This window comes from Schistocerca nitens, chromosome 12, assembly GCF_023898315.1.
Source record: "Schistocerca nitens isolate TAMUIC-IGC-003100 chromosome 12, iqSchNite1.1, whole genome shotgun sequence".
Lineage (NCBI taxonomy): Eukaryota > Metazoa > Arthropoda > Insecta > Orthoptera > Acrididae > Schistocerca > Schistocerca nitens.
This window is the reverse complement of record NC_064625.1, coordinates 87920546-88208903: the sequence shown is the minus strand read 5'-3', so window position 1 is coordinate 88208903 and position 288358 is coordinate 87920546. Positions and strand designations below refer to the sequence as shown.

At 44.8% G+C, this 288358-nt stretch overlaps 1 protein-coding gene and 1 pseudogene across 1 annotated transcript; one reads left to right on the top strand and one right to left on the bottom strand.

The window, feature by feature from the left end:
- Positions 1–35061: 35061 nt before the first annotated feature.
- LOC126215482 (5S ribosomal RNA) lies at positions 35062–35179 on the bottom strand (annotated as a pseudogene).
- Positions 35180–138688: 103509 nt separating this feature from the next.
- On the top strand, positions 138689–281916 carry LOC126214925 (slit homolog 3 protein-like). The gene is made up of 8 exons (XM_049941565.1): positions 138689–138700; positions 145511–145515; positions 154885–155779; positions 161747–162138; positions 175919–176224; positions 207927–208815; positions 217967–218358; positions 281817–281916. Exons 1-8 carry the CDS (start codon positions 138689–138691, stop codon positions 281914–281916), a joined length of 2991 nt encoding a protein of 996 aa, XP_049797522.1.
- Positions 281917–288358: the final 6442 nt, after the last annotated feature.

Sequence of the window (288358 nt, the reverse complement as noted above, 5' to 3'; positions counted from 1 at the left end):
ATTAGTACATGTCGGACCCGCGTGTCGCCACTGTGTGATCGCAGACCGAGCGCCACCACACGGCAGGTCTCGAGAGACGTACGAGAACTCGCCCCAGTTGTACGACGACGTTGCTAGCGACTATACGGACGAAGCCTTTGCTCTCATTTGCCGAGAGACAGTTAGAATAGCCATCAGCTAAGTTCATGTCTACGACCTAGCAAGGCGCCATTAGCCTTAGATAGCTTGTATCAAAAGAGTCTCACTTGTATCGCCACAATCTCCAGATGTCTCATCAAGAACGATGTATACAAAGGAAGGATTAAAAGTTAAGTAGTCCAGAAGTTACGTATATTCTTTATAGCATTCATTAAGTCTCCTGTTTCAGACCTCACTCCATCCTTCGTGAGTTAGCGCGTGCATCTTGGCCGCCTCTTTCAATTAGTGTGCGTAGTGTTGGCAAGTCTGCCGACACTACAACGGCCCTCTTGGATCCTACCCCCTCCACCCTTGTTAGATCTCAGCAGAACGGGACACCGTGGCCGGGCCTCTGCCCATTTTGGTCCTTCCCCACTCTGCTGCCCCCCCCCCCCCTTAGCAATGACATGAAAAAAAGTAGCCTCTTTGGCTAGTAATTAAAGCGTCCTGGGTACCGGGTTCAAACCCAACCAATGATTAAATTTTAATGGCGATCGAAGACTCCCGGTATTAGAAGTTACCCTCGTCCTGCCAACAGTCTTGTCAAAGTAGTGGACAGAGTTTTAAGACGTTCCTTGCCGTTAGGGTAGGAAACTGCCCCAAAATGGCGGAACGATCAGCAACGAGCAACTCCATTGCGGAAGGCAATAGCAGTCGCATCGTTAAAAAAAACAGGCAGCCGCAATGAGTGGCCGCGCGGTTTGAGGCGCCATGTCACGGTTTGCTCGGCGCCTCCCGCCGGAGGTTCGAGTCCTCCCTCGGGCATGGGTGTGTCTGTTGTTCTTAGCATAAGTTACATCTCCATCTACATGGATACTCTGCAAATCACATTTAAGTGCCTGGCAGAGGGTTCATCGAACCACCTTCACAATTCTCTATTATTCAAATCTCGCATAGCAAGTATAAAGAATGAACACCTATATCTTTCCATACGAGCTCTGATTTCCCTTATTTTATCGTGGTGATCGTTCCTCCCTATGTAGGTCGGTGCCAACAAAATACACTCCTGGAAATTGAAATAAGAACACCGTGAGTTCATTGTCCCAGGAAGGGGAAACTTTATTGACACATTCCTGGGGTCAGATACATCACATGATCACACTGACAGAACCACAGGCACATAGACACAGGCAACAGAGCATGCACAATGTCGGCACTAGTACAGTGTATATCCACCTTTCGCAGCAATGCAGGCTGCTATTCTCCCATGGAGACGATCGTAGAGATGCTGGATGTAGTCCTGTGGAACGGCTTGCCATGCCATTTCCACCTGGCGCCTCAGTTGGACCAGCGTTCGTGCTGGACGTGCAGACCGCGTGAGACGACGCTTCATCCAGTCCCAAACATGCTCAATGGGGGACAGATCCGGAGATCTTGCTGGCCAGGGTAGTTGACTTACACCTTCTAGAGCACGTTGGGTGGCACGGGATACATGCGGACGTGCATTGTCCTGTTGGAACAGCAAGTTCCCTTGCCGGTCTAGGAATGGTAGAACGATGGGTTCGATGACGGTTTGGATGTACCGTGCACTATTCAGTGTCCCCTCGACGATCACCAGTGGTGTACGGCCAGTGTACGAGATCGCTCCCCACACCATGATGCCGGGTGTTGGCCCTGTGTGCCTCGGTCGTATGCAGTCCTGATTGTGGCGCTCACCTGCACGGCGCCAAACACGCATACGACCATCATTGGCACCAAGGCAGAAGCGACTCTCATCGCTGAAGACGACACGTCTCCATTCGTCCCTCCATTCACGCCTGTCGCGACACCACTGGAGGCGGGCTGCACGATGTTGGGGTGTGAGCGGAAGACGGCCTAACGGTGTGCGGGACCGTAGCCCAGCTTCATGGAGACGGTTGCGAATGGTCCTCGCCGATACCCCAGGAGCAACAGTGTCCCTAATTTGCTGGGAAGTGGCGGTGCGGTCCCCTACGGCACTGCGTACGATCCTACGGTCTTGGCGTTCATCCGTGCGTCGCTGCGGTCCGGTCCCAGGTCGACGGGCACGTGCACCTTCCGCCGACCACTGGCGACAACATCGATGTACTGTGGAGACCTCACGCCCCATGTGTTGAGCAATTCGGCGGTACGTCCACCCGGCCTCCCGCATGCCCACTATACGCCCTCGCTCAAAGTCCGTCAACTGCACATACGGTTCACGTCCACGCTGTCGCGGCATGCTACCAGTGTTAAAGACTGCGATGGAGCTCCGTATGCCACGGCAAACTGGCTGACACTGACGGCGGCGGTGCACAAATACTGCGCAGCTAGCGCCATTCGACGGCCAACACCGCGGTTCCTGGTGTGTCCGCTGTGCCGTGCGTGTGATCATTGCTTGTACAGCCCTCTCTCAGTGTCCGGAGCAAGTATGGTGGGTCTGACACACCGGTGTCAATGTGTTCTTTTTTCCATTTCCAGGAGTGTGTTTTCGCATTCGGAGGAGAAAGTTGGTGATTGGAATTTCGTGAGAAGATTCCGTCGCAACGAAAAGCGCCTTTCTTTTAATGATTTCCAGCCCAAATCCTGTATCATTTCTGTGACACTCTCTCCCATATTTCGCGATAATACAAATCGTGCTGTCCTTCTTTGAACTTTTTCGATGTACTCTGTCAGTTCTACCTGGTTAGCATCCCACACCGCGCAGCAGTATTCTAAAAGACGGACAAGCGTAGTGTAGGCAGTCTCCTTAATAGGTCTGTTACATTTTCTAAGTGCCCTGTCAATAAAATGCAGTCTTTGGTTAGCCTTCTGCACAACATTTTCTATGTGTTCCTTCCAATTTAAGTTGTTCGTGATAGTAATACCTAGCTATTTAGTTGAATTTACGGCTTTTAGATTGCACTGATTTACCGTTAACCGAAGTTTGACGAGTTCCTTTTAGCACTCATGTGGAAGACCTCACACTTTTCGTTATTTAGGGTCAACTGCCAGTTTTTGCACCATTCGGATCTCTTTTCTAATACGTTTTGCAGTTTGTTTTGATCTTCTGATGAGTTTACTAGTCGATAAACGACAGCGTCATCTGCAAACAACCGAAGACGGCTGCTCAGATTGTCTCCCAAATCGTTTATATAGATAAGGAACAGCATAGGGCCTATAACACTACCTTGGGACACGCCAGAAATCACATCTGCTTCATTCGATGACTTTCCTTCAATTACTACGAACTGTAACCTCTCTGACAGGAAATCACAAATCCACACAATTGAGACGATATTCCATGAGCACGCAATTTCACTACGAGCCGCTTGTATAGTACAGTGTCATGATGATTTCACTATTGGCAGAAGACTCCGAATTACTGCCCCACTTCGATCTCTGTTTAAGTAGTTTGTAAATCTAGGGACCGATGACCTCAGCAGTTCGGTCCCTTAGGAATCCACACACATTTGAACATTTAAAAAACAGGCAAAGTATGTTCACAGGACTTGTGGCCTGTAATTGAAAACGATGATGATCTCACCGTTGACAGAAGATTCCGAATTACTGCCCCAATTAGATCTCTGGCAGAGGCTGACAAGGGGGTGGTGACAATGAGAAAGAGATTGAATAACGAACGAAATGGGCGTGGAATATCAGAAGTTTTAACGCCATAGAAAAGCTAAAATTTAGCAGGAACTCTCATCAAGTTTCTGGTGCCCTGTTGTGTCCAAATAAACGTACTAAGTCGGCACATTCTTCTCCCAGAACTCCTCTTTAGTTCAGATAATCATCCTCTTCACCATTGTGTTGTAGTGATATCTACTTTCCTACCTTTTAGAGCTTAACCATTTCTGGTAACTAGTCTTTTCTCCATTCCTTACTCTTAAGATCTGTGTCATCCGCTCATCAGCCGTCCCTCTTCCTCCGTCTCTTCCAAGAGCCTACAGGAGCTGGAATGATTACCATTTCTGGTGGATGACACATTTTAGTGACCTTACAGAGGAAGAGAGGAATGAAGAGGAGATTTATCTTGTGGAAGTAGTGCTTGTCAATCAAGTTTATCAGGCCCTTCAAAAATAAAAAAAAACAATAAAAATGGAAAGGCAGCAGATTCTGGTGGTACATTAACGGAATTATTGAAGTTCGAAGGACCTGAAGTGGTAGCAGCTCTAGTAGCTATTTTTAATGAAGTGTTTCGAGGAGATGAAGTACCTCAAGGACCGAAGACGTCACTCTGTATCGTCATATATAACAAAAGAAGCAGAAGAGATGCGACTAATTACAGGGTAATAAGTGTAAAGGCTTTAGTGAGTAGGCTGTTCAGTAGTACGGGGTGTTCAAAAAGTTTCTCCGCAGTGGCGTATGCCGCACTGAATATACCGAAATGAAACTCAGTGAAATACAAGTTATTAATTTATTGATTCTTCATTTTTACTTACAAATTTTCACATTAAATGTTGATAGTGTCCCCCCTGTTGTTAATACACAACTCAGTTCGTCTAATCATGTTTCCAAACACAAGCTGTAACATTTCTTCTGTAACAGAAGCAGTGATAGTGGATATTGCAGTTTTCAGTTCATCGATGGATTTTGGACGGTTTTTATAGACAGTTGCTTTCGCTGCACCCCAGAAGTAAAAGTTAGGTGGTGTTAGGTCAGGCGATAGTGGAGGCCAAATTCCCTGTGTAATTATGCGAACACCAAAAACATCAGCAAGCAGTGACACTGAAACTCGAGCTGTGTGCGCGGTTGCACCATCTTGTTGAAAATAACCGTTCAGTGTTTCACTTAACACAAGTTCTCCTATGAATGGGTACAGAATATCACTGCAGTATTGTTGTGCGTTTATTGTTTCGTTGAAAAATATGGGACCCACAATCCAACGTCTAAAAATTGCAATCCAAACTTCTATTTTCACAGAATGAAGTGGTTCCTCGTGAATACACAATGCATTTGCAGTACTCCACATACGAGAATTTTGCGAGTTCATGTACTCGGGTAAATGAAACCACGCCTCATCAGTGCAAAACGTTTCGCCGGCCGTGGTGGCCGAGCGGTTCTAGGCACGTCAGTCCGGAACCGCGCGACTGTTACGGTCGCAGGTTCGAATCCTGCCTCGGGCATGGACGTGCGTGACGTCCTTAGGTTAGTTAGGTTTAAGTAGTTCTAAGTTCTAGGGGACTGATGACCTCAGATGTTAAATCCCATAGTGCTCAGAGCCATTTGAAAAACGTTTTTGAGAATATCCCTCCCATTTTGTTGAACGAAATTTTTGAACCATTGACAATAATGCAGCCTCTCCCCGTGATCAGTATTTTTCAGTTCTTGCACAACTGTCACTTTATATGGGAAAAGTTCTAATTTATTCCTTACGGCTGTGTGGGCCGTTCCGACACTAACATCGATTTCCTGGGCGAGTTTTCTTACTGTCTTGTTGGGACTCATCGACATTTTATCGGAAATATCGAATAGTTTATCGTCAGACAAAACGCTAGAACTACCTCTTCTCGGTGCATCTGTCACTGAACCCGTACTTCGAAATTTGTTAATCAAATTGCGCACAGTATCGCGATGTGAGATTGTTGTCTCCGGGAAAACTGAATTAAATGTTTGATGAAGAGAAACTGTGTATTTACCTCCAGCTTTGAACACTTCTTCGATTAAAAACGTATGTTCTTCAATGTCAACATTTTAACAGTGACAAAAACGAACAAACGAACTAAACGTAAACGTCCACGTCAACACGTGACGACACACACCAACGATACTACTGACGCTGGCTGAGATAAACGAAACAGTGGAATGTTGGGAGAGTCCACTTGAGGGGAAGTAACCCAGGCACGCGTACAATCACACGGCACGCGCGGCTAAAAATCATAATGCACTGCGGAGAGACATTTTGAACACCCCATAAAATAAGGAACAGACTGCGAAAAGTTGTGTAGATTGTCGTATCGCAGGAACAGTCGGGTTTTACTGTTGGGCCAAACTGTGTTGACAACATATTTTGTGTACGAAAGATGTGTCAAAAATCAAGTCCCCATTTGGTGTTTGTTGATCTAGAAAAGGCCTACGATTCTTTGCCAAGGAGTTTACTATGGACAACACTGGAAAAGACTGGACCGGGTAGTGCTTCAATAGAGTTGCTGAAAAGGACGTACCACCAATATGAGGCAGTTGTAACGGTTGGTTTCCATATATCGGAAAGTTTGAAACAAGTAAAGGATTAAGACAAGGATGTTATATGTCATAAATAATGTTAAAGTTACATTTGTTCTCGGTTACTGGAATAGACAGTGCAGAAGTTTGGGTCTGACAATACAGTATCAAAGTTTACATTTATTACTGTTAGCCGACGATCAAGCACTTGTGATTATGGATAAGGATGGTACCATGTATGAACAAATGATTCAAATGGCTTTAAGCACGATGGGACTTGACATCTGAGGTCATCAGTCCCCTAGACTTAGAACTACTTAAAACTAACTAACCTAAGGACATCACAAATATCCATGCCCGAGGCAGGATTTGAACCGGCGACCGTAGCAGCAGGACGGTTCCGGACTGAAGCGCCTAGAACCACTCGGCCACAGTGGCCAGCGTACCATGTATGAAATAAGGAAGTTAATTAATACTTATAAACCATTGATAATAACAGTCTATATGCATAAAACATAATATCTTGTTACTGGAAGTGGGCAACATGATTATTTGGATCTTGAGTTTGACCAGGTAAGAAATATGGAAGTATTGAAGCGCCTGAGTTCACTAATCGATAAAAGTCGACAGTGTGACCTGGAAATTTCCCACGGGATAAGCCAGGCGAGGGTTGCTGTTGAAACACGTACGTATTCATTGCCGGCGATGGCGAGGCATGACAGAATCTCTGACCAGAGAGTTATTTATCGTTGCTAGTCTGCGCTTGACCGCGCGAGAGTTCAGTTGCGTGTAGCGAGTCGGCAGAGACAGTTGGAGAGTAGTAGCAGTCTGGTACAGTAGTGTGTGTGGAGTCGGCAGAGCCAGTAGTGAGTTGCGAGTTGCACTCTGTCGGTAGTAGTTGTAGCGAATGGACGGTTGTAATGAGCGGGCGCCGGCGACGTGCTCTCCTTCCATCTCTGGTCACGATTCAGGACGAGGTATGTTGTTTTCGAAGGTAATGAAGCAGCATTGCGCTCAGCTAATGACATATGTTAATTGTAATTAATTTGTTCAAGAATTGCCCCAATAATAATTTTCTTATAAAGTAACTGTTTTAAACAAAAAGATTCATTTCAAGTCAAGTAATACTTCCTATGCATTCCCTCTAAGAATTAAAATTGAACATGGGCCAGCATTGCACGGTGCTGTGCCGAAAAATAAGAGCAGATATAGATGCAGTTTACTGATGTAAGAATTTTGGTTTTTTTGTGTTCGGGTTTAATTATTGCACAGGGCCGAAGGTCAGCGCCGCTGCCCTTATAAAATTTGTCAGGTTTAATTATTTGTGTTCAGATGTTACACATACTGTATGCTTCATTATTTAATTAACATTATTGTGGGTTTAATGAGCAATCATCATCCCGTAATTTTGTGGGAATTTTACATTTGGGCCATTATTATTGTTTAATTTTGCAAGGAGGTTACGCCTGGCTCATTTTTAATTATTCAGTTTTGTGTGAAGACAACATTTCACTATTATTGAGTTTCATATTCTTGCTGGGAGGTTACAATTTCACTATTATTGACTTACAAAATTTCTGCGGGGAGCTTACACTGTTAGAAGTTTAAATGGTATCTTTTGGAGACGGTAGATATTGAGACGAACAAAGACAGTATTGCCATGTCCTGTGGTTGAAGCTTTGCTACATACGGCTCAGAGTGCTGAACACTGAATATGAGGCAAACAGGCAAAATTGAGGCTGTCGAAATTGGGTGTTATGGCGGAGCATGAGAGTAACCAGCTTGGATCGATTGAAGAATGAATACGTGAGAATGAACATGGATGCTGCGGAACAAGTCGCAGATAAGATTGATGCTCGACCACTAAGGTGGTATTGGGTATGTCAGATATATGGAGGACCATTGATGGTCTTGGTGCCATGAAAACCGATAATAATAAAAAAATTACATCACATTTGTCATTATTTAGTTTCCTAAGGGCTATGGGAGGTACCAAACAGTACACTACAGGACAGTTTATTTGCGATTCTCTTCTGCTGTACAAACGTTTGACCAATAATGTCGTTTCGTTTTAATAACAAAAAATTATCAGTAAACACGTAAAACCTGACCTTTTGTAGAAAGATGCCGTATATCTACACAACAAAGCACAGTTCCTTTCGCTACACTTTGAGCCAAATCAGTGAATGTGGAACATAGGGAACCTATATGGAATTTAATACCGACATTATTTAACGTACCGGTACCGAATAAGCCACCGGAACATTATTTTAAGGAAAAACCACACAAACCTGATCTTAAATGGTGAAAAGCAATAAAACTGTTTCCCGACAAAGAAGAAACCAATTGCAAGATTGTTGCGAAATCCGAGGCACAAACGCCAAGAACCTTCAACACATTCTCCTTTGATGGTTCAAATGGCTCTGAGCACTATGGGCCTTAACATCTGAGGTCATCAGTCCCCTGGAACTTAGAACTACTTAAACCTAACTAAGCTAAGGACACCACACACAACCATGACCGAAGTAGGATTTGAACCTGCGACCGTAGCAGTCGCGCGGTTCCAGACTGAAGCGCCTAGAACCGCTAACTAACAGTTTGCGCGTAGAGAGTGAGAGAATATGAAAATCTCGCTGAGGTATATGAAGGCCCGACAAAACATTGTGGGTTGCCTAAAACGACATCGGTAGGCGTAATCACCCTGGATATCGTAATATAAATTTCGCAAGTTGCTTGACAGTGCATGATGGGGCCAACATCGCACCAACGTTAATGGTTTTGAGTCGCACATTATTCGCCTATTGAGCGACGTAAACGTGACGATCTATACGTGTTTCAACACGCCATAATCTCTTTATCTTCTTCTCATGGTACCTACGCTAGATACCCGATCTTAGCGGGATACTAGTCACATTGTCTGCCTTGAATACGAGGTGTGGCTAGAAAAAAAATCGGACTAGTACTGGTGAAACAATAAAACGAATGCAATAAGGCTGAAAGTCGCGTGGCCCGTCACGTGACTCTCGCTCCGCCTACTGCTCGAGTTTCATCTGCCTCCTGCACTCAGTCTGCCCGTGGCTTCTGTTTTAAGTAGTTGACGTTTTGTCTGTGCGTCGGAAAATGTTGAGTGTACAGAAAGAACAGCGTGTTAACATCAAATTTAGTTTCAAACTAGGAAAATCTGCAAGTGAAACGTTTGTAATGTTACAACAAGTGTACGGCGATGATTGTTTATCGCGAACACAAGTGTTTGAGTGGTTTAAACGATTTAAAGGTGGCCGCGAAGACACCAGTGATGACACTCGCACTGGCAGACCATTGTCAGCAAAAACTGATGCAAACATTGAAAAAATCGGTAAACTTGTTCGACACTTTCCTTGTCAACTCCTGTTTACTCAGACACTGCTCTGATTGTTAAACGGCGATCTTGTCGAACAAGTGAACTGGAAACGTGAAGGGACACGTACAGCACAAAAGCGTTCTGGCCGACTTCGTCTGTTGACTGACAGAGACCGCCGACAGTTGACGAGGGTCGTAATGTGTAACATGCAGACATCTACCCAGACCATCACACAGGAATTCCAAACTGCATCAGGATCCACTGCAAGTACTATGACAGTTATCCAGGAGGTAAAAGTACTTGGATTTCATGGTCGAGCGGCTGCTCATAAGGCACACATCACGCCGGTAAGTGCCAAATGACGCCTTGCTTCGTGTGAGGAGAATAAACATTGGACGATAGAACAGTGGAAAAACGTTGTGTGGAGTGACGAATCACGGTACACAATCTGGCGATCCGATGGCAGTGTGTGGGTATGGCGAATGCCCGGTGAACGTCATCTGCCAGCGTGTGTAGTGCCAACAGTAAACTTCGGAGGCGGTAGTGTTATGGTGTGGTCGTGTTTTTCATGGCCGAGGCTTGCACCCCTTGTTGTTTTGCGTGGCACTATCACAGCACAGGCCTACGTTGATGTTTTAAGCACCTTCTTGCTTCCTACTGTTGAAGAGCAATTCAGAGTTGGTGATTGCATCTTTCAACACGATCATAATGTTCATAATGCACGGCCTGTGGCAGAGTGGGTACAAGACAATAACATCCCTGTAATGGACTGGTATGTTTTGGAACGCCGATTTCGTGCCCGGCGTTACCGACCGACATTGATACGTCTCCTCAGTGCAGCACTCCGTGAGGAATGGGCTGCTATTCCCCGAGAAACATCCCAGCACCTGATGGAACGTATGCCTGCGAGAGTGGAAGCTGTCATCAGGGCTAAGGGTGGGCCAACACCACATTGATTTCCAGCATTACTGATGGAGGGCGCCCCGAACTTGTAAGTAATTTTGAGCCAGGTGTCCGAATACTATCGGTCACATAGTGTATGTCAGTACGGAACCGATCTAACCTGGAAGAAAAAAAAATTAGGCCCAATTTTGGCCATGACGTGCAAATCTGGCTGTACATGCAAGAAGGACGTGTAGAAGTGTTTTCATATATAATGGGACGTGAGCAGAAAGGGTCAAACAGGCGAGAAGGGCGTAATATTGATTTTATTATCTACCGCCGCTTACAAAACTAATCAATATGAGCACCGGAGACGTAGACGAGATGCTGCATCCGTACAACGACGTGATCAAGAGTCGCCCACATCCGTTCCAGAGGAATATCAGCCTTCATATCAAGTAAAGACCGAATGTGTCCTTAGTAAACGATTTCTCTTAGATATTCCCAGAGTCAGAAGTCATTTGAATTGCGACTGAATGATCTTGCAAGCCATGCGTCTCGAAAACTCTGAAGATAACACGTTCCTTGAGGTTGCACTAAGCAGATATGGGGTGTTGCCCTGTCCTGCACGAAAACAGTGGTTTCTACACGGTTGCTCTCTTCAAAAGCAGGTATCACACGCTGTACAAGTAGCACTAGATAACGTGAAGACGTCACGGTACGCCTGACAGGCGTTCTGGGTGTATTCTCTTCAAATGAGAACGGAGCGAGAAAAAGTTGCTTGTCAATCCACACCACACAGTCACATACGGCGACTGCAGCAGCTCTTCATGCATAACACGCTGTTTAACAGTACCCAAAATTAATATTCACTGCACCCTGTAGTGTAAAATGTGCCCCCATACTTCAAAATTTGCCTTTTCACTCCGTAGCAAATCTCCCGGCCACCTGTCATCATCTTCGAACCTTATCAGAACGTTGCTGTCGATCTTGGAGTTTCACTCGCCATGCAGTCTGGATCTTGTACGGGTACCAGCGTCAAGGAGACGGCGAATCTTTCCGTAGTGTTGACCATGGGATGGACAATTCTCGTGACAGTACACAAACCGCCGGCCGGAGTGGCCGAGCGGTTCTAGGCGCTACAGTCTGGAACCGCGCGACCGCTACGGTCGCAGGTTCGAATCCTGCCTCGGGCCTGGATGTGTGTGATGCCCTTAGGTTAGTTAGATTTAAGTAGTTCTAAGTTCTAGGGGACTGATGACATCAGAAGTCTCATAGTGCTCAGAACCATTTGAACCATTTTTTTTTTTTTAGTACGCGAACCCTAGTAATACCTGGGACACGTTCTGCATGGTCATTCTCACCAGCATAGGACGCCTTCCTGTTCCAAGTGGCACACCAAGCTGACCCTTGTTTTCCAGTTTCGTTATCATCTTCTTTAAACTCTCCTCAGATCTTCCAGTCGGCGGTACTCTCTCTACGCACCTATGGGTAGGATAAGCCGACCGGTTACGCCTGAACCGACATTTCTATACGTCTTTCTTGCATGTACAGCCAGATTTGCACTTGGTGGCCAATATATGACCGAATTTTTTTTCTTCCTGGTTAAATCGGTTCCGTACTAACATACACTATGTGAACGATAGTATTCGGTCAACTGGCTGAAATGACTTACAAGTTCGTGGCGCCTCCATCGGTAATGCTGGAATTCAATGTGGTGTTGGCCCGCCGACCGCGGTAGCCGTGCGGTTCTAGGCGCTCCAGGCCGGAGCCGCGCTGCTGCTACGGTCGCAGGTTCGAATCCTGCCTCGGGCATGGGTGTGTGTGATGTCCTTAGGTTTAAGTAGTTCTAAGTTCTAGGGGACTGATGACCACAGCAGTTGAGTCCCATAGTGCTCAGAGCCATTTGAACCATTTTTTGTTGGCCCACCCTTAGCTTTGTTGACACCTTCCACTCTCGCAGGCATACGTTCAATCAGGTGTTGGAAATTTTCTGGGGGAACGGCAGCCCATTCTTATCCCAGTCCATTACAGGGATATTGTTGTCGTGTAACCACTCCGCCACAGGCCGTGCATTATGAACAGGTGCCCGATCGTGTTGAAAGATGCAGTCGCCATCCATTCATTGCTCTTCAACAGTGGGAAGCAAGAAGGTGCTTAAAACATCAATGTAGGCCTGCGATGTAATAGTGCCACGCAAAACTTCATGAGGTGCAAGCCCCCTCCATGAAAAACACGACCACACCATAACACTACCGCCTCCGATATTTCTTGGTATTTATTTGATGTCGGTTATAACAGGTGGTTTCTACTAATAACCGAGCAAAAAACCCGAAATATCAGTCTGCCATAGGAGCAGTGCTGAAAATTTTCCTTAAAAAAAAATTTTTAGAGAAGGAAAAATTTTATTCGTAAATTTGGAAAGGTTTTAAATATTACGGTTATTATGGAATATTGGAAAACCGAATAGTACTAGTTTAAAAAGAATGCCAACAGAAACGAGCAAAAAACATGGGATTAGAATTGGTACAGTATTGTTGAGATGATAATGTACGTGTTTTCATGTAACGTGGCTTAGGGACGAGTGTACATGCAGTGTGGAAGACCTGTCCCCATCTGGTCTAAACGGTAGTGTCTCGCCATCGTCGCCGGAGACACGTACGTTTTACTGCGAATGGCACCATCCATAGTCTGAAAATACTTTTACGAAGCAGCAATGAAGCAAAATGATTCATTTGTTTTAAAAGATTAAAGATCTGTCTCCCATTTCTATGGAATAATAAAAGAGGAAGGTAGTTACGCTAAACAATACATAAAAAAACGGCTCTTAGCACTATTGGACTTCACATCTGAGGTCATCAGTCACCTAGAACTTGGAACTACCTAAACCTAACTAACCTAAGGACATCACATACAACCATGCCCGAAGCAGGATTCGATCCTCCGTCCGTAGGAGCAACTCGGTTCCGGACTGAAGCGCCTAGAGCTGCTCGGCCACAGCGGCCGGCAATAAATTAAAAAGTTAACAACAAATCATTCACAGTATACAACAGAATTGAAAGTTGCTGATGTGGTGCCTGTGACTACATAATCCGCCTGTATTTGCTTGTATAAATTAATACATAAAATAAGAGTTCTTCTGCCTCAGTCCTGACCCCTCAGCACTGACTATTCGTAATGCTGAAGCAGTGGCATGATCCCATACTACTACAAGATTTTTGAGCAGAGTTTCAAAAAACTTAGAATCAGTAGGCGAATACTGGTGATTTCTTGTCTTGTTCAACCACTTACCACTTTTCGAGAAAAGCAGCGAACGGTGTTCGCACTGAGTTTACTTTTATCTGCCTATTACATTTAATATGTTGATTCTACTTACCCTGAAAGCGAGTGAGTCTAAATTTTTCAGTGCTAGTTCGATTAACAAGAAATAATAGGCATAAAAATATCGAAAATCGGTTATGTCAGAAACCGATTATTTTGAGCGGCTTCAACAGTCAGGTTAAACTGGCCTAAAAACAAAGAAAAGGAAAAAGGCGATATAACCGGAAAAAGGTTGTTTCAGCGATAACTGCCATCTTTTAATGCAGCACTGTAGTTGGCGCTATTCAGATAACACGGTTCCACTAACAGGAAACGGTCTCTCTTCTCTATAACCACACTGTTGACTCACGTTATGGCTTGTGACAGCAGGGGTGTCATATCACTATAGAAAGTGTGTACAACGCCAGATTTGCACCTGGTGGCCAAAATTGGAACTAACTGTTATTCTAGCGTAGGTCGTTCCCGCATTAACGCATTAGGATTTTCGCTTCCATACGACAGTTGCAGTCGACACTGGATTTCCACGACTAGCTGCACTTCAATTACAGCCACTCGGTACGTCTGCTAAACGCGCGTCCCTCGGCCGACAGGGTGACTGACTCGTCACGTTCCGCTCTCTTCCATTCAGCGTAGCCGCCCCCGCATCAGCGAGCTCCCTGCTCTGGTTGCGGAGCCTCTGACCTGGGTCACGGCGGTGCTTTACGATGTAAACACGAGCCTATCTGCGCGGCACGGCCAGTAACTCACGGCGGCGGCGGCGGCGCGCACTGTAGTTTACGACCCAGGGGTGTCCAGTCACGGGGCCAGGCGCCAAATGTGGCCCTCCGGGGCAAACACGGTAACAGGCCCGCTAAGTGCGGACGGCGACACTGAAGCGGAATAACGAGGGAGGTTGGCCTGAGAGGGTGTGTAAGTCGCCAGAGCTAAATTTTACAGGCGAAGCGAAAAACGTTGGCGCTGTAAAGGAATCATATAATTTTTTTTTATTAATATATGCACACTAGTTCAACCACCAAAGATTAAAGCGTAAAGCATTTGCTGAACAAAAGAAGCTTTACGCACTTCGTTTATTAGGAGTAAGTTATCCTTTCGCTGTTATCCTGTCCTAGTGTTAAGGGGCTCCGGAACGCCCTATACTTGCAATGTTAAAATAACGCTTATAAATTACATCTTTCCTCACAAAGTATTTGAGGTAGGAAGTTGAACTTTTTACAGATTATTTATTGGAATATGGGCTACAACTTAACATAGGGATTTTACAAAATTTTAGTTCAGTTATTAAAGATGATTTTTTTCAATTGTAATTAAAATTCACAACATTTTTTTTGCAATTTTTTACTTATATATTTAAAAATATACAGTTTTTTGGAAAAAGGCTGTGTTAAATTATGCAGAAGGTACTGTGTAACATTTACTGAAAGTTTGAAACAAATATGTTTGGAAGATCCTTAGAAAACATGTAATTAGTATGAGAAAATAAAAGTTTTGGGAATCGAGCGACAAACATTGGATTAACTTTTTAGTGCATTCCAGGTCCATAGGATGGATTATCTTCATCCTCTGCAAACTCCTCCTCCAGCTTCCTCTTGTTCCTCCTCCTGTTTACTCTTGCTTGTATTTCTAGACTCTTTACAGCCCTGTCTGCAGCCCGAAGGCGTTCCTTGTCTAAAGCAAGCATCGCTCGTACCATGTTGGAACCTATCTTCATTCCCATATTTCTAAATACCTTGCACCTTACAATGTTGCCATCACTGAAAGTCGCAACAGCATCATACACACCAAAGTGAAGTGTTTCTATTCCAACAAATAAAGTCTTGGGGATTCTCGACCATATAACACTATTTACACTTTCATTGGGGTTTTGAGTTTTTCCGTGAATACACTTTTTCAACAGTTCAGGTGCTGCTAAGTCTCAGAAAATAGGTTTTATCACCTCCATTATTGCATGAGGCAGACTATGCTTATGAGTGTACACTTCACCAGTTAGCAACTGTCTTCTTCTTTGGGACACAAGCTATGTTGGGGATTTTCATCGTCTTTATTGTTTACAGTAATAACACATACCTTTGGCTTTCCAACATCTCTCCTTTTCTTAAAAGCCTTCAGAGGATTTCTAATAACTTTACTTTTACTCATTATTATACTTCAACAAAAAAGAGACTCAAGAAACAGAATTAATTACGAATATTTTCGAGATAACGACAGAGTAAATAAACATGAAACAATCGACAATCACACCAGCGATATATATGGAACCATCATAGGTTAGCCACAACACATACTTTATCTCACATCACTAAAATGTACCTGATGAACACGGACGTTAATAATAACACCATCTGACAGCAGTTTAACAGCGCCACAGTGGGTCACGCCCACGTAGAACACATTTAAAAAAAAATTTAAAAATAGTTGTAGTCTTCGGAATTGAATAAATTATATATCTATTAAAAGGTAATAGTCTGCAGATTCAGAAAACGCAAAAAAGTAAAAATTGAACTTTTCATGATTTTGAGCCATTCCGGAGCCCCTTAAGACGTTTGTGCCTTTCTGGCTAAATGGCTCTGAGCACTATGGGACTTCACATCTACGGTCATCAGTCCCCGAGAACTTAGAACTACTTAAACCTAACTAACCTAAGGACATCACACAACACCCAGTCATCACGAGGCAGAGAAAATCCCTGACCCCGCCGGGAATCGAACCCGGGAACCCGGGCGCGGGAAGCGAGAACGCCACCGCACGACCACGAGCTGCGGACGTTGTACCTTTCTGACTGATAAAATTGGGTTAAATAATTAAAGTAATTTTGAAGCAGCGCGATTTCGTCTTTTGAGATACCATGGTTCCCAGCTCCTGAAATTCTGGAAAATTATTACTATTATTTTAATTTTATGCAGAGAATTTAGATGGAGGCGACGGTCTTGACGGCGACGCTGCTCAACAATAGAGGTACGTGAATGTGTTCATCTTTTTCCTTTCGTGGCAGCTACCGTCAATTTCAGTATATTTGCCTCGTCATTCAGAACCTGCTATCTTTCTTTTCATTTAATTTCCAAGTCCACGCATTTACGTTCTAAGATGAATAAATGCATTTAACTGTAATTATTTTGCCGGCCGCGGTGGCCAAGCGGTTCTAGGCGCTTCAGTTCGGAACCACGCGACTGCTACGGTCACAGGTTCGAATCCTACCTCGGGCATGGATGTCTGTGCTGTCATTAGGTTAGTTAGGTTTAAGTAGTTCTAAGTTCTAGGGGACTGATGACCTCAGATGTTAAATCCCATAGAGCTCAGAGCCATTTGAACCATTTTTGTAATTATTTTTATCCACGCCACGGGGAATCATTGCACTCAAACTGAACGTGCCTCCATCCCGTTCGTATGTTCGCATACGTTTGAGTGTGTAGAAGCGTAACTATATGTAAGACTCATTTCCTACACAGTATTAACGCTTTTTTTTTTTTGACCACTCATTCGCGAATTTATGTGCCCTCTTATTTGATGTAGTCAGTCGGCCGTATTCTTTAATAACATTATTTGTAATATTCAGTGGCTTGTGTTTCACAATTGATCTTTGCCTGTGTCGCAACAGCGCTTCACGCGAAATATTTATTACGCGACATCCACAATAACTTTTATTTCAAAATTTCGACTACCGGCTGAATAAAGATTTTACTAACAATAACAATAACGAAACATAATAATATAAGAGGACGCGTTAAAGAGTGTCGAAAATTACTTTCAGTCGTACAGACGGCTTGGAAAAACAGACAAAGCTCATGTGAAACGAATACAGGTGCCACAAACACATGAAACTGAATGCTCATTTTTGGTTCGGATAACAGAAATGCAAGGTTCACCATGTCGGTATTTAAATCTGAGAATTGCTTAGTTCATTGGTGTCATGAATGTCGACTTTCTTATCTCGAGAAAGGGAAATTAAATCGACGTCCTACTCAGAGTATGTCAGTTACGAGCAATGCGATTGAAAGATGGTTCCTCGAAGGTTTTGATACATGACGTCACCACCTTCCCGTTTGTTTAAAATAGTCGTAACACCAACACTGAAAACGGCAAAAATCTAGATTTTACAAGGGAGCGACAAATATTAGTGGCCATGTTAAAAATGTTTTCTATTGTACAAACTGATTGCAAAACAAACCAAACTATTGTGAAACAAATTCAGGTTCAACACCGATAACACTTTTTAAGCAAACACATGGAACTGAATGCACGTTTTTGCATAACTGAAATGCACGTTTCATCCTGTTATTATTTAAATTTTGACTTAAGAGTGGTTTAGATCGTTTGTAACAAGGAAATGAGGCTCTGGCTTTTTCTTCTTTCACTACCCATACACGTTTCAAGAAGTTTCTCCAAATGACTCTGAGCACTATGGGACTTAGCATCTGAGGTCATCAGCCCCCTAGAACTTAGAACTAGTTAAACCTAACTAACCTAAGGACATCGCACACATCCATGCCCAAGGCAGGATTCGAACCTGCAACCGTAGCGGACGTGCGGTTCCAGACTGAAGCGCCTAGAACCGCTCGGCCACGACGGCCGGCAAGAGAAGTTTCTCAATCTACTGTGAGTTTTATTTATTATCTTTAGAACTAGATACAAAGTAACCGTTTTACTTCGGAACATACACTCCTGGAAATTGAAATAAGAACACCGTGAATTCATTGTACCAGGAAGGGGAAACTTTATTGACACATTCCTGGGGTCAGATACATCACATGATCACACTGACAGAACCACAGGCACATAGACACAGGCAACAGAGCATGCACAATGTCGGCACTAGTACAGTGTATATCCACCTTTCGCAGCAATGCAGGCTGCTATTCTCCCATGGAGACGATCGTAGAGATGCTGGATATAGTCCTGTGGAACGGCTTGCCATGCCATTTCCACCTGGCGCCTCAGTTGGACCAGCGTTCGTGCCGGACGTGCAGACCGCGTGAGACGACGCTTCATCCAGTCCCAAACATGCTCAATGGGGGACAGATCCGGAGATCTTGCTGGCCAGGGTAGTTGACTTACACCTTCTAGAGCACGTTAGGTGGCACGGGATACATGCGGACGTGCATTGTCCTGTTGGAACAGCAAGTTCCCTTGCCGGTCTAGGAATGGTAGAACGATGGGTTCGATGACGGTTTGGATGTACCGTGCACTATTCAGTGTCCCCTCGAGGATCACCAGTGGTGTACGGCCAGTGTAGGAGATCGCTCCCCACACCATGATACCGGGTGTTGGCCCTGTGTGCCTCGGTCGTATGCAGTCCTGATTGTGGCGCTCACCTGCACGGCGCCAAACACGCATACGACCATCATTGGCATCAAGGCAGAAGCGACTCTCATCGCTGAAGACGACACGCCTCCATTCGTCCCTCCATTCACGCCTGTCGCGACACCACGGGAGGCGGGCTGCACGATGTTGGGGCGTGAGCGGAAGACGGCCTAACGGTGTGCGGGACCGTAGCCCAGCTTCATGGAGACGGTTGCGAATGGTCCTCGCCGATACCCCAGGAGCAACAGTGTCCCTAATTTGCTGGGAAGTGGCGGTGCGGTCCCCTACGGCACTGCGTAGGATCCTACGGTCTTGGCGTGCATCCGTGCGTCGCTGCGGTCCGGTCCCAGGTCGACGGGCACGTGCACCTTCCGCCGACCACTGGCGACAACATCGATGTACTGTGGAGACCTCAAGCCCCACGTGTTGAGCAATTCGGCGGTACGTCCACCCGGCCTCCCGCATGCCCACTATACGCCCTCGCTCAAAGTCCATCAACTGCACATACGGTTCACGTCCACGCTGTCGCGGCATGCTACCAGTGTTAAAGACTGCGATGGAGCTCCGTATGCCACGGCAAACTGGCTGACACTGACGGCGGCGGTGCACAAATGCTGCGCAGCTAGCGCCATTCGACGGCCAACACCACGGTTCCTGGTGTGTCCGCTGTGCCGTGCGTGTGATCATTGCTTGTACAGCCCTCTCGCAGTGTCCGGAGCAAGTATGGTGGGTCTGACACACCGGTGTCAATGTGTTCTTTTTTCCATTTCCAGGAGTGTATTTCCCGCAGTTGTGGACGATACGTCAGGAAGTAGTTTTATACACTGTCCACGGCTTAAAGCTCGGAATTTTAAAAGAATAAAAAAAGATGAGTCTTTGTGTTAAGATATTTACCAGTTTCTGAGATTATAGGCAATAAATGAAGGTAATTAATGATTAAATCAACATCATGTTAGCCGCCGCGCGTGATTTGCCGAGCGGTTTAAGGCGCCGCAGTCATGGACTGTGCGGCTGGTCCCGGCGGAGGTTCGAGTCCTCCCTCGGGCATGGGTGTGTGTGTTTGTCCTTAGGATAATTTAGGTTAAGTAGTTTGTAAGCTTAGGGACTGATGACATTAGCAGTTAAGTCCCATATGATTTCACACACATTTGAACTTTTTTTTTTGAGATTATAGCACTTACACTACGATAAGTATTGATAGCAATATTAACGTGGAAAAGAAAAATATACATTGTCATTACTTACTGGTGTTCAGAAATGCCGCACAGAGCGGCCGCGTGGTTTAAAGCGCCATGTCACGGATTTCGCGGCCTCTGCCGCCGGAGGTTCGAGTCCTCCCTCGGGCATGGGTGTGTCTGCTGTTCTTAGCGTAAGTTAGTTTATGTAGTGTGTAAGTCTAGGGACCGATGACCTCAGCAGTTTGGTCCCTTAGGAATGAAAAGAAGAAAAGAAAGAAAAGATGTTCACAAATCTGTTTGGTGTTTGCTGCACAGCTATAGTTATTTACTTCCAGCACTCATCTATAATTAATCAGCGTTTATCAACGTTTTATTAACGTAATTTCTTAAATTATAGGTATAATATGATATTATCGATTTTTATTATTTTATTTTTTGTCTCTCTCTCCCCCCCTCTCCGTATGTGAATGTGTGTGTGTGTGTGTGTGTGTGTGTGTGTGTGTGTGTGTGTGTGTGTGTGTGTTTGAGTGTGTCTTGGTCTTCTGTTAATTCCTTTAAAGCTAAGACCGAGACAAACACACACACACACACGAACAAAAACACACATCCCCCACAGCATAATGTCAATGTGAAATTCAGAATTCCCGCCCACTTCATCCAGAGCAAGTGGCGGAACAAGTGGACATCATACAAACAGTGAAACAGTTTGTGTTAGGAAGCTCCACTGAAACATCCTGTAGAAGCACGAAAGGCGCAAGATCTGCAAGAAAGTAAGTACACACATTCACTTATATAGTCTTATCCCCCTTCCCAATGAATACTTCACAGAGCTAATCACAACTAGCATACACTTCGAACACGAACCCTTGTTGACAAAACAACAAAGTATAATGATAGTAGAGCGAAAGACAAAAATAAAATGAAAAATCGATAATATCGTACGAGGCCTACAATATGAGAAATTATGTTAACAAATCATCGATTAATTGCCGATGTTGTACTGGAAGGCAATAACTATAGCTGAGTTGCAAATATCAAACAGACTTTTGAACACGAATAAGTAATAACAAGATATTTATATTTTCTCCATTTCTATCAATGCTTACAGTACATACTATAATCTCAAAAACTAGTAAATATTTTAAATTCTTTATATACTGATCGTTTATGTAATGTTCGTTGGTACATATGCTCTAAGAGAAAGAAAACGACGCATTACGAAAGAATTATCCGAATGGGACGGAAGTCGGTGGATGTAATGTACGTGTACTGACAAACAAATGAAAAGTTGAATGATTCATTCAACAGAAAGAGTTTCAAAAACTGAGCAAGTCAGTAACGCGTTGTCCATCTGTGGCCCTTATGCAACAAGTTATTCAACTTGTCACTGATTTACAAGGTTGTTTGATGTACTCCTGAGGAATGTCATGCGACATTCTGTTCAATTGACGATTCAGATCGTCAAAATCCCGACCTTGTTGGAGGGCCCTGCCCATAATGCTCCAAACGTGATCAACTGGGGACAGATCCGGCTGTATAAAGTAACCCTGCTTTGGCAGAGCTCTACAGGGTTGTCCTTTGATAGTGACGAAATAAGCATCAAACGAAAAAACTACAAAGAACGAAACTCGTCTAGCTTGAAGAGGGAAACCATGTGGCGCTATGGTTGGCCCGCTAGATGGCGCTGCCATTGGTCAAACGGATATCAACTGCGTTTTTTTTTAAATAGGAACCCCCATTTTTATTACATATTCGTGTTGGGCCACTTTTTTCGCTTTGTGATACATGGCGCTGTAATAGTAACAAACATATGGCTCACAATTTTAGACGAACAGTTGGTAACAGGTAGGTTTTTTAAATTAAAATACGGAACGTAGGTACGTTTGAAAATTTTATTTCCGTTGTTCCAATGTGATACATGTAACTTTGCGAACTTGTCATTTCTGAGAACGCATGCTGTTACAGCGTGATTACCTGTAAATACCACATTAATGCACTAAATGATGTCCGTCAACCTCAATGCATTTGGCAATACATCTAACGACATTCCTCTCAACAGCGAGTAGTTCGCCTTCCGTAATGCTCACACATGCATTGACAATGCGCTGACGCATTTTGTCAGGCGTTGTCGGGGGATCACGATAGCAAACATCCTCCAACTTTCCGAACAGAAAGAAATCCGGGGACGTCAGATTCGGAGAACGTGCGTGCCATGGTATATGGTGCTTCGACGACCAATCCACCTGTCATGAAATATGCTATTCAATACCGCTTCAACCGCACGCGAGCTATGTGCCGGACATCCATCATGTTGGAAGTACAACGCCATTCTGTCATGCAGTGCTACATCTTGTAGTAACATCGGTAGAACATTGCGTAGGAAATCAGCATACATTGCACCATTCAGATTGCCATCGATAAAATGGGGGCCAATTATCCTTCCTCCCATAATGCCGCACCATTCATTAACCCGCCAAGGTCGCTGATGTTCCACTTGTCGCAGCCATCGTTGGCCAATAGTGCATATTATGACGGTTTACGTTACCGCTGTTGGTGAATGACGCTTCGTCGATAAATAGAACGCGTGCAAAAAATCTGTCGTCGTCCCGTAATTCCTCTTGTGCTGAGTGGCAGAACTGTACACGAGGTTCAAAGTCGTCGCCATGCAATTCCTGGTGCATAGAAATATGGTACGGGTGCAATCGATGTTGATGTAGCATTCTCAACATCGACGTTTTTGAGATTCTCGATCCTCGCGCAGTTTGTCTGCTACTGATTTGCGGATTAGACGCGACAGCACCTAAAACACCTACTTGGGCATCATCATTTGCTGCAGGTCGTGGCTGACGTTTCACATGTGGCTGAACACTTCCTGTTTCCTTAAATAACGTAACTATCCGACGAACGGTCCGGACACTTGGATGAGTCGTCCAGGATACCGAGCAGCATACATAGCAGAAGCCCGTTGGGCATTTTGATCACAATAGCCATGCATCAACACGATATCGACCTTTTCCGCAATTGGTAGTCCATTTTAACACGGGTAATGTATCACGAAGCGAATACCGTCCGCACTGGCGGAATGTTTTTTTTCCCCCTTCAAGGTAGACAAGTATCGTTCTTTGTAGTTTTTTCGTTTGACGCTTATTTCGTGAGATATTTGGCCCGTCACGATCAATAGACCACCGTGTATACTCGTCCCTACTCAAATGCTGCCATTTGCTTATATTGTTCACGCGTCTGTGTACGAGGTATAGTTACTGTTCAACTGAGTACACTGAACGGAATTCCCGAAGACCTTATGCCGTGATATCGAAAGCTCCCTTGGTTACTACCCTTTCCAACTACGCGTTGTAATTATGCTGCAGCGCAAACATTCTGTCATCGAATGAATTTTTGTCCATAGTGGATGCTGTTGAACTCTGTGACTGTTCCTTTATAGGGTGTGGAAAAATGTCCGCTACCAGTCACAATAAAAGGTTATTTATTTGTCACACGACCGGTTTCGGGCTTGCGCCCATCCTCAGGTGTTTATACATTCATGTACAAGTTTATATTTTGCTGGAGATCACTGTACAAATAAAAAAAATTATTTGCTGGTGACTAAACACTGTATTTATACAGCGAACTCCAGCTATACAAACGTGTACATGAATGTATAAACACCTGAGGATGAGCGCAAGCCCGAAACCGGTTGTGAGAAATAAATAACCTTTTATTGTAACTGGTAGCGGAAATTTTTCTACACCCTGTTCTTTCATCGGCCACCGTCGATACCTGTATGAATATCAGTTTGTGACGAATGTGTAAAACTGTGATGCGTCGCTATTTATGTCTTAGAGTGTAAGTAGCTCTTAAGGAACGTTTACTAAGATTCTATGGCGGTCGGACAGTTCAGGAAGAAGTATCATATCAGTACCATAATGAACCACTCACTCAACAACACGTACATGTCATAGGGGATATGCTCCAGCGAACCGTATTGGTCTCCTATCGGCTGGTCATGTTTCCGCTGCCAGCTCGGAGGGGCCCCTGCACGACTAATATAAATACTCCCGTCCCTTTTGATTAAATACTTTCGACGCTAATTGGTTCGCGGCAGAAAACTGAAAGCGATATACGCATTAAAAAAAAAAAGAAAAAGACCACTTCCCCCTCACTCGACCTGTCTTCCGCTTTTTCCCCGAAAAATTTTAATTGCCCACGTATGTGTACGGAGAGATAACAGATCTACACCGGGGGCCGGGGAAGAAATTTCACGAAGCTCTCCGCGCTACACACACACACACACACACACACACAAACACACGTGTGTGTGGGTATACTGGAGTGTCCAGCCCCATGTCCGACATACATCTCTGTTTCCTCGCAGAGTTCGCACCTGACGCGCTTCATTTGTCTCCGGCCGTTTTCGTTTGCCGCGGCGTGTCGGATCGCGGGATTTACATAAAACACCGGCGCGGCCCTAATATGCAAATGAGCGGCTCGGCCGCTGAGATAGTACATCAAAAACAGACGAGCGCGCAAGACGGCCGATGCTGGAGGAATGGAAATCCTGGAAATGACACGCGCAGCCGCGCCGCGCCGCGGAAAGTTGATTTGTGGTTTCGCCGCGAGGTCAGCGGGTATAACGGGCAGGACTTTCTTAATTGGCCCGACGCAGACATTAAAAAGTGTCGAGAAAAGCGTTTCGTAAGCCCCGCTGCGGGCAGGTAAGTGGGAACTCTTATCTGATGATTGTGAAGGGCGAAGAACAGCGTGGTCGCGCTGAATGAAGGAAACACGTGTCTCCAAAATTCCTTTCTTCGGTTGGTATGCGAGTTCGGTTCCAGCTGTCTGAGATGGCTGATACACGTATCCGTAGCGATCCTGTCACTGCAGTCAAAGGAATCGTAGTTTTAAATACTAAATAAGTAAAGGTTACAAAAGATAATGTCTTGAAAAGATCCCATGGTTTAATAGAATAAAAGATCTATACAAGTACCAATTTATTTAAATTAAAAGTTAGAAAAAAATGTTTACTGAATATGTCTACGTCTTACATACGCTACTGACCATTAAAATTGCTACACCACGGAGATGACGTGCTACAGACGCGAAATTTAACCGACTGGAGGAAGATGCCGTGATATGCAAATGATTAGCTTTTCAGAGCATTCACACAATGTAGGCACCGGTGGCGTCACCTACAACGTGATGGCATGAGGAAAGTTTCCAACCGATTTCTCATACAGAAACAGATGTTGACCGGCGTTGCCTGATGAAACGTTGTTGTGATGCTTCGTGTAAAGAGGAGAAATGCATACCATCTCGTTTCAGACTTTGATAAAGGTCGGATTGTTGCCTATGGCGATTGCGTTTTATCGTTGTTGCTCGCGTTGGTCGAGATCCAACGACTGTCAGCAGAATATGGAATCGGTGAGTTCAGGAGGGCAATACGGAACGCCGTGCTGGATCCCAACGGCCTCGTATCACTAGCAGTCGAGATGACAGGCATCTTATCCGCATGGCTGTAACGGATCGTCCAGCCACGTCTCGATCCCTCGGTCAACAGATGGGGACGTTTGCGAGACAACAACCACCTGCACGAACAGTTCGGCGACGTTTTGCAGCAGCATGGACTATCAGCTCGGAGACCACAAATGCGGTTACCCTTGACGCTGTATGACAGACAGGAGCGCCTGCGATGGTGTACTCAACGACGAACCTGGATTCAAGAATGGGAAAACGTCATTTTTCGGATGAATCCCGGTTCTGTTTACACCATCACGAAGGTCTAATCCGTGTTTGGCGACATGACAGTGAACGCTCATTCGAAGCGTGTATTCGTCATCGTCATACTGGCGTATCACCCAGCGTGATGGTACGGGGTGCCTCTGGTTACACGTCTCGGTCACTTCTTGTTCGCATTGACGGACTTTGAACAGTGGACGTTACATTTCAGATGTGTTACGACCCGTGGCTCTTCCCTTCATTCGATCGATGCTAAACCCTACAGTTCAGCAGGATAACGCGTGACCGCAATTGCAGGTCCTGTACGGGCCTTTCTGGATACAGAAAATTTACGACTGCTGCCCTGGAAAGTACATTCTCCACGTCTCTCACCAACTGAACACGTCTGGTCAATGGTGGCCGAGCAACTGGCTCGTCACAATAGGCCAGTCACTACTCTTGATGAACTGTTGTATCGCGTTGAAGCTGCATGGACAGCTGTACCTGTACACGCCATCCCAGTTGTGTTTGACTCAATGCCTAGTCGTATCAAGGCCGTTATTATGGCCAGAGGTGGTTGTTCTGGGTACTGATTTCCTAGGATCTATGCACCCAAATTGCGTGAAAAAGTGTAATCACGTGTCAGATCTAGTACAATATATTTGTCCAATGAATACCCGTTTATCATCTGCACTTCATCTTGGTGTAGCAATTTTAATGGCCAGTAGTGTAGATTGAAGAATAAGCGCGTAAGGCAGCATCCCTGTCTTACACTCTTTTTTATCCGAGCACTTCGTTCTTAGTCATCCAGTCTTATTGTTCCTCCTTGGCTCTTGTTGTTCTTGTTGCTGTTCTTATGGTCTTCAGTCCTGAGACTTGTTTGATGCTGCTCTCCATGCTACTCTATCCTGTGCAAGCTTCTTCAACTCCCAGTACCTACTACAACCCACATCTTTCTGAATCTGCTCAGTGTATTCATCTCTTGGTCTCCCTCTACGATTTTTACCCTCCACGCTGCCCTCCAATACCAAATTGATGATCCCTTGATGCCTCAACACATGTCCTACCAACCGATCCCTTCTTCTAGTCAAGTTGTGCCACAAACTCCTCTTCTCCCCAATCCTATTCAATACTTCCTAATTAGTTATGTGATCTACCCATCTAATCTTCAGCATTCTTCTGTAGCACCACATTTCAAAAGTTTCTATTCTCTTCTTGTCCAAACTATTTATCGTCCATGTTTCACTTCCATACATGACTACACTCCATACAAATACTTTCAGAAACGACTTCCTGATACTTATATCTATAGTCAATGTTAATAAATTTCTCTTCTTCAGAAACGCTTTCCTTGCCATTGCCAGTCTACATTTTATATCCTCTCTACTTTGACCGTCATCAGTTATCTTGCTCCCTAAATAGCATAATTCCTTTACTACTTTGTCTCATTTCTTAATCTAATTCCCTCAGCATCACCCGACTTAATTCGACTACATTCCATTATCCTCGTTTTGCTTTTGTTGATGTTCATCTTATATCTTCCTTTCAAGATACTATCCATTCCATTCAACTGCTCTTCCAAGTCCTTTGCTGTCTCTGACAGAATTACAATGTCATCGGCGAACCTCCAAGTTTTTATTTCTTCTCCATGGATTTTAATTCCTACTCCGAATTTTTCTTTTCTTTCCTTCACTGCTTGCTCAATATACAGATTGAATAACATCGGGGAGAGACTACAACCCTGTCTCACTCCCTTCCCAACCACTGCTTCCCTTTCATGTCCATCGACTCTTATAACTGCCATGTGGTTTCTGTACAAATTCTAAATAGCCTTTCGGTCCCTGTACACCTTCAGAATTTGAAAGAGCGTATTCCAGTCGACATTGTTAAAAGCTTTCTCTAAGTCTACAAATGCTAGAAACGTAGGTTTGCCTTTCCTTAATCTAGCTTCTAAGATAAGTCGTAGGGTCAGTATTGCCTCACGTGTTCCAACATTTGTACAGAATCCAAATTGATCTTCCCCGAGGTCGGCTTCTACTAGTTTTTCCATTCGTGTGTAAATAATCCGTGTTAGTATTTTGCAGCAGCGACTTATTAAACCGATAGTTCGGTAATTGTCACATTTGTTAACACCTACTTTCTTTGGGATTGGAATTATTTTATTCTTCTTGAAGTCTGAGGGTATTTCGCCTGTTTCATACATCTTGCTCACCAGATGGTAGAGTTTTATCAGGATTGGCTCTCCCAAGGCTGTCAGTAGTTCTAATGGAATGTTATCGACTCCCGGGGACGTGTTTCGACTCAGGTCTCTCAGTGCTCTGTCCAACTCTTAACGCAGTATCGTATCTCTCATTTGATTTTCATCTACCTTCTCTTCCATTTTCATAATATTGTCCTCAAGTACATCGCCCTGGTATAGATCCTCTATATACTCCTTCTTCCCCTTCTGCTTTGCCTTCTTTGCTTAGAACTGGGTTCCCATCTGAGCTTTTGATATTCATACTAGTGGTTCTCTTTTCTCTGAAGGTCTCTTTAATTTTCCTGTAGGCTGTATCTATGTTACCCCTAGTGAGATAAGCCTCTACATCCTTACATTTGTCCTCTAGCCATCCCTGCTTAGCCATTTTGTGCTTCCTATCGATCTCATTTTTGAGACGCTTGTATTCGTTTTTGCCTGCTTCATTTACTGCATTTTTATATTTCTCCTTTCATCAATTAAATTCAATATATCTTCTGTTACCCAAGGATTTTTACCAGCCCTCGTCTTTTTACCTACTTGATCCTCTGCTGCCTACACTACTTCATGCCCTTAAGCTACCCATTGTTCTTCTACTGTATTTCTTTCCCCCATTCCTGTCAATTGTTCCCTTATGCTCTCCCTGAAACTCTGTACAACCTCTGGTTTAGTCAGTTTATCCAGGTCCCATCTCCTTAAATTCCCACCTTTTTGCAGTTTCTTCAGCTTTAATCTACAGGTCATAACCAATAGCTGGAAATGTCTTGCAATTTAAAACCTGGTTCCTAAATCTCTGTCTTACCATTATATAATCCATGTGATACCTTTCAGTATGTCCGGGATTCTTCCAGGTATACAACCTTCTTTTATGATTCTTGAACCAAGTGTTAGCTATGATTAAGCTATGCTCTGTGCAAAATTCTACCAGGCGGCTTTCTCTTTCATTTCTTACCCCCAATCCATATTCACCTACTACGTTTCCTTCTCTCCCTTTTCCTACTGCCGAATTCCAGTCACCCATGACTATTAAATTTTTCATCTCCCTTCACAATCTAAATAATTTCTTTCATTTCATCACACATTTCTTCAATTTCTTCGTGATCTGCAGAGCTAGTTGGCATATAAACTTGTACTACTGTAATAGGCGTTGGTTTCGTATCTATCTTGGCCACAACAATGCGTTCACTATGCTGTTTTTAGTAGCTTACCCGCATTCCTATTTTCCTATTCATTATTAAACCTACTTCTGCATGGATCTTCTCCAAACCACATATTACACGCCTTTTCCTATAGCTTACTCCTATTTTTCTCAGAATTTCGAATATCTTGCCTCATTTTACACTGTCGAACGGTTTTTCTAGATCGACAAATGCTATGCGCTTATCTTGAGTTCGGTCTTGCTTCCATTATCAATAGCACTTCTTTAGTGCCTTTACCTTTCCTAAAGCCAAACTCATTGTCACCTAACAGACCCCAGTTTCCTTTTCCATTCTTCTGGTTACTGGAAGGTACACATGCTGTACTGTGAGGTGATCGGTATGGTTGGGAATTAACACACTTCTTACTCCAATATTGCAGTGTAGACACTTCTGTTGTTCCTAGATCACCGGTTTTAACAGTCTTACGCTGCCATCATCTGATTTTATGGAACTTTTCATGCATTTGCCCTGAAGTCAAAAAACAAAAGGCACTCCCCACATATACACTCCTGGAAATGGAGAAAAGAACACATTGACACCGGTGTGTCAGACCCACCATACTTGCTCCGGACACTGCGAGAGGGCTGTACAAGCAATGATCACACGCACGGCACAGCGGACACACCAGGAACCGCGGTGTTGGCCGTCGAATGGCGCTAGCTGCGCAGCATTTGTGCACCGCCGCCGTCAGTGTCAGCCAGTTTGCCGTGGCATACGGATCTCCATCGCAGTCTTTAACACTGGTAGCATGCCGCGACAGCGTGGACGTGATCCGTATGTGCAGTTGACGGACTTTGAGCGAGGGCGTATAGTGGGCATGCGGGAGGCCGGGTGGACGTACCGCCGAATTGCTCAACACGTGGGGCGTGAGGTCTCCACAGTACATCGATGTTGTCGCCAGTGGTCGGCGGAAGGTGCACGTGCCCGTCGACCTGGGACCGGACCGCAGCGACGCACGGATGCACGCCAAGACCGTAGGATCCTACGCAGTGCCGTAGGGGACCGCACCGCCACTTCCCAGCAAATTAGGGACACTGTTGCTCCTGGGGTATCGGCGATGACCATTCGCAACCGTCTCCATGAAGCTGGGCTACGGTCCCGCACACCGTTAGGCCGTCTTCCGCTCACGCCCCAACATCGTGCAGCCCGCCTCCAGTGGTGTCGCGACAGGCGTGAATGGAGGGACGAATGGAGACGTGTCGTCTTCAGCGATGAGAGTCGCTTCTGCCTTGGTGCCAATGATGGTCGTATGCGTGTTTGGCGCCGTGCAGGTGAGCGCCACAATCAGGACTGCATACGACCGAGGCACACAGGGCCAACACCCGGCATCATGGTGTGGGGAGCGATCTCCTACACTGGCCGTACACCACTGGTGATCGTCGAGGGGACACCGAATAGTGCACGGTACATCCAAACCGTTATCGAACCCATCGTTCTACCATTCATAGACCGGCAAGGGAACTTGCTGTTCCAACAGGACAATGCACGTCCGCATGTATCCCGTGCCACCCAACGTGCTCTAGAAGGTGTAAGTCAACTACCCTGGCCAGCAAGATCTCCGTATCTGTCCCCCATTGAGCATGTTTGGGACTGGATGAAGCGTCGTCTCACGCGGTCTGCACGTCCAGCACGAACGCTGGTCCAACTGAGGCGCCAGGTGGAAATGTCATGGCAAGCCGTTCCACAGGACTACATCCAGCATCTCTACGATCGTCTCCATGGGAGAATAGCAGCCTGCATTGCTGCGAAAGGTGGATATACACTGTACTAGTGCCGACATTGTGCATGCTCTGTTGCCTGTGTCTATGTGCCTGTGGTTCTGTCAGTGTGATCATGTGATGTATCTGACCCCAGGAATGTGTCAATAAAGTTTCCCCTTCCTGGGACAATGAATTCACGGTGTTCTTATTTCAATTTCCAGGAGTGTATATGTGTTGATAAAAATCCAATTGATAAAATGCACACAGATGATAAATTGCACACAGATAACAAAACTCACGTAGTTGATAAAATCCTCCTTTCGTCCCTGCATGTCTGTACCGAACATAAGTCTCACAAACTTACCGTACAGCTTAGTGTGCGCATTTTATCAACTGTGTACATTGTATCAAATTCAAATGGCTGTAAGCACTATGGGACTTAACATCTGAGGTCATCACTCCGCTAAGATTTAGAACTATTTAAACCTAACTAACCTAAGGACATCACACACATCCTTGCCCGAGGCAGGATTCGAACCTGCGACCGTAGCAGCAGCGCGGTTCCGGACTGAAGCGCCTAGAACCGCTCGGCCACAGAAGCCGGCAATATTGTATCAATTGGGTTTTTCTCAAGACATATATATGTGGGGAGTGCCCTTTGTATTCTTACTTCATGTGCTGTAACATGGCAGTTTTATAACAAGTTACATAAGATCAGACGATAGCAGCATAAGACTTCTGGAACCGATCATCTTGGAGCAATGTGTCTACATTGCGATCGCCGGGTACAAAGTGTGTTCATTTTGTGCTGTATATTATTGTTGTCAGCAGCTTGAATGCATTAGGTGTCAAGCTGATTGTGCGATAATTCTCGCACTTGTCGGATTTTTCTGTCTTCGGAACTGCGTGGATGATATTTTTCCGGAAGTTCAAAATGGTTCAAATGGCTCTGAGCACTATGGGACTTAAAATCTGAGGTCATCAGTCCCCTAGAACTTAGAACTACTTAAACCTAACTAACATAAGGACATCACACACATCCATGCCCGAGGCAGGATTCGAACCTGCGACCGTAGCGGCCGCGCGGTTCCAGACTGTAGCGCCTAGAACCGCTCGGCCACACCGGCCGGCTTTCCGGAAGTCTGGTGGTACATCGCCAGTCTCATATATTCTACACAGCAACCTGAAGAGTCGTTTGGTTGCCACTTCCCAAGTGGTTTCACGCCTGAAATACAGCCAACAAAATAACTGTGGAAGCTACATGCCCAGGTAGACCACCCGGTTTACGGCAAATCGCTGGCAGCTTTGATGGCGGGTTGCATCCCGCCTCACTCCCCACTTGCTTTCGGTGGCTGGAGGTTGCTGATTGGCGCAGTGCACCTCGCTGCGGTCCAGCAGCCTCCAGCGCGCCTCCAGCCGGTGCTCCAGGGCGGGGCGACTGTCATCTGTCACGACGCGAGACGTGCCCCCATGGACTCGCAGCGTTCTGCCATGGCAGCCGACGCCACATACACACATATGCACACACAACCCCCCCCCCCCCCCCAACCACCACTCACACACACGCGCGCTCACACACACGTACCTTGCTCTGCGTAATCGATTTAAACATTCTCTTTTGTGGTTCGGTGAATGTGGAAAGAACAGCCTCATGACGAATTGACTGCTGACGCCTTGACTTTTATTTATTTATGTATTTCTGCCGTGCCAACTTCTCCATCTCATAGAAGAAACTCGCCGAGGTAGAGAAGCCACGAGGGTTGAATGAATGCCATATTCCTTTATTTCCGGAAAGCGTTTGACTCGGTACCCCACTGCAGACTCCTAACTAAGGTACGTGCATATGGGATTGGTTCCCAAGTATGTGAGTGGCTCGAAGACTTCTTGAGTAATAGAACCCAGTACGTTGTCCTCGATGGTGAGTGTTCATCGGAGGTGGGGGCATCATCTGGAGTGTCCCAGGGAAGTGTGGTAGGTCCGCTGTTGTTTTCTGTCTACATAAATGATCTTTTGGATAGGGTGGATAGCAATGTGCGGCTGTTTGCTGATGATGCTGTGGTGGACGGGAAGGTGTCGTCGTTGAGTGACTGTTGGAGGATACAAGATGACTTGGACAGGATTTGTGATTGGTGTACAGAATGGCAGCTAACTCTAAATATAGATAGATGTGAATTAATGCAGATGAATAGGAAAAAGAATCCTGTAATGTCTGAATACTCCATTAGTAGTGTAGCGCTTGACATAGTCACGTCGATTAAACATTTGGGCGTAACATTGCAGAGTGATATGAAGTTCGACAAGCATTTAATGACAGTTGTGGGGAAGACGGATAGTCGTCTTCGGTTCATTGGTAGAATTTTGGGAAGATGTGATTCATCTGTAAAGGAGACCGCTTATAAAACTCTAATACGACCTATTCTTGAGTACTGCTCGAGCGTTTGGGATCCCTATCAGGTCGGATTGAGGGAGGACATAGAAGCAATTCAGAGGCGGGCTGCTAGATTTGTTACTGGTAGGTTTGATCATCACGCGAGCGTTACGGAAATGCTTCAGGAGCTCGGGTGGAGGTCTCTAGAGGAAAGAAGGCGTTCTCTCCGTGAGTCGCTACTGAGGAAATTTATAGAACCAGCATTTGAGGCTGACTGCAGTACCATTTTACTGCCGCCAACTTATATTTCGCGGAAAGACCGCAAAGATAAGTTAAGAGAGATTAGGGCTCGTACAGAGGCATATAGGCAGTCATTTTTCCGTCGTTCTGTTTGGGAGTGGAACAGGGAGAGAAGATTCTAGTTGTGGTACGAGGTACCCTCCGCCACGCACCGTATGGTGCATTACGGAGTATGTATGTAGATGTAGATGTAGAAAAGTGCTGCCTCCACCTTCGTAACTCTTCGACAGTTGGCAGCACTGGTGTGCAGCAAGTACTGGCTTGCTCCGTAGCCTCTTCTCTATAGCTCCAGTTAGCGGGTTGTGTTGCTACAATGTACAGTATGGAACCCTGTGCAGACGGGCGGTCAATACGATTTAAGCAACGTGCAGTCACTGAATACTTGTCAGCAGAAGCTGTCACACCAAAGGAGATTCATCAGAGAATGAAAGCTGTTTATGGTGATTGGGTTTATGTGATTACTGTGCGTCGCTGGGCGAGTAAGTTTAAAGACGTTGAGGCGGGAGCATCTGACCTTGGTGACAAACAAAATGTTGGACGTCCTGTGACAGCAACCACCGAGTTTCACAAGCAAAATTTTGACAGATTGATTCAGGACGATCGTTATATCACCCAGAGAGAAATTGCAAGCACAATCGGCATTTCACAAGAATATGTGGGTGCACATTATTGCTTTGCTTGGCTATTGGAAGATCTGTGCACGATAGGTACCCCGGATGGTGACTCCAGAAATGAAAGCGCGCAGACCTGAAATTTGCCAGGAACTCCTCTCGCGTTACGAGAATGAAGGTCACGCCTTTCTCCACTCAATTGTGACAGCAGGCGAAACGTGGGTACACCATTACGACCCAGAGACAAAACGTCAGTCTATGTAATATCGACACAAAGACTCGTCCCAGAAAAAGAAATACAAGACGCAGCCCTCAGCTGGAAAAATCATGGCCCCCAGTGTTCTGGGACGCAGATGGTGTTAGCCATGTTGATTTCCTTGATCGTGGAACAACAATAAATTCAGAGCGTTGCATGACAATGCTGCGACCTCTGAAACGACGGCTAACAAGGGTCCGAAAAGCACCGCGTCTACAGGCCACGAGTGGCCTACCGGGACCATCCGACCGCCGTGTTATCCTCAGGGGAGGAAGCGGATAGGAGGGGCGTGGGGTCAGCACACCGCTCTCCCGATCGTAAGATGGTTTTCTGTGACCGGAGCCGCTACTATTCGGTCGAGTAGCTCCTCAATTGGCATCACTAGGCTGAGTGCACCCCGAAAAATGGCAACAGCGCATGGTGGCCTGGATGGTCACCCATCCAAGTGCCGACCACGCCCGACAGCGCTTAACTTCGGTGATCTCACGGGAACCGGTGTATCCACTGCGGCAAGGCCGTTGCCAACAAGGGCCCGAAAGGAAAAGGGAAATGTTTTCGTGCAGCATGACAATGCCAAACTACGCACTTCAGAGACTGAATCTCACCATTGTACGGCATCCTCCATGCAGTCCAAATTTAGCACCGTCTGACTTCCATCTGTTCCCGATAGTGAAAGACGATCTACGGGGACATCATTATGCTTCTGATGAAGACGTTGAGAAAACTGTGAGAGTATGGTTGCGGAAACAGTGCCGAGTTGTTCCATGACGGCTTAGAAAACTTGTTCATAATTGGCAGAAATGTATCCAATTGGCTGATGATTATGTGGAAAAGTTAATATTGGTAAAGATCACATTATAAGGGTTATTCCTGCGTTTGATGTATTACAATATTCCCATCCAATCCCAATTAAGGAAGGTGGAGGGATTACTTTTCATTCAACCCTCGTATAAGTCACTGGCACGTGTTTGAGATGACTCTAGTTCAAAACACCGACCAAAAAGATTTAGATTTCCCCTGACTTCCCTGAATCACTGAAAGTGAATACTGGGATGATTCCTAATAGAGAACACGGCAAATTTATTTCGTCATCCTTTCCAAATTACGACGGCGTGTTGAAAAGTATTGCCTCCGAAAATTCAAATCTCTTATAGATTTTTAAATAAAACAAACTTTATTAGCATTCTACATCTTTATTCTTCATGTCTATATATTTATTTCCCAACATAATCAGCCTGGCGACGATCACACTTCTCTGAAGGACAGACCAGTTTTTGATAACGTCACTGTTGAATATTTGACTTTGTTGACGGAGCAACAATCACACCTCTGCTTGCACCGTCTCATCACTATCAATGTCCTAGAGGGTGCTCTTTAAGTTTCGGAAACAGATGAGAATCGGATGGAGCCAAGTCGGGACTGTATGGAGGATGTGTGTGTGTGAAATCTTACGGGACTTAACTGCTAAGGTCATCAGTCCCTAAGCTTACGCGCTAGTTTACCTTAATTATCCTAAGGACAAACACACACACCCATGCCCGAGGGAGGACTCGAACCTCCGCCGGGACTAGCCGCACAGTTCATGACCGCCAAGCCTGAGACCGCTCGGCTAATCACGCGCGGCTATGGAGGATGATCCACGAAAGTGAACGCAAGGTGTCGGATAGTTGCAGGGCTCGTGTGTCCTCTGGAACTGTCATGCTGAAGCAGAGGGTACGCCATATGTGGACGAACGTTTTCTGCGGTTAGAAACTCGATTACATCACGCTGTTTCTGACGCACCGACGTGGTACGTTACACCGCCATGTCACAAGCTACAGTTGAGAGCCCTCTAGCGGCAAAGGGTTGCAACTCGGGTCAGCGAGGGGACTAACAAGGGAACCTCCCCATCGCACCCCCCTCAGATTTAGTTATAAGTTGCCACAGTGGATAGGCCTTGAAAAACTGAACACATATCAATCGAGAAAATGGGAAGAAGTTGTGTAGAACAATGAAAAAAATTAGTAAAATATACAAACTGAGTAGTCGATGCACAAGGTACGCAACATCAAGGAGAATGTGCGCTCAGGAGCGCCGTGGTCCCGTGGTTAGCGTGAGTAGCTGCAGAATGAGAGGTCCTTGGTTCTAGTCTCCCTCGACTGAAAATTTTAGTTTCTTTGTTTTCCCAAAGTTACGATCTGTCCGTTCGTTCACTGACGTCTCTGTTCACTCCAATAAGTTTAGTGTCTGTGTTTTGCGACCGCACCGCAAAACCGTGCGATTAGTAGACGATAGGACTTGCCTCTCCAATGGGAACCGAAAACATTTGATCGCAAGGTCATAGGTCAACCGATTCCTCCACGGGAAAACACGTCTGATATATTCTATACGACACTGGTGACGGCATGTGCGTCACAGGAATATGTTGTCGACCCACCTAACTTGTACACTTGGCGAATGGGTAAAAAGATTCTCCTACCTTGCCCGATTTAGGTTTTCTTGTGGATGTGATAATCACTCCCAAAAAAGTGATAAAAACGTAAGAGTTTGTCACATAAACTGAAAATAAAAAATTAAACATTTTACTCGAGGGAAGACTTGAACCTAGGACCTCTCGTTCCGTAGCTACTCTCGCTAACCACGGGACCACGGCGCTCCCTGACATTCAGTCTCCTTGATGTTGCCTATCTTGGCATGGACTACTCAGTTTGTATATTTTACTAATTTTTTTCATAGTTCACACAACTTCTGCCTGTTTTCTCGATTGATCTGTGTTCAGTTTTTCAAGGCCTATCCACTGTGCCAACTTATAACTAAATCTGAGGGGGGTGCGATGGGGAGGTTCCCTTGTAAGTCGACCGAGTAACGCGCATGACACGTAATCCTCAGTCGTTACTGGGAACAGAATAAAAAATTCGGAGACATTACTTTTCAGTTCTTGTGGTCCGTCTCTAATGACGTCGGCTGCGTGATATGAAACGCTAATTTTCCTTTTTTTTCTCAGTAGCACATACACATTATATCCACAATTATTTGCTGGATACATTGAAATCAGTGTATTCTCATACTGTGTTTACCCTTTACAGCTCCCTCAAGCACCATGTAAGCTATTCTCTGCTGTCTTAACAGGTGTCCTATCATCGCATGTCTTTTGCTCAGCATTTTCCTCATAGCTCTCCGATTCTGCCGAGAATCTCTTGATCTGTTAACAAGGCAAAGAAAAAATTCAAAAACAAGGAAAACCCTTGAAACGGTTTTTCCAAATACGGGACGGAAATGTTTGTTATTTGCGGTTGAACAAAAAAATGCACCTGCCTGAAATCGGCCTTTTTCACACACTAGTTTTTTTTTCTTTCGGAAAAAGAACTCCTCTGCATGTAACAGTGGAATTCACGTTGCACTCTCAGTGTTGCCACCCTTCCTTTTAGTTTCACCGAATGTTGTTTTCACTTTGCGATATGCTGAGTCAGTCCATCCGACAATCATTTCTTTTTCGATTTCTTTACATTTTTCACGCAGCCATTTCGCCTGAGCTTTCCTGCACTTGTTACTTGTTCCATTTCTCAGTGATCAGTATTTGCGTATTCTTGAATTTCCTTGAACATTTATGTACTTCCTTCTCTGATCGATCAGCTGAATTAATCATTCTGTTTCTTGGCAGTTACCTTCTTTGTACCTTTGTTTTTCTTTCCAACTACAGTGATTTCCCTTTTTAGTAACCTACATTTCCCTTCAACTGTACTGCATATTGAGTTATATCTTACTGCTGTATATGTAGTCTCAGAGACCTGGAAACCTATCTCGTCATTCCTTATTACTTCCTTACCCACTTCTTTGCGTACTGCTTCTTCCTGACCAATCTCTCAAACTTCAGCCTACTCTTTATCACTGCTACATTGTGATCTGAATCTGTACCCGCTTCTGGGTGCACCTTAAAATCCAGTATCTGAGATCGGAAACTCTCTGACCACAATGTAATCCAACTGAAATCTTCCCGTATCAGCCAGCGTTTTCCAAGTATACCTTCTCCTCTTGTGTTTCTTGTACAGAGTATTACCTATTACTAGCTAAAATCTATTGCAGAACTCAATTAATCTCTCTCTCTCTCATTCCTTGCCCCAAGCCCATATTATCCTGCAACCTTTTCTTCTACTCCTTCGCCTACAACTACATTCCAGTCCCCCATGACTATTAGGTTTTCATCCCCCTTTACATACTGTATTACCGTTTCTCTATCTCCTCATATTCAGGTTACGACGTCGGCATGTCTACTTGAACTATCGTTGTCGGTGTTGGTTGGCTGTCGATTCTGATAAGAACAACCCTGTCACTGAACTGTTCACAGTAACACGCTCTCTGCTCTACTTTGCTATTCATGGCGAATCCAACTCTTGTTATACCATTTCCGACTGCTGTTGATATTAACCTACACCTATCTGAGCAGAAATTCTTACCATTTTATTTCACTGCTCCTACTGTATCTCGATCGAGCCTTTGCATTTCCGTTTTCAGATTTTCTGGTTTTCCTACCACGTTGAAGCTTCTGAAATTCCACGCCCCGTCTCGTGGAACGTTATTCTTTCGTTCCTTATTCAATCTTCTTCTCATGGTCACCTCCCCTTTGGCAGTCCCCTCCAGGAGATTCGAATGGTGGACTGTTCCGGGATATTTTGCCAATGGAGAGACCATCATGACACCTTTTCAATTACAGGTCACATATATTTTTGGGTACACGTTATGTGTCTTTAATGCAATGGTATCCATTGCCTTCTGCACCCTCATGCCGTTGATCATTGCTGATTCTTCAGCCTTTAGGGGCAGTTTCCCACCCCAAGGACAGGAGAGCGCGCTCAACCTCTGTCTGTTCCTCCGTCCTCCATGACAAGGCCGTTGGCAGAATGAGGGTGACTTGTTATGCCGAAAGTCTTGGACTACCAATGCTGATTATTGAGTGAAATTTAAGCAGTGGCGGGTGTGACCTGGTAGTCAAGGGAAGGCAGGATTCGGTTACGACTGTGGACGGGGCCGTAATCAGCTACTATTGGTTGCCTTTCACAGTTACACACAATTTACTTTAAACCAGTGATTCCAGACTCAACAATAAATAAAAAATACCACACGTTAATAAAAGAATAAACAACTGTGTAAATAATAGTGTTTTCAGTGAGTTACAATTTAGCAAATCACCATTAAATACAGATACTGTATATGACGGTAGTATCTGTTCTCGAAAGAACACACACCGTGGATGACCATGCAGCTTTTCCTAGAAATGAAATGATAATTAAATAGACACCCTAGCTGTAAACAGGCGTTGATATACTTCACTGGGGACATGCTGAAAATGTGTGCCCCGACCGGGACTCGAACCCGGGATCTCCTGCTTACATGGCTTACATGGATAGAGCGTCTGCCATGTAAGCAGGAGATCCCGGGTTCGAGTCCCGGTCGGGGCACACATTTTCAGCATGTCCCCAGTGAAGTATATCAACGCCTATTTGCAGCTAGGGTGTCTATTTAATTATCATTTAAATACAGATACAACAGATAACGTTTTGAAAGCAAGCCACCGGGATCTGGGCTGAAGGCCTTACACTCCAAGAATGGCAATAAATTAAGAAATGTTATAGAGCTCGCTGCAATTTACACCTTACGGGTATTGAAATATTAACTAGCCACAAACACAGTAGAAGGCATCAGACGCCAGGAAAGGCAGTAAATGAGGTTTTAAGGATTAGTGCAAAAATACAAATACCAAGTTAGAATTTTAAGGCAAATAACCACAATCACTGCTGTAGTCCTTACACGCCAGGAACGGCAACAATATAACATTTTTTTGAAACCTGCTGTAATATAGCAAATACAATAGCAAAAGTCGATTAAAAAACAAGCAACTGATCCGGACGGTGCTCTAGGAATCGACCTCTGAGAAGGTCCGGCAACCAAAACTTTCGCGAGCGATGAGATAGGCAGCCAAGAGTTGCATTCACTTCACAAGATGGTAACTCAGACTAGTGGCAGTCTAACGAATGACTAATGATAATATTGCTGGAGCTACCTGACGTCCGATAAGCCAAATGCAACGATGGAACAATACGCCAAAGCGGGAATCGGCGGTCTGCACTACGTCCAGAATACAGGGTGATTCAAAAAGAATACCACAACTTTAAAAATGTGTATTTAATGAAAGAAACATAATATAACCTTGTGTTATACATCATTACAAAGAGTATTTAAAAAGTTTTTTTTCACTCAAAAACAAGTTCAGAGATGTCCAATATGGCCCCCTCCAGACACTCGAGCAATATCAACCCGATACTCCAACTCGTTCCACACTCTCTGTAGCATATCACGCGTAACAGTTTGGATAGCTGCTGTTATTTCTCGTTTCAAATCATCAATGGTGGCTGGGAGAGGTGGCCGAAACACCATATCCTTAACATACCCCCATAAGAAAAAATCGCAGGGGGTAAGATCAGGGCTTCTTGGAGGCCAGTGATGAAGTGCTCTGTCACGGGCTGCCTGGCGGCCGATCCATCGCCTCGGGTAGTTGACGTTCAGGTTTCATAACTAACCTTTTTCGTAGGACTCTCCATACAGTTGATTGTGGAATTTGCAGCTCTCTGCTAGCTCTGCGAGTCGATTTTCCTGGGCTGCGAACAAATGCTTGCTGGATGCGTGCTACATTTTCATCACTCGTTCTCGGCCGTCCAGAACTTTTCCCTTTGCACAAACACCCATTCTCTGTAAACTGTTTATACTAACGTTTAATACACCACCTATCAGGAGGTTTAACACCATACTTCGTTCGAAATGCACGCTGAACAACTGTCGTCGATTCACTTCTGCCGTACTCAATAACACAAAAAGCTTTCTATTGAGCGGTCGCCATCTTAGCATCAACTGACGCTGACGCCTAGTCAACAACGCCTCAAGCGAACAAATGTACAACTAAATGAAACTTTATAGCTCCCTTAATTCGCCGACAGATAGTGCTTAGCTCTGCCTTTTGTCGTTGCAGAGTTTTAAATTCCTAAAGTTGTGGTATTCTTTTTGAATCACCCTGTACTGTGTTTAGAGCGCCCGGATCGAGAAATGGCTCTGAGCACTATGGGGCTTAACATCTATGGTCATCAGTCCCCTAGAACTTAGAACTACTTAAACCTAACTAACCTAAGGGCAGCACACAACACCCAGTCATCACGAGGCAGAGAAAATCCCTGACCCCGCCGGGAATCGAACCCGGGAACCCGGGCGTGGGTGGAACGAGAAAGGAATGACTACCACCACTACCTACAATCAAGAAAGCTGTCGAAACTACACGCTTTACCGGACAGCAGCGGCAAGGCGAGGAAACGTACACTGCCGTTACATACACTAACTCCCAGGGCAGGTAACTTGGGCGTTAGCGGCCACCAGGCAAGAAAAATTACCGCTGGTTGAAGTTAGCAAATTGTAACAAGTGAACGCAGTAAATAGTAATAAGAAGTCGAGGAAAGCTAATCAGATCCACCTTCCCCAAACTCTGCACTCGCTGCTCTTCACCTCGGTGACACTGCGAGCAGCAACACGAACCCAAGTGGCTGGAGAATCGCGAGATGTCACAATGGTGCAGGTTTCTCTACTTGGATTGAAATTCATTCATCTTAAAGATTGCTGGATCCGGCTTACGACGAGGTCGTGCAACCTCGTGACCACAGGCCTTCCATCCGGCAGTCCATGCGTGCCCCCAGCGGTCCCGGCGTGTTCTCGCACTGCGCGGACCTGGCTGCTCCTGAGTCCCCAACCGAACTGGCCCACTCACACGACCCAGAAAAACAACGACGTCGACCAAAGATAGGGTAACAGTTATTACATATCGATAACCGCCGCTGCTGCCACTAGCGGTCTGGCAACGCATGCGAAACCGAGTGGCGCCAGTCAACACGAGAAGAAGACAAACAACCGGAACCATGCCAACTGAACGATACCGTCTGGCCTCCAACAGATGGCGGAAACCTACAAACAGCACCAACGCGAGCCGGAGTATGGCTCAGCGGATTTCGAGCCCAGGGCTGAGGGCGTTTTGATTACTAATCAAACACGCTGCACTTGGACCTCTGACACTGCAACACATGTAACGTTTCCGCTGTTGCTAAGGCTGTAGGGCGGGAAACGTTCAGAGCTCGTAGTATGGCCCAAAACAAGAAAAGAAGTGTAGTAAACGTGAGCTCTAGGAATAAAAGAAAAAAAAATCTTCATAGGTCTTAAGGTATGTATTTAGGAGCCCAGGTTTACTAGACTTATTTCTCTTGTTTTGGTCAGTACTATGAGCTCTGAAAGCTGACCACCCTACAGCCTTGGTAATAACAGCTCCTTTACATGTATTGCAGTGTCACAGGTTTCAAAATGAAACAGGATACCAGGATGGGATTCACAGGGATAAAGACAAGGAAATACAGTTCATCGACGAAAGAACGGGCTCCAGAAACACTTGTTCAACCGTTTTAGAGTTTGGTTGATTAGTTTGCGACTCTACCCTCCTGGATAAGTACCAAATGAAGAGCGGCACGTTTCTTCGTAGTATCGTTTAGCTGAAGCGAGAGCATTACGCAAATGCTCAATAGTTTCCAGTGAGGCGTAGTGCATCACGGGTAGGAGTCGCGCAACGTATTACTTCTTACCGCATACGTTTCCTGTAAAGGCCACAACAACAAAACAACAGAAATTCGCGTTAATACGGAGGACTATTAACATTTTTCCCCGGAGCAAAAGGGGGATGCCAGAAGCATCCTCCGCCACACACCGTAAAACAGTTTGTGAATTATAGATGTGGATGTGGAAGTTCTAAATTAAATATTTGCTCTCCCCGATTCGATATAGTAACGCGTACCACTCATAAGCATGAAACCCACCCATCTGACCTTCAGCATTCCTTCTTATTCCACATTTTCAAAAGTTCTGACATCCGCTTTGTTATGTCCATCGTCTGCATTTCACTTCCGTATAAGTATACACCCGACGGTGGAATCGCGTTTGGGAGGACGGCGTTTCAAACCCGCGTCCGGCCATCCAGATTTAGGTTTCCCATGATTAACCTAAATCGTTCCAGGCAAATGCCGGGATGGTTCCATTCACGGCCGACTTCGTTCCTCATCCTTGACAAAATCTGAGCTTGTACTCCGTCTCTAATGACCTCGATGTCGAAGGGACGTTAAGCCCAATCTTGCTTCTTTCTAAATTCGATATAAATACTTTCAGAAAAGACTTCCCAAAATTTAAATGTATATTACATGCATACATATTAATCTTCTTCAGAGATGATGTTCCTTTCTTGGCTCTCTGTTTTATACCCTTTTTCCTTCCACTATCTTTACTTATTTTACTGCTCAAATAGCACACTTACTAGTTCCTCTTTTCCTAACCTCTCTTGGAATAACCTGGTTTATCCTCAATAGTTCCCATTACCTTGATTTGTTGACCATCTTAGGTTCAAAAATGGTTCAAATGACACTGAGAACTATGGGACTTAACATCTGTGGTTATCAGTCCCCTAGAACTTAGAACTACTTAAACCTAACTAACCTAAGGACATCACACATCCATGCCCGAGGCAGGATTCAAACTTACGACCGTAGCGGTCGCGCGGTTCCAGACTGTAGCGCCTAGAACCGCTCGGCCACTCCGGCCGGCTGTCGACCATCTTAGAAACTCTTTTCAGCACAATATTCCGTTCTACTGACGTTCGAAGCTTGTATGTGCAAGAGTGGTTTGAACTCTCTACAGAAAGCCTTATTGTGTTTTAGGGGATTTGGTGACAAAACCAAACAACAGCGAACTCTGTCCCGTTTGACTGCACACCGACGACGAAAACATAATGACCACTATGAATGAGATTTTCACTCTGCAGCGGAGTGTGCGCTGATATGAAACTTCCTGGCAGATTAAAACTGTGTGCCCGACCGAGACTCGAACTCGGGACCTTTGCCACTCGCGGGCAAGTGCTCCACCAACTGAGCTACCGAAGCACGACTCACGCCCGGTACTCACAGCCTTACTTCTGCCAGTACCTCGTTCTGCATGGTTCGCAGGAGAGCTTCTGTAAAGTTTGGAAGGTAGGAGACGAGGTACTGGCAAGTAAAGCTGTGATTACCGGGCGTGAGCCGTGCTTCGGTAGCTCAGTTGGTAGAGCACTTGCCCGCGAGTGGCAAAGGTCCCGAGTTCGAGTCTCGGCCAGGCACACAGTTTTAATCTGCCAGGAAGTTTCATATCAGCGCACACTCCGCTGCAGAGTGAAAATCTCATTCTGGAAACATCCCCCAGGCTGTGGCTAAGCCATGTCTCCGCAATATCCTTTCTTTCAGGAGTGCTAGTTCTGCATGGTTCGCAGGAGAGCTTCTGTAAAGTTTGGAAGGTAGGAGACGAGGTACTGGCAGAAGTGAAGCTGTGATTACCGGGCGTGAGTCGTGCTTCGGTAGCTCAGTTGGTAGAGCACTTGCCCGCGAGTGGCAAGGGTCCCGAGTTCGAGTCTCGGTCGGGCACAGAGTTTTAATCTGCCAGGAAGTTTCATAATGACCACTGGTAGTGTTGCAAAAAGGTGAAGTGATAAGGAAAGTGTATTGTTGGAGCAGAGACGAATGGGACGTTTATTCTAGCGACAATACGGACAGTAAATAAGGAAATCCACTGCTATAAGAGTCTTTGACGAAGGGCAGATTATGGTAATGAATGCAAGCCAAGGCAATTAATTAAAATTTCTATGAAGGCTAGGATGCGATCCAGGTGTCCCACTCACTGGGCAGATGCGCTAAGCACTAAACCATCCTGTCACTGCAGCTAAGACACCTGCACAGATTACCCCAGTATGTTTTCCTCCCTAATACAAACTTAAATTCATACCTCATTGCTCCGGCCTGTATTCATTATCATACAGAAAGTTGAAACTTAATGTTTCTCTGGAAGATATAAATACTAAACTTTGTGTTCTGCCGTAGGGCAAGTCTTGTCATGGGGGAAGCCTCGTCAGAGAGGTCCATCGCATGAGCGTCTAGGGAAGTGATTCCAGTGGTGGTTTCCCGTAGCCTTCCACTCATGATAATGAGGACAACACAACACCAAATACCACCACACAATGTAGTCGGATTCTTGCTCACTCGGTAAAGCAGGATAGACTTTCTGTGGAAGACCTGATGGCAGAGGGTAGTGCTGGTGTAGGCACAACTGTTTTGGAGTACACCGTTCAAATAGTTCAAATGGCTCTGAGTACTGTGGGACTTAACTTCTGAGGTCATCGGTCCCCTAGAACTTAGAACTACTTAAACCTAACTAACCTAAGGACAGCACACACATCCATGCCCGAGGCAGGATTCGAACCTGCGACCGTAGCGGTCGCGCGGTTCCAGACTGAAGCGCCTAGAACCGCTCGGCCACAATGGCCGGCGAGTACACCGTTCAGCACACGTTGTATGATGTTGGGATCTGAAGCAGATGACCCCACCAGGTCCTTATGTTGACTCAACCACATCGACAATTACGATACCAGCTAGCACGATATCATCGAGACCCGTCTGTGATCAATGAAACGTTTCGTCTTGTGGAATGAATCACAATTCTCTCTACGCATGGTCTATAGTCTCTCCGGATATGCCATTATGCAGGCGAACTACTATTAGAGCCATATGCCACGTCGTGGCAGTATCATCCTGTAGAGGACATTGATCTGGACTTCCAGAGGACCTATGGCTGTAATGGAAGGCATAATGAGAGCAGTGAATTGCATGAATAAGTTTCACATCAGCGCACACTCCGCTGCAGAGTGAAAATCTCATTCTGGATATATGAATATTACTGCATACCAGCTGCATCCCTTTTTGGCTCATGTCTTCCCCGATATCGACGTCCTCTTTCAGCAGGATACCGAGCGAGGTGGCGCAGTGGTTAGACACTGGACTCGCATTCGGGAGGACGACGGTTCAATCCCGCGTTCGGCCATCCTGATTTACGTTTTCCGTGATTTCCCTAAATCACTCCAGGCAAATTCCGGGATGGTTCCTTTGAAAGGGCACGGCCGACTTCCTTCCCCTTATTTGCGTAATCCAATGAGACCGATGACCTCGCTGTCTGGTCTTCTTCCCCAAACAACCCAACCCAACTCAGCAGGATAACTGTCGATATCACAAAGCCACCAGATCCGCCTGATCTCAGACATGTGGAACGTATCTGCGACGCTACCGATCGCCAAGTCTGTTGGGGGGCAGTATTATGCTATGGGGGTCGCTCACTTGGGCTTCCATGGCATCTGTGGAAGTAATCAAAGGCACCATGAGGGCAGTAGACTACGTGAACGTTGCTGAATAGCACCTGCATCCCTTAGTGGCTGATGTCTTTCCCAGTGTCGACGACTTCCACCAGCAACATAACTGTATGTGTCACAAGGACACCAAAGTCGCCTCTTTTGAGCCCTATGGAACCTATCTGGGATGCTTTCGGGCCCCAGCTCCACGCTCACAAACCAATTGGCCCATAATTTACTGGAGCTCTGCGACCCATGCGATATGTGATGTCACACAGTTCTACAAACCTACCAAGAACTTGTCAAATTTTGTGATATCTTCCAGGAATTACAGGTCTGCACCAATGTGGGCAAAACAAATCGATACCACAGACATTAGTGAGGTCTCTCTGCAATCTGCAATGTCATATGGTTAGGTTAGTGTTGTTTAACGTCCCGTCGACAACGAGGTCATTAGAGACGGAGCACAAGCTCGGGTTAGGGAAGGATGGGGAAGGAAATCGGCCGTGCCCTTTCAATGGAACCATCCCGGCATTTGCCTGAAACGATTTAGGGAAATCACGGAAAACCTAAATCAGGATGGCCGGAGACGGGATTGAACCGTCGTCCTCCCGAATGCGAGTCCAGTGTGCTAACCACTGAGCCACCTCGCTCGGTAGTGTCATATGGGAGGCTCTCATGAAGACCACACCTCTCTCTCTTGGCACTGCAGCGGCCTCATACTGTTGTCAATATAGATCGCAGCATCGAAGAGCTCTCTCCAGTTTATGGCTTCAGCTTCAGCAGTAAACAAATGGCTCTGAGCACTATGGGACTTAACATCTGAGGTCATCAGTCCCCTAGAACTTAGAACTACTTAAACCTAACTAACCTAAGGACATCACACACAGCCATACCCGAGGCAGGAGTCGAACCTGCGACCGCAGCAGTCGCGCGGTTCCGGACTGAAGCGCCTAGAACCGCTCGGCCACCGCGGCCGGCCTCAGCAGTAAACAACATTGTGGAGGAACTATGATTATGAAGTTACAGTTGAGCATGTACTTTAGTTAAACTTGAGCATTGTGCTTGAAGAGAACAGTTTGTGCATCAAGTAATGCATTCATAGTGAAAGACAGCTGTAAATATTCTACGCTCTTCTGTGGTAAAGAACAGAGCCAAGTTAAGTAAATCTTTTTATTCGTTCATTTGATGAAGTGAACTAATTTTTCATTTGTTGTAGCTGAAAAAGAGCCAACAGCTGTGGCTGGACAATTGTAGCTGAGTCTGGCCACAATAAAATCCACGTCAGTTGTATTGCGTCCTAAAAGTGGCCATAACTGTTTGATTCATCATTGTAGAATCAACAAGAACTCAGGTCTTAATGGGAAACCGATACTGTGAACATTTAGAAACGAATAATATGAGAGCAACTCGGAAAGTGAGGTCTGATCAGTCATGGCAGTCAAAAATGTTTTATTCGCTACACTTTGTTACACCTTCCAGATAGTTATCACCACTCTTCAAAAAATGGTTCAAATGGCTCTGAGCACTATGGGACTTAACATCTATGGTCATCAGTCCCCTAGACTTAGAACTACTTAAACCTAACTAATCTAAGGACATCACACACATCCACGCCCGCAGCAGTATTCAAACCTGCGACCGTAGCAGCAGCGCGGTTCTGGACTGAAGCGCCTGGAACTGCTCGATCACAGTGGCTGGCAGTCACCACTCTGACTTAGGCGTTTGGTGTAGTGTTGTACCAGCTTTCCAATTCCCTCCTGATAGGAGGTAGGCACCTGTATCTCCCGCCACTTTTTTACGCTGGTCTGCAGCTCATTATCTGTGCCAAAATGTTGTATTCATAACCAGCAATTCATGTGAGCAGAGATAAACGTCAGAGGGAGCATCGGAGGGGCATCCTATTTGCCCCTGCAGAGTACGGTCGACAAGTGGCATGAAGCGGAAATGCATGGCAGGTACGCTATGAGGGGTTGCATCAAATCAGGCGAAATCTCTCAGCAGGCACCCATACTTGGCGGGAGCCACTATTGTTCTAGGCATCCTATTTGCCCCTGCAGAGTACGGCCGACAAGTGGCATGAAGCGGAAATGCATGGCAGGTACGCTAAGTTGCATCAAATCAGGCGAAATCTCTCAGCAGGCACCCATACTTGGCGGGAGCCACTATTGTTCTAGGCATCCTATTTGCCCCTGCAGAGTACGGCCGACAAATGGCATGAAGCGGAAATGCATGGCAGGTACGCTACGTTGCATCAAATCAGGCGAAATCTCTCAGCAGGCACCCATACTTGGCGGGAGCCACTATTGTTCTAGGCATCCTATTTGCCCCTGCAGAGTATGGCCGACAAGTGGCATGAAGCGGAAATGCATGGCAGGTACGCTAAGTTGCATCAAATCAGGCGAAATCTCTCAGCAGGCACCCATACTTGGCGGGAGCCACTACTGTTCTAGGCATCGTATTTGCCCCTGCAGAGTACGGCCGACAAGTGGCATGAAGCGGAAATGCATGGCAGGTACGCTAAGTTGCATCAAATCAGGCGAAATCTCTCAGCAGGCACCCATACTTGGCGGGAGCCACTATTGTTCTAGGCATCCTATTTGCCCCTGCAGAGTACGGCCGACAAGTGGCATGAAGCGGAAATGCATGGCAGGTACGCTAAGTTGCATCAAATCAGGCGAAATCTCTCAGCAGGCACCCATACTTGGCGGGAGCCACTATTGTTCTAGGCATCCTATTTGCCCCTGCAGAGTACGGCCGACAAGTGGCATGAAGCGGAAATGCATGGCAGGTACGCTAAGTTGCATCAAATCAGGCGAAATCTCTCAGCAGGCACCCATACTTGGCGGGAGCCACTATTGTTCTAGGCATCCTATTTGCCCCTGCAGAGTACGGCCGACAAATGGCATGAAGCGGAAATGCATGGCAGGTACGCTACGTTGCATCAAATCAGGCGAAATCTCTCAGCAGGCACCCATACTTGGCGGGAGCCACTATTGTTCTAGGCATCCTATTTGCCCCTGCAGAGTATGGCCGACAAGTGGCATGAAGCGGAAATGCATGGCAGGTACGCTAAGTTGCATCAAATCAGGCGAAATCTCTCAGCAGGCACCCATACTTGGCGGGAGCCACTACTGTTCTAGGCATCGTATTTGCCCCTGCAGAGTACGGCCGACAAGTGGCATGAAGCGGAAATGCATGGCAGGTACGCTAAGTTGCATCAAATCAGGCGAAATCTCTCAGCAGGCACCCATACTTGGCGGGAGCCACTATTGTTCTAGGCATCCTATTTGCCCCTGCAGAGTACGGCCGACAAGTGGCATGAAGCGGAAATGCATGGCAGGTACGCTAAGTTGCATCAAATCAGGCGAAATCTCTCAGCAGGCACCCATACTTGGCGGGAGCCACTATTGTTCTAGGCATCCTATTTGCCCCTGCAGAGTACGGCCGACAAGTGGCATGAAGCGGAAATGCATGGCAGGTACGCTAAGTTGCATCAAATCAGGCGAAATCTCTCAGCAGGCACCCATACTTGGCGGGAGCCACTATTGTTCTAGGCATCCTATTTGCCCCTGCAGAGTACGGCCGACAAGTGGCATGAAGCGGAAATGCATGGCAGGTACGCTAAGTTGCATCAAATCAGGCGAAATCTCTCAGCAGGCACCCATACTTGGCGGGAGCCACTATTGTTCTAGGCACCTTCCTTTGCTCACCGCGCGCTCAGAACTAAAAAGAGCGACGTGAGGTGATCGACAGGTGTATTAGAGACACTGCCCAACACATGCGTGCAAAGCTTCATCGGAGCTTCACTGGGATTTCCATTTCGCAATCTGACCTTACTTTCCGAATAACTCTCGTATATCTTCTGAGTAGCTGCAATACTTTTATTTTTATTCCTCTCGTGATTTTGATTCTACTGCAAAGGGAAGGACTGTGATCTGTGAAGGTCTGAGTGGCATCCCTCGGCTGCGCTGTTGTTGACACAAGAAAATGTGACAAATCTGCGGCGCCATTTTTCGGGTGCTGAAGAATCGTCCAGAGAGGTCGCTGAGGCGGACGGAGAGCAGGCGAAGGGGAGGGAAGCAGAGTGCAGCTCTCATTTGTATCGTCGACGGGGATCCGGCGAGAGCCAAGGGCGACCCTGCTGAGTGTGGGGGTGGGCGAGTAGGGTCTGGAAGAGCGATGTCCACCGCCTAATGCGTCTCCTCACGGTGGAGAACTGTTCCCGGGTGCGCTTCTCCCAGTGTGCTGAGAAATCGAGGGTCGTGTCGTGGTTGCTATGACGGGCCGTGGCGTACTTGTGGCGGGTAGTCTCTCGGCAAACGAGACAGTCTTAGGAAAACGTGAAGGTAGGCAGCTGCTGCAGTGTGTACGTGAAAGATTCATTTATACAGGGCGTTACAAAAAGGTACGGCCGAACTTTCAGGAAACATTCCTCACACACAAAGAAAGAAAATATGTTATGTGGACATGTGTCCGGAAAAGCTTACTTTCCATGTTAGAACTAATTTTATTACTTCTCTTCAAATCACATTAATCATGGAATGGAAACACACAGCAATAGAACGTACCAGCGTGACTTGAAATGCTTTGTTACTGGAAATGTTCAAAATGTCCTCCGTTAGCGAGGATACATGCATCCACCCTCCGTCGCATGGAATCCCTGAGGCGCTGATGCAGCCCTGGAGAATGGCGTATTGTATCACAGCCGTCCACAATACAAGCACGAAGAGTCTCTACATTTGGTACCGCGGTTGCGTAGACGAGAGCTTTCAAATGCCCCCATAAATGAAAGTCAAGAGGGTTGAGGTCAGGAGAGCGTGGAGGCCATGGAATTGGTCCGCCCCACCAATCCATCGACCACCGAATCTGTTGTTGAGAAGGTACTTCGACTGAAATGTGCAGGAGCTCCATCGTCCATGAACCACATGTTGTGTCGTACTTGCAAAGGCACATGTTCTAGCAGCACAGGTAGAGTATCCCGTATGAAATCATGATAACGTGCTCCATTGAGCGTAGGTGGAAGAACATGGGGCCCAATCAAGACATCACCAGCAATGCCTGCCCGAACGTTCACAGAAAATCTGTGTTGATGACGTGATTGCACAATTGCGTGCGGATTCTCGTCAGCCCACACATGTTGATTGTGAAAATTTACAATTTGATCATCAGAATCAAGGAAGTACAGTACATACCGACAAAACCAAAATGAGCTCTAACATCGAAAATAAGCGTTACCGGACACATGTCCACATAACATCTTTTCTTTATTTGTGTGTGAGAAATGTTTCCTGAAAGTTTGGCCGTACTTTTTGTGACACCCTGTATAATAAGATGACTGTAAATGGAATAGCATTGCCATGGGCGGAGCTTGTGTAGTTGCATTTCTGTCTCTAGGCGTTTCTAGCGCAACTCATTGTCATTTCAGTGCCACTTGTGTTGCTGACCTGGATTGTTCGATTCATATTCAGTGATTGTTCTTGCTATGGCCTTTTTATTCTAGTTACGTGATGTGCGACTCACACAGATATTATCTGTCCGGAAGGTAAAAAACATGACGAATTGTTTACATAGGAAAAACTTAAAACTTCATTATGCTACATGAACATGAGTGAAGCTGGCAATAATGAAAGAAAGATTCGAACTTTGCTGGTGGTCTTTTAGCAGAAAGTATTCGTATGATGAAGAATGTGGAGTTTTACATTGTGTCAAGAAAAAGAGAAAGATGACCAGACCGGATATACTGGAAATTAACAAACACATGACACAGAAGACAGCCTATTATTAAATGATCAGACTCTATTCCCATTTTCGCCTTTGTTAAATTAAGTTTTCATTACAAACAATAGCTTCAGACTGTAAATTTATCTTATTTCTTAGCATTTGTTATATGTATCTCCACATAAAAGTTCTGTTTATCCCTTTTTTAGTTCTTGTAGTTATTGTAATGTTATCCAATGTAAACACGGTACTTTTGTATTTCCGTTATAAATAAAATCTGTGTAAACCACGTAGCGTGTATATCTCTGGTTACGACATTTAGTTGTCACCTGAACATCGCCTGCGAAGCCAAACGCCGGTTCCTGACCAAAAAAATATAGCTTTGCGGAACATCAAGAAGTGTTTTCCTTTTTAATACAAATAACTAGTACTTTCCTCCCGTTGGCTTTCTCCGATAAAGAATCTCCTTACACTGCCGGCCGTGGTGGCCGAGCGGTTTTAGGCGCTTCAGTCCAGAACCGTGCGACTTCTACAGTCGCAGGTTCGAATCCTGCCTCGGGCATGGATGTGTGTGATGTCCTTAGGTTAGTTAGGTTTAAGTAGTTCTAAGTTCTAGGGGACTGATGACCTCAGATGTTAAATCCCATAGTGCTTAGAGCCATTTGAACCATCTTCTTACACTAAGTTGTTTCGAAATCGCTACGTTTGAGTGACGCCCCAAGATTCAGTGTTTGAACCGTAGTAGGAACTGGACATTGAAATGTAAGAAGAAAGACAAATTATGTTTCAATGGGTTCGAAAGGAGCATTAAATCATTAACATACTGGAAGGGAAAGTAAACGAATGGAAGAGCGTGAGGAGAAATGAAAAAAAAAAGCGAGACGTATAAAAATATTACAGCTGGTGGACGCAACTCAGATCACGTTATCCCCACAAATTTGCATAGGACTGCCCTAAAAACTTGTAGCATTAATTCAAAAACACAAGTCGTGGTCCCTTGATGGTTTCAGCCGCCGCTGTCACCGGCGCGAGTATTTTTTTCCATTGTCGCATATTCCTCTGCGCGCCCAATACTTCACGTCTGTGACGTCTACGCTCAATCCCACAAATTTTTGTACCTTACTGTAGCCGTTACAACAGTATTTATTATTCGGCATTCGTCACCTGAGAAACGAGTGGAGAGGCATTTAGCATCCTGCAATGTCCGAGGCCAACAAGTTTCGCGTATCATGCGAGCGACGTTCTCGCAGCGGCCATTTTTTATTTAGAAATAAAGGAGAGAGGAAAATATGCTCTGAAAACGGATTCATCGCTTTCAATTTATTTCCATAATGCGCGGAATTATACAAAATGGGAGCAACGCACGTAGAAGAGTCAGAAAAGGATGGAGAACTACAAAGAGACAAAGAGAGACAGATAGACAGAGAGACAGAGAGACAGAGAGAGAGAGAGAGAGAGGGCGGGAGAGAGGAACGAAGAAAGGAGAACTCGGGCAGGGCTGAAATATGTTGTAAACTGTCATATAATTTTACGCAAAAGTGGGAAAAATGACAGAGAATTAACAAAGTCCACGCAGTGCCCGAAAGTCGGCAGAAAATGTTTGCTGCATCGTTTATCTTTTCCCTTTTCGTGCTCCCTCAAATTCTTTTTATTTTTATTTCTGCAACGCCGCGCAACAGATATGAATAGGATTGTGACGATGAAAATTATTACATTTTTCTCCATCCATTTTTGACGTACAAGCCCGCGCCCGCGTTCTTCGGTGTGCGTTGCCCTTTGGCGTGCCCAACGCCAGACGCTAAGTTATAAAAATGTTATATAATATTTTTATGTTTCCCCGAGTACACACCCCCACTTGGCGTTGGCTGCCTGATATATTTCTCACTCCCACACCTTCCGTTTATTTTTGTTTTATTTAGCATGTCCACTGACAGACCTGCCGGCAAAATAAAAGAAAATAAAATGGATAAAAATGTGCTAGAGCGTACGAGAGTTACGCAGTGCGTTGAGGGGAAAAAACAGAACTAAACAAAATAAAAGGACGAAGAAATAAAACAGTACGTTTGATTCACGAATTTGAATAACGGTGCGCGAGCTTTGCAGGAGAGAGAGTGTGTCATTTGTCACTGCGGTCGCCAGGTCAGCTCTGCGCATGCGCTGACCGCGTGGGCAGAGGTACAGCGCACGTTTGGGCGAAAAGGCGGTGTTTATTATTACACGCGGATAAATTGGGCCGTATATATATATGAATTACTCGCGTGCCTCTTTGAATCTGTGTGCACGGAAGTGTGTCCGGGAATACGTTACGTGTGGCTAGCCTTTAACACTCACGAGAAGAGGGAAAAAAAAAAAAACAGAGAAGAAGATACACGTAGGATGAATGGACGAAATTCGCTGCAACTTTTCTGCCGACATATGCGGTTATTCGATGACGGACAGTTGTTTGGGGGTAAAAATTATGCTACCGTTTTGTCATGCCTGCAGGATGTGACGAGAGAAAATTCCGTCTCCTCTTCTTGCCCATTGCACTCCCCCTTTTATTTTGGTCTCTGCGTAGTGGTTGGAGGGATAGAAATAATGGAACTGTTCGTGCCAAGGTGGCCGAAATTTTTTTCTACGTTTCTAAATTCTTGCGTTCATGGTCCTACGGAAATTTCTACGACGTGCGTTGTTCTCTATATTTACTTCGGCATATTTCTGTGGTGTCTCTTTATACAGTTTGTGTGTGTGTGTGTGTGTGAGAGAGAGAGAGAGAGAGAGAGAGAGAGACAGCGTGGAAGGGGTTGCAGGGGAGACTGAAGGGGTGGTGGTGAGAGGAGCTGGTGGCGAAATGCAACATTAGCGCTATGATGCGTGCTAAATGGGTGACAACGTTTTCATATCCGCCCCTAATGGGAATTAATAATTTATAAATTTTCACCGCTACGCTCGGCGACGTCTGAATAAATTGTTGGCTGTACATTTTCCACACTTTTTGTCTTCGTTTCCCCTTTCTGCCCGTCGCTGTTGTTGTTTAATTTTTTTTTCATCTTTTATTTTCTGGATAATACATTTCATGTTGGCGGCTCGGTGGAACTGTCGCCTTCAGAAATAAAACAGGAAAGCCACACAGATTTGTAATGTTAATACTGTGCTTCCGGAGAGTTTTGTTTCTCTCCATCTTGAGTCACACATTGGAGGAAAAATCAGATACTAGCCTCAACTACACTCAGGCATATTACGAGGGCTATCCACAAAGTACATTACGTTTTGGAATTAAAAATAAATAAACTATTGGAATTTTTTTTTATTATATACAGATGAAAGCCACACTTAAATACTACTTTTCTACATAGTTGCCATTTAAATTAAGGCACTTATCGTAGCGATGGACGAGCTTGGAAATTCCTTCGTCGTAAAATTCGGCCACCTGCGCCTTCAACCACGTGGTTACCTCTTCTTTTGGGACAGAAAAGGTGTGATTTTTGTGGATTTCCTGGAAAGAGGCACTACAATAAACTCTCAAAGGTATTGCCAAACCCTGCACAACCTCAGAAGAGCAATACAAAACAAGCGCAGGGAAAAATTGGGCTCAAAGATCTTGCCGATTCACGACAACGCCCGGGCCCACACGGCAAATGCCACTCGTGAAGTTCTCGAATCTTTTAAGTGGGAGTTGTTTCCTCATCCGCCGTACAGTCCCGACCTGGCACCGAGCGACTTCCACTTATTCCCAGCAATGAAGAAGTGGTTGGCTATGCAGCGTTTTGATGACGACGCACAGCTTCAAGAAGAGGTAACCACGTGGTTGAAGGCGCAGGCGGCGGAATTTTACGACGAAGGAATTTCCAAGCTCGTCCATCGCTACGAGAAGTGCCTTAATTTAAATGGCAACTATGTAGAAAAGTAGTATTTAAGTGTGGCTTTCATCTGTATATAACAAAAAAATTTCCCAATACTTTATTTATTTTTAATTCCAAAACGTAATGCACTTTGTGGATAGCCCTCGTATTTTGGATAAAATATCGCGAATGAGGTTACGGGGAGAGTCCATGGAAATTTTGCCAGACATTCGATGCGTCTCGATCATAGAATGATGTGAAGTGTAATACAATTCTTGTAAGTGTATTCTGTCTTTGTAAGTAAATGAAAGACAGGTTGTTTTTGTGCCATATGAGTTTCACTTCTATTCGTGAAGTATCTTGAGCGACATGTAACACACGTTGCTTTTATGGATGTGATAAATTCCTTATATACCAGTTACAATTATGTTAACTGTATTACGTTTTCTCTTGTTATCCTCTTGTTTTTCTCAGGTTAGAAACAACTTTTGCAGCACAAATTTCGTGAGATTAAATTATCATGTAGTTCTACTTGCGATTTCTGATGATAATACATGTTTATAGTTCTGGAGACGTATTCAGTTGGTCTGCGTACACAGTTCGCCGATTTTCGACATTTTATCGACCACATTTAGTTCACCAGCTTACTTCCACTTTTCACCGTGCACTGAACGTGTTTGCTTACAGTTCTTATGATGCCGACTGCCACTGTGTGTTCACGTCTTTTGTTTGTGCTGTGATGTGTGTGAGAGGTTTGATGTATGTCCATTTGCTATGTGTATGCATGTGTTGTTTTGTATGTATGTGTGTGTGTGTGTGTGTGTGTGTGTGTGTATGTCTGTTTCGTGTGTGCCTGAGAGAGAGAGAGAGACAGGGAGGGGATTAATTTATTATGTTTTACATCTCTGTTTGTTGTTTTGTGGCTATTGTGATGAGTAAGTTATTTACTTGGTCAACTAATTACTTTCGTGGAGGTATGTTCCAACTAACTAAAAGCAGTTCGTTCTTTGAGATATTCATTTCGCTCCTTTTGTTTGTGAAGTATCTTCAGTGACCTGTAATACATGTACGTATTATGTGGTAGTTACAATATGTTGCTATGTTACTTTTTGTCGTGTTTTTGTCTTTTTTTTAAGGTAAGAATCAGCTTTTGTAGCACAAATTTCGTGGTGTGAAATTATCGTTCGGTGTTACTAACGATTTCCAGCGCCCTTAGCTCTTGCCTGTGGTCCTGGAGACGTACATCAGTACAAAAATAGATAATTACTACATAGAAAATCCGATTGAATAAATTAAAAACACCCTGACCAAGGAAAAGAAAGAAGGAAATAACACTATAAATATTGGGCTAACATAAGAAATAAATGAATAACATAATCACCATGTCAAAGAAATAGCGAACCAGGAAATTTCAAACAGAGAACAACACCAGTAAGAAATTAAAATAAAAACTGCAAGCTAACAACATCATAGTCGAGCTGATAAAGGAAACAGCACAGTTCCGATCAATAAAGAACAATAGATTTCATCTCGTCTAACAATATCACAAAACAGAAATCTGATCCAAGAGCACGTTTCCAGACATACATAAAATACAACCTCAAAGACATCGGACATATACTCACAGATATACAAACACGTCACATCACACAGAAGAAGCAAAAGCACCAACCCAAGGTCCACGAACCTCTTCTTCCTATGAGGCTTGTTATTAATTGCATGAACGTACGCTGCGCGAAGTGGCCGCGCGGTTTGAGGCGCCATGTTACGGATTGCGCGTCCCCTCCCGTCGGAGGTTCGAGTCCTCCCTCGGCCATGGGTGTGTGTGTGTTGTTCTTAGCATAAGTTAGTTTAAGTAGTGTGTAAATCTAGGGACCGATGGCCTCAGATGTTTGGTCCCTTAGCAATTCACCCACATTTGAACGTTTTGAATATGAACGCACCATCATATCATGTAGCAAAATACATGAGCAAAATCAGAAGGCAACATTATGGAAAGAAAAACAGCAGAACAGTGAAAAACAGCCTTCAATTAGTTGTATAGACGGAACATACCTATCGGAATTTTAAATCAACTAAGGGAAGATGGAAAAGAGAAAAAAATGAAGAATAATTACTTTATTGAGCATTCTAAGGGCTCTTTTTATGTGAAAGTTTTCCTGTAATGTCAGGGGTTTTTTATTGTAATTGGTCACTCTAATTATTTTTCATGTCGTGTTCCATGCGTAGATATGCTTTACCAGGTGTTCGGCACAAGTAGACTGGCTAGTTCACACTGGCATCTTATTATATGTTGTTTATACCTAATTTTGAAATTTCTTCCTGTCATTCCCAGATACACTAATTTGCATTCCTGACACTCTAACTGGTATATACCTACTCCTTGGTATTTAACTGATTTCACTGTTGCCCTTTGTACAATAATGCATAATACTCTTTTCGTTAGTATACGTACAGCAACAAGCAGACTGACCAAAAACGTCTGCAGGACGACACACATGTATTAAAAACACCAGAAATTGTAACACGAAACGATAATTTAACGCCACGAAACTTGTGCTGCAGAAGTCGCCTCTAGCCTATAAAAAAAAATAATAATAAAACGACAAAATATAATAAAATGATATATTTGTGACAACTACATATCGTATTTACTATCCGGAACAAACCGAACATGTATCAAAGGCCACTCAAGAAACTTTGCAAATAAAAGACGCCAAACGCGTATGGCATAACCAAACTACTTTTGATTCTCTTCTTGTCCAAACTATTTATTGTCCATGTTTCACTTCCATTTGTGGCTACACTCCATACAAATACTTTCAGAAACGACTTCCTGACACTTCAATCAATACTCGATGTTAACAAATTTCTCTTCTTCAGAAACGCTTTCCTTGGCATTGCCAGTCTACATTTCATATCCTCTCTACTTCGACCATCATCAGTTATTTTGCTCCCTAAACAGCAAAACTCCTTTACTACTTTAAGTGTCTCATTGCCTAATCTAATTCCCTCAGCATCACCCGACTTAATTCGACTACATTCCATTATCATTGTTTTGCTTTTGTTGATGTTCATCTTATACCCTCCTTTCAAGGCACTGTCCATTCCGTTCAACTGCTCTTCCAAGTCCTTTGCTGTTTCTGACAAAATTACAATGTCATCGGCGAACCTCAAAGTTTTTATTTCTTCTCCATGGATTTTAATACCTACTCCGAACTTTTCTTTTGTTTCCTTCACTGCTTGCTCAATATACAGATTGAATAGCATCGGGGAGCGATTACAACCCTGTCTCGCTCCCTTCCCAACCACTGCTTCCCTTTCATGTCCCTCGACATGCATGCGGATACTAATTCCCATCATGCCCTGCGGCCAACCCTGGAGTTTCCCAGGTGTACCGGTATGAAATGAGCGTTAAGATACAAATGTGTCGATAGGGAACATTTGTTGTGAATGAGCCTTAATTTTTTGCTTTGTTTGATTGGTATGGCATCTGTCAAAGATGGCCATCAAGTCATGGAACAAATATCATATGTTTTCATCGTGTTAACAATGTCGAATTTTGTACCAGAAAGTGATGATTAGCGGAAAGTATTAATTTTTTGTTTTCATTTGAAAGAAAGTGCTGCAGATTCGCATCGAATGCTTTTCGAGGCATATGGTGATCATGCTCTATCTGAAGCAACATGCAAAAGATGGTTTCAACGGTTGAGAAATAATGATTTTGACGTAAGAAATGAAGAATGTCGTAGACCACCAAAAAAGTTCGAAGACGCCGAATTGCAAACAATATTGGATGAAGATGACACTTTGAGTCAGAAGCAAATGACACCAGTGCTAAATGTTGCACAACAAACAATTTCTGACAGTTTGAAAGCTATCGGAAAGATCTAAAAGTGTGGAAATTGGGTACCACATTAATTGAATGAAAGACAGATGGAAAACTGAAATTTGTCAAATTTTGTTTCAAAAACATGAAAGAGAATCAATTTTGCATTGAACTGTTACTGGCGATGAAAAATCGATTTATTTTAAGAATCCTAAACGGGAAAAATCATGGGTTAATCCGCGACAACCATCAACATCGACTGCAAAACCAGATCGATCTTCAAATGCTCTTTGTTTGGGGGGATCAGAAAGGTGCGGTGTATCATGAGCTTCTAAAACCCAGTGAAACGGCGAATATTAATCGCTACAGACAACAAATGATCAATTTGAACTATGCATTGATCGAAAAAAGACCAGAATGGGCCAGAAGACATGGCAAAGTAATTTTTTTTACACGAGAATGCACCTGCACACAAAGCAAAACTGGTTCAGGATACAATCTAAACACTTGGCTGGGAGCTGCTACCCCACCCGCCGTATTCACCAGACTTGGCCCCTTCCGACTACCATTTGATTTCATCAGTGGGACACGCATTGGCTGAGAAACACTTCGATTCATACGATGAAGTCGAAAATTGGGTGTTTGATTGGTTTGCTTCAAAAGACGAACATTTCTGTTGGCGTGGTGTCCACAAATTTCCAGAATGGAGGTCAAAATGTATAGAAAGCAATGGTCAGTACTTTGAATGAAATGTTTTTACTTTTCAATTCAAAATTAGTGTTTCATTTTCACAAAAAAAAAAACGCTCATTTCATACCGGTACTCCTGGTAAACGTCCTAACGCAAACCGTTCAGAAGTTATGACGATATTATTTTACACTACTGGCCATTAAAATTGCTACATCAAGAAGAAATGCAGATAATAAACGGGTATTCATTGGACAAATATATTACACTAGAACTGACATGTGATTCCATTTTCATACATTTTCGGTGCATAGATTCTGAGAAATCAGTACCCAGAACAACCACCTCTGGCCGTAATAACGGTCTTGATACGCCTGGGCATGGAGTCAGAGCTTAGATGACGGGTACAGGTACAGCTGCCCATGCAGCTTCAACACGATACCACAGTTAATCACGAGCCAGTTGTTTGGCCACCATTGACCAGACGTATTCAGTTGGTGAGAGATTTGGAGAATGTGCTGGCCAGGGCAACAGTCGAACACTTTCTGTATCCAGAAAGGCCCGTACAGGACCTGTAACATGCAGTCGTGCATTATTCTGCTGAAATGTAGGGTTTCGCAGGGATCGAATGAAGGGTAGAGACACGTTTCGTAACACATGTGAAATGTAACGTCCACTGTTCAAAGTGCCGTCAATGTGAACAGGAGGTGACCGAGACGTGTAACCAAAGGCACCCCATACCATCACGCCGGGTGATCAGCCAGTATGGCAACGACGAATACGCGCTTCCAATGTGCATTCACCGCAATGTCGCCAAACACGGATGCGACCATCATGAGGCTGTAAACAGAACCTGGATTCATCCGAAAAAACGACGTTTTGCCATTTGTGCACCTAGGTTCGTCATTGAGTACACCATCGCAGGCGCTCCTTTCTGTGATGCAGCGTCAAGGGTAACCGCAGCCATGGTCTCCGAGCTGATAGTCCATGCTGCTGCAAACGTCGTCGAACTGTTCGTGCTGTCTTGCAAAAGTACCCATCTGTTGACTCAGGGATCGAGACGTGGCCGCACGATCCGTTACAGTCATGCGGATAAGATGCCTGTCATCTCGACTGCTAGTGATACGAGGCCGTTGGGATCCAGCTCGGCGTTCCGTATTACCCTCCTGAACCCACCGATTCCATATTCTGCTAACAGTCATTGGATCTCGACCAACGCGAGAAGCAGTGTAGCGATACGATAAACCGCAATCGCGATAGGCTACAATCCGATCTTTATGAAAGTCGGAAACGTGATGGAACACATTTCACCTCCTTACACGAGGCATCACAACAACGTTTCACCAGGCAACGCCGGTCAAGTGCTGTTTGTGTATGAGAAGTCGGTTGGAAACTTTCCTCATGTCAGCAAGTTGTAGGTGTCGCCACCGGCGCCAAACTTCTGTGTATTCTCTGAAAAGCTAATCATTTACAAATCACAGTATCTTCTTCCTGTCGGTTAAATTTCGCGTCTGTAGCACGTGTAGCGATTTTAATGGCCAGTAGTGTACATAGTTGGATATGATGACTATCCAGTTACGTGTTACGTTTACACTGTTTCGAAATGGACGAGAATCGTTGTGGTGGTCCACTACAAGAATTTTTAAAGGTAAGAAAAATGCAGCTCAGTCTTTTAGATAGCTGCGAAGACTGCTCACAGCTACAACCGGAAAAACCTTTTTAGCGTTATCGCGAGTCTATCGCGACGGCAGCTGTCTTTGTGACGAGAGGAACGGACGCGCTGTGATACCATAATTAGCGTTGGCGACGACGCGCGGTCAATTAGGGGAAAGACTTATGGGGGCGGGACGGCGGCGAAAGCCATTAAAAAAGGAAGCGCCACGGCGAGTGCGAGCGTCAGTGATTAATCCGAGTCTGCGAGGTCGATAGCTGCCCGCGCCGCCGGTCGACGGTCGAACAATGGCCTGTGGTCGATCAATCAGCTCGAACGCGTGTCTGCCTACCTGCCCTGCTATAGGGGCGCCGGTCTGGGAATCTTATCGCGATAAGTTGCACACCGCTTCACACTCAAGGGACACGGAAGCCCATTGTTATAGCCAAGCCTCACAGTTTGGACACATCTGAACACAAAAGCCAATAAAACGCCGGGAAAAGAACACTCTTTTCGAGGTTTCCATTTCACCCAAGGTATATTGTTGCAACAATGGATATGGACTATGGAGTACCATGAAATGGTTACATTTACAGGCTAATAGGACAGCGGTTCTGAGTTACCACGTGTCGATTCCATGCTGAAACTCCCTTAATAGTACATGGTGTAGAGGCGGCAACGCATGCTCTGACCCGTCATCCAGACGATCGTACAGTTGGCGAATGCTGTGCTGGGATACGTTATGCCGCGCCTGATCGACCTGTTGGGTTGGGTTGTTTGGGGGAAGAGACCAAACAGCGAGGTCATCGGTCTCATCGGATTAGGGAAGGAAGTCGGTCGTGCCCTTTCAAAGGAACCATCCCAGCATTTGCCTTGGAGCGATTTAGGGAAATCACGGAAAATCTAAATTAGGATGACCGGACGCAAGACTGAACCGTCGTTCTCCCGAACGTGTGACCGACCTGTTCCTGTACGAATTGTTGGTCGATGGCTCACACGAGTTACTTCTCGTCCCATCATACCCACACATGCTCAGCTGGAGCCAAGTCTGGAGATGGTGCTGTCCAGGGAAGTTGCTACAGTCTTGCAGAGCACGTTAAGTTTCACGGGCAGTGTGTGGGTGAGCATTATCCTCTTGGAACAAGACATCATCTTGCTGTTGCAAGAACTGCAAAACAACGGGTCTCCAACATTCTGCACGTACATAATGCTGGTTAGCGCCCCCTATTGAAACACCAAAGGTGATTGACACTTGTAGCTTGTCGTAACCGAAACCATAACACGTGGGAAGGGGCCATTGTGTCTTGGACGAATACACAAACGACCATAACTTGAATTTGAAGCCATTTTGACTATTTTTCGACTGTGACTGTCTCAAGAAATATATAAATGTTTTTTTTAAATTACCACTATCAGTCACATACTTTGTCAGCTGTTGTATTACTTATTTATTTAGCGACATGTTTCGAGGCTTATACGTCATCTTCAGGCTAAATGCAAAAAAAAAAAAAAAAAAAAAAAAAAAAAAAAAACTTTACAATAAGGTCATACTGATGTTACGTAGTCTTACTGGTCATACTGTGGAAGGCTCAAATGGCTCTGAACACTATGGGACTTAACATCTGAGGTCATCAGTCCCCTAGAACTTAGAACTACTTAAATCTAACTAACCTAAGGACATCACACACACCCATGCCCGAGGCAGGATTCGAACCTGCGACCGTACCGGTCGCGCAGACCAGACTGTAGCGCCTAGAGTCGCTCGGCCACCCCGGCCGGCTACTGTGGAAGAAAACTTAGTAACAGGCGGACTTATGTCTGCACGAAAATCTTTTGTAACGGTGACTCACTTTGTTCTTCTGGCGTGGCAGTCTCGTGGTGATGCGTTGAGGTGTTTCCATTTCCGTGTCTCTTTTGGTCACTGTTCTCAAATTGTCAATAACATAGCAGTAATAAAATTATAAACAGCCGACCAGTTGCAACGGATAAAGAAATTCTTTACCTATGTTTCGACAAATATGAATTTGTCTTCTTCAGAAGGTAGCAATTTTACATTAGTAAGGACTAGTGTACCATCGCCGTTTTTACAATTGTCGGCATAGATCCATTTGTCAAAAATGAAATATAGCCCTAGAATTAGGGCTCGCGATTACACTCAGTCGGTTGCGAGCTCTGCAAGATCCATGAACTATTTGATATTTAGGGACAAACCCTAATTCGAGGGCTATATTTCATTTTTGACAAATGGATCTATGCCGACAATTGTAAAAACGGCGATGGTACATTAGTCCTTACTAATGTAAAATTGCTACCTTCTGAAGAAGACAAATTTATATTTGTCGAAACCTAGGTAAAGAATTACTTTGTCCGTTGCAACTGGTCGGCTGTTTATAATTTTATTACGTAAAACCGTTGCTGTTGTGCAGCTATGTTAAAAAAAAATACATGGTAGTAACTTGGAAACACGATCACAAATAGTTGTATAGTACAGTGGACAACATGGCGGGCGAAATACAGCTGGTTTCGATTTTATCGATTTGTCGATTTATGTGGTGTCAGATGTTTACATGCCTTCTGCGCGTCTTGTTATCGTATTACAGATGTAAGTTGACGAAATACATTACAAATTGAGCACCTGTTACAATATTATTGAACAATTCCTAATCTAATTCCCTCAGCATAACCTGGCCTAATTAGACAACATCTTTCTTATTTTGGTTTTGCCGATGTTCATCTTGTATCCGAATACAAAGACAATGTCAATTCCGTTCAATTGCTCTTCCAAGTCCTTTGCTACCTCCGATAGAATTACGATGTCATCGACAAACGCCAAAGGTCTTATTTCTTCTTCCCGAACTTTAATTCGTTCTCCACATTATTCTTTAGTTTTCTTTACTGCTTTCTCAATGTACAGATTCGATAACATCTGCGATAGGCTGCTGCCCTCTCTTAGTCCCTTCTCAACCAGCGCTTCCCTTTGTGCCCCTCAACTCTTGTAACTGCTGTCTGATTTCTGTACAAGTTGTAATTAGCCTGTCGCTCCCTGTATTTTACCTCTACTACCTTCAGAATTTTAAGAGAGTATCCCAGACAACGTACTCACGTTTTCTTTAAGTTTACAAATGCTATAAACGTTGGTTTGCCTTTTCTTAACCTACATTCTAACATAAGTTATAAGGGCAGTATTGCCTCGCACGTGTCTACATTTCTCCGGAATCGGAGTTCGGGTTCCACCAGTTTTTCCAGTTCTGTAAAGAATTCGTGTTAGTATTTTGCAACCATGGCTTATTCACCTGATAGTTTGTTAATTGTCACACCTATCAGTACCTGTTTTGGAAGCATTACAATCTTTTTGAAGTCTCATACAATATAACTTTCACACCAGATGGAGGAGTTATGTCATGGCTGGCTGTTCCAAAGCTATCAGTAGTTCTCAACGAATGTAGTCTACTCTCGTGGTCGTACAGTGCTCTGTCAGATTCTTCTTGCAATATCATATCTCCCATCTCATCATCCACGTCCCCTTCCATTTCTACAACAATGCCTGCAACTTCGTTTCCCGTGTATAGAGCCTCTACATACTGCTCCACCTTTCAGCTTTCCATTACTTGCTTACGACCGATTTTCCGTATGAGCTCGAACAATTGCTTCTCTTTTCTCTAAGAGGCTCTTTAGTTTTTTCTGCAGGTGGCAGCCATCTTTCCCCTAGCTTCTCCTATGCTTCTAAATTCTCACAGTTCTCCTCTAGCCATTCCTGCTTAACCACATTGCACTCCTGTCAATCTCATTTTTTAGACGATTGTCTTCCATACTCCGTTATTGTTGTTGTTGTTGTGGTCTTCAGTCCAGAGACTGGTTTGATGCAGCCCTCCATGCTACTCTATCCTGTGCAAGCTTCTTCATCTCCCAGTAAGTACTGCAATCTACATCCTTCTGAATCTGATTACTGTATTCATCTCTTGGTCTCCCTCTACGATTTTTACCCTCCACGCTGCCCCCCAAGGCTAAATTTGTGATCCCGTGATGCCTCAGAACATGTCGTACTAACCGGTCCCTTCATTTTGTCAAGTTGTGCCAAATCTCCTCTTCTCCCCAATTCTATTCAATACTTCATCATTAGTTATGTGATCTACCCATCCAATCTGCAGCATTCTCCTGTAGCACCACATTTCGAAAGCTTCTATTCTCTTCTTGTCCAAAAGTATTTATTGTCCATGTTTCACTTCCGTACATGGCTACACTCCATACAAATACTTTCAGAAACGGCTTCCTGACACTTAAATCTATACTCGATGTTAACAAATTTGTCTTCTTCAGAAACGCTTTCCTTGCCATTGCCAGTCTACATTTTATATCTTCTCTACGTCGACCATCATCAGTTATTTTGCTCCCCAAATAGCAAAACTCCATTACTACTTTAAGTGTCTCATTTCCTAATTTAATTCCCTCAGCATCGCGCGACTTATTTCGACTACATTCCATTATCCTTGTGTTGGTTCTGTTGATGTTCATCTTATATCCTCCTTTCAAGAAACTGTCTATTCCTTTCAACTGCCCTTCCAAGTCCTTTCGTGTCTTTGATAGAATTACAATGTCATCGGCGAAACTCAAAGTTTTTATTTCTTCTCCATGGATTTTAATGCCTACTCCGAATTTTTCTTTTGTTTCCCTTACTGCTTGCTCAATATACAGATTGCATAACATTGGGGGGAGGCTACAACCCTGTCTTAGTCCCTTCCCAACCACTGCTTCCCTTTCATGCCCCTCGACTCTTGTAACTACCATCTGGTTTCTGGACAAATTGTAAATAGCCTTTCGCTCCCTGTTTTTTACCCCTGCCACCTTTAGAATTTGAAAGAGAGTATTCCAGTCAACATTGTCAAAAGCTTTCTCTAAGTCTACAAATGCTAGTAACGTAGGTTTGCCTTTCCTTAATCTTTCTTCTAAGATAAGTCGTAAGGTCAGTATTGCCTCATGTGTTCCAATATTTCTACGGAATCCCAACTGATCTTCCCAGAGGTCTGCTTCTACCAGTTTTTCCATTCGTCTGTAAAGAATTCGTGTTAGTATTTTGCAGCTGTGACTTATTAAACTGATAGTTCGGTAATTTTCACATCTGTCAACACCTGCTTTCTTTGGTATCGGAATTATTATATTCTTCTTGAATTCTGAGGGTATTTCGCCTGTCTCATACATCTTGCTCACCAGATGGTAGAGTTTTGTCAGGACTAGCTCTCCCAAGGCCGTCAGTAGTTCTAATGGAATGTTGTCTACCGCAGGGCCTTGTTTCGACTCAGGTCTATCAGTGCTCTGTCAAACTCTTCACGCAGTATTATATCTCTCATTTCATCTTCATCTACATCCTCTTCCATTTCCATAATATTGTCCTCAAGTACATCGCCCTTCAGACAGAATAATTTCATTTCTTTCCTCACACACCTTTGCTGCGGGGCTGACGACGCCCAACCATAGGCTGTCCTAATTAACTGGGCTGCCCCCACAGCGTCTCTGGCGATCTGCCTGCGGGCCTGAAGCGACGCAGTACGGTGTCCTGGAGGCTTGTCTCCCACTTCTCCCTGTTCCACCTCCAGCAGCCCCCAACACGCCCACCCCCGAGGGAGCTGGGGTGTGGCCGGGAGGCCGGGACGGGAGCCTGCCGCCCTGACAACTCCGCCCGCACACACACACACACACACACACACACACACACACACACACACACGGCCTGCGCGGGAGTCGGCCCGCGTCCTGGGACCGGAAATTAAAAGAGATAACTCAAACACGGACCTGCACCACGCTCTCCACCCTGCGGGCCTCGCCGGTGGTGGCAACACTGAGCCCGGAGCTCTCCTGAGTTTCGGTGGCGGTGAGTTGGTAAGCCTGGGGACAGTCGGGGGATTTCCCCTACTCCCCTCACCAGCTATTCTCGCGGATCTTCCTCCAATGTCCAATGAAAGCGAGCAGACCAGTCCTATATATAATAATCTGACGATGTCAACGTCATTCTGTCTCTACTGTGCACAGTTTTCGGCAATTGGCTCCCTTTCAAGCCTGATCTACTATGGATGTTGTCAGAAACACAATTACTATGGGGCGGTTCCCCAAAACTGCCTTTTTACTTTTTACTTTGAGCAAGCAGTAAAGGAAACAAAAGAAAAAATCGGAGTAGCTATTAAAATCCATGGAGAAGAAATTAAAACTTTGAGGTTCACCGACGACATTGTAATTCTGTCAGAGACAGCAAACGACCTGGAAGAGCAGCTGAACGGAATTCACACTGTCTTGAAAGGAGGATATAAGATGAGCATCAACAAAAGCAAAACGAGTATAATGGAATGTGGTCGAATCAAATCGGGTGATGCTGAGGGTATTAGATTAGGAAATGAGACGTTTAAAGTAGTAAATGAGTTTTGCTATTTGGGGAGCAAAATAACTGATGATGGTCCAAGTAGAGAGGATATAAAATGTAGACTGGGAATGGCAAGGAAAGCGTTTCTGAAGAAGAGAAATTTGTTAACATCGAGTATAGATTTAAGTGTCAGGAAGTCGTTTCTGAAAGTATTTGTGTGGAGTGTAGCCATGTATGGAAGTGAAACATGGATGGTAAATAGTTTGGATAAGAAGAGAATAGAAGCTTTCGAAATGTGGTGCTACAGAAGAATGCTGAAGATTAAATGGGTAGATCACATAACTAGTGACGAAGCACTGAACAGAATTGGGGAGAAGAGAAATTTGTGGCACAACTTGACTAGAAGAAGGGATCGATTGGTAGGACATATTCAGAGGCATCAAAGGATCACCAGTTTAGTATTGGAGGGCAGCGCGGAGGGTAAAAATCATAGAGGGAGACCAAGAGATGAAAACACTAAATAGATTCAGAAGGATGTAGGTTGCAGTAGGCACTGGGAGATGAAGAAGCTTGCACAGGATAGGGTAGCATGGAGAGCTGCATCAAACTAGTCTCTGGACTGAAGATCGCAACAACAACATGTATAAAACCACTCTTTTAATGAATATATACACTGAAGACCCGAAGAAACTGGTACACCTGCCTAATGTCGTATAGGGCCCCCCGAGTACGCAGAAGTGCCGCAACACGACGTGGCAAAGACTCGACTAATGTTTGAAGTAGTGCTGGAGGGAACTGACACCATGAATCCTGCTGGGCTGTCCAAAAGAGTACCAGGGGTTGGAGATCTCCTCTGAACTGCACATTGAAAGGCATCGCAGATTTGCTCAATAATGTTCATATCTGAAGAGTTTGGCGGCCACCGGAAGTGATTAAACTCAGAAGAGTATTCCTGGAGCCACTCTGTAACAATAATAGATGTATGGGGTGTCGCTATGTTTGATGGAATTGCCCGTCTGTCGGAATGCACAATGGACATGAATGGATGCAGGTGATCAGACAGCATGCTTACGTACGTGTCATCCGTCACAGTAGTATCTAGACGTATCAGGGTCCCATATCACTCCTACTGCACATGCCCCTCACCATTACAGAGCCTCCACCACCTTAAACAGTTCCCTGCCGAGATGCACGGTCCATGGATTGATGAGATTGTCTCCATTCCCATACACGTCCGTCGACTCCATATAATTTGAAAGGAGATTCGTCCGACCAGATAACATGGTTCCAGTTATCAACAGTCCAGTGTCGATGTTGAGGGGCACAGGCGAGGTATAAAGCTTTGTGTCGTGCAGTCATCAAGTGTACACGGGCGGGCCTTCGGCTCCGAAAGCCCATATCGACGATGTTTCGTTGAAATGTTCGCTCGCTGACTTCTTGATGGGTCAGCATTGAAATCTGCAGCAATCTGCAGAAGGGCTGTACTTGTGTCACGTTCAACGATTCTCTTGAGTCGTCGTTGGTCCCAATCTCACAGCACCTTGTCGCAGCGGTGTCGGAGATTTGATTTTTTACCGGCTTATTGATATTCACGGTACACTTATGAAATGGCCTTACGGGAAAATCCCCACTTTATACACTCCTGGAAATTGAAATAAGAACACCGTGAATTCATTGTCCCAGGAAGGGGAAACTTTATTGACACATTCCTGGGGTCAGATACATCACGTGATCACACTGACAGAACCACAGGCACATAGACACAGGCAACAGAGCATGCACAATGTCGGCACTAGTACAGTGTATATCCACCTTTCGCAGCAATGCAGGCTGCTATTCTCCCATGGAGACGATCGTAGAGATGCTGGATGTAGTCCTGTGGAACGGCTTGCCATGCCATTTACACCTGGCGCCTCAGTTGGACCAGCGTTCGTGCTGGACGTGCAGACCGCGTGAGACGACGCTTCATCCAGTCCCAAACATGCTCAATGGGGGACAGATCCGGAGATCTTGCTGGCCAGGGTAGTTGACTTACACCTTCTAGAGCACGTTGGGTGGCACGGGATACATGCGGACGTGCGTTGTCCTGTTGGAACAGCAAGTTCCCTTGCCGGTCTAGGAATGGTAGAATGATGGGTTCGATGACGGTTTGGATGTACCGTGCACTATTCAGTGTCCCCTCGACGATCACCAGTGGTGTACGGCCAGTGTAGGAGATCGCTCCCCACACCATGATGCCGGGTGTTGGCCCTGTGTGCCTCGGTCGTATGCAGTCCTGATTGTGGCGCTCACCTGCACGGCGCCAAACACGCATACGACCATCATTGGCACCAAGGCAGAAGCGACTCTCATCGCTGAAGACGACACGTCTCCATTCGTCCCTCCATTCACGCCTGTCGCGACACCACTAGAGGCGGGCTGCACGATGTTGGGGCGTGAGCGGAAGACGGCTTGACGGTGTGCGGGACCGTAGCCCAGCTTCATGGAGACGGTTGCGAATGGTCCTCGCCGATACCCCAGGAGCAACAGTGTCCCTAATTTGCTGGGAAGTGGCGGTGCGGTCCCCTACGGCACTGCGTAGGATCCTACGGTCTTGGCGTGCATCCGTGCGTCGCTGCGGTCTGGTCTCAGGTCGACGGGCACGTGCACCTTCCGCCGACCACTGGCGACAACATCGATGTACTGTGGAGACCTCACGCCCCACGTGTTGAGCAATTCGGCGGTACGTCCACCCGGCCTCCCGCATGCCCACTATACGCCCTCGCTCAAAGTCCGTCAACTGCACATACGGTTCACGTCCACGCTGTCGCGGCATGCTACCAGTGTTAAAGACTGCGATGGAGCTCCGTATGCCACGGCAAACTGGCTGACACTGACGGCGGCGGTGCACAAATGCTGCGCAGCTAGCGCCATTCGACGGCCAACACCGCGGGTCCTGGTGTGTCCGCTGTGCCGTGCGTATGATCATTGCTTGTACAGCCCTCTCGCAGTGTCCGGAGCAAGTATGGTGGGTCTGACACACTGGTGTCAATGTGTTCTTTTTTCCATTTCCAGGAGTGTAGCTACCTCGGAGATGTTGTGTCCCGTCGCTCCCGCGCCGGCTATAACACCACTTTCAAACTCACTTAAATCTTGAAAACCTGCGTCTGTAGCAGCAGTAGCCGATCTGACAACTGCACCAGACACTTGTTATCTTATAAAGGCGTTGCCGACCGCAGCACGTATTCTGCCAGTTAACATGTCTCTCTATTTGAATATGCATGCCTTTACCAGTTTCTTTGGCGATTCAATTTATTTCATGACTTCCTGTTGACCTTTGGACTTCTTGAAAATAGGCTTTACGGAAATTTGAATTTTTTAAACAATGCATAATTTAAAACACTTTGAAAACACAGCAAAATTTACAGTTTATTTTTATTTTGTGCATTACTAAAATAAGGGCACATAGTTACCACAGATTATCATAAGGAGACAGTATTACAGAAACGCAACATAACTGTATGGAAAAACACATTTCAGTTATGACAGATTCTATTTGGAATCAGCGTTGAGTTTACTACTCAACATTTCAGACTTAGACTGATCATTCCACCCCAAAATTCCATCATGGGAGAAATTTTGCCAAATTTTTATTTTTTAAAAATCAAGAAGAAAGTACTTACCGTATGTATTCTCCTGAGGCCCTGAATAAAATTTTAGCTGGTATGAGCCTGCGTGCATTTCACGCAGATCCTCCTACAAGTCTCCAACCAAATCGCAACGCTACACTGTTGACACGGATATCTTGTTTACCACTTCAAACTTCGTTTTTCGTATCATTACAGCGGTTCTAGGCGCTTCAGTCCGGAACCGCGCTGCTGCTACGGTCACAGGTTCGAATCCTGCCTCAGGCATGGATATGTGTGATGTTCTTAGGTTAGTTAGGTTTAAGTAGTTCTAAGCTCTAGGGGACTGATGACCTCAGATGTTATGTTCAATAGTGCTTAGAGCCATTTGAACCATCAGATCATTACTTCGGCATTTGAGGCTCGTATCTCCAAAACAGCAAGTTTTCTCCGAGACCTTGAGCAATCTGTTGCAGTCCAGGCAGCTGCAAGACAATTTTTGAATTGTCTCGTTCTTATCTTAGTTAGGGGCTTCTGTTTTCTCCGTCGAAATAACGTTGTGTTCTTACCGAAGAAGTACGCTTCTCAATCATCATCATCATCATCGTCTGTCACACCTTCGTCATTTTCAGCTTCCTTCTCCAAATTAGGTTCGTGATCACTAAATACTCGAAATCAGACTCATAATCAGTGTCATTAAAAATTTCACCTGGGAATTCGCTGAGGCATTCTTGAACAGCCACGTCCGTCTCGCCTAGAAAGCGTTGCTATCCTCACCCCGGAGGTAAGGAATCGTTCAGCAAAAACAATTTGGTACGTGTTTCCAAAGCCCAAAAATAAGAAATAAATTGCATCAACGATGCTCAGTTTCCTTCAATAAAATTCTTCAGGGTATCAGACCGCATCGTCATAATTTAACATCCGCCAACGTTTCGGCCAGCGTTGCAGCTAGCCTTCATCAGGGCCTTACGTTAACTGCTAAATGAACACACTTGGTTCCTTAAATAGCTGCACGGGAAAACCGTGTCGTTACTTGATTGGCTGTAAAAGGAGGAGGAGGAGGGGTGAAAGGTATGCTTTATTGGTGTTTCCTTTATTATCTGTCATTGGCTGAAATAGCTGTTTTCTATTGGTCGCCGCAGCCGGCTACTGGACAGCATGGAAACAGTGTGACGTCACAGCCATCACCTGTTCGCTATTCGTCAGTCTCCTCCAATGGGGTGGATTAATATAAAGACCAATAGAAAACAGCTATTTCAGCCAATGACAGATAATAAAGGAAACACCAATAAAGCATACCTTTCACCCCTCCTCCTCCTCCTTTTACAGCCAATCAAGTAACGACACGGTTTTCCCATGCAGCTATTTAAGGAACCAAGTGTGTTCATTTAGCAGTTAACGTAAGGCCCTGATGAAGGCTAGCTGCAACGCTGGCCGAAACGTTGGCGCATTTTAAATTATGACGATGCGGTCTGATACCCTGAAGAATTTTATTGAAGAAGACAACGGCCGCGGAAGCCTACGCTTACAGATGCTCAGTTTCTTTGACAAAGGGCGTATTATTATTGCGCGGAGCCTGTGAACGAGCACTCCGAAAACGGAGAAGTTGGTGGAATGTTAACATGCTACTGTCGTAAGCACATAAGGAAAGAGGTAGAGGAATAGTGTAACTACCACCAGGTGCTGAATCGTTGGACTGTTGACAGATTGTGGGTTTAGAGTCTGCACTGTAATGTAGGATACACGGTGATCTGTGGCATCTCTGCCGAAAGTGCACAGTGCTGGCTCACGAACAGATATTTCGGAGTACTCTGTTCATCGTATATTGCTGAATATCAGCAACTGACCACCCCTACGGCTCACATATTGACCCAACGACACTGCCAGTTACTACTGCACTGGGTACGGGACCATCGGTATTCGACCGTCGATCAATGGAAACGTGTCGGCTCTTCAAATGAATTGCATTTTTGCTATACTTGGTCGACGGTCGCCTCCAGAAACGTCGTCATTTAGATGAACGGCAGCTCTAAATGTGGTTGACACTGGCTGGTGGCAGCAGTATTATGCTATGGGAGACATTCTCCTGCGCTTGAATGGGACCTGTAGCGCTGATGTCCAGATGACTCTTGCATATGCTGTTATTTATATATATTTGACGATGCTGGTGCTTTTTTGGTGTTTAACATTTGACAATGCCACTATGGCTGCAGTACATTAGGAAACGTTTTTATGAAACAGATCTGAAGATGGTCATTATAGACCGAAACCGGTAGTCTGATGACAAGAAATTTGTGACCATAGACGTAAAGTAAAAGAAATTTATACCTGTGATAGTAACTGAAGACAATGTGACAGCTGCGAACGACCTACATCCCTTCATGCTTGATGTCTTCCCCGAGGGCGATGTCACCTTTCTGCAGTATAATTATTCGTGTCTCGGATCCAGAACTGTGCTACAATGGTTTGAGGACCATTCTCGTGAAGTAACGTTGATGTTTCGGCGACAAAATTCGCGTGATGTGAATCCTAAGAAACCCATCTGGGTCACTTTCAGGCGCCGTCATAGCCTACGCAACTCAATGGCGTGTTATTTACGTGAATATTTTTTGTTTATTTACAGACGCAATGATATTCTCATGACACAATCATAAGCGGTTTCGGCGATACAATGACCATCTTCAGAGTCTATAACAAGAGAAAATTTATATGAAAACCTAAAAATAAGTGCAATATTTAACCTGGCTTATTAGTAATCTAACTGAATTTATGCAAAATACATATAGTTCATACCTAAAGTCGGCATACACTGAACAAAGGTTCATGCGTTGTCAAACTAGATATAAATTGTAAAACAGGTGTCTCATATAGATATAAAAATTTGTTAGATTTTGTTCCCCCTCTTTGCGCTAGATGCGCGCGTCCTCTATAAGATTGTCTTAGTTTTCTTTTTTAAAAAAAACCTTAATATGACAAATTTATTAAATAACAAACTTTTAGGTTTTAATAAAAATTTTCTTTGCTATAGAATCTGAAGATGATCATTGTTAGGCCGGAACCGGTTATGACTGTGTCATGAGAATTTGATTGCGCCGGCCGAAGTGGCCGAGCGGTTCTAGGCGGTACAGTCTGGAACCGCGCGACCGCAACGGTCTCAGGTTCGAATCCTGCCTCGGGCATGGATGTGTGTGATGTCCTTAGGTTAGTTAGGTTTAAGTAGTTCTAAGTTCTAGGGGACTGACAACCTCAGCAATTAAGTCCCATAGTGCCCAGAGCCATTTTAGAATGTGATTGCGTCTGTACATAAACGAAAATTTTTTACAGAATAATCAGTCACTCACTCCATTGACAAAATGTCGTTTTCTCCTAAATTTACGTAAATTACATAACTCGTGGGTAGACATCTATTGCTACATACCTCCACAAACCTACCAACAAACTGTCGGACCCCTGATACACAGTATGAGTGATGCATTTCGTTCCGAAGAGGGACAAGCAAGCTGCTAAGCAGATGGTCGTGATATCTTGGCTCAGCAGTGTATGCCAGTTGCGTGCCATACGCTTCTAAAAGAAAATCACTCATTTCATTTATACTACCCTTCATAACTTTCGTCATTCTTTGATTTAGACTCAATCCATATTTTGTGCTCATTAGACTGTCCATTTCATTCAGCAAGTCCTGTAACGCCATATACAGGGTGGCGCAAGCAATGTGTTACCATTTTGTTTTTGTATATGAACTTTATTGTCAATATAATCTGAAAGGAACATACGAGGTGCGGCTAGAAAAAAACCGGACTGATGCTGGAAAAAACATTTATTTACAATTATTTACAATTTCATGTTATCTCCTTCAATGTACTCTCCTCCTCGGTCTCTACACCGCTCCATACGAATTTTCCACTGTTCATAGCAATGCTGCAGATCATTTTCGGTAAGTCCATACATTACTTCCGTCGCTTTTTCTTTTACTGCTTCAACAGTCTCAAATCTAGTTCCTTTCAAAGCTGACTTGACTTTGGGGAAAAGAAAAAAGTCACAGGGGGCCAAATCAGGTGAGTAGGGTGGATGATCTAAGATGGGAATGTTGTGTTTTGCCAAAAACGTCTTCACTGACAACGCACTGTGAGCTGGGGCATTGTCTTGGTGAAGGATCCATGACTTTTTTCTCCACAAATCGTTCCGTTTTCTCCGTAGTCGCTCACGTAGGGTAGCCACGACGCTAATGTAGTAATCCTGATTCACTGTTTGTCCCTCTGGTACCCAATCAATGTGCACAATCCCTTTGATGTCAAAAAAAAAAAAAGCAATCATCATTGCCTTGAATTTCGGTTTTGACATTCGTGCTTTTTTTTGTCGTGGAGAACCAGGAGTTTTCCAATGCATCGATTGGCGTTTAGTTTCGGGATCGTAAGTAAAAAACCACGATTCATCGCAAGTAATAACATTTTGTAAGAAGGTGGGATCACTTTCAATGTTTTCCAGGATGTCAGAACAAATCATTCTTCGGCGTTCCTTCTGTTCAATTGTGAGACACTTTGGAACCATTTTTGAACACACTTTGTTCATGTTGAAATTTTCATGAAGAATCTGCCTAACACTTTCCTTGTCAACTCCTGTTAACTCAGACACTGCTCTGATTGTTAAACGGCGATCTTGTCGAACACGTTTACCGGTTTTTTCAATGTTTGCATCAGTTTTTGCTGACAATGGTCTGCCAGTGCGAGTGTCATCACTGGTGTCTTCGCGGCCATCTTTAAATCGTTTAAACCACTCAAACACTTGTGTTCGCGATAAACAATCATCGCCGTACACTTGTTGTAACATTACAAACGTTTCACTTCCAGATTTTCCTAGTTTGAAACAAAATTTGATGTAAACACGCTGTTCTTTCTGTACACTCAACATTTTCCGACGCACAGACAAAACGTCAACTACTTAAAACAGACGCCACGGGCAGACTGAGTGCAGGAGGCAGATGAAACTCGAGCAGTAGGCGGAGCGAGAGTCACGTGACAGGCCACGCGACTTTCAGCCTTATTGCATTCGTTTTATTGTTTCACCAGTACTAGTCCGGTTTTTTTCTAGCCACACCTCGTATACTACAATGAAGAGCCGTCCATGGAGATTTGTTCTGAATCAGCACATGCTCAATATGTCCAAGATTTCGTTTCCTAACTTCCTTCGAACGAACACTGCAGTTAGTGATTACCCTAGAGCACATCGGTAATATCACTGGAAGCTTCAAGAATAAGCCTTCTGAGCTCCATTAAATCACGTGGACATTTCGGGAAAATATTTTCCTTTAGGCACCCCCAAAGAAAAAAGTCACATGGATTGAGGTCTGGAGTATTTGGGGGGGGGGGGGGGGGCAATTTTGTCCGTCATTGAAGTGATCATTGTCAGACTGCTGATCATCTACAATCTCTGCAGGTTGGGGACCATTCCTACAAGAGAGTGCTTGAGGAACTATACCAGCAGCCCAACATAGCAGGAGCTGTCAAAGCCAAACGAATGCAGTGGGCTGGTCATGTGGCCCGGATGGAGGATCACAGATGGCCTCGGAAGCTCCTGGATTTCACACCCACAGGAAAGAGACCGCCAGGGACACCCAAGAAGCGTTGGAGGGAAGGACTCCATGAAGATTTCAAACAAATGTCAATAGATGTGGACGAATGGTGGATAGCAGCAATGGACAGAATACAGTGGAGGAGGAAACTTGTAGATGTGTGCGTTCCACAGGGCCAGATCACTTAGTAGTAGTAGTAGTAGTAGTAGTAGTAGTATCGATCTGGAAACCTGAGTGAAATGATCCGCATGTCGAAATGCTCGCGTAAAAACTGCAGCACAGTGTTTGCAGCATGTGGCCTTGCTCCATCTTGCATGAACCACTGCGTGTTGAAGGGCAAGGCAATAGCAAGAAGCTGTGGAATGAAGCTATTGCGAAGCAGGCTCCAATAACGCTCGCAGTTCACAGCTTCTTCAAAGAAAAGTCTGACTGCAAATTACTGCCCACGCTGTAATCCTCGGAGCATAATGTTGTCGTTCATGAAGCACTTGTAGATTTTCAGTGGCCCAATAGCGTACATCCCGATTGTTAAGCACAGCGTCTAAATGAAAATGCGCCTCGTCTGAAAACCAAACGTTGTTGAGAGTTTTTTCCCTATCCTCCGCCCACTGAGCAAACAGTAGTCTCTGCTGCTTGTGTTCTTCAGTGAGCTTCTGTGCACAGGTCATCTTGTATGGGTACATATGGAAGTCACTTTTAAGAATGCGTTGAACGGAGCGTCTGGATATTCCCAGTTGCACTGCTGCCTTTCTACACGATTTCCCGGGACTTCTCTGTACAGCAACTCGTACCGCTTGAATATTCTCCGGCGAACAAACAAGCTTAGACCGAGGTCGCTTCGCTTCCAATACTGTTTCTTCCAGTAAAAATTTATCGTACAACCTGTGGATGGTCTTCTTGCAAGGGACCCATCGTGTGTTAAACTGTTGTCGAAAACGCCTCTGAGACACAAAAATGCTTTTCGTTTCATGAAAAAGTAACACAATTGCCGATCGCTGCTGTGTCGTCAGTCTTCCATTGTCAGCCATTGCTGCTTACCAGTCTCCTAGCGGCAGTATCGTGAATTACACGTCGTTTCGTAACTCATTTGAGTTTCCAAGCTCTGCTGCTACTGCTGTAGAGATCCCAGTGAGATATCTAATGTGCGTCGTAAATTGTGAAAGAAACAATTGGTAACACATTTCGTACGCCACCCTGTAGCTTTCACTGATAACGACATTGTCGTTGTTGTTGTTGTTGTTGTGGTCTTCAGTCCTGAGACTGGTTTGATGCTACTTTCCATGCTACTCTATCCGGTGCTAGCTGCTTCATCTCCCAGTACCTACTGCAACCTACATCGTTCTGTATCTGTTTAGTGTATTCATCTCTTTGTCTCCCTCTACGATTGTTACCCTCCACGTAGCCTTCCAATAGTAAATTGGTGACCCCTTGATGCCTCAGAACATGTCCTACCAACCGAACACTTCTTCTAGTCAAGTTGTGGCACAAACTTCTCTTCTCCTATTCAACACCTCCTCATTAGTTATGTAATCTACCCATCTAATCTTCAGCATTCTTCTATAGCACCACATTTCGAAAGCTTCTATTCTCTTCTTGTCCAAACTAGATATCGTCCATGTTTCACTTCCATACATGGCTACACTCCATACAAATACTTTCAGAAACGACTTCCTGACACTTAAATCTATACTAGATGTTAACAAATTTCTCTTCTTCAGAAACGATTTCCTTGCCATTGCCAGTCTACATTTTATATCCTCTCTACTTCGACCATCATCAGTTATTTTGCTCCCCAAATAGCAAAACTCCTTTACTACTTTAAGGGTCTCATTTCCTCTTTTAATTCCCTCAGCATCACCCGACTTAATTGGACTACATTCCATTATCCTAGTTTTGCTTTTGTTGATGTTCATCTTATATCCTCCTTTCAAGACACTATCCATTCCATTCAACTGCTCTTCGAAGTCCTTTGCTGTCTCTGATAGAATTACAATGTCATCGGCGAACCTCAAAGTTAACATTTCTTCTCCATGGATTTTAATACCTACTTCGAATTTTTCTTCTGTTTCCTTCACTGCTTGCTCAATATACAGATTGAATAACATCGGGGAGAGGCTAAAACCCTGTCTCACTCTGTTCCCAACCACTGCTTCCCTTTCATGTCCCTCGACTCTTATAACTGCCATCTGGTTTCTGTACAAATTGTAAATAGCCTTTCGCTCCCTGTATTTTACCCCTGCCACCTTCAGAATTTGAAAGAGAGTATTCCAGTCAACATTGTCAAAAGCTTTCTCTAAGTCTAGAAATGCTAGAAACGTAGGTTTGCCTTTCCATAATCTAGCTTCTAAGATAAGTCGTAGGGTCAATATTGCCTGACGTGTTCCCACATTTCTACGGAATCCAAACTGATCTTCCCCGAGGTCCTCTTCTACCAGTTTTTCCATTCGTCTGTAAAGAATTCGCGTTAGTATTTTGCATCCGTGACTTATTAAACTGATTGTTCGGTAATTTTCGCATCTGTCAGCACCTGCTTTCTTTGGTATTGGAATTATTATATTTTTCTGAAAGTCTGAGGGTATTTCGCCTGTCTCATACATCTTGCTCACCAGATGGTAGAGTTTTGTCAGGACTGGCTCTCCCAAGGCTGTCAGTAGTTCTAATGGAATGTTGTCTACTCCCGGGAACTTGTTTCGACTCAGGTCTTTCAGTGCTCTGTCAAACTCTTCACGCAGTATCGGATCTCCCATTTGATCTTCATCTACCTTCTCTTTCATTTGCATAATATTGTCCTCAAGTACGTTGCCCTTGTATAGACCCTCTATATACTTGTTGTGAACCTAAATCCCACTCGTTGAGTACGAACGCTGTTGCAAATGATGATCGGAATTATCGATCCCAGAATCGACCTTGCTGCCCTGGGCGTCCGGTAGCGTTCCTGGAGAGGAGGTGTCGCATCTCTTCCGGCACGAGGCCGCTTCTCCAGGCGGGGCTGGACGGTTTTTCTCCAGGCTGGAGTGGATTTACGGCTGCGAGGAGAGCCGGCCGGGCCCCAAACAAACAATGGGCTGGCGAGTGAGCGGCAGCTATCAAAAGAACAGCGGTGGTGGCGCGGGTGGTGTGGGGGCGGCTGAGGCGTGAGTGACGGCACGGTGTTTCCCCACAAACACAGACGCCGCGCCGCGCCGGCTGGACCGGCTCGCACTGTACACGGTGGCACCCGCTGACGTCACGCACAGTGGAGGAGGAGCGGCCACGTGCACATAAGCAGCGCAATTCTGACCCCGGCTGGCAATATTATATAGGCTACCTATTTATAGAGTTATTTTGTTTCAGCTGGTCTTCATTACTTACACCTGTATCCGCACTCCACGGGCCACATTATGGTGTGTGGCGGAGGGCACTTTTAACACCACTTTCGATCTATTTATAACAGTTATTTTATTTCCGCTGGCCTCCTTGCCTTACACCTATACCAGTAATCCACAGGCCACGCTATGGTGTGTGGCGGAGGGCATTTTTGGTATCACTCCCTGTTATCCCCCCACTTTTCTATTCCCTAAAGGCGCTTGGGAAGAATGATCGCCAGTAAATCCCGTACTAGCTCTAATATCTCGTGTTTTCTCGTTCTGGTCGTTTAGCGAGACGTATATGGGAGAAAATAACATTTTTAAACGGGGAGTTTCGGTAAGAGTGTGCAGAAATTTAACAGAGCACAGTGGATGTTCCACTGACAACTCCTTCTGTTCTATAGATGAATATCTTAACAGGGACTGTTAGACCAGCTTAGCACTTGGTCACAACAGTCAAGATTAGGTATTTTGTGTATGATAAATTTATTAAAAGTGCGTAACTATGTATCATTCTGACGGTGCATTAATTGTGTAAATGTTATCATCTACATCTACATCTACATGGATACTCTGCAAATCACATTTAAGTGCCTGGCAGAGGGTTCATCGAACCACCTTCACAACTCTCTATTATTTCAATCTCGTATAGCGGGCTCTGATTGCCCTTATTTGATCATGGTGATCGTTTCTCTCTATGTAGGTCGGTGTCAACAAAATATTTTCACATTCGCAGGAGAAAGTTGGTGATTGGAATTACATGAGAAGTTTCCGTCGCAACGAAAAACGTCTTTGTCTTAATTATGTCCAGCTCAAATCCTGTATCATGTCAATGACACTCTCTCCCCTATCTCGCGATAGTACAAAACCTGCTGCCCCTGTTTGAACTTTTTCGGTGTACTCTGGCAGTTCTGTCTGGTAAGGATCCCACACTGGGCAGCAGTATTCTACAAGAGGACGGACATGTGTAGTGTAGGCAGTGTCCTTAGTAGATCTGTTATATTTTCTAATTGTCCTACCAATAAAACGCAGTCTTTGGTTAGCCTTCCCCACAACATTTTCTGTGTGTTCCTTCCAATTTACGTTGCTCGTAATTGTAATTCCCAAGTATTTAGTTGAATTTAAGGCCTTTAGATTTCACTGATTTATCGTGTAACCGAAGTTTAGCGGATTCCTTTTAGCACCTCACACTTTTCATTATTTAGGGTCAATTGCCAATGTGTTTTCTAAATCGTTTTGCAATTTCTTTTGCTGTTCTGATGGCTTTACTAGACGATAAACGAGAGGGTTTTCTGCAGACAACCTAAGACGTCTTCTCGGATTGTGTCCCAGATTGTTTATACAGACAAGGAACAGCAAAGTGCTTTTAACACTAGCTTGGGGAACGCCAGAAATCAATTCTGTTTTAGTCGATGAGTTTCCGTTAGTTACTAGGAATTGTGACCTCTCTGACAGGAAATCACGAGTCCAGTCACATAACGATATTCCTAAACACGTAATTTGACTACAAGCCGCTTTTGTGGTACAGTGTCAAAAGCCTTCCGGAAATCCAGAAATACGGAATCGATCTGAAATCCTTTGTCAATAGCACTCAACACTTCATGCGAGTAAAGAGCTAGTTGTGTTTCGCAAGAAGTATATTTTCTAAATCCATGTTGACTATGTATCAGATACAGTTTACTGTGATGTGTTCATGTATTTTGACAATCACCTGACAAATAATCAGGGCAGTGAGTATTCAAATGTTTTATGTTTTTTATGTTGTACTTTCTGACTTGATTCAAATGGCTCTGAGCATTATGGGACTTAACTTCTGAGGTCATGAGTCCCCTAGAAGTTAGAAATACTTAAATCTAACTAACCTAAGGACATCACACACATCCATGCCCGAGGCAGTATTCGAACCTGCGACCGTAGCGGCCGCGCGGTTCCAGATTGAAGCGCCTAGAACCGCTCGGCCACAGCGGCTGGTTTTCTGACTTGTTCCGCACCCACGAGAATCATCTCATTTTTAGGTCTATGGAATGAAAACTGAATCTAGTCTAATCTAATGCACACAGATGCTCCTGATTGAACCCTACGTCGCCAGTACCGGCGCATAACGAAAACTACTAAAAATGCCAATCCTGCCGCTCTCGGTTTGGACATCAATACGTTGGGTATGCATACGGTAAATACTTCTCTGTCTACACTGCCTCCAATATCGAAAGATTAATTTTAACCACCGTGTATCTGAGGTGGACTGTCACAGCCGTCGCACCCTGTGTAGAGCCACGATGGACGGACGCGTCAGGAGCTGGAAGCGCGCAGATGAGGGTGTGTCGCTTTTTCCTGGGTGTGGGGCCTCTGAGACCGGCCGCCCTACCCGGAAGGCGGAGCCCGCCCCCGCCCGCCCCCACACCGCAGGGTGAGCGCCGGGGGCCGCGGCTGCGGCTGGGGCGGCAGCCGTCGATGGCGCCATGATGCATGGCTCCCCCTGGAGATGGATGGCGAGCCGGCTTCCTTCCGTCTGACTCACCCACCGGCCGCTCGCACACCGTCCGCCCCCGGGCCGCCACCCCGACACACCCCCACATCGTCTGGTCCGCCACCTCCTTATCTGGACCCTCTTCCGGCAAGCACCTCCACGACAGTCATCCTGAAAGCAAACGGATTCAATTCTTAGCGCGAGGACGATAACACATACATACCGGGTGATCAAAAAGTCAGTATAAACTTGAAAACTTAATACACCACGAAATAATGTAGATAGAGAGGTAAAAATTGACACACAAGCTTGGAATGACATGAGGTTTTATTAGAACCAAAAAAAGAAAAACCACCCCATATTGCTAGACGTGTGAAAGATCCCTTGCGCGCGTCGTTTGGTGATGATCGTGTGCTCAGTCGTCACTTTCGTCATGCTTGGCCTCCCAGGTCCCTAGACCTCAGTCTGTGCGATTATTGGCTTTTGGGTTACCTGAAGTCGCAAGTGTATCGTGATCGACCGACATCTCTAGGGATGCTGAAAGACAACATCCGACGCCAATGCCTCACCATAACTCCGGACATGCTTTACAGTGCTGTTCACAACATTATTCCTCGACTACAGCTATTGTTGCGGAATGATGGTGGACATATTGAGCATTCCCATTAAAGAACATCATCTTTGCTTTGTCTTACTTTGTTATGCTAATTATTGCTGTTCTGATCAGATGAAGCACCATCTTCGGACATTTTTTGAACGTTTGTATTTTTTCGGTTCTAATAAAACCCCATGTCATTCCAAGCATGTGTGTCAGTTTGTACCTCTCTATCTGCATTATTACGTGATTTATTCAGTTTTCAAATTTATACTGACTTTTTGATTACCCAGTATTCAGCAAGTCTGTGTGCTTCGGTACCTGAGAGAAAGATGTTGCCCGGTGAAAAGTACTTGTTAGCCCTTGTGTCAGCTTACCACAGCTACTCCATCCTGTATATCAGTACGGTGCTATCCACTGAGGATCCAAAGAAACTGGTACACCTGCCTTATATCGCCCGCTGCTGTGGCCGAGCGGTTCTAGGCGCTTCAGTTCATGACATCCAGTCTTACAAATTTTCTTTTCATGGCGGACACACGCCCAGATCGTCCGCTCTCAAAACTCCACCATCTCTCCCCCCACATCCACCACTGCTGGCGGCTCACCTCCAACTGCGCAACGCTACGCGCTGTTCACATCCAACTGCCCAACACTACAATAGCGAATATTCCAACAATGCCAACCAGCCACAGACTGCACACAGCACAGCCAGTGATTTTCTTACAGAGCGCTACGTGGCGTTACCAACATAAAAACCTAAACAGCCTACTTACAATATCATCAGGCTACCTTCCATTCTGAAAACTGTTTCATTCAGCGACTGTTACATTGACTTGTAAATTATAGATTTGCAGCGATCAGTCGTCCTAGATCTGCACAATAAAATTTAAAAAGGACGACTGCTCGCTGCAATCTACACTCCTGGAAATTGAAATAAGAACACCGTGAATTCATTGTCCCAGGAAGGGGAAACTTTATTGACACATTCCTGGGGTCAGATACATCACATGATCACACTGACAGAACCACAGGCACATACACACAGGCAACAGAGCATGCACAATGTCGGCACTAGTACAGTGTATATCCACCTTTCGCAGCAATCCAGGCTGCTATTCTCCCATGGAGACGATCGTAGAGATGCTGGATGTAGTCCTGTGGAACGGCTTGCCATGCCATTTCCACCTGGCGCCTCAGTTGGACCAGCGTTCGTGCTGGACGTGCAGACCGCGTGAGACGACGCTTCATCCAGTCCCAAACATGCTCAATGGGGGACAGATCCGGAGATCTTGCTGGCCATGGTAGTTGACTTACACCTTCTAGAGCACGTTGGGTGGCACGGGATACATGCGGACGTGCATTGTCCTGTTGGAACAGCAAGTTCCCTTGCCGGTCGAGGAATGGTAGAACGATGGGTTCGATGACGGTTTGGATGTACCGTGCGCTATTCAGTGTCCCCTCGACGATCACCAGTGGTGTACGGCCAGTGTAGGAGATCGCTCCCCACACCATGATGCCGGGTGTTGGCCCTGTGTGCCTCGGTCGTATGCAGTCCTGATTGTGGCGCTCACCTGCACGGCGCCAAACACGCATACGACCATCATTGGCACCAAGGCAGAAGCGACTCTCATCGCTGAAGACGACACGTCTCCATTCGTCCCTCCATTCACGCCTGTCGCGACACCACTGGAGGCGGGCTGCACGATGTTGGGGCGTGAGCGGAAGACGGCCTAACGGTGTGCGGGACCGTAGCCCAGCTTCATGGAGACGGTTGCGAATGGTCCTCGCCGATACCCCAGGAGCAACAGTGTCCCTAATTTGCTGGGAAGTGGCGGTGCGGTCCCCGACGGCACTGCGTAGGATCCTACGGTCTTGGCGTGCATCCGTGCGTCGCTGCGGTCCGGTCCCAGGTCGACGGGCACGTGCACCTTCCGCCGACCACTGGCGACAACATCGATGTACTGTGGAGACCTCACGCCCCACGTGTTGAGCAATTCGGCGGTACGTCCACCCGGCCTCCCGCATGCCCACTATACGCCCTCGCTCAAAGTCCGTCAACTGCACATACGGTTCACGTCCACGCTGTCGCGGCATGCTACCAGTGTTAAAGACTGCGATGGAGCTCCGTATGCCACGGCAAACTGGCTGACACTGACGGCGGCGGTGCACAAATGCTGCGCAGCTAGCGCCATTCGACGGCCAACACCGCGGTTCCTGGTGTGTCCGCTGTGCCGTGCGTGTGATCATTGCTTGTACAGCCCTCTCGCAGTGTCCGGAGCAAGTACGGTGGGTCTGACACACCGGTGTCAATGTGTTCTTTTTTCCATTTCCAGGAGTGTATTTGACAGACGGGGTGAGGAGCAGTCTGTGGCTGTTTGCTGATGATGCTGCGCCTTACGGGAAGGTGTCGAAGTTGAGTGACTGTACGAGGGTACAGGATGAATCAGAAAAACATTCTAGTTGGTTTGAAGAACGGTACCTAGCTGTAAATGTAGGTAAATCTGTGGTAATGCGAATGAGAAGAAAAAATAATCCCATAACGTTCGAATGCAGCAAGTGTAGTGTGCTGTGCTTTACAAGGTCACGTCGATTAAGTTTAAAGACGTCAAGTGGCAAAGGGATGGGAAATGGAAGAGGCCGTATAAAGCTGGCTGCAGGGAAGGCAAATGGTGGACTTCGGTTTACTGGGAGGATGAGTACCGGCATCTGAAGTTGACTGCAGAACGGTTCTATATCCGCCAACGTACATTTCGCATAACGACAACGAAGGTAAGAGAAATTACGGGTCCTCAGCATATAGACAATCTCACAAGCTGCGATACTGTCGCGAATAAGACAGTGACTCGAAAATAGAATAAGTATCTTTTACTTTACGTCTATCGGGGTGCACTCCACCTCGTGATACCAATTGAGGAGCTACTGCGAACAGTAGGGGCTCCGGTCACAGAAAACCATCGTTAACGACCGGGAGAGCGGTGTGCTGTCCACACGCCCCTCCTATCCGCATCCTTAGCTGAGGATAGCGCGGCTGTCGGATGGTCCCGATGGGCCACTTGTGGCCTGAAGACGGAGTGCTCACTTTACGTTTATGGTCACAAACTTCTTGTCGACAGACTACCGCTTTCGGTCCACAATGACCACCTTCAGATCCGCTTCATAAGAACAGATCTGAAGATAGTCATTATAGACTGAAGCCGGTAGTCTGATGAAAGAAGTCTGTGATCATAGACGTAAACTAAATGAATTTTTTTTATGTAGAGAATCGTTTTTCTCTCGCTCTGTCTTCGAGTGGATCAGGAAAGGAAATAACTAGTAGTGTAAGATATCCTCCGCCACGCACCATAAGGTTTATCGTGGAATATGTTTGTAGATGCAGATGTAGTTCATACAGAGCGTTGCTCTACGCTGGTTGCCGGTCGGGGTGGCCGAGCGGTTCCAGGCGCTACAGTCTGGAACCGCGCGGCCGATACGGTCGCAGGTTCGAATCCTGCATCGGGCATGGATGTGTGTGATGTTCTTAGGTTAGTTAGGTTTAAGTAGTTTTAAGTCTAGGGGACTGATGTCCTCGGATGTTAAGTCCCATAGTGCTCAGAGACATTTGAACCATTTTTTTTTTTTTTTCTGCTACGAGTTGCTTCCCTGTCGTGTAACCATCAACTGAGACTTCTTGCACGCACAATCCTAGAATAACGACCATCAAGACTGCGTGATTTGATGCTAGTGCACGATAACGCCCGTCCGCTTTCTGCTAGACAGACAAAAACTATACAGAAGCGTGGATGGGAAGTCATTCCACACCCACCTTATTCACCTCATTTTCCGACCTCAGATTTTCACCTCACTCTATCAGACAACCTTCAAGGAACTGCCTTTCCGAATGAAAATGCGCTCCCAAAGTGGCTCGACAAGTTCTTCGCCTCAAAACCAAGTGATTTCTACAGTCGCCGATTCGGAAAGCAACCCAAGCGTCCGCAGACTGTCGCAATTAGCGAAGGAGACTGTATTATTGATGTCTGTGTTATGTGTATCTGTTGTGTTTATTCTTAAGGAAAAACGTTATGAACATTATGTACCAAAATAATCTACTCCAGAATGAGATTTTCACTCTTCTGATACGAAACTTCCTGGCAGATTAAAACTGTGTGCCGGACCGAGACTCGAACTCGGGACCTTTGCCTTTCGCGGGCATATGCTCTACCATCTGAGCTACCGAAGCACGACTCACGCCCGGTACTCACAGCTTTACTTCTGCCAGTATCTCGTCTCCTACCTTCCCAACTGTACAGAAGCCCTTCTGCGAACCTTGCAGAACTAGCACTCCCGAAAGAAAGGATATTGCGAAGGCATGTCTTAGCCACAGCCTGGGGGATGTTTCCAGAATGATATTTTCACTCTGCAGCGGAGTGTGCGCTGATATGAAACTTCCTGGTAGATTAAAACTGTGTGCCGGACCGAGACTCGGGACCTTTGCCTTTCGCGGGCAAGTGCTCTAGCAGGAGAGCTTCTGTAATGTTTGGAAGGTCGGAGACGAGGTACAGGCAGAAGTGGAGCTGTGAAGACGGGGCATGAGTCGTGCTTGGGTTGCTCAGATGGTAGAGCACTTGCCCGCGAAAGGCGAAGGTCCCGAGTTCGAGTCTCGGTCCGGCACACAGTTTTAATCTGCCAGAAAATTTCAACCTAATGTACTGCCCGACAAAAAAGTAATATTCCTGGAAAGAAAACGTCGATTGTGATTCGATGAATGCGTATGCCGCCTGGAAGATAGTGTATGTACTGACAATGGTTTCAAAGTCGTCTAACATTTAATAGGGAATGCTCACAGCCAGATGGCTCAGTACGGTACAAAAGTGTGGAGCCAGCAGCTAACCATGCCACAGAGATGCTTCCGCTTCCTACAGCGAACTGAGAAAGTTTGAAAAGGGTCATATTGTGGCCTTCCGAGTGGCGGGATGGCCCTTTCCGAGAATTGCCACAGAATTTGGACGTGCAACTATGCTTGTATTAATGGTCGCATGAATATTCTCCCATCTGTAGACGATTTTATGGACATCCATATAGCACAGATGCCCGCCAGGACGGTCGTACTGTAAGCACAGCAATGGCAGATCGTACAGCTACCACAGCACAAATAAGAGGGCTTGTGATGCCCAGGCGTGTCAGTACGAATTGTTGAGAACAGCAGCCGGCCGTTGTGGCCGAGCGGTTCTAGGCGCTTCAGTCTGGAACCGCACGACCGCTACGGTCGCAGGTTAGAATCCTGCCTCGGACATGTATGTGTGTGCTGTCCTTAAGGTTAGTTAGGTTTAAGTAGTTCTAAGTTCTAGGGGACTGATGACCTCAAATGTTAAGTCCCATAGTGCTCAGAGCCATTTGAACAATTTTTTTTTTTTTGTTGAGAACAGGTTATTAGCTGTGGGACTACGGACACGCACACCTCTAGCCTGTCTTCCACACACGCCACAGCATTATGAATCCAAACGTGCGAATTGTGATAATTAAATGCACAATTAAGAATGAAAAGTAAAGGTACGAGAGAGGCAATTCTGACATTGCTGTTAATAATGGAAGCAAGACTAAAGAAAAATCAAGACACGTTCGTAAGATTTGACGACCTGGAAAAAGCGTTCGACAATGTAAAATGGTGCAAGATGTTCGAAATTCTGAAAAAAATGGGAGTAAGCAATAGGGAGAGACGCGTCATACACAATATGTACGACAGCCAAGAGGGAATAATAAAATGGACGACCAAGTACGAAGTGATCGTATTAAAAAGGATGTAAGACATGGATGTAGCCTTTCCCCCCCTACTGTTAAATCTGTACATCGAGGAAGCAACGATGGAAATAAAAGGTAAGTTCAGGAGCGGGATTAAAATTCAAGGTGAAAGTGCTATTCTGAGTGAAAGTGAAGAAGCATTGCATGATCTGCCGATCTAATGAATTTATGATATGGATTGAAAGTAAATCGAAAAAAGACGAAGGTAATGAGAAGTAGTAGACAAATTTAACATCAGGATTGATGGTCACGAAGTAGATGAAGTTTGGGAATTCTGCTACCTCGGCAGTAAAATAACCAATGACGAATGGAGCAAGGAGGACATCAAAAGCAGACTAGCCATAGGAAAAAAAAGGCATTCTGGGCCAAGAGAAGTCTACTAATATTAAATATCGGCCTTAATTTGAGGAAGAAATTTCTGAGAATGTACATCTGGAGTACAGCATTGTATAGTGGTGAATCGTGGACTGTGGGAAAACCGGAACAGAAGAGAAGCGAAGCATTTGAGATGTGGTGCTACAGACGAATGTTGAAAATTAGGTGGACTGATAAGGTAAGGAATGGGGAGGTTGTACGCAGAATCGGAAAGTAATATGTGGAAAACACTGATAAGGAGAAGGGACAGGATGATAGGACATCAGTTAAGACATGAGGGAATGTCTTCCATGGTACTAGAGGTAGCTGTAGAGGGCAAAAACTGTAGAGGAAGACAGAGATTGGAATACATCCAGCAAATAATTGAGGACGTAGGTTGTAAGTGCTGCTCTGAGATGAAGAGGTTGGCACAGGCGAGGAATTCGTGACGGGCCGCATCAAACCAGTCAGAAGGCTGATGACACACACACACGAAAAAAAAGAGTGAACCCTGCTTCATCCGTAAATAAGATGTTACTGTCAAACGTTGGGTTGGTTACACGTTTTCTTTTTCTTTTTTTTTTTTTTTTTTTGCATTCACTGAGAGGACGTTAGTCTCGGAGCAAGATCCGCCTCATTAAGCTACTGAAATCGTTGGAGGTGATATGGGTACATTACACTACATTAAATTATTCTGCAAAGACTACTGTGGCTAATTCCAGAAAATTGTGTGGCAAACCTCCTTGTTGAGATTTCTGGAAAGTGTTCGGGCGTGTCTAGCGATTCTGGTAGTTGGAGTCCAAGCTGTTTATTAATATTGCTGTGATATTTCCTTAGAAATTTTCAACCCCTAACACACTTTTCTTTACATTTAAGCAAGAAGTGAAATATCAATTGTCTCAAAAATTTTCGTTCCTTATTTGATCCCCTTAGGGACTGAATTTCCAAAAACAGAGTGACAGGTATTTTTGATTTCTAACAGAGAAGCCAAATATAAATTTTCAAAGATTTGGCTTTGACAGTGCTTTCATAATGAAATATTTTTATAAGATTTTTCATTCCCTATTTCACTTGCTTAGGGGCTTGGCAAGAAGTCCAATACCAGTTTTTATAGATGTAATTTTACAAACTGTTTAGTAGTTTGCTTGATAACGATCTACTTTCAAAAAAAACTTTCGCCCACTATTTTACCCAGTAGGTTTTCGAATTTCCAAAAATATGCAAAAGATTTTTTCTATTATTTCTGACTGAGAAAGTAAACACCAGTTATCTTAGTTCTAGTTTCAAAATTGTGTTAATAGCGACATATTTTCAAAAATCTTTTCATCCCCTGTTTGAACCCTTTGGGAGTGGAATTTCAAACAATCCGCTCTTAAACGATGTCTACAGAGATCAACACCGTCTCCAAATTTCAAGTTTCTGTCGTCAGAAGTTTGGCTTGAATGGTTCAAATGGCTCTGAGCACTATGGGACTTAACTTCTGAGGTCGTCAGTCCCCTAGAACTTAGAACTACTTAAACCTAAGTAACCTAAGGACATCACACACATCTATACCCGAGGCAGGATTCGAACCTGCGACCGTAGCGGTCGCGCGGTTCCAGACTGTAGTGCCTAGAACCGCTCGGTCACCCCGGCCGGCGTCAGAAGTTTGGGCTGGGCAATGTTGAGTGCGTGGGTCAGCCAGACGCAACATTGCCTTTTATATAAAGAGAAGATTTCGAATATTCTATTTTGCTCGATGTCTTTCTCCACCAGTGTTTTCAAAAATACTTTCTCTGGAAACCCTGCACTTGGAGTACGTGCGCCCCAATACGACCGGAATGTTATTGCTCAGATAAGGGGGCGTATCGGGCCGTGTCCTCCCTCGGCCTTGCGCGCCCGTGACAGGGACAAATGGACAGAAAAAAGAATCAAATTAAGAATAACAAAGAGACTTTGTCCCACTGGCAGCGGAGAGGGGACGCGGAATTACCAAGTCAAACGCGGCGGGCCCGCGCCAATCACGCCGGCTAGCCGGCGAGCCTTAATCAAACACCCCCGTCCACCCACCTCCACTTCCCTCCCCCCCCTCCTCTTACAACCCGCAATGCTGTACACCCCCGCAGAGGACGGCGCCGGCTGTTTTCCATGACAAAAGTGCCACTGCTCGTGAGGGACGGTTGTGGTGTCCTAGCAGGGCGGGAAAAGTAGAAAGACAACAGAGGAACAGTAGCTACAAGTGCAAGGAGTGCTACCCCACGTATAGCCACCAGTACCGCGAGGAAGAAGGTTTAAATAAGTGGTGGAGGGGGCGGGGGGAGGAGGGCCGAGAACTAGAAAAATGGCTCTGAGCACTATGGGACTTAACATATGAGGCCATCAGTCCCCTAGACTTAGAACTACACTACTGGTCATTACAATTGCTATAGCAAGAAGAAATGCAGATGATAAACGGGTGTTCATTGGACAAATATATTATACCAGAACTGACATGTGATTACATTTTCACGCAATTTGGGTGCATAGATCCTGAGAAATCAGTACACAGAACAACCACCTCTGGCCGTAATAAAGGCCTTAATATGCCTGGGCACTGAGTCAAACTGAGCTTGGATGGCGTGTACGGGAACAGCTGCCCATGCAGCTTCAACACGATACCACAGTTCATCAAGAGTAGTGACTGGCGTATTGTGACGAGCCAGTTGCTCGGCCACCATTGACCAGACGGTTTCAATTGGTGAGAGATCTGGAAAATGTGCTGGCCAAGGCAGCAGTCGAACATTTTCTGTATCCAGAAAGGCCCGTACAGGACCTGCAACATGCGGTCGTGCATTATCCTGCTGAAATGTAGGTTTTCGCAGGGATCGAATGAAGGGTAGAGCCACGGGTCGTAACACATCTGAACTGTAACGTCCACTGTTCAAAGTGCCGTCAATGCGAACAAGAGGTGACCGAGACGTGTAACCAATGACACCCGATACCATCACGCTGGGTGATACGCCAGTATGGCGATGACGAATACACGCTTCCAATGTGCGTTGACCGCGATGTCGCCGAACACGGATGCAACCATCACGATGCTGTAAACAGAACCTGGATTCATCCGAAAAAATGACGTTTTGCTATTCGTGCACCCAGGTTCTTTGTTGAGAACACCATCGCAGGCGCTCCTGTCTGTGATGCAGTGTCAGGGGTAACCGCAGCCATGGTCTCCGAGCTGATAGTCCATGCTGCTGCAAACGTCGTCGAACTATTCGTGCAGACGGTTGTTGTCTTGCAAACGTCCCTATCTGTTGACTCAGGGATCGAGACGTGGCTGCACGATCCGTTACAGCCATGCGGATAAGATGCCTGTCATCTCGACTGCTAGTGATACGAGGCCGTTGTGATCCAGCATGGCGTTCCGTATTACCCTTCTGAACCCACCGATTCAATATTCTGCTAACAGTCATTGGATCTCGAACAACGCGAGCAGCAATGTCGTGATTCGATAAACCGCAATCGCGATAGGCTACAATCCGACCTTTATCAGAGTCGGATACGTGATGGTACGCATTTCTCCTCCTTACACGAGGCATCACAACAACGTTTCACCAGCCAACGCCGGTCAGCTGCTTTTTGTGTATGAGAAATCGGTTGGAAACTTTCCTCATGTCAGCATGTTGAAAGGTGGCTACACTGAGCCACAGCGCCAGAGATCGCGCTAGAGAGTATTGTTCCGCCGCCTCCACTAGCAGTGATTATTGAGAACTCGTAGTGGGCAGTGCTTTGGGAGAACTCGTGGTAGTCAGTGCTGAGATGTAGTAGTGAGTAGTGTTTGTTGAGATGAGCTAGTAGGCAGTGCTTGCTGAGATGTGATACTGAAAAGTTCTTGTTGAGATGTGATAGTAGCGAGTCGGTGTGGAGAGATTGTAATGTCTAGAGTGCCTTTCATCAATATAAATTAAGGTAACAAACTACTTTTCTTTTCTTTCTCATTATTTCAATGTCCTGAATAATGCGTCATTACAGGTTCAGTCAACAAAGCATCTGGCTTGTGTTCTTGCATTAGAGTGTAATTCTGGTTTTCTTGAGTAATTATGGTATTTCTATTTTCTTTAATTAATTCAGTATAAATGATATTTAAAATTTCTTGTGTTGTTGAAGAAGAACCGTGCCAGATGCATACGTTGATTCATACTTCCACACACAGAACAGTTACACTTGTGCTTTGGTTTCGTAGGTTTTATAGTTGCTGGGGACTTAATTAATTAATTGTGTTAATGAAAATTTCCATTTCATTCTTTGTTGTTGTTCTATGCAGTCAGATTGCGTAATAATACTAGTCAGGGCCAACCGTTACGAGACTTCGTAACCGAACAGACAGCTACTGAATCAAAAAATTAAAATTATTTTCATTTCATTTAATTAAGCCCCCATGCAACGTTGTAGGTGTCGCTATCGGCGCCAACATTGTGTGAATGCTCTGAAAAGCTAATCATTTGCATATCACAGCATCTTCTTCCTGTCGGTTAAATTTCCCGTCTGTAGCACGTCATCTTCGTAGTGTAGCAATTTTAATGGCCAGTAGTGTACTTAAACCTAACTAACCTAAGGACATCACACACATCCAGGCCCGAGGCAAGATTCGAACCTGCGATCGTAACAGGAGCGCGGTTCCGAACTGAAGCGCCTCGAATCGTTCGGGGAAGTTTAGGACGTGAGGAGATGTTATGCACGCGCACATCTGTCACTGCTTCCCACCGACCTTTCCGTTCTTCAAGGCGTTGGAAACCCTTAGCAACAATGTGAACAGCATCGGGCAGAGTTGTATGGCGTGATTTCAGTCTCGTACGATTTAAAAGTGGCAAGTCGCAATTTTATTTATTTATTTATTGCCAAATTATAGACCTGTCACCTGATGTTTAAAGCAGGTCGTACATCCTACAATTTTCGTTTTTCATCTTTTTACTGTTTTCTTTTATTTTATTTTATGTACAACATTTACAAAGAATGATACTTTTCAAAATAACAATAATTTAAGGTTGAAATATAAATAAAATTTTGTTGTTACATGCACCGGTAGGTTAGAATTGGAATTCCATCATAAGGGCAGTACATTTGCGTAGATCAGGAGGCATTATACCGGTTAACAGTGGAAGCCACTGAACTGGAGTGGATCTGATTGCGGCAGATATTATGGGTATTGTCGTATTCAGCCTTGTATGACGACTATTCATACAAACAGGTGCACAATGCTCAGCGCTTGAGTACACCATGCCCAGAGCTGTAGATCAGAGGGTGGCTACTGAAGAACCCCAGGTAGTTCCTCATAGCTTATGGAGAGTGTTGTTTCGAGTCCTCGACTTTTGAGCTAAGTTGAGAAGGTGTTGTTTGAAACATAGTGTACGGTGCAAGATGACACCAAGACATTTTGCGTTCCAGTTATGACTAAGAATTCTGCCTCTGAAAATTAGCTCCTGTTTTACGTTCACCAACCGATTATTGAAATGGAAGCAACACGCTTCTACCCACTCTGGGTTAGAGTCTCCAGATTTTGAAGTAATTATCTAATACAGACAGGTCATTGGTTAGAATCTCTTCTGTTGTCTTCATTTCCTGGTACTGTACGGCTAGAGCCAGGTCATCGGCATAGCAGAATTTTCTGGATGAAGTGTCAGGTAGGTCAGATAGATACCGACTGAACAATAATGGTGAGAGAACTGATCCTTGGGGAAATCCACTGTTTAGCTTCCTCTCCTTTCGTAGCGTGGTGTTAATCAATCGAGCCATTGTTCTGCAGGGTATGGTGCGGAGAAATTTGTAGATAAGGCCTTCCCTCCACACAGTGTCGAAGGCGGCAGTTATATCAACAAATGCCACAGATGTTTTCTGCTTCATTTGGTATCCTGACTCTATAAAGGATGTGAGAGACTGCTCACCTCCTTAGGTTTAACCTTAAAATACCCTACACCTGCGTCCTGGGTGGTACTAATTGAGCAACAGTGATTAGAGGCAGCCAGACTATCCATAGGATCTCCTGGCAATGACATATCAACCAAAATTTACCAGATGGTTGTGCCTTTGAACTGGTATTTGCAGGAGAGGTGGTATGGCGTTGCTCCAAGGATTGTAATTTTGTTTCCGGTTCGAAGTGGCGAACCCATATTTTACCTCCCGTGACGATGTTCGACGAAAAATTGTGGTGTTTGATGTGATCCAATGGTCACCTCGAATGAGAGTGTCCGCACGTACGAACAGTGCAGGACTCACAACTGCGTGCGGCCGGTCGGAACGCGGGAGATCGGTCTGGTTTGCGCGACCTGGTTGTAATGATGACAGACGTCTCGCACAACGACTCATCGTGCTTTTGTTCACTGTCAGGTCTCTGTAGACGTTATGAAAGAGCCTATGAATTTCTGCGATGCTCTGCTTTTCAGCCAAAAGAATTTCAATGACAGCTTTCTGCTTGGACTCCGTTAGAGACGCCATTTCGAAGGCGACTTATAGTGTCTGTCGGAACTTAATGAAACTAAAGGGGCTAAAGCGGGCGTTCTCCGCAAAGTCCCACAACAAATCCCGCTTTTTTTCAGCTGAAAGAAGTCAAAAAATGTGTTACATTACTTATTGAACGACACTCTTCTACCTGACTTGGCAGACGTTATCCTCTCCAAATTTCTATGAATTTGTTTGTAGCAGTATTGCGTAAGTTTGTGAAAAATATTGGAAATGTGTGAACAAAGTAATAATGAGAAAAAACATATTTGTGAGTGATCATTGTACCAGGCGCGTTCAATCAGCGATGCAACATTTTTTTTTTTTTTCGGTGAATTTCGGTTGACCCAGGAGCAGAATTTGTTTTGGGGTATCATGGAATATGCAGGCTTCAGCTTCTACAGTTTCATGAAGAACAGGCTGGTTGCGGCGCTATACAGCGTCTGTAGTGGAGGCACGTTTCAAGCAGAGAGTTGTGATTGAGCTTTAGATGATAGGTTAGTTCCAACATAACGGACGGACAGGGGTTACAGACGAGTTTTAAACTGACGAAATGGTAAGTACCGGGTAGGTGGATTAAGGGAAGAAATACCCGCCATGGTTTAGTAACAATATTCGGAAAATACTGAGGAAGCAGAAATTGTTAAAAAAGAACTAGAAATTGTCGACAGACAACAAACGGTAAATATTCGTGCGTCTATAAGAAGCTGAATTCGCGAAGCATACAACTGCCACCGTCATACCTTAGCGAAAGATCCTGCCGAGAACCACAGAAAATTCTGGTCCTTCGTAAAGTCACTAATCGGGACGAAGGCTTCTATCCAGTCGCTAGTCTACGAATTTTGTATGGCACTAGAATGTAGCAAAAGCGGTGCTGAAGTTTTGAATTTGGCGTTTAAGAACTCATTCACACAGCAGGATCGTCCGAATATAGTGCCGTCTGGAGTCGTACTGACTTCTGTGTAAGGGAAGAAGTGATAGGCGTGTAAAGTATGTAAATCAATATATATTATAAAAGTAAGTGCAAAGAGTGCCTGCCGCTAATAGTCAGAAACGAGTCTCGGTGCCATCAAGGGAACTGTATAGTATGGTAGGCCCTATCCCGCATCCATGAAGACACTTCTCATATATACCTGAAGGGCGTGCTTTTGAAGATATACACTCCTGGAAATGGAAAAAAGAACACATTGACACCGGTGTGTCAGACCCGCCATACTTGCTCCGGACACTGCGAGAGGGCTGTACAAGCAATGATCACACGCACGGCACAGCGGACACACCAGGAACCGCGGTGTTGGCCGTCGAATGGCGCTGGCTGCGCAGCATTTGTGCACCGCCGCCGTCAGTTTCAGCCAGTTTGCCGAGGCATACGGAGCTCCATTGCAGTCTTTAACACTGGTAGCATGCCGCGACAGCGTGGACGTGAACCGTATGTGCAGTTGACGGACTTTGAGCGAGGGCGTATAGTGGGCATGCGGGAGGCCGGGTGGACGTACCGCCGAATTGCTCAACACGTGGGGCGTGAGGTCTCCACAGTACATCGATGTTGTCGCCAGTGGTCGGCGGAAGGTGCACGTGCCCGTCGACCTGGGACCGGACCGCAGCGACGCACGGATGCACGCCAAGACCATAGGATCCTACGCAGTGCCGTAGGGGACCGCACCACCACTTCCCAGCAAATTAGGGACACTGTTGCTCCTGGGGTATCGGCGAGGACCATTCGCAACCGTCTCCATGAAGCTGGGCTACGGTCCCGCACACCGTTAGGCCGTCTTCCGCTCACGCCCCAACATCGTGCAGCCCGCCTCCAGTGGTGTCGCGACAGGCGTGAATGGAGGGACGAATGGAGACGTGTCGTCTTCAGCGATGAGAGTCGCTTCTGCCTTGGTGCCAATGATGGTCGTATGCGTGTTTGGCGCCGTGCAGGTGAGCGCCACAATCAGGACTGCATACGACCGAGGCACACAGGGCCAACACCCAGCATCATGGTGTGGGGAGCGATTTCCTACACTGGCCGTACACCACTGGTGATCGTCGAGGGGACACTGAATAGTGCACGGTACATCCAAACCGTCATCGAACCCATCGTTCTACCATTCCTAGACCGGCAAGGGAACTTGCTGTTCCAACAGGACAATGCACGTCCGCATGTATCCCGTGCCACCCAACGTGCTCTAGAAGGTGTAAGTCAACTACCCTGGCCAGCAAGATCTCCGGATCTGTCCCCCATTGAGCATGTTTGGGACTGGATGAAGCGTCGTCTCACGCGGTCTGCACGTCCAGCACGAACGCTGGTCCAACTGAGGCGCCAGGTGGAAATGGCATGGCAAGCCGTTCCACAGGACTACATCCAGCATCTCTACGATCGTCTCCATGGGAGAATAGCAGCCTGCATTGCTGCGAAAGGTGGATATACACTGTACTAGTGCCGACATTGTGCATGCTCTGTTGCCTGTGTCTATGTGCCTGTGGTTCTGTCAGTGTGATCATGTGATGTATCTGACCCCAGGAATGTGTCAATAAAGTTCCCCCTTCCTGGGACAATGAATTCACGGTGTTCTTATTTCAATTTCCAGGAGTGTAAGTGCTGGGAATTTTCATCCCAGAACATTCGAGAGTATCGAGAACATTCCGTATCATCTCGGAATATCCCGGAATGTTCCAAAATAGTCCGGAATGTTTTGGAATATTCGGGAATAGTGTGGAACATTTGGGAAGAGTTCAGAATGTTCAGGAACATCCCAGATCACTGTGGAACATTCCAGAACACTCTCGAATGTTGTGGAATGTTCCGGGACATTGTGGACCATTCAAAGCCTCTTGGATATATTATGGTATTCGCCACTGCTGGGGCTAGCCATTGGTAGGGGTATATAAAGCGAGACCCGTCGTGGGTTCGAACGTGCGGCTGTGTAATGAGTTCAAATACGCGTGAAATACGTTAAACATGCGTGAAATATATTTTATTTGATATGTGCTTATGCGGACAAAGCCATTGGTAAAAATCTCATCCTAACCCCTGGGACGATTTCAGTCAAATTTGCTACACATATTACGGACGAAGTTTGGGGGGAGTGGAGGAGTTCGACAGAGAGAGGGGTTGGTGGAGATTGACTGAGAGAGGAAGGAGTGGAAATGGTGGATAGGAACAGGGTGGATAGCAAGAGAGAGGAAGTAGGATAAGTGGTTAAAGAAAGAGGGAATAGGTAAGAAGAGGGGCAGGCAAAAGTGGACAGAGAGAGGAGGAAGGATAGCAAGAGAGGTCAGAAGAAGATTGACAGAGAGAGGGGGATAGAGGAGGTGGACAGAGAGAGGACAGAGATGGACTACTAGAAGGTTGGAATATATAAATGCTGGGCAATGCTGGTTTCTCAGCTAGTTGAAAATAAATAGATCGCCAGTTCCGGAAGCATTCCTAGTTCGGTTTTACACAAAGTACTCTAGGTCATTGGCCCTTAGCTTACAATTATAGAGAATATTTTCTCTTTCTTCCGATACCGTGTTTATCCTCTATAGCTCTCTCTAGAGCCGTCGAAGCTATTATCTGATATCTTAATAGGTGTCCTATCATCTTGTCCCTTCTCTTTCTCAGTGTTTTCCATATATTCCTTCCCTCGCCAATTTTGCAGAGAACCTTTCATTCCATATCCTACCACTCCACCTAATTTTCAACATTCTTCTGTAGCACCGCGCCTCACAAGCTTCCATTTTCTTCTATTCCGGTTTTCCCACACTCCATGTTTTACTACCAGACAACGCTGTGCCCAAAACAGGCATCCTCAGAAATTTCTTCCTCAAATTAAGGACTGTGTTTTACACTAGTAGACTTCTCTTGACCAGTAATACCCTTTCAGTCAGCGCTATTCAGATTTTTATGTCATGCTCACTCCGTCCGTTGAGGCCTATTTTGTGGCCTAAGCAGCAGAATTCCTTATTTTCATATACTTCGTGATCGCCAGTTCTGATGTTAAATTTCTGGGTTTTCCCATTTCCTGTAGTACTCATTAGACTGTTTATTCCATTCAGGAGATCCTGTAATTCTTCTTCACTTTTACTGAGGATGTCACTGGTAACACAGGCTGTTGTCATTGATATATTTTCAACTTAAATTTTAATCCCACTCCTGAACTTTTATTTTCGTTATTGCTTCATCATGGGGTTGAACACGGCATGACCGCTTAACAACTTTTCTAATCCAAGCGCTTCTTTCTTGATCCTCTAATCTTATTGTTCCCTCTTGGTTCTTGTAGTTATTGCACATTACCCGTCTTTCCCTAACATTTTCTCCTATTATTCTCAAGATTTTGAACATCTGGCACCATATCACACGGTAAAACGATATTTCTGTGTCAGCAAACACAATGAGTATTTCTTATTTTTCTTCAACCTTGTTTCCATGACCAAGACTAAAGTTAGAACTGTCTGCCTGGTGCCTTTACCTTTCCTAAAGCCAAACCGATAGTCATCCGACGGATCCTCAGTTTTCTGATCCATTCCTCTCTGCTTAATTCTTGTCAGCAACTTGGATACAGGTGCTGTCAAATATCAGCTGTTGTAATTGTTGGTATTTGAATATTTGATCAGTGGGTGTAATGTTAGAGATGCCACATCATAGGTAGGTGAAGGTGGACTAAAGTGACCACTCTAAGGGGAATTTTCAGCAAACCAAGGTTACTGATACAAGCTTGCCACTTAGAGATTTTGAATGTACATACCTGTATTGTAAGGTATCATGCCAAACACTTTTTAGGGAAAAAGAAAGTAATACATATTGACAGTATGTATTTTCTTAAAGGCTCGCTTACTGGTGACTTTGCCTACCAGTCTGGGTAATGAGGCCATTGGCATTGCACAACATCGTCCCATGTTTGTTGTTTTCATTTTCGAACATATTTTCTAGGCGTCTTGATGTCCTAGTATCTATAACAATACAAAGTGGCTGGAGCAGACCGTTTTCAATTTTAATTTTGTATTGCGCCAAGTATAACAGAGAAGAGACGGTTTTAAATAATATAAATTAATTAAATAAAAATCGTCACAAAGGGATAAAATGACAGTCGCGTGTATAAAAGGATTTAGAGGTCAGTTTCATCTGTAGTATTATGCGTGATATATGGGATTTACGAACTTTTATAGGAGTAAACAACTTGGTCATGTTTCCCTAACAAGGGAACCTCCCCATCGCACCCTCCTCAGATTTAGTTATAAGTTGGCACAGTGGATAGGCCTTGAAGAACTGAACACAGATCAATCGAGAAAACAGGAAGTTGTGTGGAACTATGAAAAAAATTAGTAAAATATACAAACGTAGTAGTCCATGTGCAAGATAAGCAACATCAAGGAGAATGAAAGGTTAGGATCGCCGTGGTCCCGTGGTTAGCGTGAGTAGCTGCGGAACGAGAGAACCTTGGTTCAAGGCTTCACTCGACTGAAAATTTTACTTTCTTCATTATCGCAAAGTTATGATCTGTCCGTCCGTTCATTTACGTCTCTGTTCACTGTAATAAGTTTAGTGACTGTGTTTTGCGACCGCACCGCAAAACCGTGCGATTAGTAGACGAAAGGACGTGCCTTTCCAATGGGAACCGAAAACATTTGATCGCAAGGTCATAGGTCAACCGATTCCTCCACAGGAAAACACACCGGATATATTTTTTACGACACGGGTGACGGCATGTGCGTCACATGACAGGAATATGTTGTCGACCCACCTAATTTGTACACTTCGTGAATGGATAAAAAGATTCTTCTACCTTGCCCGATTTAGGTTTTCTTGTGGATGTGATAATCACTCAAAAAAAAGTGATGAAAACATAAGAGTTTTTCACATAAACTAAAAATAAAAAATTAAACTTTTCACTCGAGGGAAAACTTGAACCAAGGACCTCTCATTCCGCAGCTACTCACGCTAACCACGGGACCACGGCGCTCCTAAGCTCACATTTTTCTTCATGTTGCCTATCTTGCGCATGGTCTACTCAGTTTGTATATTTTACTATTTTTTTTCATAGTTCCACACAACTTCTTCCTGTTTTCTCGATTGATCTGTGTTCAGATTTTCAAGGCCTATCCACTGTGTCAACTTATAACTAAATCTGAGGGAGGTGCGATGGGGAGGTTCCCTTGTAAGTACAGCGAATCCGCTCCTCCTCATCGGACGCTATGCCGGCATTAATGGTTCACAAACGAAACTATCGAACCGAAAGAAACAACAAGGAACTACCTTTAGGCCAAACGACGTTGTTTAAACATTAATACGCTAAAAAAGTATGACCTTAAATACGAGATAACAAGAATAACGTAAAGGAATTGTCTTGGATCAGACACAATTATAGCAGAGCCAAAGAAGCCCTCAGAGATAAATTCTTTGGCAATACTGTAGTTGTGATACTGTCATCTTTGTATATATTTTCCCATGTCACATACACTTTCTGGTGTGTGTGTGTGTGTGTGTAGTGCTTTACGCTAGGTTAACGTAGGTACATCAAATTAGTGGTTCATATTGTCATAACAGTTTTGCTAAATCGGGCGAACAACTGTAACAAAACGAAAAGAAATTTTCAACCTCAAAGGTTTGTTCAAATTTTGGGTAATCGTTAGTAGGGACAGTTGCGTTTAAATACACTCATGCTCATAAATGAAGGATAATTGCAGAACGTGGAGCGACACAACGTGGCACTACAGAAAACTGGCTCTAATAGCATAGGCATAAAGGGAACACACACGACACAGATGTGTAAGTCCACGGTATTAGTGATAAGTTGAGAAAACCGTCTCAAAACACATGTGCTACAAAACGCCACTGTTTCCTGCGCATGTACACAGACATCAATATGGGATATGATCACCATGCACACGTACACAGGCTGCACAAAGGGGTTGGCATATTCAGGTGGTCAGGCAGCTGCTGGTGGTATAGCCTCCCATTCTTGCACCTGTGCCTGTCGGAACTCCTGAAGAGTCGTAGTGGTTTGAAGACGTGCAGCGATACGTCGACCGAGAGCATCCCAGACGTGCTCGATGGGGTTTAGTTCTGGAGAACAGGCAGGCCACTCCATTCGCCTGGTATCTTCTGTTTCAAGGTACTCATCCACGATGGCAGCTCGGTGGGGCCGTGCGTTATCATCCATCAGGAGGAAGGTGGGACCCACTGCACCCCTGAAAAGGCGGACATACTGGTGCAAAATGAAGTCCAGATACACCTGACCTGTTACAGTTCCTCTGTCAAAGACATGCGGGGGTGTACGTGCACCAGTAATAATCCCACCCCACACCATCAGACCACGACCTCCATACAGGTCCCTTTCAAGGACATTAAGGGATAGGTATCTGGTTTCCGGTTCACGCCAGATGAAAACCTGGCGAGAGTCACTGTTCAGACAATACCTGGGCTCGTCCGTGAACATAACCAGGGACCACTGTTCCAATGACCATGTACTGTGTTCTTGACACCAGGCTTTACGGGCTCTCCTGTGACCAGGGGTCAGTGGAATGCACCTTACAGGTCTCCGGGCGAAGAAACCATGTCTGTTCAGTCGTCTGTAGACTGTGTGTCTGGAGACGCCTGTTCCAGTGGCTGCGGTAAGGTCCCGAGCAAGGCTACCTGCAGTTCTCCGTGGCCGTCTGCGGGAATGATGGTGAGATATCGGTCTTCCTGTGGTGTTGTACACTGTGGACGTCCCATACTGTAGCGCCTGGACACGTTTCCTGTCTGCTGGAATCGTTGCCGTAATCTTTAGATCATACTTTGTGACTCACGGAGGGCCCGTGCTACGACATGCTGTGTTTGACCAACCTCCAGTCACCCTAGTATTCTACCCCTCGTAACGTCATCAATATGTGTTCTTTGAGCCATTTTCAAGACACAGTCACCATTAGCAATTCTGAAAACGTCTGCACACTTACTCGCTGCACCGTATTCTGACATGCACCAACACACCTCTGCCAGCGCCACTGTGCGACGACCGCAGGCCAAATGCACCGCATGGTCATACCCCGAGGTGATTTAAACCTGCAAACCGCCCACCAGAGCGTTGTTTCACCATGTACCAGCATTATCCTTAATTTATGAGCATGAGTGTAGATTGTTTCTGACAGTTTTTTCTGTATGGGTTTGAGCATCCCAAGGATCGTTCACTACAAGGGGAAATGAAGAAGCCAAAAACTCATTCAAACATAAATAAATTGCGTCTAGACATAAATAGCTGTCTGGGGATGAACCTGTCGGTCCGAAACTGCTAACGGAGCTATTTATGTTAACAAATAACATCATCAGTAGTGGTTTCCTTCATTGCAAGAATCAGCCAGCACAACAATTAATTTCTTCTGGGCATTGAAGCTTCTTCTATGTTTACGATATTACAGTTGCATAAATTTTTGCGTTGTTTTATTCCTTTGTTAGTTGTTCTTCCATAATGGTCATTCCTTTGCGGTTGTTTTCAGAATTTCACAAAGCCTTTTCTTCTTAACTTTTTTCCTCACTTTGGTCGTCTTCAAGAAAGTAGTCCGTTTTCCTGCTTGGATTTTGTGAGTGATGTTATCATTCCCCCCATCACAGGAAACCGACGTCTAGCCAAGATATCTAGGTGGTGGGAATGTCACCTTTCTGTAGCCCAAGACGTACGTTTTTCTTTTGGGGTTGTCTCTCTTTAGACTGTTGCATTCACTATGGTTGTGGATCCATGCCTCCTGGTTTTGAGGGGTGTCCTTCCTTGTTTTTCATCGAGGTTGTCTCCTTAGGAGAGTCGGCTTCCCACATATTGTACCTCGACGTTGTGGAGTGTCTCCGTTTGACTCCTGCGCAAAAGACGTCTCCGGGTGGGGTGGTTCCGTCAGGATCTTGAGCTCACGCGAGCATACTTCTTGGGGTCGTAGCAGAGTGCCAATACGTACTCGCCATGGTAAAATGGCAGTCATCGAGGAGGAAAAGTGAAAAAAAATGCATCTATGTACGAGGTGCATTCAAGTTCTAAGGCTTCCGATTTTCTTTCTCCGGACTGGAAAGAGATGGAGTTATGGATGTGTCGAAAGTGCGTTCGTGGGTGCGACAGTTTATTGAAGGCGGAACATCGTGTGACAACAAACCGAAACAACCTCGGGCTCGCACAAGCCGGTCTGACGACATGATCGAGAAAGTGGAGAGAATTGTTTTGGGGGATCGCCGAATGACTGTTGAACAGATCGCCTCCAGAGTTGGCATTTCTGTGGGTTCTGTGCACACAGTCCTGCATGACGACCTGAAAATGCGAAAAATGTCATCCAGGTGGGTGCCACGAATGCTGACGGACGACCACATGGCTGCCTGTGTGGCATGTTGCCAAGCAATGTTGACACGAAAGGGCAGCATGAATGGGACTTTCTTTTCGTCGGTTGTGACAATGGATGAGATGTGGATGCCATTTTTCAATCCAGAAACAAAGCGCCAGTCAACTCAATGGAAGCACACAGATTCACCGCCACCAAAAAAATTTCGGGTAACCGCCAGTGCTGAAAAAATGATGGTGTCCATGTTCTGGGACAGCAAGGGCGTAATCCTTACCCATTTCGTTCCAAAGGGCACTACGGTAACAGGTGCATCCTACGAAAATGTTTTGAAGAACAAATTCCTTCCTGCACTGCAACAAAAACGTCCGGGAAGGGCTGCGCGTGTGCTATTTCACCAAGACAACGCACCCGCACATCGAGCTAACGTTACGCAACAGTTTCTTCGTGATAACAACTTTGAAGTGATTCCTCATGCTCTCTACTCACCTGACCTGGCTCCTAGTGACTTTTGGCTTTTTCCAACAATGAAAGACACTCTCCGTGGCCGCACATTCACCAGCCGTGCTGCTATTGCCTCAGCGATTTTACAGTGGTCAAAACAGACTCCTACAGAAGCCTTCGCCGCTGCCATGGAATAATCATGGCGTCAGCGTTGTGAAAAATGTGTACGTCTGCAGGGCGATTACGTCGAGAAGTAACGCCAGTTTCATCGATTTCGGGTGAGTAGGTAATTAGAAAAAAAAAATCGGAGGCCTTAGAAGTTGAATGCACCTCGTAGAATCCAAAGGAAAAAGGAAAGGAAATGACGCAACATACCCACCATAGAGGTTCAAATGGTTCTAAGCACTATGGGACTTAACATCTGAGGTCATCAGCCCCTAGAACTTAGAACTATTTAAACCTAACTAACCTAAGGACATCACACACATCCATGCCAGAATAAGGATTGGAACCTGCGACCGTAGCAGTCGCGCGGTTCCGGACTGAAGCGCTTAGAACCGCTCGATCGCAGCGGCCGGCCACCATGAAGAAATTGACGCAATGGGACGGAAATCGGTAGATGTGGTGTAGATGTTCAGACAAACAAATGATTACAGTTTCAGAAGATGTGCAAGGTTTATTCAAGAGAAAGAGCTTCAGAAATTTGGGCAAGTCAATAACGCGCTGGTACGCCTCTGGTCCCTATGCAATCAGCTATTTCGCTCAGCATTGATTGATAGAGCTGTGGATGTTGTCCCGAGGGATAACGGGCCAGATTCTGCCAAATTAGCGCGTTAGAGCGTCAAAATTCCGAGCTGGTTGGAGGGCGATGCCCATCGAAAACGTGGCTTGAAATGAAGGGCAACAAAACCGCGCATAGAATATCGTGGACGTTCCGCTGTGCTATAAGAGGGCCGCGGATGACTACCAAAGAGGTCCTGCTATGAAACGAAATGACACCCAGGCTCTTCACTTCTGGTTGTCGGATCGTATGACGGGTGCAAATCAGGTTGGGATCCCACCACTGTCCAGGACGTCTCCAGACATGTCTTCGGCCTGGAAGCTCATTGAATGGAGTAGAATTATCGCCAGTCCCGCATCGAAATGACCGCAGATGACCGACGGAGACTTATCTGGAGACGGCAGTGGGACAACAACGACAGGTCTGAGGCGCTGCAGTCATGGACTGTGCGGCTGGTCCCGGCGGAGGTTCGAGTCCTCCCTCGGGCATGGGTGTGTTTGTTTGTCCGTAGGTTAATTTAGGTTAAGTAGTGTGTAAGCTTAGGGACTGATGACCTTAGCAGTTAAGTTGCATAAGGTTTCACACACATTTGACACCAACCTTACTGTCGCCCGTCATAAGTTCCGACAACTGGAAGCGATTGTCCAGGATGGATTTCTTTCAAAAATGCTTGATGAGTTCATTGTTGTCATGGAAATGGAAATGAGCGTTTGGCGTCATAGGCCAGGAGGCCCCTTGCGGGGCAGGTCCGGCCGCCTTGGTGCAGTTGCTTCACCTCGTCCTCAGGGAGGCGAGTAACCGAACGCGCATGACGGAGGGGGCAACACCGGTCACCCGATCCCTGCCACAGAGCCATGGAAGTATATACAGGGCTGTTACAAATGATTGAAGCGATTTCATAAATTCACTGTAGCTCCATTCATTGACATATGGTCACGACACACTACAGATACGTAGAAAAACTCATAAAGTTTTGTTCGGGTGAAGCCGCACTTCAGGTTTCTGCCGCCAGAGCGATCGAGAGCGCAGTGAGACAAAATGGCGACAGGAGCCGAGAAAGCGTATTGTCGTGCTTGAAATGCACTCACATCAGTCAGTCGTAACAGTGCAACGACACTTCAGGACGAAGTTCAACAAAGATCCACCAACTGCTAACTCCATTCGGCGATGGTATGCGCAGTTTAAAGCTTCTGGATGCCTCTGTAAGGGGAAATCAACGGGTCGGCCTGCAGTGAGCGAAGAAACGGTTGAACGCGTGCGGGCAAGTTTCACGCGTAGCCCGCGGAAGTTGACGAATAAAGCAAGCAGGGAGCTAAACGTACCACAGCCGACGGTTTGGAAAATCTTACGGAAAAGGCTAAAGCAGAAGCATTTCTTAAACAGGAGATTGGAAAACCGATGGATCGATCGTGGTGGAGATCATGATCAACAATTCATGTCATGGCCTCCACGCTCTCCCGACTTAACCCCATGCGATTTCTTTCTGTGGGGTTATGTGAAAGATTCAGTGTTTCAACTTCTTCTACCAAGAAACGTGCCAGAACTGCGAGCTCGCATCAACGATGCTTTCGAACTCATTGATGGGGACATGCTGCGCCGAGTGTGGGAGGAACTTGATTATCGGCTTGATGTCTGCCAAATCACTAAAGGGGCACATATCGAACATTTGTGAATGCCTAAAAAAACTTTTTGAGTTTTAGAATGTGTGTGCAAAGCATTGTGAAAATATCTCAAAGAATAAAGTTATTGTAGAGCTGTGAAATCGCTTCAATCATTTGTAATAACTCTGTAGGTAGGCCGTTGGGTCGCACGAGCCGTCTCAAGCTTCCCCGTCCATCTGGGTACGCACAACAATAGACGTACTGCATGCTCCACAAAACCCGTTTCTAACGAAACATGGGAAGCGAAATTTCAAGTCGTCCGATTTGCCTAAAAAATGGTTGGTGCAGATGTAGATGCATCCAGCTTTCGATTGCTTCCGTCCTGTACCTGGAGCATTATTTGAGAATCCCTCCCTCTCTGTTTCTCTCTCTCGCTCTTGTTTTTTCTGTCTCTAGCTATGTATCTGTGTGTGTTGTACGTTTTGGTGGGCTGGCAAAGGTGAAGAAGGAGGAGGAGATCAGCATGGAAGGAGAAAAGGAGAGAGTCCCACTTTAGGCGCTTGCTCCGGGCCCCCCATGAATATACCCTGCATGACAAAACAGTGAAACATCTAGAAGACATGGTCGGATGTTACTACAACTTCATACACGTGCTCAGCGTCATTGATTATGTGAATGATTGGAACTGACAGATAGAACAGGCACCAGAGTGCGTAAGTGTTGGTCATGTTTGTTATCACGCCAGGTGGAGGAGTATAATGGGCGTGAATCGTGTCAGATATTCAGAACTCTGCAAAGTACGGAATAAGATTTTAAAAGTGTCACTGTAGTGCTGATCGTTTATTAAATGACGGAATAGGCTACCTTTTACTTGTAATTAACAGTGATTTGAAAATGACATGAAATACAGATGTTACAGATGTGCCTGACAATGACGCGTAGTCAAATTAGCTAATCGCGCGATTAAATAAACATCGCATTACAGCCTTCTACGGACCATGTTTACGTTTATCAATTTCGATATGTTAGCTACATTTCGTGCACGGCAATGGTGGGCACAGGCCGCACCAAACGTAAACTGGCCAACGCTTACATTTTTCCCTGCAAAGTTTCCAAAATATGCACAGTATTGTACTTCAGTTTGAAGTATCGCAGTAACTATGTACCATGACGAAAATAATACAAGTGAATTATCAAGCTGCAATGTGTGACTACAAGATGCAGGAAAATAATACGAGGCCTGTTCAGAAAGAAAGTTCCGATTGATTGCCAAATTGAAACCACAGTGAACATCAGAAATGTTTTACTTGTAACAATTAGCTACACCTTTCAGCTACTTCTCTACGTAGTCGCCGTTCTGACTTAGACTTTTGTCATAGCGTTGTACCAACTTTTCAATAGCCTCATCATAGAAGGCAGCCGCCAGTGCTTTCCGCCAATTCTCCACGCTGGCCTACACCTCGTTGTCTGTGTCAAAATGCTGTCTTCAAAGACAGCGGTTCATGTGACCAGAGATGAAACTCAGGGGGAGACAATTGCGGACTGTATTGTGGGTAATCGCACATTTCCATTTGAAAACGATGCAGGACCATCTTCATTGCCCCTGCAGAATGCGGCTGAGAATTGTCTTGAAGAAGAAACAGCACGACAGTTATGTAATGTTAGCTGCATAGCTTCAGGCGAAATTTCTCACCAGGCCCTCGTACTTGGCGGCAGACACTATTTTCTAGACATCTTTACGCACTCACTGCGAGCTCAGAAATGAGAAGAGCGACGTGATGCTAACTGGGGTTATACTAGAGACACTACCCAACACATCTGTGCAAAGCTTTATCGGATTTTCATAGTCGTTTCCATTTCGCGACCGATCGGAGCTTACTTTCTGAACGCCCCTCGTAGTTTCTTACGGAATCTGTCGCCGAGCGGTTCTAGGTGCTTCAGTCCGGAACAGCGCTGCTGCTATGGTCGCAGGTTCGAATCCTGCCTCGGACATGGGTGTGTGATGTCCTTAGTTAGGTTTAAGTAGTTCTAAGTTCTAGGGGACTGATGACCTCAGATGTTAAGTCCCATAGTGCTTACAGCCATTTGAACCATTTTTTTTCTTACCGAATATTTTCCTGAAAATCGAATGAGGATAGCGGAGAATATGCGCGAATCCCAAAATAGTGGTTTTTATTTTTTTACGCGAAAAGTAAAAGTAAAATCCATTTCATGAAACTAATACCTGATTAATTATAGTTCCTCAGACAAAGTGCATTTATATTTTTTCTGGGATTATGTTTCCATGCGCAGAACTTGTCTTAAAGTAGAAGGGAGAGAAGTATGGTACACATGAAGAAATAAAGTACCGCAGCACAAATAGTTTGTGATTTTTGTTATATTTGTTCATCTTCTAGCACAATAAACGCCTTACAGACACCAGGTTACCGAGCCAAAACTATGAGTGTTCTGTAAACAACGACGAACTATTGCCTGTTTTCCGTTGTTGCTGTCATTACTCAAATATTTAAAAATATTTTAGATTGTACAGGTGTGCTGGAAGTAGTTTGGGTGAAGACAGTGAACAAAAGATTGAACTCGCCAAGCGCTTTGGAGGAAAGCTGACCTGGTCAATGCGCATCGGCCACTATACCCTGCACACACTCGACACAGTGCCATCATGACGCCCTCCCCAATGCATCCATGCATCCAGGCCTACATCACACAGGTAGTGGGCTCAATCTGTCGACTTCGTTATTGTCTATACTCGATTTCCTAATCACTTGAATAACATCACATACCCTCTCAAAGTATCATATCGTTTCCTCCTCCCCCAGTGGATACTTCAAATCTTTCTGATGGAGAGCAGATTTGCCCCTGGAACCAGAGGTATTCCCCCTTCATCCTTACCCGCCCCCGCCATGTACCGAAAGGTGGCTTGCGAAGTGTAGATGTAGATAAGACAGGATAGATGTTAGGCGGCCCTGAGCAACGCTGTGGCAGCAAAGTAGGCGGGCGGCATTCGGGGTCCAGCACGCATGCGCGCATCAACAGGTAGGCGCGGCGCCATGGCGGGGCTTCCCCGGCTACGCAGGCCCACGGCTGGCGCTGCGGCGGAGTGAAAATGATGGCGCGGCCCTTGCTGACGTTTACGAGCCGCCCCGTGAAATACGAACCACTTGCTGCTCTGCGCCCACCGCAGGCACGGCCGCTCGGGCCGGAACGCGCGCCCGTAAAACTGAGACCCTCCTAGTCGCTGGCCAACGGTCTGTCTCCCGTCCCGTGTCCAGTGGGGATTTGCAGTGGAAAGACAATATATTCGCATTGAGATGCATCGGGATAACGTTATTGGAGAGAGCGTGGCGTCGTTTCGACATCAGTCACTCTCCAATCTCTTCCGGATTTCATGAAGATCATTTAAGCGGATTAATCCGGAATGAGGTTGTATCAATGGAAAAAAATTACTGAAACGCAGGAGGATCTGCAGCGAATTGACGCATGGTGCAGGGAATGGCGTTTGAATCTCAATGTAGACAAGATTAATGTGCTACGAATACATAGAAAGAAAGATCCCTTATCATTTAGCTACAATATAGCAGGTCAGCAACTGGAAGCAGTTAATTCGATAAATTATCTGGGGAGATCACGTAACTAATGAGGAGGTATTGAATAGAATAGGGGAGGAGTTTGTGGCACAACCTGATAGAAGAAGGGACCGGTTGGTAGGGCATGTTCTGAGGCATCAAGGGGTAACAAATTTAGGATTGGAGGGCAGCGTGGAGGGTAAAAATCGTATAGGGAGACCAAGAGATGAATACATTAAACAGATTCAGAAGGATGTGGTTTGCAGTAAGTACTGGGAGGTGAAGAAGCTTGCAAAGGATAGAGTAGCGTGGAGAGCTGCATCAAACCAGTCTCAGGGCTGAAGACCACAACAACAACAACAACAACGCATTAGGAGTGATTTAAAATGGAATGATCATATAAAGTTGATCTTCGGTAGAGCAGATGCCAGACTGAGATTCATTGGAAGAATCGTAAGGTAATGCAATCCGAAAACACAGGAAGTAGGTTACAGTACGCTTGTTCGCCCACTGCTTGAATAAAAAATGGTTCAAATGGCTCTGAGCACTATGGGACTCAACTGCTGTGGTCATCAGTCCCCTAGAACTTAGAACTACTTAAACCTAACTAACCTAAGAACATCACACACATCCATGCCCGAGGCAGGATTCGAACCCGCGACCGTAGCAGTCGCACGGTTCCGGACTGCGCGCCTAGAACCGCGAGACCACCGCGGCCGGCACTGCTTGAATACTGCTCAGCATTGTGGGATCCGTACCAGATAGGGTTGATAGAAGAGATAGAGAAGATCCAACGGAGAGCAGCGCGCTTCGTTACAGGATCATTTAGTAATCGCGAAAGCGTTACGGAGATGATAGATAAACTCCAGTGGATGACTCTGCAGGGGAGACGCTCAATAGCTCGGTACGGGCTTTTGTTGAAGTTTCGAGAACCATGAGGATAAAATCAGAGAGGTTAGAGCCCACACAGAGGAATACCGACAATCCTTCTTTCCACGAACAATACGAGACTGGAATAGAAGGGAGAACCGATAGAGGTACTCAAGGTACCCTCCGCCACACACAGTCAGGTGGCTTGGGGAGTATGGTTGTAGCTGTAGATGTAGAATCAACGGCAAGAAAGGAAGAATGAATTGATTGTTGGTGTTAATAACGTTCATCCTCGTTTACCTCCTCTGCATTACTGCAGATGACGTGCCACTGAGCACATTTGTTCTGTGCATGCTGTACACGTGAGGCGCCTAGTTGTTTCCACTGCACTGTGTGGAATACGAGGGTTCTGTTACAGTTCACTAACTTGCAGTCTTCAAGTTGATGTCCCCAGCGCAGAAAACAGCACGCAGGTCGTAGGTTCTGTATCTTGAGGCAGAAACTGACTTTTAGCGAGGTTATGTTCTGAAATAATGTATCACTTCTTTGGGATGCCACTCGCGTATTTTAATATAGCCACAAGAGAAGACTACATGATCTTAATACAACAAAATGGTTCAAATGGCTCTGAGCACTATGGGACTTAACTGCTGAAGTCATCAGTCCCCTAGAACTTAGAACTACTGAAACCTAACTAACCTAAGGACATCACACACATCCATGCCCGAGGCAGGATTCGAACCTGCGACCGTAGCGGCAGCGCGGTTCCAGACTGTAGCGCCTAGAGCCGCTCGGCCACTCAGGCCGGCCTTAATACAACACCTTCTGATACAGCAAAGTACAAGATCAAACACAATGTTTACGAAAATATATCTTTACACTATTTGTGGCACTTGTCTGTGCCTCATGACTGCCGGAGTGAATCTTTTAATACTGGATACTGGCAAACACATCCTGCCACAGACAACATGACTGTGCATCTCGACTGCCTCATCCAGAGTGACGAACAGGAACTTAATTAAAAATTGGAAAAACATCCTACGACAGAGAACATGTCTGTTCTTCTCCACTGCCTAATCCAGAGTGACGAACAGCCCGAAACACTTTGCGCGTCATACCAGAAAAGGCGTGATCCGAACGCTTCCGAAGTGCTTCATCTGCAGTTTCGTCAGACTTTTGTTTTTGATTAAAATTGTTTTTAATAAATCTTTTGAGAGATACGTATATTAAGAAGTGAAGTCATTCCAGTAAATAGTTTAACTAATAATAATAACTCTACTTTAACGTTTTGGCGCCCTTGCTCCGAACACAGCAGCCAATCACAGAGCAGTAGCATTATGCAGGCGGTCTATCTCACGGGAATGGTACCGAATCCAACATCTGTCACAGGTACCTCACACCACATTTCGTCATCTATATACTTTTTGCATCTCCACTGCTCTGGGAACAGCTTCTCGGAGCCTGATATGATGGCTGACTAAGCCAGATATACACTCCTGGAAATGGAAAACAGAACACATTGACACCGGTGTGTCAGACCCACCATACTTGCTCCGGACACTGCGAGAGGGCTGTACAAGCAGCACAGCGGACACACCAGGAACCGCGGTGTTGGCCGTCGAATGGCGCTAGCTGCGCAGCATTTGTGCACCGCCGCCGTCAGTGTCAGCCAGTTTGCCGTGGCATACGGAGCTCCATCGCAGTCTTTAACACTGGTAGCATGCCGCGACAGCGTGGACGTGAACCGTATGTGCAGTTGACGGACTTTGAGCGAGGGCGTATAGTGGGCATGCGGGAGGCCGGGTGGACGTACCGCCGAATTGCTCAACACGTGGGGCGTGAGGTCTCCACAGTACATCGATGTTGTCGCCAGTGGTCGGCGGAAGGTGCACGTGCCCGTCGACCTGGGACCGGACCGCAGCGACGCACGGATGCACGCCAAGACCGTAGGATCCTACGCAGTGCCGTAGGGGACCGCACCGCCACTTCCCAGCAAATTAGGGACACTGTTGCTCCTGGGGTATCGGCGAGGACCATTCGCAACCGTCTCCATGAAGCTGGGCTACGGTCCCGCACACCGTTAGGCCGCCTTCCGCTCACGCCCCAACATCGTGCAGCCCGCCTCCAGTGGTGTCGCGACAGGCGTGAATGGAGGGACGAATGGAGACGTGTCGTCTTCAGCGATGAGAGTCGCTTCTGCCTTGGTGCCAATGATGGTCGTATGCGTGTTTGGCGCCGTGCAGGTGAGCGCCACAATCAGGACTGCATACGACCGAGGCACACAGGGCCAACACCCGGCATCATGGTGTGGGGAGCGATCTCCTACACTGGCCGTACACCACTGGTGATCGTCGAGGGGACACTGAATAGTGCACGGTACATCCAAACCGTCATCGAACCCATCGTTCTACCATTCCTAGACCGGCAAGAGAACTTACTGTTCCAACAGGACAATGCACGTCCGCATGTATCCTGTGCCACCCAACGTGCTCTAGAAGGTGTAAGTCAACTACCCTGGCCAGCAAGATCTCCGGATCTGTCCCCCATTGAGCATGTTTGGGACTGGATGAAGCGTCGTCTCACGCGGTCTGCACGTCCAGCACGAACGCTGGTCCACCTGAGGTGCCAGGTGGAAATGGCATGGCAAGCCGTTCCACAGGACTACATCCAGCATCTCTACGATCGTCTCCATGGGAGAATAGCAGCGTGCATTGCTGCGAAAGGTGGATATACACTGTACTAGTGCCGACATTGTTCATGCTCTGTTGCCTGTGTCTATGTGCCTGTGGTTCTGTCAGTGTGATCATGTGATGTATCTGACCCCAGGAATGTGTCAATAAAGTTTCCCCTTCCTGGGACAATGAATTCACGGTGTTCTTATTTCAATTTCCAGGAGTGTATTACAAACCCCGTCGGTGTACTCAAGAATTGGCAAATGTGATGACCTGTGATCATTTCACCATCGTGCGAAATGTGTGGGCAATTCCAAAGGTTCAAACATTGTGTGTGTGTGTACTGCATGCTCTAAGCCAAAACCTCGAAAATGAGCTTATGTCAATATCTCTGCTAGCTCGTCATCAACTGCCTCGTGAACATCATCACCGACCATTCCTATCCTGTATTGTTATTGCTGACGAGAAATGCTAACATAAAGGGAAGAAATAAATGTTTGGACCCAACCAAACCAGCATCTCCCTGTACAAAGACCGGCGCGCATCCACAAAAGATAATGTGGCGGCTCTGGTGGAACATTGATAATATGGTCTACTACGAATTGTTTCCACGAGGTGTAACCATGACAGCTGACATTTATTGTCAACAACTGAGACGTCTTGCAGACGCAGTCCAAGAACAACGACCAGGAAGACCACGTGAAGTGATGCGACTTACCGATACCCCCACCCCCATTCTGTACAGGGGTTGGGAGGCCATTCCGCACCCGCCTTGTTCACCTGATCTTAAGGCCTCAGATTTTCACCTTTTCCGCTCTGTCGAGGTACCTCCAAAGGACTTTCTTTCCAGACGAAAATGTATTTCGAACATGGCCCGATGAGTTCTTCGCCTCAGAACCGCCTGATTTCTATAGTCGCGGTATCGAAACGTTACTCCAGCGTTGGCAGACAATTATTGAAGGAGAATATATTACTAATCACTGAATTCTGTGTTATATGTATCGGTTGTTTTTATTAAACTTATGGAAAAGCGCTACGAAATTGTACCGCAACTACATTAACATAGTGTAAAAATTAAGCTGGTTGTTTATTTCACCATTCTCAGTGTCATAAGTCTTGTCCCTCCTTCTGCATCTTCGTGGTGAGTATCCTGCAGACACTCCTGCGTTTCAGGATGACAGAAAAGCGTGTCCACAGACTTACAAGCATACGTTCCTCGTTTGACGAACACTCAGACTACCTAACCGCACGCCTACTCAATCGATCTTAATCCATCTATTCATTCAGTCGGGCATCTTAAGTTGAAGCTTTCTACATCTGTCCGCAGCTCGTGGTCTTGCGGTAGCGTCCTCGCTTCCTGTGCACGGGGTCCCGGGTTCAATTCCCGGCGGGGTCAGGGATTTTCCCTGCCTCGAGATGACTGGGTGTTGTTGTGTCGTCTTCACCATCATCATTCATCCCCATTACGGTCGGAGGAAGGCAATGCCAAACCACCACCCCTAGGACCTTGCTTAATATGGCTATGCTCCTCGGAGTATGGGACGTCATCATCATTATTCTACATCTACATACATACTCTGCAAGCCACCATACGATGCGTGGCGGAGGGTACCCTGCACCACTATTAATCGTGTCCTTTCCTGTTACAGTCACAAATAGACCGAAGGAAAATCGACTATCTATATGCCTGTTTATGAGCCCTAATTTCTCGTATCGTATCTTCGTGGTAATTTCGCGCAATATATGTTGACGGCAGTAGAATCGTTCTGCAGTCAGCTTCTCTAAATTTTCTTAATAGTGTTTCTGGAAAAGAACATCGCCTTCCCTACGGGGAATCCCATCTGGGGTCCCGAATCATTTCCTTAACATTCACCTGTAGTTCGAACCTACAGGTACCAAATCTAGCAGCCCATCTCTGAATCGGTTCGATGTCTTCCTTTACTCCGACCCGGTACGGATCCCAAACGCTCGAGTGGTATTCCCAAGGGAACCTCCCCTTCGCAGCCCCCTCAGGTTTAGTTATAAGTTGGCACAGTGGATAGGCCTTGAAAAACTGAACACAGATCAATCGAGAAAACAAGAAGAAGTTATGTGGAACTATGAAATAAATAAGCAAAATATAGAAACTGATTAGTCCATGCGCAAGATAGGCAACATAAAGGATAGTGTGAGTTCCGGAGCGCCGTGGTCCCGTGGTTAGCGTGAGCAGCTGCGGAACGAGAAGTCCTTGGTTCTTCCCTCGAGTAAAAAGTTTAACTTCGCCCGCATCTCGTGGTCGTGCGGTAGCGTTCTCGCTTCCCACGCCCGGGGTCCCGGGTTCGATTCCCGGCGGGGTTAGGGATTTTCTCTGCCTCGTGATGGCTGGGTGTTGTGTGCTATCCTTAGGTTAGTTCGGTTTAAGTAGTTCTAAGTTCTAGGGGACTGATGACCATAGATGTTAAGTGCCATAGTGCTCAGAGCCATTTGACCCCATTTAAGTTCTTTATTTTCGTAAAGTTATGATCTGTCCGTTCGGTCATTGACGTCTCTGTACACTGTAATTAGTTTAGTGTCTGTGTTTTGCGACCGCACCGCAAAACCGTGCGATTAGTAGACGAAAGGACGTGCCTCTCCAATGGGAACCGAAAACCTTTGATCGCAAGTTCATAGGTCAACCGATTCCTTCACAGGAAAACACGTCTGATATATTCTATACGACACTGGTGGCGGCATGTGCGTCACATGACAGGAATATGTTGTCGACCCACCTAATTTGTACTCTTGGCGAATGGGTAAAAAGATTCTTCTACCTTGCCCGATTTAGGTTTTCTTGTGGATGTGATAATCACTCCCAAAAAAGTGATTAAAACATAAGAGTTTGTCACATAAACTGCAACAAATGAATGAAACAGTTTCACAGTCGCACAGTTTTCCCTGTGCTCTGTCAAAACACATGTTTTTAACGTTTTCAAATTTTTCCGTGTGTAGACCGTCAAATCCTGCATATGTCCAAGCAGATCTGAATATGTCTTGGAATTTTGCACAGCGAAGTTGATTATGTGTGAGTGCCTGAACTCTGATAATTGACACACGATCAGGTAAACAATACTGCTATGTGTACCTGTGCAGCTTCGCAAAACGATTGTCTGAAAATAAAACATTAGACTTTTTACTCGAGGGAAGACTTGAACCAAGGACCTCTCGTTCCGCAGCTGCCCACGCTTATCACTTTTTTTTAAATCTTATTTTGTTCGTGTTCGTTCGTTGTATCTGCTTGGGGCGGACGTCGTAAGTCATCCATCCAAGTTTGTCGTTGATCGGTTTCCTCAGTTTTTTTTATTACAGAGGGGAGTAAACCATCTGACCGAACACGCTGAGCTACCGTGCCGGCGACATCACTGGACCACGGCGCTCCGGAGCTCACATTATCCTTTATGTTGCATATCTTGCACATGGACTGATCACTTTGTATATTTCGCTTATTTATTTCATAGTTCCACACAACTTCTTCCTGTTTCCTCGGTTGATCTGTGTTCAGTTTTTCAAGGCCTATCCACTGTCCGAACTTATAACTACATCTGAGGGGGATGCGATGGGGAGGTTCCCGTGTCAGGAACAGGTCGCACCTGCCTCCTGTATGGGGTCTCCTTTACAGGTGAACCACTTTTTCCTAAAATTCTCCCAATAACCCGAAGTCGAGCACTTGCCTTCCCTACCACAGTTCTCACATGCTCGTCCCATATCACATCGTTTTGTGACGTTACGCCCAGATATTTAAACGACTCGACTGTGTCAAGCAGGACTCTAGTAACACTGTATCCGAACGTTACAGGTGTGTTATTTCTACTCATCTACATTAACTTACATTTTAGCCCATTAAGAGCGATCATTCATCACACCAACTAGAAATGTTTTGTCTAATTCTTCTTGCATCCACATACAGTCACTCAGCTTCGATACCTTACCGTACACCGCAGCGTCATCAGCAAAGAACCGCAAATTGCTGCCCACCCTGTCCGCCAAACCATTTGTGAATGCAGGGTGTTACAAAAAGGTACGGCCAAACTTTCAGGAAACATTCCTCACACACAAATAAAGAAAAGATGTTATGTGGACATGTGTCCGGAAACGCTTAACTTACATGTTAGAGCTCATTTTGGTTCCGTCAGTATGTACTGTACTTCCTCGATTCACCGCCAGTTGGCCCAATTGAAGGAAGGTAATGTTGACTTCGCTGCTTGTGTTGACATGCGACTCATTGCTCAACAGTACTAACATCAAGCACATCAGTACGTAGCATCAACAGGTTAGTGTTCATCACGAACGTGGTTTTGCAGTCAGTGCAATTTTTACAAATGCGGAGTTGGCAGATGCCCATTTGATGTATGGATTAGCACGGGGCTATAGCCGTGGCGCGGTACGTTTGTATCGAGACAGATTTCCAGAACGAAGGTGTCCCGGCAGGAAGACGTTCGAAGCAATTGATCGGCGTCTTAGGGAGCACGGAACATTCCAGCCTATGACTCGCGACTGGGGAACACCTAGAACGACGAGGACACCTGCAATGGACGAGGCAGTTCTTCGTGCAGTTGACGATAACCCTAATGTCTAGCGTCAGAGAAGTTGCTACTGTACAAGATAACGTTGACCACGTCACTGTATGGAGAGTGCCACGGGAGAACCAGTTGTTTCCGTACCATGTACAGCGTGTGCAGGCACTATCAGCAGCTGATTGGCCACCACGGGTACACTTCTGCGAATGGTTCATCCAACAATGTGTCAATCCTCATTTCAGTGCAAATGTTCTCTTTACGGATGAGGCTTCATTCCAACGTGATCAAATGGTAAATTTTCACAATTAACATGTGTGGGCTGACGAGAATCCGCACGCAACTGTGCAGTCACGTCATCAACACAGATTTTCTGTGAACGTTTGGGCAGGCATTGTTGGTGATGTCTTGATTGGGCCCCATGTTCTTCCACCTACGCCCAATAGAGCACGTTATCATGATTTCAGACGGGATACTCTACCTGTGCTGCTAGAACATGTGCCTTTACAAGTACGACACAACATGTGGTTCATGCACGATGGAGCTCTTGCACATTTCAGTCGAAGTGTTCGTACGCTTCTCAACAACAGATTCGGTGACCGATGGATTGGTAGAGGCGGACCAATTCCATGGCCTCCACGCTCTCCTGACCTCAACCCTCTTGACTTTCATTTATGGGGGCATTTGAAAGCTCTTGTCTACGCAACCCCGGTACCAAATGTAGAGACTCTTCGTGCTCGTATTGCGGGCGGCTGTGATACAATACGCCATTCTCCAAGGCTCCATCAGCGCCTCAGGGATTCCATTCGACGGAAGGTGGATGCATGTATCCTCGCTAACGGAGTACATTTTGAACATTTCCTGTAACAAAGTGTTTGAAGTCACGCTGGTACGTTCTGTTGCTGTGTGGTTCTATTCCATGATTAATGTGATTTGAAGAGAAGTAATAAAATGAGCTCTAACGTGGAAAGTAAGCGTTTCCGGACACGTGTCCACATAACATATTTTCTTTCTTTGTGTGTGAGGAATGTTCCCTGAAAGATTGGCCGTACCTTTTTGTAACACCCTGTATAGAGAACAACAGCCTTCCCATCACGTCCCTGGGGTACCCCCGACGATAACTTTGCCTCTGATGATCACTCGCCATTCAGGACAACATCCGGTTTTCTATTACTTAACAAATCTTCGAGGAGCTGACATATGCGTGGACTTTAAGTCCCATAGTGCTCAGAGCCACGAAGCAAGAGGTCTCGGATTCGAGCCCAGTCCACCACACATTTTTCACTCGTCGCCGTTGATTCTGCATAAAGTCCCTATGCAGCTGATATCATTAGTTCCTAGGGCAACAGGCATGGAACTCTGTCCGAGAAACTGACATCTGACACCTGTAGAAACAACGCATGCACGTTTGCACGCTTGCATTCAACATATCGGTTATTAATGTACCAAAATTTCACATTTCCAATGTCTTATCTCGCCCTTACATTACCCCGCGTTCCTGCAATATTAATGACGTAGCTACTAGTGGGATTTAGTGAGGAAAGGCAAACCTACGTTTCTAGCATTTGTAGACTTAGAGAAAGCTTTTGACAATGTTGACTGGAATACTCTCTTTCAAATTCTGAAGGTAACAGGGGTAAAATACAGGGAGCGAAAGGCTATTTACAATTTGTACAGAAACCAGATGGCAGTTATAAGAGTCGAGGGGCATGAAAGGGAAGCAGCGGTTGGGAAGTGAGTGAGACAGGGTTGTAACCTCTCCCCGATGTTATTCAATTTGTATATTGAGCAAGCAGTGAAGGAAACAAAAGAAAAATTCGGAGTAGGTATTAAAATCCATGCAGAAGAAATAAAAACTTTGAGGTTCGCCGATGACATTGTAATTCTGTCAGAGATAGCAAAGGACTTGGAAGAGCAGTTGAACGGAATGGACAGTGTCTTGAAAGGAGGATATAAGATGAAGATCAACAAAAGCAAAACGAGGATAATGGAATGTAGTCAAATTAAATCGGGTGATGCTGAGGGAATTAGATTAGGAAATGAGACACTTAAAGCAGTAAAGCAGTTTTGCTGTTTGGGGAGCAAACTAACTGATGATGGTCGAAGTAGAGAGGATATAAAATGTAGACTGGCAATGGCAAGGAAAGCGTTTCTGAAGAAGAGAAATTTGTTGATATCGAGTCTAGATTTAAGTGTCAGGAAGTCGTTTCTGAAAGTATTTGTATGCAGTGTAGCCATGTATGGAAGTGAAACATGGACGATAAATAGTTTGGACAAGAAGAGAATAGGAGCTTTCGAAATGTGGTGCTACAGAAGAATGCTGAAGATTAGATGGGTAGATCACATAACTAATGAGGAAATATTGAATAGAATTGGTGAGAAGCGGAGCATGTGGCACAACTTGACAAAAAGGAGGGACCGGTTAGTAGGACATGTTCTGAGGCATCAAGGGATCACAAATTTAGCATTGGAGGGCAGCGTGGAGGGTAACAATCGTAGAGGGAGACCAAGAGATGAACACACTAAGCAGATTCAGAAGGATGTGGGTTGCAGTAACTACTGGGAGATGAAGAAGCTTGCACAGGATAGAGTAGCATGGAGAGCTGCATCAAACCAGTCTCAGGACTGAAGACCGCAACAACAACAACAGCTACTTTACCTAGACAAATGCATACCCGAAATTTCATCACTCCACATTAGTTACATCTTGGTGCTGAGATTTTTTTTCCACAATTGAATTACAAAATTGTATAGTTTATCCCTAGTCAGTGAAAAAAAAACCGAGGTAAAAATTGTGTTTGTAGACCAGTAAAGCAGTAACTCCATATTGAGCAAACCTTGAGCACTTTGTTTCTACAGCACAGTCTCCATGGCAACAGGCACACAATAGAGCCTCCATCCCTCCTTCTCAAGCTGAGGGCTGTCTCTCTGCCCACAGATGGTAGATCCCAGTAGGTGCCAACGTTGGCGAAACAAAAGCCCCAAGCTCCGCAGCAGCCGGGACGACGACCCCGTTATTAATGAAGCGCATCCATCAGCGCGGAGGCTGCGACGCACCGCCCTAGAAATGCGGAGGAAGGGCCTCCCTCCCCCTCTCTGGAAGACGCCACCGACGCCGAGGACAATGCGACAGGCGGGCCCTTTTAAGACAATTGAAGATTCTGTTATTGTTATCCAAACAATATCTCTTGCCGCCTGTGGAACGGGGCTTGCCGCTCAGCCACGTGACGAATTAATTCCGGCCGTTAGTCACCGCGCGACTGGCAGAGAGACAGCTGCCGGCGAGGGAGGAGGTGAGGTGGCCTGCGAATTTGTGGCCTTCGCGCGCCTGAAGATGCCGCCGTTCGAGCCTGCCGAAACGTCTGGACCTGAACGGCCGGCGTCTGTGAGGAAAATGGCTTAATTACTGTCTCTTATACACATAGATTGGTCGTTAAACATAAAATTCAAGAATTTATTTTCTATTTTCTTCCGTGCATAGCGTCGGCCTCTTGGGTTGACTGGTAAGCGCGGCTGTGTCCATGTGGGAGATCCGGATTCGATTCCTGGGGACTTCCAGTGATTTTTCCTTGCTGGAAGGTCGTGAAACAGGATGCTTACGGCATCGTCATGCTCACTGATTACCTATGTGACTGAGGAGTAGCGTCATAAGTTCTGCTAATCCGACAACGGCTGGGAGAGTGGTGTGCTGTCCATTAGCCCATCCATACCAATTCTCGATGACACCATTGCCTGTGGATGACGTGGCGGTCGGCCGGACCAAACTGGCTGGTCTATGAGCGGAACGACGTGCTCCGTTTTTCCGTGTCCAAAGCCCTGTAAGATTTTAGAATGGACAAAATCTAGCCTGGACTGTTGTTACGGGGTAGCTTCACTATAAAAGCCTAAAAAAAGCGTTTTATTGATAGTCGGACAGGAAGATGATAGAGAAATAATACCTGGAGTATTTATGGGGAGTATGTTGAAGTATGTTACAAACAAATTCTGTAGGAAAATATTACAAAATGGCGACACGCATTAGTTTTCCCAAGGTATGTAGAATAGGAAGGGATCTAAAAAACGCACTGTACCTGGTGAAAAAAATAAAAATAACAGTAAATAAATAAAATCTGTGTAATTGCTGTTGAAACAACTAGGAGATTTTGGAAATATTGTTTTTTTGTGTAATGGATGATATCTGAATAAAGCGGTTGAATTTTCACAAAAACGGCACACTCATTTGTTAATAAACTTTGTTTAAATTAACTAATCGAAAATCCCTGATATGGTTCAATTTGAAATTTTATTTCAAAGCTGTGGTTAAATTTTCAAATAAAAAGGTGAATATTGTGAGAGTTGCGCTTCGTGCCGTTTTGAAAAATCATATTCCGAGAGACATCCGTCTGAAGTATTGAAATGCGTTATAAACACGAGGAAATGAAAAAAATTCTACTTCTAGACAGCTCTTACCATTAATCTGCCATCTCCAAACCGACCTGCCGTTCTGTTTCCATTGCGATCAAAATCACATCCACTAGACCTCCATAGAAAGACTGAAATATCGGCCGTGACATTTCCATGGACGCACGAAATTCCATTTAGCCCTACTCCAAGCACGATACTGCTAGAATGATTCAAGGTTGGTATCATATGCGTTCCGTATAAACTTACCACTTCTTGTAAGAGCTTCTGGCCAGTTTGGACAAGCAACATTTATTGTGAAGCGTAAGCCTCAAGGCATCAACAAAAGCAAAACAAGGATAATGGAATGTAGTCGAATTAAGTCGAGTGATGCTGAGGGAATTAGATTAGGAAATGAGACACTTAAAGTAGTAAAGGAGTTTTGCTATTTGGGGAGCAAAATAACTGATTATGGTCGAAGTAGAGAGGATGTAAAATGTAGACTGGCAATTGCGAGGGACAGCGTTTCTGAAGAAGAGAAATTTGATAACATCGAGTATTGATTTAAGTGTCAGGAAGTCGTTTCTGAAAGTATTTGTATGGGGTGTAGCCACGTATGGAAGTGAAACATGGACGATAACTAGTTTGGACAAGAAGAGAATAGAAGCTTTCGAAATGTGGTGCTACAGAAGAATGCTGAAGATAAGGTGGGTAGATCACAGAACTAATGATGAGGTATTGAACAGAATTGGGGAGAAGAGGAGTTTGTGGCACAACTTGACTAGAAGACGGGATCGATTGGTAGGACATGTTCTGAGGCATCAAGGGATCACCAATTTAGTACTGGAGGGCAGCGTGGAGGGTAAAAATCGTAGAGGGAGACCAAGAGATGAGTACACTAAGCAGATTCAGAAGGATGTAGGCTGCAGTAGGTACTGGGAGATGAAGAAGCTTGCACAGGATAGAGTAGCATGGAGAGCTGCATCAAACCAGTCTCAGGACTGAAGACCACAACAACAAACAACAACAAGCCTCAAGGACTTCGTCCTTGCAATGTGACACCTGCATTGCATGTTTTACATTTCACGTATAGAGACCCACTACTGTGCAGCTACACTATTGATGACAGACAGCTGGAGAAATAACGTGCCGTAAAATATCTAGGCGTAACTATTCAGAGCGACATTAAGTGGAATGACCACATATAACAGATAGCGGGAAAAGCAAGATACCAGATTCATCGGGAGAATCTTAAGGAAATGTAACTCAACCAGGACAGAAGTGGCCTGTAAGGCTCTAGTTCGTCCGATACTTGAGTATTGTTCACCTGTCTGGTATCCCTATCAGGTAGGGCTGATAGAGGAAACAGAGAAGATCCAACGAAGAGCGGCGCGTTTCGTCACGGGATCGTTTAGCTGGCGAGAGGGCGTTACGGAGATGCTAAACAAACTCCACTGGCAGACGTTACAAGAGAGGCGTTGTGCATCACGGAGAGATTTGCTATGGAGATTTTGGGACAGCACTTTTCAGGAGGAGTGGGACAACATATTACTTCCTCCCACACATGAGGAGAAAATTCGAGAAATTAAGGACAAAGAGCCAATACAGAGGCTTGCCGACAATCATTCTTCCCACGCACTATTCGCGAGTGGAACAGGATTGGAAGGATCAGATAGTGGTACCGAAAGTACCCTCCACCACACACCATTAGGTGGCTTGCGGAGTATGATGTAGATGTAGAAAACGGCAAGAAGATTTATGATCCTATAGCTCAATCCGTAATTCGCATCAAAATATTCGTCGCTGTTTTCCAGTATCGTAGCAGATGTGCCGACTCCTTCCGAACTGCTCTCCGCCTCATATCCATTCTTTGGACGCTCTGATGCCGTACTACTCCGACACCGCGTTGGATACGTTTCCGTACCTCATCTGCCCGCATACTCTTCTTATCACCTATTCTCACATGAAAGCACCGTATACTATAAAATCACCTATCACAAGTCAATACTGCACACAAAAATCAAGATTCAAAACAAGTGAACTGTGTTTCTCGCATCCGTACTGACGCTTTCTGACGCCAAGCTAAAGTATTATTGTTCTGAAATGCTTCTAAATATACCCGGACGCTACAAGAAGTATCTAGCTGGCGCAGTAGGAGGGCGGAGGAAGTCAGTGTTTAACGTCTCGTCGACAACGAGAAGCTCGGATTAGGGAAGTGTGGCGACGGAAATCGGCTGTGTTCATTTCAAAGGAACCATTCCGGCATTTGCGTGAAACGATTTAGGGAAATCACGGAAAACGTAAATCAGGATGGCCGGCGTCCCGAACGCTTGCTAACCAGTGCGCCATTTCGCTCGGTCTAAGTAGAGGAGGTTGGCCGTTTAGGGTCATCGGAGCTGATAGAAGAGGCGTTCCGAAATCAGTAGAACAGTTTTTTTTTTTCATGGATTCCAATTTTTGCTTCATATTTTAGAAGATTCAATGTGTCTTTTAAGCAAATACAAAATATATTTTTAGAAAATTCTGAATTGGTGTCACCCATAAGTGTATTTACTCCCTATGACCGCGTTTTCGGCCTCTTATGCCGCTCCCCAGCGACAGCGGCAATGTCGGCCGTTGTGGACGAGCGGTTCAGGGCGCTTCAGTCTGGAACCGCGCGACCGCTACGGTCGCAGGTTCCAATCTTGCCTCGGGCCTGGATGGGTGTGGTGTCCTTAGGTTAGGTAGGTTTAAGTAGTTCTGAGTTCTAAGGGACTGATGACCTCAGATGTTAAGTCCCATAGTGCTCAGAGCCATTTTGAACCATTTGAACTTGTTTTCCTTCTGCATGCTCGCAGTACGTTTCAGCATCTGACTGAAGAAAGCTGTTATCACAATGTCAGCAAGGCTTCGAGATATAAGGCACAATTTTTGCTTGTTTTTAATAATTTTGAGCTGGAATGAGTTTACAATTTAGAGTCTTCCTAAAATACTTTTACAAACTTTGGGGATGATTCCTTATATTAAAACATGAAAAAAGTCTAGTAAGCTTTGGTTCCAAAATGCGTGCCTTAAGAGCTCTGAACACGTTTATCTTCGATACTTTGAAACACACCTCTTGTAGTCACGCTCTTTACTTTCCACATTTTCGGAGGAGCCATTATGGATCAAAACAAGAAAAAGTGTTCACTAAACACGGACTGTAAAATGCGGCAATGCATCGTTCTCATGTGGTCCGCGTTCAAATATTTCCTTACAAGGGAACCTCCCCATCGCACCCCCCTCAGATTTAGTTATAAGTTGGCACAGTGGATAGGCCTTGAAAAACTGAACACAGATCAATCGAGAAAACAGGAAGAAGTTGTGTGCAACTATGAAAAAAATTAGTAAAATATACAAACTGAGTAGTCCATGCGAAGATAGGCAACATCAGGGACACTGGAAGGCAAGCTGCTCCGTGGTCCCGTGGTTAGCGAGAGCAGCTACAGGACGAGAGGTCCTAGGTTCTAGTCTTCCTTCGAGTGAAAATTTTAATTTTTTATTTTCAGTTTATGTGACAAACTCTTACGTTTTCATCACTATTTTGGGAGTAATTATCACATCTACAAGAAAACCTAAATCGGGCAAGATAGAAGAATCTTTTTACCCATTCGCTAAGTGTACAAGTTAGGTGGGTCGACAACATATTCCTGTCATGTGACGCACATGCCGTCACCAGTGTCGTGTAGCATGTATCAGACGTGTTTTCCTGTGGAGGAATCGGTTGACCTATGACCTTGCGATCAAATGTTTTCGGTTCCCATTGGAGAGGCACGTCCTTTCGTCTACTAATCGCACGGTTTTGCGGTGCGGTCGCAAAACACAGACACTAAACTTATTGCAGTGAACAGAAACGTCAATGAACGAACGGACAGATCATAACTTTGCGAAAATAAAGCAAGTAAACTTTTCAGTCGAGGGAAGACTTGAAGCAAGGACCTTTCGTTCCGCAGCTGCTCACGCTAACCACGGCGCTGCTGAGCTCGCACTCTCCTTGATGTTGCCTATCTTGGATATGGACTACTCAGTTTGTATATTTTACTAATTTTTTTCACGGTTCCACATAACTTCTTCCTGTTTTCTCGATTGGTCTGTGTTCAGTTTTTCAAGGCCTATCCACTGTGCCAACTTATAACTAAATCTGAGGGGGGTGTGATGGGGAGGTTCCCTTGTTAGTATAATGAGGCGGAGTCTTATTTTGTCGAATCTAACAACTGATCGAAAAAACTACGTGTGCAGATGTGTTGGATTGTATAGTAATTATTACGTGATGGACTACACTCGTTTGTTCGGGTTATGTCGATATTCTAGGTACAAATGAAAAGGATGAGTAGAGGACAATGATACAGTCAAATAATCCTGGTAAACATACGCCAGGAAACCAACAGTTTCCCCGATATGACGCGTACACAAGTGCACTCACACCCAAAGTTGAAACACTGTGTAAGGCCTCGGTTCGGATTATGTTCTTAATGGTAAAAGGATGACTATAGGGCACATCCAAGATGGTGCCCCTGCAAAGATTCACGTAGCTGTTTGGAAATATGTAACACGAATTTTCGACAAGTTTATCGGTCGTGACTCGCCATCACGATGGCCTCTCAAGTCTTTGTTCTTCAACCAGTTGGATTTTTTTGTGCGAGGATGTTCAAATCCTTTGGTGTATTCCAGCCCTGTTGGTAGTGTCAATGTGTCCCAGGTACGCACTGTGCTAGGCTGTTAGTGCATTCCGTACACGAATCAAATTTTGTACGTGTAGGGCATCGAATGAGAAGACTTACTGCGGTATGAACAGTGGCCATGTGGCACACTTGAGGCAAAGCGTTTGTCCTCAAGTGCGTATCTTAAGTTATACGGTGTTCCCATCGAGTCGTCTGAGGTGACCTTAAAATGGTAACAGTTTTGCAGAGCGTGTCTCTAATTTTATGTCTTATTGGTACTTTTCTTAATATTGTTATTATTAAGGCTATTTGAAAATTACAGTATTGAGTTGCAATGGAAAAAGTATATCGTGGGTTAGTTCGTTGAAAAATTTTATCTATTCATCGAGAAAACCAGACACCATTATCTTCCGCTGTCAACAGCAATCGTGTTGGGGTTCATATTACATACCTGGAAGCACACTGACACGATTTCTGTTGTCCTATAGAAAAGACTAAAGACTAAAACGGATTCTTGCATTTGTTTCAGGTTCTTCCTCACTGCATCTCCATTGTTAACTTCCGGAAACAGCGGTGCCGACATGCAGCTGACATCCGTGAGTCCCGGAGACAACATTGGCGCTGAGGAGATCCCAGTGGTCTGCCCCTGCATCCAGTTCAGCCCAACAGTGTTCGACTGCTCCCAACATCTTCTGGAGACTAGACCAGATGACGTCACCGAGCCTTACGAGGGAATGACACCGTCACAGTACCTGGGAGACGAGGACATCGACGTTACCACTGCTTCCCCTCCAGATGAAGCCCTCTCCCATAGAGAGGATATGGGTCCAACTGAAGAGTCACCGAGGACGCATCTTGGTCAGCACAATTCTCGCCTGGCAACCACGCCATCTCGACAACATGATAATGGAGTGGGACCACTTACCGATCAAGCTTTTCCAGGAAAGAGAACCATCAGGAGCTTACGTACCCCGGAATTGACCAGAGGTGACTCTCCAAGTATCGCTGTCTATAGACTTGGAGATTCACAGCCTGACAGTAATAAAAATTTGATGGAAGGAATACCTAGTATTTACAAATCAATGGGACACCCACGAGTTGATAAAATGCCCACAGATTTGAAGACTGTAGCTTCCAAATTCTTCGAGAGAATAGTGAAAGACACTCATTTGACATTCGATATCCTTAGGCGACTATCACTGCAGTTCATTACTGCTAACAGAGGTCGGCCCGCATCAAATTTTGGCCTGCAGCAGAGGGGTGAAGCCACTCTGCAACTGGCAGGAAATGAAGAAACTCCAGTAACTGGTGGTGAATTAAAAGAGGTTCCTGTTTCAGATCTGAATCATAGAAGAAATTCAAGGTACCTGTTACCTGTATGGACAACCACAGTAACCAAACAACACGATACTGGAGTAAGTACATCTGTCAACCAAGCTAGTCCTCGAAGGAGAGCTGTCAGAAGCTTAAATATCCCACAGGTGACGAAAGGTGACCCTCATATACTTGGCGTCTATAGACGTGGTAGTTCACAATCCAGCAGTATAGAATCATTGAGTGATGGAATTGCTGGCAATAAGAGCGATTTCTTCAAACCAGTTGAAGTTCGCCGAGACGAGAAAATACAGACAGATCTGAAGACTGTAGCCTCCACATTCATCGAGAGAATAGTGGAAGACACTCGCTCTACATTCGAAGTCCTCAGAAGACTCGCGCTCCAGTTCATTACTGGTAAGAGAGGCCGCCCAGCACCAACCTCGAGCATCAAGAAAATGGCTGAGGGCACTTCTAAATTGGCAGCGGAAGAACCTACTTTAACTGGTAGTGCACTCAAAGACGTCTCCGTTGCAGATCTGAATCACCACAGAAATTCAAGAAACATCCCCGCAGTACATCAAACACTGGTTGATACTTTGGCAGAAACTTTTATGCACTCTCAGAACATCAGTAGAACTTTGCATCTGAAAGAGAGACCACTGGATGGCAGAGATCCAGCTGCAGATAGCAAAGAGAATTATAAAACCACCCCTCACCATCTAGTCAACCTAGGCCACTCATTAGGTAGTAAGGGCACCAACAACAGAGTCTCTGAGAAGGAAAGTAAGCTCGAGATATCCAAAAAATCTATATCAGACGGCAATAAACTGAGGAACAGTAAACAGCAGAAATCAACTTCACCTCCACAGCTAGCCATCGACCCTAAAGTTTTCCCAGGAGCTGTAATTCCTGGTTGTGTTCCTGACAACGTAGAAACGCTGTACATGGGCGCAACGAAGCTGGGACACATAACGAACCTCACGTTCAGCTACTTGACGAAATTGGTATTTCTCAGCCTCAATGACAGCGGTGTTGTATCAGTCTCGAAAGACACTTTCCGCAGTAATAACGATTTGGAGGAGCTCATCCTCGACTGGAACCACATCAGCACTCTTCATGAGCACACCCTCCAAAACAACCCAAAGCTCAGAGTATTCTCAGCATTGATGACTAGGCTCACTACCATCGACGGCAGATTCTTCGACCACTGTCCACTGCTGGAGAGTGTAGCTATTTCCAACAACCTGGAGAACATTCCTCCAACACTCTTCAGACACAGTCCTCTACTGAAGCACGTCGATCTCCATTTTAACTGGCTAACAGACATCCCCGAAAGCGTATTTTTCTGGAGTCCTCAACTGGAGTGGGTCGACCTGAGCTACAACTCTATTGCAGAGCTGCCTGAGAGTCTGTTCTTCAACTCTGGACAACTACGTTCAGCGAACCTGAGTCACAACCGTATATGGTCCCTTCAAGAAGATACGTTCTCTATGACCCCACTGTTGGAAGTACTCAAACTGGACGTCAACGAACTGTCAGTCCTGCCTCCAAAGACGCTGGCCAAGTTGCCAGCCTTGAAAGAGCTGACCCTACGAGGGAATCACCTGTCGCAGTTGCACGAAGAAACCTTCTCGGCCAATCGCGAGTTGAGAGTCCTTGACCTCAGCTACAACAACATCGAGTCCCTCCCTGACGGCATTTTTCACAACTTGCTGGATCTCCGTCAGCTCCTACTAACGGGAAATCTTTTGACAACTCTTGGATCCGCAACATTTGTGAACAACGGAAAACTTGTGAAACTGAACTTGGATATCAATCGTATCCCCAGTCTCCCACAGAGAGTATTTGATTTTACTCCTGAACTGAAGTCACTACATTTGGAAAGCAACGAGATTTCCTTTATTGACGTTGATACTTTCGAGAAGACAGCCAAACTGCAGGAACTGGACCTTAGTACGAACAAATTAAGTAATCTCACCGAAGTACTGCTCGCTGTAGACAAATGCAACAACATTAAAATACTTAGCTTGCTAAACAACCCGTGGACTTGTGAGTGCGGAAATGTCCAATATATTGAAATTCTGCGCCGATTTAAAACAGAATCTTTGTACTGTGTAAGCGCTGTTGGACTCATATATGACGATTTCGAAGAATTCTTGAAAGAACCGGAGTGTACAGGAGCTCTAGAGAAAGAGAACGAAGAAAGACGATTAATGAAAAGAGACTGAAAATGTCAGTTAATTTTAAGTATTTTCAGCCATAATGGCTATGTTGGTGAACTGTGACTGTGTGGGAAAATTATTTATTTCAAGTTTCTGCTAACAGTCACTTTTTATTTTATGCTTAATCTAACATAGTGCAACGCGTTTCGAACATGTTTTGTTCATCTTCAAGCGTTTGTACATACATATGTATGTATGTATGTGTGTACATATGCATGTATGTACATATGTATGTATGTAGATATGTGTGTACATATGTATGTATGTAAATATGTATGTATATACATAAGTATGTATGTACAAACCCTTGAAGATGAACAGAACATGTTCTAACCGCGTTGCATCATGTTAGATTAAGCATAAAATAAAAAGTGACTGTTAGCAGAAACTTGAAATAAACAAATGGTTAATTTTACTGATAATAAAGAATTATGAAATAGTAATGCTAAGATGTCTTGGTTATAGCTTACTCATTAATAAAATTATGTATATTAAATATGAGTGGTATCTGACTTTCTTAATTGAAAATAATTATAACAGTGTCGGACCTACAACTATTGTCCATCAGTATGGTTGTAGATCTGAAGATGATCATGTGATGATCGAAACCACTCACCTTTCAAATAAATATGCCATGCGATGTAGGCTGTTGTAATTATTTTCAAAGATTATAGTTTAGTCGCTGATATCTCCAAATAGATTTTCAAAAATTCGTAACTGAAGCTTGGAGAAGAAATGATGTTCTATAATGAGAACTAATTATGTACTCCTGTATGTGTACTAAGACGTTTCCGCAATAAAGTTCATTAGACAAGCCAATATTTTCCTGCTCTGTCTGCCAGCTTTGCAATAACAAATACAAAACCTGATCAAAAGTATCTGGATGCTTGCTAGTGGATATTAATGCGGGGTGTGTCCACCCTATTACTTTATGATTAGTTGAACTCTGGTGGGAACACTTTATAACACTATCACTGCACCGTTTTGCTCTGTCAGCATATAGATAATACTCGATTTTGGTGTTTGCATGCAGTATAATGTTACCCTCTGGGAGGATTTTTTCAGATTTAATCCTGAAATGCCTAAAGGATTTTGCTTATCAAACTTGAAATTAAAGTTACGTAAAACACAGAAAGTGTCAGGTCCAATTTAGATAATGTTTTAACTAATCAAATTTACTCAAATGAAAGAAAAAAAAATTCCGTCGCCAGCCTAATGAGGCATAGAAATGTGAAACAATTCTTTTATAAAAGGGAAAATAGTTTTGGTGGAAAAACACCACCTATACTCCTTTCTTACGAAAGTGCAATGAACCCTATCACAAGCGGTGGATAAAAGCAGTTATTGTAAGATATTCAAGTATTCACAAACATAAATGACACTTTAACACTCATCAACAGTAAATACTTCGCCAAACCTGAGTTATTTCATCATCATAGCAATTGCAGTTCATTAGTAAACTAGAAATGGACAAGGGCCCAGTCTTACTTCATCAGATACTTTCTGCACAGCACAAATGTAATCAAAATGCAGTTGCATTAAGATTCACACATTCCTTAGTAAGCAATATTGTAACTGTTTTTGTGAATGAGGGCACTCATAGTAGCTTTACCTTCAGTAATACAAACAGTAAGTAGGGGGCTCCCAATCTGATATTACACTTTTTATCGCACAATGTGCACAAAACTCAACATAAACTTCAAAAGCAGTGAGTATAATCATTAATCAAGTAACTTCATGCATTTTGAACAACTTACAATGGGGGCCCTTAATCTTGACTGCTATTTTAAAGTAACCACACACGTTTCAGAAGCAATTTAAAATCAGTAAACTTTGGTAACACTCTTCCATAAATTTGGTTTTTTCAACAGTTAATGCAGCACATATTTTTTTACCAGTTATTGTATTTCAAATCTACCTTTGAGAACATCTACTTTAACTAATCTCAACATGACTTGTTAACTGTTCGTCATCAGCACAATCATTTACTTTTATAGCCAGAATTTAAGCTAGTAATCTTTAAAACCACAAAACTTTAAACTGAAGAAATTCAATTACTAGGGGGAGGGAGGATTTCATGAAAGGAAAACTTGCTTCCTCCCTCAACTTCAACAAAATACGCAGTAATTTTAGGCAACTTTTTGTACTCAGTTTCAAAGAAAAGTAATCAAGTTTTTGATTATCAGTTCTCATATTCGGGGCCCTCGAAAATCATTGTTCAAAAGGAGAGGATCCTAAGATATATTATGATAGGAAACAATTCAAGGTAGGTACACGAATTTACTATGAGTTACCTTATATTTGCACATAATAAATGTGCTGATCCAACACTTTACAAAAGTTAGACTTCTCCTCTCTGCTTAAGTGATTGCGCAATGTTGGTGGCGAGTACACGACGACAGGTGAACTTTCCGTTGGAAGTGATATGCTGTGTTATTTTCTTCTTGGAGACGATCATCAGATTTTATGGTATTTTCCAGCAACGGAGTAATGTATTAGAGCCATTCATCCACCCGAGGCTTTCCCATAATACCTCAAAGCACTGAAAGCCTCACTCGGCACCGGCACAAAGCACCTTCCAATTACTATCCTTTGCACCAACCACATTTTGCGCGCGATAACTCACTTTCGTTTCTGAGGGGAAGCACGCCAAGTTTTCATTTATACAATTCGAAAGTCCTAAGTGTGATTCAGCATATACACTCCTGGAAATTGAAATAAGAACACCGTGAATTCATTGTCCCAGGAAGGGGAAACTTTATTGACACATTCCTGCGGTCAGATACATCACATGATCACACTGACAGAACCACAGGCACATAGACACAGGCAACAGAGCATGCACAATGTCGGCACTAGTACAGTGTATATCCACCTTTCGCAGCAATGCAGGCTGCTATTCTCCCATGGAGACGATCGTAGAGATGCTGGATGTAGTCCTGTGGAACGGCTTGCCATGCCATTTCCACCTGGCGCCTCAGTTGGACCAGCGTTCGTGCTGGACGTGCAGACCGCGTGAGACGACGATTCATCCAGTCCCAAACATGCTCGATGGGGGACAGATCCGGAGATCTTGCTGGCCAGGGTAGTTGACTTACACCTTCTAGAGCACGTTGGGTGGCACGGGATACATGCGGACGTGCATTGTCCTGTTGGAACAGCAAGTTCCCTTGCCGGTCTAGGAATGGTAGAACGATGGGTTCGATGACGGTTTGGATGTACCGTGCACTATTCAGTGTCCCCTCGACGATCACCAGTGGTGTACGGCCAGTGTAGGAGATCGCTCCCCACACCATGATGCCGGGTGTTGGCCCTGTGTGCCTCGGTCGTATGCAGTCCTGATTGTGGCGCTCACCTGCACGGCGCCAAACACGCATACGACCATCATTGGCACCAAGGCAGAAGCGACTCTCATCGCTGAAGACGACACGTCTCCATTCGTCCCTCCATTCACGCCTGTCGCGACACCACTGGAGGCGGGCTGCACGATGTTGGGGCGTGAGCGGAAGACGGCCTAACGGTGTGCGGGACCGTAGTCCAGCTTCATGGAGACGGTTGCGAATGGTCCTCGCCGATACCCCAGGAGCAACAGTGTCCCTAATTTGCTGGGAAGTGGCGGTGCGGTCCCCTACGGCACTGCGTAGGATCCTACGGTCTTGGCGTGCATCCGTGCGTCGCTGCGGTCCGGTCCCAGGTCGACGGGCACGTGCACCTTCCGCCGACCACTGGCGACAACATCGATGTACTGTGGAGACCTCACGCCCCACGTGTTGAGCAATTCGGCGGTACGTCCACCCGGCCTCCCGCATGCCCACTATACGCCCTCGCTCAAAGTCCGTCAACTGCACGTACGGTTCACGTCCACGCTGTCGCGGCATGCTACCAGTGTTAAAGACTGCGATGGAGCTCCGTATGCCACGGCAAACTGGCTGACACTGACGGCGGCGGTGCACAAATGCTGCGCAGCTAGCGCCATTCGACGGCCAACACCGCGGTTCCTGGTGTGTCCGCTGTGCCGTGCGTGTGATCATTGCTTGTACAGCCCTCTCGCAGTGTCCGGAGCAAGTACGGTGGGTCTGACACACCGGTGTCAATGTGTTCTTTTTTCCATTTCCAGGAGTGTACATAGTCGTATATTCATACCTTCTACAAAATCTTTTCATTTATACATATTAGTAAATCAACAAAAAATACATATAAAGTCATCCTCCTCCAAATGATGCAAAGTGTTCTAAGGGTGAAGAGAAAACATAGTGCATACCTTTCTACATCTTTACAGCATATCAAAGATTACATACCGAAGAAAACGTGCATTATACAAAGCATAATTAATCAGAAAGAAATTGGCGTCGAAATACGCATTTCAGAGTGCCAATTTCTATCCCTCTTTGTTTAGCGGCCACAATTAGCTCCCAAATTCACTGCAAATTCTTCGAACAATGGGCAGTGAGTTACTCCCCTTTGCAGTATCGTGGTAAATCTGATCAATCAAGAAAAGATTATCACAACATCATCAGGATGTCATGTGAGAAATAAGCAGTTTGAAATAAGTAAATATTTTTAAGCAATAGTTTCCCTGTAGTCGCTTGAGAACAGTTGCGTAGCGGAAAAAGTGCGATTCCAAAATACATGGTGTGTTAATTTTTATGCTACAAGTAAAATGTTTCCCGAAAAAGTACTTCAGCAACTTTGCTTCGTTTATACATAGTACCTTCTTTCAGAAGCGCAGCAGATTATTGATCTTTCTGTTTTCTGCCTTCCTTTAGTGAGACGAAGATGTTGACACGAGTATTTCATGACATTTTCTTGTTTTACATGTACCACCTCAGACTCCGATACATACTACATCACTCACGCGCACACATGCACTCATGAGTGAAATACCGTATTTACACTGGTCGTAAACATACAACTGACATCACGATGTGCTCCCATCATTGTCATGGGATGTCACTCCAAACACTAGTTCATTCCGGGACACGTAACAAAAATGGTTCAAATAGCTCTGAGCGCTATGGGACTTCTCAGGTCATCAGTCCCCTAGAATTTAGAACTACTTAAACCTAAATAACCTAAGGACATCACACACGTCCATGCCCGAGGCAGGATTCGAACCTGCGACCGTAGCGGTCGCGCAGTTCCAGACTGAAGCGCCTAGAACCGTATGGCCACCCCGGCCGGCACTAAAGTGTGTGTAACACTGTCCATTCTGTCTATTTCTACGTAACGTGCGGATAGGAATGAGAGGACAGGTAAGTCCTCACCTCAACAGGTTTTTGTTTGGGGACATATCAATATAGAAGCTTTTGTTCTAGTTTTGACCATGAGTAACTCCTGTAGGGGTACGTGACACTTGTTCCTAAACACCCTCTACCTATCATGTGTTTCGGTGAAGGAGTACAGTACATACTTCGCGTTTCACAAAAGAAGCAACGATGGTATTCGAGAGACACTGAGACAGTGCGACATTCAGAGCCGTTTCAGCTAAATCCTGTCAGAAGGCGACGGTGCATAGCGCTGCACACAACTCCGATTTCCCTCTCGCTCGGCTGGCACGCCGTTTCCCGGGAACAGCTATCCATTGGGTAACGCCAGCGCGTTGCTATGACAACGATTGCTACGGTGCATTCCGGCAGTCTGTGACGTCAGTGGCGACGCGCAAACATCCCTAAGCGGTACTGGGCGCTGCCCCACCAGTTCCAAAGGACAGTGCGTGCCTGTGCGTGAGTCTCGACATTGAGCGGTAGCTGGTAGGCGAGCGTGCAATTGCAGCGTTTCTCATTCCCTGAGAGGCGTCTTCGGCATTTTCTTCTGGCTGCGGCTCTTAGCCGGGCGACAGTTTTTCCGCTGCATTTTCAAGAGGAACGTCTGGCTTCATCAGTGCAAGATGTAAGTAATCCGTTTTTCACTGGTGTTCGCGAGCTATCTGTTGCTGAAGCTCGAGGCGTATAAATAAATATAAATATGAAATATAGAAAAAAAGTATAAACATGAATATAAAATATAAAAAATATAAATATGAAATATAGAAATAAATCATAAACATGAATATAAAATGTAAACACAAATAAATAACATAAAATAAAAAATACAAAATATAAATACAAAATCATAGACAAAAACAAGAATACAACGTAAAATATAAAAAGTTAATATCAATATAAAAATATAAAAAATTAAATTTCCTTGTGTCGTCTATATTTGACGTCGGTTAGGAAACGGCGACTATTTGCGGAAAAAAATGTTCAAATATGTGTGAAATCTTAAGGGACTTAACTGCTAAGGTCATCAGTCCCTAAGCTTACACACCACTTAAACTAAATTATCCTAAGGACAAACACACACACCCATGCCCGAAGGAGGACTCGAACCTCCGCCGGGACCAGCCGCACAGTCCATGACTGCAGCGTATTTGCGGAAGTAAAATACTTTTTTAATTTATGTAATTTAGCCTTCAGCAGTATAATACCATTTAGCCACACACAGGTGAAAACATAAATTCAAATAATTATCTGTCAGTAAGTGGATTATATTACTTCTTCTCTCTTTTTTTTTTTTTTTTTTTTTTTTGGACGTAGGCAGTTTTGACTTCGATTTCGCTTGAAGTAAGTGTTACAGTCTACATGTACATCTACAACTACATGGTTACTCTGCAATTCACATTTAAGTACCAGGCAGAGGGTTTATCGAACCATTTTCAGACTACTTCTCTACCATTCCACTCTCTAATGGCGGGTGGGATAAAGGAACTCCTAAATCTTTCCGTTCGAACTCTAATTTCTCTTATTTTATTATGATGATGATTTGTCCACGTAGGTGGGTGTCAACAAAATATTTTCGCATTCGGAAGAGAAAGTTGGATTGAAAATTCGTAAATAGATCTCTCTGCAAAGAAAACTGCTTTGTTTCAGTGACTGCCACCCCAACTCGCGTATCATATCAGTGACACTCTCACCCCTATTGTGCAATAACATGAAACGAGCTGCCCTTCTTTGCACTTTTTCGATGTCCTTCGTCAATCCTACCTCGTAAGGACCCCACACCGCGCAACTATATTCCAGCAGAGGACGGACAAGTGTAATGTAGGCTGTCTCTTTAGTGGGTTTCTCGCATCTTCTAAGTGTTCTGCCAATAAAGCGCAGTCTTTGTTTCGCCTTCCCCACAATATTGTCTATGTGGTATTTCCAATTTAAGTTGCTCGTAATTGTAATTCCTAGGTATTTAGTTGAACTGACAGCCCTTAGGTTTGTGCGATTTATCGTGTACCCAAAATTTATCGGATTTCTTGTAGTACCCACGTGGATGACCTCGCACTTTTCTTTGTTTAGTGCCAACTGCCACTTTTCGCACCATATAGAAATTCTCTCTAGATCATTTTGTAACTGGAATTGATCGTCAGATGAGTTTACTAGACGGTAAATTACATCGTCATCTGCAAACGATCTAAGGGGGCTGCTCAGGTTGTCACCTAGATCATTTATGTAAATCAGGAATAGCAGAGGGCCTATGACACTACCTTGCGGAAAGCCAGATATCACTTCTGTTCTGCTCGATGATTTACCGTCTATCAGTACGAACTGTGACCTCTTGAGAGGAAATCATGAATCCAGTCACACAACTGAGATGATACTCCATATGCACGCAATTTGATTAACAGTCGCTTGTGAGGAATGGTATCAAAAGACTTCTGGAAATCTAGGAATATGGAATCGATGTGAGATCCCTTATCGACAGCAACTGTCTACCCAATATGGCAAAAGGATTACTCATTTTGTGGTTCAAATGGCTCTGAGCACTGTGGGACTTAACATCTGAGGTCATCAGTCCCCTAGGCTTAGAAACTACTTAATCCTAACCAACCTAAGTACATCAGACACATCCATGTCCGAGGCAGGATTCGAACCTGCGACCGTAGCAGGCGCGCGACCGCATAAAGAACCATTAGGTTCGTCATAAATATACATTTTCATCCTTACACGTCACACTGACACAAAGCAACACACTCACATTATCGATATTGACAACATCCATAATAATCTAATAAGATCACACAAACTAGGCAAACACTAGAGACTGAACCATTATGAAGAACCTGACATTTTTATTCACAATGGGAAATATGTGTAGAATACGGACAATGACAAAGTTGAAGCAGCGGCAATGAACTTTTTTAGAAGCTCTAAGGTATAGTAAATTTTGCTGCTGTCTGCTGTCGATTGACCGAATTAAATCATACAACTCTGCAAATGACCAAACCTGAAAACTGTATAAATACGCTGAAATATAGATTTGGAAGGTTTATACTTTTCATATTTCTTTTTATTTTTTGGAATGATGATATTCTTTGACGGAAAAACTGTAAAGAGTCAAACACTGTCTTGTATATTATTTATGTATATCTTTGATTCGCTGTGTAAACTAGTAACGGATGTTCGATGACTTTTAGAAGCTACTCTGTCTCTTCATCTGTACTCTCTCTGACAGTTTATCTCGTTTATTCGTGCTTGTGAGTCATCTGAAAAAGAAAACAAAAGAAATGAGCGTATGGCATTGCTGGTCGGGAGGCCCCTTTCGGGGAAGTTCGGCCGCCGAGTGCAAATCTTACTTCAGTCGACGCCACATTGGGCGACTTGAGTGCCGGTGATGAGAATGAAATGATAAGGACAACACAACACCCAGTCCACGAGCGGAGAAAATCCCCCAACCCGTCTGGAAATCGAACCCGGGCCCGTTGCCTGAGAGGCGAGCACGTAACCACGCAGCTAAGCATGCGGACATCTAAAAAAGAAAATGTATGTTTATGACAAACCTCACGGTTCTTGCCGCAGGTATGTATTGTAAGAAGCTTAATCATTGTTTAATATTGGTAATCCTAGTGGCACATTCCGTTTTCTGCGCAATGAATCTCAAAAGAGACATGTGGCTACATCCAGCGAACAAAACTGTAAAGTAATCCACCGATGTTCATGAAGATGAGGCTGTCAAGTGCTCGGAAAGCGATATGGTGGAAAATTGTTTGACACGGATAACTGTTTTAATTTTTGTTTTATTAAATATAATATTGTTTGATGGCTAAATTTTCACATTTTAAATCTGTTAAATCCCATGTTATCGTCTTCTGGGACAACCACGTACAAAATGGCTCTGAGCACTATGGGACTCAACATCTTAGGTCATAAGTCCCCTAGAACTTAGAACTACTTAAACCTAACTAACCTAAGAACATCACACACACCCATGCCCGAGGCAGGATTCGAACCTGCGACCGTAGCAGTCCCGCGGTTCCGGACTGCAGCGCCAGAACCGCTAGACCACCGCGGCCGGCAACTACGTACATTCACGACCATTTTTTAAACCAAAAAAGGACGATCAGGACCATATGTCAGTTCGTGAACACTGAGCAGGGCGCTGTTCAAAAATGGTTCAAATGGCTCTGAGCACTATGGGACTTACATCTGAGGCCATCAATCCCCTAGAACTTAGAACTACTTAAACCTAACTAACCTAAGGATGTCACACACATCCATGCCCGAGGCAGGATTCGAACTTGTGGCCGTAGCGGTTGCACGATTCCAGACTGTAGCGCCTAGAACCGCTCGGCCACCATGGCTGGCGCTGTTCAAGTGTACCGATGTTGTAACTCTGTCATCCGTATATATGATTCGAGATTAATAATAGCAACTCATTCGAAAGTAACTATCACATCCACGCACTAAACAATAAACAAGAAAACTATTTGCACCTGAGTAAACAGTCCTATAACCAGTTCACACTAAGGTGCACGTTATTCTGCAGGTTTAAGTTTCAACAGACTTCCAACAGCAGTGAATGATTGAGTGAAAGACCCATAATGTCAAGTTTGTTTTCATTCTGTTCAAGAGTTTGTCGCACTAGTTTGACGTCTTGCACTGTAACGCATTATTTACTCTGTACTACTACATGTTTTTTGGTCTTCTTCCAGCTTTTATACACTTTTGTTCTGATTTTTAACTTTCCTTATCGGATGTATGTACTTGTTTTCAGTCACCTGATTGCATGGAACGTATTGAATTATATCAAGTCACATATAGTCAGTATCCAAAGTAAACGCAGTGTAGGGTCCTCCACGTGAAACATTTTTGTTTGACAGTTATTGAGGCTCGACAGTGAGTGATTTAGGGCCATTATTCACTTTTTGTTTTGATTTTTGTTTCATATTACTTCTTGATTGCATTAACAGTGCAATATGTTGCAAGTCATCAATTTATTTAATTTCATTTCATTAAAGGGTTACCTAGGTACGTGATCATATCTCACGAGATTTCATTTTGAATTCTGTAGTCAAGTGATCACCAATTTGGTACTGGAGGGTAGCGTGGAGGGTAAAAATCGTAGAGACCAAGAGATGAACACACTAAGCAGATTCAGAAGGATGTAGGTTGCAGTAGGTACTGGGGGATGAAGAAGCTTGCACAGGATAGACTAGCATGGAGAGCTGCATCAAACCAGTCTCAGGACTGAAGACAACAACAACAACAACAACAACAACAACCTTTCTTGGAAGAAAAATCAAAGACATTTCACTCTCGGTGTGTTCTGTGGTTCAAGTAACAGCTATTGACCTCGTTGTACCTCAAGGTGTTGAGTCTGGTGTTATGCAGAAATGAAAGGAAGTTTTCTTGGGATAAAAAAAAGGGAATTACGTATTGATCTCTCGTGCGTCCCTTAGTGAGGGAAAAAGAAATCTCGATTCACCATAAGTGTCCTCTACCACCTGTCGCATCTGAAGGCTGGTTTCTGAAAATAAAATGCATCGGTTAACCTGTCAAAGATCTTGAGGGTTTCGTGCGCTGAGAATTGTTGTTTCGAGAAATCAGGCGTTTAAACTTTGATTAAAGACAAGTCGCTACAAACCTTATCACTGACCTGCGATCTCAGCACCATAGAGGCACGCATCCTCTTCCTCAAACATGATCTGTTTATAAATATGGTGCTGTTTTCCACCCTGGACTCTTTTAAAAACTGAGATAATCCTTGCTCTGCAGCTTTCAAGCGTTTCCTGTCGGATAACTGCGCGAAGTACTTGTTCGTCGCTACAATTTCTAACACGTTCATGGTTTCCAGAATAGATGAATAGCCTACGTTGAACATAACTATGCCGCTATTTCAACATTGTTATTCCACAATGGCGTTTCGGTACCAATTTCCAAATGCATGCGCTGAAGCTCTTGTTGTCATATCGTGTATCGGCACCGCTGCATGTTTTACGCAAATCTTCATTGGACAGAACTTCATACTTAGGTCACATCTTATGTGGAACAACGGCAGTGTAATTCATTGGGAACCTACAGCTGCCTCTACTTCGATCGATTCCATTCAAAACGCCATAACAGCAAAAATACTTTCACAATCAAAAAGTCATTTAGCAGGTTTGGTTCAAATGGCTCTAAGCACTGTAGGACTTAACATCTGAGGTCATAAGTCCCCTAGAACTTAAGACTACTTAAACCTAACTAACCTAAGGACATCACACACATCCATGCCCGAGGCAGGATTCGAACCTGCGACTGTAGCAGCAGCGCGGTTCCGGAGTGAAGCGCCTAGAACCGCTAGGGTACAGCGGCCGGTTTGTAGCAGTTATATCTTATATACTTTGGGGATGAAAATTACGTAAAAAAATCATTTTTTTCATTGGTGTCGACCAGGACCTCCCGTTAAAATCGCGCGGTTATACAAATGTGCGGAGGGAACTTTCGCTTGAATTGCGATACTCAAAACGCCTTTCCGTTTCTGTCTGTAGTACTCTGATTCTGTGTTACAAGTCGTCTGTTAAAATTCACCATTTTGAGACGAACAACAGACATTTCTTTGAATTTTTGGAAAAGTTAATTTCAGAACAGTAATTTTCAGTAGTTTTAGGCACTGAACTGTCACATGTGCTGGTTAGAATAGTTGATGTGCTCTGTAAGAGATGGATGTATGAAAAAAAAAATTTTTTTTTGCATACACTAGATTTTTTACAACAGTGGAATTTTAAATTATCACCATTCTTTCAATGTAACGTGTATTACTTTATTTTTCAGCCCAGGTGAGTTGAAATATGGATAACTTTATTGTGGTATACGAGTATCAAGTTTCAGGCTACGAGAGGCATTCAATGAGAAATGCAACACTTTTTTCTCGCCCAGTTTCGGTTAAAAAAATGCGGAACTTTTTCTGAAAGGTCTTGGAATATTGCCGCTTCAGTCCCAAAAGCCAGTGGATGGTAGCGCTAGACGTAGACCACAAAATGATGTCTGTAACTGAGGAGAGTTCCAAGCTGAGAACAGTATATATACCTGAATATTTCTGGTATATCAACTGCAGATTTTGCAGCGCTCATTTAAATTTAGGACTCTGTATCTCAGAATGAACAAAAATGGACTTGTACCACTATTGAAATAAGCCCTTCATTTGATCGATATAATCACAAAGAGAGGAAAAAATGAGATTGAAAAAGTAAAGCATTTACTAACTAAAAGGAAAAGAAACGGAAAGATCTTGCCAGTAATGGTACTAAAACCCTAGTTACGAGTACAGTAGTGGAGAATCTAAAATAAATGAAATTTTAATCCATCTAACTACATCCATTTTGCCAGATTGTTATTATTCGGGGAAAAACTACGACGATGAAAAGTGATAAGTGCAACTAATGTAAGAATACCAAATAAAGTGTTTACATCAAGGTGGATCCACAAATCCGAAGCTGAAAAGAAAAGACTGCTATAACCTAACTCAAAGTACTCCCTCCATTGGCAGTGATCTATAATGACAATTGAAAATTTCTGCCACAATGAGATTCCAACTCATATGTAACACATATCGCAAGCTATCACCTTAACACATTTAGTCGGCCGAGGATGAATCCATGACGTAAGCAGACTTTCAAGATAACACTTCTCTCATATTACTTCCAAGCACTACTACTATAGATCTTGTTATATGACTATTACATAGCACTTCACGATTTGGTTTCAACTTTCTTTCCGTTATTCGATAATTTGTTGTGTGATGCTGGCACTTGGGAGTGGAAAATTGTTCTGTTTCCTGCAAGAACGAAGTGAGATTGGGGACAATGAAATTTATCGTTGGATCTGCAGAAGACTTTCACCTTTCAAAGGATCGGTGCAAACGTAGCTAAGCAATCAGGAAATACTGTTCAAAACCAGTACTAAACCCATGAATCGTAATAATCCATTTTTCGAGGTTTGGGTGGGAAGTTTCTATTGTTTTCTTGTGGTTTTAAGTGTAAAAGAGAACATATTCGTACGTCATTCAGTCACGCCTTCTCAAGTAAAGTTAGAGAATCAATGTGCTGAGACCCACTGATGTTGTACACCGGAAGTATCCACTGCCCAGCTCTCGTCTGATGTTTACTTTCGCTGTACTTGAAGAATGTAGTTTCCGCTCAGGCAGTAGCACAGTCCCTAGCCTGGAAACCATGCATTTCCGTACATAAGTTCATTTGTCTTTTTTTGTTCCGTATCCACTCACAGATCAGTCCTTAGAGTTTGTACACGGTGGAACAAATTATCCTGTATTTCTTTCTTCGCCGATTCTGCTGAGAACCTCCTCATTCCTTACCTTATCAGTCCCCATAACTTTGAAAATTCTTCTGTAGCACCGAATCTCAAATGCTTCAATTCTCTTCTGATTTTCCCACAGTCCAAGTTTCACTATCATACAATGCTGAGATCCACACCTACATTCTAAGAATTTATTTCGTTAAATTAAGACCCCTATTTCTACATCTACATGATTACTCTGCAGTTCACATTTAAGTTCTTGGCACAGGGTTCATCCAACCACAATCATACTATCTCTCTACCATTCCACTCCCGAACAGCGCGCGGGAAAAACGAACACCTAAACCTTTCTGTTCGAGCTCTGATTTCTCTTATTTTATTTTGATGATCATTCCTACCTATGTAGGTTGGGCTCAACAAAATATTTTCGCATTCGGAAGAGAAAGTTGGTGACAAATTTCGTAAATAGATCTCGCCGCGACGAAAAACGTCTTTGCTTTAATGACTTCCATCCCAACTCGCGTACCATGTCTGCCACACTCTCTCCCCTATTACGCGATAATACAAAACGAGCTGCCCTTTTTTGCAACCTTTCGATGTCCTCCGTCAATACCACCTGGTAAGGATCCCACACCGCGCAGCAATATTGTAACAGAGGACGAACGACTGTAGTGTAAGCTGTCTCTTTAGTGGACTTGTTGCATCTTCTAAGTGTCCTGCGAATGAAACGCAACCTTTGGCTCGCCTTCCCCACAATATTATCTATGTGGTCTTTCCAACTGAAGTTGTTCGTAATTTTAACACCCAGGTACTTAGTTGAATTGACAGCCTTGAGAATTGTACTATTTATCGAGTAATCGAATTCCAACGGATTTCTTTTGGAACTCATGTGGATCACCTCACACTTTTGGTTATTTAGCGTCAACTGCCACCAGCCACACCATACAGCAATCTTTTCTAAATCGCTTTGCAACTGATACTTGTCTTCGGATGACCTTACTAGACGGTAAATTACAGCATCATCGGCGAACAACCTAAGAGAACTGCTCAGATTGTCAACCAGGTCATTTATATACATCAGGAACAGCGGAGGTCCCAGGACGCTTCCCTGGGGAACGCCTGATATCACTTCAGTTTTACCCGATGATTTGCCGTCTATTACTACGAACTGCGACATTCCTGACAGGAAATCACGAATCCAGTCGCACGCTACAGAACAGTTTACAAACAGATGAATTTATTTATGAAAATACAAAGTACGGTCACCAACAAACTTTACATACTCTCATACTCATTTACCTTTAACCCAAATAAATACAGACTCATTAACAGATATTTTTCTCTTATTACGAGTATACAAACACAATGCAGAGGGAGACATATAAGCAGATTTACCAACATCCTTATTAGCAAATTCTGCCATATGGTAGGTAGTAGATTTCTCTTGGCGCGTTTTGCCAGTATTAGTCAGCTTTTGATGTCCTCTTTGCTCTGACCGTCATGGGTTATTTTGATGCCTTGGTAGCAGAATTACTTAACCTCATCTACTTCGTGATCACCAATCATGATGTTAAGTTTCTCACTGTTCTCATTTCTGCTACTTCTCATTACTTTCGTCTTTCTTCGATTTATTCTCGACTCACAATCTGTTCTCATTAGACTCTTCATTCCATCCAGCAAATCCTGTACTTGTTCTTCACTTTCACTGAGGATAGCAATGTCGTCAGCGAATCTTATCATTGACATCCTATCACCTTGAATTTTAATTCCTCTCTTTAAACTTTCTTTTATTCCCGTCATTGCTTCTTAGATGTATAGAGCTAGGGTGAAACATTACATCTCTGTATTACACCTCTTTAATATGAGCACTTAGTTTTTGGTCTTACGCTCTTCTTTTTCCCTCTGGGTTTTTGCAGTTGTTGTATATCACCCATTTCTCCCTTCAGCTTACACCTATTTTTCTCAAAATTTCGAATACTTTACACCATTTCACACTGCTGAACGCTTTTTCCACATCGAAAAATCCTATGAATATGTCTTGTTTTGTCTTTAGTCTTGGTTCCGTTATCAAACACATGTCAGAAATGCCTCTCTGGTGCCTTCACATTTGCTAAAGCCAAACAAATTGTCATCTAAGACATCCTGAATTTTCTTTTCCATTCCTTTGTATACTATTCGTGTCAGCAGAGGAAAAGTACAACCACAGCTGTATCTTGAGTACGTCTTTATTCTGTCGCACGACAAGTTTCGGCGGCACATTACCCCAATCCTCAGGCCAACCACTGCCAAAAGATTATTTGATTTCCTTGGCACATTTACTGTGGGATCCTTGTTAGTAGCACAAAAAAAATTGTTCAAATGACTCTGCGCACTGTGGGACTTAACATCTGAGGTCATCAGTCCCCTAGAACTTAGAACTACTTAAACCTAACGAACCTAAGGACATCGCACACATCCATGCCCGAGGCAGGATTCGAACCTGCGACTGCAGCTGTCGCGCGGTTCCAAACTGACGCGCCTAGAACCGCTCGGCCACACCGACCGGCTGAGTAGCACACGTGGGCTACCATTCAACAGGAGACTATACTCGACACCGCTTTGTCACCAGGGTATTGGAGGCAACACGGTAATGAATATAGTCTGCTGCAGAAAGCTAGTCCAGGGAATTATAGGGCCGGAAACTGTAGTGTAATAGAATAAAGACGTTCTCAAGAAACTGCTGTGGTGGTACTTTCTCTCACATATTTTATCAGCTTAAGTCTCTCGTCCATTCAGTAAGATGGACATACATAATTTAAAAAAAAAGATTAATATAGATTAGTGAAATTTCGGGAATAGACTCGTCTAGGTATCATAGTCAGGTTATTAACGTTACAGGATCACAAGTTAATGCACGCGCGAGATACGCCAGTGGAAATGTGAAATGAAGTTACATTAATAACACATGTAAGTGCCAGAGTGGTGAATACAAGCGTGATAAATGTGCATGCATTGTGTTGTAAAGGTGCCGGATGTCAGTTTTTGAGATGAACTATGCCTGTTGGACTTGGTCGGTCAATAAATGAACGGTCAAGGCTGGTTGTGAAAGAAGCTGGAGTTTCCTCCTGTAATGTAAGACAATCTCCACTCATTCCAAATTAATAATATAAGTGTATGCCAGATATAAATTCAAAGAAATAGTATCGGCAGCAATTGAGAGATTTATACCAAATAAATTAACAAACGACGGAGCTGATCCTCCTTGGTACACAAAACAGGTTAGAACGCTGTTGCAGAAACAACGAAACAAACATGCCAAATTTAAACAGACGCAAAATCCCCAAGATTGGCGATCTTTTGCAGAAGGTCGAAATTTAGCGCGGACTTCAATGCGGTATGCCTATAACAGTTTCCACAACGAAACTTTGTCTCGAAACCTGGCACAAAATCCAAAACGATTCTGGTCGTATGTGAAGTATGTTAGCGGCAAGAAGCAACCAATGCCTTCTCTGCACGATAGCAATTGAGATACCATCGAAGGCAGTGCTGCCAAAGCAGAGTTACTAAACACAGCCTTCCGAAATGCCTTCACCAAAGAAGACGAAGTAAATATTCCAGAATTCGAATCGAGAACAGCTGCCAACATGAGTAACGTAGAAGTATATATCCTCGGAGTAGTGAAGCAAATTAAATCACTTAATAAAAGCAAGTCTTCTGCTCCAGACTGTATACCGATTAGGTTCCTTTCGGAGTGTGCTGATGCATTAGCTCCAGACTTAACAATCATATAACACCGTTCGCTCGGCGAAAGATCCGTACCCAAAGACTGGAAAGTTGCACATGTCACACCAATATTCAAGAAAGGTAGTAGGAGTAATCCACTAAATTACAGGCCCATATCGTTAACGTCGATATGCAGTAGGGTTTTAGAACATATATTGTGTTCGAACATAATGAATTACCTCGAACAAAATGGTCTTTTGACACACAGTCATCATGGCTTTAGAAAACATCGTTCCTGTGAAAAACGACTAGCTCTTTATTCACATGAACTGCTGAGTGCTATTGACAAGGGATTTCAGATCGATTCCTTATTGATGGATTTCCAGAAGGCTTTTGACACTGTACCACACAAGAGGCTTGTAGTGAAATTGCGTGCTTATGGAATATCGTCTCAGTTATGTGACTGGATTTGCGATTTCCTGTCACAGAGGTCACAGTTCATAGTAACTGTCAGAAAGTCATCGAGCAAAACAGAAGTGAATTCTGGCTTTCACCAAGGTAGTGTTATAGGACCTTTGCTGTTCCTTATCTATATAAACGATTTGGAAGACAATATGAGCAGCCGTCTTCGGTTGTTTGCAGATGACGCTGTCGTTTATCGACTAATAAAGTCATCAGAAGATCAAAACAAACTGCAAAAAGATTTAGAAGAAATATCGGAATGGTGCGAAAAGTGTCAGTCGACCTTAAATAACGAAAAGTGTGAGGTCATCCACATGAGTGCTAAAAGGAACGCGTTAAACTTCGGTTACACGATAAATCAGTCTAATGTAAAAGCCGTAAATTCAACTAAATACCTAGGTATTACAATTCCGAAAAACTTAAATTGGAAAGAACACATAGAAAATGTTGTGGGGAAGGCTAACCAAAGACTGCGTTTTATTGGCAGGACACCGAGAAAGTGTAGCAGACCTACTAACGAGACTGTCTACACTACGCTCGTCCGTCCACTTTTATAATACTGTTGCGCGGTGTGGGATTCTTACCAGGTAGGACTGACGGAGTACATCGAAAAAGTTCAAAGAAAGGCAGCACTTTTTGTATTATCGCGAAATATGAGAGAGAGTGTCACAGAAATGATACAGGCTTTGAGATGTACATCATTAAAAGAAAGGCGTTTTTCGTTGCGACGGAATGTTCTCACGAAATTCAAATCACCAACTTTCTCCTCCGAATGCGAAAATATTTATCACCAAGATAAAATAAGGGAAATCAGAACTCGTACGGAAAGATATAGGTGTTCATTCTTCCCGCGCGCTATACGAGATTCGAATAGTAGAGAATTGTGAAGGTGGTTTGATGAACCCTCTGCCAGGCACTTAAATGCGGTTTGCATAGTATCCATGAAGATGTAGGTACGTGCTTGATTGGTGACAGAGCTGGTGATGGAACAAGCCAATGCAACATGTCGACACCCTGTAGAGAATATTGGCTTACAACAGCGGTATGTGGGCGAGTGTTATCCTGTTGGAAATGACTGCACAGTAGGTCGAATTACCAGACTGATGTAAAAATTTTCAGTCAGAATGCGCGGAATAATGACGAGAGTGCTCGTTCTGTCATACGAAATCGCTCCCCATAGATTCCAGGTGTAATCCAGTGTGTCTGGCACGCAGACAGGTCGGTTGCAGACCTCAACTGAACTTCTTCTAACCATCATACGGCTATCACTCGCACCGAGGCAGAACCAGCTTTCATCGGAAAATTCAACAGACCACCAGCCTGCCCCCTAGTGAGCTCTCACTTGACACCACTGAAGTGAGAAATGGCGATGGTTTCGGATCAGTGGTATGCCAGTTACAGGGTGTCTGGGTTGCGTCACTGTTGTGCCAATTGCCGCTCAGATTGCTGCTGCAGATGCAGCACGATGCGCCGGAGCCATACGCCGAACACGATGGTCTTCCCTCTCGGTAGAGCCACGTGGCTGTCTGCAGCCCGTCATCTCGTGACCGTACATTCCGGTGTCCATCGCCGCCAGCAGTCACGTACAGTGGCTACATTCCTGTCAAGACTCTCTGCAATATTGTTCAAAATGTTCAAATGTGTGTGAAATCTCATGGGACTTAACTGCTAAGGTCATCAGTCCCTAAGCTTATCACTACTTAACCTAAATTATCCTAAGGACAAACACACACACCCATGCCCGAGGGAGGACTCGAACCTCCGCCGGCATCAGCCGCACAGTCCACGACTGCAGCGCCTTAGACCGCTCTGCAATATTGTGAAGGATCATGTAGCTTCTCATGGCCCTATTACAAGACCTCATTCAAGCTCAGAAATGTGTTCCCAATGCCGTGTTTTTCACCTTATAGGCAATCTTGGCTAACATTAACTCACCACGTCCAATATCAATGGAAATTAACCCTCACGAATGTTACAGCTTGTATTCAATGCAAACATCATCGTGGCCCCTCTTATGAGACTGGCGTGAAATATGAGTAGACGTCGTCTTCCAGAGGTCGAAACACGCCTACTAATTGCTGTTTGTGTCACACAACTCCAGAATCAGATTTTCACTCTGCAGCGGAGTTTGCGCTGATATGAAACTTCCTGGCAGATTAAAACTGTGTGCCGGGCCGAGACTCGAACTCGGGACCTTTGCCTATCGCGGGCAAGTGCTCTACCAACTGAGCTACCCAAGCACGACTCACGCCCCGTCCTTACAGCTTTACTTCCGCCAGTACCTCGTCTCCTACCTTCCACACTTAACAGAAGCTCTCCTGCGAACCTTGCATAACTAGCATTCCTGAAAGAAAGGATATTGCGAAGGCATGTCTTAGCCGTCGTGCTTGGGAAGCTCAGTTGGTACAGAACATGCCCGCGAAAGGCAAAGATCCCAAGTTCGACTCTCGGTCAGGAACACAGTTTTAATCTGCCAGGAAGTTTCATATCAGCGCACACTCCGCTGCAGAGTGAAAATCTCATTCTGGAAACATCCCCCAGCCATGTCTCCGCAATATCCTTTCTTTCAGGAGTGCTAGTTCTGCAAGGTTCAGCCTCTGCTAAGTTTGGAAGGTAGGAGACGAGGTACTGGCGGAAGTAAAGCTGTGAGGACGGGGCGTCAGTCGTGCTTGGGTAGCTCAGATGGTAGAGCACTTGCCCGCGAAAGGCAAAGGTCCCGAGTTCGACTCTCAGTCCGGCACGCAGTTTTAATCTGCCAGGAAGTTTCATCACATAACTCCCTTTTGGTGTTCCCGATTTTTTTTCCGTCAGTGTACATAGATTTACTGCCTTATTGACTTTGGATTAGGGACAGTCTTAACTCCTATCTTGCTGGTCAAAGCTTGAGTGGTGACCCTTTGTGTAGACCAGTTTTAATAGTGCAGCAGTGCATAGAGTCAATCCTTATCAGCTAACATACGTTTTGGAGCAAATATGTACAGCAGTACGGCTCACGTCAATAAAAGTCACGAAGAGCAGCAGGTTTCGTGACGTGTTCGTTTAGTAACCACGAATCCATCACGAAGATGCTCAGTCAATTCCAGAGGCATACGATGCAGGAGAGGCGTTCTGCGTCGTGGTATAGTTTACTGTTAAAATTCTGATAGCATACGTTCCTAGAACCATCATTCAGTCTAAGCTTCCTTCTACGTATATCTCGTGAAGGGACAATGGAGGTAAAATAAGAGAGACTCGAGCCCACACAGATGACTACCAGCAATCGTTCTCACTGCGGAACCGAGCGAGGTGGCTCAGTGGTTACGAAACTGGACTCGCATTCGGGAGTATGATGGTTCAAACCCCGCGTCCGATCATCCTGATTTAGGTTTCCCGTGGTTTCCCTAAACCGCTTGAGGTAAATGCCAGGATGGTTCCTTTAAAAGTGCGCGGCCGACTTTCTTCCCCATACTGACCGTTAACCCATTGATGACTTCAGTATCTGGTCCCCTCCACAAATCACACTCCTCTTCCTATGGACAGTATGTTAGTGGATCAGGAAAAGAGGGTAGTGACATTGGCTCGCAAAGTACCCTCCGTCAGTCACCGTTCGGTGGCTTGTGAAGTATATATGTAGATGCAGACGTAGACTGTGGAAGCAGCAGCGGGACTTAGCGCAGTGCTAAAGGTGTTCAGAATAAGGACGGATGGGACGTTTCAGTGTGTAACTCTGTGGTTGGTGAATGTTTCAGGTTTCGTCGCAGGCCCCACGCTACAGGCACCTTACTGGCTGCTGTCGTTCTGATATCCAGTGTGGACTTTCACGGCGCTTCCACCACCACCGACTGTCCATGTGAGGTCTTACCATTTGGGGATGCAACCTGCGAAAATGCCTTTCAGGCACCTCCATGCCTCCTTTCCAAGAACGTCGACGTGCTGCTACTGGAACTTCCAACTGTTACACAACTGACCTCTTCCGTGCTGGCCAGTGTACCAAGCCTGCTCAGGCTCCACCTTATCGCCCCTTCTCTGACCATCATCAGGTCGTCCGCCTTCTCCAACAACCCGCTACTGCGCGACCTCATCTTGGAGATACCGAATATGACCACTTTGGAGCCTGGAACCTTCCGATCACTGCCCAAACTCAAGCGTCTACACATGGAGAGTACCATCCAGAGCCTGGAAGAGGACGAGTTTGAGCTGTGCCCGGAATTGAGTAGTGTGGAGATCGCAGCCAGTCTCCAGGAGCTGCGGCCTGGAACGTTCAGACACAACAATGAGCTCAGCAACCTGCGACTCGCTAACAACAACTTGACCCACTTGCCGGATGGTCTGCTCTCCCACAACCCAAAAGTGGGTTACATAGACCTCGCCAACAACGGCATAAGGACCATCTCAGCCGGGGCGTTCAGGAACGCTTCGAATCTCCACAACTTAATTCTTTCTCGGAACAACCTGACAACTCTAGAGGAGGGAACACTGGATGATGCGGTGCCACTCATATATTTCCATGCTTCGCAGAATCAACTCACATCCCTGCCCCCAACAATCTTTGCCAGAACTGTGTCACTGCTTGAAATCAATCTCAGCTTTAACAACCTGACATCTCTTCCAAAGGACATATTTGCAGCTACTACTGATCTCAGGGTAAGAATTTATAATTTTATTTATAATTTTAGGATTCAGTATCCACCAATCATCACGAATGACAGCTCAGATCTCAATCTACAAATGTAGCCATTCAAGTGTACTACTCGGACACAAAAGAAATGAGACTTCTCACTGCGAAGGGAGTGTATGTTGCAGACTAGTTGGAAGTGACCAAGCTTGGATTACTTCTTTGCAATGGGACAAGTTTCTTCAAAATAGACCTGCTACTCTGTCACGGTTACTGTAAATTTCTGCCAAACCATGTTACGAATCCTTGTCGTTATTGTTGTCTTGAGTCCAGAGACTGGTTTGATGCAGCTCTCCGTGCTACTCTATCCTGTGTAAGCTTCTTCATCTCCGAGTAACTACTGCAGCCTACTTCCTTCTGAATCTGCTTAGTTTATTCATCTCTTGGTCTTCCTCTAAAATTTTTCCCCTCCACGCTTCCCTCCAATACTAAATTTGCGATCCCTTGATGTCTCAGAACGTGTCCTACCAATCGATCGATTCTTCTACTCAAGTTGTGCGACAAATTCCTCTTCTCCCAAATTCTGTTCAGTGCCTCATCATTAGTTACGTGATCTACCCACCTAATCCTCAGAATTCTTCTGTAGCACCACATTTCGAAAGCTTCTATTCTATTCTTATGTAAATTATTATTCGCCCATGTTTCACGTCCATACATAGCTACAATTCATTCAAATACTTTCAGAAAAGACTTCCTGACACTTAAATCCATACTCGATGTTAACAAATTTCTCTTCATGAGGTATGCTTTCCTTACCATTGCCGGTCTACATTTTATACCGTCTCTACTTCGTCCATCATCAGTTATTTTGGTCTTCAAATAGCCAACGTTATTAACTACTTTAAGTGTCTCATTTCCTAATATAATTCCCTCAGCACCACCTGATTTAATTCGATTACATTCTATTCTCCTTGTCATCTTCTTATCGCCTTAATAAATTTGGCTATCTGGAAAGCATCTCAATGATTCAAGAAAACTTTCAGTGTTTCCTCATATTATTTCCGAACTATCAGCTGAAGATCTCCCACGGGTTGTACCAACCCACCGACCGAGGTGGCCGAGCGGTTCTAGGCTCTACAGTCTGGAAACGCGCGACCGCTACAGTCGCAGGTTCGAATCCTGCCTCGGGCATGGATGTATGTGATGTCCTTAGGTTAGTTAGGTTTAAGTAGTTCTAAGTTCAAGCGGACCTCAGCAGTTAAGTCCCATAGTGTTCAGAGCCATTTGAACCATTTTTTGTGCCAACCAGAGGAGCTGTTATAGGCCAGAGCAGAGGTAACATCGACATTATGATATAACACTCACATATATTGAAACTGAAAATTCGTGGCTGACTGGAATACGATAATGTATCGTTTGCTTATCACGAACGGACGTCTAAACCAGTTACATTGTATGAGACTGCCCTCAAGACTGGTCTAATGTTCCCACGTCACTGATGCTTCAGTTCTATAACGCTACCTGTCAAAGCAAGTGAAGGTCCCAGAAACCAGTTCGGAGGTAAATGTAACTTCATACAGATACTCACCATTGGGGCTATGTAAACTTAAACTTCACTGAAGCATCGAAAGAAATTAGTACAGGTATGCGTATTCAAATACAGAGATATGCAAACAGAATGCGGCGCAACTGTCGACAACGCCTATATAAGACAACAAGTGTCTGGCGCAGTTTTTAGATCGGTTACAGCTTCCTCAACGGCAGGTTATTAAGATTTAACGGAGTTTGAACGCGGTGCTATAGTCGGTGCGCGAGCGATGGGACACTGTATCTCGGAGCTTGCAATGAAGAAGGGATTTTCCGTACGGCCATTTCACAAGTGTACCATGAATATCAGGACTCCGGTAAAACATCAAATCTCCGACATCGCTGCGGCTGGTAAAAGATTCTGCAAGAACGGGACCAACGACGACTGAAGAGAATCGTTCAGCGTGACAGAAGTGCAACCCTTCCGAGAATTGCTGCAGTTTTCAATCCTGGGCCATTAATAAGTGTCAGCGTGCGAAACATTCAACGAAACATCATCGATATGGACTTTCAGAGCCGAAGGCCCACTCTTGTACCCTTGATGACTGCACAACATAAAGTTTTACGCCTCGCCTGGGCCCGTCGATGCAGACATTGGACTGTTGATGACTGGAAACATGTTGCCTGGTCGGACGAGTCTCGTTCAAATTGTATCGACTGGCTGGACGTGTACGGATATGGAAACAACCTCATGAATCCATGGCCCCTCCAGCAGGATACTGTTCAAGCTGATGGAGGCTCTGTAATGGTGTGGGGCATGTGAATTTGGAGTGATACGGAAACCCTTATACGTCTAGTTACGACTATGATAGGTGACACGTACGTAAGCATCCAGTCTGATGACCTGCATCCATTCATGACCATCGTTTATGCCGTAGGACTTGGGCAATTCCTGCAGGACAATGCGACACCACACACGTTCAGAATTGCAACAGAGTGGCTCCAGGAACACTCCTCTGAGTTTAAACACTTCCGTTGGCCACAAAATCCACCAGACATTAACGTTACTGAGCATATATGGGATGCCTTGCAACGTGTTGTTCAGAAGAGCTCTCCGGCCCCTCATGCTCTTACGGATTTATGGACAGCCCTGCAGGATTCATGGTGTCACTTCCCTCCAGCACTACTTCAGACATTAGTCGAGTCCATGCCACGTCGTGTTGCGGCACTTCTGCGTGCTCGTGGGGGCCCTACAGGATATTAGGCGGGTCTGCCAGATTTTTTGGCTCTTTAGTGTAGATCCTGCTGATGATGCCTTAATGTGAAGAAGGCGAAACGCGTCTGTGAGAAAGAAAATATATTGCAGCAAGAAAAGGCGGTTCTTATTTCCAATAGAAATTCTTCTGGACTTGATGCGGAGAACCGCCACAAACACAAACAGTTCACGGAGTTGGTACTGATTTATAACACTTTCTCCCCATTGATTAGCATCCGCCAAACCAAGTTTTGTGGTGGGGGCGATCCTTTCATAGGACAGTACGTAATTTTGGGAGGGAAAGCAGCGTACTTTCTCAGACAAATTTCGAGCGCAAGCATACACAGGGGAATGTCGTGGCATCCATCGGCATTGGCAAGCGCATTAGTTCCACGAACTGATTAAAATAACAGTTCAGGAAAGAGGATCACTTCTGCGAGACTGGTCGCCACCGAAGTGACTGCCATTCCTTGCTTTTGAGGCACGATGGAAACCTTCTGCAGACACAGTGGTGATTTGCCGAGCACCCAGCCTCACTTCACATTTGCGAGAAATTGAACAATTTACCACTGCCAGCGAAAGTACCAATCCGTACAATAAATTATCGAGTAATGGTAACAAACCTGAAATGAAATCTAGAGGTAATACTTGGCAGTCACGTAACAAGATCAGTGGTTGTAGCATTTGCAAAAAAATATGATGGAATTACTACAATGAAAGTTTGCAAAATGTGATGCAAATAGAGTTAGTGGTAAAGAAGTGATAAATGAAAACGTCATGCCTCATGCCGAAGTTCTACAGCATGGAAAGCGAAAATATCTTAACCGATATACTTTTTCCTTTCATTATTTTGTTGGGGTGACAGGAAGAGAAAGTTTTCAAAAGGTCTGAATTTAAATGCAAAGTATTCTGAAAGTTTGTAACTGTTGTGTTTCTCAAATACTGTATTAAGACACACTTGGTAATTTGTGCGTCAGGAGTTACTCCACCTGAAAGTATATTCACACTTCTTAACTTTAATACTCGCCTCATTATATTAATATTTTAACGTAAGGTTATATGTCAAAATGTGTAGATTACACCAATAATATAAAATTTTTAAATTCTGTCATCAACTGTAAGAAATATTGAAACTCTAAATTTTGTTGCCCTTTGACAACCTGTAAACGGAATTCTGCAGTTTGTACAATTGAATAGTCTATTGCAGAAACAGCACGTCTCCACTTTTTGATGCAATATTTGTGTTTTAGTGATTATGGAGACAATACCTACAATCTTATGTTGAAGGAACACTTCTACTATACATCTCTGGTCCACAGACAGGATGCACAATTACATTTTAGAGGAAAAACGACACTTCTCATGGAGAGCTGCCGTTTCTCGATGTAAGCGTAAGATATCAGCACAGAAGATCTTCTACGCAGTCAGCTCACCATTAATGTAGATATTCACAACATAGGGGGCAAAACGGCAAAATTTTATGTATATCGTGCGGGGTGAGGCTAAAAAGAAGTCCAGACGACATTAATAGTGAGAAATCAAATTCCACTGAAGTACGTACACAAATTTCCTGGTCCCGGTCACACAAAAACAGCACTGTTGTTGAAGTTCTAAAAACTATCATTACTACTGGAAGATAAAGTGAACGTCATTATTTTCCCGTTCTTAGGCATTCTTTCTGGACACGTGTGTTACAAAGAGGGAGATTCTCACACCAGACGGGATCTATTCGCTTTATATGGGAAGTGGAGTGGAGAAGATGAAAAAGCAACGATCCATGTAATTTATGGACTTTCAATAAGAGAAGGATCGTGTCATAGGGAAGTAATTCTTTCGTGAACTGCTTGTTCGTGATTTTAAACTGTTACCTTCTACAGTCAGCCATCCAATGCTGCCATGTACTCCTGCTTATCCACAGGGCTATATTGGAGTAAATGAGAATAAAATAGTTGACATAAAGGAACTTCAGCCATGCATACCAACAGAATATCGCAGCTTTTATGATGAACCACTAGCTAGACCCACCACAACAAATGGTTCAAATGGCTCTAATCACTATGGGACTTTTAACATGTGAGGGCATCAGTCCCCTAGAACTTAGAACTACTTAAACCTAACTAACCTAAGGATATCACACACATCCATGCCCGAGACAGGATTCGAACCTGCGACCGTAGCAGCCGCGTGGGTCCGGACTGAAGCGCCTAGAACTGCTCGACCCCTACCGCAACAGCTGGAGACAAATTATGTTGCTAAAGCTCCGTACAAAGATATATTATTTTTTATGCTCTCAGTCTTTACTCAATTTCCAACAGTGTAGCTTTATAATGTGACAGACATGTCGTTAAATTGTTTTCTGTTCATTTGAAAAAAACATGTTCTTTGTCGAAATTGGAGAGTCCTAAGCAATTGCAACTTTTTGTTACTAAAAACACCTGGCATAGAAGAGAAAGAATAGGTCCTAAAATCTGTTATTTGTTTAAAACTTCTCTGTAGTATTTATTGCTTTTTGCTCCCGAAGTTATTACCGTTTACTTCAGAAACAACACTTAACTATCACTTTTAAAAAAATACTGTAAGTTTTTGTATTGTTTCATGTTATTGAACAAGACGTAAAAACATTCGCACTCAGTAGTAGGTAAAACGAAAAACTGTCGTAGTTCTCTTCAGTGGATTATCCCTTACAGACTTTTTTTTCCTGGGATATGTCACTGAGTAAAGAAGTGTTACTACAGAAATAAATGATTCAGTTTTAACCTTTTAGTGAAAGAGATAATGGCTGCACTGGCCACTGAAATTGAGTAGCAGTGAAGAATCAAAATTATTTGTTTATTTTGTGTAACCAATGACAGATGCTGTGGGACATTATTGTCATTCAGAAAATTGGTTGCCACTGAAATTAGCTTTTGTATTAAGTTCTTGTTCTAGAACAACTGATGATTGGGAACTATCATCGCAACTAGTATGATGACAACAATCTTAATACCAAAGCTATCTACAACGATTGTATCATGTTGCAATCACTTATGTACCTTCTTTCCAACTAAGAGCAGCAGGTGTCTGTAAACGTTTAGTTCCATACTGTGGGTGACCATCTATCTGTTTAAAGTAAATGGTTTGAACTACCCTCTCCAAACACCTAGAACTCACTGTCACGTATATAATGTTGTCCTGGCAATTGTCAAGCTTAGACTGTACGGTCGTCCTTTCTCAGATACTGAGCCTGAACCACAACAAGCTGGAGTCCTTGGAACCAGGGTTGTTCCAGAACACCCGCCGGCTGATCATGCTGCATCTGAATGGGAACGCCATCAAGACCCTCTCGGCAGACGCGTTCACAGGTTTGCAGCGGTTGCGCTACCTGTACATGTCCGACAACCAGCTGACCTCGCTGCCTGTTGATGTCTTCAAGCCAACTCCTGCCCTGGACAGCCTGGTTCTGAAAGGGAACCTCCTCCAACAGCTGTCAGACGAGGTGCTGGCCAACTGCCCCCAGTTGGACAGTCTGTATTTGGACCGCAATCAGCTCAAGAGTCTTCCAGGGCGACTCTTCACCAACAATACTGAGCTCAGTGTTGTCTCACTCGAAGGCAACTGTCTTAGCAGGTACGAGTTATTTTTTTAGTCTACTCTCTCAGTTTTAGAATAGACCACATGTCCATCCTCACGATGTTCCAGTCCTACATGACGTGTAGGCAATATTAGAAGTGTGATAGGTGTTCACAGTTTGACAGTCAATAATCCTGTTGGTTTGAGCTGCAGTGTGTGATCCTGGATGGAGAGTCATCTAAATATACTGGTGTAACCTCTGCGAGACGACGCACTAGTGTGATAACCTGACGCAACTACATTAGTGTCACCAACTTCAGTTATGTGTTACTAACAAGGGAACCTCCCCATCGCACCCCCCTCAGATTTAGTTATAAGTTGGCTCAGTGGATAGGCCTTGAAAAACTGGACACAGATCAATCGAGAAAACAAGAAGAAGTTGTGTGGAACTACGAAAAAAATAAGCAAAATATACGAACTGAGTAGTCCATATGCAACATAAGCAATATTAAGGAGATTGTGAGCTCAGGAGCGCCGTGGTCCCGTGGTTAGCGTGAGCGGCTGTGGAGGTAGAGGTCCTTGGTTCAAATCTTCCATCGGGTGAAAATTTTACTTTCTTTATTCTCGCAAAGTTACGATCCGTCCGTTCGTTCATTGACGTCTCTGTTCACTGTAATAAGTTTAGTGTCTGTGTTTTGCCACCGCACCGCAAAACCGTGCGATTAGTAGACGAAATGACGTGCCAGTCCAGTGGGCACCGAAAACATTTGCTCGCAAGGTCATACGTCAACCGATTCCTCCAAAGTACAACACGTCTGATATATTCTATACGACACTGGTGACGGCATGCGCGTCACCTGACAGGAATATATTGTCGACCCATCTAACTTGTACACTTGGCGAATGGGTAAAAAGATTCTTCTACCTTGCCGATTTAGGTTTTCTTGTGGATGTGATAATCACTCCCAAAAAAGTGATGAAAACATAAGAGTTTGTCACATGAACTGCAACAAATGACTGCAACAGTTTCACAGTCGCACAGTTTTCCCTGTGCTCTGTCAAAACATATGTTTCTAACGTTTTCAAATTTTTCCGTGTGTAGACCGTCAAATCCTGCATGTGTCCAAGCAAATCTGAACATGTCCTGGAATTTTGGAGAGCGAAGTTGATCATGTCTGAGTGCATGAACTTTGATAATTGTCTGAAAATAAAAAATTAAAACTTTTCACTCGAAGGAGGATTGAACCATGGACCTTCAGTTCCGTAACTGCTTACGGTAATCACGGGACCACGGTGCTGCTTGGTGTATACGTACCTTGATGTGGCTTATCATGCACACGGACTACTCAGTTTGTATATTTTGCTTATTTTTTTCATAGTTCCACACAACTTCTTCCTGTTTTCTCGATTGATCTGTGTCAGTTTTTCATGGCCTATCCCTGTGCCAACTTATAACTAAATCTGAGGGGGGTGCGATGGGGAGGTTCCCTTGTAAGTACTACTAACGGAAGTATCCTGTTGTAGCATGTACTAGGATGTCCTACCATTTCATTCAAGTATGTTGTGACAAGAATAACTACTAAAATGTCTCTGTAAATACAGTATTTATTCTACTTAAATCATGACGGTTCCTAGAGAAGTGAGGCATGGGGGGATTTTAGTAGTAGTTAGCTTCTCGTGATCGGGGTTCCCAGAGTTGTAGAATTTTTAAAAGACATCATTTTCGTCGTTGACTCCAGTAATTATTTATTTCACTACGGCAGTTTCAGCCTCGTGAGCCATTTTCAAGTGGTACTACAAAAATTAAAAGAAGTTGCTAAAATGCAACACAGAGTGTACTCATATGTACAGGACTACACAAACATGTCATATGGACAATTGTTCAACACAAAAATGGTGGTCGTAATACATCACTTATATTTCGCTACAGCTCACCGCAAACTTTAAAATCCTCCGACATGTATACATGTCAGCGCAAAAATAGGCCTTTTCACAGTAGAAATATAGTAACATCAAACGAGTGCAAAGGTATGTACGTGGTAAATTACATCAAATGATACCATTGCTAATATCACTGATGTAAATCGTTGCAAATCGAAGTTCTAGCGCACTGTTTACAAGTAATCTAAGACCGTTGGCGCCAAAATACTTTTATAAGTCAAGACTGCTCGCGCAGTAATCAGAGACGGTACATTCCAGCAATAACAGTTATAAGCTACGTATCATACAGAAATGTGAGTACGCATAATGAGTGTATGCGTAAACTACTTCTTGCGTACGCCATTTTTATTTGGTAACATGGAAGAATCATATGCGTTACTACTTTTTATTTTCATCTTTATTTTATTTGTTTTTAGAAGCTCTTAAGTGATGTATTTTATCAGCTGTTCAAAAAGCTGTGTAAAAAAATTTTATCAGTGCTCCCGATGAATAATGTAGTACCGCAAGTTTTATACATGACAACGAGGGCGGATCAAGTGCACTCCCATACATTTTATTTCTGTAAATTAATTTTATCCCCTACATTTCGTTTTATCTCGAGACTACGTCTTGTCGTGTCTAATCTATTTTAGCAGCGCATCATATTATTGCATAATCACTTTTTTACACTTTTATCGAAAGCATTTTCAGCACTTCGAATTTATTATTATATGCTTTTACCTAAACTTACCTGCATTTTCCATATTACAGCTATGGAAGAAGTCACATCCTGTAGCGTCTTGTGATGTATTAACCAAATTTCATGTATCATGGCTGTTGGCTGTATCATTGGCGCACATAATGCGCCTTCTATATTTTTTCCACTAGTTGCAACGCATACCAAACAAAGTAATATGTAAGAGTACGGTTGCCATGTTTTGTATGAATACCCAAGCTAGTGTTACACCATTACAACCGATAACATATGTATTTTTACACTGCTCTATTGTAAATAAATGTTCCTACCCTGACCCTTACGATTTTAACAACCAAGAAATATGTACCTTGCCAACTGACGTAGAAAGATGTTATGATATGAAACTTCCAACTGTTATCGCTAGAATGTACCGTCTCTGATTAGGACACAGGCAGTCTTGATTTTTGAATGTCTTTTCGCCTCAAAGGTCTTAGTTTACGTGTAAACAGTGTGCTAGATAACTGATTTGTAACGATTTACATGAATGATGCTAACATTGGTAACATTTCACGTAATTTACATCATTTCACGACGTACAGGGCTTCGCATTCGTCTATTGTTACTGTATTTCTACAGTGAAAAGGCCTATTTTTGACGATGACATTATACATACGAAGGATTTTATGTAAGTGATGTATTCTCAAAAAATGTGTGTGAAATCTTATGGGACTTAACTGCGAAGGTCATCAGTCCCTAAGCTTACACACTACTTAACCTAAATTATCCTAAGGGCAAACACACACACTCATTGCCATAGTGAAAGAAACTATTTCCACAGTCAACAGTAAAAAATAGCTACTGCAACTACATCCTTCCGAATCTGCTTACTGTATTCATCTCATGGTCTTCTCTAGGATTTTTACGCCCCACACTTCCCTTCAATACTAAATTGGTGATCCCTTGATGTCCCAGAATGTGTTTGTTCTCTTTACCGGTTCTTTCTTCTTGTGAGGTTGTGCCACAAATTTTTCTGCCGAATTCGCTTCAGTACATCCCCATTAGTTACGTGATCTACCAACCTAAGCTCCAGCATTCTTCTGTAGCACCACATTTCAAAAGCTTCTATTCTCTTCTTGTCTAAACTGTTTATCGTCCGTTTCCCTTCCGTGCATGGTTACACTCCTTACAGATATATTCAGAAAAGACTTAATAACATTTAAATCTATATTCGACGTTAGCAAATTTCTCGTCTTCAGAGACGCTTTTCTTGCCATTGCTAGTCCGCATTTGATATCCTCTCTACTGCAACTATAATTAGCTGTTTTTCTGCATAAACAACACCACCTTTGGTGTCTTCTTTCCTAATCTAGCTGTCTTAGCATCGGCTGATTCCATTACCCTCGTTCTGCTTTTGTTAATTTCCTTTTTATATCTTCCTTTTAAGAGAATGTCCGTTTTGTTGAACTGCTCTTTCAACTCCCTTGCTGCCTCTGATAGAATAACATCATCACTGTCAAACCTCAACTGTATTATTTCTTATCCTTGAACTTTAACTCCTCCTCCAAATTTACCTCTGATTTCGTTTACTGCTTCCTCAGTATACCGACTGGGCAACATCCGTGAAAGGATACTACACTGTCGCACTCCCTTCTCAACCAGTGCTTCCCTTTCATGCCCCTGTACTGTCATAACTGTCGTCTGCTTTCTGCACAAGTCGTAAACAACCTTTCTCTCCGTGTATTTTACCCCTGCTACCTACACAATTTGAAACAGTGTTTTCCAGTCGAATTTGTCAAAAGCTTTCTCCCAATATAAGAAAGTTATAAACGTAGCTTTGCCTATTCTTAGCATATCTTCTTGTGTCAGTTGTAGGAAAACTATTGACTGATGTGTTCCTACATTTCTCTGGAATGCTAACCTTCTCCGTGATCGGATTCTGCCACCTTTTCCGTTCCTCTGTAAATAGTTCGCGCTAATATTTTGGGGTTGGGTTGGGTTGCTTTGGGGGAAGAGACCAGACAGCGAGGTCATCGGTCTCATCGGATTAGGGAAGAAAGTCGGCCGTGCCCTTTGAAAGGAACCATCCCAGCATTTGCCTGGAGCGATTTAGGGAAATCACGGAAAACCTAAATCAGGATGGCCGGACGCGGGATTGAACCGTCGTCCTTCCGAATGCGAGTCCAGTGTGTTACCACTGCGCCACCTCGCTCGGTAGTATTTTGCAGTAATGACTTATTACCCCGATATTTCGACAATATTGACACCTTTTATCACCTGCTTTCTTTGGAACTGGAATTATTACAATCTTCATGAAGTCTGAGGATATGTCGCCCGTCGTATTGGTACTGCACACCAAGTGGATAGTTTTCTGGCGATTGGCTCACCCAAGGATATTACTAGTTCTGGGGGAATGTCGTTTGCTCCAGCGTCCCTGCTTCGACTTAGGTCTTTCAGTGCTCTGTGAGGTTTTTCTCGGAGTATATATCTCTCATCTCTTCTTCATCTCTCTTCCCTTTCAATAGGACTGCCTTCAAGTTCGTTTCCCTTGTATAGTCCTTCTATGTACCCCTTTCGGCCTCCCCTTATTTGCTTAGTACAGCCTTTCCAGCTCTTGATATTCATACTGCTGCTTTCCTCCAAATGTCTTTTTAATTTTATTAGAGGTGGTGCTTATGTTCCCGCTAACTATATATGCTTCAGTATTCTTACATTTGTCTTCTACCCATTCCTGCTTTGCCATTTTGCACTTTCCGTGGATCTCATTTTTTAGGAGTTTGTATTCCCTATCGCCCACTCAGTTATCTGCATTTTTATATTTTCTCTCTTCGTCAATTAAATTTAATATTGCGTGTGATAAGAACTTCGGCTAGGCCTTGTATTTATACTTATTTGGTCTTCTGATGTCTTCAATATTTCGTCTCTAAGCAACACATTCGTCTTCTCCTGTATTCCTTTAGCGTGTTTTAGTCAATCTTTGACCAATGCTCCCTCTCAAGCTCCCAACAACCTCTGGTTCTTTCAACTTATCCAGATCCACTCACTTCAGATTCCTAACTATTTGCAAGTTCTTGGGTTGGAACATCTACATCTAGACAGATACTCCGCAAACCACCGAACGATGCGTGGTATGGGGTTCCACTCGCAAATAGAGCAAGGGAAAAACGAATTGTACATGCCTCCGTATGAGCTCTAATTTCTCGTATGTTATCTTCGTGGACGTTACGCGAAATGTGTGTTGGCCGAAGCAGAATCGTTCGGCAGTCAGATTCAAATGCCGGTTCTCTAAATTTTCTCAGTAATGTTCCTCGAAAAGAAATTGTGGTCAGACTTCTCACATGCACCTGTAAGTGTCTTACAGTTTAAAATCTGGTTCTGAAATCTGTGTCTTACCATTGTATAATCAATCAGAAAGCTTCTGGGGTCTCCAGGTGTCTTCGACGCCTTTCACGATAATTTTTCTTTCTCTCGCTCTTTTTACTATCGAATTCTAGGCCTGCGTCACAATTAAGTATTCCTCTTCCTTAACTATCTGAATAGTTTCTTTTATCTCGTCATATATTCTTTTAATCTCCTCATCATCTGTGGAGCTAGCTGGCATATATTATTGTGCTACTGAGGTGTTGTTGGCTTCGTGTCGTGGCTACACTAAAGCGTGACTACACTGTTCATAGTAGCTTACCTGCATTATCATTTTCTTATTCATTATAAGACCTACTCCTCCATTACCTCTATTTCATTTTGTATCTATAACCATGTACACAGCTGACCGAAAGTGCTGTTCGTCCTGCCACCGAACTTCACTAATTCCCACTATATTTAACTTCAAACTGTTCATTCCACTTTTAAATTTTTCTAACCTACATGGCAGATTCATGAATCTGAATTCCCTTCTCAGTTTTATTTTTCCTGATGACAAATCCTCCTGAGTAGTCCCCACTTGGAAATTCGAATGGGGGAGTAGTTTACATCCCGAATATTTTACCTAGGACGATTCGATCATCATTTAAACGTACAGTAGAGCTTGAACATAACTGTAATATATTACTAAATTACTCAATTAATACTGATCCTTGAAACTTCAGCTGTGTACCATTTCAGATCTCTTCATTTCTATTATGGTCTTCCATGGAGAAACGAACGTGTGACCAAAAGTGTAGACTACCTTTGTACATATTTTGAAAATCGCTTGTTAATACTATTTTGTGGGGCCTTCACCTACTTGAGCAATACTCTAAGGCAGGCCTCTACATCTACATCTACTTCTACATTTATACTCCGCAAGCCACCCAACGGTGTGTGGCGGAGGGCACTTTACGTGCCACTGTCATTACCTCCCTTTTCTGTTCCAGTCGCATATGGTTCGCGGGAAGAACGACTGTCGGAAAGCCTCAAGTGCGCGCTCGAATCTCTCTAACTTTACATTCGTGATCTTCTCGGGAGGTATAAGTAGGGGGAAGCAATATATTCGATACCTCATCCAGAATCGCACCCTCTCGAAACCTGGACAGCAAGCTGCACCGCGATGCAGAGCGCCTCTCTTGCTAAACATCTCCGTAACGCTATCACGCTTACCAAATAACCCTGTGACGAAACACGCAGCTCTTCTTTGGATCTTCTCTGTCTCCTCCGAGTACTCGATCGGGTACGGATCCCACACTGATGAGCAATACTCAAGTATAGGTCGAACGAGTGTTTTGTAAGCCACCTCCTTTGCTGATGGACTACATTTTATAAGGACTCTCCCAATGAATCTCAACATGGTACCCGCCTTGCCCGCAATTAATTTTATATGATCATTTCACTTCAAATCGTTCCGCAGGCATACTCCCAGATATTTTACAGAAGTAACTGCTACCAGTGTTTGTTCCGCTATCATATAATCATACAATAAAGGATCCTTCTTTCTACGTATTCTCAATACATTACATTTGTCTATGTTGAGGGTCAGTTGCCACTCCCTGCACCAAGTGCCTATCCGCTGTAGATCTTCCTGCATTTCGCTGCAATTTTCTAATGCTGCTACTTCTCTGTATACTACAGCATCATCCGCGAAATGCCGCATGGAACTTCCGACACTCTCTACTATGTCATTTATATATATTGCGAAAAGCAATGGTCCCATAACACTCCCCTGTGGCACGCCAGAGGTTACTGAGTTACTAAGCAATCTTCTTTGCAGGTCTAAGATATTGCATCGATGTCTTACCAATGAACAGAAGCCTGTCAGCTGTAACTGACCATTTGTGATCATTTTATTTCAGACCCCCACAAATCGTTACACGTAGGTAGTTAATGGGATATTTGCTACAGCTTCCAGGAAGAGTTGTTGCCGGAAGGAGCAGTAGAGGAAGAAAGGAGTGGGAAGCACAAAGTCCAGAATCTCCAAAATGTGTTACAGATGGTATACGGTCTAACAAATACACAAAGATGGAAAGATTAGCGATAGATGGGAGAAGATTGTCGACTGCACGAAAGTAGTAGGAAGATTGACGATCGAAAATAAAAATGAAAGTTACTACCTGCGAGCAGGACTCAAGCACTGCTGGTTCCATAAAAACTTAATTATGTACACAAACAATTAATAGTGGATCTCGATAATTTTTGCCTGTTACCGACATTCACGCTGGCAAGATATTGATCTTAGGGATTCCAAGACGCTCGAGAATGTTTTAATTTCATGTATGAATTCGAACAACAAATAAAAAAATTGCATGCCATATAATTAAAAATTTACAGTTTTCGGATTGAGCACTGAAACCATGCTTCTTGCCAAATTTTAAGTTTTTAGCTCAACAGGAAGTACCATCAAGGTTTTGATGTGTTAGTTTGCAAGTATGAAAATATGTGAAATAAATGTCCTTATCTTGTGATTGCATTGACTAAGAAGCTTCCCTTTTCTTATATAGCCAAGGGAGTGTAGACCTTAGCATGTGACATAAATTTCAATTTGGTACGTCTACCGTGGCGAGGAAAAGGGGGGTTTAACAGTCGGGAAGACAGACAGATGGGGGGACAACAGGTGATCAAAAAATGGCTCTGAGCACTATGGGACTTAATATCCGAGGCCATCAGTCCCCTATAACTTAGAACTACTTAAACCGAACTAACCTAAGGACATTACAAACATCCATGCCCAAAGCAGTATTCGAACCTGCGACCGTAGCGGTCTCGCTGTTCCAGACTGAAGCGCGTAGAACCGCTCGGTCACCCCGGCCGGCAGCAAGTGATCCTACAAAGGTTCCTTTTCTACTGGTGGAGGTACAGAATCCTAAAAATAACAGCAAATGAGTGAGAGTTGCGCTCTTTGAACCGACCTGAAACCAGTCTGTGTCTTTTCTTTGTTCCAGTGTGTCGTTAGGATCGAGTTTTGTACTCCAACAACTATAATCTCTGGTGGAAATTATAACGTTATGCATCTACGTCTACTTGCATCTACATCTACGTGATTACTCTGCTATTCACTATTAAGTGTCTGGCAGAGAGTTCATTGAACCACCTTCAAGCTGTCTGTCTACCGTTCCACCCTCGAAAAGCGCGCGGGCAAAAAAGCAGTTAAATTTTTCTGTGCGAGTCCTGATTTCTCTTATCTTATCCTGATGATCATTTCTCCCTATGTAGATGGGTACCAACAAAATGTTATCGCAATCGGAGGTGGAAACTGGTGACTGAAATTTCATGAGAAGATCCCGTCGCAACGAAAAGCGCCTATTTTTAATGATTTCCTCTTCACGTATCATATCTGGGCACTATTTCCCCTATTTCGCGATAGTACAAAACGAGCCTGCCTTCTTTGAACATTTTCGATTTCATCCGTCAGTCCCACCTGATGCGGTTCCCACACCGCACAGCAATACTCCGGAATAGGGCGGACAAGCGTAGTGTAAGCAGCTTCTTTAGTGGACCTGTTGCACCTTCTAAGTGTTCTGCCAATGAATCGCAGTCTTTGGTTTGCCCTACCCACAACATTATCTATGTGATCGTTCCAATTTAGGTTATTTGTAGTTGTAATCCCTAAGCATTTAGTTTAATTTATAGCCTTCAGATTTGTGTGACTTATCGCGTAATCGAGATTTAGCGGATTTCTTTTAGTACTCAAGTGAATAACTTCTCATTTTTCTTTATTACCACTTTTCGCACCACACATATACAGGGTGTTTCAAAAATGACCGGTATATTTGAAACGGCAATAAAAACTAAACGAGCAGCGATAGAAATACACCGTTTGTTGCAATATGCTTGGGACAACAGTACATTTTCAGGCGGACAAACTTTCGTTATTACAGTAGTTACAATTTTCAACAACAGATGGCGCTGCAAGTGATGTGAAAGATATAGAAGACAACGCAGTCTGCGGGTGCGCCATTCTGTACGACGTCTTTCTGCTGTAAGCGTGTGCTGTTCACAACGTGCAAGTGTGCTGTAGACAACATGGTTTATTCCTTAGAACAGAGGATTTTTCTGGTGTTGGAATTCCACCGCCTAGAACACAGTGTTGTTGCAACAAGACGAAGTTTTCAACGGAGGTTTAATGTAACCAAAGGACCGAAAAGAGATACAATAAAGGATCTGTTTGAAAAATTTCAACGGACTGGGAACGTGACGGATGAACGTGCTGGAAAGGTAGGGCGACCGCGTACGGCAACCACAGAGGGCAACGCGCAGCTAGTGTAGCAGGTGATCCAACAGCGGCCTCGGGTTTCCGTTTGCCTTGTTGCAGCTGCGGTCCAAATGACGCCAACGTCCACGTATCGTCTCATGCGCCAGAGTTTACACCTCTATCCATACAAAATTCAAACGCGGCAACCCCTCAGCGCCGCTACCATTGCTGCACGAGAGACATTCGCTAACGATATAGCGCACAGGATTGATGACAGCGATATGCATGTGGGCAGCATTTGGTTTGCTGACGAAGCTTATTTTTACCTGGACGGCTTCGTCAATAAACAGAACCGGCGCATATGGGGAACCGAAAAGCCCCATGTTGCAGTCCCATCGTCCCTGCATCCTCAAAAAGTACTGGTCTGGGCCGCCATTTCGTCCAAAGGAATCATTGGCCCATTTTTCAGATCCGAAACGATTACTGCATCACGCTATCTGGACATTCTTCGTGAATTTGTGGCGGTACAAACTGCCTTAGACGACACTGCGAACACCTCGTGGTTTATGCAAGATGGTGCCCGGCCACATCGCACGGCCGACGTCTTTAATTTCCTGAATGAATATTTCGATGATCGTGTGATTGCTTTGGGCTATCCGAAACATACAGGATGCGGCGTGGATTGGCCTCCCTATTCGCCAGACATGAACCCCTGTGACTTCTTTCTGTGGGGACACTTGAAAGACCAGGTGTACCGCCAGAATCCAGAAACAATTGAACAGCTGAAGCAGTACATCTCATCTGCATGTGAAGCCATTCCGCCAGACACGTTGTCAAAGGTTTCGGGTAATTTCATTCAGAGACTACGCCATATTATTGCTACGCACGGTGGATATGTGGAAAATATCGTACTATAGAGTTTCCCAGACCGCAGCGCCATCTGTTGTTGAAAATTGTAACTACTGTAATTTCGAAAGTTTGTCTGCCTGAAAATGTACTGTTGTCCCAAGCATATTGCAACAAACGGTGTATTTCTATCGCTGCTCGTTTAGTTTTTATTGCCGTTTCAAATATACCGGTCATTTTTGAAACACCCTGTATCTTATCTAAACCAGTTTGCAATTTGTTTTGGTCATCTGATCACTTTACAAGACGGTAAATTACAGCATCATCTGCAAATAATCTAAGAGGGCTACTCAGATTGTCTCCTATGTCGTTAATATCGATGAGGAACAATAGAGGGCCTATAACACTTCCTTGAGGAAAGCCGAATATTACTTCTGTTTTACTCGATGACTTTCCGTCTATTACTACGAATCGTGACCTTTGTGACAAGAAATCACGAATCCAGTCACTCAGCTGAGGCGATAGTTTGGTTAGAAGACATCACAACCACCTTCCACCTAAAAGGAGTGTAACCACTGCGATTTAGACATCTCTGATTCAGCTGACTACAAAAGCATTAGATCTTTACATTTTCAGCTCCATGACGCAGTCCTGTAGTTGTTGTTCTTGTCTTCAGTTTAGAGACTGATTTGATGCATCCTGTGCAAGCTTCTTCATCTGCCAGTACCTACTGCAACCTACATCCTTCTGAATCTGCGTAGTGTATTCATCTCCTCGCCTCCTTCTACGATTTCTACCCTCCACGCTTCCCTCCAATACTAAATTGGTTATCCCTTGATGCCTCAGAATGTGTCGCACTAATCGATCCCTCCTCCTACTCGATTCTATTCAGTACCTCCTCATTAATTACGTGATCTAACCATCTAATCTTCAGAATTCTTCTGTAGCACCACATTTCGAAAGTTTCTATTCTCTTCTTGTCTAAACTATTGATATGAAACAGTAAAACTCGCACTCCTGAATTTTACCAGCACGATTTGTGGAAAATACCACAGACAATAGTTTGATTGGCCCACAGGTAACTTGACGCTCAACCTGTTTTGTACGTCTGAGATGCAAAAGAGTATTATTTATGCCTCTCCTGCCTAGCAAAAACCAATGTCTGTGGTCAGTCTGCTGGAGTGAGGTTTCGTGATTGAGGATGGCTCCTCTGATATCGTCCTGCGTAGGCCATAGCAGGAAGTCTATCTCCAATCATCGTTCCAAAAGGAGATTCTTTTGCTACCTTGTGCTCGATTCCAGTGAGATACGCTAGTAATACAGTGGCTAAACACATATCCCAAACATAGCCCGCATCTCGTGGCCGTGCGGTAGCGTTCTCGCTTCCCGCGCCCGGGTTCGATTCCTGGCGGGGTCAGGGATTTTCTCTGCCTCGTGATGGCTGGGTGTTGTGTGCTGTCCTTAGGTTAGCTAGGTTTAAGTAGTTCTAAGTTCTAGGGGACTTATGACCACAGCAGTTGAGTCCCATAAGTGCTCACAAGGGAACATCCCCATCGCACCCCCCTCAGATTTAGTTATAAGTTGGCACAGTGGATAGGCCTTGAAAAACTGAACACAGATCGATCGAGAAAACAGGAAGAAGTTGTGTGGAACTATGAAAAAATAAGCAAAATATACAAACTGGGTCGTCCATGCGTAAGATAGGCAACATTAAGGGCAATGTGAGGCGAGGAGCGGCGTGGTCCCGTGGTTAGCGTGAACAGCTGCGGAACGAGAGGTCCTTGGTTAAAATCTGTCCTCGACTGAAAATTTTGCTTTCTTTATTTTCGCAAAGTTATGATCTGTCCGTTCGTTCATTGACGTCTCTGTTCACTGTAATAAGTTTAGTGTCTGTGTTTTGCGACCGCACCGCAATACCGTGTGATTAGTTGACGAAAGGACGTGCCTCTCCAATGGGAACCGAAAACATTTGATCGCAAGGTCATAGGTCAACCGATTCCTCCACAGGAAAACACGTCTGATATACTGTATTCTATTCGACACTGGTGACGGCATGTGCGTCACATGACAGGAATATGTTGTCGACCCACCTAACTAGTACACTTGGCGAATGGGTGAAAAGATTCTTCTATCTTGCCCGATTTAGGTTTTCTTGTGGATGTAATAATCACTCCAAAAAATGTGATGAAAACATAAGAGTTTTTGACATAAACTGAAAATAAAAAGTTAATATTTTCGGTCGAGGGAAGATTTGAACTGAAGACCTCTCGTTCTGCAGCTGTTCACACTAACCACGGGACCACGGCGGTTCTCGTCTCATACTGCCCTTAATATTGCCTATATTACACATGGACGACCCAGTTTGTATATTTTGCTTATTTTTTCATAGTTCCACACAACTTCTTCCTGTTTTCTCGATCGATCTGTGTTCAGTTTTTCAAGGCCTATCCACTGTGCCAACTTATAACTAAATCTGAGGGGGGTGCGATGGGGATGTTCCCTTGTCAGAGCCATTTGAACCATTTTATCCCAAACATAACGAGTTCTCCTGCAGTTCCCGTTTGTGTTGCCCTTATCATCTTATCGGGGAGTGCAGAGACTGGAAATGGAAAGACTGGAACTTGTACGTGCGCTGATGACCACCACGTTGAGCGCCCCGCAAACCAAAATCATCGTCATCAACAGTTCCTGTTTACAAAACAGAATGAGCGGGACCGAGCAAGTTCTGGAACCGCTGAAGACTAGTGAGAATTACAGTGTTTGTGTCTTGTTCACAGACTGCCAACCGAGCTGTTTGCCGGGGCGCCATCACTGAAACTTCTGCGCTTGGGACGTAACCCATGGGACTGCACCAACTGCAGTGTTGCTGCGATCGCTGCCTGGCTGACATCACAGCACATCAACTTCGGCGATGTCGTTCCGCAGTGCTCGGGACCTGGACCACTGGCTGGAAAGGACATCCGTGTGGCGACGGCTGCTCACTGTCCAAAGGACAGCGGCCAGAAGGGTCTAGGGATAGGTACATTGCAGGAGGGAGATACGCTCTTCAGTAGCATCAATACGACTACTGGCTGGCGTCCAGAGTAGTCAACATTAACAGGTCACACAGCAACTGCAAAAGCACGATGTTACAGTATTTACTTGTGTCTAGAGTATCTAATGACAGGCTTGTGTCAGAGGTCACATAGCCAACGAATAGTATGTTCAGGGGATTTCCGCAAACACCACCATCTGCATGTTTTCCTTGATAGTTTGTTATGAGGGTTGCCCAGAAAATAATGCACCGCTTTCTTTTCTTCAACAATTCTTTACTGTTTATCAAAACTAAACATGATTGGCCTGGCGCTGTATACGTTCTGACGTAGGGAAATCCTCTCCACCACCAATCAGTACATAGAAGAGGAAACGCACATTTTCGAAAGAATATATACACTCCTGGAAATTGAAATAAGAACACCGTGAATTCATTGTCCCAGGAAGGGGAAACTTCATTGACACATTCCTGGGGTCAGATACATCACATGATCACACTGACAGAACCACAGGCACATAGACACAGGCAACAGAGCATGCACAATGTCGGCACTAATACAGTGTATATCCACCTTTCGCAGCAATGCAGGCTGCTATTCTCCCATGGAGACGATCGTAGAGATGCTGGATGTAGTCCTGTGGAACGGCTTGCCATGCCATTTCCACCTGGCGCCTCAGTTGGACCAGCGTTCGTGCTGGACGTGCAGACCGCGTGAGACGACGCTTCATCCAGTCCCAAAGATGCTCAATGGGGGACAGATCCGGAGATCTTGCTGGCCAGGGTAGTTGACTTACACCTTCTAGAGCACGTTGGGTGGCACGGGATACATGCGGACGTGCATTGTCCTGTTGGAACAGCAAGTTCCCTTGCCGGTCTAGGAATGGTAGAACGATGGGTTCGATGACGGTTTGGATGTACCGTGCACTATTCAGTGTCCCCTCGACGATCACCAGTGGTGTACGGCCAGTGTAGGAGATCGCTCCCCACACCATGATGCCGGGTGTTGGCCCTGTGTGCCTCGGTCGTATGCAGTCCTGATTGTGGCGCTCACCTGCACGGCGCCAAACACGCATACGACCATCATTGGCACCAAGGCAGAAGCGACTCTCATCGCTGAAGACGACACGTCTGCATTCGTCCCTCCATTCACGCCTGTCGCGACACCACTGGAGGCGGGCTGCACGATGTTGGGGCGTGAGCGGAAGACGGCCTAACGGTGTGCGGGACCGTAGCCCAGCTTCATGGAGACGGTTGCGAATGGTCCTCGCCGATACCCCAGGATCAACAGTGTCCCTAATTTGCTGGGAAGTGGCGGTGCGGTCCCCTACGGCACTGCGTAGGATCCTACGATCTTGGCGTGCATCCGTGCGTCGCTGCGGTCCGGTCCCAGGTCGACGGGCACGTGCACCTTCCGCCGACCACTGGCGACAACATCGATGTACTGTGGAGACCTCACGCCCCACGTGTTGAGTAATTCGGCGGTACGTCCACCCGGCCTCCCGCATGCCCACTATACGCCCTCGCTCAAAGTCCGTCAACTGCACATACGGTTCACGTCCACGCTGTCGCGGCATGCTACCAGTGTTAAAGACTGCGATGGAGCTCCGTATGCCACGGCAAACTGGCTGACACTGACGGCGGCGGTGCACAAATGCTGCGCAGCTAGCGCCATTCGACGGCCAACACCGCGGTTCCTGGTGTGTCCGCTGTGCCGTGCGTGTGATCATTGCTTGTACAGCCCTCTCGCAGTGTCCGGAGCAAGTATGGTGGGTCTGACACACCGGTGTCAATGTGTTCTTTTTTCCATTTCCAGGAGTATATATATACACTCCTGGAAATTGAAATAAGAACACCGTGAATTCATTGTCCCAGGAAGGGGAAACTTTATTGACACATTCCTGGGGTCAGATACATCACATGATCACACTGACAGAACCACAGGCACATAGACACAGGCAACAGAGCATGCACAATGTCGGCACTAGTACAGTGTATATCCACCTTTCGCAGCAATGCAGGCTGCTATTCTCCCATGGAGACGATCGTAGAGATGCTGGATGTAGTCCTGTGGAACGGCTTGCCATGCCATTTCCACCTGGCGCCTCAGTTGGACCAGCGTTCGTGCCGGACGTGCAGACCGCGTGAGCCGACGCTTCATCCAGTCCCAAAGATGCTCAATGGGGGACAGATCCGGAGATCTTGCTGGCCAGGGTAGTTGACTTACACCTTCTAGAGCACGTTGGGTGGCACGGGATACATGCGGACGTGCATTGTCCTGTTGGAACAGCAAGTTCCCTTGCCGGTCTAGGAATGGTAGAACGATGGGTTCGATGACGGTTTGGATGTACCGTGCACTATTCAGTGTCCCCTCGACGATCACCAGTGGTGTACGGCCAGTGTAGGAGATCGCTCCCCACACCATGATGCCGGGTGTTGGCCCTGTGTGCCTCGGTCGTATGCAGTCCTGATTGTGGCGCTCACCTGCACGGCGCCAAACACGCATACGACCATCATTGGCACCAAGGCAGAAGCGACTCTCATCGCTGAAGACGACACGTCTGCATTCGTCCCTCCATTCACGCCTGTCGCGACACCACTGGAGGCGGGCTGCACGATGTTGGGGCGTGAGCGGAAGACGGCCTAACGGTGTGCGGGACCGTAGCCCAGCTTCATGGAGACGGTTGCGAATGGTCCTCGCCGATACCCCAGGAGCAACAGTGTCCCTAATTTGCTGGGAAGTGGCGGTGCGGTCCCCTACGGCACTGCGTAGGATCCTACGATCTTGGCGTGCATCCGTGCGTCGCTGCGGTCCGGTCCCAGGTCGACGGGCACGTGCACCTTCCGCCGACCACTGGCGACAACATCGATGTACTGTGGAGACCTCACGCCCCACGTGTTGAGCAATTCGGCGGTACGTCCACCCGGCCTCCCGCATGCCCACTATACGCCCTCGCTCAAAGTCCGTCAACTGCACATACGGTTCACGTCCACGCTGTCGCGGCATGCTACCAGTGTTAAAGACTGCGATGGAGCTCCGTATGCCACGGCAAACTGGCTGACACTGACGGCGGCGGTGCACAAATGCTGCGCAGCTAGCGCCATTCGACGGCCAACACCGCGGTTCCTGGTGTGTCCGCTGTGCCGTGCGTGTGATCATTGCTTGTACAGCCCTCTCGCAGTGTCCGGAGCAAGTATGGTGGGTCTGACACACCGGTGTCAATGTGTTCTTTTTTCCATATCCAGGAGTGTATATATATATATATATATATATATATAATAAGATAATTTTTAAAGAAATAACACACACACACACACACACACACACACACACACACACACACACACACACACATATATATATATATATATATATATATATATATATATATATATATATATATATATATATGTTATTTCTTTAAAAATTATCTTATTATTAGAAGGTATATTCGCCATTATTACGTGTGATAGATATGCACATTTCTGACAGATAGAGGGCACTTTATGCTTTTACCAATCAGGTTTCTCCGAACTGTGATATTTTTAACAAAAAAATTACTTTAGTTATGACAGCATACCAGTAGTTCTGTACTGACAGGTTACCCTGTAACTGCAATATATGGTATGTTGGCATTTAATACATTCCAAAATTTCTTTTTGTAAACTAAGATAGCTCTATCAGTAAATATATCTCTCTTGTTAATTATATTTTTAACTTTATCTAACAGATCTGAAGATGGGCAGCTAGCCTGAAACGGGTCATTCAAAATAAAAAATAGCGATCAAAGACTGAAATGCCATATTTTTAATTCTTTATTGAACATAATGAGAATTACACAAACGAAAGAATGGTGTTTTATCTACAGACCCTATTTTCCCAAAACATCTCCACCCCGTTCTATGGCGTTTCTCCAGCGCGAAAGATGGGCGTGTATGCCTTATCGGTACCATTTCTTGTCCTGGCCGCGGAACAAGTGCTTCACCATGTGAATCACCTCCTCATCGTCCTCAAAATGTCTTCCATGAATGGCGTCCTTTAATGACCCAAAGAAACGGAAGTCCGAAGGGGCTAGGTCAGGTGTATCAGGTGTGACGGCCATGGATGGTCCCCCCGACCGCTGCAAATTGTGGAGATCCTCCGAACCGCCTTCTGACGACCTAACCCTCTGTTCCCAGCGATTAACTGCACTTCTGTCGACAGCAGATGCTCCACAGACTGACAGAAGCGTTTGTGAATACTCCCCACAGTTTGTTTCTCTGCAGTGAGAAATTCAATGAGGCAAGTTGCTTGTAACGTACATCACCTACAGACGCCATTTTGAAACTGTGCTGCCTCTACGCTATCTGTCGGAAGTGACGGAAACTTGGCGCACTCACTCGGGAGTCTTCAAACAATACGTACTTGACGTTTCGAAATAGTAGCATTGTTTTCGGCTGAGAAAAAAAAAATGTGGTGCATTACTTTCTAGTCAACCCTTGTACAAGTTTTTCTGCCATGTCAATCTGCAATGAGTCAGTGATGTTTTAGGAAGCACGTATTCTGCTTCCATCTCCTGGCAAAGTGCTGTTGTCTCCACTAGAAGAAGAAAGAAGGCTACATTACTATTCCAGCTATGCCAGAGTGTCAGAAACAGTTAGGCACCTGAAAAGATTTTTTTTTTGCTTTAAATTACGGCTAATACAATCATCAGTAAGCATAAATACTTGTATTACTATTGTCGATGTGTATTTTCTATATTATGGCAAGTTTCAAAACATTTGATTAAATAAGAATGGACATTACATTGTTTCAATGAGATTATAAAATTAAACTCTTTCTATATTATCATACAAACAACATTTGCAGCATTTTTATGCTTATATTATCATCATTGTAGAGTCACGAGAGAGTTGAGAATTACTCACACGTCATTGCAATAATCAAAATTTTAAATGCCTAATCACTCTCTGCTTTCTTCATTATGGAAAACTGTGAATGGATATGGCTTGTGTGTGTTTGTGTGTGTGTGTGCGTGTGTGTGTGTGTGCGTGCGCCTCTCTCTCTCTCCAAGATGGTCTCTCTCTCTCTCTCTCTCTCTCTCTGATTTTCTCTCTCTCTCTCTCTGTGTGTGTGTGTGTGTGTGTGTGCGGGCGCAAATGAAATTATTTAGCAAGGTTGTCGACTGCTTTCGTGGAAGATGCAGTATTTTACACTCCTGTGATGAAATACACCACGCATGTTGACGTGTATACCTGTGAACGAGATATAGTCTGTCAAGAAAGAGTAGCTACCATCAACAGATAATGACGAAAATCACAGATCTAGGAAATCCGAAGCATGGTAGGAGATGGCATGTGTATTAAAATAGCACTTGTTCGTCTTGGATTCGTACAATGCATAAAAGCGTTACAGTTGTGCTCTTAACACAACTTTTTAATGAGGTAATATTAGTGCCTACCAGAATTGTTATGGATGGGCTTTTTTTTTATATTATGTTCCGTGAAACAATGATGAAATTGACTCACGAATGTTCAAGTGTTGTTACCCAATAAAATAAAAATATTTCTAATGATGCTTTAACAGACCGCTTGTAACACTTATTTTATTTCGTATTATATACATAATTAAACTGAAACCATCAACGGATAACATAATGAGACCGTTTTGAAAAGACAATTGGTACTAAATTTTTTCTGTTAGAAGATCTCTGATTTGAAACTTTTGAAAACATTGAAGTACGCCATGTAGTGCTTAATTCAAATTAGAAATCAATGCAGTCTTTTGCCGCTGCTGTTCAATTTATACTTCGAAGAACCAATAACGGAAATGAAAGAAAGGCACAAGAGTGGAATTAAAATTCAGAGTGAAAGAAAATCAGTGGTAAGCTTCCCTGATGACGTTGCCATCCTGCGAGAGTTGCAGGATTTGTTGAATGAAATGAACAGTGGAATGAGTACAGTATATGTATTGAGAGTAAATGGAAGAAAGACGGCAGGCAGCTGTGGTCGAGCGGTTCTAGGCGCTTCAGTTCGGAACTCCGCGGCTGCTAGGTCGCAGGTTCGAATCCTTTCTCGGGCATGGATGTGTGTGGTGTCCTTAGGTTAGTTAGGTCTAAATAGTTCTAAGTCTAGGGGACTGATGACCTCAGATTTTAAGTCCCATAGTACTTAGAGCCATTTGAACAATTTTTTTAAACAAAGACGGAAGCAGTGAGAAGTAGCAAATATGAGAATAGCGAGAAACTTAACATTACAAGTGGTGATCACGAAGTAGACGAACTTAAGGAATTCTGCTACCTAGGGAGCTTGGTAGCCCACAATGGAGGACACAAAAAACAGACTAGCACTGGCAAAAAGGCATTCCTGGCCAATAGACGTCTATTAGTATCAAAGACAGGCCTCGATTTGAGGAAGAAATTTCTGGGACTGTACGTTTGGAACACAGCGGTTGTGTAGTGAAACGCGGACTATGGGAAAATCGGAAGAGAAGAAAATCGAAGCATTTGAGATGTGGTGCTGCAGAATAATCTTGAAAATAAGGTGGACTGATAAGGTACGGAACGAGGGAATCGTCGAGGAAAAGAATATAAGGAAAACAGTGACAAGTAGAAGGGCATGATGATAGGACCAGTGTTAAGATATTAGAGAATAACTTTCACCGTACTAGAGGGAGTTGTTGAGGGTAAAATTGTAGAAGAGAACCGAGATTGGAATGCATCCAGCAAATAATTGAGGACGTAGATTTCAACTGGTACTCTGAGATGAAGAGATTGGCTGGGGAGAGGAATTTGTGACGTTTCGCATAGAAGATTCAGAAGAGGGAAAGTAAATGTTGATGCAAAAAAAAAAAGCTAGTCAGAGTTGCAGTGACCTGTGAGAGAATATGCGGGCACGTGTTTAAACAGTTTGAGATCTTCACTTAAAAACGTTGGGGACAATAAGTTGCGAATCCTTTCACGTAATGCAGAATCCACTCTGAAATTTTAACGAAGATCATTAATGTGAAACGCATCTTAAATCTTGACTACTATTTGTCTTTTTAGTACTTACAAAGCAAAATCCATTATTATCTTAAAGAGAAGAGTGAAGAAATCTCTACATTCAGTCCCTAATTAACTAAGCACTGTTTACTGTTTAATTAGCTTTTAACTTATTTCATAGGCTTTCTATTTTACGTCACGCTCAAAACAAAAATGTCATTGGGAACACTACGAACATATCTAGATAAAGAACAGCGTTTGAGACACTTACAGTCAAATATGTCACTAATATAATAGATCTCCACAACCAAATGTTCCAGTAAACTATCATGCCTAGACGAATTTAATCGAGAGTGCTGTAAGCTATGTTTGTTCTGAATACTGGGGAGTGTGGTTTAGGCGTCAAAAGTTGTCTGCGGAAATCGGCAAATTGGAAAAAAAAAATTCTTACTGGGAATGGCGGAAGGTGTCATTTCTTCGCTTTGTTGGCTAAATATCTTTCTGTGTTCTGCTAATTATCGTAAACACGAAGTAACTGAATAGGATATTAACTGACGTACTGAGCGCCAACGTGTTTCGAGATTCGCTATTTACTGAGTTAAAATGTTACAAAGAACGTGGGCACATCTACACTCCTGGAAATGGAAAACAGAACACATTGACACCGGTGTGTCAGACCCACCATACTTGCTCCGGACACTGCGAGAGGGCTGTACAAGCAATGATCACACGCACGGCACAGCGGACACACCAGGAACCGCGGTGTTGGCCGTCGAATGGCGCTAGCTGCGCAGCATTTGTGCACCGCCGCCGTCAGTGTCAGCCAGTTTGCCGTGGCATACGGAGCTCCATCGCAGTCTTTAACACTGGTAGCATGCCGCGACAGCGTGGACGTGAACCGTATGTGCAGTTGACGGACTTTGAGCGAGGGCGTATAGTGGGCATGCGGGAGGCCGGGTGGACGTACCGCCGAATTGCTCAACACGTGGGGCGTGAGGTCTCCACAGTACATCGATGTTGTCGCCAGTGGTCGGCGGAAGGTGCACGTGCCCGTCGACCTGGGACCGGACCGCAGCGACGCACGGATGCACGCCAAGACCGTAGGATCCTACGCAGTGCCGTAGGGGACCGCACCGCCACTTCCCAGCAAATTAGGGACACTGTTGCTCCTGGGGTATCGGCGAGGACCATTCGCAACCGTCTCCATGAAGCTGGGCTACGGTCCCGCACACCGTTAGGCCGTCTTCCGCTCACGCCCCAACATTGTGCAGCCCGCCTCCAGTGGTGTCGCGACAGGCGTGAATGGAGGGACGAATGGAGACGTGTCGTCTTCAGCGATGAGAGTCGCTTCTGCCTTGGTGCCAATGATGGTCGTATGCGTGTTTGGCGCCGTACAGGTGAGCGCCACAATCAGGACTGCATACGACCGAGGCACACAAGGCCAACACCCGGCATCATGGTGTGGGGAGCGATCTCCTACACTGGCCGTACACCACTGGTGATCGTCGAGGGGACACTGAATAGTGCACGGTACATCCAAACCGTCATCGAACCCATCGTTCTACCATTCCTAGACCGGCAAGGGAACTTGCTGTTCCAACAGGACAATGCACGTCCGCCTGTATCCCGTGCCACCCAACGTGCTCTAGAAGGTGTAAGTCAACTACCCTGGCCAGCAAGATCTCCGGATCTGTCCCCCATTGAGCATGTTTGGGACTGGATGAAGCGTCGTCTCACGCGGTCTGCACGTCCAGCACGAACGCTGGTCCAACTGAGGCGCCAGGTGGAAATGGCATGGCAAGCCGTTCCACAGGACTGCATCCAGCATCTCTACGATCGTCTCCATGGGGGAATAGCAGCCTGCATTGCTGCGAAAGGTGGATATACACTGTACTAGTGCCGACATTGTGCATGCTCTGTTGCCTGTGTCTATGTGCCTGTGGTTCTGTCAGTGTGATCATGTGATGTATCTGACCCCAGGAATGTGTCAATAAAGTTTCCCCTTCCTGGGACAATGAATTCACGGTGTTCTTATTTCAATTTCCAGGAGTGTATTTTAACAAAAATAAAAATGAGGTGGCGGCAGAGGTAAATAACTTAAGTGAGCTCTTAATCGATAGAAAATCATATTTCACTAGAAAAAGAGATGAAAATGGTACACAAACAACCAAGGTAGTTGTGCTAGATTAGAGCTTCCTAGTTCACCGAGGGCGTTGTTGGTTTGGTGAGTCGTAAATATTTACTGAGAAACTTGTTTCTTCTTAAGAAACGTTGGAGTAAACGTATGATGACCATTCCCTGTGTTGTATGCAGTATGAAGCAATGAGAGCACCAGCAATGAAACAATATACAATAATTAACGCAATATGCAATTGAACTACTACAAGAGTGTGTGTGAATGAGAGTATGAAGCTTTTGTATGTGTAAGAAATGTATAAAATTGGTAAACAGTTTGACTGCCCATACTTGGCAGCCAATGTAAAATAGAAAAGTAACAAAATTCTACAGTACGCCACGGCAGCACACAAATATGCTCAGCTACCCTATTCGTATCTTGTACAGGTTTTATAGTTCTATGCGAGCAAACTGAAATTCGTACACAAGGTAAACACAAATAAACACACTCGTCAATCATCTCTTACCTTCTCCATCATTCCTTAGTTGATTCTGCATTCTTGGATTCAGCTGGATCAGGTATGCATTCGCCAAAGCAAAATTCTCAACAAAATGCGACTGTCATGTGGCTTTACTGTCATGTGCACCAAAATAAAGCATCAGAACTGAAGAAAACATTATTCATAGAAGCAACAGATTGCTACAGTGTTTCCAAATCCGTTAGCCCGAGGGAGTAGTGTATCTTCAAATAAGCGGCAAACTTTATTAAACAGGCAATCAATGAAGATTCAGATGGTCCAAGAGTAGCAAGTTACTTCCTTAAGAGGAGGAGAAGAGGAATATGAAGAAGGAGAAGAAAAAGAAGAACACGAAAGGGTGAACACAAGTAGCGGACCAGCTCGAGCCTTCGATGGTAGGCTACGGAAGTTGCTCACCGATTCTTTATGTATAAAATAAAAATGATCTTTTGTTACCTTTCTTAAACAGTTTTCACTAAATTTATTCCACTGTTAGTGGGGTGACATCTGACTGACATTTAAATATATGTATGTTAACAATAATTGCGCAAGTGTAAAATTACGCCTAAAATATTCTTTATTATCCTTTTACTTTTGCATATTTTTATCGACTTTATGCGTAAGACCATGTTATTTTATTAAAAATTATATATTTTCAGACATCATTACAATAAGAGCAAGAAAAGTACTATAACAAAATTTTGTGGTTTACATAAACTGACAGAACATAGTTCTTATAATTTGTTCTGCAGACACGATTACTTTTAGACTATCAAAAACCGGTTTACTTCGTTTCTACGAAGGGACTTTATGTCGATTATGGAAAAAGGTGATTAAATAAAATATCGTCGATGATTACTGAGCAGTGTTACTGCAAAGACAAGCACTTAATTTCATCACGGAAGTCCAACATGGTAAAGAGGAAAATAAAGGAAAACTTCGTTACAAATATACATCTATTACACTGATAAGCTCCGTGAACACGTTGCTAAACTATCTAAAATATAAAAATGTTACCATTGCCTGATTCTTGGCCTAAGGCTGCGTCAAAATTTGGCGAGGGTCAGACTACTTTCATGTCACCACTTCCAAATTTTTATTATTTAACGACTCTTTTTTCATTGTTTTACACTGAATTTTTATGTCTGTTTGAAGAACAAGACTTTTTATGGCGCTACTGAAGAATATTTTCATGCGAGCATTTGGGTGCAATAAATATAATAACAAAAAATTCTCTTACTGCTGATTTCGACAAGTAAAATGCTAAACATGAACAAGAGCTACAATCGAATTTAATTTGTTTTATGTTGCCGGAAGGAAATACTATTGGTAAATAAGTCTTTGTACTACTGCAAACACATTTCAACTCTCTTTTGCATATCCCACTACCTGCTCAATAAGTTGGATTGATCTTCTCAGCAAGAAATACATCTTGAAGTTGACACAAAATGTGCTCCTGCTACAACCATTTACGAATCATGGTACTTTTTCCTTTGTATGTAGAATGGTGCCGAAGAATCAACAAGTCATGGAAGATATTAGTTATAGAGTCACCTCTGAGATACTGCAAAAGTCACAGAGATATGTGTCAGTAGTTGATCGCTCAAACCAGTTTTACATCGCCATGGTTATTTTTATTTGCTATAGAAAAGGCACGGTCTTCAGTGAAAGGTTCAGAAATGTAAATACAATCAACTCGCGGAAACTCTAAAACTAATGCTAGGGTTCTTCCTAAGAAGTACATTATTGCTACTTTAGGTGCCATTCTAAACACCAACGAAAATAGTAAACAACATTAAAGAAGGAAAGAAACTGGTACACTTGCCTAATATCGTGTAGGGTCCCAACCAGCACGCAGAAGTGCCGCAACACGACGTGCATTGGACTATACTGTCCGAAGTAGTTCAAAAATGGTTCAAATGGCTCTGAGCACTATGGGACTTAACATCTATGGTCATCAGTCCCCTAGAACTTACAAGGGAACCTACCCATCGCACCTCCCTCAGATTTAGTTATACGCTGGCACAGTGGATAGGCCTTGAAAAACTGAACACAGATCAATCGAGAAAACAGGAAGAAATTGTGTGGAACTATGAAAAAAATAAGCAAAATATACAAACTGAGTAGTCCATGCGCAGGATAAGCAACATCAAGGATAATGTGAGCTCAGGAGCGCTGTGGTCCCGTGGTTAGCGTGAGCACCTGCGGAACGAGAGGTCCTTGGTTCAAGTCTACCCTCGACTGAAAAGTTTAATTTTTGGTTTTCAGACAATTATCAAAGTTCAGGCACTCACACGTAAACAACTTCGCTCTCCAAAATTCCAGGACATGTTCTCATTTGCTTGGACATATGCAGGATTTGACGGTCTACACACGGAAAAATTTGAAAACGTTAAAAACATATGTTTTGATAGAGCACAGGCAAAACTGTGCGACTGTGAAACTGTTGCATTCATTTGTTGCAGTTTATGTGACAAACTCTTATATTTTCATCACTTTTTTGGGAGTGATTATCACATCCACAAGAAAACCTAAATCGGGCAGGGTAGAAGAATCTTTTTACCCATTCGCCAAGTGTACAAAAAAAGGTGGGTCGACAACATATTCCTGTCATGTGAAGCACATGCCGTCACCAGTGTCGTATAGAATATATCAGACGTGTTTTCCTGTGGAGGAATCGGTTGACCTATCACCTTGCGAACAAATGTTTTCGGTTCCCATTGGAGAGGCACGTCCTTTCGTCTACTAATCGCACGGTTTTGCGGTGCGGTCGCAAAACACAGACACTAAACTTATTACAGTGAACAGAGACGTCAGTGAATGAACGGACAGATCATAACTTCGCGAAAATAAAGAAATTAAAATTTTCAATCGAGGGAAGACTTGAACCAAGAACCTCTCGTTCTGCAGGTGCTCACGCTAACCACAGGACCACGGCCCTCCTGAGCACACACTATCCTTCATGTTGCCTATCTTTCACATGGACTACTCAGTTTGTATGTTTTGCTTATTTTTTTCATAGTTCCACACAACTTCTTCCTGTTTTCTCGATTAATCTGTGTTCAGTTTTTCAAGGCCTATCCACTGTGCCAACTTATAACTAAATCTGAGGGGGGTGCGATGGGGAGGTTCCCTTGTTAGAACTACTTAAACCTAACTAACCTAAGGACATCACACACAACACCCAGCCATCACGAGGCCGAGAAAATCCCTGACCCCGCCGGGAATCGAACACGGGAACCCGGGCGTGGGAAGCGAGAACGCTACCGCACGACCACGAGATGCGGGCGGTCTGAAGTAGTGCTGGTGGGAACTGACACCGTGAATTCTGCAGAACTGACCATAAATTCGTAAGAGTACGAGAGTGGATATCTCTCCTGAACATCACGTTGCAAGGTATCAACGTGACAGAAGTGCAACCCTTCCGCAAACAGCTGGAGATTTCAGTGCTGGGCCATCAACACGTGTAAGCGTGCGGACCATTCAACGAAACATAATCGATATGAGCTGTCGGTGGCGAAGGCCCACTCGATTAGCCTTGATGACTACAGCACACGAAGCTTTACGTCAGCACCGACATTGGACATCTTGCCTGGTAGGACGAGTCCCGTTTCTAATTGTATCTAGCGGATGGTCGTGTACGGGTATGGAGACAACCTCATGAGTCCATGGACCCTGAATGTCAGCAGGGGACTGTTAAACCTGGCGGAGGCTGTGTAATGGTGTGGGGCGCGTGCCGTTGGCGTGATATGAGATCCCTGATACGTCTAGAGATGACTCTGACAGAGACACGTATGTAAGCATCCTGTCTGATCACCTGAATCCGAGCTGGCCGGTGTGGCCTAGCGGTTCTAGGCGCTACAGTCTGGAACCGCGCGACCGCTACTGTCGCAGGTTCGAATCCTGCCTGGGGCATGGATGTGTGTGATGTCCTTAGGTCAGTTTAAGTAGTTCTAAGTTCTAGGGGACTGATGAACTCAGAAGTTAAGTCCGATAGTGCTCAGAGCCATTTGAACCAATTTGAGCCTGAATCCGTTCATATCCAGTGTGCATCCCGACGGACTTGGGCAATTCCATCAAGACTAGGCGATACCCCACATGTCCAGAACTGCTACAGAATGACTCCGGGAACACTCCTCTTAGTTTAAACACTTCCGCTGGCCACCAAACATTATTGAGCATATCTGGGATGTCTTGCAACGTGCTGTTCAGAAGAGATCTCCAGCCCTTCGTGCTTTTACGGATTTATGAACAGTCCTGCAGGATTAATGGTGAAACTTCCCTCCAGCGCTACTTGACACATTAGTCCAGTCCTTGCCACGTCTTGATGGGGCACTTCTGCGTGCTGGTGGTGGCCCTGCCTGAAATTAGGCAAGTGTACCAGTTTCTTTGGTTGTTCAGTGTAAATCATCCGAGAAGTAACTGGCGTACAAGTCGGTTGTTTGGCCTATTCTTGAGTGGAGTTTTGTTCATTAATCTGAGGCCCTCACGAGGTAGGACTACTAGAAGGCATATGGAAGGTCCAACTAAGAGTGACGCTTTTCGTGACGGGATGGTTTAGTCAGCGTGAGAATATTATCGAGATGCTTGACTAACTTATTAGCAGACATTGTGAGAGTTGCGTTTTGCTCCACGGACAAGTTCGGCACAGAAATTTTGTGAGAGCACTTCCTCCTACATGTATCTCGCACAATGACCACGACGAGAAATTGTGAGAAATTAAGAGCCAATCCAGAGGCTGGTGCGAGAAGTATACGCTCCACCACACACCAGTAGGAGATTTGCGGAGTTAGGCTGGTGCTAGAAGTACGCTCCATCACACACCAGTAGGAGATTTGCGGCGTATGATGTATATCAGGGATTGACAAATTTTTAAAATACCGATATATGTTGTATCGATGCTTACAGAAGACATCGATGTCTTGAAAAAAAAATGTTGATACTTTAATATACCGATATTTCTGGCGCATTCTTAAGCGTGATACGGCTCGGGAATGAAACACTTCTGGCATGTGTTACGCGCGTGAAATATTGTACTTAATAAAAACATTTCAGAAAACAAGAGTCCATATTCCATTAAATATGAGAGCAGTAATGTGTGTGACTTTTGAGACGAGTCCACATCATTTCTACACTGCGTTTAACTTAGTCCAGACACCCAGGAGGTAAGGAGAGCGCACATTCTGCTGCACAGTTGGGTTCAGGGAATGGTAATTTGCATCATTCTCATACAGTGAGGTCACCAAACGTGTTAGTTTTGTACCTGGTAGAAATGACACACGGAACTAACAAACTTTCATGAATGTGCAGCCCAGATATATTAATGTTTAGTCCTGGTACTCATTTGTTGTGCTGAATATGAGATTAAATGAAGTCCTATGTAAGACGTTTACTGTTAGGTTACATAGTTTGGTAGTAGCTGGAATGGGGAAGAAATCTGTCGGTGTGATCAAAAGCATCCGGACACCTAGCTGGAAATGACTTACAAGTTCTTGGCGGCCCCCATCGGTAATGCTAGAATCCAATATGGTGGTGGTCCACCATTAGCCTTGATGACACCTTCCGCTCTCGCAGGTATACGTTCAAACACTTGCTGGAAGGTTTCTTTGGGAATGGCAGCCCATTCTTCACGGAGTGTTGCACTGAGGAGAGGTATCGATGTCGGTCGGTAAGGCCTGGCACAAAGTTGCCGTTCCAAAACATCTCAGAGGTGTGTTATAGGATTCAGGTCAGGACTCTGTGCAGGCCAGTCCATTACAGGCATGTCATTGTCGTGTAATCACTCCACCACAGGCCGTGCATTATGAACAGGTGCTCGATCGTGTTGAAAGATGCAATCGCCATCCCCGAATTGTTCTTCAACAGTGGAAAGCAAGAAGGTGCTTAAGACATCAATGTAGGCCTGTGCTGTGTTAATGCCACGCGAAACGACAAGGGATGCAAGCCCCCTCTTTGAAAAATACGACCACACCATAACACCACCGCCTCCGAATTTTACTGTTGGCACTACACACGCTGGCAGATGACGTTCACCGGGCATTCGCCATACCCACACCCTGCCATCGGATCGCCACATTGTGTACCGTGATTCACCACTCCACACAACGTTTTTCGACTGTTCAATCGTCCAATGTTTACGCTCCTTACACCAAGTGAGCTGTCGTTTGGCATTTACCGGCGTGATGTGTGGCTTATGAGCAGCCACTCGACCATGAAACCCGCGTAACTGTCATAGTACTTCGCAGTGGATCCTGATGCAGTTTGGAATTCCTGTGTAATGGTCTGCATAGATGTCTGCCTATTACACATTACGACCCTGTTCACCTGTCGGCGATCCCTGTTAGTCAGCAGACGAGGTCGTCCTGTGCGCTTTTGTGCTGTACGTGTCCCTTCACGTTTGTACTTCACTATCACAGTGAAAACAGTGGACCTAGGGATGTCTAAGAGTGTGGAAATCTCGCGTACAGACGATGCATACCAGCGATATATGAATTATCGATGCATCGGTTAACCGACATTAAATACTGACTATCGAAAGTGACATTTTTTTATTTTTTGTCTTTTCTTTACTCATAGGCACATACACTATCTGATCAAAAGTATCCGGACACCCCCCCCCCAAAAAAAAACATCAATTTTTCATATTAGTTGCGTTGTGCTGCCACCTACTGCCAGGTACTCCATACCAGTGACCTCAGTAGTCATTAGACATCGTGAGAGAACAGAATGAGGCGCTCCGCGGAAATCACGAACTTCGAACGAAGTCAAATCGCTCTGAGCACTATGGGACTTAACTTCTGAGGTCATCAGTGCCCTAGAACATAGAACTACTTAAACCTATCACACAAATCCATGCCCGAGGCAGGATTTGAGCCTGCGACCGTAGCGGTCGCGCGGTTCCAGACCGAACGAGGTCAGGTGATTGGGTGTCACTTGTGTTGGAGTGCAGACTCCGGAGCAGATTTCCGCCTCCCTCGTCAGTACAGGAGTTAGAAGAGGTTCAGATCGCAGAGCGGCGTAACTTTCCACTGGACGCCATACAATCATTATATGCCAGTGTTCTAACAAGGGAACCTCTCCATCGCACCCCCCTCATATTCAGTTATAAGATTGCACAGTGGATAGGCCTTGAAATACTGAACAAAGATCAATCGAGAAAACAGGAAGAAGTTGTGTGGAACTATGAAAAAATAAGCAAAATATATAAACTGAGTAGTCCATGTCCAACATCAGCAACATCAAGGAGAGCGGAAGCGCAGTAGCGCCGTGGTCCCGTGGTTAGCGTGAGCTGCTACAGAGCGAGAGATCCTAGGTTCTAGACTTCCCTCAAGTGAAAAATTTACTTTGTTTATTTTCGCAAAGTTATGATCTGTCCGTTCGTTCATTGACGTCACTGTTCACTGTAATAAGTTTAGTGTTTGTGTTTTGCGACCGCACCGCAAAACCGTGCGATTAGTAGACGAAAGGACGTGCCTCTCCAATGGGAGCCGAAAACAAAGGTCAAACGATTCCTCCACAGAAAAACACGTCTGATATATTCTATACGACACTGGTGAGGGCATGTGTGTCAGATGACAGGAATTTGTTGTCGACCCACCTAACTTGTACACTTGGCGAATGGGTAAAAAGATTCTTCTACCTTGCCCGATTTAGGTTTTCTTGTGGATGTGATAATCACTCCCAAAAAACTGATGAAAACATAATAGTTTGTCACAGAAACTGAAAATAAAAAATAAAACATTTCGCTCGAGGGAAGACTTGAACCAAGGACCTCTCGTTAGGCAGCTGCTCACCCTAACCACGGGACCACGACGCTCCTGTCGTTAGATTGTCCTCGATGTTGCTTATCTTCCACATAGACTAATCAGTTTATATATTTTGCTCATTTTTTCATAGTTCCACACAACTTCTTCCTGTTTTCTCGATTGATCTTTGTTCAGTTTTTCAAGGCCTATCCACTGTGCCATCTTATAACTAAATCTGAGGGGGGTGCGATGGGGAGGTTCCCTTGTAAGAAGAATCGCAGCTGCATTACGGGTAAACGGAGGTCGAACCCCTTCTTAATAAACCATTCCCAAGCAAGTACAAGTGTTCACATTAGTGCGTACTGCCAAGGTTCCTGCGGCTGCCTCCGTTGGAGGTTCCAGTCCTCCCTCGGACATGGGTGTTGTGTTCTCCTTAGCGTAAGTTAGTTTAAGTAGTGTGTAAGACTAGAGACCGATAACCTTAGCAGTTTGCTCCCTTAGCAATTCACACACATTTGAACAGTTTGTTCACATTATTTTGCCTATCCCGTGTATGTCAGAGACTGCGTCAGTGAGACAAAATGGTTCAAATGGCTCTGAGCACTATCGGACTTCTGAGGTCATCAGTCCCCTAGAACGTAGAGCTACTTAAACCTAACTATCCTAAGGATATCATACACATCCATGCCCGAGGCAGGATTCGAACCTGCGAGCGTTAGCTGTGGCGCGGTTCCAGACTCTAGCGCCTAGAACCACTCGGCCACCTCGGCCGGCTCAGTGAGACATTCAGAGCTCTTTGCAGCTAAAGTCCTTCAGAAGGTAATGCTGCTCAGCGCTGTACACAACTCCGATTCCCCCCTCGCTCTGATGGCACGGCGTTTTCCGGAACAACGGTGCACCAGGAAACTATTGCATGACTACTTCGGGGGCATTCCGGCAGTCTGTGACGTTCGTGGCAGACACACAAACAGCCCCAGGCGAGACTCGCGACTCTGCGTTCCTGATTGCTTACGGCAGTGCTTTCCTGTGCGTGAGTCTCGGAACTTGATCGGTAGCTAGTTGGCGAGCCCGCTCTTGCTGTTTCCTTCACCTGCAAACAGTTGACATCGGCATTTATTGGTAGCTGCTACGTCCGAGTTCACCATCCGAGCAACATGTGAGTACTCAAGTCCGTTTTTATTGCCGTTTCCCGAGGTACGCTGCTGCATGAGGTCCGATGGAACTTATAAATAAATCTAGTATTTGTAATCCTTTGGGCTTTTTTTTAAAATTTTATACAACCACTTACGTTGCTATGAGTATTATTGTATTTGAACTGTAGGTATGTTTCAGCTATACGGCCATCATCAGATTATCTGTAACAGAACATCTTACAAATTTTGGTACATTTGCTGTATTGCACGTGAGGTAGTTATGAATAATATGATTTTACATCAATTTCGAAGCCCCGACTTCCATGTAGTATGGTATTTTTGTTGCTGTTTATTTGTTACTGATTATATTTTTCTGCATCAATAATAATCAGTTTTCAGTGTTTTCTAATTTTCTTTTAGAAGTGTTCAGAAACACATCTTTGCGTGTACCTGATATTTAGAGACAGCAGTTGTGACGGATGATCAGCGATTTCATTATTTCTGTTCGTGTCTGTGATTACATTCTTTCGTTGTTATTATAGTGAAGATTGCATTTCATATTTTTTTTTGTATTTTAATTTTTTCTAGAGTATACTTTTTGCATTATGGTCTTTCTTAACAAGTAAGTTTTTAAGAGGTGCTTTTCATTCTTAGGAACGCCGGCCGCTGTGGCCGAGCGGTTCTAGGCGCTCAGTCCAAAACCGCGCGACTGCTACGGTCGCAGGTTAGAATCCTGCCTCGGGCATGGATGTGTGTGATGTCCTTAGGTTAGTTAGGTTTAAGTAGTCCTAAGTCATGGGGGACTGATGACCTCAGATGTTAAGTCCCATAGGAGCCATTTGAACCATTTAAGCCATTCTTAGGATTTTATTATGATTATACTCAAGTGAAACTCGTTAGTAGCGTGGATTTCGTTCAAAGATACCAGATGTACTTTCGCACTGCAGCTTCATTTAGTTTCATAGTTAATACTTTTTTTGTGGTCCGTGGGTATCGTGCAGATCATTTCAGCTACCTAGGTTTAAGTGCAAATAATAATACCGGGTGGTATGATGTAAATGGCTTGTTGTGTTTCGGACACAGTTTTTTCATTGTTGTTGCCGACTGCGGAGTTACTTTAGCTATAAAGGTTACGTGAATTTATGGATGGATACAAGCATTTGTCTTTCCCTTCAGCCGTGAACATCACTTTTCATAGTTAGTTAAAATTCTGCAGTTGAGTTGGCCTTCATCGGTGAATTGAAAATACTGATACCAAGATTACGGTGTTTACTGTTGAAATCAAGCCCGCATCTCGTGGTCGTGCGGTAGCGTTCTCGCTTCCCACGCCCGGGTTCCCGGGTTCGATTCCCAGCGGGGTCAGGGATTTTCTCTGCCTCGTGATGGCTGGGTGTTGTGTGCTGTCCTTAGGTTAGCTAGGTTTAAGTAGTTCTAAGTTCTAGGGGACTTATGACCACAGCAGTTGAGTCCCATAGTGCTCAGAGCCATGTTTTTGTTGAAATCATCTTTTTGGTATTTTTTTCACTATCTCTCATATCGTAAGACAGATCTAGTTTCCCATTCCCCTTTTCTAACCCATGTTTTCCACGTATTCCATGTCGAACAGGTTCTGCTGGGAACCTGCACACTTTTTTATCCTATTAGTCCCCTTAATTCTAAGCATTTTTCTGCAATGCTGTTCCTTTTCCGACAGTCACTGTCCATGATTGTGTACCTACAGTACCGTACTCTATTACCTTCCTCAAATTAAGTCCAATGTTTTATGCCAGTGGACGTCTACTTATACACAGCGTTCCTCGCCTCTGATTTTGCTTCCAAGGTAGTAGAATTCCGTCATTCGTCTACCATGTGGTCCCCGATTGTGATCCTAACTTAGTCACTAATCTCATTGATGCAACTTTTCACTATTTTCGTCTTTCTTCGGTCTATCTCCGAACAGATATTCTGCACCTATTAGACTGTTCATTCAAACTGATCTGTAGTTCTTCACTTCCACTGAGGATAGAAATGTTATCCACGAATCTTATAGCTGATATCATTCCGCGGTGAATTTTAATCCCGCTACTGAATCCTACTTTAAATTCGTCAGTGCTCCTTCGATGTACAGGCCAACCAGTGCAGGAGAAGTATTGCGTCCCTACTTTATGCCCTTTTTACTTGGAGCCCATCTCCTGTAGTCTTCAATTTTTATTCTTCTCCATTGGTTCCTGTACATATCCAGTTTTATTATTTGTTTCCTAATGTCTAATCCCAAAGAAAGCAGGTGTTGACAGATGTGAAAATTACCGAACTATCAGTTTAATAAGTCACAGTTGCAAAATACTAACGCGAATTCTTTACAGACGAATGGAAAAACTGGTAGAAGCGGACCTCGGGGAAGATGAGTTTGGATTCCGTAGAAATGTTGGAACACGTGAGGCAATACTAACCTTACGACGTATCTTAGAAGAAAGATTAAGAAAAGGCAAACCTACGTTTCTAGCATTTGTAGACTTAGAGAAAGCTTTTGACAATGTTAACTGGAATACTCTCTTTCAAATTCTGAAGGTGGCAGGGGTAAAATACAGGGAGCGGAAGGCTATTTACAATTTGTACAGAAACCAGATGGCAGTTATAAGAGTCGAGGGGCATGAAAGGGAAGCAGTGGTTGGGAAAGGAGTGAGGGTTGTAGCCTCTCCCCGATGTTATTCAATCAGTATATTGAGCAAGCAGTAAAGGAAACAAAAGAAAAATTCGGAGTAGGTATTAAAATTCATGGAGAAGAAGTAAAAACTTTGAGGTTTGCCGATGACATTGTAATTCTATCAGAGACAGCAAATGACTTGGAAGAGCAGTTGAACGGAATGGACAGTGTCTTGAAAGGAGGATATAAGATGAACATCAACAAAAGCAAAACGAGGATAATGGAATGTAGTCAAATTAAATCTGGTGATGCTGAGGGAATTAGATTAGGAAATGAGACACTTAAAGTAGTAAAGGAGTTTTGCTATTTAGGGAGTAAAATAACTGATGATGGTCGAAGTAGACAGGATATAAAATGTAGACTGGCAATGGCAAGGAAATCGTTTCTGAAGAAGAGAAATTTGTTAACATCGAGTATAGATTTAAGTGTCAGGAAGTCGTTTCTGAAAGTATTTGTATGGAGTGTAGCCTTGTATGGAAGTGAAACATGGACGATAACTAGTTTGGACAAGAAGAGAATAGAAGCTTTCGAAATGTGGTGCTACAGAAGAATGCTGAAGATAAGGTGGGTAGATCACGTAACTAATGAGGAGGTATTGAATAGGATTGGGGAGAAGAGAAGTTTGTGGCACAACTTGACTAGAAGAAGGGATCGGTTGGTGGGACATGTCCTGAGGCATCAAGGGATCACGAATTTAGCACTGGAGGGCAGCGTGGAGGGTAAAAATCGTAGAGGGAGACTAAGAGATGAATACACTAAGCATAATCAGAAGGATGTAGGTTACAGTAGGTACTGGGAGATGAAGAAGCTTGCACATGATAGAGTAGCATGGAGAGCTGCATCAAACCAGTCTCAGGACTGAAGACCACAATAATAATAATAATGTCTTGGGAGTACAATGAAATCATTCGCGGCCAGTGCCTACTTCTACTCAATATTCAAGAAGGAAAAGCCGTGACCGATGCATAAAAGTTCCGCTTCGTCCCCACATTTGGGACACATATTCAGAGATAAAACTGGCAACTATACCCTAAGGTCACTCAACTACTAATTTATACGAGCTTTATGAACTACAGTGAGCTCATCACCAATCCTGTAATATTCGTAGTTTCGGCCCGTACTGCTATATAGTGACATTAAGACGGACTTCCTGTTGGGTATACAAATGGTCCCTAACTCAAGAGTTATACTGAACACGTAGCCCTATCTTTGTATCATCAGTAGAACCTGAGGTATGAACAGCGGAAAGTCCGGACTGAAGCGCCTAGAAGCGCTCGGCCACAGCTGCCGGCGAACTTCATGAAGGAATGTGGGCTGAAGCGGGAATATTCTGTGATGGCACTCTACAAAGTTCGCGTTTTCCAACCGAAAGTGACCGGGGAAAAATGTATTGCATTACATATTGAACTCCCCTCATATGTTCAATTCATTGTAATACACTGAAGAGCCAAAGAAACTAAAGTGCGCGTCATTTATGTTGGCGGCCGAGTTTAGGTTCGTTCTGCGCATCTGACGTCACAAAACACAGGCAGCCAATGAACAGAGAACGACGTTGCCAGATCTTGACTGCAGTGCAGAGCATGGACGAGTGTCTTCAGTTTTAGAAACATTCAGTCATAAATAAAGTAATAGAACAAAAGCAATGTCTTGATAGCAGACTTTACTTTATAGAAAGTTTGGAAAAAGCATTCTTTATACCAATTGCTTCATATTCTATTAATTAATTAAACCTAACAAGCAATACGACTCCTAATTCAGGCGATAGCAAGGAAAGGTGTTTGTATCAATCACACGAACCGCTTTTTCGCAATAAAGAACAGCGGTAATTGTTTATTTCCTATTGTACTTCGACGAAGCGTGAGTAATTCATAGTCATACCAACAGTGTTTGTCAGTATTTTGCGCGACGTGTTAGAGTCTTCATGGGGTTCTGCAGTCAAACGAGTTGCGATAGTGTAACGGTTAAGGTGATGCGCTTCTACGCGAAAGGTTATGAGTTCAAACCTTGTGCGGAGCGTAATATTTTCATTAGTTAAAAACAATATCGAAGTGCGTTACTTCACGAATTATATTCGTTTGAATGCAATTTTTTGAAATTTCTAGTGCTTTGTCCCTTTATTTAAAATAAAGCCAAACGTGCTCAGTTTAAATAAAACTTTTGTTACAGTCGCGAAAGACGGAATATTTCTCAATATTACATACGACACCTATGTGGTACTTAAATAAGATATTGTTATAGAGTAAATTTTATATGAAATTTAGGTATCTTGTCCACATTTCATTCTCAACATTGTGACAACTAAAATCGACCATACGGAAAGTATGCTCTATGGACTTTTATCTCTGCAAACTCTTCAAAATTTCGTGCAGTGGTTTACTATATTTAATGCTGCATAATAACTGCGTTGAACATCGAAACAAACTTAAGTCATTTATGGGGGGAAGGTATCAGTCAAGAAGATGTGTAAAAATCTAATTTTTGGGCCGAATAGTTTTTGTGGAATCGAATGACAAGACTGTCAACACGACGTGTCTGCACAGGCGAGCAGTGCAGTGACAAAATGCAGGGAGCACGTCTCTGTAGCAGCGAAAGGGTTAATGAAGCCGTGGTGGCTTTACTTCATGAACTGCGCGCTCCCCCCTAAACGTAAGTTTGCGAACTATACTATACTATGGCGCTGCTTCTATTGGCGCGTGCGTCGTTTGCAACTGGCAACGCAGCAATCTCGCGCGTCTGGGCGGGCATACGCGAGCCGCCAAGATAAAAGAATTGAACTATAGTAGACCTGCCTAATATCGTGTACGGCCACCGCAGTCACGCGGAAGTGCCGCAACACGACGCGGGATGGACTCGTCTAATGTCTGAAGTGGTGCTGGAGAGAACTGTCACCATGAATCCTGCAGGGCTGTCCATGAATCCGTAAGAGTACGTGGGGTAGAGATCTGAACAGTACATTGCGAGGCATCCCAAATATGCTCAATAATGTTCACGTCTGGGGAGTTTGGTGGCCAGTGGAAGTGTTTAAACTCAGAACGGTTTTCCTGGAACCACTCTGTAGCAGTTTTGGACGTGTGACCGGTCGCATTGCGGTGCAGGAACTGCCCTCATCTGTCGGAATGCGCAATGGAAATGAATGGATGCAGCTGATCAGTCAGCATGCTTATGTACGTGTCACTTGTCAGACTCGTATCCAGACGTATCAGAGGTCCCATATCACTCCAACTGCACACTTCCAACACCATTACAGAGCCTCGACCAGCTTGAATAGTACCCTGCTGACATGCAAGGTGCATGGAGTCATGAGGTTGTCTCCATACCCGTACACATCCATCCGTTAAATACAATTTGAAACGAGACTCGTCCAACCATGCTACGTGCATCCAGTCATCAATAGTCCAATGTGGTGACGGGCCCAGGCGAGGCGTAAAGCAGTCTCCAATGGTACACGATTGGGCCTTCGTCTTCGGAAGCCCATATCGATGATGTTTCGCTGAATGGTTCGCTCGCTGACGCCTCTTTATGTCCCAGGATTGAAAACTGCAGCAATTTGTGGAAGCGTTGCACCTCGGTGGCTACGGTCGCAGGTTCGAATCCTGCCTCGGGCATGGATGTTTGTGTTGTCCTTAGGTTAGTTAGGTTTAACTAGTTCTAAGTTCTAGGGGACTAATGACCTCAGCAGTTGAGTCCCATAGTGCTCAGAGCCATTTGAACCAGCCATTTGCACCTCGGTCACTCTGAATCTTGGGTCGTCGTTGGTCCCGTTCTTGCAGAATCTTTTTTCCGGCTGCAGCGGTGTCGAAGATTAGATGTTTTACCGGATTCGTGATATTCACGGTACGCTCATGGAATGGTCGTACTGGAAAATCCCCACTTCATCACTACCTCGGAGATGCTGTATCCCATCGCCGTGCGCTGACTACAACACCACGTGCAAACTCACTTAAATCTTGATAACCTGCCACTGTAGCAGCACTAACGATGTAACAACTGCGCCAAACACTTTTCTTAAATAGGTTTTGGCGACCGTAGCGCCGTATTCTGCCTGTTTACATATCTCTGTATTTGAATACGCATGCGGCTTCGGTCAAGAATAGCATCATAACGACCGGGAGAGCGGTGTGCTGACCCCACGCCCCTCCTATCCACATCCTCCCACTGAGGATGAGACGGCGGTCGGATGGTCCCGATAGGCCACTTGTGGTCTGTAGACGGAGTGGAATGGAGTAATCCCTCATTTTCCCAGGTCCATCGTTTTTTCTTTCCAATGAAGCAGTCTCCCGCATTCCTCTATCGATAGAAATAAACATCGTGACAGATGATGCCTGTTAGGGAGAATCGTTCCCTATACAGCCTTACAGCAGCGATAGCATTGCAACGTACTTCCCCATACACAAGGTGTACGTCAGTGAGTTCTGCGAGTCTGTACCGGTACTGCCCCATCGTACTATTCTGTACGTCTCTAAGAGCACTGAGAAATGAATGGATCTGTCATTGATTCATAGTACGTTCTGTCATGGGAGATCGTGAACACGATACAACAAAGCCACCTTACAGACAAGTAAAGTAAAGAAAACCTGCGTTATGACTTTCTAGTAAACAGACTAAAAAAAATGGTTCAAATGGCTCTGAGCACTATGGGACTTACCATCTGAGGTCATCAGTCCCCTAGAACTTAGATCTACTTAAACCTAACTAACCTAAGGGCATCACACACATTCATGCCCGAGGCAGGATTCGAACCTGCGACCGTAGCGGTCGCATGGTTCCAGACTGATGCGCCTAGAAACGCACGGTCACAGCAGTCGGCTAAACAGACTCGTCCTCCTTCTTTCCTTGCAGGAAATAAAGAACGTACATGTAAAGAAACAGCACAGTACGTGTAAACTTGTATGCACGTTAGTTCTAAATAAGTTGGAAAACAGTAATGATAGAGAAAGCGGTACACAAGTTTACTTCCATAACTCCTTAAGCTGGCGTCTCCTACCACAATTTTTTCAATGTAGCGTTCTCTACATCCTGTTACATTTTTGCACGCTCTTAAGGAGAGCGAAAGGCTATTTACAATTTGTACAGAAACCAGATGGCAGTTATAAGAGTCGAGGGGCATGAAAGGGAAGCAGTGGTTGGGAAAGGAGTGAGACAGGGTTGTAGCCTCTCCCCGATGTTATTCAATCTGTATATTGAGCAAGCAGTAAAGGAAACAAAAGAAAAATTCGGAGTAGATATTAAAATTCATGGAGAAGAAGTAAAAACTTTGAGGTTTGCCGATGACATTGTAATTCTGTCAGAGACAGCAAAGGACTTGGAAGAGCAGTTGAACGGAATGGACAGTGTCTTGAAAGGAGGATATAATATGAACATCAACAAAGGCAAAACGAGGATAATGGAATGTAGTCAAATTAAATCGGGTGATGCTGAGGGAATTAGATTAGGATATGAGACACTTAAAGTAGTAAAGGAGTTTTGCTATTTAGGGAGTAAAATAACTGATGATGGTCGAAGTAGAGAGGATATAAAATGTAGACTGGCAATGGCAAGGAAATCGTTTCTGAAGAAGAGAAATTTGTTAACGTCGGGTATAGATTTAAGTGTCAGGAAGTCGTTTCTGAAAGTATTTGTATGGAGTGTAGCCATGTATGGAAGTCAAACATGGACGATAACTAGTTTGGACAAGAAGAGAATAGAAGCTTTCGAAATGTGGTGCTACAGAAGAATGCTGAAGATAAGGTGGGTAGAACACGTAACTAATGAGGAGGTATTGAATAGGATTGGGGAGAAGAGAAGTTTGTGGGACAACTTGACTAGAAGAAAGGATCGGTTGGTAGGACATGTTTTGAGGCATCAAGGGATCACAAATTTAGCATTGGATGGCAGTGTGGAGGGTAAAAATCGTAGAAAAGGTGACCAAGAGATGAATACACTAAGCAGATTCAGAAGGATGTAGGCTCCAGTAGGTACTGGGAGATGAAGAAGCTTGCACAGGATAGAGTAGCATGGAGAGCTGCATCAAACCAGTCTCAGGACTGAAGACCACAACAACAACAACAAAGGAAAGACCCTGTATATGCGGTATCTCTTTTCTCAGACATGTCCAAAAGAACAGATACCACGTTATAAATAATTAACGTGAGCACGGCCAAAGATCCCTTTAGTGCAGATGCACACTAAGCCCGAACTTTTACGGGAGTCGGCGAAATGCCGCAAGTAATGGAGATAATGGACAACGGAAACTACATATGTAGTGTGTGTTTCTGGTGGAAGGCATAATAGGGTAGTTCGTAAAGTCGTGGTGACCACTTGTCTACTCCCTCGTATTCTTAGAGATTTATGGACAGCCCTGCCGGATTCATGGGGTCAGTTCCCTCCAAAACTACTTCAGACGGTAGTCGATGCCATGCCACGTCGTGTTGAGGCACTTCTGCGTGCTCGCGGAGGCCCTGCACGATATTAGACAGGTTTACCAGTTTCTTTGTCTCTTCAGTGTATTTGCTCTGTCATACGGTCCTTACTGAAAACGGGAATGCCGTGTACTTTTTTCCGTTTGCTTGGTACGTGATAAGTGTTAGAAACCGGTCACAATGGGAATCACCAGGCCCCTTTGCTTTTTTTCTTTTATCACTTGTTTATTACATCAGAGAAATACACATTTTAAGACAAAATTTAACTACATGAGATATTGCTCCTAGTAAAGGTTAACATAAGCAGTGGCAAAACTTATGAGGTGCATTCAAGTTCTAAGGCCTCCAATTTTTTTTCTAATTAACTACTCACCCGAGATCGATGAAACTGGCGTTACTTCTCGACGTAATCGCCCTGCAGACGTACACATTTTTCACAACGCAGACGCCATGATTCCATGCCAGCGGCGAAGCCTTCTTAAGAGTCTGTTTTGACCACTGGAAAATAGCTGAGGCAACAGCAGCACGGCTGGTAAATGTGCGGCCACGGAGAGTGTCTTTCATTGTTGGAAAAAGCCAAAAGTCACTAGGAGCCAGGTCAGGTGAGTAGGGAGCATGAGGAATCACTTCAAAGTTGTTATCACGAAGAAACTGTTGCGTAACGTTACATCGATGTGCGGGTGCGTTGTCTTGGTGAAACAGAACACGCACAGCCCTTCCCGGACGTTTTTGTTGCAGTGCAGGAAGGAATTTGTTCTTCAAAACATTTTCGTAGGATGCACCTGTTACCGTAGTGCCCTTTGGAACGAAATGGGTAAGAATTACGCCCTCGCTGTCCCAGAACATGGACACCATCATTTTTTCAGCACTGGCGGTTACCCGAAATTTTTTTGGTGGCGGTGAATCTGTGTGCTTCCATTGAGCTGACTGGCGCTTTGTTTCTGGATTGAAAAATGGCATCCACGTCTCATCGATTGTCACAACGGACGAAAAGAAAGTCCCATTCCTGCTGTCATTGTGCATCAACATTGCTTGGCAACATGCCACACGGGCAGCCGTGTGGTCGTCCGTCAGCATTCATGGCACCCACCTGGATGACACTTTTCGCATTTTCAGGTCGTCATGCAGGATTGTGTGCACAGAACCCACAGACATGCCAACTCTGCAGGCGATCTGTTCAACAGATCCCCCAAAACAATTCTCTCCACTTTCTCGATCACGTCGTCAGACCGGCTTGTGCGAGCCCGAGGTTGTTTCGGTTTGTTGTCACAGGATGTTCTGCCTTCATTAAACTGTCGCACCCACGAACGCACTTTCGACACATCCATAACTCTGTCACCACATCTCTCCTTCAACTGTCGATGAATTTCAATTGGTTTCACACCACGCAAATTCAGAAAACGAATGATTGCACGCTGTTCAAGTAAGGAAAACGTCGCCATTTTAAGTATTTAAAACAGTTCTCATTCTCGCCGCTGGCGGTAAAATTCCATCTGCCGTACGGTGCTGCCATCTCTGGGACGTATTGACAATGAACGCGGCCTCATTTTAAAACAATGCGCATGTTTCTATCTCTTTCCAGTCCGGAGAAAAAAAATCGGAGGCCTTAGAACTTGAATGAACCTCGTAGTTATCTTACGGGTTTCTGCTGGCAACAAATTTTAAGGAGGCAATTAAGGTTTATATCAATTTAGCTCAAACACGTAGCTAGTGATTGCATCACGACACAGACACCTCAACAATTTCGGCAACAAATAAATAGCGTGAATTTGTACTCACAGTAACCAACTAATCAACAGCCTTGCCATTGAATAAGTAGTAGGCCATTTGGAACGAATTAGCAACACCCTGAAACTAGGAGAGTTAATACCAACAGTCTTTAGATGTCTTGCTCCCCATTAAATAAACAAACTTACAGCAATTAAATGAATAACAAATCAAACACATTATTCTCCACTCAAACTCTTCAGTGGAACCCAAGCCAAAATGAAGATTCATTACCTGACTAGCACTGAAGTCACACTAAAGCTCATCTCTGTGTTCCCAGACACACATGTGGCAAACTTATACAAGACAAGATTTTGAAGGGAGCACATCAGTAAAACCGGTAGTAGAGCTAACTCGTGCCACTGAAAATTAAGGTACTAGACCGGGGCACAAGGTGGTATACAATGAGTGCTATACTGCGCTCCAACATATTAATTCAAATGGCCAATTCAAAATTAAGTACACATAAACCAACATTAAATAACGAGGAGTGACACCAGGTCGCTCGAAGGGATGACAACACTTAATTGAAAAGACAAATGCTGGAAGCGGCAGTAACACCAAACACCTTCTCCGAGTTTTAACCTGGAGTCACTTCCCGCTATACAAGTAAACATTTAACCAAGCACAAGGAAGGAACCCCAAAGAGAAAATTCAAATAAAACCCCCAAAAGCTTATAAAGGATAGGGAACCCCAACTATTTACATTTAAAATAATTAGCTCTCCCCAAAGGCAGTGTAAACGCGAAGGCCACACTTAAGAGGCCACCAAAGTTGGTTACAAAAGGTCTTATACATTTGCTCCTTCTCTTTAAAAGAAACACAAGGCTGCTTAACTTCTGCGGGGCATCCGGTATTGCTCGTGTAGGATACACCAGGCAGCAACCCAAGCTAGGTGGTCGCAAGGCACGGCGAGCAAAATCAGGAGAGCAGACAGGCAGGCAGCCAACACGTATCCTCCATGCTGAACCGGCAGACCGCGTACAACCAACTCCACATATACGTGGTTGCTTCCCACCTCGTACCTCGCGGCGTCTCAGCAGGTAGCCCGAGGAAACGTCAACTGCCATTCGCCCCGCGAATGCGGAAAACAACTAGGCAAGCAAAGGTGAGAAACCTCGAAGGATCGATAATGGACATCCAAGAGACTGGCGCGCCAGTAACGAGCGCCACGGCTCAGTATGCTTCACAGTCCCTGCCGACCTACGAGGAACTACTACGAGAAGGGAAACGAGATCTTTTGCACAGTCTGTCTAGAACTGCAGGTCTCTCACCTGGTCTAAGCGCCTTTCACTATCAAGTGAAATAAGAATGCTGTCTTTTGGCATCACTCGTGCCAGCTTTGAACTCCGAAGCAGGAAGACACTGTTGGATGTACCTAACCTGACTGACTGAAAGCTGCAGTCCCCTCCAGAAGTGTGGCAACAAGAGGCGGTGCCATACACGTAAACAAACACGTGCCATAGAACTGGTTATGCCAAGCGTGCGAAGGAGCTGCATCATGCCCACATAAAGTCGCAGGGCTCGTCTTTCAACGTACGGACTATAATCGCAGGAGCTATTTTTTTTATGGTCTTCACACTGTGAAGCACTTTCCGCCACAGCTGACATACCAGTTCGTACGAAGTGACAGTTCTGTTTATAATCGGCGAAGGGCAATTTAATAGTTGTTGTTAGGGTTCCAAGTTCGTAGTGACTTAGCTACAACAACATGAAATTTTATTCGTAACAATTGTCATCAGAGAATGACTTTCATAATTTGTAGTTCTCAGGTGATCTCTTATTATTGTAGTGATCGTGAAGATCCTACCAACCTCAAGCTTGTCGAAAAAATCCTGATCCGATCAGTAACGTAGTTAATGAAAGAGGACAAAACTTTCCCTGTTCGTGGCCATTGTTACTGACTCCTGGATTCTTCGACGTAATGCTCGTTCCACCCCATTAGCGGAGTACCGGTAACCAATTTTCTGAAAAGTGTGCTGCAAGTTAGTGTTTCTTGTAAGTAATCAGCCGAAGTACTTTATTTACTCTGTGCACCGAGGCTTTGTCAAACTCTGTGGCCAAGCGGTTCTAGGCGCTTCAGTCTGGAACCGCGTTGCTTCTACGGTCGCAAGATCGAAATTTACCTCGGGCATGGATGCGTGTGATGTCCTTAGGTTAGTTAGGTTTAAGTAGTTCTAAGTCTAGGTGACTAATGACCTCAGATGTTAGGTCCCATAGTGCTGAGAGCCATTTGAGGCTTTACTGTAGATCTAACTTTGTTTTGGATGAAGGTCAGATTCTTTAGGGAGTATGTACTCTTCAACAGATAACTACAGAGCTTTAATGACTTCAGAGTACTGATAATTTTAACCTTGTAGGTCCAAGCCAGATCGACGATTCTTATTATTATAGGGTTTAAGATTGTAAATCAATGACTGGTGAATGTTTCAGGTTTCATCGAGGGCCTCACGTCCCAGGAATCATAGTGGCTTCAGTCCTTCTGATATTCAGTGTTGAGGTTTGTGGCGATTCCAATAACACCGACTGTCCATGTGACGTCTCCACACTGACATCCTGCTATGAAGTCTCTCAAGCACCTCCATGCCTCCTGTCTAAGAACGTCTCGTTCTTCATAATTGATCTTCCAACCATCACCCATCTGACTGCTCCCGTGTTGGAGAATGTGCCAAGCGTGCAGAAACTCTACATTTCGTCCTCTTCCCTGACAACCATCGGATCGTCCGCCTTCGCCAACAACCCATTAGTGTATGAACTCAGAATGAGTATACCGAGCGTGACCACTTTGGAGTCGGGAGTCTTCCGATTACTGCCCAAACTCCAGTACCTGTACATGACGAGTGCCATCCAGAGTCTGGACGAGAACCAGTTCGAGCTGTGCCCAGACCTGAGAACAGTGGTCATCAGCGCCAGGATCCAGGAAATATGGCCAGGAACTTTCAGACAGAACAAGGCACTCAGTTTCCTGAGCCTCTACAACAACAACTTCACGCACTTGCCAAATGGTCTGCTCGCTGGCAACCCAGAATTGCGTCACTTGTACCTCAATAACAATGCTATACGGACCATTTCTGGTGGGGCGTTCAGGAACGCTTCGAAACTCCTGGAGCTGATGCTGTCTCGAAACCACCTGAGAGAGCTGGAACAGGGAGCGTTGGACGACGCGGAGCTGCTCACCGATTTCGACGCTTCGGAGAACGAAATCACATCTCTGCCCTCGACAATCTTCGCCAGAACTGTGTCGCTGAGAAAAATTGATCTCCACTCGAACAACTTGACGTCTCTTCCAAAGGACATATTTGCAACTACTGCCAATCTTGTGGTAAGAAAAAATAATTTCTTTTGTTTATTTTTACGATTTAGTACCCGACAGTCATCACAAAGGAAAGCTCACTACTCGACATGCAAATGTAGTTAGTAGAGTGTACTACCTTAACAGAAAGGAAATGAGACTTTGTATTGCCTTTTAGGGTGTGACTGTGTTTCAGCCTTGGACTACTTCCTTACAGCTCTCCTCAAAATGGATCAGCTCTTCAGTCATAACAACCAAAATATCTGCCGTGTCAGGTTAGGCATCTTATCATATGCTTACGGCATTAATTATTTAGGTCATCCGAGAACTTCTCAAAAGCACAAAAGAAATCCTCCTATATTTCCTCATATTACTTCTGTCTGTTACATGGCCGCAGCATCGATTACGAGGCGGGTTTGAAGGGTTGGCCACGCTTATCCATCAGTCCCTTCCGAACTTATGTGATTGCCCATTTTAGCGATGTCCATTCCTAGTCATATGTACTGCCTACTGAGCTATTTCCTATCGCTGTATTTATAGTCTTCGAGAACTTCAATCGTATCTCGTCACTCTTTAGCACTACCGAATCCCACTTATTCGCATATTGATTCTTCCTGACTAATCTTAAATTTCTGCCTACTCTTCATCATTACTAGATAGTGATCTGAGTTTATATCTACTCCTGGGTACGTCTTACATTTCAGTATCTGGTTTCGGAATCACTGTCTGGCCATGTTGCACGAGGTGCATTCAAGTTCTAAGGCCTCCGATTTTTTTTCTAATTAACTACTCACCCAAAATCGATGAAACTGGCGTTACTTCTCGACGTAATCGCCCTGCAGACGTACACATTTTTCGCAACACTGACGCCATGATTCCATGGCAGCGGCGTTCTTTAGGAGCCTGTTTTGACCACTGGAAAATCGCTGAGGCAATAGCAGCACGGCTGGTAAATGTGCGGCCACAGAGAGTGTATTTCATTGTTGGAAAAAGCCAAAAGTCACTAGGAGCCAGGTCAGGTGAGTAGGGAGCATGAGGAATCACTTCAAAGTTGTTATCACGAAGAAACTGTTGCGTAACGTTAGCTCGATGTGCGGGTGCGTTGTCTTGGTGAAACAGCACACGCGCAGCCCTTCCCGGACGTTTTTGTTGCAGTGCAGGAAGGAATTTGTTCTTCAAAACATTTTCGTAGGATGCACCTGTTACCGTAGTGCCCTTTGGAACGAAATGGGTAAGGATTACGTCCTCGCTGTCCCAGAACATGGACACCATCATTTTTTCAGCACTGGCGGTTACCCGAAATTTTTTTGGTGGCGGTGAATCTGTGTGCTTCCATTGAGCTGACTGGCGCTTTGTTTCTGGATTGAACAATGGCATCCACGTCTCATCCATTGTCACAACGGACGAAAAGAAAGTCCCATTCATGCTGTCGTTGCGCGTCAACATTGCTTGGCAACATGCCACACGGGCAGCCATGTGGTCGTCCGTCAGCATTCGTGGCACCCATCTGGATGACACTTTTCGCATTTTCAGGTCGTCATGCAGGATTGTGTGCACAGAACCCACAGAAATGCCAACTCTGCAGGCTATCTGTTCAACAGTCATTCGTCGATCCCCAAAACAATTATCTCCGCTTTCTCGATCATGTCATCAGACAGGCTTGTGCAAGCCCGAGGTTGTTTCGCTTTGTTGTCACAGGATGTTCGGCCTTCATTAAACTGTCGCACCCACGAACGCACTTTCGACACATCCATAACTCCATCACCACATGTGTCCTTCAACTGTTGATGAATTTCAATTGGTTTCACACCACGCAAATTCAGAAAACGAATGATTGCACGCTGTTCAAGTAAGGAAAACGTCGCCATTTTAAGTATTTAAAACAGTTCTCATTCTCGCCGCTGGCGGTAAAATTCCATCTGCCGTACGGTGCTGCCATCTCTGGGACGTATTGACAATGAACGCAGCCTCATTTTAAAACAATGCGCATGTTTCTATCTCTTTCCAGTCCGGAGAAAAAAAATCGGAGGCCTTAGCCTTTCCCAAGTATACCTCCTCCTCTTATGATTCTTCGTTAGAGTATTCGCTATAACTAGCTGAAATATACTGTAGAACTCAATTAGTTGTCCTCCTCTTTCACCTCTTGTCCCAAACCCATGTTCCCTTGTAACCGTTTCTTCTACTCCTTGCCCTTCAACTGCATTCTACTCCTCCATGGCTATTAGATTTTCATCTCCCTTTACGTACTGTATTACCCTTTCAATATCTTCATATACTTTCTCTACCTCTTCCTCTTCCTTTGCAACTTCGGCATGTATACTTGCACTATCGTTGTTGGTGTTGGTTTGCTGTCGATTTTGATAAGAACAACCCTATCACTGAACTGTTCATAGTAACAAACTGTCTGATTACATTCCTGTTCATAACGAATCTTATTCTCATTATACCATTTTCTGCTGCTACACTCATATGGCCAGAAATCCTTATCTTCCATTTCACTTCCCTGACCTCAACTACATCTAGATTTAGTTTTTGCATTTCCGTTTCAGGTTTCTCGCTGTCCTACCACGTTCAAACTTCTGACATTCCATGCCACGACTCATAGAACATTGTCCTTTCGTTGGTTACTCATTTTTCACATGGTCACCTCCCACTTTTCAATACCCTCCCAGAGATCCCAGTGGGGGACTATTCCGGAATCTTTTGCCAATGCAGAGATCTTCATGAAACTTTTCCTATGACACGCCACGTGTCCTGTGGATACACGTTATGTGTATTTAATTCAGTGGTTCCATTGCCTTCTGCGTTCCCATGCCTTTGATGATTACTGATTCTTCCGCCTCTAGGGGCAGTTTCCCGATAGAAAGACAACAGAGTTCCAAAGAACATCTGTCTGCTCTTCGCCCTCTTTGTCAAAGCAATTGGCAGAATGGGGATGACTTCATATGCCACGACTGCCGCCAATTCTGATTATTTTGAAAAATTAAGGGGTGGCGGGTCTCGAACCCAGGGCGCTACCTTGAGACCACGAGTGCACCCGTGACAAATAAGGATGCAGAACGTTTGTGATGCAGTTTTGTGCCTAGGAGTTTCCACACTCACTACCAGACTTGACCAGAAGACGTAACCGAGGGCTTACGATGGTCATCCAGCGTAGTCCACAACTGCATTTCAATGCTGCACACAGTGTGCCGTTATTCACTGGCAGTCCGTATTTCCTGATCACCGCACCACTACAGACGCCATAGTGGCGTTAATGTAAGCCTATGCATGAGAGAGTCATTCCGTCATCTACCTGCTGACTGCTGCCAACGAATATTCCAGAGAGTCCATTATTTCTTCTCTGATGACAGGCATTCATAAGAACTAAGAAAGGATTACGATTTTTTTGGAGGAATATAGGGGTCTCTCCCCTTGTCAGACATGGTGGACTGGAACCTTTGAAGCGAATATGCCTCTGCTCATGTTCCCATGCCGTCCAACATCAGACCACTGACTCATCCGAGTACGCAACATCTCCGTCCCTATACTCTATCATGCCTGGTAAGAGCGACTAACGCGAACAATACAGTTGCCCAGCGGTGGCGCTTTCACCCATATCTTCAGTTACCTAACCACCGGTGCTGTCTACCAATAGGAAGTTACACTGACATCTATATCTTCAGGGTGCTTCACTTCTGTTGTCAGACACTGTAATAGAACTAAAGAGTCAGTGACGTATGGATTGGTTTTGTGGGCGTCACATGATATGAGAAAGCCCACTAAACATGTGACTAGTTTGAGATATGCGGGAGATATGGAATCAAATAGAAGCCAGCCATTGATTTTTCAGTTTTCATTACAGAGGAGTGACATCATTATCATTGCGTCAAGTAAGCTCATTAAAACCCTAAACTGCAGGTTTTCCATATTTAGCACAAATAGGCGTTTATGGTGCTACATGGCCAGTCCTTCAAACCTGTCCTCTAATTGGTGCTACACTTATATAACCTTGAGATGACAGGATACGGAAGTGATTTATGCAAACACCGAAAGTTTTTTTTTTTTTAGATGTTCTCAGATGGCGTAATTAATTAACGCATTTAGTTGATGATAAGGATTCCTAAAGTACGACGGCAAAGATTTTCGGTTGTCATGACAGAACAGCAAATCGATTTCGCTGAAATCTGTCTCTCTATAAGGAAACCATGGACCTTGCCGTTGGTGGGGAGGCTTGCGTGCCTCAGCGATACAGATGGCCGTACCGTAGGTGCAACCACAACGGAGGGGTATCTGTTGAGAGGCCAGACAAACATGTGGTTCCTGAAGAGGGGCAGCAGCCTTTTCAGTAGTTGCAGGGGCAACAGTCTGGATGATTGACTGATCTGGCCTTGTAACATTAACCAAAACGGCCATGCTGTGCTGGTACTGCGAACGGCTGAAAGCAAGGGGAAACTACAGCCGTAATTTTTCCCGAGGACATGCAGCTCTACTGTATGATTAAATGATGATGGCGTCCTCTTGGGTAAAATATTCCGGAGGTAAAATAGTCCCCCATTCGGATCTCCGGGCGGGGACTACTCAAGAGGACGTCGTTATCAGGAGAAAGAAAACTGGCGTTCTACGGATCGGAGCGTGGAATGTCAGATCCCTTAATCGGGCAGGTAGGTTAGAAAATTTAAAAAGGGAAATGGATAGGTTAAAGTTAGATATAGTGGGAATTAGTGAAGTTCGGTGGCAGGAGGAACAAGACTTTTGGTCAGGTGATTACAGGGTTATAAATACAAAATCAAATAGGGGTAATGCAGGAGTAGGTTTAATAATGAATAAAAAAATAGGAGTGCGGGTTAGCTACTACAAACAGCATAGTGAACGCATTATTGTGGCCAAGATAGACACAAAGCCCATGCCTACTACAGTAGTACAAGTATATATGCCAACTAGCTCTGCAGATGATGAAGAAATAGATGAAATGTATGACGAGATAAAAGAAATTATTCAGGTAGTGAAGGGAGACGAAAATTTAATAGTCATGGGTGACTGGAATTCGTCAGTAGGAAAAGGGAGAGAAGGAAACATAGTAGGTGAATATGGATTGGGGGGAAGGAATGAAAGAGGAAGCCGCCTTGTAGAATTTTGCACAGAGCATAACTTAATCATAGCTAACACTTGGTTCAAGAATCATGAAAGGAGGCTGTATACATGGAAGAAGCCAGGAGATACTGACAGGTTTCAGATAGATTATATAATGGTAAGACAGAGATTTAGGAACCAGGTTTTAAATTGTAAGACATTTCCTGGGGCAGATGTGGATTCTGACCACAATCTATTGGTTATGAACTGCAGATTGAAACTGAAGAAACTGCAAAAAGGTGGGAATTTAAGGAGATGGGACCTGGATAAACTGAAAGAACCAGAGGTTGTAGAGAGTTTCAGGGAGAGCATAAGGGAACAATTGACAGGAATGGGGGAAAGAAATACAGTAGAAGAAGAATGGGTAGCTCTGAGGGATGAAGTGGTGAAGGCAGCAGACGATCAAGTAGGTAAAAAGACGAGGGCTAATAGAAATCCTTGGGTAACAGAAGAAATATTGAATTTAATTGATGAAAGGAGAAAATATAAAAATGCAGTAAATGAAGCAGGCAAAAAGGAATACAAACGTCTCAAAAATGAGATCGACAGGAAGTGCAAAATGGCTAAGCAGGGATGGCTAGAGGACAAATGTAAGGATGTAGAGGCTTGTCTCACTAGGGGTAAGATAGATACTGCCTACAGGAAAATTAGAGAGACCTTTGGAGAGAAGAGAACCACTTGTATGAATATCAAGAGCTCAGATGGAAACCCAGTTCTAAGCAAAGAAGGGAAGGTAGAAAGGTGGAAGGAGTATATAGAGGGTTTATACAAGGGAGATGTTCTTGAGGACAATATTATGGAAATGGAAGAGGATGTAGATGAAGATGAAATGGGAGATAAGATACTGCGTGAAGAGTTTGACAGAGCACTGAAAGACCTGAGTCGAAACAAGGCCCCGGGAGTAGACAACATTCCACTAGAACTAATGATGGCCTCGGGAGAGCCAGTCATGACAAAACTCTACCATCTGGTGAGCACGATGTATGAGACGGGCGAAATACCCTCAGACTTCAAGAAGAATATAATAATTCCAATCCCAAAGAAAGCAGGTGTTGACAGATGTGAAAATTACCGAACTATCAGTTTAATAAGTCACAGCTGCAAAATACTAACACGAATTCTTTACAGACGAATGGAAAAACTGGTAGAAGCTGACCTCGGGGAAGATCAGTTTGGATTCCGTAGGAATGTTGGAACACGTGAGGCAATACTGACCTTACGACGTATCTTGGAAGAAAGATTAAGAAAAGGCAAACCTACGTTTCTAGCATTTGTAGACTTAGAGAAAGCTTTTGACAATGTTGACTGGAATACTCTCTTTCAAATTCTGAAGGTGGCAGGGGTAAAATACAGGGAGCGAAAGGCTATTTACAATTTGTACAGAAACCAGATGGCAGTTATAAGAGTCGAGGGGCATGAAAGGGAAGCAGTGGTTGGGAAAGGAGTGAGACAGGGTTGTAGCCTCTCCCCGATGTTATTCAATCTGTATATTGAGCAAGCAGTAAAGGAAACAAAAGAAAAATTCGGAGTAGGTATTAAAATTCATGGAGAAGAAGTAAAAACTTTGAGGTTCGCCGATGACATTGTAATTCTGTCAGAGACAGCAAAGGACTTGGAAGAGCAGTTGAATGGAATGGACAGTGTCTTGAAAGGAGGATATAAGATGAACATCAACAAAAGCAAAACGAGGATAATGGAATGTAGTCAGATTAAGTCGGGTGATGCTGAGGGAATTAGATTAGGAAATGAGACACTTAAAGTAGTAAAGGAGTTTTGCTATTTAGGGAGTAAAATAACCGATGATGGTCGAAGTAGAGAGGATATAAAATGTAGACTGGCAATGGCAAGGAAAGCGTTTCTCAAGAAGAGAAATTTGTTAACATCGAGTATAGATTTAGGTGTCAGGAAGTCGTTTCTGAAAGTATTTGTATGGAGTGTAGCCATGTATGGAAGTGAGACATGGACGATAACTAGTTTGGACAAGAAGAGAATAGAAGCTTTCGAAATGTGGTGCTACAGAAGAATGCTGAAGATAAGGTGGGTAGATCACGTAACTAATGAGGAGGTATTGAATAGGATTGGAGAGAAGAGAAGTTTGTGGCACAACTTGACTAGAAGAAGGGATCGGTTGGTAGGACATGTTTTGAGGCATCAAGGGATCACAAATTTAGCATTGGAGGGCAGCGTGGAGGGTAAAAATCGTAGAGGGAGACCAAGAGATCAATACACTAAGCAGATTCAGAAGGATGTAGGTTGCAGTAGGTACTGGGAGATGAGGAAGCTTGCACAGGATAGAGTAGCATGGAGAGCTGCATCAAACCAGTCTCAGGACTGAAGACCACAACAACACAACAACATAAGGAAATAAGACTTAACTGTGCGCATGTGATACAAATAGCTTTAAAACATGGACAGTGTGTCGAAAGGAGGATATAAGATGAACATCAACAAAAGCAAAACGAGTATAATGGAATGTAGTTGAATTAAATCGGGTGATGCTGATAAAATTAGATTAGGAAATGAGACGCTTAAAGTAGTAAATGAGTTTTGCTATTTGGGAAGCAAAATAACTGATGATGGTCGAAGTAGAGAGGATATAAAATGTAGACTGGCAATGGCAAGGAAAGCGTTTCCGAAAAAGGGAAATTGGTTAACATCGAGTATAGATTTAAGTGTCAGGAAGTCGTTTCTGAAACTTTTTGTATGGGGTGTAGCCACGTATGGAAGTAAAACGTGGACGATAAATAGTTTAGGTGAGAAGAGAATAGAATCTTTCGAATTGTGGTGCTACAGAAGAATGCTGAAGATTAGATGGGTGGATCATATAACTAATGAGGAGGTATTGAATAGAATTGGGAAGAAGAGAAATTTGTGGCACAGCTTGACTAGGAGAAGGGATAGCTTGGTAGGACATATTTTGAAGCATCAAGGGAGCACCAATTTAGTGTTGGAGGGCAGCCTGGAGGGTAAAAATAGTAGAGGGAGATAAATACATTAAACAGATTCAGAAGGATGTAGGTTGCAGTGGGTACTGGGAGATGAAGCAGCTTGCACGGGATAGAGTAGCATGGAGAGTTGCATCAAACCAGTCTCTGGACTGAAGACTACATCAACAAAACATACGTATTACATTTTACTCACCATAAAATCCTGTAACTGAAAAATTTACAATATATTCCAAATAAGTATAATACATTATATAGCACTTAAACGAGCAGAATGCGAAATATTTACAAATGCCGTTCAAAACAAAACCTCATGTCTAACAACAACAATAGAAATTGCGGGAAATAGCATGAACTGCTTATCTGATTCTCTTGTGCACAAGCATCATGTGACTCTAAAATGACTCACTAGGCTGAAGTATCGACCAAGAAGCATCATGCGTTTCTAGAATCTTGATGCCTCAGAATATGCCATACCAACCAATCCCTTTTTCCAGTCAATTTGTGCCACAAATTTCTCTTCTCTCCAATTCTATTCAATACCTCCTCATTAGTTATGTGATCTACCCATCTAATCTTCAGCATTCTTCTATAGCACCACATTTCGATATCTTCTATTCTCTTCTTGTCCAAACTATTTATCGTCCACGTTTCACTCTATACTATACTCTAGATGCAAACTCCACCCTGTAACGTGTCAAATGGAAATGTTAGGGTAACTATCAGTAATTAAGTCAAATTTGTCTGTTTGACAGGTTATAAGCATACGATATTCTGTCTAGGTCGGTATCCCATTGCCACTAAAACCACTTTTTTTTTAAAAAAAATATTCTAACTCTAATAATTACCTCCCATCGAAACTAGACTGGGGATAACAATCTGAAAAAGGAAGCCTCCGCCTGTGGTTATAGTACACTGTATTCCGTAGGAATTTTTCAAAGTGTTACTTAAACAGCTGCCTTCGCCCCCACTAAAGGCAGCCAATGTCTATGCACAAACAGAATTCAGCCTAAATTTCAAGGTGAACTACCCACTCAGAACACTTAGATATCATTGTCACTTTCGGACTGTAGCCCTTACCTTGGTCTACGTGCATTTAGAGAGGTACTGTCCTGCATTCACAGGATCTACTCCTGGCCTCCAACCAGCTGGAAACCCTGGAACCAGGCATGTTCCGGCACACCCCCCTGCTGCACACATTGGATCTCAGAGAGAACATCCTCAAGACCCTCCCTGGAGATGCGTTTGCCGGGATGCGGGGCTTGCGCTACCTGCGCCTGTCCCACAACCAGCTGGCCTCACTGCCAGGTGATGTCTTCAAGGAGACCACTGGCTTGCTGACACTGGAGATGTCAAACAACCTCTTCGAGGAGTTGCCAGAGCAGCTGCTGGCCAACTGCCCTGAGCTGTCGATTCTATTTTTGGGCCACAACAAGCTCAAGAGACTGCCTGGGCGACTCTTCATCAACAACACTGATCTCTGGTGTGTCTGGCTAGAAGACAACAATCTCTCGAGGTACGCACTTTTTCTAATTGCTCTTTTTAATTACTTGTTTACTCTCTTCTTTGGAACAGATCAAATGTACCATTCTTGTGATACCAATGCACACCTTAATGACGACGTGTATATATAAGGGGCAGTCAAATGACAACTGAACACCTGCCACAATGGGACCATGGAATGGTTCCATTCAAAAGTAATCACTACCGCCTCCCATTGAGAGATGAGATGATCAGCTGCTGTTTCTCAAAACGTTGTATGTCAATTACGATCCAAAACCGCATCCACTCTTGGACTTCCTTATACGACTGAAAGCGACGTCATTCTATGTTTTCTTCAGGTCGACAAAGATGTGAAAACCACATGGTGAATGACGTGAGATGTATGGAGGATATTTCTTTATTTCCTAGCCACTCGCTGAAGCGTAGCTAGCGTGTGATTGGCACTGCGGAGGCGGGCATTATGGTGCAACAGGATGATTCTGCCTGAAAGTATTCCTAGGGGTTTTGACTTTATTGCTCATGGCAGTATGTGCCAAATGTCTTTGTAGTGATGCATATTGATTGTGGTTCCACGCTCGATAAACTCGACGAGCAGAGTGCCTCTGCAATCGAAGAAAAAGGTCATCATGACCTTACACGGTGACACCACTCTCAGTCCGAGGGCAAATGGCTTGGGTGGAAACATCCCACATCTCCTCCGCTAAGGAAATCAAGTGCTGTTCACATAGATCCCGCTAAGATCAAGATGACCTTCTTCTTCGACTGCAGGGGTCATCTGCTCGTCAAGTTCCTCGTCATGAAGTCAAAACACCCAGAAATAAAGTTGGATACAATTATCCTGTTGGACCATAACTTCCACCTCCCACAGTGCCATTTGGACGAAGGCTAACGTTTTTGCTGTTCAATACCTCAACATCTTCGTTAGAGCCCAAATCTTTCACCGTGTGTCACGACTATGGTGACCTGATTAGGGACACCTGTGGACGTCTGTGCAAGAATGGGTGTGGTCATGGATTCATCAGCGGCCCACTCTGAGAAACAGGAATTGATAATCTTGTCTCACAGCAAGATAAATGTGGTAACTTGTGTGACGATTACTTTTGAATGGCCCCATTGTAGCTGGCATTTGATTTTCATATGATTACCCCTCAGAGACTGATACTGTTGTTTAGAATACTCCAGATGTTTCTGATAGACTGTCCACATTTGGATGTGACCGTTGTATGGGTGAAGAGTTATCTGAGGATAGTGTAGTAGTAACTGGGGTGGCCACATCTATGTGATCACTCAATTTTAAAATCTGACGAAACTGTATCATCATCTATTGCCCTACTTTCCAACTACTGTTAACCCCAGGGCTCAAAAGCCTATGTATGCATGGTAGTTCGTCTTATTTTGTCATCCTGATTCCAATAGTAGTGAGCCTGCAATATGATTTACCTGCAAGTGAGCATATGTGACCGTTCCATTTCAAATCCCCACAAATTATTAAATGTAGTTATGTGAATTGACTGAATATCATCGTGAAAACAATTGAGATGTGGCTGTATGAAGAATGTTAAAGGTTATGGTGACAAATAATGCATGAAACGAGATATTATAGTGAGTAATTTCTTTATGTTACGTCACATAATTAGGCTCAGAGAACGACATCCAACCAGAGGGCTCCTCCTCAACCTGACTCAGTTTCAAACATACATGTCTGAGGGAACAATGCACCATAGTTCTTAATAACAGAGGCACTTCTCTTATGTATTTATTTGCCAATACCAAGCCCTCGATTCTAAATGAATATGCTCTTCCTAGATGGGAATATACGTAAAGTAAGAGAGAAGTTTGTGAGACAAGAAAGATGATATATGGAAGATTGGGGCTGGCTGTAATACGTGTATGAACAGATGAAGTGGTTAAGCTGTAACTCGCCTAAAGTTGGAAATCCGGATTCGAGCCCGAGTCTAGCACAAGTTTCCACTGACATTGTTCCAACAGCGTCGAAGGGGGATCATACTCGTCCATCTATTTTTTTTTTCTGCGAGGAGGAAACTTTATGGATTTCAAAGCTCATCACTGTTTAACTATCTAGCCACAATATTTAGGCTTACAATTATGCATTGATTCTCCATTGTCCAGTGACCTTACACTGGACCCTTTATCTCTTTTAAGACTTTTCACTCAAGAATGAGATGATTATTTAGCTCTTTCTTTCGAACAATGCAAGTTTCGCAATCATCTAGCCCAACAGAACTTGCTCAGTATTTTGCACACTTGGAGTTTGAAGTTAGTTGAGAGACTGTGAGATTTTAAAAGGTTACTCAAACTCTCGCTTCGATCATCGCATTAGTTACCGCCTCATGCGACATCTCCTGTGTTAAGATTGGTTGGTTGGTTGGTTTGTGGGGGTTAAAGGGACCAGACTGCGATGGTCATCGGTTCCTTTTTCCAAAAAACTAAAATCACCCACAGAGAATAAAAAAAAAGAACGAACAACAGATAAGACGTCAGACGACACAGGACAAGAAAGACTCAGACAGTGATCAGACAAAACAAATCAAAATCACACAGTGTGTGACGGTGGTTGGCCGACCATAGAGAAAAAAAGGAAAAGCCAACCACCGAGGACGCACTAAAAACTCAGTTTAAAATCGGAGGCCAAAAGCCAGAATCAACACTAAAAAACATAAACACTCAGATTAAATGATAAAAAACCCCTGCCAGAATAAAACGCAAAACTAAGTCCACCATGCCAGAGTCATCTATTAAAAGGGCAGGGAGCGTATCAGGCAGCGCAAACGTCTGCCTGAGCACAGCTAAAAGGCGACACTCCAACAAAATGTGGACCACAGACAAAACGGAGCCGCAGCGACATAGAGGTGGGTCCTCACGGCACAATAAGTGGCCGTGGGTCATCCGTGTGTGCCCAATGCGCAGTCGGCAGAGGACGACAGACTCCTTGCGAGAGATTCACAAGCAGGAGTGCCACACAGTCGTCGTCTCCTTGACGGCACGGAGTTTGTTAGGGGTGGCCAGACCGCGCCATTCAGCGTCCCAAAGCGAGATAACTTTGCTGCATAAGACTGCCCTCAAATCAGTCTCTGGGAGGCCAATGTCCAGATATGGTGTACTGGTGGCCTCTTTCGCCAGGCGGTCAACATTTTCATTGCCGGGTATCCCAACATGGCCTGGTGTCCAAACAAAGACCACAGAGCGGCAGCAACGGGCAAGAGTATGCAAGGGACTCCTGGATAGCCACCACCAGACGAGCACGAGGGAAACACTGGTCGAGAGCTCGTAAACCGCTCAGGGAATCGCTACAGATCTCGAAGGACTCACCTGAGGAGGAGCGGATATACTCTAGGGTACGAAAGACGGCGACCAGCTCAGCAGTGTAAACGCTGCAGCCAGCCAGCAATGAACGTTGTACAGAATGGCCCCCTAGGGTTAGCGCATAACCGACACGACCAGCAACCATCGAGCCGTCAGTGTAAACAATGCCAGAGCCCTGATACGTTGCGAGGATGGAAAGAAAGCGGCGGCGGAAGGCCTCCGGACGGACTGAGTCCTTCGGGCCCTGTGCCAATTCCAGCTGAAGGCGAGGGCGAGGCACACACCACGGGGGTGTACGCAGAGGTGCCCGGAAAGGAGGCGGAGGAGTTAAGGCCCCAAGCCCGGAGAGAAGCTCTGACGCGGACCGCAATCGTACATCCAGCCCTGGGCCGACGTTCTGGAAGATGGACGTGCGACTGTGGGAACAGTAGACGATAGTTAGGATGCCCGGGAAGGCTGAATACATGGGCAGCATAAGCGGCCGACAAACGTTGGCGCCGTAACCGCAGTGGAGGGGCACCCGCCTCCACAAGTATGCTGTCCACTGGGCTGGTTTGGAAAGCAGCAGTGGCAAGGCGTATCCCGCTGTGGAGGATTGGGTCCAGCACACGCAACGCAGATGGGGATGCTGACCCATAAGCCAGGCTCCCATAATCCAGACGGACTGGATTAACGCCTGGTAGAGCCGTAACAGGGTAGATCGGTCGGCGCCCCAGCGGGTGTGGCTCAAGCATCGTAGAGCATTTAGATGCCGCCAACACATCTGTTTAAGCTGCCGAATATGAGGCTGCCAAGTCAACCGAGCATCAAAAACCACCCCCAAAAACCTATGTGACGCCACCACTGCAAGAAGCTCGAGGTAAAAATAAAGCCGAGGCTCCGGGTGGACAGTGCGTCGCCGGCAGAAATGCATAACGCAGGTCTTGGCTGCCGAAAACTGGAATCCATGAGCTACAGCCAAAGACTGCGCCTTACGGATAGCGCCCTGTAGCTGACGTTCAGCAGCTGCAATGACAGTAGTAAAGGCAGAAGTCGTCAGCATACAAGGACGCTGAGACGGACGTTCCCACCGCCGCAGCGAGCCCTTTAATGACTATTAAAAACAGGCAGACACTTAAAACAGATCCCTGTGGCACACCGTTCTCCTGAACTCTGGAGGAACTATGGGAGGCCGCGACTTGCACGTGGAAGGTACGATACGACAGAAAATTTCTGATAAAGATCGGCAGAGGGCCCCGAAGACCCCATCCATGAAGCGTAGAAAGGATGTGATGACGCCATGTCGTATCGTATGCATTCCGCATGTCGAAAAAGACAGCGACCAGGTGCTGACGGCGGGCGAAGGCAGTACGGATGGCCGACTCCAGGCTCACCAGATTGTCGGCGGCGGAGCGGCCTTTACGGAACCCACCCTGAGATGGAGCCAGAAGGCCCCGAGACTCCAGTACCCAATTCAAGCGTCGGCTCTCCATCCGTTCAAGCAACTTGCAAAGAACGTTGGTGAGGCTAATGGGATGGTAGCTGTCCACCTCCAAAGGGTTCTTGCCTGGTTTCAGAATGGGGATAACAATACTTTCCTGCCATTGCGACGGAAACTCACCCTCGACCCAAATACAGTTGTAAAGGTCGAGGAGCCGTCGCTGGCAGTCCACTGAAAGGCGTTTCAGCATCTGACAGTGGATGCCATCTGGCCCAGGAGCGGTATCAGGGCAAGCGGCTAGGGCACTGCGAAAATCCCACTCACTGAATGGAACATTGTACGATTCTGGATGGTGGGTGTGAAACGAAAGCCTCCGACGTTCCATCCTCTCTTTAATGGAGCGGAAGGCCACTGGGTAATTGGCAGAACCGGAACTCAGAGCAAAATGCTCCGCCAAGCGGTTGGCAATTACGTCGGAGTTAGTACAAACTGCTCCATTCAGTGAGAGCGCATGGACGCTGACAGGGGTCCGATAGCCATAGAGGTGTCGGATCTTGGCCCAGACCTGCGATGGAATGACATGGAGGCCAATGGTGGACACATACCGCTCCCAGCACTCCTGCTTGCGTTGGCGGATAAGGCGGCGGGCTCGTGCACGCAGCCGTTTGAAGGCGATAAGGTGTACGATGGAGGAATGTCGCTTGTGACGCTGGAGCGCCCGCCGGCGATCTTTAATCGCTTCAGCGATCTCAGGCGACCACCAAGGCACAGTTCGCCGCCGAGGGGACCCAGAAGAACTGGGAATGGCAGATTCTGCGGCAGTAACGATGCTGGTGGTGACTGAGTGAACCACCGCGTCAATGGCGGCATTAGAGAGAGGCTCAATAGCGGCAATGGAGGAGAACAAGTCCCAGTCAGCCTTATTCATAGCCCATCTGCTGGGGCGCCCAGAAGAGTGACGCCGTGGCAGTGACAGAAAGATCGGAAAGTGGTCACTACCACACAGGTCGTCATGCACACTCCATTGGATAGAAGGTAAGAGGCTAGGGCTACAGATCGAAAGGTCAATGGTGGAGTATATGCAATGCGCCACACTGAAGTGTGTGAAGGCACCATCATTTAAAATCGAGAGATCGAGCTGCGCCAATAAATGCTCAACGGTGGCGCCTCGACCTGTTGCCACTGACCAACCCCACAGAGGGTTATGGGCGTTGAAGTCGCCCAGTAACAAGAAAGGTGGCTGCAATTGGGCTATCAGCGCAGCCAGGACATGCTGCGTGACATCACCATCCGGTGGCAGGTAAAGACTGCAGACGGTAACAGCCTGTGGCGACCACACCCGAACAGCGACAGCCTCTAAAGCTGCTTGTAGAGGGACAGACTCGCTGTGAAGAGAGTTAAGGACATAGATGCAGACGCCACCAGACACCCTTTCATAAGCTGCCTGGTTCTTATAATAACCCCGATAGCCACGGAGGGCGGGGGTTCACATAGCTGGAAACCAAGTTTCCTGAAGAGCAATGCAGAAGAAAGGGTGAAGGCTGATAAGTTGTCGGAGCTCAGCTAGATGTTGGAAGAAACCGCTGCAGTTCCCCTGGAGGATGATATTGTCCATGTCTGGGAAGGCAGATTACGTCGCTGGGTCACCTGCTGCCTCCGGCTGAGCACCTGTGCTAGTGCTATCAATGGTGTCTGAGGGACCGGCGAGATCGAGGTCCTCAGCGAACGCCAGAATCGCCACCTCGTCCTCAGATGCAGAGCTGGAAGGTTGCGGTGGGGTGGGTGCCACTGCGAGTTCCTTGGGCTTAGAGCTCTTCTTCTTAGATTTCTCACGCTGCTCCTTGGGTTTCACTGGCCGGGAGGGCTTCACCGATTCAGTCTCCGGGACTGAGGAGGATCGCGAAGCCCGATGACCAGCTGATTGTGGGCACTTACGCCACGGTCGGTCGGCAGCTTTCCCGCTGGTGGAAACCTGGGAAGGGAGGGACCCAAGGGACCCCTTGCGAGAGTGAGAAGCAGAAGAAGTTGGACACCTCTCTGGCTGAGTAGCGGGGACAGATGTCCCCGATGTGTGAGGGGGTGTTGCTCTCGAGGTAGGTGGCGTGGGAGCCACCCACGGGCAAGGGGGCATGTGGAGTTGTACAGCTCTGTGATGTGACTGGAGTATGCTGAACTGATGGGGCTAACACGGTTGTCGTTGCAGCAGCATAGGAGGAAGTCATTCGTACCGGATGTAGTCGTTCATATTTCCACTTGGCCTCAGTACAGGTCAGCCGGTCCAGGGTCTTATATTCCATGATTTTGCGTTGTTTCTGTAAGATCCTGCAGTCTGGCGAGCAAGGTGAATGGTGCTCTCCGCAGTTGACACAGATGGGAGGCGGGGCACATGGAGTATTGGGATGTGATGGGCGTCCACAATCTCAACATGTGAGGTTGGAAGTGAAGCGGGAAGACATGTGGCCGAACTTCCAGCACTTAAAGCACCGCATCGGTAGATGAAGGCACCGGTTGCTACCTGATTGTCCCTCGGACCCCGATGAACACGCAAGGCGAAATGTACACCTCAGCGCTATAAATTGGTGCGCAGCTCGTCATCAGACTGCAAAAGGAGGTCCCTATGGAAAATAATACCGTGGACCATATTTAAACTCTTGTGTGGTGTGATGGTAACGTTAACATCCCCCAACTTGTCACAAGCTTGTAACCTGCGTGACTGGGCAGAGGATGCTGTTTTAATCAAGATTGATCCAGAGCGCATTTTGGACAAGCCCTCCACCTCCCAAAACTTGTCCTCTAAATGCTCGATGAAGAACTGAGGCTTTGTGGATAGAAAAGACTCCCCATCAGCTCTCGTACAAACTAAGAATCGTGGCGAATAACTGTAACTGCCATCCTGAGACTTACGCTCCTCCCACGGTGTGGCCAGGGAGGGGAGCGTTTTCGGATCGTACTTCTGAGCATTAAATTGAGCCTGAGAACGCTTAGAGACTGCTGGCGGCTGACCACCAACGAGAGATGATGTACCACGCTTCATTGCTGGTCATCCGCCCTGATGCCACCTACTCCGACCAAGGGCCCTCCCCACGGGCGCCGCCCAGCCACAGCAAGGGCCACCTGGCAGGATGGCCATTGCCGGGAGTCCCGATGCCCCAGGGAGATGGGCATCTACTCCTCGGCATACGTAGGGAGTTAACGGCGCAGGCAACAGTAGAGCAATCCCTGTGTTGTCAGGGGGCTACAACCAACAGGGTACATGGCAGCCCCACCACAACGGACTGGCTACCGTGCTGGATTTTAGGTGACACGTAGTCCATGGTCGTCGTCTCCGCACAGTGCATAGTGAAAATTGCATCCATGAACACATCCTCGCCCAAGAGATGGAGAATGAGCGGGACGGCAATGCGACGACGAGAAAGCGGGATAGAGGTCTTAATGCACGATGGACAAAATGCACCATGTAAGGCCCCAGTCGGCTCGCTCTTCGGAAGAATTTTGAGATATGGTCAAACCCGACAGGGGACCATCACATAAGGCCGAAACTTTTGAGACTCCTTTTAGTCACCTCTTACGACAGGCAGGAATACCGCGGGCCTATTCTAACCCTCGAACCCACAGGGGGATGTGTTAGGATTGAAACTAGATATTGAAAGTAATAAACCCTTTCATGTAGGACTGAGTTCTGACTACCAGAGCATGGAGTGGGTCTCTCGAATAAACTTAATCCTGCTGATCTCCAGACACTTGGCCTTCAGTTCATTCACCAGGCGATGGATGTTGCGGATTGCCATCGACACATTGTTGTTCAGCTGCATTAGTTCTTTCTTGGATCCAGACAACAAGGCTTTGTCATCAGCAAATGCTTGATGTGTGATTTTTTCACCTCGATCCTTTTGGACTACCAGAGTATGGGGTGGGCAGGCCTAGTCCTGCTGATCACCAGATAGTTACAACCTGCACAGGCAGGGTGACGACTCCAGCGAGCGACCAAATGGTGTAGACTGCCCTGAAGATGACCCAATCGTGGGTTGAAACCGGTTGGCGGCAAAATAAATAACGCGATTGTGACTGTCATTTTGAATAATTGACCAGATACTCGGTCTTCAGTTCATTCAGCTGGACAAGGATCTCTCTCGCTGCTACCTCCACTCTGTTGCTCATCTTTATTACTTCTTACTTAGATCTGGACAACAGGGCTACATCACTGGTAAACGTGTGATGTACGATTTTTCTTTTATCTGCTACATCGAGCCTTTCAGATTACCAGAGCCTAGAGTGGGTCTCTTGGTCAGGCTTAGTTCTGCTGGTCTTCAATTCATTCAGCAGGAGATGCATCTTGCTCACTACTACCTCCATCCTGTCCCTCATCCACATACTCTTCGCCATATTCCGACCTTTTCTAAAAAAAAAAAAAAAGTTTAAATGTGTGTGAAATCTTATGGGACTTAACTGCTAAGGTCATCAGTCCCTAAGCTTACACACTACTTAACCTAAATTATCCTAAGGACAAACACACACGCCCATGCTCGAGGGAGGATTCGAACCTCCGCCGGGACCAGCTGCACAGTCCATGACTGCAGCGCCTTAGACCGCTCGGCTAAACCTGTTCTCAGTGAGCTGTCACAGTGTATAGATGCTGTTCATGGTCGAACGGCCCTTTTTGAAACCACCCTGACACTGGCCGCTACTTCTTCTGAAAACACTGGGAGTCTACCCACTATAAAGTTGGTCAGTATCTTACAGCAGACATTCAGAAGGGAGGCTCCCATCTGGCTGGTACAGTCCATTTTGTCATCTTTCTTGTGCATGGAGTAGATGAGTGCTGCCTTCCAACCCTCTGGAATTTCCTGCACAATCCAGTTACCCCTGATTAATTGCTGATTTCTCTTGCGGAGTATACGGTCTCTCACCCCCATGGTGAGTGACTTCTGCCTGGGCGGCAGGTTAAGTAGGATATTTGCTGCAGCTTTCGGTAATATTTCTAGTTGGAAGGACTAGTAATGGAGACTGGAATACGTATAATAGATTATAGATGATGTAAGACCTAACGATTACATCAATACCAAAAAAATTTCTATAGACAGTAAGAGACTGTGGACAGCCAAAACTGGACGAAAGTCTGACGACAAAGGATTCCCAAAAAGTTGTGGCGTTTCCTGATCTCGAGGTCAAGTTCTGAGCCCTCATACAACTATGTCAGAAAACTATTTACTGTGGATTTCATCGTCAAACAGTGGTGAATTGTACTGGCTGCCGTCCATTCTGGGAGTTTAGTCCCTGGTCCACTTCTGCTGGCCTGTGTCCCGTGTCCCAAGCAATGAATCGAAACAGACTTCATATAACTGCATTTATTATGTGAGCACAGTTGACAAACAGAGTTCAGATGGTTCAAATGGCTCTGAGCTCTGTGGGACTTAGTATCTGAGGTCGTCAGTCTCCCAGAACTTAGTTCTAACCTAAGGACATCACACATATCCATGCCCGTGGCAGGATTCGAGCCCGCGACCGTAGCAGTCGCGCGGGTCCGGACTGAAGCGGCTAGAACCGCTCGGCCAGCGCGGCCGGCCACAAACAGAGTCAAAATATAAACAGCGAATGGTCATGTTTTACCAGTGACGCCAACCTAACTTTAGTAGGGAACAAAGCAATCCTTCATGCCACAATAAGATGAATAAAAGCGAAAACAAAACAATTTCAGTGCTAAGGTGTCTGACCATAAGGTGCATAAACACTTTACCGAGCAGTTTCCTCAAGATCGAATGAGCAATACTGCAGAGCGGAGATTATTTGCAAATCCGAAACAGTGTTTTTTAAACTCTTGCGGGAAAAATAAAAGCTGTACTGGGAAATTAACTATTGAGACGGATGTATCATTGCTGCATCAACATTTTTGTGAGGTACTTCAAAAGACTTGAAATTTCCCTCACGTTTTATCGTACATCAGAGTTGCGTGGAGCAATTACACTTTCTTGTTGCACCGGGCGATACGACGTAGAATTATATCGGTGTTGCATCGCTGTCGTCCGTGTGTGAACCGGCTAGTCGCTTCAACTGCATTTCTACATGCTCCACCAATATGTGTTGCTTCTGTGTATCGCAAGTAACATCACATATAACATGGCATGCAGTATTACTTCAGTGAGGATCGCACCTTACAGATTGTAGCAGCACTTTTCCAAGTCTTGTGCGAGAGAATGCAGCTGTCATCCTCTATACAAAAAGACATAACTTAAATGTAGAAATTAGAGGGATACCAGTAAATCTCCGATTCCTTAAACAGTCAAACCCCCACGTACAAAAATTTTCTCATTACTTTATGTGCGAGTTAGTGTGTTAATCCCTTATTTCGCACACAATGAAATATTCTGAACCAAAAGTATTAAGTTACTTAAATTTTATGTATATGGTTATGTGAACAATTTCACATACGCTGCTTCAAAATACATTGTGTTATCTGTAAGTATCATTGTCCATAAGAAGAGCGTGGTTGCTGTAGTGAAAGTACTACGGTGTTTTTCCTGTGACTCTGAGAAAACGGTTTAAATCAGAGCATGTCAGATGCCTTAAAACAATTCCTTTTTGCTACAGAGCACAAAAGATTTCCATGTTTTCCATATTTTACACACGATTATCCCTGAGGGCAAAGTCTACAACTTAGCTTTCGGCCTATACTCCGACCAGTGACCAAAACTGTCCTACTGTATACCATTCACTGGAATAGGAGTTGCTGTATTCTTCTTCCTCTGTCCTTCTTGCCCATCCAAGACTCACAGAAAGGTTTCTTCTTCCCAGGCAAGATAAGTACACTTTCTGCGTCCCACGTAGAATTCGCTAACACTTCAAGTAATAACCCACCTTCAAGGCTTCCTCTTTCCTGTTATAAGCAGTTTTCGTAGCGCAATAATGAACAACACAACAAAATCGCATCAAAATTACTACATTGCAAGATGTCTGCTACAGATGGACCCTATTAAGAAATTCTTCACCAGAGACAACAGAATATCGCCGTACATGAGTGTTAAATACTTGACGTTAAGCTTGTAAGCGAATAAAGGTTTAGACAATGTTTTGAATTGTGTTTATATTTGTTAGATCCTCAAATATTTTACGAATAAAGTCGGGGTATTTGTGCACAGTACGTTAAGGGGCTCCGGAACGACCTATACTTGCAATGTTAAAATAACGCTTATAAATTACATCTTTCCTCACAAAGTATTTGAGGTAGGAAGTTGAACTTTTTACAGATTATTTATTGGAATATGGGCTACAACTGAACACAGGGATTTTACAAAATTTTAGTTCACTTATTAGAGGTGAATTTTTTAAAATTGTAATGAAAATTCACGACTTTTTTTGCAAATTTTTATTTATATATTCAAAAATATACAGTTTTTTGGAAAAAGGCTGTGTTAAATTATGCAGAAGGTACTGTGTAACATTTACTGAAAGTTTGAAACAAATACGTTTGGAAGATCCTTAGAAAACATGTAATTAGTATGAGAAAATAAAAGTTTTGGGAATCGAGCGACAAAGATTGGATTAACTTTTCAGTGCATTCCAGGTCCATAGGATGGATTATCTTCATCCTCTGCAAACTCCTCCTCCAGCTTCCTCTTGTTCCTCCTCCTGTTTACTCTTGCTTGTATTTCTAGACTCTTTACAGCCCTGTCTGCAGCCCGAAGGCGTTCCTTGTCTAAAGCAAGCATCGCTCGTACCATGTTAGAACCTATCTTCATTCCCATATTTCTAAATACCTTGCACCTTACAATGTTTCCATCATTGAAAGTCGCAACAGCATCATACACACCAAAGTGAAGTGTTTCTATTCCAACAAATACAGTCTTGGGGATTCTCGACCATATAACACTATTTACACTTTCATTGGGGTTTTGAGTTTTTCCGTAAATACACTTTTTCAACAGTTCAGGTGCTGCTAAGTCTCTGAAAATAGGTTTTATCACCTCCATTATTGCATGAGGCAGACTATGCTTATGAGTGTACACTTCACCAGTTAGCAATCCTTTGTTATATTTACACCAACTATCTTCTTCTTTGGGACACAAGCTATGTTGGGGATTTTCATCGTCTTTATTGTTTACAGTAATAACACATACCTTTGGCTTTCCAACATTTCTCCTTTTCTTAAAAGCCTTCAGAGGATTTCTAATAACTTTACTTTTACTCATTATTATACTTCAACAAAACAGAGACTCAAGAAACAGAATTAATTACGAATATTTTCGAGATAACGACAGAGTAAATAAACATGAAACAATCGACAATCACACCAGCGATATATATTGAACCGTCACAGGTTAGCCACAACATATACTTTATCTCACATCACTAAAATGTACCTGATGAACACGGACGTTAATAATAACACCATTTGACAGCAGTTTAACAGCTCCACAGTGGGTCACGCCAATGTAGAACACATTTCAAAAAAAAATTAAAAATAGTTGTAGTCTTCGGAATTGAATAAATTATATATCTATTAAAAGGTAATAGTCTGCAGATTCAGAAAACGCAAAAAAGTAAAAATTGAACTTTTCATGATTTTGAGCCTTTCCGGAGCCCCTTAAGCTGCCTCGAGAAATAAACACAGTTTGTTACTGCAATACTTGAGTTAAATCGGTAACACGGGTTATACATTGGAGAGCCAAAGAAACCGCTATAACTGCTTAATATCGTTTAGGGCCCCCACGAGCACGCAAGGTTGCAACAATACGAAGTGGCGTAGATTCGACTAATGTCTTAAATAGTACTGGAGGGAACTGACACCATGAATCCTGGAGGGCTGTCCATGAACACCATGAATCCTGGAGGGCTGTCCATAAAACCGCTAGAATACAAAGAGGTGGAGATCTCTTCTGAACAGCACATAGCAAGGCATCCCAGATATGCTCAATACTGTTCAAGACTGGGGAGTTTGGTGGTCAGCGGAGCCACTCTGTAGAAATTCCGGACGTGTAGGTGTCGCAGTGTCCTGCTGGAATTGTCCAAGTCCGTCGAAGTGCACAATGGGCATGAATTGGTGCAAGTGACCAGACAGGATGCTTACGTACGTGTCACCTGTTAGAGTGGTATCTAGACGTATCAGGGTTCCCACATCACTCCAACTGCACAGGCCACACACTAATGCAGAGCCTTCGCCAGCTTGAACAGTCACCTGCAGATACGCTGGATCCATGGATCCTTGAGGTCATCTCCATACCCATTCATGTCCATGAGCTCTATATAATTTGCTAGGGATCTTTTTACGGGAGCAGCGATACCGGAGATTTGATATTTTACCTGATTCCTGATATTCACGGTACATTCATGAAATGGTTATACGGGAAAGTACCCGCTTCATCGCTACCTCGGAAAGGCAGTGTCCCATCGCTTGTGCGCCGACTATAAGTTCAAACTAACGTAAATCTTGATAACCTGCCATTGTAGCAGCGGTAACTGATTTAACAACTGCGCCAGACACTTATTGTCTCATATAGGCGCTGCGACCCCAGCGCTGTATGCTGGCTATTCACATGTCTGTGTGTTTGAATACGCACACTTATAGCAATTTCTTTGCCGCTTTAGTGTGTAACTTGCACAATGCCTCACACTCTCTTTTTTTGGATACGAACAGCTAAATAGTTACTACCTGGTTCGAAAATGTATGGAACTAATGCAGTCCTATGCAGTCTGTACTACACGATAACGTAAAAAGAAGGCAGAGAGAGATAGGATGTCGACGCACCACGAAGGACTTATCTGAATGGGGCACGAATTGGTAAACGTGGTGTACATGTGTATCAAACAAATTATTATAATCCAGGAAATTTGGATCCTTTATTAAGGAGGAAGGGTTTCACAAATAGAGCAAGTCAATCACGCGTTGGCTCGCATCTGGGCCTTATGAAAGCAGCGCTGATTGGTGAAATTGTTAGATTTCCTTCTGAGGGATATTATGTCAGGTTTTGTCCAATTGGCGCGTTAGATCGTCGAAATCCCGGGCTGGCTGGAGGGCTCTACCCATAATGCTGTGAATTATGGAGTCGTTCGGCGACCTTTGCATTGGCAAAGACCAAGACCTGCAGAAGAAATTCTCGCAGTGTGCGGGCAGGCATTATCTTGCTGAAATATGTGAATAGGATAGTGTGCTATGAATGGCAACAAAATAGGTCGTAGAGTATCGGTGACATACCGCTGTGTTGTAAGGGTGGCGCGGATGACAACCGAAGGGGTTCTGCTATGAAACGAAGCAGCATTCCAGTGGATGTTAGGCTGCATGACTTCCGACAGTCAGGTCGGTATCCAATAACTTTCTGGGACGTCTCCAGATAAATCATCGGCCTGGAACTCGATGACTGTAGTAGAATTGTCTTCAGTGATGAGTCCTACCAGCGAATATGTGTCTGAAGGTGCCTTGACTGTCACCCGCCATACGGTCCGGCCGATCAGCCTTCTACCGGCAATCTCGAAGGTATTCGAGCGCCTGTGCTCTAAAAGGCTAGTGCTACATCGACACCACACGTCCGTCTCATCGAGTACTACCTCAGGGCACGAAAGTTCAATGTCTGTGCTGGAGCGGGCATATCTACAGCAAGGCCCATACAGGCGGGAGTACCACAGGGTTCTGTTCTCGGACCCCTGCTGTACTCCCTGTATACCTCGGACACGCCAAAGGCCAACAGAGTGTCTAGGGCTTTCGACTGTGTATAGTACAATGGCCTCCTCTACAAATTGTTTGTACTGGGGGTACCGACACCACACGTCCGTCTCATCGAGTCCTACATCAGGGGACGAACGTTCAATGTCTGTGCTGGAGCGGGCATATCTACATCAAGGCCCAAACAGGCGGGAGTACCGCAGGGTTCCGTTCTCGGACCCCTGCTGTACTCCATATACAGGGTGAGTCACCTAACGTTACCACCGGATATAGTTTGTAAACCACATCAAATACTGACGAACCGATTCCACAGACCAAACGTGAGGAGAGGGGCTAGTGTAACGGGTTAATACAAACCATAAAGAAATGCACGGAAGTATGTTTTTTTAACACAAACCTACGTTTTTTTTAAATGGAACCACGTTAGTTTTGTTAGCACATCTGAACATATAAACAAATACGTAATCAGTGCCGTTTGTTGCATTGTAAAATGTTAATTACATCCAGAGATATTGTAACCTAAAGTTGACGCTTGAGTACCACTCCTCCGCTGTTCGATCGTGTGTATCGGAGAGCACCGAATTACGTAGGGATCCAAAGGGAACGGTGATGGACCTTAGGTACAGAAGAGACTGGAACAGTACATTACGTCCACATGCTAACACCTTTTTATTGGTCTTTTTCACCGACGCACATGTACATTACCATGAGGGGTGAGGTACACGTACACACGTGGTTTTCGTTTTCAATTACGGAGTGGAATAGAGTGTGTCCCGGCATGTCAGGCCAATTGATGTTCAATGTGGTGGCCATCATTTGCTGCACACAATTGCAATCTCTGGCGTAATGAATGTCGTACACGCCGCAGTACATCTGGTGTAATGTCGCCGCAGGCTGCCACAATACGTTGTTTCATATCCTCTGGGGTTGTAGGCACATCACGGTACACATTCTCCTTTAACGTACCACACAGAAAGAAGTCCAGAGTTGTAAGACCAGGAGAACGAGCTGGCCAATTTATGCGTCCTCCATGTCATGGTAATGTACTTGTGCGTCAGTGAAAAAGACCAATAAAAAGGTGTTAGCATGTGGATGTAATGTGCTGTTCCAGTCTCTTGTGTACCTAAGGTCCATCACCGTTCCCTTTGGATCCCTACGTAATTCGGTGCTCTCCGATACACACGATCGAACAGCGGAGGAGTGGTACTCAAGCGTCAACTTTAGGTTACAATATCTCCGGATGTAATTAACATTTTACAATGCAGCAAACGGCACTGATTACGTATTTGTTTATATGTTCAGATGTGCTAACAAAACTAACGTGGTTCCATTTAAAAAAACGTAGGTTTGTGTTAAAATACATACTTCCGTGCATTTTTGTATTGTTTTTTATTAAACAATTACACTAGCCCGTCTCCTCACGTTCGGTCTGTGGAATCGGTTCGTCAGTATTTGATGTGGTTTACGAAATATATCCAGCGGTAACGTTAGGTGACTCACCCTGTATACAGAGGACACGCCAATAGCCAACAGAGTCTCTCTCGCATTATACGCGGACGACACCGCGCTGTATACCATAAGCTCGAATGCGAACGGCTGCAGACGGCTTGTGGCGCTCTAGGCACATGGGCCACCAAGTGGTGCCTCAAATACAATGCCAGAAAAATTCAGGCAATCATATTCACGAGGAAAAAGATTCCCATCGACCTACAGCCGGTGCGGATCATGGGAGGCCCCATCCCATGATGGACTCGCACTGCGAAGTATCTCTTGGTGACTTTGGACAGGTGCCTCACGTGGGGGCCACACATAAGGGATATTAGGGGTAAAGCGTGTGGAAGATTGAGAGCACTGTACCCGATCTTGAACCCGAAGACAACCCTACCCACACGCCTTATAAGGCCGGTAATGGAGTATGCGGCAATGCGGCTGACTGCCACATCCGAAGACTTCAGCGCCTCCAGGGTGGAATCCTTCGGATGATCATGAAACTCCCACGTGACTTCCCCACTAGGGAGCTACATAATATCACAGGAGCGCAGACAGTAAAGGATAGAATGAGACGGCACGACGTTTCTACGAAAAGTCAGAGCAGTCAGAAAACAGGCTTGTCTCAAATCTCGGGAATAAACCACATAGAAGGGGCACAACGAGATGGCCCGACCCGCTAAAGCATTAAAAACCGCCACAGCGATCTATATTAACCACATAATTGGACCAACACAAATAATAGGACCACGTAAAATACACATTAGGAAGCGCAGGAATAGTGCAAAGCACTTGAATTTCATAACCTAGAGATAGTCAGGCACTATCCAATTAGGCAAAGATCGAGAGAGCGACAACTAGTATTGATGGTCTGGAGTGACATTTCTTTTCATAGCAGGACACCTTTGGTTGTCATCTACGGCAGACTTACAGCACACCGGTACGTCCACAATATTCTACGCGCCGTTACGTTGTCCTTCATGGAAAGCCATGCCTGTCCTAATATGGCGAATGTTTTTGCTGCATGTCTTCCGTGGTTGCCATAAACTACCTTGGCAAGCATGGTCACAGGATTTCTCCCGAATTGAGAATGTTTTGAGCATTATAGGCAGGACCCTCCCAACTGCTCGGGATTTTGACCATCTAACACGCCATTGCACAGAACTTTTCACTATGTCTCTCAGGAGAACATCCAACAACTCTGTCAACCAGTGCCTATTGAATAACTGTTTGCATAATGTCCAGAGGTGCAGCAACGCTTTATTGATTCGCTCAATCTGTGAAGCTCTTTCTCTTTAATAAATTATCTATCTCAAACTGTAATCATTTCTTATTTCACACATGTACATTATACGAGGGCTATTCCGAAAGTAAGGTCCGATAGGTCGCGAAATGGAAACCACGGTAAAAATCAAAAATGTTTTATTTGCAACAGTTAGATACACCTTGCAGCTACTTATCTCCATAGTCGCCGACCCGACTTAGACGTGTATCGTAGCGTTGTACCAACTTTCCAATACCCTCGCTATAGAAGGCAGCCGCCAGTGCTCTCCGCCAATTCTCTACGCTGGCCTACGGCTCGTTGTCTTGTGCCGAAATGTTGTCTTCATAACCAGCGGTTCATGTGACCTGAGCTGAAACTCAGAGGGAGACAATTACGGGCTGTATTGTGGGTAATCTCACATTTCCATTTGAAAACGATGCAGGAGCATCTTCATTGCTCCTGCAGAATGCGGCTGAGAATTGTCTTGAAGACGAAACAGCACGACAGTTATGTAATGTTAGCTGCATAGCTTCAGGGGAAATTTCTCACCAGGCCCCCGTACTTGGCGGCAGACACTATTTTCTAGACATCTTTACGCACTCACTGCGAGCTCAGAAATGAGAAGAGCGACGTGATGCTAACTGGGGTTATACTAGAGACACTACCCAACACATCTGTGCAAAGCTTTATCGGATTTTCATAGTCGTTTCCATTTCGTGACCGATCGGACCTTACTTTCGGAATAGCCCTCGTACTTACAAACTTCCGTCCCATTAGGTTTTTTTTTTGTCTTAGAATGTAAAAAGAGACTAACACATGGCACAGAGTCCTAGTTGTCTACGTAACGCCTTGCATGTGAAGCGAAATTACATTTTCTGCATTTCATATAATTATTGACCGATTTCAGAATTTAAAATGTCATAATCTACTCATTAAGATGTACACTGAAGCACCAAACAAACTGGTATAGGCATGCGTGTTCAAATACAGAGTATGTAAACAGGTAGATTACGCCACTTCCGTCGGCAACGCTTATATAAGACATGTGTCTGGCGCAGTTGTTAGATCGGTTACGGCTGATACAATGGCAGGTTATCACGATTTAAGTGAGTTTTGAAGTGGTGGTATAGTCGGCGCACAAGCCATGGGACACAGCGCCTACGAGGTAGCGATGAAGTGGGGATCTTCGCGTACGACAATTGCTCGAATGTACCGTGAATATCAGGAGTCCTATAAAACATCAGATCGACATCGCTGCAGCCGGAAAAAGTTCCTTCAAGAACGGGACCAAAGACGACTGAACTGCAACCCTCCCGCAAAAATGCTGGGCCATGAACAAGTGTCAGGGAGCGAACCATTCAACGAAAAACATCACCGATATGGGCTTCCGGAGCTGAAGGCCCACTCGTGTACCCATGATAACTGCACGACACAAAGCTTTACGCCTCCCCTAGGCTCGTCACCACAGACATTGGACCCTTGATGACAGGAAACGTATTGCCTGTTCAGACGAGTCTCGTTTCAAATTGTATCGAGCGGATGGACGTGTGCGTATATGGGGACAACCTCATGAACCGTTGACCCTCCGTGTCAACTGGGGACTGTTCAAGCTGGTGGAGGCTCTGTAATGGCATGGGGTGTGTGGAGTAGGAGTGATATAGCACCCCTGATACGTCTAGATACGACTCTGACTGGTGGCACGTACGTAAGCATCCTGTCTGATCACCTGCTCTGTAATAGTGTGTGGCCTGTGCAGTTGGAGTGATGTGGGACCTCTGATACGTCTAGATACCACTCTGACAGGTGACACGTACGTAAGCATCCTGTCTGATCATCTGCACCCACTCATGTCCATTGTGCATCCTGACGGACTTGGGCAGTCACAGCTGGACATTGCATCACCCTACATGTCACGAATTGCTACAGAGTGGCTCAGAAACACTCTTTTGAGTTTAAACACTTCCGCTGGGCACCAAACTCCCCATACATGAACATTATTGAGTATCTTTGGGACGCCTTGAAACGCGCTGTTCAGAAGGGATCTCCAACCCGTCGGACTCTTATGGATTAATGGATAGCCCTGCAGAATTGATGGTGTCAGTTCCCTCGAGCACTCCATCCAACATTAGTCCAGTCCACGCCACGTCGTGTTGTGGCACTTTTGCGTGCCAGCGGGGGCTCTACACGATATTAGGCAGGTGTACCAGTTTCTTTGGCTCTTCAGTGTGTAACTGTTGAAGGTTAGTGGGAATTACAGGTTGTGTATCTTTTCCACAGTCTGCCTGCCGAACTGTTTTCCGGGACGGCACCGCTGACGCAGATGTCACTGGGACATAATCCGTGGAACTGCAGCAGCTGCGACGTTAGTGCGATGTCCCGCTGGCTGACATCACAAAACATCGAAGTTGTCGATGTTGCGCCGGAGTGTTCGGGGCTCAACAGGGACATCCGTAAGGTGGAGATTACGGCCTGTTAAGAGGATAGAGTGTGTATCTGGGGGAGAGAGGGGGCTGGACCTTCAAGAGATTCCTTAACCTGTTGAATACTGCACACAGAGGATTTACTCAGCAGGAACTGCTGTCTATGTGTTAGACCTCAACGTGTTCTTGTGACAAGATGTAATGTATCTGGACATCAGGGGAGCTCCAGAACATCAGAATGGCAGCAGTTCTCTTTTATTTGTGTAGTACCTCGTTTACCTGCATCAGGACATTTTGTTAGGAGTGTTCTGTTGCCAGCAGCCATAAAATAGGTATCAAGTACAGGCTTTTTTCGTGCGGGTGCAATAAACTGTCCTGAGATTAATAAATGAAAAGCACTAATTTGGTTTTGTTCTACAGTATCACTTTTTTTGTTGCCAAAGAAGTTACAGTGTTTGTAAACGACACTGGAAAAGAAGTTACACATCTAGATTGAAGCAGAAGTGTACAGTAAATAACATCTTTGACAGTGTGGTGGTACTGCAATGTAAAAAGTGAAAAGCTGAACAGTAAATAAATGTAAAGACAGTAAATAGCAAAAAGTTTGACACAAAATTGGAATGGTAAATCTACGTAACAGGTTATATTAATAAACAAAAACAATAAAATAAAATTAATACTTGAAAAGGATACTTCAGGAGGTATAAAATGTGAAGATTGATAGCAAACCAATTAAAAGAAAGAATTGTCAGTGTAAGTACAGAGTATGTGAGGAACTTAAGCAATATCATCAAGATAAGCATTAACGAGTAACTACAGGAAAATGGAGGAGTGTGAGGGTACCTACAGTGAAAGTCATCTTTGAGAGTGTGGTGGTACAGCATTTTAAAACGTTGAACAATACACAAATGTAAACGGAGGAAACAGAAGAAAACATTAACACTATTCCCAAAATTTTGCCTGTCTTCTATTGGACAATATACAAATGTAAACGGAGCAAACAGGAAAAACATTAACACTATACTCAAAATTACGTCTGCCTTCTGATTGTTGAAGGTATCTGTGCCATAAAAATCTTAGTGGATTCAACAGTGAACTGATGTAGCAGGAGTTCCAAGGCGATTTTATTGCAATAAATTTTCGTTGTTGCGATCATCAACATGAAATATTGCTTTTGTATTGCCTTCACAATGAGTATTAAAACTTTCGTAATATGTGTCTGCAAATACAGTGATGTACAGTTTTTAAGAATATAGAGAGGATGATTCTTATTAACAATCAAAAAGCGCCGAAATGATGTCGATGGCGCTGAGAAAAGTGATGTGGACACAAATGTCGGGAAGTACCCCAAAAGTGGTTCCTTGGTTGGTTCATTTGAGAGAGGGGACCAAACAGTGAGGTCATCGATCCCATCGAATTAAGGAAGGATGGGGAAGGATGACGGCCGTTCCCTTTCAAAGGAACCCCCCCCCCCCCCCGCATTTGGCTGAAATGATTTAGAGAAATCACGGAAAACCTAAATCAGGATGGCCGGACGCAGGTTTGTAACGTTGTCCTCCCGAATGCGAGTCCAGTGTGTTAACCACGACGCCACCTCGCTAAGTCCCAAAAGTGAAAGAGAAGTGGTTAAAATGTAATGTCACCACATGACGTAGCTCGCCATCTATGCAGCAGTGGTGCATGTCTGTGGAGGGATGACTGAGCTATGCTATAGTTGCATTCGAGCAGACGGTGCTAATTTCGGACTTTTTTTTTTTTTGGAAAAGCAGAAGCTACAAAATTATTGTCGTCACTGTAACTAAGTAAAAGCTGGTCTTACGTTTGTTTCCTTTTGTACCGTCTCTTTTTTGTCAGCATATATTGTTTAGTAAAGAAAACGTGAGTCATTTACTTTGACTCGTACGGTAGGTATTTATTGTACTGTACTTTGCAGTAAACCATCGGAGATCAACAGACCAGACAATGAAATAACAAATCTTACTTCAATCTAAACACACAGTTGCCTCAAGCAATGAAAAAAGTCCTACCTACCAGACACGATACATTAGCTCCGTGCACTAAAGTCGCGCATGTGGGCCCATACCCACACCTGCATGAAGACTGAACACGAGTTGGAATGATCAGCTGTGACAGACCACTAGGCTCAACTACTGAATGTGTGGTGATGTACGTGATCTGGTGATATCACGTGTTCAACACCTGTCCTCCACTTTTCGGGTATTTCCCCACATATGTGACTCCATGTGTCTTACACTAAATTACTTGTCTCAGCGATATCTACGTCACTTCGGAGGTTTTTAAGTGTTGATAAGAATCACCCTTCAGAATTCCTTATGCCAATACTTTCGTGCATACAGTTACTCTTTTCGTGGAGAATTAACGCCACATCCTTACAACCGTTGAAGGTTTAGATCCCTGTTCGTAATCTGATTTTCTTCCATAAGTAAATCTTTTGAAAGACGTGGTTTTTTGTTCCTCCAAAGTTACAATGCGGACCATCGCTCGCAGGAAGACACAACACTTAACACTCCTACGCAGGAATGTGCCACCATTGCTGAAGCGTTAAACAGATTGAAACAAACCGTTGATAACTGGTGTCTACCAGCAGCTAATAACGGAAACAAAAGATTCAGAAGCTGTGCAGTGGTCTTCTTCTTCTTCTTCTTTTGCTTCTGCCTTCGTCCTGCAGTGTTCGCAGGGTCATAAGCGTTACAATGGATATGGCATGGTTAGTTTAAAGAGGTGGTCGGATGCCCTTCCTGCCACCACCCCATAGCCCCCAGGATGTAATCAGTGCACCCCAGCTGTCTGCATCTATTGTAAACCTTGAAATACTGCAAACGTGTTTCAAATGTCTGCTAATCGTGTAAGTGAGGCGGGAATGTAGATAACAGCCCAGTATTCACCTGTCAGGATGAGGAAAACCGCCTAAAATTCACATCCAGGTTGACTAGCACACCGGCCCACGTCGTAAATCCGCCAGGCAGATTCGATCTGGGGCCGGCGCGCATACACGAGTCCAGGTAGCAGCGCATTAGAACTCTTTCTTTAATTTTTTTTTATTATCAGTGTGACTTGGTACTATCATGAAACATCAGTAGACCATAGTCAAATCATCATGTAATATAAGCTGCAAATGGGAGAAAAAATCAATTATGGTAAAAAAATAATAATAGAAGGAGAAAGGAAAAAAAAAACGAGAACATAGCCGAAAAACCACAACCAAGCTCTCATGATACACATAAACTATTTTTGTAGTTTCTTATATTTTTTAGTTTTCTTGTTGAATTTTTCTTTATTATATATATTAGTTTTTATATATAGAGTCCAAAAGCAGAAAGTCAAACGAATCAGATTATATTCTAAATAGCAAACAAAAAAAATTCCAATATGTTTTCAAGGAGTGTATACGCTCATGTGTAGATTACTTCATTTAGTCACGGTTTACTATACAGCTGGAGCGACACTGAGTCAAAACGCTAAACAAAACGAGAAGGTAAACTACGAGAGAACAAGCCGAAGAAAATCAGAGGGGAAACATACATAACAAAGAGAAACACCTATCATCAGAAAAATGAAATTAACTAACACCTTGCCGACGGGAAACAAGATTCAACGAGTCGGCGAAGAGATTTCGATATCGAGTTATTCGCAAGCATGTCTAATAGGCAGTGATCATGTACTGCATGAAGTTAATGTGATGTTCCCCCTCGCCTTCTACAATATAATGAACGAAGTGTCCCAGAAACCACATAACGGTATGGGTTTTCGACCGTGGAAAGAAAGAAGAATCGGGGTGCAATATGATGCCCGGAGTGTATGAAGTCTCAGAAGATCGAGTAAGCAAGGCCAATTGCGGCCTAATCTAAAACCAATTTGTCATATGGTCTCCACAAGTAAAGAAATGTCGTATCGTATCTGTAGACGTACAGCAACTACACTCCTGGAAATTGAAATAAGAACACCGTGAATTCATTGTCCCAGGAAGGGGAAACTTTATTGACACATTCCTGGGGTCAGATACATCACATGATCACACTGACAGAACCACAGGCACATAGACACAGGCAACAGAGCATGCACAATGTCGGCACTAGTACAGTGTATATCCACCTTTCGCAGCAATGCAGGCTGCTATTCTCCCATGGAGACGATCGTAGAGATGCTGGATGTAGTCCTGTGGAACGGCTTGCCATGCCATTTCCACCTGGCGCCTCAGTTGGACCAGCGTTCGTGCTGGACGTGCAGACCGCGTGAGACGACGCTTCATCCAGTCCCAAACACGCTCAATGGGGGACAGATCCGGAGATCTTGCTGGCCAGGGTAGTTACACCTTCTAGAGCACGTTGGGTGGCACGGGATACATGCGGACGTGCATTGTCCTGTTGGAACAGCAAGTTCCCTTGCCGGTCTAGGAATGGTGGGACGATGGGTTCGATGACGGTTTGGATGTACCGTGCACTATTCAGTGTCCCCTCGACGATCACCAGTGGTGTACGGCCAGTGTAGGAGATCGCTCCCCACACCATGATGCCGGGTGTTGGCCCTGTGTGCCTCGGTCGTATGCAGTCCTGATTGTGGCGCTCACCTGCACGGCGCCAAACACGCATACGACCATCATTGGCACCAAGGCAGAAGCGACTCTCATCGCTGAAGACGACACGTCTCCATTCGTCCCTCCATTCACGCCTGTCGCGACACCACTGGAGGCGGGCTGCACGATGTTGGGGCGTGAGCGGAAGACGGCCTAACGGTGTGCGGGACCGTAGCCCAGCTTCATGGAGACGGTTGCGAATGGTCCTCGCCGATACCCCAGGAGCAACAGTGTCCCTAATTTGCTGGGAAGTGGCGGTGCGGTCCCCTACGGCACTGCGTAGGATCCTACGGTCTTGGCGTGCATCCGTGCGTCGCTGCGGTCCGGTCCCAGGTCGACGGGCACGTGCACCTTCCGCCGACCACTGGCGACAACATCGATGTACTGTGGAGACCTCACGCCCCACGTGTTGAGCAATTCGGCGGTACGTCCACCCGGCCTCCCGCATGCCCACTATACGCCCTCGCTCAAAGTCCGTCAACTGCACATACGGTTCACGTCCACGCTGTCGCGGCATGCTACCAGTGTTAAAGACTGCGATGGAGCTCCGTATGCCACGGCAAACTGGCTGACACTGACGGCGGCGGTGCACAAATGCTGCGCAGCTAGCGCCATTCGACGGCCAACACCGCGGTTCCTGGTGTGTCCGCTGTGCCGTGCGTGTGATCATTGCTTGTACAGCCCTCTCGCAGTGTCCGGAGTAAGTATGGTGGGTCTGACACACCGGTGTCAATGTGTTCTTATTTCCATTTCCAGGAGTGTACACAAATCAGTGTCGCTAAGCACAATACGGAAAAGTCGCTCGTTCGTTGGAATCAAGTTATTGACGACCTTATACCAACAGGACGCGACGCGCATTGGCAAAATCGGAAGACTGATATTGCACCAAACCGTCGCCCCGTTTGTTTGCAGCGATCCTCTTTCAACGAGCTTCGGACAAGGCACTGCTTTCCAACGAGTCTGCAGAAATTCCAAGGTGAGGACGGCCCTCCATAAAATTTCAGCCCCTAAACAACTCACCGCAAGACAGAAGTAACGAATGTATTTTAAATTATAGTTTATGCGACCAACATCAATAGGGGGTTCAAGAGTAGCAGGACGGACACAGGCAAAGAAACGAGACGTGAATGTGTGAGCTTCTTGAGTTATCAAAACAGTACGTCGCACATAATAGCATCTGCGTCTTGCTTCGTATGTCAGCCACGCCCAACCCCCCAAAGTAACGAGGCTTCGTGACCACCTCATACCGTAAGCTAAAGATATGTCTTTTCCATAAGAAACGACAGACAGTTGCTGTAGTTTCTTCGCCATCACCGAGGGAAGTGGATAAACTTGGGCCACGTAATAAGCTTTGCATTAGACATATATATCCAGTATTCGGAATTCCTGGAACAGAGCAAGAGTACGCCTTTCATGTTCCACTATCGCTCCCTGTATTTTTTTCCGTAACAGACTTACAGTTGAGCGTCGCCTTTTTAGTGGACAACGATCAATGATGATACCGAGAGACGTATACCGATCCACCACTGTAGCCCATGGAACAACGGCGTCATCCAAACCTCGTAAAGTAAGAAGCCTGCATTTACGTTCATTAAGTAGAGCCCCTGAACTCCGACAATAATCGTCGATTACGGCCTTCAGTGGAGGAATCTCCGCATAATTGTGAAGTAGAACAATCACGTCATCCGCGTATGCACGAACAGCTATAGGCCCTCCAGAAAGCGTCCCACTTTTCAGCTGGGATTCTAGCATCCGATGTAGGGGCTCCAGGGACAACACAAACAAAGTGTCATTGACAGCGGGCTCCTTGGGGCACTCCCCGACGGATATTTATCGGGATCGTCAATCGGCCATTAACAACCACCGAATCTGAAATACCCATAAATAGATTTGAGAGCACCCGCCGTGTGAACAGTAAAACCAACTGCCTCCAGAATCATAAGCAAAAAGTCGTGGTTAACACTATCCAATGCCTTATCAAAGTCTAGGAAAGCAAGGGCACAAGAAACTGAAACTAGGTCACAATACTCGACCACAGGAGTAATAATGGGATGACCATTTGGCAACAACCATCTCCATAAGAACCGAAATCCTACTGTTAACTGCCCTCGCCAGAGTCTTATGATCAAAGGTTAACAAAGTAATTGGGCGAAAGCTATCAGGAGAAGCTGGTCCAGGGCGCTTCGGGATTGAAACAATTTTTCCCACTTTGAACGAGGTCACCCCGTCTCTACCCTGTGACAATTCATTCAAAAAAGATGCAAAGGTAGCACACAACAGCGGCCAAAAGCGCACATAAAAATCCTTGGGTTGGTTGGTTTGTGGGATTGAAGGGACCAGACTGCTAGGGCCATCGGTCCCCTTTTCCAAGAATGTGAAACACCCACAAAGAATAAAAACGGAACAATGGAGAAGACAAGAGATGACATAGGACATAAAAGACTCAGACAGAGACCAGAAAAAAGGAATTAAAATCACACAGCGGGTGACAGTGGTTGGCCGACCATAAAGGCGAAAAAGGGAAAGCCAACCACCAAGAAATGCACTAAAAATCCCAGTCTAAAATCGTAGGCCAAAGGCCAGACTCAACACAAAAATGGACAAACACTTCGATCAAGTGATGAAAGCCCCCTGACCGAATAAAATGCAAAACTAAGCCTGCCATGGCAGTGTGATCTGTTAAAAGTGCAGGGAGAGTATCAGGCAATGCAAACCTCTGCCTGAGCGCAGTTAAAATGGGACAGGTAAACAAAATGTAGACCACCGTCAAAGCTGACCCGCTGCGACATAGAGGTGGGTCCTCATGGCGCAATAAATAGCTGTGCATCATCCGGGTGTGGCCAATGCGCAGCTGGCAGAGAACAACGGACTCCTTGCTAGAGACCTGCAAGGGGGAGCGCCACGCACCAGTAGCCTCCTTGCTGGGTAAAGAAAGGGTGCGCCATTCTAGACCCCAGGTGTGAAGTACCTTCTGTCGCAAAACTGACTTCACTCTCCAAAAGGCTGGTGCATCGGCAGCCCGTTTGGCCAGCATATCAACTCGTTCATTTCCTGGGATGCCTACATGACCTGGGGTCCATACAAAGACCACAGAGCGGCTGCATCGGGCAAGAGTACAGAGGGACTCCTGGATAGCTGTCACCAGACGAGAGCGAGGGAAGCACTGGTCGTTAGGTCGTCAACCACTCAGGGAGTCACTACAGATAACGAAGGACTCACCTGAGCAGGAGCAGATATACTCTCGGGCGTGAGAGATGGCGACCAGCTCGGCAATGAAAACGCTGCAGCCAGTCGGCAATGAGTGTTGTTCATAATGAACCCCTAGAGTAAGAGCGTAACTGGCATGACCAGCAACCATCGAACTGTCAGTATAGACAAAGTCATAGCCTTGAAACAAGGCAAGTATTGAAATGAAGCGGCGGCGGAGGGCCTCAGGAGGGACTGAGTCCTTCGGGCCCTGTGCCAAATCGAGCCGAAGGCATGGACGGGACACACACCACGGGGGTGTACGTAGAGGGTCCCGGGAAAGAGGTGCAAGAGGGAAAACCTCAAGCCCAGAGAGAAGGGCTTTGACGCAAACTGTGATCGTACTACCCGACTGGGGTCGCCGTGCAGGAAGATGGATGACAGGCTGAGGGAACAGGAGATGATAATTGGGATGCCCAGGCCAGCTACAAACGTGTGCAGCATAAGCAGCCAGTAATTGTTGGGGCCGCAACAGCAATGGAGGGCCACCTGCCTCCACAAGTATGCTGTTGACAGGGCTTGTCTGGAAAGCTCCAGAGGCGAGTCGGATCCCACTGTTAAGGATGGGGTCCAGCAACTGCAATGCAGAAGGGGATGCCAAACCGTAAGTCAGGCTCCCATAATCTAGTCGGGACTGAATTAATGCTTGGTACAGCTGTAGAAGGGTAGACCGATTGGCACCCCAGCTGGTGTGGCATAAGCAACGAAGGGCGTTAAGATGCCGACAGCACACCTGTTTAAGCTGCCGAATATGTTGCAGTCAAGTCAATCGGGTATCGAAAACCAATCCCAAAAACCGATGCGTCTCCACCACAGGAAGAAGTTCGCTGTCAAGATAAAGCTATGGCTCAGGGTTAACAGTGCGCCACTTGCAGAAATGCATAACGCAGGTCATGGCAGCCGAAAACTGGAAGCAATGCTCTACAGCCCAAGACTGCGCATTGCAGATAGCGCCCTGTAGCTGCCGTTCAGCAGCTGCAACGCCATTGGAGCTATAGTACAGGCAGAAGTCATCAGCATACAAGGAAGCTGAGACAGACGTTCCCACTGTCGCAGCGAGCCCATTAATTGCAATTAAAAAGAGGCAGACACTTAAGACAGATCCTTGCGGTACCCCATTCTCCTGAACTTGGGAGGAACTACTGTGGGAGGCCGCAACTTGCACATGGAAGGTACGAAGCGACAGAAAATTTTGTATGAAAATCGGCAACAGACCCTGAAGACCCCAACCATGAAGCGTAGAGAGGATGTGATGTCGCCATGTCATATTGTGTGCCTTCCGCATGTCAAAAAAGGTGTCAACCAGGTGCTGATGGCGGGCAAAGCCGTACAGGTGGCGGACTCCAGGCTCACCAGATTATCAGTGGCAGAGCAGCCCTTACGGAACCCACCCTGAGATGGAGCAAGAAGGCCCTGAGACTCGAGTAGCCACCTCAGGAGCAACTTGCAAAGAACGTTGGTGAGGCTAATGGGGCGGTAGCTGTCTACCTCCAGTGCGTCCTTGCCAGGTTTCGAAATGGGGATTACGATGATCACCCTCAACCCTGATTCAGTTAAAAAGGTCTAGGAGGTGCCATTGGCAGGCCACCAAGAGGTGCTTGAGAATCCGACAGTGGATGCGGTCTGACCTGGGAGACGTAACAGGGCAAGCGGCTAGAGCACATTGGAATTCCCACTCACTGAACGGAGCATTGTAAGATTCAGGGTGGTGTGTGTGAAATGAAAGGCTCCAACGTACCAACTGCTCTTTCAGCGAGTGTAAGGCCAGTGGGTAATTTACGGAAGTGGAACTCTGAGCAAAATGCTCGCTAAGTGGTTTGCAAGTGTGGCGGAGTCAGTACAGACCGCTCCATTCAGCAAAAGCACAGGTACGCTGACTGGGGTCCGAAAGCCATAAATTCGCCTAATCTTGGCCTAAACCTGCGATGCAGATGTACAGAGGCCCATCACTTCTGCTTGCATTGGCAAATGAGGCGGCAGGCTCACGCATGGATCCGTTTAAAGGTGATAACGTTTTCCAATGAAGGATGCTGCTTGTGACACTGGAGGGCATGCCTGCGATCTTTAATCGCCTCAGCGATCTCTAGCGACCACCAAGGCACAGTCCGCCATCGAGGGGACCCAGAAGAACAGGGAATGGCAGATTATGCAGCAGTAATGATGCCAGTGGTGACTGAGTGAACCACTGCATCAATGGCGTCAGTGGAGTGGCAGTGGAGGTGAACAAGTCCCAGTCAGCCTCATTCACACCCATGTAAAGGGCCGCCCAGAAGAGTGACAGAAAGATCGGTAAGTGGTCACTTCTGCACAAGTCGTCGTGCACACTCCATTGGACAGATGGTAATAGGCTAGGGCTGCAGATCGAAAGGTCGATGGCTGAGTACCTGCCACGCGCCACACTGAAATGTAGGAACTCACCATTATTTAAAAGGCAAAGGTCGAGCTGTGCCAACACTTGCTCAACGAGGCTGCCTTGGCCTGTTGCCACTGATCCACCCCACAGACGGTTATGGGCGTTGAAATCGCCCAGTAACAGAAAATGTGGCGGCAATAGGGCTATCAGAGCAGCCAGAACATGCTGCAGGACATCACCATCCGGGGGAAGATAGAGACTGCAAACAGCCTGAGGCGTCGACACCTGAACAGCGACTGCCTCTAAAGGTGTTTGTAGAGGGACACTCTCACTGTAAAGGGCGTGAAGGATATAGATGCAGACGTCACCAGATACCCACTCATAAGCTGCTCGTTCTTATAATAACCGCAGTATCCACGGAGGGTGGGGCTTCACATTGCTGGAAACCAAGTTTCCTGAAGAGCAATGCAGAGGAAAGGGTGAAGACTGAGAAGTTGCCAGAGCTCAGCAAGATGGTTGAAGAAACCACTGCAGTTCCACTGGAGGATGACATTTTCCATGGCCGAGAAAGGCATGAAGAGACTGAGGAGGTAGATTAGCTGCTGGGTCACCTGCCACCACTGATTGAGTACCCGTGCAAGCGACATCCATTGCGTCTGAGGGTCTGGCGAGATCTAGGTCCTCAGCAGATGCCAGAATCTCTACCTCATCCTCAGACGCTGAGCTGGTAGGGAGCGGTAGGACTGGTGCCACCACAAGGTCTGGATGCCTGGGTGCCTTCTTCTTTTTCTGTTTTTATTGCTGTGCCTTCGGTGGTTCTGGCTGGGAGGGCTTTAGTGGGTCAGTCTCAGGGATGGACGAGGACCGTGAAGCACTACGACCAGCAATCTGTGGTTGCTTCAGCCACTGGCGCGTGTCCTCTTTTCTAGTGGTCAGAACATGGGAAGGGACGGCCGCAAGGAACCCCATCCTGGTGAGAGGAGCCAAAGAAGAACTTCTCCAGCTGGGAAGTGGAACCGATGTCCCTGATGGTTGGGGAGGGGGGGGGGGTGTTGCTCCTGAAGTAGATGGAGCAGGAGCAACAGGGAGTGAAGTGCCCCCCACCACCACCACCATCAAGGGGGGAGGTGGATCAAAGAGCCAACTGTATACAGCGAAACGGGAGACGGTAAAACCATTGTCGCAGCAGCGGCATAGGTGAATGTCGTTGGCACAGGATGTAGCCTCTCATATATCCGCTTATCCTCAGTGTAGGTCAGGTGATACAGGGTCTTATATTCCATTATCTTTCGTTCTTTCTGTAAAGTCCTACAGTCTGACGAGCAAGGGGAATGGTGTTCTCCGCAGTTAACACAGATGGGAGGCGGGGCACACGAAGTATCCGGATGTGAAGGACGTCCACAATCTCAACACGTGACGCCGGAAGTACATCGGGATGACATATGCCCAAACTTCCAGCACTTAAAACACCGTATCGAGGGAGGGATATATGGCTTCACATCACAGCGGTAAACCAGCATGTTGACCTTTTCGAGTAAGGCGTCACCGTCGAAGGTCAAGATGAAGGCACCGGTGGCTACCTGATTATCCCTCGGACCCTGATGGACGCGCCAGATGATGTGTACACCTCGTCGTTCTAGGTTGCCGCGCAGTTCCTCGTCTGACTGCAAAAAAAGATCTCTGTGGAATATAATACCTGGGACCATGTTTAAACTCTTATGGGGTGTGATGGTAACTGAAACATCCCCCAACTTGTCACAAGCGAGTAACCTCTGTGACTGGACAGAGTATGCTGTTTTGATCAAAGCTGACCCAGAGCGCATTTTCGACAAGCCCTCCACCTCCTCAAACTTGTCCTCTAAATGGTCCACGTAAAACTGAGGCTTCGTCGACATAAATGATTCGTGATCAACTCGCATACAGACGAGGTACTGGGGTGAATAAACTTCACTGCCTTCTTCAGCCATGCGTTCCTCCCATGGAGTGGCCAGGGAGGGAAATGATCGCAGATCGTATTTCTTGCCACTGAGGTTAGACCTCAATCGCTTAGAGACTGCTGGTGGAGGCCCACCAGCCAGAGATGATGTACCACGCTTCATGGCGGGTCATCGCCCTGATGCCACCGACCAGTGGCTCTCCCCACGGGAGCCACCCAACCACAGCAAAGACCACCTGGCAGGATGGCCTTTGCCGGGAGTCCTGATGCCCCAGAGGGATAGGCATCTACTCCGCGGCATACGTGGGGAGGTAGCAGCTCAGGCATCAGCAGTGCGATCCCTGTGTAGTCAGGGGGCTACCACGAAGAGGGTACGACCCCACCAAAACGGACTGGCTACCATGCTGGATTTCGGGTGTTGAATATCCATTTGTATCGTGAGGGCGAAAACGGAAACGCACAATGGAGGGAATGTATGCTACACACTGCAGCTGAAGTGGCCAGAAGTTAGGTCCAAGTCCAACTCCATGACGATATCGAGTGTGCCAGATCTTAAGGCAAGAGGGATTTATGATGCACCACGTAAGGCGTCCTTCCCCAAATGGTACGACCAAACAGAAAATTTGGAAAAGTGGAGGTCAAACCTCCTAGGGGACCATCACATTAAGGCAGAAACGTTGGAGACTCCTTTTAGTCGCCTCTTACGACAGGCAGGAATACCGCGGGCCTATTCTTACCCCCGGACCCGCAGGGGGAAAAATTGCTTGGGAACTCCATCCAGACGCAGAGACTTTTGAGAAGGCGATCCCACAATACGTTCGTAAACTTCCTCAGGCTGAAATGCAGCTAACAGCGTTTCATTATGTTCAGGTGTACAGGTCGTGTCCAAGATGCTGCCTAGTGAGTCGCAAGGGGTTGTTGCACTGAACTCATCGACGTCGTAGATATCTACATACTATTGGTTACAAGATTAATCAGTCTAATCTAAAAGCCGTAAATTCAACTAATACCTAGGTATTACAATTACGAACAACTTAAATTGGAAGGAATACATAGAAAATGCTGTGGGGAAGGCTAACCAAATACTGCGTTTTATTGGCAGGACACTTAGAAAATGTAACAGACCTACTAAGGAGACTGCCTACACTGCGCTTGTCCGTCCTCTTTTAGAATACTGCTGCGCGGTGTGCAATCCTTAGCAGATAGGACTCACGGAGAATATCGAAAAAGTACAAAGAAAGGCAGGACGTTTTGTACTATCGCGAAATACGGGAGAGAGTGTCACAGAAATGATACAGGATTTGGGATGGACGTCATTAAAGAGAAAGGCGTTTTTCGTTGCAACGGAATCTTACCACGAAATTCCAATCACCAACTTTGTCCTGCGAATGCGAAAATATTTTGTTGACACCGACCTACATAGGGAGAAACAATCGCCACGATAAAATAAGGGAAAACAGAGCTCGTACGGGAAGACATAGGTGTTCACTCTTTCCGCGCATTATACGAGATTGGAATAATAGAGAATTGTGAAGGTGGTTCGATGAACCCTCTGCCAGGCACTAAAATGTGATTTGCAGAGTAACCATGTAGATGCAGATGAGCTGTAAGACACGCACTATATCAGCTTGCTCCGATACGATACGTCCATTATGTATCGTGAGAGAATGTATACAGCCGGCCGCGGTGGTCTCGCGGTTCTAGGCGCGCAGTCCGGAACCGTGCGACTGCTACGGTCGCAGGTTCGAATCCTGCCTCGGGCATGGATGTTTGTGATGTCCTTAGGTTAGTTAGGTTTAAGTAGTTCTAAGTTCTAGGGGACTAATGACCACAGCAGTTGAGTCCCATAGTGCTCAGAGCCATTTGAACCATTTTGAATGTATACAAGCGCGTCGGCGACGGGGCAATGATAGTGGTTCGGGTCTCATTTTCAACCCCTCCATTTGTATTCTTTTCAGTGTCAACAATTTAGCCTTTACACGTCTAACATCCGCTATTCGCAGAGGAGCATCATAAAGTTCACGCAAGTACTCCGAATGTCTCGCGCTTTGGCAGCACAAAAAGCGTTCAACGTTTGCCTGAGCTTCGGTTTTGATAGCTGTGTCCACCAATCAAGGACAGAAGAGTACTTCCCAGTGGAGCGTAGAGTACGCTCCCACACGGCTCGCATCACCTCAGCTAGAGAGGGGTCGGCTAGGAGAGCGACGTTTAACATCCACGGAGTGCGAAACAATTTAACTGGTTGCCGTTGTAGATTGAGGGTTGTAGTCATAGGACAGTGATACGTAAAGGAAGCTGGATAGAGTTCAACGTTAAGAAAGCAATGGCGCAGGCAGTCTGGTAAGTAAAACCTATCTAACTAGCTACTAGAAGTCGCAGTAAAAGTAAACTTAATTAACGTCGGGTATTTACATATGAAGAGGTCTTTCAGGCGTAAGGAGCGGACCAGATTATGTAATTCACGACAGAAATTAAAATATGGAGATTTATCTGCAGGACTCAACACACAGTTAGAATCACCACCCGACAGAATACCCGGAGGAATCTTACGCAACAGATAAACAATATCGTCTTTATACGAGGGCGGTTCAGAAAGTAACCTCCGATTGGTCACAGTGCGGGTTGTGTGGGGAGTAGCGACGCCATATGTGCGTTCACGCACTCAACAGGTCAGTCGGCATCAATCCGTGGTCGAGTGAACGTCGTACCTGCGCTAGTTTAGTTTTTGTGGCAGTTTGAAATGTGTGCTGCAATAGAAAACCCCGCCAAATGTGAAGTGCGTGCTGTCATAAGGTTTTTTACAGCCAAAGGATATTCTGCAGCAGCTATTCATCGTGAGCTTTGTGCCGTGTACGGACCAAGAGTTATGAGTGAAGGAGTTGTCCGTGAATGGGTACGTTTATTTAAAAGTGGACGAGAAAACGTTCATGATGAAGAGAGGAGTGGTAGACCATCATTGGTGACTGACGAACTCGTTCAGACAGTTGATGCAAAAGTTCGTGAAAATCGACGTTTCTCAATATCGGAGTTGTCTACTGGTTTTCCACAGATTTCTAAGACTCTCTTGTACGAGATAGTGACAGCAAGATTGGGTTACCGTAAGTTCTGTGCACGATGGGTGCCCAAAATTCTTACCGACCACCACAAAACTCAAAGAATGGCCTCTGCATTAGACTTTCTGTCACGTTATGAGGACGAAGGAGAACCATTGTTGAACAGAATCGTGACCGGTGACGAAACCTGGATTAAGTACGTGAACCCTGAGACAAAAGAACAATCAAAGATGTGGGCACATTCAAATTCGCCTACCAAACCAAGAAAAGCCTCGCAAGATTTTTCTGCCAGAAAACTGATGGTAACGGTGTTTTGGGATGCCAAAGGGGTGTTGTTGGTTGAATTCATGGAACGTGGTACGACCATTAATCAAGACGTGTACTGTGAAACAATAAAAAAGTTACGACGGGCTATACAGAACAAACGCCATGGTATGCTGACTTTCGGTATCGTTTTTTTGCACGATAACGCCCGTCCTCACTCTGCTCGCAGAACAACGGCCCTTCTTGAGTCCTTCAAGTGGGACGTTATCAACCATCCATCTTACAGCCCAGACCTGGCGCCAAGTGATTATCACCTCTTCATGCATTTGAAGAAATGGCTCGGGTCACAGCGGTTTGATGACGACGAAGAGCTCAAAGATACGGTCACAGGCTGGCTCCAGGCACAAGCGGGTGATTTTTATGCAGAAGGAATTTCAAAGCTTGTGAAGAGATTCGATAAGTGCCTCAATCGCTATGGAGACTATGTAGAAAAATAGTGCAAAGATGTAGTTGTAAGATGTATATATTAAAATATTTTTATTTAACTTGGTGTATTTTTTTAAATCAACCGGAGGTTACTTTCTGAACGGCCCTCGTAAAAACGCTAACGATGCACTGCTCGACCAGTGCCAGAAGGGGCATATAAAAGAACCATGGAGAGGTTAAAAAGTTGACAACCTATGCCCCTGCCATAATCCAAGATTTCCACCACAGCAACGGGAATGCTGACGCGAAAGAATAAGGCGGTCCCCGCAGAATATTCGGGTGCTACATTAAAGATCACACGAAAACCGGGTAAGGAGAAATGCTTAAATAACTCCTCCTGTAAGAAGACTATGTCTGCACGTGAATAATAAATGAACTGACGCAGAGAGGCCAACCGCAATTCTAACTCCACACGATTAACGTTTAAGTAAAGGAACGTGTAGGCTTGGGTCATTGATAACAGCTGTACAGGGATGTACGGAACGTCTGAGCAGAATTAGGTAGACAGCTGAGAGTCAAGGTTAATAGCGGAATCCACAGAGGAATCAGACATCGGGGGACCAGAACCCCCGTCATCGCATCCCTTTTTCCTTAGATTTCTTACGTGACACCGCACGGTCAGATTTCAGACCCTGTTTCTGTCGGCTACGTGGCATGGCGGCCTCTGCAAGTGGAGGTGTGGGAGGGGTCATAGGCACAGCCTTTTGCCCCTCACAACTAGGGTCATGCAGTGCAGTTCCAGTCACTAAGGCGGAAGCATTCTGTGGAACTGTCAATGCAACAGGTGATATTTGGTCACTAATTTTATTCTCCTCGGGAGTTCCTGTAGTCGGTAAATGCAGGAAACAGTCGGCGGCTGAAGATAAACGAGCAGGAGGAGATTGCATTTTCTCATACTGTAATGGCTGACACAAAGACGAAGAGAGGGATGGGGGGGGGGGGGGGTTGGGAGGGGGACGCCGCTCTCGCTCCACACATAGCGAGCTGAGAAGGAGCCACTTCGTTAGCAGGGGGGATGCTGGAGGTAACTTCTTCGCCACTCACCCCACCATGGACGGAAGGTATCGTAGCATGGAGAGGAGCATAATCGATGCGGAGGAGTTTGGCGTAGAAGGGCACAACCAAATTCTCACCATCACCATCCTGAGTGCGATGTCGCTTGTTTGTCACTGTTACTGGTTCTACCCTGGGGGCAATAGGATTCTGAACCTGTCGCGGAGGTAAAAGCGGAAATACATTGACACGATTATCAGAACTGACTGTTTGTTCATTATGATCTGACGCAGAAGTAGGTCCGACGTCGGGAGTGGAAGGAACAAGATCAGCAACCGTCAATTTGCGACGCTGCATTAAGGACTGTTTTAATACAAAAACCCTCGGCGGGCAATTGGAGCGAACGTGTCCACTTTCACTACATAGGAAGCAGGTTCCCTCTTGACCAGTATACATGACACGAACGCGATAACCACACACAAGTAAATGTGATGGAGTATTGCGTTTGACACGTATTTCTACGGAACGAATTCCACTATAACACTGTGATCTGTGTTGAGTAGACCCTTTTCGCGTTACCATGAGGAGTCAATATGTCCTTTAGAAAGTTTTCATCAACTTCCGGAGGGAGGTTGAACACTCGAACATTGGTATACTCAATTTCAGCATCTGTGAGTGACACGATACTAACACAATTATGACGATGCTTGAATGGAATTGAGAACGATGTCGCGACAATAATCTTTCAACGTGAAGGGGATCCATAAATCTCACGTAAAACACTTACTCGTGTACGTCAAAATAATCGGTGTGGACCTAACCAGTGTTCACACGAATTGTACCGACGAGCCAATCGTGGATTTCTACAGACCCGGGCTGAGTGAAGCTCACAATACCTTTTCGTAGAATACACGTGGAAACCGTGGTAGCCATAGCGGAGCGGACGACGCCGGTGCAAAATAGACTAACACTAAACAGACAGTTATGGCGGAGCTGAGGCGCTACGACTCACTCACCAGACAGAACAACACTAACGAGGAAAACTCGACACAAGCGACGCTGCGGCAAGTGAAATAAACAACAACCTTCCCGCTCGGCGCTCGAAGCGAAACTGTGCTCTCAGCTAACCTGTCGGGTAAACTGCACAGTGGTCTATAGACGTGAAAAACTGGTTTAGATACAAGTGAATAAGAATTACAGTTCTTCTCCATGCGTTCATGAAATGTAAACGAGTGTTCATGTCATTCTGAGAATATAATTTTTATATGGAGTGAGTTCTGATTGCTTCCAGTTTCGTGATAAATAACATTTCGTATTGTAGAATATACTGTGAAAAACAAAAATGGTTCAAATGGCTCTGAGCACTATGGGACAACATCTGAGGTCATCAGTCCCCTAGAACTTAGAACTACTTAAACCTAACTAAACTAAGGACATCACACATCCATGCCCGAGGCAGGATTCGAACCTGCGACCGTAGCGGTCGCGCGGTTCCAGACTCAAGCGCCTAGAACCGCTCGGCCACTCCGGCCGGCTGTGAGAAACAGCTGAAGCCACCACATTAAGACTGAATTAAATACTTCAGCGCCATTTTACTCCGATTATGTCTCCGAATATAAATCTCAATACACATTTAACACTAGTTTTATCTACCTCTGAATCATATAGATTATTGTACGTTAATGAAAATGAAAAGAATAAAGTATAGCCAAGGTAACCATTTTGATATGACGAGTTTTAATAATTTTTTCCGTAAAACAAATTTCTATAGAGATGTGTTTAGAAAATTTTGGGTATGAATCTGTAAAAACACTCAGACTTAGAGCTATAGTAATTTCTGAACTCGGTGTCTTAAATTTACACTGAAGCGCCAAGACAACGGGTATAGGCATGCACATTCAAACACAGAGATGTGTAAATATCTGTTGTCGCCACGCCTATATAAGGCAACAAGTGTCTGACGCAGTTGTCAGATCGGTTACTGCTGCTACAACCGTAGGTTATCAAGATTTAAATGAGTTTCAACACTGTGCAACAAAACACTGTTTGGAACACTCAATGAACTACACAAAGGTGACTCCCTACAAAAAACATAACAGGAAAAAAAGTTTCAGTTTTCTTGGTTCTCTCCCCAACGCCTCTTTCCATCTCTCTCTCTTTCTCTCTCTCTCTCTCTCTCTCACACACACACACACACACACACACACACACATTCAAAATTAGCGCCATAATACACACAAGACGGAAGATGAACAAGTGAGCAACGACAATAACATGACACATCTCACTGAGTGTATTGCCACAAGTGTCTGCTCACATCATACACTCCTGGAAATTGAAATAATAACACCGTGAATTCATTGTCCCAGGAAGGGGAAACTTTATTGACACATTCCTGGGGTCAGATACATCACATGATCACACTGACAGAACCACAGGCACATAGACACAGGCAACAGAGCATGCACAATGTCGGCACTAGTACAGTGTATATCCACCTTTCGCAGCAATGCAGGCTGCTATTCTCCCATGGAGACGATCGTAGAGATGCTGGATGTAGTCCTGTGGAACGGCTTGCCATGCCATTTCCACCTGGCGCCTCAGTTGGACCAGCGTTCGTGCTGGACGTGCAGATCGCGTGAGACGACGCTTCATCCAGTCCCAAACATGCTCAATGGGGGACAGATCCGGTGATCTTGCTGGCCAGGGTAGTTGACTTACACCTTCTAGAGCACGTTGGGTGGCACGGGATACATGCGGACGTGCATTGTCCTGTTGGAACAGCAAGTTCCCTTGCCGGTCTAGGAATGGTAGAACGATGGGTTCGATGACGGTTTGGATGTACTGTGCACTATTCAGTGTCCCCTCGACGATCACCAGTGGTGTACGGCCAGTGTAGGAGATCGCTCCCCACACCGTGATGCCGGGTGTTGGCCCTGTGTGCCTCGGTCGTATGCAGTCCTGATTGTGGCGCTCACCTGCACGGCGCCAAACACGCATACGACCATCATTGGCACCAAGGCAGAAACGACTCTCATCGCTGAAGACGACACGTCTCCATTCGTCCCTCCATTCACGCCTGTCGCGACACCACTGGAGGCGGGCTGCACGATGTTGGGGCGTGAGCGGAAGACGGCCTATCGGTGTGCGGGACCGTAGCCCAGCTTCATGGAGACGGTTGCGAATGGTCCTCGCCGATACCCCAGGAGCAACAGTGTCCCTAATTTGCTGGGAAGTGGCGGTGCGGTCCCCTACGGCACTGCGTAGGAACCTACGGTGCGTCGCTGCGGTCCGGTCCCAGGTCGACGGGCACGTGCACCTTCCGCCGACCACTGGCGACAACATCGATGTACTGTGGAGACCTCACGCCCCACGTGTTGAGCAATTCGGCGGTACGTCCACCCGGCCTCCCGCATGCCCACTATACGCCATCGCTCAAAGTCCGTCAACTGCACATACGGTTCACGTCCACGCTGTCGCGGCATGCTACTAGTGTTAAAGACTGCGATGGAGCTCCGTATGCCACGGCAAACTGGCTGACACTGACGGCGGCGGTGCACAAATGCTGCGCAGCTAGCGCCATTCGACGGCCAACACCGCGGTTCCTGGTGTGTCCGCTGTGCCGTGCGTGTGATCATTGCTTGTACAGCCCTCTCGCAGTGTCCGGAGCAAGTATGGTGGGTCTGACACACCGGTGTCAATGTGTTCTTTTTTCCATTTCCAGGAGTGTATTTCGCCACATTTTGTGTGAGTGCTTGTGAGGTGAAGTAGTGAGCGGAAATTTATGAAGACTGAGTGAAAGCAATGCGTTAAATGCTAGCTGAATGAGACCCCAACCAGGGAAACGAAACAGGACGGAAAATGTAAATACAGAAACGTACATAACCTGTACCCTCAAAACAGCTCTCCACAAATACGCAATAACTTTCTTCGTGGTGTGACCACTCAATGTCATTCAATACGATCACGACGCCACCCCTCGATCGACGTTAACACTCGTGGCGTCACTCGCCTTCATACAGGGCAGTGGACGTTAGAAAATTCGTGACGCTAGCTCAAGGGTCGTCAATTGATTTAAATGTTATTCCCGGCTGACTCTTAATTCAATTACTACCACGGGGGTGATAAGAAAGAACACATCCTGGTGATACTAGCATTATGCGTATTTATATATTCGATTAATCTGAATGGATTGCAATGTTCCAGCGATTCTATTCGAACTCTATGCTGATGTACCGACAAGGACCATTTTCGCATTTAAACATGCAAGTACGTAACGGATTTTCAGTTTCTCAATATAGTTCGTCGCTCTCACACATTATTCATCCGCTGGAAGAACAATTTCGTGCATTTACTTTTTTGGTGTCCCACAATATTAGTTGGCTAAATATTATGACGATACGTTGCATACAACTTCCACAGGTATTATCATGTAGCTAAGACTACGTAATGAAGCCAAAATCGTGGATAAAATTGAAATGCAGTTTGTTTATTAACACTTTTCTTCTCATTAACTAAATATGAAATATGAATCGGGATTGTAGGTGATGATCCTATCCTTCTTTCCAGTATCAGAATGGTCGATATCGTGTTCTGAATAACGCGTGTCATATAATGTCCAAATATCGACACGACCGAGGCTCTTAATTCGGCACTTAAATGTCTATTCTTCGCTCTCGAAATGTTCGATGTGATTGTCTTTCACACGCAGGGTTCAATTTAACGGCGTATGCACTGTTTTTAATATTTTAGGTCCCTGTTAATTAATATCTGGTAGTTAATAAGCGAACTATTTGGATACTGGCGCATTGTTTGTGTCAGTTACCTCCGCAACCGTCCAAGGATAAGATTCTCTTAATGTTCCAAGCACACGAGTTTCACAATTTTATAAAATGCAGAATTACGTAAACTATAGATTTCCGTTACGTACAACTTTCGTTGGTTCCACAACCATAATAGTTTCCCAAGAGTATTTTTCCCAGATAACACAAAGTTCGAATTATGTTGCCGGAATCATTTTCACTTCACCCGACAAACGTCTCTGATCACTTCGTCACACGTAATGTATTTTAAACGTGCTTGAAGAGTCTTTAAACAATCTCCTTAACGAATTTCGCAGTCGCGTACCACTTTTTCATCGACTAGGCCGATCGCGATAACTGAAGGTAGAGAGCTCAATAATGTGTTACATGTTCTTTTATATGTATTAAAAAACAAACGCGCCCCTATATCTTTCTGTCCCGCTTGGTCTTTGGTACTTTGCTTTTTATTACTTTTCATTATATTGCTTCTTAATAATACTGTGCAGTTATTAAAGTTTCGTATTACTTTCCCCTTTTTAATTCTTCCAAAATAAAGTCTATTTATCCCCGATTTTAATTAATATGATGCTAATTGACACGCCTGCCCGCAAAGTACCGTTATAATGGGTAGTTTGCATATGACATGCTGTCAAAAAAAAAAAAAAAAAAAAAAAAAAAAAAAAAAAAAAAAAACGAAAACGAGCACTAAAATCGATGTTTAATAATACAGTTCAATTAGCGATGTAATTTTGAAGTGAGTGTCCAAACAAAACGAAGCAAATGGCAAATATGGTATTTCTTATAGTTAAATTATTACAAATGTGATAATGTAATATACAGAAAATAAAAGTTAACCCACAGAAGATGGCACATTGGTGTCGAAACATGTCTGGGGAAATATAAAAATAAACTAGTTGCTTTGCATAAGGCTGATTTCTGAAATAACCCAGTTTTTAAATCGCAAACACGGAAGAACGAGAAGAGGAGCTTCAGACCTTAGTAAAATGAGTATTCGTAATACAAATGCAGGGAATATGGTTCAGCTTTTATGTTAACCGAATAACCCACTAACCATTGTAGCAGAGTGAAATCAGTGTCTTAGGGAAAACAAAAGTCGAAGATCAGAATAAATGACGGCACTTGCACCACTTATAAAGAGAGATACAGCCGTGGTAAGAATAATGAAAGTGCTAGGATTCAGTGTTCCATGTAAGTTGTCAGTACATAGAGTCACATGATGCTACAGAATTTATTTCTGCAAATGTTAGTGAAAGTGACACAGATAGTGAAAATGAATGAAAAGTGCAATAAGTTAACTTTAACAATCAAAAGAAAATTACCATGGTAGTAAGCCCATTATCACGAAATTTAGTATAAATTGTCACGGAATTAGAGAGGCAATAATGAAATTAGGTAGTATGCCAACATTGTTTAGCATATTTCATAACTTCAGCATTTTTAACTTTTTAAATTTTGTTTGTCATGAGTTAGCAGAGAAATAAATTGTTCTCTTATATGTAAAATATACAATTTCTAGATCGAATATTTGTTTTGCTTTTTCATTCACAATCCTTAAAATGAAATTAGCTACTTTTACCCTAAACAATTCATGGGTGAAGAATAGCGTTGGAATCATCTTTTTTCATTTCATTTCCTTTCGTGTCATATAACAGTCTTATGTAATCCCCTTGTGATAATCGCTTCCACCATTAATCCCAAAAGGCATAGAAACACCTTTGTAATGTTTCCATAATTTGAGGTTCAACAGCCATGAAGTATTTTATACAATGAGTTTTATTCATCAGCTGTTTATTTCTCCTATCATCGGTTTCCCTTATTAACCATCATCCAGGATGTAGGGTACAACAGATTAGTTAAAAGCATTCAAAGCATCCCACATTCCTTTGAAGCTGAACAATATCGAATTTATGCAGTGAAATTGTACAAACATCTGATGCAATTCGTCTTAGAAAATTGATAGTCACTTCTCATGTCAAACAGACAGACAGGCTAATGGGACAAATAAACAGCAGATTGTCAAAATGCGTTTTATATATCAAAAAAGAAACAACATTCCCTTCTTCTGCAAAGAATTTGGAAATAATTCTGGACCATCACCTAGACTGGACTGAACACACAACTTCAGTCTGAAAGGAGGTGTCAGCGTCACTTCGAGTATATGGTTTTCGACTTAGATTTTGGAAGGGATACTGCTTTTCCACAATCCAGATCCACTGGGAAGTCTCCATTGTGTTTTGAAAATTTTCTTGAGCGGAATGAATGATCACTGGACAGGTCTGACGGCAACTGCTCGGAATTCGTTGAAATTATGAGCGAATTTGCAGGGTGACAATTATTGAGCTATATTAAATAAAATCGTCATAACTTCTGAACGGTTTGCGTTAGGACGTTCAAACCACACGGTTGGCCATTAGCGTGATGGGAATTTTGTGGTTTGGTATAGCGTCGAAGGCCACTTTCATTTGGATTGGATCGTCACTAAGCAAAACTGGTGCGTTTTGGGGGATGAGAATCAGCATTTCGTGATCGAGAAGTCTCTTCTCCCTCAAATGGTGGTTGTATTGTGTGTGCAATGAGCAGTAACGGAATAATTGGTGCGATACAATTTTACGTTTTCTAGTTATTTCTGGTCGAAGTTAATTGCAATACAGTTGTACAGTGTCGGATGGATTTGTTGGCCCATTTTATCGGATGGTGTTTACGTAGGTACACCGTTTGTAATTATCATGTTTCCATTACAAAACAAACACACACGAAAATTTAAGAGTGGGAAACAAGTTTACATAATAAAAACAAGACAGTTATATGCTTGTCCTTGGATGACTGGCTAATGATTAAATTCTCAACTCACTGAGCGGAACGAATATTTAAAAATGTATCAAAATCAGTGTGTGTGTGTGTGTCAAGATTTGCCAATTTTATTATATTTCTCTTTGATGGGCTCGTTCAGCAACTGGAGTCCGCCCACTATAGTCAAGTAACTGCATTATATTCAGTTTCCTGAACACAACAAACACCCGCAGGACAGAAAAGTTTTGATGGATTGAGATTCAGCGAAATTATTAAACCTTCAGAAAATGTAGCAGAGGTAGATTTTAGTCCCTTTGAAACCGTCCTGTAATAGCATTGCATGCTGGTGCGTGGATTCCTATGCTGTCTCGTAGTTTTCGGTGACGTGAATGAGCGTGCGTTTTTAAGGTTCAGAACTTACTACGTTTCCTAAAGTACTTGTCTCAAACAAACACTCTCACTAAATTAGTTACCAATTCCGTTTCACCTTAAAAAGCATACTGATATAATTTGTCGCTTGATGTATGACTTGTATCGTGAGAGGAAAGAACTTTGCTGTGAACAAATGTCAGTTTCATAGAATACGACTCTCTTCTCCTTTCGTCCCAATACATACTACACCAGTTCTTATTTGCTCTATAAAATCACCGACAGATAGAGGATTCCGCTGAGGAATCGTGTGGCAGACATACACATATTCCTTGTATCGTCGCGTCGAAGTCTCCATAATATTTTCCGTAGCGGACTCAACAGCATTAATGATATTTTATAGGGACTTTGCATGAAATTGTACACAGTACAACTGGGGTGTGGAAATGATGTTTCCCTCATTTATAAGCGTTGTGAAGCTCTTCAGAAATATCTAAAGCTGCTACCCTTCATTGCCTTGGTATGTAATTAATCAAATTTTCTCTTAGTCCACCTCTTCCTTCTCCCTCCCTCTGTCCATCAGCTGTTCCTCATCTCTCTCTGTCCATCTCCTTCTGCCAGTGTCCCTGTCTGACCGATTCTCCGACCTTCCTTGTTCCATTTGCTCCTCTCCTCTCTCTTTCCATTGGCTCCTCTCAACTCTGTCCATCTGCTACCTCCCCCCTGCGTCCATCTCAACCTCGCATCTATCCCCTACCCCCCCCCCCCCCTCTATGTCCTCCTCATCACCTCTAGGTCCATCGCCTCCTCCTTCATTGCTCTGTCCATCTGTCCTATCTTTGTTCATCTCCACCTTCCCCTTACACTTTCTTACTCCTCCTCCCCGTCTCTCTGCCTACCTGCTTGAACTGAAACTCTTTGTACATCTCCTCCTACCCCAATCTCTTCCTTGACCTCCTGTGCTCCCACTACACTTCTCTTCCTTCTCACTCTCCATCTCAACCTCCTCTCTCCAACTGCCCATCTCTTCCCCCTCTGTGTCTCTTTCATCCCCTACCTCTGCCCATCTCCTCCCCTTTCTGTTCCTATCCTCTCCTCCCACCTCCCTTCCCTTTCCAGTTCCTCCTCTTCGCTTGTTCTGTTAATTCCTGCTTCGCCCTCTCTCTATCCACCTCCTCCACCCCTCCACCTATGTCGACTTCCTCCTCCTGCCCCTTGTCTTACCACATTATCTCCCCCACCAGAGTAGGAGGCAGCTCATTCCCACCTTCATAGTGTTTATTTTCCAGATACGTAATAACAAGTGTACCAAATTTGGTCGGAGCTTCGAATCCTACCTCGGGCATGGATGTGTGTGATGTCCTTAGGTTCGTTAGGTTTAAGTAGTTCTAGGTGTAGGGGGACTGATGACCTCAGATGTTAAGTCCCATAGTGCTCAGAGCCATTTCAAACATTTTTGAACCATATTTGGTAAAAAAAGATCCAGGAGTTTAGGGGGAACTTCTAACAGCAATTTCGTCCACGAACACACTTGCACATATATCTGACATACATTTAACAGATTTCACTCACGTTTGTACGCATACGCAATATGTGATCAAACGTATCTGGACACCTATCTGAAAATGACTTACTAGCCCATGCTGGAATTCAGTATAGTATTAGACCACTCTTAGCCTTGATGACAACTTTCACTCTCGCAAGCATACGTTCAATCAGGTGCTGCAAGGTATCTTGGGTAATGGCAGCCCACACTGCACGGTGTGCTGCCCTAAGAAGAGGTATCGATGCCGATCGGTGTTCTATAGGATTCAGATCAGGGCCCTGTGCAGCCAATCAATTACAGGGATGTTATTGTCGTGTAACCACTCCGCCACAGGCCGTGCATTGTGAACAGTGTTAAAAGTGCAATCGCCATCTTCATCAATGGGAAACAAGAAGGTGCTTGAAACATCAATGTACGCCTGTGTTGTGATAGTGCTACGCAAAAAAACAAGGGATGCAAGCCCCTCTATAAAAAACATGACCACACCGTAACACCACCGCCTCCGAATTTTTCTGTTGGCACTACACATGCTGGCAGATGACTTTCACTGGGCATTCGCCATACCCACACACTGCCATCGGAACGTTTTCCCACTGTTCAGTCGTGCACTGTTTACGCTCCTTACACCAAGCGAGGCGTCGTTTGGCATTTACCGGCGTGATGTGTGGCTTATGAGCAGCCGCTCGACCATGAAATACTGTACTGTACTGTCATAGTACTCGTTGCGTATACTGATGCAGTTCGGAATTCCTGTGTGATGGTCTGGATAGGTGTCTGCCTATTAAACATAACGACCCTCTTCAATTGTAGGTGGTCTCTGTCAGTCAACAGACGAGGCCGGCCTGTACGCTTTTGTGCTTACGTGTCCCTTCACGTTTCCACTTCACTATCACATCGGAAACAGTGGACCTAGGGATGTTTAGGAGTGTGGATCTCGCGAACAGAATTATGAGACAAGTGACAGCCAGTCACCTGACCACGTTCGAAGTCCGTGAGTTCCGCGGAGCGCCCCATTCTGCTCTTTCACTATGTCTAATGACTACTGAGGTTGCTGATACAGTAGGTTTCAGCACAATGCAACTAATATGAAAAACGTATGTTTTTGGGAGTATCCGGATACTTTTGATCACATAGTGTACCGGCTATATCTCTAGCGAATTTCGCTTTGCAGTTTTGTTTTCACGCAGCTCAATGTTTATGACCTCATATGTCCCGAATTATTTGTCGCACAATAGTATAATTTTGCAGGTAAATCCTATGGAACATATGGATACTGTCAGTAGAAATGTGTTGCAAACAGAAGACGCTGCAGTTTCTCACTCGACACGGTGTTCCTGACATCATATATTCCGACCGTCGTGACGTACAATGAAATAATTTTGCAGGGACATTCAGTGTCGTAAGTGAATACAGTTTCGAAAATGTATTGTGTGTAGAGTCAGTAGTAAAGATGTAATAAATTAAAACTTCATGCCTGATGTGGCAATTACAATATATCCCCTATTATGTTCATACATATTGTATACATGTGCGGAATAATTCCACTAAAGGTGAAGTTAATCGTGAAAAGAAAACTCAGTTGAAGTAGAAAGAATATCAAATCTGTAGTGGTGAAATCTCACTGAACTCGTAGATCAGAAGCAACTGTCGATATCCTACGGTTGCCTGTGAAACTTTTTTCTGTTCATCAACAGGAACTTGTATAGGCGCGCCGCGCGCGATTAGACGAGCGGTCTCGGACGCTGCAGTCATGGAATGGGCGGCTTGTCCGGCGGAGGTTCGAGTCCTTCCTCGGGCACTGGTGTCTGTGTTTGTCCTTAGAATAATTTAGGTTAAGTGGTGTGTAAGCTTAGGGACTGATGATCTTAGCAGTTAAGTCCCGTAAGATTTCACACACATTTGAATATTTTTTGTATAGGAGCCTCGAATACTGATTCTGTTCGACTCAATCAACATTTGTTTATGTGATGCGAAGTCGTTCGCGGATCTCTATTTATAACAGGAAACAATTCCAAATTCCCTTGACCGTGCTCGCGGATCCGACAGAAACATCAACAACAAGGCGTCCGAAGTTACTATGGAAGCTTAGCACAATTTATTTCCTCAATATTCACTTCAGAGAATAACTGAGATTGATTGAATTACCTTTCATATTCTCGCATAGGTTTCCAACGATAAAAACTCGATCTCTCTCTCTCCGTTTTCATGCCTCTGTACCAGTTTATTTTTTACAGAATAGTGCTTACCAATCGAAAGCCGGCCGCGGTGGTCTCGCGGTTAAGGCGCTCAGTCTGGAACCGCGCGACTGCTACGGTCGCAGGTTCGAATCCTGCTTCGCGCATGGATGTGTGTGATGTCCTTAGGTTAGTTAGGTTTAAGTAGTTCTAAGTTCTAGGGGACTGATGACCACAGTCCCATAGTGCTCAGAGCCATTTGAACCATTTTTTGAACCAATCGAAAATTATGCGCATCTGAGTCCAATAGGTCCATACATTAGCACCTCTGTATAGTCGTTTTCCGATCGCAAAATTTTTACTCTAGCCGACAGCGCGCCACGAGCAAACTCTATTTCTCGGAGTAAATGCATCCATCCCACATACGAAATGCACTGACTCGACGTATTTTATCACCTTAAGCTTTAATAATAGCAGGTTCATTGACCCATCAGTTGCTCGGACCAGCCTTGAAAAGGTAACGAATAAATTATCTCAGAATAGCGCAGATTTGGCCGGGATATTATAAGGCCTTTCGTGTGAGTGAAAATATTGTTCACAACTTTTCATGAACTCACAGTGCACTAGCCGCATCTTTTAATGTGAACCACCAATTAAAGAAATTAGCGGTAGTAAGGCGCTCTCGTTAATCATCGCATGCTTAATTTATGGTAGCAAGTTCTGCGCTACTTATCCTCTCAGGTTGGAATGTAATTACCAAACACCTCTCACAGCTGGAACGGCCTGGAAGGTGTGGATACACCGGTTCCCGTGAGATCACAGAAGTTCAGCGCTGTCGGGCGTGGCTGACACTTGGATGGGTGACCTTCCAGGCCGCCATGCGCTGTTGCTATTTTTCGGATTGCACTCAGCCTCGTGATGCCAATTGAGGAGTTTTTTTTTTTTTTTTTTTTTTTTTTTTTGGGGGGGGGGGGGGGGGCGTCAGTCTACTGACTGGTTTGATGCGGCCCGCCACGAATTCCTTTCCTGTACTAATCTCTTCATCTCAGAGTAGCACTTGCAACCTACGTCCTCAATTATTGGCTTGACGTATTCCTCTACAGTTTTTGCCCTCTACAGCTCCCTCTAGTACCATGGAAATTCCATGTCTTAGCAGATGTCCTGTCATCCTGTCCCTTCTCCTTATCAGTGTTTTCCACATATTCCTTTCCTCTCCGATTCTGCATAGAACCTCCTCATTCCTTATCAGTCCACCTAATTTTCAACATTCGTCTATAGCACCACATCTCAAATGGTTCGATTCTCTTCTGTTCCGGTTTTCCCACAGTCCATGTTTCACTACCATACAACGCTGTGCTCCAGACGTACATCCTCAGAAATTTCTTCCTCAAATTAAGGCCGGTATTTGATATTAGTAGACTTCTCTTGGCCAGAAATGCCTTTTTTGCCATAGCGAGTCTGCATTTGATGTCCTCCTTGCTCCGACCGTCATTGGTTATTTTACTGCCTAGGTATCAGAATTCCTTAACTTCATTGACTTCGTGACCATTAATCCTGATGTTAAGTTTCTCACTGTTCTCATTTCTACTACTTCTCATTACCTTCGTCTTTCTCCGATTTACTCTCAAACCATACTGTGTACTCATTAGACTGTTCATTTCGTTCAGCAGATCATTTAATTCTTCTTCACTTTCACTCAGGATAGCAATGTCATCAGCGAATCGTATCATTGATATCCTTTCACCTTGTATTTTAATTCCACTCCTGAACCTTTCTTTTATTTCCATCATTGCTTCCTCGATGTACAGATTGAAGAGTAGGGGCGAAAGGCTACAGCCTTGTCTTACACCCTTCTTAGTACGAGCACTTCGTTCTTGATCGTCCACTCTTATTATTCCCTCTTGGTTGTTGTACATATTGTATATGACCCGTCTCTCCCTATAGCTTACCCCTACTTTTTTCAGAATCTCGAACAGCTTGCACCATTTTATATTGTCGAACGCTTTTTCCAGGTCGACAAATCCTATGAAAGTGTCTTGATTTTTCTTTAGCCTTGCTTCCATTATTAGCCGTAACGTCAGAATTGCCTCTCTCGTCCCTTTACTTTCCTAAAGCCAAACTGATCGTCACCTAGCGCATTCTCAATTTTCTTTTCCATTCTTCTGTATATTATTCTTGAGGAGCTACTCGACCGAATAGTAGAGGCTCCGGTCACAGAAAACCATCATAACGACCGGGAGAGCGGTGTGCTGACCACACGCCGCTCCTATCCGCATCCTCTACTGACGATGAAATGGCTCTGAGCACTATGGGACTTAACATCTGAGGTCATCAGTCCCCTAGAACTTTTTTTTTTTTTTTTTTTTTTTTAAAAAAAAAAATTCTTTATTGACAATCATTTTAATTATACAAGTTAACCCACTTCCTTAAGCTCATTAGTGGGTCCTATTATTGATACATTTATATTGAATTGTGCAGCTATCTTTATTTTAATAGTGAGCTACAGTTACACTAACAACAATGGGCATTTAATGTTTATATGTACTATTTATATCTAATTCCTATAACTAATTAAACTTAAGTATTTTCTGCAGCGTCACATGCGTGCCAGTAAGAATATAAACCTACTTTATGTGCCTTGTTCTTCGAGCTAACCCCGAAGAACATGCCCCTGGCACTGGGCAGGCCTCGACGTTACAATCCGCTGCAGTACCTATTCTAATTTCCTATAACTAAGTCCTAAAACTAACTTATTCTACGTCATATTTGGTGTGTCATAATAGTGGTTGGTCCCTACTCCCCCTAGTCCTGAACGTGGCGGATTCTAACTTGGGTTAAGTCGGCCAGTCCACGCACAGGCGGTTTGGGACTAGGGCTCTTGGTCACGATCGGTAAAAGTTACTATCTCGTTCTTAATGTATCTCTCTTAAATATTCAGTTAAAACTTTTCGAGATACCTCGTTTGCCAAGGTGTTAAGTCTCTGAAAGGTTTCTTCATGTCTAAGCAGTTGGTACGTGTCATGGTTAGGAAGTCTGTCTCGTAGTGAGTTTGCGACATCATTGAAGAGAGGGCATTCATAAACAACATGTTCGGGTGTACCCTCCGGATCGCCACAGTCACACGCTGGTGTCGCCCTTCTCCCAAATCGACATAGGTATGTCGGGTAGGGTCCATGGCCAGTGAGAAAGTGAATCAGACCTCGTGTGGGCTCGAAGTATTTCATACCCAAGCGTTCCCTTACGTCAGGCAGAAACTGGAAGATTCGTCGTCCAGCCTCGTCTACAGCCCAGGTCTCCTGCCAGAGTTCCTCCCCTCTTTTCTTTATTTCTCTTTTGTCCCCCACTCTGATACCTATAATGTCTACCATCTTTTCGTAATTTTCCCTTTTGGCCCAGTACCAGGCCGCCTGTTCCCTTATTTTGATGTCCAGAGGGCAGAGCCCCATTATGACTAATAGGGCCCCCCCCCGGAGATGTTCTGTAAGCACCCACGGCTCTGAGTAGCATGCTTCTCTGGACCCTTCTCACTGCCATGGCGGGCACTACCCTCGTGAGCCTGTGCGCCCAGACTCCCGAGCCGTAACCCACGACTGAAGTTAGAATGCTGTTATGGTATAGTCTGATCAAGTGTGGAGGAAGATGGAATCTTTTATGACCTATTGAGATGAGATTGTTTAGTATCTGAATGGCTCTCTGGGTGACGGTATCAATGTGTTTACCAAAACTCCACTTCTCATCAATGATGACACCTAAGTAGCGTGTCTCGCGTCGTCTAAGAACTGGTGAACCGTCTATTCTAACAGTCGGATTTCTAATAAGATGTCCTTTTAGCAGTAGGTATGTCGATTTGCTGGGCGATATCGTCATTTTAGTTGCGTGGCACCACCGTTGAAGTTTGTCTATTGTTGTCGCTATCTTTGGTTCGATGTCTTCACGGCTGCGGCCGCCAACCAACAGGAGGAGGTCATCTGCGTAAGCTATCACCTCTAGCACCTCTTCACTCTGTTGTAAGCTATCTAACAAGGGCTCCATATGGATGTCCCAAAAGAGGGGTCCTAATACGGAGCCTTGAGGACATCCCTTAGTGATTGTCTTACCAACTCTTTCGCTAGAGGATGATAACCAGACCTCCCGGTCCTCACAATAGCTCCTCAGGCAACCATATAGCGGCCCTGGACACTCTTTCTCCCGCAGGCAGGAGAAGAGCGAAGGCCACCACAGGTTGTCGAAGGCGCCACTGATGTCAACCATGATGCCAACCACGTATTTGTGCGGGGTCGAGCCACAGACCTCGGCCGCCAGGGCGATTGCATCAGATGCCGACCGCCCCGGCCTGAACCCGAACTGCCTGTCACTCATCCCGCACAACACCCGGTGTGCTGTCAGTCTGTCAGCCAGCAGTTTTTCCAATATTTTACCAAATATATCCAGTAGGCAAATCGGCCTGTAGGATTTCGCTTCTGCGGGATCCTTATCTGGTCCTTTCTTTATGATGACTACGTGCGCCATTTTCCATATCTTAGGGAACTTGCGCTGTCTGAGGCACTCATTGTATAGATGTGTTAGTGGTGCAGTCAACTGGGGCGCCAGAAACTGCACCACCTCAGCCACAATGCCGTCCGGCCCAGGTGCTTTTCCTCTTTGCAGAGATCTTATGTGGGTCGCTACCTCCTCTTCTGAGAAGGGGTAGACAGCCGTCTCATTGGTGTATGTTTCACGGTCTTGATCTCTGAGTTGCTGCTGCCTCTCTGTTTCCCCATCCGCATTGTCGTCAGGCAGCAGGGAGTGGAGGAGGACCCCCGCAGTCTCCTGCCAGGACTCCGTCATCCTATCCCCGTACCTGACTGTAGATAATTCCAGAGGAGAGCGGATTTTTTCTCTGACTAGCTTGTATGGGAGCCCCCATGGATCTGTGACTAGCTGGCTGAGCACAAAGTGTTCCCAGCTTCTCATTCTGACATCCCGCAGTTCATTTTGGAATTTTCGTTTTTCCTCCCTGTACAGCAGCTGCCACCTTTGTCGTTCCTGCCAGACGACACTGCGCTGATAGTACCTCCTTAGCCTTCTGACAGACTGACTCAGTTCGCTTAGTTCGGCAGACCATGGTGACGGGGAGGCCGCCATGGCCCTCCTCCTAGTAGGTACGGCTGCCCTCACCGCTCTTGTCACTGCGTTCACCAGTTCCTCTGCCCTCTGATCCACGTCCATGTCTAAGTGCATGTCGTTTTCCGGCAATGGAGGAATGTCACACTCCCTCGCTAGGCGTTCCCAATCGGTTCTTTTGTAGTTTAGTTGTATTTCCCACCCTGTGGCCCAGTGGCTCTCTCTTTCTCCTATGGTGAAAGTTATCAGATTATGGTCGCTTGTGGTGGCATTCTCTGTGACTCTCCAATTTTGAATGTTATTTGCCGTATTCGGAGTTACGAGGGTGACATCAATGTTTGTTCCCTGTCCTCCACCTGCAGCGTAGGTGGGAGGATTGCCAGGTCTGTTAGCCACCACAAGTTGTGATGCCATAATAAATTCTTCAACCTTTTCACCGTTCGCATCTCGTGTGCCACTGTACCACAGGGGGGATTTAGCATTAATGTCAGCAGTTATTATGACTTTTCTTCCCCGCAACGCCGTGGTAACTCTCGCTAGGTGGTCTATATGAATTTCTATATTATCCCCATACTGAAAGTATGTGTTAATGAGAGTTATAATTCCCGTAGGGGATTGAAGCTCCACGACGTTGCAGTGGCTAGTTGTGAATTGAGAGAGTGTGGTGACTCTCATCAGTTTGTTGGTGACTATGATTGCCGCCTTCGGGTCATCCCCTCTACTGACTATTTGCCAGCCTGCGGCAGCAAAAGCTATTTTCCCAGCCAGGGAGTATGGCTCCTGTAGACAGAGAACATCGAGTCTCCTCTCCTCCACCTCCCTTCGGAGCTCTTGCATTACGAGTCTACTGTTGTGTGTATTAAGCTGTCCTATGGTAATTTTTGTCATCATGGATAGTATGTATGTACTCTGTCATGTGGCCAGGTCTTATTCCAGTCAAATAAAATTCGTCCATGTGCCACTACTGATTGTTCATAGATGTCGTCCAGTTTAAATTTCTCTCCTCGTCTTTCGAATGCTTTAATGAGCAGGTCTCGCAAGGCTCCGAAGTCGGTGGGGAGATTCACTGACTTTAGCTGGATTCTGTCAACAGCCTCCATAACCGGAAAGGTTATTTTTCTACCGTTTTCATGTCCTACGCGGACCACATGTCGTAAGGCAGTGGTCAGGGTAGCCGGCTGCTCCAACCTGGATAGCTGCAAGGTGTACTCCAAGTTGGGGTACACCCTAACCGGATCGACTGGTGGCAGTTTGACTATTGGTGTACACTGAGTGGTGGGGCTCATACAAGAGCTCGTCACTACATTTTCCTGTATAGGTTGGTTATTTATGTTACTGTCCTTGTAAGTTACTGGAGCCATAGGATGCCCTTGCCGCTGTTGGTGTGGTTTTGGCTTTGTTTCCCAGCTTCCAGAGGAGAGAGTTTCTGCCATGGGGAGATTTGTTTGTATTCCTATATCTATTGTTGGAAAATCTGTTTGTGTAGCCATGTCCTTTGTTTCAATTTTAATGACTCCCGTGAGCGACCTCAAGAAGTCTTTGAATCTATTTGCCCGCATGGCATCCCTCCTCCTTTTGCTTGGGGACTTTCGTTTTGGCATCCTATTTGATATACTGGGCTCAGCCATAATCAGTCCTGGAGATCAGTCTTTGCTCCAGCATTCTGTATGTGGGGCAGTTTCTACCGGTGGTTCCACAAGACTTTTTTCCTCGGTTCCTACATGGTATGCAAACTGCCGCCGCCTTACAGTCTTTACGGCTGTGGCCTTTCTCCCCACACTTGGTGCACGCCGGCTCCCTGGTGCACAGCCTTAAGATGTGATCCAGGTCACCACAGTTGTGGCAACGACGTACCACGACATAGTCTCTTGTATTGATGGCATGGAAGCCAACATATAATCTGCCCATTGTTGTTACACTTTTCCACATCGGCGCCGATACTTCGGCGACGTGATGAACTACATCTCGACCCCGCGGACCAGTCTTAAATTTTAGCTTAAAGTTATTCTTAAATTCATCTTCTTTCATTTTATCAAAGTTCTGTAACCTAATTGTTTCTGCTAGTTCTTCATTCGTCATAAGTGCAGGTACGTCATATAAAATGACAAGAGGGTTTCGTTTTTTCGGTGGTTCACATTTGACCACCGAGTTCAATTTCTGGTTGTTCAGTAGCTTCTCCTTGTCCTCTTCCGAGGCAACTTCAACGATTACGGAGTTTCTACTTGGTTTTACCTTTTTTATTTTGATCTTGTCTTTGACGGGGTCGATAGTTTTTGTAAAAAGTTCCTGTATTTTCTTGACACTTGTGTCTTGCCCAGGTAATGTCCTGAGGAAGACAGCTGTGTCCGTCCTTTTTGTGACCTTGTCAATGGTGTCTCTAGTCGTACTCTGTGGGCGTTTGGTGGGCGCTTGCGCAGCCACAGCTGCCCACGTCTTAGCCGGTTGCCTCCTCAACCTGTCATTTTCTTTCTCAAGTTCTTCTATTCTTCCTTCGAGTTTGGCGTGGGCAATAGCCCATGCAGCCAGTTCATTTTTTATAATGGCAAGTCCGGCTTGACTGATTTTACCATTCTTTATTTGTTGCTCCATAAGCAACGAGATTCTTGAATACCTCTCCATAACAGTCTCATTCTCTGCCTGTCCCTGCTCGTCCTGAGGAGAGGGATCAGGCGCAGCAGAAGCCCGTGAAGGCGCACACGAATCACTCGTATCGTTAGAAGCCATAGTTAGAACGAGTGATAAAAAACTTAGAACTACTTAAACCTGACTAACCTAAGGACATCACACACATCCATGCCCGAGGCAGGATTCGAACCTGCGACCGTAGCGAATTCGCGGCTCCAGACTGTAGCGCCTAGAACCGCTCGGTCACAGTGGCCGGCAACTGAGGACGACACGGCGGTTGGATGGTCCCGATGGGCCACTTGTGGCCTGCAGACGGAGTACTTTTACTATAGCTGGCGACTCCTATGTACGTGGCCTTCTTAGGTTTCCGACCTTTCCATGCTGGCTAAGACTCAGAGGAAAACCATGGAAAACCTGGAGTAAGGTCATACAGCCAGACTTCCGCTCACCATCAATGATTAATGATTTTAAATCATTATTAGATGTTACAACTACATTCCAGTTTGATCCTTGAATGTTACATCTCAATATAGCTCATGATTCCTCACTACAATTGTTACAGGATTTTGTATCTTTGAACAAAGATATTACCTTCGCGGAGGAGTCAGGTGTTAGTGGATTGTTGTGCTAACACGTTTCTGCCCCACATGGTAGATTCGGATCGCCTTTCACTTTACATCACCTGTCGGGTTTGTTTCACTCGTGGAACATTTGTTTTGTGTCCCAAACTGGTTCGCCTTAGATTCCATTTTCAGTCATTAATGTCCATTGTGTATTAATGCCAAAATGACTTAATGCTAGAAACTTTCGCTTCACTGATTCATATTTCTCATACCCTCTTAACAGTCACAGATTGTCCTCGTTCACTCACAAATACACTTCAGTTCTTAACTAACTTTTCAGGAAACGTTACGTTATTATGTACTTATTTTGCTTGTCCATTTTGTTATTATTACAATGCCAATTACTTCTTGGGCTTTTGTCGAAGTCCATTCGTTAACGTAATCTAGCGTAACTCGTTCAATAATCCTTTTGAGTCTGCATCCGTATCTAAAAAAACCCATTCCAGTCATCGTTAGTTCATAAGGTTACAGTATGTGAGAAGGTTTAGTCCATCTACTAAAAGTCAAGCCAACCACAAGAATATGATATGCACACCCATGGTTTCTGTTAGTGGCCAATACCATAAGAATTACTCGCTGACCTGACATATAGCCGCAATGTTGAGCAGTTTGCTGTCCAAAAATTACTTCGCTACTTATATTCTCCAGCAATAAAATTAAATAGCATAACTGCCTATCTTATAATTCTAGACCGAGTGAGGTGGCGCAGTGGCTAGCACACTGGGCTCGCACTCGGGAGGACGACTGTTCAATACCGCGTCCGGCCATCCTGATTTAGGTTTTCCGTGATTTCCCTAAATCGCTCCAGGCACGGCCGACTTCCTTCCCTAATCCGATGAGAGCGATGACCTCGCTGTCTGGTCTCCTACTCCAAACAACCCAACCCATCTTATAATTCTGTAAGTCTTTACTACGCCAGTATTATTGCTTTGTACACTATACATATATAATTTGGTTGAAAATCAATTCCTGAAAAAAAAAAACAGCTCAAGTCTACATACATAATTATAATCAGATTAGCAATGGTTTGTACGAGGTTAACTTCTGAAGAAAAATCATTACACTATTTGATAGCAGTACCAATCTCAATAAAATTAATTATATTCACCGTTCCTCACAATCATCTTTTAACCAAACTGACTGGACTCGTGATTTCCTTTCAGAAAGGTGACAGTTGGTAGTAATAGACGGAAAGTCATTGCGTAAAACAGAAATAATATCCGGCGTTCCCCAAGGAAGTGTTATAGGCCCTCTGTTGTTCCTGACCTATATTAACGACATAGGAGACAATCTGAGTAGCCGTCTTAGATTGTTTGCAGATGATGATGTCATTTACCGTCTTGTAAACTCATCAGATGACCAAAACGAATTGCAAAATGGTTTAGATAAGATATCTGTATGGTGCGAAAAGTGGCAATTGACCCTGAACAGAGAAGTCACACAAATCTGAAGGCTGTAAGTGTTAGTAAATACTTAGAGGTTACAATTAAAAACACTCTAAATTTAAATGATTACATAAATGATGTTGTAGGTAGAGCCAACCAAAGACTGCGATTCATTGGAAGAACACATAAAAGATGCAACAGGTCTACTAAAGAGACTGCTTACACCACGCTTGCCCGCCATATTCTGGAGAATTGCTGTGCGGTGTGGCATCCGCATCAGATGGGACTGACGGATGATATCGAAAAAGTACAAAGAAGGGCAGCTCGTTTTGTATTATCGCGAAATAGGGGAGATAGTGTCGTAGACGTGAATTGGAGTGGCAATCATTAATACAAGGCGTTTTCTGTTGCGACGGGATCTTCTCATGAAATTTCAATCTCCAGTTTTCTTCTCCGATTCCGAAAACATCCTGTTGGTACTCACCGGCATAGGAAGAAATGATCATCACGATAAAATAAGAGAAATCAGGGCTCGCACAGAAAAATTTAAGTGCTTGATCTTCACGCGCGCCGTTCAAGAGAGGAACGGTAGAGAGACAGCTTGAAGGCTGTTCATTGAACCCTCTGCCAGGCACTTTATTGTGAACAGCAGAGTAATCACGTAGATATAGATGCAGAAATTCTCTTGATTGTGCAAATCCACCAGCAAACAACATCAAACAAACGTCCGAAGTTCCTATCCTCAAACTTCATAAAGTAACTGAGGTCGATTGAATTACCTTTTGTAGAATTTCCTTATATTCTCGCATAGGTTGACAATGATAAAGTCTCAGACCTCTCTGTCTTTCTTTATACAACTCTGTACCAATTTACATTTTACAAAATGGTGCTCAACGATCGACAATTATGTGCATCTGTGTCACATAGGTCCACCTCTCTCTCCCGCAGGACAAATACGCTGACTCGACGTATTTCATCAATGTTACCTCTAACAATTCATGGTTCATTGACCTCCAGCTGATCGGAACGCCTTCAGAACGATAAACGAGTAAAATATATCGGAACAGCGAAGATTTGGCAGGGAAATTATACAGTTTTACAGCATGAAAAGGGAAAATGTATTAAGGTATAAGCTTTATTCTTTTCATGTTGGGAATTAATAAACCACTTCAGTTGTATTTATTCCTTCACTACTGTATCACTAACAGCTCATGACACTAAAAGCCACATCTTCAGATGATTATATACCTAAATAGCGCATGTTTTAGTTATATGTTCTCTTGGAAATGTGGATTTAGTGCTACGAAACAGGTAATGACCCAGAAATAAAGGAATAAATACTGCTAAAGCGGTTTCTTAATACCCGTTAATACCCAAGATGACTACTCATATCTGTTCTTTCCCTACATGCAAGGTTGTCTGTTTTTTCCTTTCAGCATTTTGTAGGTGTGTTAGAGAGAAAAAGTCTGATAAAGGTTTGTTGTGTGTATAGCTTGTCCCAAGACACTAAGTGCTTCAAATCTCAAATATTTAAGGAGTATGATCTGACTATTTGCGTGTCACAAGCTTCGATACTTTTTCACCTCCACCCCCACCCCTTCGGGGGGAGGTGGTTCTTACCTCCGTCATTGTTCTTTTCAGACAGTAACCGATTTGTAAAGCAACTTTGGTTGAAATCGGTACAGCATTTTATGAGATGTGTAACATACATACTTCGATTTTTTATAACATTTATGGGTATAAATACGTTTATTAATATTTTAGAACGAATAGAGACCGCTTTTAATATGCAATCAGTGATTCCATGTCCGCCCCCGGTAGCTGATTGGTGTCGGCACGGTAGCTGCCATCTGTAACAAGGAAGGAAAAAAAAAAAAAAACACACAAACTGAGTTAACCGATCAACGACGAACTTAAACGGGTGTCTTACGACGTCCGCCCCGAGCAGATGCAACGAACGAAATCGAACAAAATGGGATTTAAAAAAAAGTGGTCAGTGCGACAAAATGTCAATCCTAAGGGCCCGGGTTCGATTCCCGGCTGGGTCGGGAGATTTTCTCCGCTCAGGGACTGGGTGTTGTGTTGTCCTAATCATCATCATTTCATCTCCATCGACGCGCAGGTCGCCGAAGTGGCGTCAAATCGAAAGACTTGCACCCGGCGAACGGTCTACCCGACGGGAGGCCCTAGCCACACTACATTTACATTTTAGTGATTCCATGATAGCGAAGGTACTCTACAGTGGGAAAGATTTGTTTGTGACAGACACATACGGCTATACAATTTACCAACCAGATTAACACGTGCCTTGTATAAGCGGTTTCTGCGCGGTGTACTACCAGCGTTGTTGGTGAAAGTTGCCCTTCCAGAATGACAACGACTGTGGCTTTGGTACCTCATTTTCGACAGATCGTGCGACACTACCTCACTGTAAGCTTTCATTGGCAATGGACTGATTGGCAGCGTCCAGTGGAATGACCTGCATGATCACTATTGCTGAATCTGATGGATTTCTGCCTATGGGGACACTTGAAGGTATTTCTGGATGTCGAACCAATCGACAATGTGGAGACTTCATTAGAGGAGCAGGCACATGACGCAATGGAGCCGTGACTATTTGAAAGAGTTTGGGATTTAGTGTGAAGAAGTGCTGAAGGACATGTCAGGCTGTGTGATAACCACGCATAGCATCGCGTGTATTGTCCAATTCTATCTAGCCTGCGACCGAGAGGACAGCTTGTCCCATTGTTGTTGTTGTTGTTGTTGTTGTCTTCAGTCCTGAGACTGGTTTGATGCAGCTCTCCATGCTACTCTATCCTGTGCAAGATTCTTCAAGTAACTACTGCAACCTACATCTTTCTGAATCTGCTTAGTGTATTCATCTCTTGGTCCCCCTCTTCGAATTTTACCCACCACGCTGCCCTCCAATGCTAAATTTTTGAACCGTTGATGTGTCAGAACATGTCCCACCATCCGGTCCCTTCTTCTAGTCAAGTTGTGCCACAAACTCCTCTTTTCCCCAATTCTATTCAATACCTTCTCATTAGTTACGTGATCTACACATCTAATCTTCAGCATTCTTCTGTAGCACCACATTTCGAAAGCATCTATTCTTTTCTTTTCCAAACTATTTATCGTCCATGTTTCACTTCCATATATGGCTACACTCCATAAAAATGCTTTCAGAAACGACTTCCTGACACTTAAATCTATACTCGTTGTTAACAAATTTCTCTTCTTCAGAAACACTTTCTTTGCCATTGCCAGTCTACATTTTATATCCTCTCTACTTCGACCATCATCAGTTATTTTGCTCCCCAAATAGCAAAACTCCTTTACTATTTTAAGTGTCTCATTTCCTAATTTACTCCCCTCCGCATCACCCGACTTAATTCGACTACATTCCATTATCCTCGTTTTGCTTTTGTTGCTGTTCATCTTATATCCTCCTTTCAAGACACTGTCCATTCCGTTCAACTGCTCTTCCAAGTCCTTTGCTGTCTCTGACAGAATTACAACATCATCGGCGAACCTCAACATTTTTATTTCTTCTCCATGGATTTTAATACCTACTCCGAACTTTTCTTTTGTTTCCTTTATTGTTTGCTCAATATACAGATTGAATATCATCGGGGAAAGGCTACAACTCTGTCTCACTCCGTTCCCAACCGCTGCTTCCCTTTCATGCCCCTCGACTCTTATAACTGCCATCTGGTTTCTGTACAAATTGTAAATAGCCTTTCACTCCCTGTATTTTACCCCTGCCATCTTTAGAATCTGAAAGAGAGTATTCCAGTCAACATTGTCAAAAGCTTTCTCTAAGTCTACAAATGCTAGATACGTAGGTTTGCCTTTCCTTAATCTATTTTCTAAGATAAGTCGTAGGGTCAGTATTGCCTCACGTGTTCCAACATTTCTACGGCATCCAAACTGATCTTCCCCGTGGTCGGCTTCTACCAGTTTTTCCATTCGTCTGTAAAGAATTCGCGTTAGTATTTTGCAGCAGTGACTTATTAAGCTGATAGTTCGGTAATTTTCACATCTGTCAAGACCTGCTTTCTTTGGGATTGGAATTATTATATTCTTCTTGAAGTCTGAGGGAATTTCACCTGTCTCCGTTCACCTGTCACCTTTTTCCATATCTCAACAAATATTTCTGCCTGAACATGTGATTATAGAACCTTTTACCCTAATTTTGACAGATAGATCCTGCTGGAATATGTGGCAATAAATTTTGAACAACCTGTACGTATCGCGTGTGTCATTTGGATGATATGCGGTATGCAGGCCTATTTCGCCTTTCACCAAAGAACCAAAGACGGTGTAGACTTAGTCAGTGCATCATTCAGTACTTTTGCAGCCAAATCCAGTCAGAAGGAAAAGGTGCTCGGCTCCGTACACAACTCCGATTTCCGCCTCGTCCTGCTATGACGGCGTTCCCCGGAACAGCTGTCCAATGTCTCCCCGTGTGAGTTGTTATGGCAACGAGTGTAACGGGATATTCGGATAACCAGTGACGTTGGCAGCTTACGCATAAACAGCTGCGGGCGAGACTCTCGACCCAGCGTCTCTGACTGCGTGGGGCAGTGCGTGTCGGTGCGTGAGTTCTGGCAGCCGATAGCTGGTGCGCGGGAGCGCTAGCGTCTTTGACCCATCAAGAGGCATATTCGACATTTCCTACTGGCTACCTTTACTGGCCGGGCAACACATTATATGTTGCGGTTTCGTGTAGCTTCATCGTCGGCGCAGCATGTGAGTAATCTGTTTGTGGTCAAATGCTTGAACGGAGCGAATACAAGACCCGCGAGACGTTACAGAATGTATACTAGTCGGAATTTTCACAGCCGAACAAAGTGTCGGGTACAGCTAAACTGGTGGCTGTCCGACTTTTGCTTGACGTGATTCGGAAGAATGAAGACCTTCAGTTGAGTAATAATAACTTTATTGCGGCGCGTATCTGACGACGCCCGGCATGTGTGGACAGTTCGGGGCTATAAAATTTTGCTTCCGATCTATACAGAGGATCCTCAATCCTCGGGAACTTCTGTAGCTAGGAGAGAAAATAGTATCCGTCCACACAAGTCAGGAGACAAGGAACTACTATCTAACTCTAAAAAACAAGGAATAATAATCATAAGAAACAGAACGTATATAAAAGTTATAAAACACAGCGCCTCTAGAGGCTGGGCGCGGAACTACACAGCGTCGCTACATCACTGTACTGACACACGCGCACAGCACACACACACACACTGGCGAGCTTGAATTAGCGCGCGGCAGCGTCGCTACAAAAGACTGGGACATGGAAAAATGGCTACCAAATTTACCAGCATGAGGTCTGTTTTGCCAAAAAAGATTTAACTGCTTGGAAGCTATGTAGGGAATTGAGGAAACCCTTGAAAATAAAAATATTAGGAAAAAGCCAAAATGCTGCGTGATATGTTCTAAGAGAAACAAATAAAACAGAGTGGAGAAACATTTGACGTGCCTCTGAATGATGCTCAAAACTATGTACAGCGAATCAGGTGCTGACAGAGAATTTAAAGCTCAGTTATTAACTTAGAATCTTTGAAATTTAAAAAGTAGTAGAGGATATTTGTCTGGTGATACTTGAAATTCTGATACGGTGCTTCATTTGCTGTACATAGTTTCGAGAGGCCCGTCAAATGTCTCTCTATTTCACTTCTCACTTTCAGATAGATCATTTGACTGTTTTTTTTTCACACATATTTTTCTTCACTGCTGTTCACAAGGTATCGCGCTGCTGAAGCTCTGATCTTATTTTAAGTAAATCTTATGCGTTTTCCTTGATTTCCTGGTATGCACTCCCTCTGTTATGCCTTATGGTATGGTATATTTGGGTATATATGTATACCTTCGAAACTTTTAGTGCGGAATAGGACAGTCAGAACGATCTGCAGTGTCGATTCGTGAACTTCGTGGAGGGCGTTGTCAAGCATATTTCAACCTTACTGTCCCTGTTGCCCTATATACAGTAACTGTAAGATATTTGGGTACCTCACGTATTCCAATTTTGAGTCAGTTTCTTAGAATGAAGTAGCTATATGCACTGGCGTATTTACATTACCTTTTTTTGTGGGAGAAGGGGAGGGCTTTGCCTTTCATTTGGCAATAACCCAAATTTAAAATTGATTTTATTGGTCCATACTAATTTAATGTCGAAAATTATAAAGTCTGTCATTGGTTTACATTTGCTTAATTATAGCACTAATGACAAAAAATGGCTCTGAGCACTATGGGACTCAACTGCTGAGGTCATTAGTCCCCTAGAACTTAGAACTAGTTAAACCTAACTAACCTAAGGACATCACAAACATCCATGCCCGAGGCAGGATTCGAACCTGCGACCGTAGCAGTCTCACGGTTCCAGACTGCAGCGCCTTTAACCGCACGGCCACTTCGGCCGGCCACTAATGACATTATGAGAACAATTTATTAAGGTTATAAATTAAATTATGAAATCGGTTTTATAGGATTATGAACTTTGAATATTTTGATAAAACATAATCCAGTTGCTAGGAGAATTTTCTACATCGATTCTATTAATTGCCTACATTTATAGTTGAGCCATGTGCTAATTTACTTTAAAGTGTATAAAATTAATTTTTGTGAGATACTTTAATACACATAAATAGAAAAAAAAGTGACTAACCCAATTACTAGAAATTTAAAGAAGGAAGACGGCGGTCTCTTTGTTTTGCCATATCACTTATCACAGTTTCTCGATAAACTGCCATTATGGTGAGCTCATTCAGATTACCTGTCAGTAGCGAGCCAGTGTGTGTGTTGGACCATCAAGCTACGGACCCCCTTGAAGATGTCTCCCGCAGTCGGAGACGAAACGTTGGGAATCACCTCAGAATTCATCAACCGACCACGGCATAACAGCCCGGATAATTATAATGGACATAACTGGTAACTCAGTCGTGCACGAAACAAACTAGAACCCTTCTTGGTCATCGCATGCACCGACAATGTGTTCTCCAACTAACCAATGCGCATTGTTTCCGTGGCCATTAACGTTGACTTACAGGTACTATAATATGCTGAGACTGAGCTCGTAAGCTTTTAAGCTAATTCACCACTGATGTTTAACTGATACGTGTTACTAAATAAAACTGAAAACTTATAATGTTATTGTGTAAGGGAGCATGTTGTTTAATAAATAAGCTCTATTGCTTTAGAAAACTCAATTGACTATTAACCTGTCACAACGTACAACCACGTCTGTTATCGGTCATTCACTTTTGAGCGGAGCCGCGCGGTTTGAGGCGTGATGTTGAGAGGTGGCATGAGCCCCCTCTCATATTTCTATCTTACGATTTTCCTCTTTAATCGCATGCGGTGAAAAGTTGCTATTCCTTCACACGTGGACTTCCCACGCAGCGTCTCTCGTCACCCGGGTGGTCCGGCGACAGGCGGGCTCTGCGGATCTCGAGAGGGTTAAGCCGACGGGTGTGAGGCAGTCGAGAGAATGCTTTGCAGACGCCGACATTGTCAAAAGACAAGCCAGGAGGGGTCTGAAGTAGCGGCTGGGCTAGAGGTTCCGTTACTTCGCAGAAACTTAGCGAAAACACTTTCTGGTGGGCTACCAGCGAGGCGTGGGAATGACTTGTGTACCCAGGCAGTTGTGGCGGGAAAATTCCCGCGCTTTCTGCAAAATAGTAACTGTGATTGGCTTGCTCAGGGCATAGCTCCGTGACGTAGCAAAATCAGCGCAGAAATTGGCGCCAAGAATCTCCATTGGTGGAATGGTAGTGCTCCGGCAATGGAGTGGAATTTTCCGCCGGTTTTCGAGTTGCTGATTGGAACGTTTAACCACAGCCACTGTCGTGGTGGCGGGAATGTTGTGTGTTCGGCCTGTACGGGTGCTCTAGGTAGTCGGCTCTCGCCTTTCGGTCGAGGACGTCGAAGCAACCAGCCTTCGCCTCCGGTACGCCAGATCGTGTTCTTGCAGTTAAGAAGACAGTTTGGTAATGTATGTCCGCAGCACCGGCAGATAGGGATTTTCCTAGGTAATAATCAGAGCTCAGCAGAGCGCGCCTGTTCGTCTTTTTCTAACTTTGTTCTGTCTTGAGTAGCAGCAATTAATGTTGGGTTAGCTGTGTGTCTCTCTTACGATTTGAGTGGCAAGGAACTGGCTCCACATACCACTTCGTCATAAACCTCACAATCTAGTTTAGGGACAACTTCACCTTCACAGCGTTTGTTTGAGTATCCAATTTGAGCCAATTTGATGTATTATAAATGTTTCATGTGTTTTTGTTTATTATTTTGTGTTTAGTCTTAATAAATCATATTGTTATTTTGGACAGAACTTTCATTCTGTTAATCGGTAGAGCAACCCATCATTTCTCATTACGTTAATGAAACCTTCCTTTATTTAACTTATTTATCAAATTAAATTATTGCAGGTGCCAAACTCTTTTCTACTCCACTTGCAGGGTTGATTACAGTCAGTTCGCGTATATTTTTTAATCCTTGTGCAACAGCAAAAGTCGGAGTTAGAATAGGGGGGGGGGGGGCTTAGAGCATCATTTACATATGTAGATTCTAGAAGAATTTAGTGTTAAATACACTGCTAGCCCCGGCACCTCGCAATGTCATGGATTGCGCGGCACCTCCCACCGGAGGTTCGAGTTCTCCCTTGGGCATGGGTGTGTATGTTGTTCTTAGCACACGTTAGTTTTAAGTAGTGTGTAAGTCTAGGGACCGATGACCTCAGCAGTTTGGTCCCTTAGGAATTCACACACATTTGAACTTTTTTTTTTTTTTTTGCGTGGAGATTCGTTCGGAAAAAGCCTGTCTTTGCCATACTGTAGCAGCTTACAACCAGCTTCTTCACATACTGAAGCAGAGGTGTTGTTAATTCTTGTTTCCTAGCCACAGTATTACCATGTTGTATGCAGGTTTGTTATAAACATGTCTGTAAGTGCACAGTTGGGGGAGGACGGGGGGGGGGGGGGGAGTGGAGGGCTCTCAACCCGAAAGCCCGCCCCCTTAAATACACCACTGCCTATGTGTACGGGTTTTGTGTGTTTCACACTGTTGTGTGCTTGGGGAACTGGCGTGCATTGTTCTTTGTTTTTGTCTCAATAGTGGGCCTGGTTTGGCGCAAGCCAGCGTGCAGATAGCGTTGTGCAGCAATACAGTATCATTAGAACTCCATGCTTGGCGAAACATTTTGTGATGCGATCAGTGAACTCGTTCGTGAAAGAGAGAAAAGCTTTCCCTAATCGTGAACATCGTTAACTAGTTCTGGAGATCTCTTTTTCTCGACGTAACACTCGTTCTGGCACCTTTTTGCAGGAAACGTCTTTCTTAAAAGACGGCTATATGTAACTGAGTTTTTCTTGTAAGTAAACCGACTCGCATATTATTTATGCTCTATGAACCAAGAAGTGGCAGTGAACGGTCTTCTTGCAGGATCAGCATTTCAAACGCCACGGCACCGTGGTCATGTTGTCACGGTGTTGCAGTGCGACCCTCGTGCTTCATATATATATGAAGCACGAGGCATGGATCTATCCTGTTTGTACCAGCGAGGTTTAAAGAAGGGACATCGAGATGTACTGGGCGATTACAATTAAACATTCAAAACGCTGTAGAAATAATACCACTGGTCAGAATGACGTTAAATTCCAACGTATTATTATAGGAGAAGGGGCAAAAGGTATGGCAGAAGAAAAAAAATACTGTGAAAATTGATCAGTAGATGACGCTGTACATGTAAATGAAGCCGGCCGAAGTGGCCGAGCGGTTCTAGGCGCTACAGTCTGGAGCTGCGCGACCGCTACGGTCGCAGGTTCGAATCCTGCCTCGGGCATGGAGGTGAGTGATGTCCTTAGGTTAGTTAGGTTTAAGTAGTTCTAAGTGCTAGGGACTGATGACGTCAGATGTTAAGTCTCATAGTGCTCAGAGCCATTTGAATACGTAAAGGAAAACACCTGTCATGCGCAGGACCCATTGAAGTTGGTATAAACACGCCGGGTACAGGGATTTTTCCAGTGTCAAACTGTCTTAAATGTTGATAGCCTCCCATTGTAGCAGCAGCAAGCGATCTAACAACTTCGTCCGACCCTTTCTGTCGTATAGAGGCGTTGCCGAGCTCAGCGCCATATTTTGCCTGTTTACATATCTCTGTATTTGAATAAGCATGCTTATACCAGTTTCTTTGGCTCTTCAGTGTAAATGTAACTGAGTTTTTCTTGGAAGTAAACCGGCTCGAATACTGTACATGGCCAGTGAACCAAGATATTGGTGGTGATAAGACTCCTAAAGGAGGCAAGCACTGTGTAATACTTAGAAGCCGGCCGGTGTGACCGAGCGGTTCTAGCCGCTTTCGTCTGGAACCGCGCGACCGCTACGGTCGCATATTCGAATCCTGCCTCGGGTATGGATGTGTGAGATGTCCTTAGGTTAGTTAGGTACTGATGACCTCAGATGTTAAGTCGCATAGTGCTCAGAGCTCTTTGAACCATTTTTGAATACTTACAAGATAAACTCATCACATTAACGGGTAAGATTGCTCAGTGGATAGCCCATCAAAAACAGCAAAAGAATGAAGCTGGAAAACAGGAAGAAGGTGTACTGAAGTGCGAAAAAAGAAGCAAAATGGAAACAGTGAATGGTACGCTTCCAGGATGTGCATCGTTGATGACATTTCAACAGCCACGGCGTCGTGGTTATGTGGTCACGGTGTTGGAGTGCGAACGGATAGGTCCGTGTCCAAATCCTGCTCCTCTGTCCGGTTACTGACATGTCTGTGTGTCTGTAAAGAAGGGACCTCCAGATGTACATACCTCCTACACAAGCACAGCATGTTAATGACTCTTACATTCCGTTTTGGAAGTTTTGACTCATGAATGCCTTTGTCGTAACATAGACCACACGCGTTTGTTTGTTGTTTCCATTTTTGGTAGAGGTCCACGCGTCGTCTCGCCTGCTCTCGCTATTCATCACATTTGCTTGCGATGGTAATATCATATTCTTACCATATGGCTCATATTATATAACAAACAGCATGATAATTGTCAAGGGAATAGGAGGACAGGCATATCAG

What these genes read in the sequence shown, in the direction of transcription:
- LOC126214925 (XM_049941565.1), top strand. An exon ending in GAAGGCAACTGTCTTAGCAG is followed by an intron (nt 162,139 to 175,918) that starts GTACGAGTTATT and finishes TCTTGTTCACAG; the next exon opens with ACTGCCAACCGAGCTGTTTG. An exon ending in GAAGACAACAATCTCTCGAG is followed by an intron (nt 218,359 to 281,816) that starts GTACGCACTTTT and finishes ACGCATAAACAG; the next exon opens with CTGCGGGCGAGACTCTCGAC.